This window comes from Rhinopithecus roxellana, chromosome 1 (genome assembly GCF_007565055.1).
Source record: "Rhinopithecus roxellana isolate Shanxi Qingling chromosome 1, ASM756505v1, whole genome shotgun sequence".
Lineage (NCBI taxonomy): Eukaryota > Metazoa > Chordata > Mammalia > Primates > Cercopithecidae > Rhinopithecus > Rhinopithecus roxellana.
The window spans coordinates 192,248,010-192,475,648 of record NC_044549.1 but is presented as its reverse complement, the minus strand read 5'-3'; the positions used below and the strand labels follow the sequence as shown (position 1 = coordinate 192,475,648).

General features: G+C 40.7%; 1 protein-coding gene across 2 annotated transcripts; it reads left to right on the top strand.

Annotated features, from left to right (window-relative positions):
* Positions 1–56,391: 56,391 nt before the first annotated feature.
* On the top strand, positions 56,392–178,640 carry SCN11A (sodium voltage-gated channel alpha subunit 11). 2 transcript variants are annotated; one of them, XM_010371500.2, is made up of 26 exons: positions 56,392–56,855; positions 60,023–60,141; positions 61,417–61,518; positions 73,555–73,683; positions 74,969–75,063; positions 79,315–79,494; positions 80,553–80,619; positions 90,260–90,401; positions 91,304–91,501; positions 92,381–92,554; positions 95,162–95,291; positions 96,409–96,647; positions 106,715–106,894; positions 109,534–109,914; positions 111,813–112,244; positions 130,249–130,362; positions 131,073–131,187; positions 133,089–133,243; positions 136,245–136,418; positions 143,613–143,714; positions 144,198–144,461; positions 145,142–145,195; positions 148,572–148,709; positions 153,069–153,173; positions 173,337–173,607; positions 176,656–178,640. In XM_010371500.2, the coding sequence occupies exons 1-26, from the start codon at positions 56,589–56,591 to the stop codon at positions 177,702–177,704; spliced, it is 5,376 nt and encodes a 1,791-aa protein (XP_010369802.2). In that variant the 5' UTR covers positions 56,392–56,588; the 3' UTR covers positions 177,705–178,640. The 2 variants fall into 2 exon arrangements, with proteins under 2 accessions (XP_010369802.2, XP_030794812.1); XM_030938952.1 differs by having other exon boundaries at positions 56,589–56,855; positions 148,572–148,713; positions 153,073–153,173; positions 176,656–177,704.
* Positions 178,641–227,639: the final 48,999 nt, after the last annotated feature.

Below are 227,639 nucleotides of genomic sequence, written 5' to 3'. Positions count from 1 at the left end.
TTTGCTACAAATCTAGGGTTTCCACGACCTTCTCCTCAGGTTTGATAATTTGCTATAATGGCTTTCAAAACTCAGGGAAACACTCTACCTACACTTACTTGTGTATTATAAAGAACACAAATGAATGGCCAGATGAAAAGGTACATAGGGCAAGGTCTGAAAGGGTCCTGCGTGCAGGAGCTCCTTTCCCCATGGAGTTGGGATGTGCCTTCTGGCACAATGATGTATTTCCTAACCTGGAAACTTTTTTAAGTGTTATTTAGGGTTTTTATGGAGGTTCCTTCATGTAGGCATAACTGATAAATTATTGCCATTGGTGAACAGCTCAATCTCCAGCCCCTTTCCCCTCCTTAAATGCCTCAGTCTTTCTGGCAACCAGACCCTATTCTCAGGCTATCCAGGGGACCCAGCCACCAGTCATCTTATTAATATGAAAAAAGACTCTCCTATCACTCTGGAGATTCCAAGGGTCATAGAGGCTCTTATGTCAGGAACCGGGGAATAACACCCAATGTTATAACAAAAGGTTCTCCTCTCACTCAGGAAATTACAAGGGTTTTAGGAGCTTTGTGCCAGGAATAGGGGATGAAGACAAAATGGACATTTCTTTAAAGGATCGTTTTAAAAATTTTTTAGAGTGCTTTGAGTTGCTCTTTTATGTATATTTCTTATTTCATCACAATATCACTAGTATTTTTTCTTTCTTCCCAGCGTTCTAAAATCTCTCAGTGATATGTCTAGGTATAAGTCCACTGTACTTTGCATTTCCTAGGTCTTTTTAATCTGGAAACTCATGTCTTTCCATTCTGGGAAAATTTCTTGAATTTTTCCTTTGATAATAGCTTCACTTAAATTCTTCTTTTTTTCTCTCTTTCTGAAATTACTATTCAGATCCTCTCTCCACCACCACTTTTTTTCTATGTCTTGTTTGTTTTTGCTCTAGTTTTGTACAATTTTCTCAATTTTATTTTTCAATTCTTCTATTGAATTAAAAATTTTTTCTTTTAGTGACATTAAAGTCCTCTGAATGTTCCTGTTAGTTTATTTAGGTTTGGTTTGGTTTTGGCTTTTTTGAGACAGGGTCTCCCTCTGTCACCCAGGATGGAGTGCAGTGGTGCGATCATGGCTTGCTGTAAACTTGAACCCCTGGGCAATCCTCCCACCTTGGCCTCCCAAAGTGCTAGGGATTATAGGCAAGAGCCACTGTGCTAAAGTAGTTTCATGGCTGCAACATTTTCTCTAAGTACCCTGAAGACTTCGATAATATGTGTGTGTGTGTGTGTTTTTTTTTTTCCCCTCCTTTCAGAATCTGTTTCCTCAAGATTGCTTTTATCTATTGGTTGGTTTGTCTCCATCTTTCATAAAAAGCTCTCAGATGTCTGTTGATTCTTGATTGGTTATATAGTGGTGGGGCATGCAAACCCCGACTGAGCATCAGATGGGGGCTTTACTATAGAATGATCTGGCTAGGCTATTTTCAAGGAATCCTTTATGTTGGTATCATTGGGACTTCTTGGGCTAGTCAGATTCTCAAGAGAAGGTTCTTTCATTCCCAGATACTGATTAGTTGTTTAGGTTGTCACTTGAAACACTGAAAGATCAAATATGTTGATAAACACAATGCAAAATGCAAAAGTAAGCAAAGGTCATCTATAGACTTCATAGTGAATTTCAGAATGTAAAGGATAAAGGGAAAAATCCTAAAATCTTTCAGACACGAAACACATATTACATAATAAGGAATGATAATCAGATTGTCATAAGCCTTCTTATCAAAAACATTGAACAAAAAAGACAATGGAGCAGAATTTTCAAAGTACTGAGGGAAAAGTACTTTATATTTAGAAACATATACCAAGCAAAACTGTCATTCAACATTGAAGATGAAAGAGAGTTATTTTCTTAAAAAATAATGATTTAGAAATCTCAGTACTCTGGACTTTCTCTGAAAGAATTATTAAAGTATGTACTCAGATAAGAAAAACAAAACAAAATCAAAAAACAAATCCAAGAGGTAGTGCAAGGCAGGAAGCAAAATGGGGGAAAAAAATTAGTAGAGCTTATTATTACTTTAGGTACTGATTGAGGATTTTGTTCAATGCCAAATGCTTTCTCCTTTGCTCGAAATACGTAAAAATGGATAAGACAATATTTTAAAATAAAAAAATATGGATAGTTGATCTAGAAGTTAATGGAAAGTTTATGTGAAGCAAAAGACAGCCCACATGGCAAACAGGGGCTGAAGCCACATGGTCCTTGGGAAACCAGGACTGTAAATGGGCACTTTGAGCCAGAACTTAATGCCTTTGCAGGAATGGGAGCCACAAACACTTTCACACATGGTAGGAGACTAGAATTAGGCTCATTATGCAAAGCCACAGGTAGGAAAGGAAAAAGGTTGGTCCCTGAGATAGCTTTGTTACCCCTCCCAGGGGTTGCAGTTGCTTGCCAGTGTCTGGGGAGATCCTAGTACAGAATGGCAGATTTTGTACAGATACAGAACCCTGTATCATGTGAGACTGAAGCAGAAGACATAGAATCATACGTACGAAGAGTGGAAAGAAAAAAATTGTCCACCTGGAATTCTACATATAATTAAAGCATGAGGGCAAAATAAAGATATTTTCATATTCTGTACAATGAAAATTACAAAACACTGCACAAAGAAATCAGAGGAGACACAAACAAATGGAAAGAAACATTCCCTGCTCATGGACAAGAAGAATCAATATCATTAAAATGGCCATACTGCCCAAAGCAATTTACAGATTCAATGCTATTCCTGTCAAACTACCAATTACATTCTTCATATAACTAGAAAAAGCTATTTTAAAATTCATATGGAATAAAAAAGAGCACAAATACTCAAGACAATCCTAAGTAAAAGGAACAAAGCTGAGGTGTCACATTACCCAACTTCAAACTACACTACAGGGCTACAGTAACCGAAATAGCATGGTACCAGTACAAAAACAGGCACACAGACCAGTGGAACAGAATAGAGAGCCCAGAATTAAGGTCACACACCTACAACAATCTGTTCTTTGACAAAGCTGACAAAAGCAAAGATTGAGAGAAAGACTCCCTATTCAATAAATGATGCTGGGATAACTGGTGAGCCATATGCAGAAGATTGAAGCTGGACCCTTCCTTACACCATATACAAAAATCAACTCAAGATGGATTAAAGACTTAAATGTAAAACCCGAAACTCAGACAACCTGGGCAATACCACCCTGGACATAGGAATAGGCAAAGATTTCATGACAAAGACACCAAAAGCAATTGCAACAAAAGCAAAATTTGACAAGTGGAATCTAATTAAGCTTAAGAGCTTCATCACAGCAAGACAAACCATCAACAGAGTAAACAACCTACAGAATAGGAGAAAATATTTGCAAACTATGCATCTGACAAAGGTCTAATATCCAGCATCTATAAGAAACTTAAACAAACTTACAAGAAAAAAAAACCCATTAAAAAGTGGACAAAGGACATGAATCGACAGTTTTCAAAAGAAGACATACATGCAGCCAACAAGCATATGAAGAAAAGTTTAACATCACAGATCATTAAAGAAATGCAAATAAAAACCACAATGAGATACCATCTCACACCAGTCAGAATGGCTATCACTAAAAAGTAAAAAAAAGAACAGATGCTGGTGAAGTTGTGGAGAAAAGGGAACACATACACTGTCAGTGGGAGTGTAAATTAGTTCAACCACAGTGGAAATCCATGTGGTGATTCCTCAAAGAGCTAAAAGTAGAACTACCATTCAACCCAGCAATCCCATTAGTGGGTATAGACCTAGAGGAGTATAAATTGTTCAACCATAAAGACACATATGTGGATGTTCATTGCAGCACTATTCACAAGAGCAAAGGTATGGAATCAATCCGAATACCCATCAATGACAGATTGGATAAAGAAAATCTGGTACATGTACATCATGGAATACTATGCAGTCCTAAAAAAGAATGAGATCATGTCTTTTGCAGAAATGTGGATGGAGCTGGAGGCCATTATCCCTAGGAAACTAATGCAGAAACAGAAAACTAAATATTGCATGTTCTCACTTATAAGTGGAAGCTAAATGATGAGAACTTATGAACACAAAGAAGAAAAACACTGGGGTCTACTTGAGGATGGAGGGTAGGAAGAGGGAGAGGAGCAGAAAAGATAACTATTGGGTACTGGACTTCATACCTGGGTGATTAAATAATCTGTACAAAAAATTCCCATGACATGGGTTTATCTATGTCACAAACCTTCACATGTACCTCTGAACCTAATATAAAAGTTAAAAAAGAAATATTTTCTACAAAGACTAAATAAGTTTACACCATACTAGTTGGGTAGGCAAAACACTGTAATAAATAACTTTTAATTTTCTAAATTAAGTTCCTAAAAAAGAATGAGAACATGATCCTGTTGACTGATTTAGACTGAACTTAGCTGGTGCATTTCAGCTTGACTCCATAGGTCTCCTATCCTTCTCCTGGCCAAGCAGGCTAACTCAAGTATGTTTCTCTTTGACAGAGGCAGAGGTTCAAGAAAGCAAACAAAATTACAGAAGAGCATTTAAGGTTTGCAGCCAACATACTATGACTTCTGCTTTGCTCCATTAGCCAAAGCAAGTCACAAAGCCAAATCCAAAATCAAGGAGTGTGAGAAACTGCAAAGCCACATGGCAAAGGGTATGGATACAGGCAAGGGTGAAGAATTGTACTGCCTCTGTCTCCTCAGCATCTTATATACCCCTGATGTCAGTTGGAGCCTCCATGGTTTGTGTGATCTGAGTAAAATGGCTTTGAACTTTCAGTTACAAAACTTGTAGAAGTACAAATCCCTTCTTAGAAGACAGCAAATTCCTGGACTGTATATGTTTTCCTGTTCCTTTTTGCCTTTGGCCTTCTGCTTGTATAACTCATCCAAGATGGTGAAACTCGGCTCTTTTCACTTCGCAAACATAGTCCACTTACACAAAGCTCATGTGTGTAAGGAGAATTTATTAAAGCACCGGTTGTGGGTCATATTATAGACAAAATGAATCACAATGTTTGTTTCTCATTTAGACTTTTTTTTACTTTTCAGGTTAGGAATCACTGACAGAATTTCAAAACTTATTATAAATTACAGTAATCAAATAGTTTGGTACTGGCATAAAGATAGAAGTAAAGCTGAATGGAATAAAATTGAGAGTTTACAAATAAATTCATACATCTATGGTCAATTGATTTCTAACAAGTGTGCCAAGACCTTCAATAGGGAAATAATAATATTTTTTTTGTTGTTGTTTGCTTTTTTTAACAAATGCTACTGGGAACAACTAGATAGCTACATACAAAAGAATAAAGTTGGACCCCTACTTCATGCTGTACACAAAAATTAATTCAAAATGGATGAAAGACGTAAATGTAAGAAGTAAAACTATAAAACGCTTAGAAGAAAGCATAGATGTAAAAGTAGAAACAACCCAAATGTCCATCAACTGATGAATAGATAAACGAAATGTGTTATATACATCCAATAGAATATTATTTGGCCATAAAAAGGAATGACATACTGATACATGCTACAACATGGATAAATATTGGAAAGGAAACATTTTGCTGAGTGAAAGAAGCCAGTCACAAAAGACCAAGTATTATATAATCGCATTTATTTGCCCAGAGTAGGCAAATTCATAGAGACAGAAAGTAGTTTAGTGATTGCCAAGGGCTCGGTACTGGGGAGAATGGAGATCAGCTTTGTAATAGGTATGGAGATTTTTTTGAGGGGTGATGACAGTGTTCTGGAATTATACAGTGGTGATGGTTGCCCAATATTGTGAATATATCAAAAGCCACTATTTGTACGCTTTCAGATGGTTAAAAAGGTGAATTTTACCTTACTAAAAAAATGAGTTTAGGAGGTTGATGTAACCTTGGTGAAACCAAGGACCATTTGGCATAATCATGGTTTTGTTTTTGTTTTTGTTTTTTGAGACAGAGTCTTGCTCTGTCACCCAGGCTGGAGTGCAGTAGCATGATCTTGGCTCACTGCCACCTCTGCCTCCCAGGTTCAAGAAATTCTCATGCCTCAGCCACCTGAGTAGCTGGGATTGTAGGCGCACGCCACCATGCCCAGCTATTTTTTGTATTTTCAGTAGAGACAAGGTTTCGCTATGTTACCCAGGCTGGTCTCAAACTCCTGGCCTCAAGTGATCTGCCCACCTTGGCCTCCCAAAGTGCTGAAATTACAGGAGTGAGCCACTGCACCCAGGCAATCATGATATTTTAAAAAATTAATTTAATAAATGTTTAGTGATTATCTTCAATGTGCTAGGTAGTGAACAGAATACATGCTAATAAGATCAAACCATAACAGTTGCACCCCAAAATCTTGAGTTTAGAGGAAGAAATGGACTATTACATAATTAAGTTGTATGTGGTAAATGTAACAGAACTGAGTAAAACTTGATCTAAAAGCACAGAAGAAAGTGAGAACAAGTTTGGGGAGGCGGGAGCTGAGAACGCCCTTCTAGAGGGGATATTTGAATTGATTTTTAAGGAGAACAGTTTGCTGATTGAGTGGAGGAGAAGCTGGAGAGTAGGTCAACAGTATAAAGAACACGTGCAAAGTCAGGAGATGAAAGAACAAGCCTTATTCCAAGAGTGAATCATCATGCATACCTTGAGGACTTGTAGAACCAAGCTCTACCCAGTCCACAGCAACCCAGACACAAATCTAAGACCTCCAAACAGACTCCCAGCAGGGGGAAAGGATTTTAAGTCTTGTCAGCTCTTACAAAGCTAAACTAAGCCATCCTAGTGACAGACTACATGCAATGTATTGCCCCCTAGAGTTGGTTACGATGTCAACAACAATCAAATTGGAAATGAAGCTTCAATTCACTAGATGGCAGTAGCTACAAAGCAGATATTTGTGTTACTTTATCTTTTCAGTATTCTAGCTTTAGATGTTGACCACATCTTAGGGCTCAAACCCACAGGAGTTGGGAGCCAAGCCTGAAGGGGTCTTGGTCTATTCCTCAGCCAGCATGCATAGGTTACAGCTGATCACCTTTACAGGTGCTATATCCATCATCATACTTCTTCCTATTAGTCCTTTCACCAAGAACCTGCAATGCTAATTCCTGTTTTTGAGTGCAGGGGAACCTCATTTTCAGAGTATTTTCTACTGGAGTACCCATAATTATAAGTTGGGATGCAAAGGTCATCCCAACACGAAATATTCACTAACAGAACCTTATAAAGCTAGTCCCCACTCACACCTCCCTCCAGCTTAACACTGGCATCTACTCCCACCCAATACTATTGTCAGGTGTTTTTACTGTGATTACTATGCTGACAAATTGCAAGGTGAAACTGCCAATCTCACAAACGTGAAGGATTTCACTAAGATAATGAAAGCAATGGAGGAGGACTGATGGAATAATTATTAGAATGCCTCCAAGAAATGAAGGTCTGGCAGAGTTTGTCTGATTACAATTTAAGACGAGAAAATTAACAAAGATGGTGACACAATAGTCTTCAAAAGGGGATAATTAGAAATTCAAAGGGTTAGGAGAGGTCCTGGAGAAAAGCGAAGTCCTTGATTATTTTGCAAAATTTACCTTCTTTAAAATCTTGCTGTGAAGGTCAATTGAGAAATGATGGATGCCATATTTTGCTATCTTACAATTTTTTTTTTAGAAGAAAAGCACACCAAAATGAGTCTCTATTCAACTTCCTGTCCTAAGAATTCGTCTACAGTTGCAATTATAATCAAAAGTGGTTAAATACAAAAGAAAACAAATGTAGTATTATAATTTTTAGTTCTTTAAAAGCTAAAGCTTCAATCCACACTCTCCCTTACCTCCATTATTTGCTGTTAAATGTTGCTTCCCATTTAAGTGGATTCATGTTAAGTGGACTTTTCCCAGGAGTAAGTATCCTTAAATAGGCTTTTTCTAAGGAACTCCTTAATTCTACCTTATAAGAGCTTACAGAGCCCACTAGACATAAAAGCGTCGTAGAGGTGCTACTATGTGTTTGGTTAGTGGAGATTACAAACCCGATTCCAGACTCACTCATCCAGCTTCTTCCTCCAAGAGGAATGAGGTTTTCCTATGATGGCTACATCTGCTTGCTTCAAACTTAAATCATAGAAATGCTGGGCTGGCTCATAAAAGCTGCCCTTTGGATGTTGTGAGAAATTCAGCTGCAGAGATAACTGTTCTTCCTTCCCTTAATGTAGTAGTCATATTTCTGAAAAACAGTACATGCAAATAAAGTATTTATAAAGTGAGTCTAATTCTAATCATTTCTGGAAGAAGTTCCATGTTTAAAAAGCAAGACTTCTTTTTTATGGGAGGGAGTTGTTAAAGCAAAGAATCCCTCTGTTTTTGAAGGGGATTATGAAAATCCTTTTCTTTTCATCCTTAAGTTATAGATGTTTAATACATTTATTTTTAAAATCGGATTCTCTCCTACCAGCATATGCCTTCATTGTCCCAAGTGAGGATATCTTGAATTAAAAGTATTAATCTATAACATGTACCCTAACAGGCATTGGTTGGTATTCATGATAAATACTTACAGGTATTATGTGATACTGCAGACGGTGGGGAAAGCCCCATTGTCTAAGGCCTACACTCCTTTCTGAATCTTTGGAGATAGAAAATTAGAGATGAACATGGAGATCCCACATTCATTTATTTCCATTATTCAAGCACTAACTTACTCGTTCAACAAACATTTACTAAATGTCTCATTTGTGTTCTATACAGTGTTGTAGGCACGCGAGATTGTCAGTGAACAAAACAGATACAGATCCCTGCCCTTGTGTAGCTAACATTCTAGTGGGGGTGGGGGAGTACATAGCAAACCTAGTATGTTGTATAGGATGTTAAAAGAGAATAAGTACTATGGAAACAAAAACTAAAAATAAAGCATAGCATGGGGACTGGGATTTCTTTGTGAATTATAATTTAAATAGGGTTATTGGTATAGATGTATGGAGAAGGTGACAGTTGAGCAGAGACTTAAAGGAGATGAGGGAGCTAGGTATTTTCACATCTGGGGATGAGCACTCCAGCAGGGGGAGTGACCAGGGCCAAAACCCTGAGAAGAGAGGATCCTGGTTTGTCCCAGGAACATCAGGAAGACTAACGTGGTTGGAGTGGAGTAAGTGTGGGTAAGAGAGACCAAAAGCAAGGTCAGAGATGTAATGGGAGTGAAGCAGATAGAACAGGGCTTTGGAGGTCATTAAGGTCACTGCGAAGACTGAGAGAAATAGAGAACCGTGGGACGGTTTTGAGCAGTGCAGTGACATGACATGACTTTATTAAAAGATCACTGGACTGCTATGTTGAGAATAGATTACAGGGGGCAAGGGTGGAAGCAGGGGGATCAGTTAGGAGGCCATTTGTGGTAACTGAGGGGGGAACTGATGGTCATGTAAACCCAGGAGGAGGCAAAGAAAGCAGTAAGATGTGATTGGCGGTGAAGGAAGAATTAACATTTATCCTGTACAGTGGTATGATCAAGTGGCTGCTCACTGCAGCCTTGAACTTCTGGGTTCAAGTGATCCTCCTGTCTCAGTCTCTTGGTAGCTAGGACTACAGGCATGCACCACCATGCCTGGTTCACTCTCCTTCTTGATGAGAGAAACTGCAAATTTACACAACTATAGGGCATGGAAGAATTTGTTGCCATCTTTGCAGTATACCACAGGAGGGAAGACAGTGATTATGGATGCAGATGCTAATAGGTGGGTCAATACAGTTGTAGTATTATGGAAACATTCTCTTCTCAGCACTTTGATCTTCTCAAAAGTAGGGTCTCAAGTTCAAAGTCCACACAAGGCTGATGTTGATTTACTCATTTACAATAAGAGACAACACTGCCAAGATAACTGGGGCCTTATGGCAGTTTCCTAGAGTCTTTAGAAAAATGCTTCCTGGAAGCCACCTTATCATGAAGTCTGGGATTCCTGCAAATGAGGCTAATTGGATAAATGATGGTTGATGTCATGAATCTTGACAGCAAGATGCACTCATCCTTGAAAAGGACAGGCTTTTCAAGCAGATTGAAATACCTATCTGCTAGGCACTCCCTGTCCTGGATAATGCTACATGCGTGCTACTGGGCTCTGTCTTAGTAGACAGAAAGAGAGAGAAAGAGAGAGAGAGAGAGCTCATGCTCTGGTGTCTCTTCATCTTTTGCAAGGGTACCAGCTCTATCAGATTAGAGCCACATTCTTATGACCTTATTCACAGTCCTTATTTCTACATACATCCTTATCTCTACATTGGGAGGTTATGGCTTTGTATTAGTCAGCATTCTCCAGAGAAACAAAAGATAGATAGATAGATAGATAGATAGATAGATAGATAGATAGAGAATTTATTGTGAGAAATTGGCTCACATTATATGGAGGCTGAGAAGTTCCACATTCTGCCATCTGCAGGCTGGAGAACCAGGAAAAACTGTGGTGTAATTCTAGTCCAAACCCAAAGGCCTGAGAACCAGGGGAGCCAGGGCTGTAAATTCTAGTCCAAGAGCAGAAGAATATTGAGGTCCCAGCTCAAACAGGCAGGTGGGAAGGAAAAGGGAGGAATTTCTCTTTCCTCTTCCTTTCTGTTCTATTCAGACTCCCAACAGATTAAATGATGTCCCCCGCCTCCTGACATGGAGGAAGGTGGTCCACTGAATCCACAATTCAAACACTGATTTCATCCAGGAAGCTTCATTCACATTTCCTCTTAAACTTCTTAAATTGGCTGGGCGCCATGGCTCACGCCTGTAATCACAGCACTTTGGGAGGCCGAGGCGGGCAGATCACAAGGTCAGGAGATCGAGGCCATCCTGGCTAACATGGTGAAACCCTGTCTCTACTAAAAATACAAAAAATTAGCCGGGCGTGGTGGCGGGCACCTGTAGTCCCAGCTACTCAGGAGGCTGAGGCATGAGAATGGCGTGAACCTGGAAGGCGGAGCTTGCAGTGAGCCGAGATCATGCCACTACACTCCAGCCTGGACAACAGAGGGAGACTCTGTCTCAAAAAAAAAAAAGTTCTTAAATTAAAGCTTCTCTTGTATGCCAATATGGCTTATTGGGGCCCAGAAGTCACACTATGTCTTCTCCACCCTTTCCTGCCAAGCTTGTTAGCTTCCCAGGGAGTGTGTCTGTCTCTTTAAGGGTGGAGGGTAGGTGAATATGGATGCCAGGAGGTGGGGAGGTAGAATGAGAGGTAGGGGCATTTCCCTTGACGACTACGTGGTGCTTCTGTGAGTCTTCAGAGACTGGCCTCACATTTCTGGTAGCCTCTCAGCTGCAGACAAATAGCTCCTCTGTTGGCCATGTGAGTCTCTCCCCTAGAGCCCTGTGAGTGTAGGTCCCTCCAGCTTCCATCTGTCTCCAGGTGGATCTTGTGGGCCAAGTCTAATTAAATTGCCTCTCCCCTTTGCCTCCCACGTGGTCCATAGAAACACTCCCCATGCTTTGGCTTGACAAACCCCTCCATGCTCCACAGAGTCTGCAGACTCCAAGGGACTTAGGCCAACTTCCTCAGGAGTGCCCCTTGATATCCTCTCACTAGGTGTGATGTAGGGGCTTGTAAACCTACATGCTTATCTCTGATGGATATGAGGGCAGAAGTAGGGAGGAATCATAATACAACAACAGTTCTCTCCAAAGAAATCCTCTTTCTCTTTTCCAGTTTGTGGGCCCTTAACATCAACAATAAACGGGAAAGTGGCCAAGAGTCTTGGAATCAGTTTTATGTAAGTCCTAGATATGTTCTAAACATGTTCTGAACATTTCCTATGCTAGTCTAGCACTTCACCTTAAATGTGACCCACAGTATCCTGGGTGCTCATTTTACCATCCTGTTACAGGTTCCTATAGAGGGATCCAGGAGCTTAGCTGGTCCATCGTTCTGCCAAGACAATATATAGGAATACTTTATAATTAGCATTAAGAAAAATAAGATTAATTGCAATCAAAGTATATCATTGAGTTAGTTTTCAGTCTTATCTTGTGTCTAGTTTGATTCTTTCAGACCCTGAAACAACAACGACTTGGATGCACATAATTTATTTAGGAAGTGATCCCAGGAAGACCAGTAGAGGACAGAGGAGACTGAGGCAGGGAAAGGAGGAAAGTTCACGTAGAGTATGCTATTGAATGGTTATTGCATGGACAGCTAGGGCTGCACCGCACTGGGGCCCTCTAAGAGACTGCGTGGAAGATGCTGTACAATCTTCTAACCAGAGGAAGGCGAGGCTGCTTCCCACGTAATTTGTGGCGAATTTGCCCCCAGTGGTGTTAATTGCAGCCCCCTACTCCAAGTTCCCTTCATGCAGGAGGCAGAAAAGAAGAGAGACACTAGGCACGTTAGGGGTGGGAAGCCATCTCCAGTGCTGTGGAGCTTAGGTGGGCTGGGATAGGTGGGATATTGGTCAGGGCAGAAACAACAGCTGATACCGTTGCACACAAGCCAGAAGAAAAGTGATGAAAAAAGACTGCTTGGGTGTTTCTTTCTTTGAATGTGTAGATTTTCCTATCTCAGACCTCTTTCTTCCGCATTTGCAGTCTCTCCCTGTAGTTTTATGAAATCTCAGTGACCAGAAGTTTCTCTTGGTCTGATGTTATGATCAATACATGATTTATTTATTATAGTAAAACCAATTTCCCTCCTGTTTAGTATGAAAGTATTTGACAGGAAACTAAAAGTTTTAGAGGAGGAGAAGGGAGCCAAGGCTAGCATAACTTTGAGACATCTGCTATATGACATGACCTGACTGAGGAGAGTGAGACCCAGCTTTGGCTCAGTGCCTCTCAGTGGCATTTGAGATTGGCTTCTGTTGGGGTTCTTTTTTTTCTGATTCCAGTAGCCTTCATCCTGGATTCTTCAATGAGTAACACTCCCAGAGGTGCTCTAGTGTCTGGCGTTTGTTGACCCTTAAGAGGCCCTTCAAAAAGGACACTATTCTTCTCCCATGGCCACCCCAGAGGAGTCCAGGTGGATTCTCAAGCACTTGGGAGTCACAGTTATCTCAAACAACCACAGTCACAGGTAATCTGAAGAAAAGGAATGCCTCAAGAGAACCACATTTTCTTTTCCTCTTATTGCAACCCATTAGGGACCAGTTCTCTGGGGCTGAGTGGGCTGAGTGCAGCATTGGCCATTGCTCCTGAGAATGGGGGATGTCTGTACCTGACCTAGGACTGAGCTGGCAAGTGTGTGTGGTAAGGTAGGAGAGTGGCATAGGAAGATCTCAGCCTGGCCCACAGCTGAAGGCTAAGCAGTGAACAAAAGCAAAATGGAAAAGGGAAGGGTAGCCAGTAAAACTCTACCTGCCCTCCTGCCCTTGATGTATCAAGACAAAGCACTTGATTAGTGCAGGTCCCAGCTGGGAGATATGATGCTTGGCAGGCTACCTAACCTATCTGTGCATTGATTTCCTAATCTGTAATGTGGTGACCATGCCACCCTCCAGGGGTTGCTGTACGTATTCGGTGATACTAAAGGTATGAAAGAGCTTTAGCATGACACACAGGCTGTAAGGGTATTTTCTTTTACTATTTGTAATGAATCAGGTAAAAGGTATAAGGGATTCCTCCTTTTGTTGATACATGAGTCATTCATATAATATGCATGAGCAAGAGAGATGTAATGGGAAGTTGACTGTCAAGGCAGGAAGACAGATCCGCCAGAGGGATGCAGTTTGTTTGTAAAGACAGATAACAGAAATCAGAAGTTATATTTAGTAAAACCATAAGCCTAGGGGAGAGCAGCATGTTGTCTATCAATATTCTGAGGCATAAAAGCACAGAGCATTCTTGAGGAGGATTGAGTGTTGAGCTGCACAGATGATGTGGCCATAGCCAATCCTGGATAGACTGAAATCCAGGTCTTTACTCTGTAACTTAATCATGACAGATCAGTTCATCAGGCCTTCAACGAAAAGCTTCACTGTTAGAATATAGGTGGAATGCAAAGGATGTGTTGGACTTTGTTTCTGCACTTAAGGATCTTTGGGAAAACAGAAGTGTGAAACAACTGGGAGTTATTTGCAATCTAAAGCACAGACTGACCAGGCGCGTTGGCTCACACCTGTAATCCCAGCACTTTGGAAGGCCGAGGCGGGCAGATTACCTGAGGTCAGGAGTTTGCGACCAGCCTGGCCAACATGGCAAAACCTCATCTCTACTAAAAGTACAAAAATTAGCTGGGCGTGATGGCGTGCTCTTGTAATCCCAGCTACTCAGGAGACTGAGGCATGAGAATCATTTGAACCCGGGAGGCAGAGGTTGTAGTGAGCCAAGATCATGCCACTGGACTCCAGCCTGGGGGATAGAGTGAGACTCTGTCTCAAAAATAAAATACAACAAAATAAATAAACAAAAAATAAAGCACAGACTGCCAATTCAACTGCTTACCAGGACCCAGCAGGTGATATAGCTAAGCAAGCATGCCAGTTATAAGAAAAACAACAGCATAGGTGCCGTGTAAATGACATTTGACCTTAACATCAACTCTGCTTCCAAATTGTCCAGTGAAAATGCAGGCCTAGGCTTGTCAGACCTTTTGTTTTATCCAAAGTCATAAATCCAAATTTTTACACAAATTTTGTCAATTTTTGTAAGCTCTCAAGTAACTTTAGGAAATTGCACAACATTATCAGGTTAAACAAAGAGGTCTTCAGCTCTCTGTGATCTCTGCAAACACATGGTTGTGAGTAGAAAGCTTGGGGAGCTCAGAGAGAAAGGAAGAGAGGGTGGGGGTGAGCGTAGCGTCCAGAGCCTGAAGGATGGATTCTGTGAGCTAGCAGGAGGGCAGGTCCCCAGCTCCCTCTGGGAGGAAAGAGTCCATAGGCTCATCTTCCCTGTATGCAGTTGCTGCCAAGGACTGGCCCTGGCTTGGTCTGCTTCTCCTTCTGAGCAAGTGCTTCCTTTAGAGAAATGGTGGGACATGGGGAGGATAGTCTTAATTTGTTTTTTATAAAACAATATTTAGTTGTAAAAGGTGAGATTTTCTAACTTTTAGAAAGTATAAAATACTTTTTTCACTTCACTCCCATCCATTTCTAAGAAGTAATCACTGATAACATTTATTTTTCCATATCATTCCTGAAATTTCCTAAGCACAAAAGACCATATACATGATTATTTTTTCCCCCAGGAGACGGAAGAAAGATGTGATTGGCTGCTGAGTGGGGAGCAGAGGCCCCACTCTGTACATTTGTGTCTGCAGTGTCTCCTGCTTGGAAGGTCCTTCCCTTTCTTCTCGTCTACTTTACTGCCTTGAAAGACACACAGTGTGGTGGTGAAGAACACATGCCCCCAAGTCAGACTTTCTGGCTCCACATCCTGCCTCTACCAGTTACTAGCTCTGACCTGTGCTGAGTTTCTCAACCTTTTCATGCCATGATTTTCTCATCTGTGTAAAAGAGGGATTGGAAGCAGACTCTATCTCGAAGGGCTGTGGAGAGGAGTGAATGTGTAAAGTATATAAAGGGCTTGCACAGGATTTGGCACAGAGCATGTGGTATGTAAGTGTTTACTATTATTATTGTTCTCAAAGGCCCAGCACTTGTTTCCTTCCTAGCAGGAAACCATTTTCAATTATCCCTAATCTTTGCTCCTCTCTCCTGCTCCCATTTACCTCTTTTAATGCTCATTATGCCATCTAAATTGGCACCTAATTATATTGCCTCACATTATCTCACCACCTATCATACATGCAAGCATAATGCTGACTTTCTGAGGGCAGGCACCATGCCTTTCACTCCTTTGTGCCTTCACAGAGGCATTGTGTGGGCAGATTTGGGTCAGGACTGCAGGTGTGAGGGGCTCCATGTCTGTGTTCGTCTCTGCCCCTTATTGCAGAGGTGAGTGAGATGCAGCAGGAAGCCAGGGGCCCAGCAGTTTCTCCCCTCCAGCACCTTGGATAAGGGAGAGATGGAGTGCCTCCCTTGCTTTTAGCTGCTCTTTATATTCCCCAGAAGTTGCTCTGCCAAAATTTAGAGCCAACCATTTTAGAAACTCTCGGCAAGCACCAGGGCCCTAAGGGCAGCAATGCTCTGCACTTCCCCTGCTCCCCGGGGAGCCTCTGAGCTCATCTCAGTAAAACTTTAATGCCTGGAAGTCAATTAGAGTAAATTCTCCAGTAATCAAAAGAGGCAATGCTTTTATTGGAAAGGTGCAAACTGGAAGACAAAGATGACAGCTGCGTGGGTCTCTGGAAAGCTAATGGCTTGGACTGGGAACATTATTTCAACAGAGTCACCCTGTATCTACCAGGCACCAAGGCAAAATAAGAGGGGGTGGGGTGGACAGGGGGAACAGATTGTAGGGGGCCTTAATGATTATTTTCATAATGTACTGCAAAGTTCCCAGAGCATGTTCACACATTTGCTTTCCTAAAATTCCCCACTAGTTCCACAATGTGGAATTACTCACTAATTCCCATTTTATAGAGGAAAAACTGAAGTTCAGAGAAGTTAAGTATGGAACTGGAGTTGGAACCCTAGCCTGTCCACTTCCTTTCAGAAAGCAGACGTTGCTGGACTGAGGCATGTGGATGAGGAAGAGGAATCCCTGCTCTTTCTAAGCACATTCTTCAAAAGCACCATCTTTTTGTTGCCTGTTGAAGGAATTCTGAAAAGCAGTTAGAGGAAGTCATGTGAAATTTATGACTTGAACATCGGTGGACAGATGCACAGGTTGTATCTAGCTGTTTCAATTACTACTGTTGCATAACAGCTCACTCCGAAACTTAGTGTCTTTGAACAACCGTTTTAGTATACTCACAGATCTGTGGGTTAGGGATTCAGTCAGGGCAGCGGGTCTCTGCTCCATGATGTCTGGGGCCTCAGTTAAAAAAACTTTTAGGCAGGGGCTGGAATCTTCTAATGGCCCAACTGGCTGGAAGTCCAAGATTGCTCATTGCATGGCTGGAGTTAATGCTGGCCGCTGGCTGGATGCTCAACTAGGGCTGTTGACCAGAGCGCTACATGTGATCTCCCCAGCATGGCGGTCTCAGGATGTCTGGAGTTCTTATATGGAGGCTGACTTTCCCCCAGAGTGAGCATCACAGGAGAACCAGACAGACTTTTGTTGACTTTTCATCACTTTCACCTTACTCTAATGGTTGCAGCAGTCACAAGCCTGCCCAGACTCAGGAGAAGGGACATAGATACCCACCTCTCAATGGTGCCAAAGAATATGCAGCCATTGTTTTAAAAACCACATACTGTCGTTTTCCTTTATGTCCTTATTCTTTCATTCTCCTATGACCCCATCAGTCCTAACTTTAGGAGTTGTAGTAGGAGTCAGCAAGTGCTGAAATCCCGTCTCGGCTTTGCCACTCATTAGCTATGTGACCTTGGACAAGCCACTTACCCCATTCACATTCCTATTTCCTCATATATAAAATCAGAGTTGTAATAAAAATAAACTTTTAGATATCTCCTGTCACTTATAAAATATCTTTAAAGTCTAGCAGTCTTATAAAACTCTGAACAGAGTTGTTACGAGGGGTGGGAATATTCCCAAGCTGCTGGCAGAACTCTTTTGTTGGGCAGAATCCTGATGACAAGACGAATAAATGAGGCAATGGCTTTCAGAAACAATGGCAGGGAGTTGGAGTAAGGGCTGGACAGGGGAAAGATGTGTGGGAGGACTACCTAAGACAGAAAGAGACTGCAAAGTGTGTGGAAGGCAGGCATGAGCTGCAGACAGGGAAAGAACTGTAACAAGGAGGGATGGGGGAGCCCAGAGACTTGTGATGGAGACCACAGGGTCTGTACTGCCCAGAAGGTGAATGATGGAATTGCCTAGGCTCAGAGAATGAGAGATAGGTGATAAATAAGGAAGGAAGAGTATTTCTCTTTCAGAGCCCTGTGTGGCTCAGCCCGGGGCTAGAGAGGCATGCAAGGAGACTGGCTGGAAGGATGTTAAGGGCAGGCATCAAGGCTGTGGACTCAGAGGAAGTCACAGGCAGGCAGGGCGAGCTTTATGGGTGTGTAACCAGTGCAGTCACACAGGGCCCTGTACTCAGAAGGCCCAGTGCTTTAATGCTCTGTTGTCACCATTCTGAAATTCTTAATTATTTATGGACAAGGAGCCTCAAATTCCCATTTGCACTGGACAAGGAGCCTCAAATTCCCATTTGCACTGGGTGCCACAAATTATGTAGCTAGTCCTGGAGGCAGGACGGTATGACTATTTCCTTCATGCTTGATTCTGAGACTTAACTAGACTTTGTGCTCAAATCCTTCCCAGGATGGCACAGTTGAGTTATGTGCCAGCTCTGCAAATGTGGGCTGGAGGCAGAAACAGGGCAGCAAAATATTCTGCCACTGGAGAAGTCAGACAGGTTTGGGATGTGGTCCTTTATTAGGAAAACTTCTCCTCAAGGTTGGGCCCGGAGGAACAGGGCACCTTGGCTCCCTGAGAGAGCAGCCTTGGGCTCTGTGGCTTCACAGAGCCTGCTCTTTGCATTTTTGAGGTAAGATTCAGCAAATTTGATCAACTAGGCTTCACTGAAGTGCCAGTGTCCAGAACGAGTGTGAGGTCGCCTCAGGGATGAAGTTAGAACCCTTCAGGTCACATGGGCAAATGGTGTCTCCTTTGTGTGATGCCTGCTCTTAGCAGAAAACTCTTGGATCTCAGAGTGTCTTGGGGAGATTACTACTTTCCTCAATACTTGATCCACATTCCTTGAGGATTCCCTAAGAAGGTTCAAGCACTGAGAGAGAGAGAGCGAGCCATGTCCCTATGGAAGAAGCTGTAAGTTAGAAATATGGGCCCCAGACATGCCTGTGCCATTAGCCAGCCTTGCAAGGTGAGTGGCTCCTGTAAAGGACAGGACAGGTGTGTGTGTGTGTGTGTGTGTGTGTGTGTGTGTGTGTGTGTGAGAGAGAGAGAGAGAGAGAGAGAGACAGAGAGAGGGACTGGGAAGGAGAGAAAGGGAGAGAGAAAAAAGAGGAGGGAAGCGGGGAGAAAGGAGAGATGAAAAGAGGACAGGACAGGAAAGAGGAGGAATGGATGAATGCCTGTGATGTTAATTTTCCCATCCTCCCTTCCAAAGATATTCAGCTTCTGTCTTTTACTGAGTATTAGTCACTATGTACTGTGTTTAGGGTGGTTTCACATTAAACACTTGTGTGTGTGTGGTAGGCAGAGGCTTGTGTTTTTCAATGGGATGTGTCTCTACTGGCCTTGTTGTAGTTGTCCAGATGCGGAAAGAAAGGGGTAGGGGTACAAAAATGCAGGGTACTGAATTCCACCTTGACCTGTCAAGGGGAAAGTGGTTTCACAGCTGGAAAATGATATATGGCTCTATAAATCCTTGCTCCAAGAGACTCAGTACAAACCTCAAACACAAGGCTGTGCTCTGCATGGCCAGGCTGCAAAAATCACAGAGTTAATTGCAAGACTTCCACTCTGGTTTTATCAGTATCGTATGGATCTGCCCAGTGTTTCAATGCCTCCTTGTCCCTTGTTTGCTCCTTTCCAACATGCTTGATCTCTGGCTCATTCCCCAACTGTACTCCCACTCAATACTACACCACCACCACTACCACACACACACACACACACACACACACACACACACACACACACACACACACAGAGAGAGAGAGAGAGAGAGAGAGAGAGAGAGAGAGAGAGAGAGAGAGAGAAGGAGGGAGGGAGAGATACTTGCATTTTCAACCTGGTTAGCAGCCTGGATTGATTTCTTTTTACATCTTCAGTTTCGGGTTCCCCCTTCTTTCTTGTGGTCACCTCACTGCATCACCATTCATAAAGCCTGGTGGGCCACTCAGTATGTAAGGCAGAAGCAGGGTCTGTCCAGCTCAGCTCACCCTTTAATGGGGAACACCCAGCTCCACTGAAGTCTCCATTCCATGTGTCTGGAATCATTCCCTTTGACCCATTTGTATCTCTCTGAATCTGATCATTCCACCCCTGTTCCTGCCTATTCTTCAGTTCCTCTTTATTAGACTGGCCTCCCTGACACTCCTGCTGGCTTTGTCTGCACTTCCTTCTGGCAGCTGTGTGGATGGTGTGGTGACTGTCCGTTGAAATGGCCCCTAGTGATATTCAGCTCCTAGTATTCATGCCCCTGTGTAGTCTCCTCCCACAATAAAGGCAGCTGATCTGTATTACCAACAGTATATTGTGGAAATCAAAGAGTGTGACTTCCAAGGCTAGACATTGTGGCTTTTGCCTTACTTTCTTACATCACTTGTATAGGACACTCAAAACAGACTGTGGAAAGGTCCAGGTAGGGAGAAATGGCAGCTTCCCACCAATGGCCAGTACAACCTCACCTCATGAGTGAGCCACCTGCAAAGCAGACGCTTTATCCCCAACTGAGACCAACTAGCCAACATCTTGACTGCAACCTCAGGAGAGATCATGAGCCAGAGGCACCCAGCTAAGCCATTCTGGAATTCATGACCCATAGAAACTGTGAGATGGTAAATGCTTATGGCTATTTTAAGTCACTAAGTTTTGAGGTCGTTTCGTACACAGCAGTAGATGACTAATACTTTAAATGGCATGTCTCCTCTAGTTTTCACCATTCCAGCAAATGGCAAATCCATTTATGCTGTTGTTCAGTCCAAAATCTAAGACTCAGCCTTGATTATACTCTTCCCCTCACAATCCACATCAGCAAATTATGTGAGACAGCTTTTCCTTGAAATAGTATCACGAATCTGTCTGCCTTTCTCACTGCCATAGCTCACACCCAAGCCATGGTCACCTCCAGCCTTCACTCCTGCAACAGTGTCCCCACTGATCTTTTCATTTTTACATTTGTCCCTAACAGTTGATTCTTAAGACAGCCAGCCAGAAAGACATTTTTTAAAAAATTGGAATATGTCATCCTCTGTTCAAGCCCTCCTGTGGCTTTCATTGTATCACAAAACTGAAATAGTATGCTGCAGCCTAGTGACCGTACCTAATCCAGCCCCTGCTTACATCTCTGCCTCATCTCCTACCATGCTTGCTCACTCACTCAACTCCAGTCACATTGGCCTCCTCGCTGCCCTTGAATATGTTTCTGAGTCAAGGTCTTTGCATTTGCTCTTATTTTCTTGGAATGTTCCTTCCCCCAGACTTCTGCGTGCCTTGTTCTCACACTTCATTGAAAGCTCAACAAGAATTTCAGCCAGGTGCAGTGGCTCACACCTGTAATCCCAGCACACTTGGAAAGCTGAGGTGGGCGGATCACCTGAGGTCAGGAGCTGGAGACCAGCCTAGCCAACATGGTGAAACCCTGTCTCTACTAAAAATACAAAAATTAGCCGGGCGTGGTGGCAGGCGCCTGTAATCCCAGCTACTTGGGAGGCTGAGGCAGGAGAATTGCTTGAATCTGGGAGGCAGAGGTTGCAGTGAGCCGAGATCATGCCACGGCACTCCAGCCTGGGGGACAACAGTGAGACTTTGTCTCAAAAAAAACAAAAACAAAAACAAAAAAAAGCAAAAGAAAGCTCAGCACAAATTTCACCTCCTCAGAAAGGCTTTTCTTGACAATTCAATATAAATATCTCCCTTTTACCATCTACCCCTTTGTCCTCACCACTAAGGTGCCATATTGGTGTTAGGGTTCTTGAGTTGCAAGCAACAGAAACCAGCTCTTTCTTATTTAAACTAAAATAACAATTATGGGAAGGTAGGAGGAGCTCTTTAGATTGAATGCAATGTTGAAGAGCCAGAAGGAGGCAGATACTAGTAGCTCTGAACATGTTGATCTCCAGATGAATAGAGCACCTTCCTCAGTGGAGGGACCCACTGAAGAGTGAGTACATTCCTAGAGAATGTGGTCTAAGAGGATTGTGAGTGAAAAGGACGTGATGGCCATGGACCAAGACTGCTCTGGGATTCCTCCTTTCCTGGTGGTTGCAGAGAAGGAACAGTGAGAAAGAGAGAGCCTGTAGGAGGACGACTGGTGTAGAAACTTTCCCAAAGCAATGGAACTAAAAAGATTTAGAAATGTGATCAGCAGGACTTCATTCTACCCTGTTCTCCTGGGAACAAATCAATGAGGTGATCATTATCTTCACCAGAGGCCCATTTAGAAATATAACATTTTTAAAAGCACACAGAACAGAAGGATTTGTAATGTGTAAGTTTATCTCTAAGTAATTTCTCTTTCTAACTTCCTGGTGGATAAAACCCAACACAAGTTAGCTTAAGTAAAAAAGGTTTGTGTTTTTTGTTTTTGTTTTTTAAATAGAGATAGATAGTTCTTTCGTAAAACCAGAGGACTGTCATGATGGTCAAAGAACTAGAACCAGAAACTTAAGAGTTATTAGCAACTCAAAGAGATTCTTTCAAGCTCCCTTATGGGGTAGGGGTTGTCATTAACTTATAGATGAGGAAACTGAGGCACAGAGGTTAAGTGACTTGCCTTAGGGTCACACTTGGCTTTACCTTGATGATAGAAGGGTTCTTGTTTGTCTTGCGGGTTTCAGAATTTCCCTGTTCATTTCTCTATTACTTTCTTTCCCCATTCAAGTGAGACTCAAGTTGCCAACACAGGGGAGGTCAGGTCACAGAGGACCCAGTGTCCATTGAAACTCTATTTTATAGGGCACAGTAAGCACCCTTCCTCAGCCCCCAATGCCGCCTCTTTCTAGGAGCCCTTAACTTAACGAGGGGAGCTGAAAGTCATGCACCTTTTGCCTAGGTCTGAATATTGAAGAATGACCTGACTACTCTGGGGAAGGTGAAAAAGCATCAAAAAGCTCAGGGGTGAAGAGGAATCATGAAGACCATCTAATGCAGGGGCCACAAACCCACATGCAGCAGGAACCTCTCAGGTACTATAAAAGAAATAAGTAGCACAGTAAGAAGAGTGGTGAGGTCTGTGGCTAATGGTCTCATCTAAAACAGCCCTCCCTATTCAGCTCTGGCTTCCTGCTGACATTTTGGATGGATACTCAACGTTGTTCGATTTTCTGAGTTTTCAAGAGAAGCCAGAATTTTTCCCTCCTACTTTGTATTGTTGTGAAAATTAAATGAGATAACTCACATAAGGTGATTGGAAGATGTGTCTGGCATATGGGGTAAGCTTTCAGTAAGTGTTCATGGCCATAATAGCATTTCACAGATGTGGAAACCAAGGCCCAGAATGGTTTCACCCAAGATCACATTTATTGGAAGATGTTACATGACAGCCCAGGACCCTGACCCTGGGTCCAGTGTCCTTCCTTCCTGGTTTTCCTCTCCTGACCCCCACCCCATCCTTGAGCCATCACCATTGTCACTGTGTAGCATGACACATTTTGACTAACTATATACTGCTTCATCACTGTATTTTTCATGCATTATGTCTGCTGATTCCCTACTTTCAGAGAAATTTTCCTCCCTTAGTAAATGAAACCTATTTCAAAGTTTATTCCAGTAAAACAATCCACTGGGTTGCTCGCGTAAAAGCAATAGCTCCAAAGCAGCTCCCCACCCTGCCTTATTAGCTCGGCAGGGCTGTATTACATAATCTCAGACCTTTCCATTTAAGTCAGGGGCTCACCCACTGTTTACCCAGGGCCCATTAAATCATTAAGAAAAAAGGATGCCTTAGTGGGCCAGGAAGGCTTGTGCACTTCGTTGGGAATGAAGCTAATTTCCTCTTGCTCTATGGAAACAAATGTGCTTTACACCCAGTAAAAGTTCCAGGAATTCTGCATCCTGTAGTGGTCCAGGTGTGGTCCCACAGAGCAGGCAGCAGGGACTGCCATTTCCTCCTTAGTACTCACAGCTCCAAATGGGCCTGGGTGGGCCCAAGTTGGTACTTTCATCTTTTGCTCATTCCCACAGTTCTAAGTTAATGCCATCTCCCCTTACGCTCCGTGTCAGCTTCATTCGACTCACTGGAGCACCGGAGGCTGGATGGGGCCACACTGTCCCTTGTGATTTTGTTTGTTTTTGTTTTTTGCTTTTTTCTTTTTTTTTTTGAGACAGAGTCATGCTCTGTTGCTCAGGCTGGAGTACAATGGCACAATCTTGGGATCTTGGCTCACTGCAAGCTCTGCCTCCTGGGTTTAAGGGATTCTCATGCCTCAGCCTCCAGAGTAGTTGGGACTACAGGTGCCTGCCACCATGCCCGGCTAATTTTTGTAATTTTAGTAGAACAGGATTTCGCCATGTTGGCCAGGTTGGTCTCAAACTCCTGACCTCAGGTGATCCACCTGCCTTAGCCTCCCAAAGTGCTGGGATTACAGGAGTGAGCCACTGTGCCAGGCTGTTCCTTATGTTTTTTGAACTGGAATTCTCTCTGTGGATTGCCCTGGTGCTAGATTCATGCTTGGCCTTGGGATGGCTACTACGGCACTTTGTCTAAAAAAATTGCCATAAATCAGATGCCTGCTGATCTTTCCTGAGACCGTGGATGAGGAACACACACACATACACACACACACACACACACACACACACGCACACAAAACCCAGGTACACTGACCCCTAAAGGTACCAGGAAGATGGGCCCCAGAGGCACTGGCCACCTTGGTGCTCAATGTTGCTGCTTTTTCAGGCCTTCTCTCCTCACAGTGCTCTATTCATATTGGAGCCAACTTCAAGTCATTTTCCAGGTCTGTTTTTCTGAATCACTTGGAAATGTAATTAAAGTACAAAAGAAGGGATTCTTTGAATTTGTCCAACAGGTCAAGAAGTGACATTCCTGGATAGTAAGAATTTCCATAATATATGGAAAGCTCAACTCAGAGAAGGCTTGTTAAACATGTGGTTGATCAGATTAGGGTTTTTCTGAATCAGGAAGATAAGGAGGAAAACCAAGAGCCACAGCATAAACTGTAGCCTTGGAAACTGTGACATACTAGTGGAAAACGCAGACGGAGGGTAGACATCTACAGAAAGGGTAGACAAAGGATTTCTCCTGAAATTGAAGAAAACCAATTACAGGGTTTGTTTTGCTACCGACAAGAGAGTGAGATACTGTGTCTGGTGTTCTGGGGTATCTCACCCTGGTTTTGACAGACCATTTCTCCACTGCATCAGAAATTTCAGGCTCTGTGTAAGTTGCGGTTTAAAAAAACTGTGTCTCTGACTATCTGGTCTCCTTGGCTCAGCTTCCACCCCCAGTAAGTAAATCTCTGGGTTATTAATTTGGTTTCATTGAAAGCGTGATGTTGGGGAAAAGCTGCCCTGGATACCAGTCAGAACCGTTTTCTTAAATAAATGAAATGTTTCTGAATCATCAAAGGTGGGGACAAAATTCTGGATCTGACCTGATTTATCTGTAAGTCCCTCTCTGCCAGAAGCAACCACCTCCAGGAAACCCAAAAAGCCCCCACAGGTCTCTCTTGAGCTCATACACACTTGAAAACAGGCTACAGTTTATAACACCTCTTCACATATTCTCCCGCTTTTCTGATGATGTTTAGTTTACCATCTCCGTAACACAGACTCAGAGAGGTTCTGTGATTTGCCTGGGCTCTGCAGTAAGAGCATATTGTAGCTGCGGCTCCATGATGGACATCACTGAATCACAGTTGCCTGCAGTGGGTCTTTTGTTGGATTGCTTCCCCATTAACTTCCCTTCCTGGAGAGATGGTTTTAGAAACCAATTTGCCTCTGGAGGTGATTCCACTTGTTTCTGCCATTCTTCTCCCTGAGTGCAGTTTCCCATGGTTTTCCCAGGATCCATGTAAAGTAAATGATTCTGTTCTTTCAAGGTGAGTTGTTTTTTTTTTCTCAAAGAAAGCAGAAAGAGATTTTCATTCACACCCATTATGAGTTGTGCCTAAGTTGATGCCTCCTCCAGCATTTACGAGCACCCAGCAGCAAGGGTTGTCTGCACCTCTGAGAGCTTCCTCAGGTGTGGGGACTAACGCTGAGTTGCTCAGGTTCTCCTTCTGCCTGGTCTCCTGGGCCTGGCACTAGTGTGGGTGTGATGTGAGCCATAGATGAGCTGCAGGCCTGGGTTGAATCTCAGGGTGACCACAGAACAGCAGGCAGCTTTCTCTTCTGTTGGGCAAAGAAGTTGAATGGGCAGGGTGGGGTCTGCACTAAGGGAGGTGTTAAAATGTTTGCTGGGGAAGCCTTCATGTGATTTGTGGGGAATTGGGAGTTGGGAGACTTCCTAGTGTTTCAGCTAAGAGGCAACCTGCCCATATATGAATTTAGGACTGTGCCTGTTAGAGAATCCATTAGAGAAGACAAAGGCTGGAGAGCTCTGTTAGAATGGTTGAGATGCCAGGGACAAGAGTGTGACTTAGAGATTGGCAGTGGAGATAGAGAGATTTTGGAGAAACACTATGCGGACTTGGCGGAGAAATGATCACATTTTTTTGGTGTTTTATGAAATGTGAAGTCTAAAAGAATCATGGAAGGCTGTTTTACACCTTGTTAATTATATCTTTATTTTCCCGTGTGGAAGCCCCTGCCTGTCTGTCACAGTCCTGTGTGAATGGGATGACACAGATCTGCAAAGGATGGACAATGGAGATGGCAGTATCTGGAGGACTCAGAAGATTCAGAAAGCGCTGACTCTCAAAACTTGTGAGCACCACACTCAGCTGTGCCTCCTGGGTCAAAGGAAGCAGTGGTGACCTCACTGGAGAAAGCTTACAGTATCTCTCACACCACATAATCAAGTCAGAAACACAGGTGTTGAGTAGGGAAGAAAAGAGTTACATCCACAAGGAATTGCACTTTACTACTCAGATTTCAAAGATCTGGGAACCATTCAGTCACTCGTTCACTCTTTCATTCATTCAGCAAATACTATTAAATGCCTACAGTGTATCAGACACCATGCTAAATTCTGGAAATTCAATGGTGAGCAAAACCAGGAATAGTCATAGCCCTGGTGGAATTTACATGACAGAGGCTAATCAAATTCATAAACAAATGCAAAACTATCCCTGGGAAAAGTGCTATGAAGGAGAGACCCACAGTGCCCTGAGGCCGGAGGTAAAGAGGATTCGGCCCAATTAGAAGGTCTTTAAAGGTTTCTTGAGGCTGACCTTTGAAAGACTGGAAGGAGGTAAGTAAACATGATGGGGAAGAGGGTTTTAGGTGAAGGAATGGCATGTGCAAATACCCTGTGGCAGTAGCAGGGCAAGCACTAAGGACAGAAAGAAGGCTGCTGTGGAAGGGCAAGGGGGAGAGTGGAGGGGTTGAGGCTGGAGGGGACAGGGCCAAAGCATGCTGGGTCCACAAACCACATTAGGAAGCTTTTCTTTATCCTCCTTATCATGTTTAAATTTAATAACATCAAATTATCTTCATTTCACTTTATATTACTTTCTGTTTATGAAAAGAGTTATTAATTTTTTTTCGAGACAGGGTCTCACTCTGTCGTCCTGACTGGAGTGCGGTGGCGCAATCTCGGTTCTCTGCAACCTCTCCCTCCCAGGCTCAAGCAATTCTCCTGCCTCGGCCTCCTGAGTAGCTGGGATTACAGGCGTGTGCCCTCACACCCAGCTAATTTTTGTATTTTTAGTAGAAACGGGGTTTCACCATGTTGGCCAGGCTGGTCTTGAACTCCTGACCTCAAATGATCCACCCACCTGGGCCTCCCAAAGTGCTGAGATTACAGGTATGAGCTACTGTGGAAGTGTTATTCACTATTAATGAACAGGAGTGACATACAGATTTTATTTTATTTTTTATTTTTTATTTTTTATTTTTTTTTCATGATAGTGGTTATCTCCTGGAAAAGGAATATTTCTTTTTCTTTTTTATTTATTTATTTATTTATTTTTATTATACTTTAAGTTCTAGGGTACATGTGCATAACGTGCAGGTTCGTTACATATGTATATTTGTGCCATGTTGGTGTGCTGCACCCATCAACTTGTCAGCACCCATCAATTCATCATTTATATCATGTATAACTCCCCAATGCAATCCCTCCCCCCTCCCCCCTCCCCATGATAGGCCCCAGTGTGTGATGTTCCCCTTCCCGAGTCCAAGTGATCTCATTGTTCAGTTCCCACCTATGAGTGAGAACATGCGGTGTTTGGTTTTCTGTTCTTGTGATAGTTTGCTAAGAATGATGGTTTCCAGCTGCATCCATGTCCCTACAAAGGACGCAAACTCATCCTTTTTTATGGCTGCATAGTATTCCATAGTGTATATGTGCCACATTTTCTTAATCCAGTCTGTCACAGATGGACATTTGGGTTGATTCCAAGTCTTTGCTATTGTGAATAGTGCTGCAATAAACATACGTGTGCATGTGTCTTTGTAGTAGAATAATTTATAATCCTTTGGGTATATACCCAGTAGTGGGATGGCTGGGTCATATGGTACATCTAGTTCTAGATCCTTGAGGAATTGCCATACTGTTTTCCATAATGGTTGAACTAGTTTACAATCCCACCAACAGTGTAAAAGTGTTCCTATTTCTCCACATCCTCTCCAACAACTGTTGTTTCCTGATTTTTTAATGATTGCCATTCTAACTGGTGTGAGATAGTATCTCATTGTGGTTTTGATTTGCATTTCTCTGATGGCGAGTGATGATGAGCATTTTTTCATGTGTCGACATACAGATTTTAAAACGAATATATTTAAGAATAAAACTTAACTTGATATAAATAAAAATAGTAAGTTAATAATTAAACAGGTGGTTGGCAGAAGTGGCAAAAATGGCAGACCCGGAGCAGAGATGACTGCGGTGGAAGGAGTGTAGATTCTGGAGGAAGCAGATGTGTTCATGGATCTTGGCCTCTCCACTACCAGCTATGTGATCTTGGCATTGAGCATCAGTTTTCTTGTCTGTAAAACGGGGATAATAATACCTGCTGTATGTGGGTAGTTGCAGTGAGTAATAAAATATTGCAGAAGGTTCTAACAGTGCTTGGCATATCATAGGCAATCAGTGAATGTATGTTCTTCTAAAAGGAAAAGAACTTTCTGGAAGCACTGAGAATAGTAATATTGGTGGGGAGAGGCTGAAGGTGATCTGACTATTCAACTATTCCTGGTGAGAGGTGATGCAGATTTAATATGGGATGGTGGCAAGAAGAGAAAAGTCCATGGAGGAGGTAAACTTGAGTTATGCCTTTAAAAGAATGGCTTATCTGCTGATTAATCAATATGTAGAGAGAAAAAAACCATCCATTCCAAGTAGAAGTGACAGAGTGAGCTAAGCACAGAAGGGGAAGCTCCAAGGCATGTTGTTGGGGGATAGAGATGTTCCAATTTGGGTCTCAGTGGGAAATGAGTCTGGAAAGGCAGGTGAAGGTAGGGCCATATTCTACAGCTTTACTTGCAGAGCAGAGTTGTGATCAAAACAAGAGAAAACACAAAGCACTAACAGCGGTAATGGCTCGCTTTTGTTGAGCACTTATGATGTATCAAGCAATGTTCTAAAGGGTTTTCAAATATTGACTCTTCATTCTCATATCAACCACATGACTGCCTACAAATTATTACCATCTACAATTTACAAATGAAGGAACTGAGGCACAGAGGGGTAAAGTGACTTGTTCAGGTGATGTAATTCTTATCCAGCGCTAATGGGGAGCCCTCCAAGTCTTCTAAGCAACGCTGGTCTCAGATGTGGCGTGTACAGCGCCAGTGGAGGGGGAGGAGGAACAGCAGGCCAACTGGCTAGAGAAGAAACCATGGCAACATTTCAGACAAATTAGGAGGGCTGGACTAGGAAGTCAAGGGTGGAGTGGAAACCCACTTTTTCTTCCTTTTGAGTGATCACAACCTATTCAGCAACAGTAATTTCTTTTTGTTTTCTCTTTTGCTTAATAGAGATGTTTGTGGATCCAAATCCACGGCAGGAAGTCTGATTAAGAGGATTTGCAAGAGGCTTTTGAGAAGTTGGATGCTCACTGCTGGTTAGAAACTGCTGCTCTGGAATGAGCCACACTCTGTGCAGTATTTGATATTAAAATAGTCTCCTGATTGCTTCTAATTCTACAAGTAATAATAAATCACTACCTTCTGAGAAGGAAGGCTCTTATTAAGTAAAATATCTGTCAATATTCCGAGCGTCTACATTAATTTGGATATTGACTGGGTTTGGGTAGGGGGACTGGAGAAAGCTGAATTGCTGGGCATGATGAGCAAGAAGAATTAGAGATTCTGGGTGCAAGTGTGGGAGACAGAGGGGAAGGGTTAAGGGAGAAATCAATGAGATTATATGATGCCTGCAGCTTTGGAGTGGGGTGACTAAAGAACTGCTAAGATCAAGTGTACAATACAGGTTGAGTATCCCTTATCCAAAATACTTGGGACAAGAAGTACCTTGAATTTCAGATTTTTAAAGATTTTGGAATATTTGCAGACCAGTTGAGCATTCCTAATCTGAAAATATGAAATCTGAAATGTTTCAGTGAGCATTTCCTTTGAATGTCATATCAGTGTTCAAAATGTTTCAGATTTTGGAGCATTTCTGACTTCAGATTTTTTAGATTATGAATGCTCTATCTGTATTTGATTTGAAATTGTTTCTATTTTTGTATGCAGTTTCTGCCATCACCTCCCCAGGCCTTAAGTCTGCTGCATTCAAAAGTGTCTTGTGGGAGGTGTGAGTAGATGTTTTGAGTGTATAAAACTAAGAAACAGTTCTCATAAGTATGGAAACTTGGTTTATGACAGTATATATATTTCTGTTCTTTGACTTTCAATATTTCTGTCTTCTTATATTTTAATTGTGTCTCATAACAAGCATGTAACTGGATTGTTACTTTAAATCCAATATGAAAACACTGTTTGAAACTGGAGAGTTAAGTCTATTGAATTTTAAGGTGATTACTGATATATTAAGATGTATTTACACTATCTTATGCTTATTATGTGTTTTCTCTTTATCCTGCATTTTATGGTTAAAAAAGTTCTAAACAATTTCCTCTCTTTTTTCCTTTTAAAATATTGTGGCAAATACACCTAACATCTCTACCATTTTAAAGTGTACCATTCAGTAGTGTTACGTACATTCACAAGGTTGTGAGATCAATCTCCAGAGCTTTTTCATCTTCCCAAACTGAAACTCTATATCCATTAAACAGCTCCTCTTTCTCCCCTCCTCTTGACCCCTGGCTACTACCATTTTACCTTCTGTCTCTATGAATGACTAGGTATCCCATACAAGTGTAATCATATAATATTTATCTTTTTGTGACTGTATTATGTCACTTTACATAATGTTTAACAATCTTCATTTTTGATTTCTTTTCCTTTCCTTACCATAATTTCCTTCTCGACTTGTTTGGAAAAAGTTATCCACTCTATGTCCACTTGAACAACTTGCTCAACTTGCTAAAGAAGTTGAACAATTTGTTGAGCAAGTTATTTTAATATGCCTGCACTAAACCAAAACCAACCCATATATTAATCCTGCTGAATTAGACCAGTATGAGGATCTGAGAATGCTTTAATTCTTGTTAGCCTCTCTCAACTTAGATGCTTTTGTTATTCCGTATTTTATTTCCAGCTTACCTTCTAATCCCTCGAATTAGACATTATTCTATTATTCTATTAGACATTATTACTATTGTTAGTGTTATTATTAACTTCAGAGTCAGAGTTTGCTTAGCTGTATCCCCCTATTCATATCCACTGATGTTTTTACTCACCATTCCTTCATGTGTCTCAGACTTAGCATTTGGAAGTGTTTTTCTTCTGCTTGAAGTATATTTTTTAGGATTTTCTTCAGTGAGGATCTTTTAATGATAAACTTTTCTTAGTTTTTGTCTGAAATTGTCTATATTTTACTGTTGTTTTTGGAAGAGTTTGTATCAGCATACAAGTTTAGGTCGGCAGTTTTGGGTTTTTTCTTCTCTCAATACATCGAACATTTTACTCTACTGATTTCTGTATTCTTTTATTGATATTGAGGTGTCAGCCAAGAATTAGATTGCCATTCATTGGTACATGATCTATATTTCCTATATGGCTTTCAGAATCTAGTTGCCTTTGATGTTTCAAAATTTCACTATTTTGTATGTAGTTATTGATTTAAAAAATTATTTCACTTTGGATTTATTGAGCTTCTTAGATTCGAAGATTGGCATTTCCCAATACTTCTGGAAATTTCTCCATCGTTATAATACACTTCAAATATTGTTTTTCTTATTTTTTCTATTATTTCCTTTTAGAAATTCAATTAGGCTTGAATTAGGCATTCTTTTTTTTTTTTTTTTTTGAGATGGTATCTCACTCTCTTTTTTTTTTTCAGGCTTAATTCACTTTATTTTTCTTGTATAAAAACCCTATGTTGTAGCCACAGCTGGAGCCTGGGTCTGCTGCACGGAGACTCTGATGTGGGTCTTGACAAAGTGGTCAGTGAATTCCTGACAGGGTGTCTCGCTCTTTTGCCCTGGCTGGAGTCCAGTGGCGCAATCTCGGCTCACTGCAAGCTCCGCCTCCCGAGTTCACGCCATTCTCCTGCCTCAGCCTCCTGAGTAGCTGGGACTACAGGTGCCCGCCACTATGCCCGACTAATTTTTTTTGTATTTTTAGTAGAGACGGGGTTTCACTGTGTTAGTCAGGATGGTCTCGATCTCCTGACCTTCTGATCCACCCATCTCGGCCTCCCAAAGTGCTGGGATTACAGGCATGAGCCACTTCGTCCGGCCTTGAATTAGGCCTTCTTAATTCATTCTTCATGTCCCAACCCTTCTTACTTATTTGCGTCATTTTGTATTCCTGTGCTGTACTTCAGTTTAATTTTGTTATATTTACCTTTTAGTTTACTAACTTTCTCTTCATATATGTCTAATCTGTTTAACTTGTGCATTACATTTGTAAATCCCAGTTGTTAATTATTTTTATTTCTAGAAATTATGTTTCTTTAATTTTGAAATTTTCTAAGATTATTCTTTATGATATCTCGTACTCTCATGTTTTTCAGCTGTTCTATTAGTTTTTACATTTTCTATCTATTAATTCCAGTTCCTAAGTCTTCGTGTTGCCTATTACTTTGGCTCTCACTCATGGTGACTTATTTCCTTGTATGTTTTGTGATTTTGATTGTAAGGTGATATTTTTACTAAAATCTTATTTGTGGGAATTGCTTGAGGTCTGGGTCACAGTAGAACTCCTTCAGAAAGAATTTGTGTTGGCATCTGCCAGCCTCCTTCTAAAGAGAGATTTTATTTCTTGTTCACCTTACACTGTAAGTGGAGCCCTTTGATGCTCCAGCTTTACACAATGAACTCCTTTAAAATATTCCACTTTAGGTGGCCCCCAGGCTTTCTGTCCTGCCTCAACCCTGTGCAGTCATCCAAGTAGAAGCCTAAGATCTTCAGGTGGGACACAGATCCTTCAGGTCAAAGCTGCTTCCAACACTCTCTTCTACCCAGAGGTTTCTGTTTTATATTGATCTCTAGAGCCCTTAAATCATCAGAGCTTTTTAAATATTCTAATTTTTAAACTTTTAATATTTTATCTAATATTTTAGTTGTTTTACTAGCAAGAATTATTCAAGGTATCTAACTATCCATACTGATAGAACTGTCCTTCTAGGCTCTTCTTTAAACATCACAGTTTTTTAATATAAAAACCATTATCTCATATTCCTTTCTTTGTTAGCATTTTGATTTTGCTACATATAATTTTATATATATATATACGTGTGTGTGTGTGTCTCAGCACCATTTATGTGGTGTTACTGTTGACTTCTGACTGCAAGAAGAGACCGTGAGCCTCTAATTAACAGACTTGTGAAAAAGCTTTTCATCCTGAGATAACATTTATTTATTCAAGAGCTTATTCAAATGAATATAGCAGTTAAAAACATTTTCTTGTGATAAAACTGAAGGTTGAGAATAGTTTCTAAACATAAGAATAAATGTAAATTTAAATATTGTTTAGAAAAAGTGACATAGTCTTCAAACTTACACCTGTGCTACATCTTATCACTTTCTTTTTCTACTTGTATAATTATAAAAATGCCTTTTGATGGTAGTTATTAACTATCTTGTAGACATGTGGACTTCAACATTTTAATATTGTCTCCTATATAATGTAATGAAAACTCTCCAAGCCTGATTAATTAATTTTCATGTAAACATTTTGTGTGAAATCCTGATCCATAACACATGTTCCTCAATTTCTTTTCTTTGCTGACAGTGTTATCAAGCTCACTTTGCCTGCCTCTTCTCCCTTTGGCCACAGGATTATTAATAAAATCCCAAACTCTAACAGATTCTTTGTGTTGAATTAAGTGTTAGAAAGACTTTTTTTTTTTTTTCCTGTGCAGCCCACAATAAATTCAATATACTTGTATCTGTCTTCCCTAGTAAGTGAAGGCAGAAACTGTGTCTTACTCATTTCTGTATGTCTCCTTTGACCCCTTTCTCCACTAAGTGCTTTATAATTTGGTAAAAACTTTCAGTGTACCTCAGTGTGTTTCAGTGTGTGTGTGTACATATATATATGTGTGTGTGTATACATATATATGAAACGTAAGGGAAAAAAGAGTCACAATCCAAGTTTTTAACTGAGATTAAATATGCTGTTGATGCCATCTAGCTTTCTTTCGGGTGAGAGACAGCTGGGGCCTGGTTGGTGTTTAGAGTCTGGGGCATCCTTTAGGTGACCTCTGGCCACTCAGCTCACCTCTGATTCTCTCTCTCTTGGGCTACCTGGGCTGCCAATGACTCAAGCCTGCTAGAGGACCAGAGCATAGGTTAAAGGACCTGGGTCACCGCGGGAAGCTGGGGAGTGAACGGTGGTTTGTCAGCCCTTCATCGTGGCTGCGTGGTCCTGGAGAAGTGAAAAATCTGAGACTGCAAGGGGGCTTCCAAGGATCCCCCCTCCCTCCACCATCCAGGCAGGCACAGCTCTGAGCTCTTCTCTGTGGCAGCATTTTGTTCCCTCCAATTAACTGTACATAACAACAAGGAGTGAAACCAAGTAATTTAAGAAATAATTTATCATATTCAGTTCACCATTAACAGCCATCTAGTGTTTCCTTTGCCCTCTTAAATGAGTCTTTGTTCTGATGCTCAGCTCTTCTGTGTATTCCATAAGCTTTTAGTGAGTGCCTCTTCCTCCTCCCTCCCTCTCTACCTCCCTCCTTCCTCCTGCCTCCTGCCTTCCTTAAGCTTTGAAGCGCAAGTGTCTTTCTGGAAGCAGTTGAGCCTTCTCCCATCCAACATCTTTTGTCCCAGTTAATAAGGAATTGAATATTAATTTATGAGCATGAACTCCAGGCTGGGTGTTGAGACATACAGAGAATAGGATAGTCTTTGCCCTGAACCAGCTTTCAGCCCACCCAGGAGATGAGGCTCATTCACCAAGAAACAGGGAGGGGAGGAAGGAGCACATAGTATTTGTCAGTGTCATTGGCTGGGCGACTGGAGCCCAAGAGAGGTCAGATCTTGCTGTGAGAAAAACTCCGTGGAAGAAGAGGGCTTGAACCCGTTCTGAATGTTGGTATGGATTTGGAAAGGAAGTAAAGAAGAGGGCAGCTCATATAGGGGTCCAGCAGGAGCACAGATGTGGCTGTGGGAATAAGCCTCTGGCATGAGGGCAGGTGAGACGAGGACATAGAGGTGAGCCTTAGCCAGGCCAGGGCCCAGTTAGTAAGGCCCTTTACCTGCCTGCTTGCTCTTTTGTCTCCGCTTTGGGATCACCTGGCCTGTGAGCCTCTCTTTCCTTACCTCTAGGGTAAAGGGAGTCCAACCGTCCAGAAGAGATTAGGTGGTGTCCTCAGAGATGTTTTAGGTTTTAGAGTGTGTTTCTTTCACTTGTCTCTTCTGCTGAGCTCTGTGTATGTGTGTGTAAGCCCAGGAGGTCAACGCTGCCGGGAGCTATGATTGTGCCACTGAGCTCCAACCTGGGCAGCAGAGAGAGACCCTGTCCCTTAAAAAATATAAGAAAAAGAAAAGAAAAAAAGTGTGTGTAAGTGTATGGGTGAGTGTGAATGCACAGCTGAGCTCTCAGGGACACGCATCAGACATTTACATCTTTGGATTTGAGCCATGGCAGCAGGGTCTATAGCTTTGAGTTGCTGAGGCTGTGAGACCCTGGATCCTCCGCTGGGGCTCTAGTAGCAGCTCTGCCTCTACTTCAAAGCCTGTTAAGCTGCCTGATGGTGGAAGACGGGTCTAGGCATTGGGAGATCAGGAAGTCTGGGTTTTCAGAGGGGCTGAAAGAGTACCCACACATGCCCCTCCTTTTGAGCAAGGTCCCAAAGCTCTGTGGTGGACAATGAAACCTTCATGGTCAGGGTGTGCTCATGGCCCATGGTGCTGACCTCTTCTCAGAAGGCAACATCATGCTGAGTACTATAGGGAAGGGGTCTTGCTGGTGTCCAAGGAGCCTAGAGGCTAACAGTCTGGACTGCCCAGAGCATGGACCACAGATGATCCAGGAAGAGTGAGCTAAGCAGGGACCCCGAGGGTCTGACTCTCTAGACATCTATGAGCAGGCACACACAGTCACCTCAAGGCCTCTTGAATAGTGTCTGAAAGGCCAGGCCTCAACCAAAAAGTTAACTAAGATTTCCAGTATCTATTTTTAATTTCTAAGATTAAATATAAAATTGACAGCAAACTAAAAAAGAAGGATACCTTTAATTTCAAATTATGACAATATAATGAGCTGGTGACATATTTCTTTACTAAAATTTCTTTTAGAGAGGGCATATTATTTGAAAGAAATATTCAGGTAAATTGAGTGAGATAGAGAGTAAGATCCCAAGGGCATGTATGCAAAAATTACAGGGGGTGGCATCTTTAAGACTGGAAACAGTATTGAAATTTGTTTCATTCCTGAGAGGAAAGATGGCAGGAAATTGAGGTGAATAGATACAATCGAGGGTCCAGTAGGGTTAGGGAAGGCCAAGAGAGATCCCCCTTCTTGCTATGGGCTGTGCAGTATAACCCTCCTCCGCTCTCTCCCTTACAGAAACACCAGCGGGATCTACGGTGCTCATAATGCTTTCCTGAGAGCAGGCTCTTTGAGGGGCCAGAAGCCAGGGGCAGCAGGAGTGGATACAGGTGACGGCAGAGAAACAGGCAGCTAACATCTGCGCTGCAGATAAAAGAGAGCATTCAAAAGATGGCCACACGGGCGGGCAAGCCTGGAGGTTTCGATTGGACCACCTTATGTGGGAGGTAGACTCGGGGGCGGGGTTGTGTTCTCCATTTTAAAGAGAGAACCGAGCCTTCTTAAGACTAGGCTTTGGCATTAAGCAGTTACCTTACGGTGGAGTGAGGAGTTGATCCTGTGATATCCAATTATGCTGCTTCTGAACTTGAACTTCGGTTATCAGACACTGTCTCTTTTCTTATGCACATTGTGAATTCATTTCCAGAAGCTTTTAAATTTGTTCCAGAAATACCAACATGCACTTTCTGCCTAGTCAGGAAAAAACAAGGCAAGCTGAAATGACCAAACACAGGGAGCATCACAAGGCAATCCTCACTTGACTCTTCAAAGGACACTAAACTGCAGCCCCCAGACCACAGGGCCAGGGATGGCAGCTTCACAGCCAGGTCAGACATGTGTGCTTCTTCCTGTCACTACAACTCAACTCCCTCACTCCCTGTGTTCCCTAAGGAGGGGCCGTGCAGGCAGCTGATGTCACAGCAGGCCGCTGAGATTTTGTTCAAAGCTTAGACCTGTTCCTCCCTCTTATGTGCTTGGTGGTGCTGCCCCTTTAAGATTTTTCTCCTCCTTCCTCCCCAGTAAGGGCAAACCAGGAAGAATGAAGCCAGGGTAAATTGAGAAAATATTTGAAGCCTATTAAGAATGGCAACAAGTTTATGGTGATTCTTAAGTTAATTATATCCTTTTTGACTTCCAGCCAGTCCCTTCGCTGGGCCTCCATGTAGACTTGGCCACCTATCCTAGCCTCAGTCTGGCAGCATGCCTGCCTGCCTTGTTCCTTCTCTTCCTGCCTCCAACCACCTCTTCCCTGCACCCTCCTGCACAAATAAGTCAGCAAGCCACTGCAGCTGCTACTTGGGGCTTAAATGTGGTAGGTAGGGGCTGTGATGGGCATAAATAATTTGGAGTGTGTATGTATTTGTATCTGTGTGTGGGGTAGAGACATGGTAGCTAGTGGGAGACCACATATATAAACACTATTATCACAACCATATGCATTTATTTTCGCATGTACTTTACAGTTTATAAAGTGTTATCTCCTGATCATTTAAATACATGAAAACTTTATGTAGTAGATGTTATCAGTGCCATTTTCTAGATGAAGAAACTGAGGCTCAGAAAGTTCCAAAGGAGATCGTACAGCTATTAGGTGGCAGAACAAGGTAGGCTTCAGGCCAGGTCTTTGATTCTGTCGTGTGTGTGTGCATGTGTGTGTATGTGTGTGATTGTGTGTTTGTTTGTGTATGCATGTGCGTGCACGTGTGTGCATGCGTGCATGTGTTTGCATATATGCATGTGTGTACATGTATATGCACATGTGTGCACTTGTGTGTGTGCATGTGTGTGCTTGTGTGGGTGTGATTGCATATATGTGTGTGCACATATGCAAGCACGTGTGTGTGCGTGTATGTGTGTGTGCATGTGTGTGTGCATGTGTGTGTTGGGGGGAGGCATGGGTATTTTCCCTCTACACTATTACTGGTTCCCAAATAACAATAAAGTTGTACCTTTGTATAACATTTTAGAGTATACGAAGGGAAGTTTTGACATACTACCTCATTTAATCCTTAAAACATTGCTATAATGTTGCTATCTCATTGGGGGTTTCTTTAGGGATTGCTTCTTCCTGGTCCACCAGGTCGGCAGGGGCAGCTGACCTCCGTCTCTCTAGTCTCTGTTGAGGTTCAGAGTGAGGCCCCTGAGCCAAGTGGGGCCACTCAGTCCCTTCCCTAGGAATTTTGTGTCTGGGAATGAGAGAGAGCAGCATGTAATCATGGTGGTTGAGAGTGACCATTTTCTGTCAGGTGTACTAGGATCAGAGAAAACCAGTGAACACTGAGAAAGGAGAGCAAAGAGGCTGCAGACTAGCAACAACTGCAAGACATAAGGAGACACAGATCTCCCCATACTTCCTACAGGTCTTCATTCTTCGGTTCTACTCCATAAGGGTCAGAAGCTTCTCTCCCCTTGAATTCTGTGTGACACCCATGTTCTCTGCCAGTAAGGTTTCTTTTATAGTTATACTAGCTAGGGTTAATGTTCTGTTCCAAAAGAATCCTCAATACTATATATCAGAATTGGAAGCAGAGTGAACTAAATACTTAGAATAGGTACAATGAATGAATAGTGGAAGTCAGAGGATTGAGCAGTTTTCACTGTTGTGTTGTAGGAGCTCTCATGAGTTGGGCGTTGATGCCTTTGGTGAATACTGACATGTGTGAGTAGCCCTTCGGTGAGCCCTGGGGAGGGGAAATAAGAATATGCAGGAATCATCTTTTAGGAAGTTGCTCCGTCTAGCAGGTGCTGTGGAGTCCGTGCCACATTCCAGCAGCCCACCTCTGATTCCAGCTAAAGCTGTGGTGGACAGTTCCCTTGCATACTGACAGCATATCACCTCAAGAGTCTGCCTTGCTTCACTTGGCTTTTCTGTCTCAGCGCTTTCTCCAAAGCCATGGGAGCTCTCTCAGCCCATTAACAAGCATAGCCCAGGGAAGGAAATGAACCCCTGAGAGTAGAGGGTCTGCTTCCAAGATGACTTACTCATATGGCTGGTAAGTTGGTGCTGGCTATTGGCAAGAGGCCTCAGATACTCCCCACGTGGAATCTCTGTAGGGCTGATTGAGTGGCCTCACAGCATGGCAACTAGCTTCCTCCAGAGTGAGCAATCCAAGACAGCAAGACAAAACATGCAATGCCCTTTATGACTGAGTCTCAGGAATTGCACATTGTCACTTCTCCAATATTCTGTTGGTTACACATGTCAGCCCTGTTCAGTTTGGGATAGAACCACACAAGAAAGTGAATTTCAGGAGATATGGATCATTGGGCTGCCTTGGAGGCTGGTTACCATGACATCTCTGACAATAGGGAATGTAAGCCAGAGGATTAATGTTTCAGCCTCCTAATATTCAAGTACATTCTACATGGTTCCCCAGACAGTCTCTAGAGAGGCTGAGCCACAGTTGGCCATATCAGTAATCATCTCAAGTGCACACCCCTTATTGGCTTTTCCTTCTTAACTTTCCATTGCTCACTCCCTCATTCCTGTTTCCTGAGATCACTTTCCAAATGAACTCCCACACTGAAGTGCTTGTCTAATGCTTCTGGGGGACCCCAAACCAAAACACAAAGGCAATATCGAAAATAATTTTGAAACATGAAAGTATGCAATGCACTGCACAAACATGGTCAAGAAAGGCTTCACAGAAGCCAAGTAGAATAATAGATACCAGAGGCTGGGAAGGATGTAGAGGGCAGTGGTAGGAAGAGAGTTTGGTCAGTGGGTACAAACATACAGTTAGGTAGAAGGCATAAGTTCTTTTTTTTTTTATTATTATTATACTTTAAGTTCTAGGGTAAATGTGCATAACGTGCAGGTTTGTTACATATGTATACTTGTAGAAGGCATAAGTTCTAATGTTCAATAGCAGAGCAGGGTGACTATAGTTAACAACAATGTATTGTGTATTTCAAAGTAGCTAAAAGAGAGAATTTGAAATGTTCCCAACACATACAAATAATACATATTCAAGGTGATGAATACTGGCCCAGATACTCTGACTTGGTCGCTACGCATTCCATGCATGCAACAAAATCAAATATACCCCATAAATGGGTAAAATATTGTATAGCAATAAAAATGTACAATCCTTGCTACTCTCTCCTCTTACCTTGCTTCATCTTTTTTTTTTTTTTTTTTTTTTTTTGGTAAAATACTCCTACCTCAAATTATGTAATTTATTTGTTTTGTAATGAATGAATGATCTGTAATGATAATAATGAACTATGACATCAACAAATGTTAATTTCCTTTGTTATGTGAAACTGATACACAAATGGTGTCCCTCTGGTTCAGATCTCTAAAGTGAAGTCAGGGAGCCATTCTAGGCAGGACTGACGACCTGCAACCTTGCAAACAACAACAACAAAAACCCTCAGAAACTTGCCTCGAATTTGCAACCTTGACAGCAACATTCTGGAAAGCAGCTGAATTTCACCAGTGCTGCAACTTCTGAACAGAAATAACCAATGATCTCAGGTACTAAGCCAGCTGCCTCTACCAATGATATATATATTTTTCAAAACAACTTGCATAATCATCCTCAGCTTCCTTTTTAAAAAAATTTTTTTTTAGGGACAGGGTCTTGTTCTATTACCCAGGGTGGTGTAAAGTGGCACAGTCCTAACACACTGCAGTCTTCACCTCCAGGGCTCCCATAAGTCTCCTGCCTTAGCCTCCCAAAGTGCTGGGATTGCAGGTGTGCACCACCATATCCAGCCCTCGGCTTCCTTTTAAAAACCCGTACTCCCCTCCCTCTCTTTGGAACACAAGTTGACTTCTAGTTGAATCTGTGTCTTCCAAATTACAATTCTTAAGACTCCAATAAACACCTTGTCATATGGGGGAAAAAAATAGAAAAAGAAAAAGAAAGACTTCACAGGAGCAGCAGAAATTCAGAGATTGGGAAATGCAGTGAGAAGAAAGGCCAAGAGGAGAGCACTGCAACTTCAGCAAGACTCAGTGGCCACAAGGCCTGGCCAGGGCAGAGAACAGAGAAGAGTGAGATGTGGCTGGGACAGGGGTGGTCAGGACAGGGACAGCCTACCAGGAGGGAACTGGAACAGATTGTCAATTGTGAAGGCCTTCATGATGGTCAAGGTGAGAGGTGAAAAGGGCTTGCACTGGGCGAAGCTGGCTGGAAACAAAAGATGGGAATGAAGAAACCAGATCTTATGAACATTGTCTTACAGGGGCCTGGCAGGGCCTCCTTCCCAGGACCAGATAAATAAGATTGAGGAGCCAGGACTGGGTCTCAGAAAGGACTACGAGGAGGTTAGCAGTTATTTTATTTATTCACAAACAATTATTCAGCACCTGTTAAGTGACATGCACTGCTTTAATCATGGCACGGCAGTGAACAAGATCATGAAACTCTGTTCTCAATGAGCATGCTTTCTGTAAGAATCTACTAGGAGTCTCCATTAGAACCCTGGAGGAAGTGCTTCCTAGCCACTGATTCTGTGCTTCCTCAGAGCTGTCTCTGCAGAATCAGTCGCAGCCAGTTCTTTCTGGTTTGCTTACTCTCAGTTTCCCCACACAATGCTCTGTTCACTTTGGCTGTTCACTCTTCTGCATGTTACTCATCCTACACTGAACGTTGCCCATTGACATCTGCTTATTTGCATGGACGGCAGCAGTGGCACACATCAGGGAAACAGAAGACTTAGTGGTTATGCCTAAAGTAATCAAGAGCTTGAGATGGTGCCAGTGTCAGGCCTGCTGTGTGAATCAATACAAGTTCAGGTTTGAACTCCTTGGTGGTATGCAAGAGATATTTAAGGCCATGCAAAGCATTCCTTCAACTTTGCTTACATTTCTTCCATGGTCCTCCTGTTGGCAATACCACATCTTCATGAAACCACTTGAGGTTGTCTGCACATGCTTGTACCTCCAGGCCTGTGTGCCCTTGCTCCTGCTTTTCTTGGAAAGCCCGTCCCCACTTTCTCCACCTGTTGAGTTCTTAGTCATCCTCTATGCTTCAGTTTAAATCTCACCTCTTCTTGGAAGCCATCCCAGAATGAGTTGCCCCCTGTCTCACATTGTGAAAGCCTCTGTATCTTACTTGCAGCTCCTTGATGCTCTCTTGCTTTTTTATGGTTCTTTCGCAGCACGCCTGTTCTTTCTCATGCAGCAGACTGCATGCTCCTCAAGAGCTGAGGTCTTGTTTTGATGTTTTCAGGACACAGCATGGTGCTCTGCAGTAGTGGGGGCTCAATGTCATCTTTGCTAAATGAGCAGATGGGCAGTGTAGCTGCCACTAAAGCTGATGTACCTTACCTGGCCACTGATGCTGAAGCCAGACTCCTCATCAGATGGCAGAACTGAGACTGGCAGGGTCTTGCTGTCTGCTATCACCAAGGGAGGGCAATGTGCTGTGTGGCTCCAAGGATGCAAATGTGGGGGGCCTCCTGAATGTGTCTGATGTTGACATCCTCTTACAATGTGGACTCAACACAGGTGTTCTGCTCCATGTGTCAGACGCATGTTTTAATTTCCCACAGGACAGAAAAGTCCTGAATGCAAACCCCATTTAAGTAACCTGTGTGTGTATTATTCTTTGTCACTTAAGTCTTTACACTTGGAATCATTTGCATTTACCTTAAAGAGGAAGCTAGAAAGATTCTTTGGAACTTCAGGAAGTCTGAATGTGACTTAAACGTGACTTAATCGTTTAGAAATTAAAAACAAATTTTTTTCATAAGTTACTGGGGTACAGGTGGTATTTGGTTACATGAGTAAGTTCTTAAGTGGTGATTTGTGAGATTTTGGTACACATATCACCCGAGCAGTATACACTGTACCATATTTGTAGTCTTTTAATCCCTCACCTCTCTCCCACTCTTTGCCCCGACTCCCCAAAGTCATTGTATCATTCCTATGCCTTTGCGTCCTCATAGCTTAGCTCCCACATATCAATGAGAACATACGATGTTTGGTTTTCCATTCCTGAGTTACTTCACTTGAATAATAGCCTCCAGTCTTATCCAGGTCACTGCAAATACTGTTAATTCATTCCTTTTTATGTCTGCATAGTAATATATATATATCACAATTTCTTTATCCACAGTTTAATCACACAGTATTTCATATATATACACATATATATACACATGTATATACATATATATACACACATACATATATATCACAGTTTTTTTATCCACTCATTGATTGATGGGCATTTAGGTTGGTTCCATGATTTTGCGATTGTGAATTGTGCTGCTACAAACATGCATGTGCAAATACCTTTTTCGAATAAAGACTTCTTTTCCTCTGGGTAGATACTCAATAGTGGGATTTCTAGATCAAATGGTAGTTCTATTTTTAGTTCTTTAAGGAATCTCCACACTGTTTTCCACAGTGGCTGTACTAGTTTACATTCCAACCAGCAGTGTAGAAGTGTTCCCTGTTCACTGCATCCATGCCAACATCTACTGTTTTTTGATTTTTTAATTATGGCTATTCTTGCAGGAGTAAGGTAGTATCACATTGTGTTTTGATTTGTGTTTTTCTGATCATTAGTGATGTTGAGCATTTTTCATATGTTTGTTGGTCATTTGTATATTTTCTTTTGAGAATTATCTATTCATGTCCTTAGCCCACTTTTTTTCTTTTTTTTTCTTTTTATAGAGTTTCATTCTTTTGCTCAGGCTGGAGTGAAGTGGCATGATATCGGCTCACTACAACCTCCACTCCCTGTGTTCAAGTGATTCTCCTGCCTCAGACTCTTGAGTAGCTGGGATTACGGGTGCCTGCCACCATGCTCAGCTAATTTTTGTGTTTTTAGTAGAGACGGGGTTTTGTCATGTTGTTCGGCTAAGGTCTCGAACTCCTGACCTCAGATGATCCATCCGCCTCAGCCTCCCAAAGTGCTAGGATTACAGGTGTGAGCCACTGCATCCAGCCCTTAGCCCACTTTTTGATGGAATTAAAAGAAATCATAGATGACACAAACAAATGGAAACACATCCCATGCTCATGGATGGGTAGAATCAAAATTGTGAAAATGACCATACCGCCAAAAGCAATCTACAAATTCAACACAATCCCCATCAAAATATCACCAACATTCTTCACAGAATGAGAAAAAACAATTCTAAAATTTATATGGAACCAAAAAAGAGCTCACACAGCGAAAGCAACACTAAGAAAAAAGAACAAATCTAGAGGCATCACACTACCTGATTTCGAATTATACTATAGGGCCATAGTCACCAAAACAGTGCTATAAAAATAGGCACACAGACCTATGGAACAGAATAGGGAGCTCAGAAATAAATCCAAATACTTACAGCCAACTGATCTTCAACAAAGCAAACAAAAACATAAAGTGGGGAAAGGACACCCTTTTCAACAAATGGTGCTGGAATAATTGGCAAGCCACATGTAGAAGAGTGAAACTTGATCCTCATCTCTTGCCTTATGCAAAAATCAACTCAAGATGGATTAAAGACTTAAACCTAAGGCCTGAAACTACAAAAATTCTAGAAGATAACGTTGGAAAATCTCTTCTAGACATTGGCTTAGGCAAGGATTTAATGACCAAGAACCCAAAAACAAATGCAATAAAAACAAAGATAAATATCTAGGACCGAATTAAACTAAAGAGCTTTTTCACGGCAAAAGGAACAGTCAGCAGAGTAAACAGACAACCCACAGAGTGGGAGAAAATCTTCACCATCTATATATTTGACAAAGGACTAATATCCAGAATCTACAACCAACTCAAACAAATCAGTAACAAAAAAACCCAAACAATCCCATCGGAAAAATAATATTTTTAAAGAGTCTACATTTTAAAAGGCCAGGGCTCTTTAAGATAATGGATTTAGAGGCCTCTTACCTTTTCAAACGCACACATTGCATTTATGTAAGCAGTGTTTATTAACTCTAAGTACCTCTCTTATTCTTGGGTCTTCTCTTATTCTGAGAGTCACTGTGAAACCGGACAAGGGCTTAGAATTTCTGATCCCTGCTTCAAAAACCGAAGCCATATGCTCCATGCCAGGCCAGATGCTGATCCCATGTCTGGTTTCAATTCCTCTCCAGAGGACCTGGGTGTTGGCTTAGTAGGGGGAGAAAAGCAACCAGGCATTTTTCCTCTTAAAAATCCATAGATACTTCAATGTAGTGTTTGCTGAGTGTTTTTAGAGCTATTATCGCATTTGCTTCTTAACAGTAAAAAGATTTGAAAGAATTATCATATTTAACATGGAGAAAACTAAGGCTCAGGAAACTAAGTGATCTGTCCATCATCCTGCAGCTGAGAAGTGGTGGAGCTGAAACTAGTATTCAGCGCCCCTTGTGGCAGCACCAAAATTTCCTATTTCCCATCCTGCACTACTTTCCCATCCCGTAAGCACCTACTTCCTTGTGAACACTCACCCTGTACCTTTTATCTCAGCTGATTGTCAGCTAGTCTCCTGAAGGTGACAATGGCTGATAATAGCTTATGGTGTGATACTTTCCAGGGAGAGTTAAATTTTCCCCAGGAAAAAAAAACAAAAACAAAAACACTAAGAGCTTACTTGGGGGAGTTTTGGGTTGGTGACAGGTCTGCTGTGGAGTTGCCTGGATGACCAAAAGTTCTTCTTGGCACCCCGGTGGCCACCACATAAGCATGTGGTTTTTTTATTTGTATTTTTCTAGTTCTGAGCCCTAAGGTTGATGGCACAAGAGAAGAGAAAGGAGGAGATGTCGAACGGACACGCTGTGAGCAATTCCATGTTGTACGGGCCTCAGTGGGTCCTGTGGGGGGTGAGACCCCAGAACCTTGGGTTAGGAGGCCTGCAGCTTAAGTTGAATGCGGAAGCACAACATGGCTTTTCACACAGACTTTTCTGTATTCCCTCACCCACTTGGATGAGGCCACAGAAAAAAAAACAACAACCTGTTTCTTTATTAATGATGCTTTCTGCAGAGTTAGATTAAGCACTGATTAAAGGCAGATGCTTCCAAAGTATAAATGTAAGTACCCTCTCAGTCACTTCTCTGGTTACAGGGTTTCCTACACAATTCTTTAGAATCACTTTGGCTGTCTTCCCATTTGCCTTCCTCCACACTCTCCACCCAGCTTCCAAGCCGCTCCTCCCAGAAGGGCTCCAGACAGCTGCCAGGAGCAGGAGCTTGAACTCTGCTGAGAGACTTGCTCTGGGGAGAGCTTCAAGAAGTATCGCTGGGATTGCTGTCTGGTGCCACCTTACCAAGAAGTCAGGTAAGTCCTCTGGGCCGGGTGCAGGCCTGTTCTGTTCTTTCAAGTCTGGGACCTGCCACCTGGAACTTGGTTGGTTTTCTCATCAGGATAGAGTACAGGACTTTTGTGATTATTTCCTGATCGAATTAGAAGCAGAGAGTGGGTATGAGATATATGGCTCAGCTGGTGGAGCCCATCGGGTTGTTCTTCCTGCTGTCAAATGCACTGAGAGGTCATGGGCTCACAGGGACAGGAGATGGCCAGTTGGCCTGATAGGTGCTGGCAACCCTGGACTTTGTGTCAGCAATTGGACCTTGCTAGAAAAGGTCATCTCAAATCTTGTCTCCATCTGAGGCAATGGTAAAAATCCTCCAAATATTTTATAATTCCCCGTGGCCAATTTATTTAATCAGAAATTGACATGCATGATTTCTTTACTGAAGAGCTAGCAAACTAATCTTGGGATTAACTTTGAATTGAGATCAATTTCATTAAACTCTGATCATGTTCGTTTGCTTTCTGATTTTCTTATGGGATCTATGAAAAGGGAAAGAGAGAAGTTTTTTTTTTAACTATGTTAATAAATATGGATTATGTGTCACCAAAATTAAGAGCTTGTTCATGTTACACCTAAAATGAATGAGGAGGCTTTCTGTAGGGCATGTCTACCATTAAGCTGTCTGACTTGGGTGGTGGGTGAGAGTGTCATGGTGGGGCCAGTGGAATTCCTGTACGACTGACATGTGAATGAGGAGGTGGCAGCGGGCTGAGGTCCTGGGAGGCCACGCCACACATAGTGAGGCTGCCATAGACGCAGACCAGCCCAGTTAGAAGCTTGTGAGGCTTTCTCCTCTTGCCTCCTTTCTCCCATCTCCTTGGGGATATCTTAGTTTTAAGTATGAAGAACTAGGCACGTAGGTGGAATTGCACGGTGGCTAAGAATACAAGGCCTGGAATGGGATTGTTTCAGCTTGAGATTTTCCAGCACTTATTTATGTGATCATCGGCAAGTTTTCTCCATTTCTGTAAGACCTAATGTCTTCTGCAAAATGGGGATGATGTAATCATGCCCACCTTGTAGATTTCTGGGGAAATTCTGAAAGATAATCCATTTAAAGCATTTGCCCCTTTGTTTAGCCCATAATTAATAACTCTTACTAACCTCAGTGTGGACCTCAGGCATTCCAGATTGTGTGAACCACATCTATGCTGAAATGTTCCACGTGAGCAGCTGCAAACATCTTGCGATTTCCCTTACTGGCTAGGATAAAATATGAGAATCAGGGCGTCAGTTTGCTCTTTGCTGAAAGAGAAAGCTAGAAACATCAGGCAAGGAAGGTATGAGGTTAAAGACTCTGACCTTAAAGAGAAGGCCATAAATAATCCACCTTAATTCTAGATGAACGTTTCTTTCAGAAATCCCCAAGAATAATATTAATCTCATAAAATTGTTTTGAGGGTTAAATGAGATAATGTATGTTAGCTAACACAGCCCAAATTTCACCTGGAACAGCATAGACACTATGAAATGGTAGCTTTCTTTATGAAAATGTTCTTGTTATAGGGTTTAGTGAAAAAGTCACCATTTAAAATTGTTATACAGGACAATGACAGTCATGTGAAATATATGGACAAAAAGACTATTGCAAAGAGATACACCAAAATGTTAAAACTTGCATGTATTAGATGGCTATGGCTTGTGAGTAATAATTTCCTTTTCTTGGTTTCTAAATTGTATTTAGTGAATGACTCTATCAGCCAGAGCCCCAGCAGGAAACAGCACGTTCAAATTGGACATTGTGAGGATATTTTATTAAAGGGACTTTTTACAAAGGTGTGGGCAGAGTACCATAACAGAAGCAGGTGATGGTGCATTTCTCAGGTTGGTGAGAGTGAGGTGCCATTACACCCCACATCAGAAGAGGCAAGGGAAGGGAGGTGTGAGCCCTGTAGATGGGCACCTCACAGTGCTGTGGCCCATGGCCACCATCAGGGGAAAGCTGGGGGAGAAATCCCTGCCCTCGCTTTCCCATCATATTCTGGGTCACTTGCTGGATGCCTCTCACCAACCAAACCCAGCCATAAGCCAGAGTGTGAGAGATCCCATGGGGGGCTACATGTGGGTCAGCTTTGCATCACTGAGCAGGGTGGGGAAGGATGGAGAGTGAGCTGGAGGGCACAGTGAGGCTACATGACTTTATAACTGCAGGTGAATTCATAAATAAGAGCCAAGAGTCGATGTGCAACCCTCAGTGTTTTCACACTATGTTGCCTGTTGTCCAGATCACCTCCCTCTCTTCTCCCAGCTAAATAACTTCTGATTCCTCATCACCATGCCCCCTTTAGGGCTCCCACAGTCCCAGACGATTGCCTCTGGTACAGCCGTACACATGGCGTGGTTTTATCCTCCGTCATTTCTTCACCTGGTCCCCACAGATTGGAAGACCCTGGAAGGCTGGTGTTTTATATCCCTTTGCATCCCCAGTGCCCAGCACATGAATGAATGAACCATGGGAGGTCAGGTCTAAATGCTTCTATAAAGCTTGCAGCTTTGGAAAGTGAGGTCTTAGTCCTCTCTCCTAGGTGAGTGTTTGCTTTCTGTCTCTTCGGCAGGAGTGGGCCAGTCCTCAGAAGAGCGATTGCAGAGTTCCCTGTGACAGGCAGCCCTGGCCACCCTGCAAAACAGGCCCCTTGGCTCATCAAGGTCTTGCAGGGGCTCCTCACTGCTCTCCCAGGCTCTGTCATTCCCCACGTCAAGTGGTAACCTGCATGTGGCCGGCCTCCCAGTTTAAGACTGCATGCAAGTTGAGATTCTGCTTGTTTCCTTCATGGCCCAAGGGGATTGGGAGTCTGTCGTTGTGCTTGATATCTCGTCTCTCTAGTTTGAATCAGAAGACTTTTTGATCCCCTGAAGGGTTTTTACAATCCTTTTGCAACCTATAAAAGTAACACAAGCACATAATTCAAGTAGCTTAGGAGGAGAAAATGTTGAGAAGGATATAACATAAAAAGTAAAATGTCTCCACTTTCACCTCTATGCTCAGTCCCACTTCTAACCATTTTAGTTTTTAATTCTGCTCATTGTCTCTCTTTCTTTATTTAATGTTTTTAAAGTTTTATTTTATTTTTTTCTTTGGACTACTATGCCCAGGGACTATTTTATTTTCAACTGACAAAATAATCATTGTATATATTTGTGGAAGGTCTCTCTAACTTTAAATTAGCTTATACTGCTATTTCTTGATTTATCAAGTTTGAGTAGAAGTTTTTGAATTGTCCCAATGGGAGATGGGGAATTTAGCTTATTGACGGTAATCGTTCTGGGCTCCCCATGATTCTTTCAGTTTTTGTTATTTGTATTTAAAATTTGGTTTTGTACTTATCTTTTTTTTTTTTTGAGACAGAGTTTCGCTCTTTTTGCCCAGGCTGGAGTGCAATGGCGCTATCTCGGTTCACTGCAACATCTGCCTCCTGTATTCAAGCGATTCTCCTGCCTCAGCCTCCCGAGTAGCTGGGATTACAGGCATGCGCCACCATGCCTGGCTAATTTTGCATTTTTAGTGGAGACGGGATTTCTCCATGTTGGTCAGGCTGGTCTTGAACTCCCGACCTCAGGTGATCCACCCACCTCGGCCTCCCAAAGTGCTGGGATTACAGGCGTAAGCCACTGTGCCCGGCCAGTTTTGTACTTATCTGTGTAATTTTTTTTTTTTTTTTTTTGAGACGGAGTCTCGCTCTGTCGCCCAGGCTGGAGTGCAGTGGCCGGATCTCAGCTCACTACAAGCTCCGGCTCCCGGGTTCACGCCATTCTCCTGCCTCAGCCTCCCGAGTAGCTGGGACTACAGGCGCCCGCCACGTCGCCCGGCTAGTTTTTTGTATTTTTTAGTAGAGACGGGGTTTCACCGGGTTAGCCAGGATGGTCTCGATCTCCTGACCTCGTGATCCGCCCGTCTCGGCCTCCCAAAGTGCTGGGATTACAGGCTTGAGCCACCGCGCCCGGCCTTATCTGTGTAATTTTAAGGAATAAACTTATTTTTGTATGGCTTGACCAACCTTTCATAGAGTGCCTTGACTCTCTAAATGTTTAAGGTGAGAAAATTGGTATCCTTAATCTTCCCTTCACTTTTTCTCTCCAACTTCAGCTTGCAGTAAAATTTCATAACATTTATAGCATTTGTATTCTACTCTATAATTATATTAATTCTGCTTTATCTTTATGATGATTGTGAAAATTAAAAACTAATAGATAACCTGAATTATATAATAATTTTGTAGTTATTATTCTCCAAAAGCAAGAACTGTACTATATTTGGACCCATAATGAAGGTAAAAGGATGGACTCTGCTGTTACTGACTGTCTGCTGCACATTCAATGGCAAGGTCAAATGAATGCTCTCATTTTTCCTATTATACAGAAGGATGGTCCTTACCAAGGTTCCTGTCAAAATGGCAGGGTATAAGGGCTCAAATCATTTAGTTGGCTTTATCTATAAACCATGACTTTTGAAGTATGTCTTATTTTGATGGAATTTCTCATTGCCTTTCTTTTAACATGTGGAAAAATCATTTTCTTAAACATATTCTTTGTTACTTAAAATTTTCTTTATAGTTTAAACATTTTTCCCAGGATTCTCTGACTTTTCTATCCAGTTGGAGCAATTGCTTGTTCTTCTTCTTCTTTTTTTTTTTTTTTTTTTTTTTGAGACAGAGTCTCTCTCTGTCACCCAGGCTGGAGTGCAATGGCACAATCTTGGCTCATGGAAACCTCCATCTCCAGGGTTCAAGTGATTCTGCTGCCTCAGCCTCCTGAGTCTCTGGGATTACAGGCACACACTACCACACCCGGCTAATTTTTGTATTTTTAGTAAAGACGGGGTTTCACCATGTTGGCCAGGCTGGTCTCGAACTCCTGACCTCGTGATCTGTCCTCCTTGGCCTCCCAAAGTGCTGGGATTACAGGTGTGAGCCACCATGCCTGGCCAAGATCCCCAACATACAGCTTTTTTTTTTTTTTTTTTTAATTAACTTTAAGTTCTGGGATATATGTGCAGAACGTGCAGGTTTGTTACATAGGTATACATGTGCCATGGTGGTTGAACAATTACTTCTTAAGCCTATTGATGTGTGGTTGACTGGAAATATTTTATTGTACTCTTGGATTAAGGACACGATGTCTTGGATTCCATGCATCCTGTTTTCTGAATTCTCTTTTCATTGTTTGGAAGCATATACTCAAGTAACTTTTTTTTTGTAAAGAGTCATTCAATATCCGAAAATTTTACCTTCAAATTTGTTAGCAGGACTTAGAAAATAATTGCACCTAGCTAATTTAATTCTTTGATCAATTTTCTAGTAATGGAATCTATTTTCTGTACAGAAAACTTTCAGAATTAAGTATTTTTGTACAAATTTCACCGTAAAGATTTGAGTCATTTCAAATTTTACCAATTACAGCTCATGATTTTCTATTAATTTATCTATTTTATCTATTTTGTGGATGCAGCCTTGATTTTCACAGTCTAATTTTCTTGAGTTTACTTATTAAAGAATACTTGATTCTTCCATTAATTTTGTTTTTAGTAAATAAGGAAATTTCACTGCATACTGCATGTGATTTTGTCAGACTTAATTTGAGTTGATAATTTTTATTCAGTTTTCCTTTTCCTGGGTCAATTTTTGCAGTTTTCAATGTTACTTTCTTTTTTTTGAGACAGAGTCTCATTCTGTGGCCCAAGCTCAAGTGCAGTAGCGTGATCTCAGCTCACTGCAACCCCTACCTCCTAGTTCAAGTGATTCTGGTGCCTCAGCCTCCAGAGTAGGTGGGATTACAGGCACACGCCACCACACCCTACTAATTTTTGCATTTTTAGTAGAGATGGGGTTTCACCATGTTGGCCAGGCTGGTCTCGAACTCCTGGTCTCAAGCAATCTGTCTGACTTGGCATCTCAGTGTTGGGATTACAGGTGTAAGCCACTGCGCCTGGCCTCAATGTTACTTTTTTCTTTTTCTCTTTCTTTCTTTCTTTCTTCTTTTTTTTTTTTTTTTTTTGAGACACAGTCTGACTGGGTTACGCAGGCTAAAGTGCAGTGGCATGACCTTGGCTCACTGCAACCTCCGCCTCCTGGATTCAACTGATTCTCTTGCTCAGCCTCCTGAGTGGCTGGGATTACAGGCACACGCCATCGTGCCCAGCCAATTTTTGTATTTTTAGTAGAAACAGGGTTTCACCATGTTGGCCAGGCTGGTCTCAAACTCCTGACCTCAGGCCATCCGCTCGCCTTGGCCTCCCAAAGTGCTAGGATTACAGGCATGAGCCACCACACCTGGCTAATGTTACTTTCAAGATGTGGTTCTTCAGGTGTGTGTGTGTGTGTGTGTGTGTGTGTGTGTATGTGTATGTGTTTTAATCATCTATAACAAATTTTAATGTGTGCACTTTCAGGAGTTGTCAGTTTTATTTTGTGTTATTTATTTTTAGCAAGTTTCTCTTTCTTAAGAACCCAGGCAAAATATCTCCCAGGGTCAAAATGACAGGGCGATAGTGTCCGGTTGCTTCTTTAATCACCACATTAGAATGGCAGCACCCGCCACTGGACTCCTTGCTGTAACTGAGCATAGCATCCAGGTTTTGCCATCGAGGGTCTTTCACAGAGCATCCGTTTTACAGGATTGACTAGCATCGATGTGGTGTTCACTGCAAAAGACTTATGCTCTGAATTAAATGTATTTCTTGAGCTCTAGAATCAAATGCAGCAGAGTCTCATTATATGCCCACTTCATTCATACAAATTCAATTATACATGTTCATGAGGGGGGGGAATTTAAATAGTGTGGGAAATTCAATCATCCAGACTCATCAGTAATGAACTTGACTCTGGATGAGTATGAGATAGAATGTGATGAATCTACAGTCCTACATTCAGTTTCAGCCGATATATGGCTCTCACAGTATTATCATTGCTTGCCCTAATCATACTTGATCTAATCATACTTGATTACTATGATAAGTAATTATCATACTTGCCCTTCAAGTACACTAATCATAGTACACTTGACGGGTCATATATTGCTTTTATCACGGCCTTGAAACACAATCCAACTACTTTGTTTGGGGCTAATCTGAAGAAAGAGTGCCTGGTTCTGGCCCTGGAACAAAAGCTGGTTGTATTGAACTCATTTAAGTAGTGAGTTGGGATGCCTCTTTAGTATGGTGTCTTCCTGAGGGAGTTTCAAGAGAAATTGTGACTACTTTTTTTTGCTTTCACACTGTTTTCAGAGCCTGACATGTGTGAACTGTGATTTCCCTATATTTGAGAGCCTTTTGGTTCTCTCCACTTGCAGGTCCCTCAGGCAGCTTCAGCTTCGTGTGTTGTAAATCAAATTTTTCTCTCGCAGCACCCTCCTTTTCTTGCACTTTCTGTCTCAGTGTGTGACCACGCTGTCCTCCAAGCTGCCCAAGCCAAGAATCTTGGTAAGGACCATCCCTCAAGTCTCTCTTCCCATTAATCACGTATCAAGGCTATTTATTAACTCTCAAATCCGTCCATGTCATTGGATCATCCCCTGTGGTTTGATTTGCTGCAACAGTTTCCAAGCTCACTTCTCTGATTTTAGCCTCCCCTTTATCCTCCTATCTCAAGCCTTTTCAATCCGCAACAGTTAGGGGGACTTTTTTTTAACTTGTATTTTAAGTTCAGGGGTACACATGCAGGTTTGTTATACAGGGAAACTTGTGTCTTGGAGGTTTGTGGTATTATTTCGCCACCCAGGTATTAAGCCTAGTATCCATTACTTATTTTTCCTGATCCTTTCCTTCCACCCTCCACCTTCCCATAGGCCTCAGTGTGTGTTGTTCCCCTCTATGTGTCCATGAGTTCCTATCATTTAGCTCCCACTTATAAGTGAGAACATGTGGTATTTGGTTTTCTGTTCCAGAGTTAGTTTGCTAAGGGCCTTCCAGCTCCATCCATATCCCTGCAATTCCCAATAGTTAGAGTGGCTTTTCTTTTTCTTTCTTTTTTTTTTTTTTTTGAGACGGAGTCTTGCTCTGTCACCCGAGCTGGAGTGCAGTGGCCAGATCTCAGCTCACTGCAAGCTCCGCCTCCCAGGTTCACGCCATTCTCCTGCCTCAGCCTCCCGAGTAGCTGGGACTACAGGCGCCCGCCAGGTCGCCCGGCTAGTTTTTTGTATTTTTAGTAGAGACGGGGTTTCACTGTGTTAGCCAGGATGGTCTCGATCTCCTGACCTTGTGATCCGCCCGTCTCGGCCTCCCAAAGTGCTGGGATTACAGGCTTCTTTTTCTTTCTTTCTTTTTTTTTAAAACAAAAACAAAAACAAAAACAACCAAATCTGATACTGTTTCTCCTCTGTAATAATAATAATAATAGTAATGAAAAGCCAAATCTTCAGTAATTCCCCATTACCCTCAGGGGAAGTCCATGATCTTTACCAAAGATTACAGGCCTGCCCACTCTCTCCCTCTGCTGAGTAAAGCCCTATTAGCCGTTCCACTCCATGAAATCCCCATTCCTGGCAAACAAAACCAGTTGCTGGACACCATGTTCTTTCTCAGCTGAGGGTTCCTGTACACACTATTTGCTCTCCCTGCAGCATCCTAATGCCCCCTTTTTCTCTTGTCCTAAGTCTTATATCTCCTTCAGGTCTCAATTTAGACATTAAAGCTTTGGACAACAATCCCTGATTCCCTGATGAGATGCCTATCCTATGTTGAGACACCTGTCCTATGCATAGACATAGCCCCACTACTTCTCCCTGCAGTAGCATTTGTTCTATTTTAATTTCCTGTCTTTGTCTTTTCTACTACTCCAGGGCAGTGTAACTGTTGGACCAGGGACTGTGTTTCTTCACCATTAGTGCCTGGCACCATGCCTAGATAGACACAGTGCACATAATTGTTGAACGAACAAACCAGTGATATGTTGGGTTTCTTACTATAATTTCCTGGAGTGGGTGTAAGAGTCAGCCCTAGATTAGCATTCAGTAAATAAGAAAGAAAGAGGATGCCTGGCATGGGGAATATAGGCATTTAACCTGAACACTACTGCTTCTTTTAAGTGTTTAGCTTGAACCTTAGGGCTGTAGAGAAAGTCCTCAAAGAAGCTATTATCCTGTGGTAGAGTAACCCTGTTAGCAAACCCTTTCCGCTTTCTTAGGGTCAGAGTCCTAGAAGTGAGAGAGCTGGCACGGGGTCGCAGTTCATGCCTATGTTTATGGCTCTTCTGTTCCCATTTTATCACATTTTAAGAACTTTACTGACTGGATGTGAGAAAAAACCCATGCACTTACAGCTTTGCTTTTGCAACCCATACCCATGGCCCAGTCAATCCCCTATTCCTTTTCCTCTTGTTTGGGCCATGGTGGTCACTCACCTGCTACTTGCAGGTGCCACTTCAGCAGTTCAGCCTGCTCAGCCTTATTGTTTTGCTTAATGTCTGGGTTTCAGTTTTAGAGATGGGGCTTCTTCTGCTCACTTGTTCCTAAACTCAACTTTCCACCTCTTGCCAGGTCCTCCAGGAATAATGCCCTGCTTTGGTTTTGTCTGTGCCAAAAGTTTCTGCTATACCCACAGTGGTGGTCATCTCTTCTGATCTTCACAGCCAATCAGCTTGCAAGGCCCCTGACCTCAGCTCAGCTCTTGTAGATCCTTATGACATCCTCCTTTAAGAGTGGAGTCCTAGGGCAAGCTGTTTTATTCCTGCCTCCTGAGGCCTTTCTGAGGATCTGTGGCTTGTCTCTGTCCTGAAGGTGAAGATGGATGACAGATGCTACCCAGTAATCTTTCCAGATGAGCGGAATTTTCGCCCCTTCACTTCTGACTCTCTGGCTGCAATTGAGAAGCGGATTGCCATCCAAAAGGAGAAAGATAAGTCTAAAGACCAGACAGGAGAAGTACCCCATCCTCGGCCTCAGCTTGACCTAAAGGCCTCCAGGAAGTTGCCCAATCTCTATGGCGACATTCCTCGTGAGCTCATAGGAAAGCCCCTGGAAGACTTGGACCCATTCTACAGAAATCATAAGGTACTTCATGAGGAGATGGGGGTGTTCTAACCATGCAGTTATAACTGGTGTTATGGGTTCTCCAAACACCACTCTTGGAGTTTATAGCAGGCAGGCTGTGCCTTTTCTTTGCTGTCATGCCCTGGCATTGCCTTGATAGTCCTGAAAACCCCTTTCAGTCCTCATTTTTTCTCTGCAATGCGTGTATTAGAGGAGAAGATGAGGATGAGGGACTAGAGAAGGATAAAAGGAAAACAGAGAAAACACAAAATGAAGTCTGGAAAGAGGACTGGACTAGTAGTCCCAGAAGTTAAGTACAGGCCATTTCAAGTGATTGGCTTTATGACTCTGGGCAAGTCACTTTACAAATCTTCACTTTGAAAATCTGTGTAACAGAAATAATGCCTGATGTTCCTACCTGAAAGCATAGACATGCTGGGAAAGCACTTTATCACTGTAATGCATTACACTGATACAAAGGATTAATATCATGGTCCAGAAATGCTCATTTTAGTGACAAGATTGTACCTTAAAAACTCTTGGATAATAGGCTTTCTAGGCTATTAAATGAGACTGATAGGGTTCAAACCAACACTGGATGCATAGTAGGAGCTCAGTAAATGAAACCTAAGAAAATGGTAACCAAGTGGGCACATGCAGATTGTATGTAAACTCAATGCAAATATGTGAAAGCCTTGCTATTTTATCTGCCTGGATGCAGTTCTTGCAGGAAAAGTCTAGTAAAGGTAAAGGTTTCTTGAAGGGGCTCCTGAGTGAGGAAATGTAAACTTTTAGCTCCCACGTGACTGTTTTAGAGCCTGAGGCTGTGAGCACACTTGTTCCTTTCAGGAAAGGCTCAGAAGATTTTGCCATCATCACTTCGCAGTGTGATCCAGCAGGGGTTGGAAACACCACCTTGCCATACTGAGGTTAGAGGCCTAGGAGGCTGGGAGCTTTGGGGAAGCCCAAGAAAATATGGGATGCTGAGAGCATCTTTGGCTGGCATCCATAAGAAACTGATCTTTCAAACAAAGATTGCCTGATTTGCATGTCCTTCAATTGGGACAGACTTAGGGTCGTCAGGCCAAATGAGGACCACATGTACAGAGGAAAGCAGAGTATAAGTAGGAAGGACAAGCAAGGGAAAGAAGTGAAGGAGCAAAAACACTCCAATATTTCTCCTTTTTCTGATGCCCCAGGATTCCAGGGTCTTCTTGGAGGTGTAGTTGTTGGAGGTGAGTTAACTGTAGAGGTCTCCTTCTGCCTCAATGCTGGAGAAGAGACCCCTGAGTCAGGCAGCAGTTTGGTGTGCAGCTGACAGTACTGGGAGAACAGGACTATTCCAGCCTGAGTGGTAATTCTAGGACCACCACTTCTCAGCCTGGGTCCTCCCTTTAAATCAGAAGACATGATATCTGTTTAGAGCTCTGCACACCCATGATCTCACATGATCAGCGCCCTCAGCAGTCATGTGAGGTGTGTGTGATCATGATTAGCACTCTACCTCACAGATGAGGAAACCAGAGCCCAGCTGGGAAAGCGGCTTAAGCCAGGTCAAGCAGCCTGAGTGGTGGAACTAGGATGCAAACCCAAGGGTGCTTTTTATCGTCACAGGCTACTTCTCTTTAGAAGCCTCATTTTGAAGAGCAACAGGGGAAAGAAGTAGAGAAGTGTCAGCAAGCAGGCAGGAGGAGCTAGTACCTATCATTTTAATCATTAAAACCCTGGCACATGCAGTTAAATACACCATTAGTTAAAATATTTAAAGCAGTAAGAAGAGGCATCAATAAAACGTCAAAATCAAAGGGCACAGAAAGAGAGCCATATTGTACCTACTTATTAATGTGGGGTGACTTACCTCAAAGAGAGGTTTGTTTCTGCCCTAAAATTGTCTGTCTGTTCAAAGGAAAGGCACAGAATTTCCAAAGCAGGTCTTGGGCTCCTGGCTCAAATTTAAAAAAAAAACCCTGTGGCTCATTTCATTATTATGGGGGCAAAGAAAAATATCCTAGCACAGTTTTCTCTGCAGCCAGATGACCATCAGACCAGTCAATCCCAGCAACTCATTAAAGGAAGGTTGATGGTTGGCAGTGGCTGACATTCTGGCACCTGAGCCAAGGTAGCACTCACAGTGCTGACTGTTGGGCCTGGGTGCCGAGGTCTGTTTCTCTTGCCCGAGAACATGCTGTATTACATGGCCAAGTAGTACTTTTTGCAAATCTGAAAGGAGTCATGAGTTGGAGAGAAATGAATGACTTACTTTCTGAAGGCTTTTGTAACTGACAGCCATGGGGACAGATATGGGGACAGCTAGATAACAGTTAAATGGAAAGAGGGAGGTCTGGAGGTGGATGTTAGAAGCCTGTTAGTGACAGGTTGTTGTCCAGGGGCTGCTTCATTCCCAGTGCCCAGGGAGTCATGCTAGGAGAAAATGGGCAGAGGTTCAGTGTTCTTCAATGGGACTCCATTGGACACCTTGGGGGGTCATAGTGTACCACTGGCAAGTCTGTCCTGTTTGGCATCCCTGAGTCTTCCCAATAAAGGCCAGTAGAGCCCATAGTCATTACAGCAGACAACCAAAAATACCCACACACATTTCCAAATGCCTTCTGTAGGGGCAATGCCCACCTCTCCTGCTGGTTAAGGACCATGGGCAGATTTGCCCCTATGTCCATAGAGGTAAAGAAAGAGCAAATCCAGGAAACTTGGTGACTTTTTTCTTGAAGATCATCAAGGTTAGAATTGACTGGTTATTTCACACAGTGCTTCTCAGACCTGAGGTAGCAAACATGGACCCTTTAGGTCACTTACTATTCTAAGATTCTTTACAAAGTTTTCATTAATAATCAAAATAATTTAAAATAATCTGCTGAATCTAAATGTCCAAGCTCAATTTCTGTCTCTTCAAGTTCTCTCCTAGTCCCTTTCCCCATTGATACATACCATGGAGTACAATATTAAGGGTTTTGTTTTCCCCAGTTATTACTCTATACTCCTAATTTTGGTATTTTCAAGTCCCATGTTTTCCATCTCTGATTCCTCTGGAGTATCCCATTGGATAAATATTCCACAACCCAACAGTTACATTATAATTTTCTCTGAATGAATTCATGATAAATATTGCTTTGTCACTGCATTTAATTCCTGTTGTGTATGTGTGTGTTTTCTTGTTTTGTTTTGTTTTGCAGACATTTATGGTGTTAAACAAAAAGAGGACAATCTACCGCTTCAGTGCCAAGCATGCCTTGTTCATTTTTGGGCCTTTCAATTCAATCAGAAGTTTAGCCATTAGAGTCTCAGTCCATTCATATCCTTTCATTGCACCTTTTACTAAGTCCAGATCATTTGAAAAGCACATGTACCCCACAGTGTTCATGTTATTGAATGGAAGCGAATAACTAATTCTTTCTACAAATACTGGCTGAATGCCTACTGCTCAGGCAGGGACTGTGCTGGATGTGAGCAAGACGTCATCTCCTTCTCTGGGGTCCTATGGCCTCAGAAGAGCATGGACTAAAAGGAAGGCAATTTCTTTAGTGAGATGGGTAGTGTGAAAGTGGTAGCAGGGAGAGGCACTGCTCTGCTTTAGAGGCATCAAGGATGGCTTCTTAGAGGAAGGCACATCTAAGCTGACATGTAAAGAGTTCTAAGCTGGCAACCTGTGCACCATATTGAGTTGATAATGTGTTGTGTTGGACCTACACAGTACTTAAAACTTTAAAAAACACTTTCTAATGTGAATACTCCAGATTTCCAGCTTTTCTTGAAAGATGGAAACTGGCAAGAGTAGGTTCACATTTCTGTTAATACCTGGCAAAAATCGGTAGAGTAAGAAATTGCTGCCTCTTTGGAGGGGGCATGTAAGTTCTGTCTCATCACCTCTGCACCCCTCTTGTGGCTGAACACCAGCCCATTTTACCCATTTATATGCCTTTTCAGGCTCTTAAAACTTAGGGTTTGCAATGTCAGTCTTAAAGCGTAAAGGCAGGTAGGAATTATTAAGCATTTCTGATGTATGCAAGGGTTGGGGGAGACACTAGGAAGTTTTAGACAGGTGAATGAGAAAAAGATATGGGTTGGTAGATTTAGTAAAATATTGAGGAGAATGGCAATGAATAACTATTTGGGTTTGGTTCCCTAGAAGCAGAGCCTGATATAGGCATTCTTATTTAAGTGATTTAACAGAGGAGTGCTTTCTGGAGAAGGAGAAAGGGAAGCAGAAGAGGGGGAAACAAAGAGCCAAGCAAGGATATAGTCTCAGCTGAGTCAGCTTCATCCTGATCCCACGAGGAACTCTGGAGCATGAATTGCACCACAGAATTGTCCCACTTTGAAGCAAGGGCCTGTGTCAGTCAGACATGTGGAAGGGGGTGTGTAGCTCTCCAAGTGAGAAGGCTGCCATTCAGCAGGGGACAATTCTCCACAGGAGGGGACAGTTGTGAATTGTTCTCAGTCAATACTCACAGTCAGAAGATAGATGCACCTGCAGAAAAGGGGACCAGCAGGGGTACCCCCAGTCTTACCCAATAGCTAATGGTTCATGCCATCCTACAACATATCTGCCTTAATGGATGCTGGCCACATTGTTCAGCATGTTCATAATCGGCACTGTTATCATCAACTGCGTGTTCATGGCTACAGGGCGTGCTAAAAACAGCAACAGCAACAATACTGACATTGCAGAGTAAGTATTTTTCCTTCACTCACCTGTCCTAAGTTTTTAAACAAATATACGTAAGACAGTTAATGATTACACTGGAGGGAAAGAAAAAGTCGCTGATAATTCTAACACACATGTTGGCAGAATCAGTTTTATTTTTGTCCTTTTTTTTTAACAATTTGTGATAAACAGCCATCATATGTTCACATTTTAAGTGGTTTTCTTTGTGTTTACATAAGTTTTATAGGTATCCATTTTGATGGTTATATAATATTTTATAGGTGAATAAACCATAATGTACTTACCCACTGTAGCATTTTAGTAGATTATAACATTGTCATAAAAATTTTTTTTGCGTAAAGCTACATTTATGTATTTATTTATTCTTTGTTTTTGTTTGTAAAACATTTTTATGCCAATTCACCATGCCAAAAATAAGCTATTCTTTTTTAGTATAAATTTTTTTTTTTTATTTTTTGAGACAGGGTTTCGCTCTTGTTGCCCAGGCCGGAGTGCAATGGTTCTATCTCAGCTCACTGCAACCTCTGCCTCCCAGGTTCAAGTGATTCTCCGGCCTTACCCTCCCAAGTAGCTGAGATTACAGGCGCCTGCCTCCACACCCAGCTAATTCTTTTGTATTTTTAGTAGAGACAGGATTTCACCATATTGGCCAGGCTGGCCTCAAACTCCTACCTCAGGTGATCTGCTCGCCTCAACCTTGCAAAGTGTTGGGATTACAGACGTGGGCCACTGCACCCAGCCCTATTCTTAAATTATTATTTTCTTGAGATATTCTCTTAGAAATGGATTTTCTAGATAAAAAGGTACATTTTAATGCTTTTAATAATATATATACACAAAATATTTTCCAAAAAGTTTGTATCAGTTTTCTCTGCCATCAGCAGTGTATTGTAATAACCAATTATATCACATTCTTGCTAGCATTAAATTTTTTCCTCTCTAATTTATGGAGTTAAAATATTTGCATTTCTTTAATTTCCAGATGGGTTAGACTTAAGAAAATTTTAATTGACACATAATAATTGTACACATTTATAGGGTACATGTGATATTTTGATACATGCATACACTGTGTAATGATCGCTCACAGGGTAATTGGGATATCAATCCCAATTGGACATTAATTATTTCCTTGTATTGGAAACATTTCAAATCTTCTGTTCTAGCTCTTTTGATATATGCAATAAATTATTGTTAACTAAATAGTCACCCTACTGTGCTATTGAGTACTAGAATTTATTCCTTCTATCTGTTTTTTGTACTCATTAATCAACTTCTTTTCATTACCCACCTCTCGCCCAATTTTTCTCCATCTCTGGTAACCACCATTCCACTCTCTACCTCCATGTGATCCACTTTTTCAGTTCCCATATGTGGATGACAATATGAAATATTTGATTTAGACTCTTTTGATGTTTTCGTTTCTGAATTGTGTGTTTCCATCTTTGTTTCTGTATCATTTTTATTTCTTTTCTAATCAGTTTGAGTGAGTTCTCTGTATAACTGAAATGTTAATTTTTTATCATTTGTATTGGCTTTTCAGACATACAAATTAGTTTTTTAACTTAGAAGTTCTATATTTGTATAAATATTTTCTTATCAAAAGTTCCAGTTTTTCTAGTTTAACATATTTGCTGCTTTAATCTTTCAGGAACACATTGAATGCAAATTGAATAAATGAGACCATTTTTTTCTAACTCCTATTTAATTATGCAATATAAACCACTGCAATCAATATATAGAACATTTCAATTACCCCCCAAAATGTCTCATGCCTCTTTGCAGTTTATCCCCAACCCCCACTCCCAACCCCAGGCAAACATTGATCTCATTTCTGTCATTCAGGACTTGTTTTGCCTTTTTTAAGAATTTCATATACTTTTCATATGGTATGTATGATACCATATTTTTGTATCTGGTTTCTTTCATTTAGCATAATGCTTTGAGATGCATCTATGTTGTTGTGTATATTTCTACATTTTTTCTTGTTTTTGTTGCTGAGTTGGAGTCCATTGAATGGATATACCACATTTTGTTTTCCCATTTATCTATTGCTGTACATTCGTGTTGTTGTCAGTTTAGGGCTATTATGAATAAAGTTGCTGTGAACATTTCTGTATAAAAATCTTTTGTGGATATATTTTTGCGTTTCTCTGGGATAAATACCTAGGTGTGTAATTGCTAGGCCCTGTGATAAGTATATATGTAACTTTCTAAGAAACTGCTAAACCTTTTTCAAATTGACAGCATAATTTTACATTCATACCAGCAACATATGAAAGTTTCAAAGTCTTTATTAATTTTTTCACTCAATTTGCTTTGATTTTAATTTGCTGTTCTATTTCTAGCTTCTTAAGTTGGAAGTTTAAATAGTTGGTTTTAGATTTTTCTTCTTATACAATTGTATAAAGCTATACATTTCTGTCCAAGAACTGCTTTAGCTGCATTCCACAGATGTCAATACACTGTGTTTTCATTACCTTTTGGTTCAAAATATTCCCTATATTTTCTCATGATTTATTCTTTGTCCCGTATGTCATTTAGAAGTGTGTTTTTAAATATTTCCAAATATTTTATGCTTTTCTAGTTGTTTTCTGGTTGTCCAATTATCATCTAACTTCAGTTCAGTTATGGTCAGAGAATATACTCTGTAAAATTTCAATCTCTTGAAATAAAGAGAAACATCTTTTATAGTCTGTCTTGGGAAGTATGTCACATGCACTTGGAAAGAATGTGGATTCTGCCACATTCTTAAATACTCCTTAAAAGGTCAGTTAAGTTAAGGTGGTTGATAGTGTCATTTAGATCTTTTGTACCTGTACTGAGTTTTACCTAGCGTTTTTGTGAATTACTGAAAGAGAGGCTTGAAATCTCTATCTATGATTGTGAATTTGTCTATTCTTTCTCTCTTTTTGTCAAATTTGGCTTCGTGTATTTTGAAGCACTATTATCAGGTACATACATATTTATGATTATTATTATCCTCTGGATGTATTCATTCTTTTATTATTATGGAATGTCTTCTTTGTCTCTAATAATACTCATTTAAATATTTGTTTTGTCTAATATTAATATAGCTACTCCAGCTTTCTTATGCTCTTTGTTTGCGTGGTATATCTTTTTCCATCCTTTTACTCTCAACCCTTTTGTATCTTTGTATTTGTAGCAGATATCTTGTAAACAACATATAGTTGGTTTTTGCTTTTTATGCAGTCTATCAATCCAGTTGCAGACTTGTGATGGACTAAAGTTCATTTACATTTAATATAGTTATATAATTGAATTTTGCTCTGCTATTTTTCTATTGGTTTTCTATTTATCTCTCTCTTTTTTTTTTTGTCATTGTTGTTATTCCTTTGCTACTCCATTATTTCCCCATTCCTGCTTCCTTTTGTGTCAATCAAGTATATTTAGTATTTCCTTTTAATCCCCTACTGGCCTTTTAGCTTTACTTACTTGCATTTTTTAGTGGTTTCTTCAGAGATTAAATTAGGCATTTTTAAATGGGCAAAATAGAGTTAATGTTGAATTCCTTCAAGTAAAACAGAAACCATGCCACAGTTTAGTCCTGTTTGTTTTTTGTCGTATTTATATTAATGTACACAATAAACCCAACAATACGGTTTATCATTTTTGCTTTAAATGGGCACATGCCTTTTAAAGACATTTTTTTTTCCCTGTAGGTCCAAGTTATCTTTTGGTATTATTTCTTTTTAGCCTGAACAACTTCCTTTAATATTTCTTGTGGTTCATTTTTGTTGGCAACACATTCTCAGTTTATATTGATCTGAAAATGTCCTTATTTCATACTCATTTTTGAAGTAGAGTTTCATTGTATATAGATTTAGTGCTCGACAATTTGTTTTTCTAGCACTTTAAGTATGTCATTTCCATGTTTTCTGCCCCCTGTTGCTTAGCTCTCTCTTGCTTGCTTCCAGGATTTCCTCCCTAAATTTCCAGCTGCTCTGCCAGCTCTGAACTCCACCCTCAGCCACCTTAAATCTTCAGGACTGCAGCTGTTTGCTAGTATTGGGGTGGGAGTGGGGAAGTTGGAAAACACTCTCATACCAAAACGTTAAACATTTTTATAATTCTTATGCATTGCAGGTACCTTCTTTTAAGAGGAACATCTGCCCCAGTTTCTGCCTCCTTTTGTTCACCTTGCAGGGCCTTCAAATAGTTGTCCTTATATATATATTTTTCCAGTTTAATACTCATTATCTGTGGGAGGGTTTGCCCAACCACCTCATGTCTTATCACAATTGAAGCAGGCATTAATGGTCTCTTAATTTTGCTTATTTATTTTTTTCCTTTCCTATGTTAAATTTAACAAACTTTCCTCTATGCTTGTGGATTTTGATTTATAGTTAGAAATACTTTCTCTAGCCTTAAGTTATAAAAGGACTCTCTCATATTTTCTTATAGTGCTTTTATAGTTTCCTTTTTTAAAAATTTAAATCCTTGAATAATTTGGAATTCATTCAAGGGTAGGGTGTCATAAATAGATCTGACTTCATATTTCCAGTCCCAGATGTCTATCCATCTGTCCCAACACCATTTGTTAAATAGTCCACCTCCTATCCTCTAATGTGAAATGTTACTTAGGTATTCAGACCTATTTCTGGACTTTCTTTTCTCTTCCATTGGTCTTCATTTTCATATGCCAGAACCACACTTTTTAACTATCAAGATTGTCTAATATTGTAATGTTCAGGAGTGCTAGAGGTTCCTTTTGAGAATTTTTATGGTTCTTGTTGGTTTATTTTTTCATGTAAATTTTATAGTCAACTTGGCTGGTTTTATTGACATGATGAAAGGATTTACAAATGAACCTGGAGGAAACTGACATCTTTATGAGGTTGGAATTCATTGAGAACATGACATATTTTTTATTTGTTAAAATCTTCTTTCGTGTTCCTCTAATTGCTTTAAAACTTTCTTCATACAGATCTTCACAATTCTTGCTAAATTTGTTTGTGAATTTTACTGTTTTTTGTTGCCATTATAAATGTGGTCTTTTCTTTCATTATACCTTGTAACTAGTTGCCTTGTTATATAAAACTATATGTATATATGTATGTACATCAGTATTATACATATCAATATTTTATATATATATACAATTTTGTGCTATCTTTGATAAAATTTGTTGTCAGCATTTGTTTACTCTCTTGATGACTCGTATGGCTCCCCATCTTTCTCATGTATTGAAAATTTTTTTTCTTTTTGAGATGGATTTTCGCTCTTGTCGCTCAGGCTGGAGTGCAATGGTGCGATCTCGGCTCACCGCAACCTCCTCCTCCCGGGTTCAAGCAATTCTCCTGACTCAGCCTCCGGAGTAGCTGGGATTACAGGCATGCACCACCACACCTGGCTACTTTTGTATTTTTAGTAGAGACAGGGTTTCTCCATGTTGGTCAGGCTGGTCTCTAACTCTCGACCTCAGATGATCCACCCACCTCGGCCTCCCAAAGTGCTGGGATTACAGGCATGAGCCACCATGCCAAGCTTGAAATGTTTTTAATAGCATGGAAACGAGGCATTCTGAGAGAAAGAAAGAGAGAATTATCCAGTAAAGCGATTTATATCTGCAAATCTTTTGGAGAGGGATATAAGGAATTAGTGAAATGGGAAGGAATTCATTTATTAATAGCTTTTGCATCTTTCGTTGGTAATCTTTTTCAGTTTTAAAATTTCTCTGAATATTTTGCTATATTCTTCTTCTCATTTATCATTTTGTTCATATGTTTTCTTTTTTCTGTGCTTAGATTTGCCAGAGGTTTGCCTATGTTTATGTTTTTTTAAAGTATGTCTTAAATTCTATTTTAAAAACTATTCTATAGTTTTTCTAAAACTATGTCTTAAATTCTATTTGTCTTAGATTCTGTTTTTCTAAAACTATATCTTAAATTCTGTTTATGCATTAAATTCTATTTTTATTTTATTATTTTTTTTTTGAGACAGAATCTCACTTTCTTGCCCAGGCTGGAGTGCAGTGGAGCAATCTCCACTTACTGCAAGCTTCGCCTCCTGGATTCAGGCGATTCTTGTGTCTCAGCCTCCCAAGTGACTGAGATTACAGACATGCACTGCCACGTCTGGCTAATTTTTGTATTTTTAGTAGAGACGGGGTTTTGCCATGTTGCCCAGGTCTTGAACTCCTGGACTCAGGTGATCTGCCTGCCTCAGCCTCCCAAAGTGCTGCGATTACAGGCGTGAGCCACGGCACCTGGCCTTAAATTCTATTTAAAAATATAATATTTTTGGCCGGGCACCGTGGCTCACCATCTATAATCCCAGAGCTTTGGGAGGCCTGAGGCAGGCAGATAACCTGAGGTTGGGAGTTCGAGACCAGCCTGACCAACATGGAGAAACCCCATCTCTACTAAAAATACAAAATTAGCCAGGCGTGGTGGCACATGCCTGTAATCCCAGCTACTCGGGAGGCTGAGGCAGGAGAATCACTTGAACCTGGGAGGCAAAGTTTGCGGAGAGCCGAGTTCATGCCATTGCGCTCCAGCCTGGGCAACAAGAGTGAAACTCTATCTCAAAAAATATATATATATATATGTGTGTGTGTGTGTCTGTGTGTGCGTATAATATTTTTCCCTCTACTTTCTTTTATTTTCTTCCTTATACATTCAATAGGACATAACGTATTCTAAAATATGAATTTGAATATTTAGTACATGTATTTTCCTTCTTGTTGTAAATAATAAAAGTATTTATAGGGACAATGCTTGGGGTACAGCTTTGTCTCTGTCTTACAGGTTTTAATATGTGGCATTTCAATTTTTAATATTTTCTAAATGTCTTTTGTATTCTTATTTTCCCTTCCTCTTTGGTTCAGTTTCTTGCAGATTCTTCCTTAAGGATGTTTATAGTAACATTTGTGGTATCTGACTTGGCAAGTTGCAAGTATTGTACTACATCTCCCACATTAGTTACGCTTGAGCTATACATTTCCTTTCAGATCCTCTAGTAATTCAAAGAGACTCACTCAGGTTCAGGCAAATATAAGAAGCTTCTTGTGAATGGAATGGCTTAGCTCATATTTCTAAAATGACTGGACAATGACTCACTGTTTCTAAGGCTTGAGGGACTTGGGCACACAGGCAAAAAATCACTCCTGCTAGAGGTATGACGGTGAAAGCTGACTAGCAGCTGTTTGTGCCTCTGGTGGGGAGTAGGACTGGGGACTCCCAGACCTTGCAGGCACTTATTAGGGAATATAACATCATCAGGAAAGGGGCTATGTGAGCAAGGTTGGATGCTCCAGGGAAAGATGGACTAATGACCCTGAGAGGCTTTCCTCCCAGAATCTGGGTGATGCTCATTCTCATCATGCTTCTTTAGAACATGTTTTTATTTTCAAATGTTTTCACAGATTTTAAATGGGAATTTGGGAAGGCAGTCTCCAGTCACTTCCACCCGTACTTTTTTTCCTAGAAGTGTTCTCTAAATCATATTCACATCTATTCTAATTTACTTGGCTCTAGTGGTTTCTGGGACACTGGTTAGAGGTCAGACTTTGAAAACTGCCCTTTCTTTGACTATAAGTTCTGATTTGGTCTATTTGTCTCTGGAGAATTCTTCTCCCTCCTAGGTGGTGTCTTTGTAGGGACCATCTGTCTCTGTTGCTGGGTGGAATCTAGAACCTGGTTAAGTCTGGCCAGCGGAGGGGCTATGCCTTGAGGAGGGCACAGGTAGCCCCAGGAATAGATGCCATCCTGGCAGTGTCCCTGGGAAACATGGTCTCCTCTTTGGAGATTTGGCTGTTGCATGAGGTGCTAACTGAGTGCGGGTGCTGCTACTCGTTGCTTACTGCAGCTTCCCTGGAAGCCTTTTTGATCAGGAGGGTAGGACCTATGGAGGAGACAGATCAGGAGAGTGCATTGTTTCCACAGCAGCAGTTTGCCCTGCCTAGCCTTTGTGGTGAGATGCAAGGAGTCTTCTTTCTCTGTTGGGGAAGGTAATTTGCTCTGAGGCCATTTTCACTATTAAAATACCCATAAGGCAGGGAGGAAAACCCCTTTTTAGGCCATAGGGAAGCAGAGAGGAAGGAAGCAAGGGTGGGGAAAGCTGCTGCTCTCCTCTGGCAGTTCTGAATAGTAGATACATGAATGTGGGGTGGAAGGAGGCTGTTAAAAATGTCTTCATACAAGGAGGCATGTAATTTCCTCCTGATGGGCATGGCTTTATTCCATATCAGATGTCATTTTGATCTGCCTGTCCCATCATTGGTCAGGCTTCAACTGGAAAAGAGAGAATGGTGGAAGTAAGAGGTGGGAGGCTAGAATGTCAGGCCGAAATAGCAGCGATGGTCTGCTGTCTCATTTGCTTGAGATCTATATGAAGACTTGAAAAATCCCACAAATATGCAATTACAGATTTTTATAAAAGCACCTATAACTTTATAATTTAAAATTGATATTAAAAGATAATGCCTTTTTAAACTCTTTTAATGCCTGTTTACATGAGGACATTTTTAACAGCCTCCTGCAACCCTACATTCACACACACATAGTTTAGGACAGACATTATTTAATCTGATATGCCCATTTGTCACACAAAAGGTGAGCAGCTCAGAAAAAACCTGAAGCAAGGAGGAGCTCTTGCCTGTAGCAGCCTCATGACCATTTCTGCTCTTGGACTTGGCTACTTTGAGGTTTTTCAAGTCCTCAAGGCCTTTGTTCTTTAGTTTTCAGGGCTACTATGGCTGGATAGTTTACCAGAAAAGGTCCACTTCTTCTACTCCTAACTGACAAGTTGTTTAACTGAATTGCTTGTTTCTGTCCCAAGTGAGCATGTCTATGTGTTTGCACTTGCAGACCCAGTGTTTTTGCAGCTTGGGATTATAACAAAAGATACAAGATTTTTTTTTTTTTGAGGCAGAAGAGAAAAAGGTAAATAAATTAGAGAATTGTCTTAGACAATTTTATGTTGTGATAACAGAATACCACAGACTGGATAATTTGTAAAGAATACAGATATATTTCTTACAGTTCTGGAGGCTGGGAAGTCCAAGATCAAAGAGTCTGTATCTGGTGAGGGTCTTCTTTCTGCATTATCCCATGGCAGAAGGCAGAAGGGCAAAAATGTGCACATGAGAGAGCAAGGGCAAAGAGGCCTGAACTCACCTTTTATCAGGAACCCACTCCTGAGATATTGGCAATAATACCTCACAAAGGCAGTATCTTCATGGCTTAATTACCTCCTAAGGGTCTCACCTCTTAATACCATGATAATGCCAATTAAATTTCAACATGACTTTTGGAGGGAACATTCAAACCATAGCAAGGATAGCATATGATGGAAGATTCAGGGAAGAAAAAGGAAGGGCCAGTTTTTATTAAAATTGTGATAAAGTACATATCACATAAAAGATACCATCTTAACTATTTTAAGTTCAGTGGAATTAAGTACATTCACAGTGTTACACAACATTATCATTATTCATCTCCAGAACTCTTTTCATCTTGCAAAACCGAAACTCTATATCCGTGAAATACTAACTCCCCATTTCAGTCTTCCCCTCAGCCCCTGCCTCATATAAGTGGATCACACAGTATTTGTCTTTTTGTGACTGAATTGTTTCACCTTGCATAATGACTTCAAGGTTTATACATGTTGTAGAATGTGACAAAATTTTCTTCCTTTTTAAGGCTGATTAATATTCCATCACATGTAAATACCACATTTTACTCTGAACTGACAGGTTGTTTGACTGAATTACTTGTTTCAGTCCCAAACGTGTGTGTGTGTGTGTGTGTGTGTGTGTGTGTGTGTACAGACCCAGTATTTTTGACAGCGTGGGAATATAAAAAAAGATATAAACTATTTTTTTTTTTAGAAGATTGTCTACTTATCTGGCAAAGGGCATTTGGGTTGCTTCCACCTCTTGGCTATCGTGAACAGTGCTGCTATGAACATGGGTAGGCAAATATGTCCTTGAGAACCTGCTTTCAATTCTTTTATGCATATACCTAGAAGTGGCTTTGCTGGATCATATGGCAGTTCTATTGTTAATTTTTGAGGAGTCTTCATACTGTTTTCCATAGGGATTGCACCATTTTACAATCACATCAACAGTGCACAAGTGTTCCAATTTCTCCACATCTTCATCAACACTTGTTATTTTAGGTTTGTTTTAAAAATAGTAGCCGTCCTAATGGGTGTGAGGTCATCTCTTTGTGGTTTTGATTTGCATTTTTCTAATGATTAGTGATGTTGAGCATCTTTTCATATGCTCATTGCCCATTTATATTTCATCTTTGGAGAAATATCTATTCAAATCTTTTGGTCATTTTTTAATTAGGTCATTTAATTTTTTATTGTTGAGTTGTAAGAATTCTATTTTATTTTATTTTATTTTACTGTAAGTTCTGGGATACATGCGCAGAACATGCAGGTTTGTTACATAGCTGTATGTGTGCCATGGTGGTTTGCTGCTCCATCAACCCGTTATCTAGGTTTTAAGCCCCACATGCATTAGGCGTTTGTCCTAATCCTCCTCCTCCCCTTGCCTCCCACCCCACAACAGGCCCCAGTGTGTGTTTTTCCCCTCCCTGTGTCCATGTGTTCTTATTGTTCAACTCGCACTTATGAGTGAGTGAGAACATGCAGTGTTTGCTTTTCTGTTGTAGGAGTTACTTACATATTCTGGATGTTAACCCCTTGTTAGATATATGACTTCCAAATTTTTCTTCTATGAGTTGTATGTTTTTCACATTTAGGACTTTAATCCATATTGAGTTAATTTTTTATATGGTGTAAGTAAAGATTCTAACTTCATTTTTCGCAAGTGGAGATTCAGTTTTCCCATTACCATTTGTTAAAAAGACTATCCTTTTTCCAAGGACATTGCCAAGACTATTCCATAGTCTTGTCACCCTTGTGGAAAATAATTTGGCCATATATGCAAAAGTTTACTTCTGGGCTCTCTATTCTATTCCATTGGCCTATATGTGTCTTTATGCTGGTACCACCTTGATATGCTTTGTCTGTGTCCCACCCAAATCTCATCTTGAATTGTAGTTCCCATAATTCCAACATGTGGTGGGAGGGCCCTGGTGGGAGATAATTGAGTCGTGGAGATGGCTTCCCCCATGCTGTTCTGGTAATAGTAAGTTCTCATGAGATCTGGTGGTTTCATTAGGGGCTTTCCCCTTCGCTTCACTCTTGTTCTTCTCCTTCCTGCTGCCATATGAAGAAGGACATGTTTGCTTCCCTTTCTACCATAATGGTAATTTTTCTGAGGCCTTCTCCAACCATGCTGAACTGAACTGTGAGTCAACTAAATCTATTTCCATGATAAATTACCAGTCTCAGGTATGTCTTTGTTAGCAGTGTGAGAATGGACTGATACACACCTATGTTGATTACTGTAGCTTTGTAATAAATTTCAGTATCAGGAAGTGTGAGACCTCATAATTTGTTTTTTTTTTTTTTTTTTTTTTTTGAGATTGTTTTGGCTATTTGGGGTCACTTGAAATTCCATATGAATTTTAGAATGGATTTATATATTTTTGTAAAAAATGTCATTGGGAGTGTGATAAGGATTGCACTGAATCTGTAGATCACCCTGGCTAGTACAACATCTTAATAATATTAAAGCTTTCAATCCCTGAACACAGGTATGAAAAATTTCAGCTATTTGCTTATCATTTACTCTCTGCATTGTCCTGTCACCATTGTCTCCTTCTGTACATCAGAGTGACAGCTCTAGAATGGTGGTGACAAACTACAACCTCTAGTACTTGGGCCTCATGTTACCTGAAACTATTCTCAAGAATATGGACATAAAGCTAGGTCTTGAAATGCAGTTTCACAATTTATCTCTAGGCCTGTTTCTCTGAAACTCTAAATACCAGAACTTGCTTAAAAAGCTTGCGTTTTTGAACTCTGGTTTGCTGAAGACCAGAATGTTAAATGTCACATTGAAATGGAAAAAAAAATCAAGGCCAGTAAGATAGAAGGGCTCTTTACTTTTCATATTGTTTATCATGCTTCTTCCTGTTGTAAATGGTTTGCTTTTAGGTGTGTCTTCACTGGGATTTATATTTTTGAAGCTTTGATTAAAATACTGGCAAGAGGTTTCATTCTGGATGAGTTTTCTTTCCTTCGAGATCCATGGAACTGGCTGGACTCCATTGTCATCGGAATAGCGTAAGAATATTAAAGATGTTTTTGAAGAGACTTGGGTGGGAAAGAAGCCCCTTTGCTTCCATCAGAGCTCTGTGTGGATTCATTTGAGTGGCTGAGTATGCCCTAGTAATGCCTAGAGCTCTGACTGCTTTGTTGGTTGGCCCTGAACAGCACATGCAGCCAATTGACCAGATGCCTCCACACACAAACCCATTTCTAGGTCAACACTCAAGTTCTTGTTCCTTCAGCCATTTACTCACCAAAACTGGCCTGTTATGGGCCAGGCTTTATGCAAGATACAGAGTGTGCCAATGAAATACAAAAAAAAAAAAAAAAAAAAAAAAAAAAAAAGACATGTTTTTCTATCTTATGAAAGCTCACAGTCCAGAGGGGAAGAGTGACAATTAATGACCCTTAAAATATAGTATGATGAGTACCAGGATAGGGGCTATACATGTATTAAGCTGTCAGAGGATATAGGAAGATCAAAGCAGTCTAAAAAATCTTTGACTACTACAAGGTTACAAAGAGCTTTACTCCTGTTTACTTCTAGAAGTTCTGTAGTTTGAGTTAATTATTACATATGGTGTAAGGTGTAAGGTGTAAGGTGATGGCTGAGGCTCTTCCTGCAGGAAAGACGCTGATTTGGAATCTGAATGATGAAATGCAGTAAGCAAAAGAAAAAACGAGAAATGCAGTGACACATTGCCAGCACAACAATAGTAAACCTAGCATCATTTAATCTGTACCAGGCATTATGTTAAGCACTTTGCATATTTTTTCCTATTTAATATTCACAAAAGCACTTGGAGGTAGGTGCTAGTAATTTCAGAGTTTGATATTTGAAGTTCAAAGGTTGTGTGCTCTTAGTTATTGAAAGGCGGTGAAGCACAGTGGTTTAGAGTGTGACTCTGGAGCTACACTGCCTGGCTGCACATTCAGGCTTGACCATGTAGTGGCTGGAGACTTTAGTGAAGTGCCTTGGGGCATGGAACTTGTCAGCCACTCAGTAAATATTTGAGAGGACTTCTATTATTCATTAGCCACAACTACATGGACTATTTCAAGGAGTCTTCATCTGTGGCCACATATGAAGGTGAACTGAGAACAGCCTCCTCTGCAGTTCATATCAAGAACAGTGGTATGCCAGATCCTAAGATAAAGGTGAGGCTGGAAAGGTGAGGCTGTCGATTTCACCTTGGAGGTCACAAGCCCCAGGCTGAGCTTACTTGTGGCTTTTGTGGAGATGTGCAGTGCAGCTGTAGGACTGAGCAAGCCCATGCTTTCCCTGTGCTTTGTCTTGTAGGATTGTGTCATATATTCCAGGAATCAACATCAAAGTGTTGTCCCTGCGTACCTTCCGTGTGTTCAGAGCTTTAAAAGCAATTTCAGTAGTTTCACGTAAGTCACTCTCACTTCCCACACTGGCTCCTATCTAGAAAGAATGTTAATTTATATTTAAATTTTTTCAAAATGTCATCATGTAAACCAAAAACAAACAAACCCTGCTTTACAAATGTATATGATGGCCCAACTGATAATTATTGAGCACCTAATATGTCCAGGCACTGTGCTAACTGCTTGAGATCTAATAGTAAGCAAATGGATACAGACTCATGGAGTTTTACCTTCCAAGGTAGGGGGTGGGGAGACAGACACGAAACAACAACTATAATAAATAAGTACATTATGTAGCATGTGAGCAAGTGCTATGTGCCAGGGAAAACATAAAGAAAAAGTAGACACCATAGAGGCTATGGGAAGTCACAGGGTATAGGGGAAGCAGGTTGCAGTTTTAAACAGAGTGATCAGGATAGTTGTCATTGAAGTGAGAGGTGGCAGAGATTTGAAGATGGCAATGGAGTGACACAAGCAGATATATGGGAAAGAGTATTCTGAGCATGGGAAACAGCCAGCACAGAGATTGAGTAGGAAGGATGAGGATGGGACTGGAGGGGAGAGAGTGAGGGGCCAGGTAGAGGTGAGATCATAGAAGTGAAGGGGGGCCAGATGCAGTCACTCACGCCAGTAATCCTAGCACTTTGGGAGGACCAAGGTGGGGAGATAACTTGAGGCCAGGAGTTTGAGACCAGTCTGGCCACTATGGTAAACCCTTCTCTCTACAAAAACACAAAAGTTAAGGCCAGGCGCAGTGGCTCACGCCTGTAATCCCAACACTTTGGAAGGCTGAGGCAGGTGGATCATCTGAGGTTGGGAGTTTGGTACCAGCCTGATCAATATGGATAAACCCTATCTCTACTAAAAATGCAAAAGTAACCAGGTGTGGTGGTGCATGCCTGTAATCCCAGCTACTCAGGAGGTTGAGGCAAGAGAATCACTTGAACCCTGGAGAGGGAGGTTGCGGTAAGCCTAGATTGCCCCATTGCACTCTGGCCTGGGGAACAAGAGCAAGACTCCATCTCAAAAAAAAAAAAAAAAAAATTAGTCAGGTGTGGTGGTGGGTACATTTAATCCCGTTACTCGAGAGGCTGAAGCAGGAGAATTGCTTGAACCTGGGAGGGAGAGGCTGCAGGCTGCAGGCCGCAGTGAGCTGAGATTGTGCCATTGCACTGCAGCCTAAGGTAAAAAAAAAACAGAAAGAAGAAGAAGAAGAAGAAGAAGAACTGAAGGGGAGTTTTGTAGGCACAGGGAGGATCTAGGCTTCACTCTGAAGAAATGGGAGCTATTGTGTGGAGAATGGAATGTAGGGGAGAAGATGGGAGAAGCAGGAAGACCTCCTATTACAGGGAGCATGGTGGACTAAAGATCCCGGCTTCCACCTCTCTGGATTCCCCACTGCATTCATCCACATGTCAAGATCATGCCTGCCCTGCACAGTGTGTGTGGGTTCTAGTGCTGGCCTATTCCTGAAGTATATGGGATTCTTCTAATAGGAAACTTTGGCTCAGGGACTCTCCAGTGACCTGGCTGAGACTCCGACAGCTGAACTGCAGTCTGAGGTTCTTCCTATCCAGTCCTCCTCCCTTGTCTCTCTCTCAGATGTCAAACCTGAGCTGCAGTCTGAAGTTTCTCCCTGCCCACTCCTGCTCCCTGCACTCATCTTTCACAGGCATCCTCCCAACCCCCACAAATCTCTTGCACATCTGATCTCAGAATGTCTGCTCCTCAAAACCCAAACTGACACAAGAGACCGTAATCCAAGCAAGGGATGACGGTGCTCTCTGATCAGGTAGTGGTAGTGGAGTTGGTAGACACTGATCTGATTCTGTGTCAATCTGAAGGTAGAAACAATAGCATTTCCTGACTGAACAATTGTATACATGGTGTGAGCAAACGAGAGGAGTCAAAAATGACTTTTATGTCTGATGTCACTGATTGAGACAGAGAAGGCTGTGAGAGGAGCAGGCCTTGGGGTCAGATTACAAGCTAGCTTTGAACATGTTGTGTTTGAGATGGCTGTGAGACCACCAAGGGAAAGGATTCAGTAGCCAATTAGGTGTACATGAGTCCGGGATTCCAGGGATAAGTCAGAGCTGGAGATACCATTTCAGGAATCAAGGGTCTATAGATGATATTTAAAGCCATAAGATCTGAAGAGATCACCAAGGGAATGAGCATTGATGGAGAATAGAAGAGGACCAAGGCCTGAGCCCCAGGGCATTGAAACATGAAAGGGAGAAGAGGAGAACACAGGGAATGAGATGAGCAGCAGGCACCTGTGAAGGAGGAGGGAAACCAAAGGTGGTCTCCTGGAAGCCAGGTGATGAAGCCAAGGTTGGGTATGAATATGAATTTCAGTTTATTAAAAGTAAGGTTATTATATACACCTTTTTTCTCTCCTCCCCCTTTCCTCCCTTTTCTTTACTAAAACAAACAAACAAAACTGTTTGTTATCCTCCCTCTCTGGACTCCTTTCCCCCCACCTTCTCCCCTTCCCTTCTTTTCTCTTCTATCAGTGGCTTTGGCAAACTATAAAAAGACATGGGAACTATTTAGTTGTGTTGATGATATAGACATAATCTCTACCATATGGCCCCAATACCTAAACTCCAGGCAATTAAAGTCCTTTCAAACAGAAGCAGTAGGTTATTTTTTGAAACTTCATGAAAGCAACTGAATAGTGATAAAGAAACTGGTAGTCAGAGGACACTTTATATATAATTTATGTCTTTTCCTTCTCCTCCTCCTCCTCCTCCTTCTCCTTCTCCTCCTCCTCCTTCTCCTTCTCCTTCTCCTCCTTCTCCTTCTCCTTCTCCTTCTCCTTCATTTCAAGTAGGACTTTGTTTTCCCAGGTAGATTTAGGAGTTTTCTGCATGAGCTGAGCCCCTTTTATTTTCATGTAAGTAAATACACATTCAGGCAGTCATTTAGCAGCTTTCATGTCCCCTTCATCATCTCTACACAGGTGAATATGGTCTCTATTTTGGCCAATGAAATGCACTGAGATGCCTGGATGCTTTTTGGAAGTAAGGGTGCAAGGTACAATCTTTTATGAGACTATGAAAAAATGATCCAGGAATCACAATCATCACTCATCCACATTTCTTGCTTTGGAGAAGCCTCTTGTTATAGATTAAAATCTGCCTTGGGTGATGCTGTAGTAACCTCTAGTTTACCTTCAACTGGTGATATAGTAAGTGTCCCAGCTTAGCCTCCAGGTTCCTGCTATCTGGTGTCATACTTTGTGGGAAGCTCATCTACTGAGGGCTTGGCCTCCCACTGTACGCTGCCATGGGCTCTCACCTCTACACTGATGAAATGAAATTTTGTCACTTAGTGTCATTCCATGCATTGCAATCACATCTGGGAGTTTATCTCTCCAGATATCTTGAGAGCAAAGCCCATGACTCAGTGGATTGCTGAAGATGACTTCTTTTTCCAGCTCTGTTCAGTGACATCATGTTGGTAGCTTGAAATCTAGCATGGTGGTGAGTGGGGATCAGGATCTAGACCACAGAATTCAGAAAACAAGGAAACCTATGCACGCCATAGATCAGGGCTCTCCTGCCTCCCATTTGAAGAGCCAGTTTTAAACATCTACCAGCCTGCCACAAGATTATTTATTTTGTAACTTTGGCAGCTTAACAGTGTGCCATGGACGTAGTAGGTGTTTAATAAATACTTCTTGAATGAATGAATCAATGAAAAGAAAACACCCTATTCTAACTGGTAATCTGAGTTTTCCCTCCCAGGATATCCTTATAATTTGGGTCTAGACAAAATTCCTTCTTCATCCCCTATACCCCACAATTTAGCTGTGTTTCATGGTACTCATGTACTTTGACAGTAGACAGTATCTACTAAATGTTAAATACAGGTCTTTCTCATTCTCTAGTGTGGGCCCAGCTTAGGTGGTGCCTTTGCAACTGTCCTCAACCTATGCCTTCTTGAGTCCGTGTGGCATGTTTCTACTCAAAGCCTCCTTGCTTGCTCCTCATAGCAGCACTGAGGCAGGCATAAGGCAGGAATAGAGAGATTGAGTCTCAAACTTGTTGACTGCTTTGATGACACTCAGCTTCCAAGGCACAGAGTTGGAGCACCACTAAAGGTATCAGAATCATAGGCTAGGCTGGAGTCCAGTTCCAGCCTGCAATTTGACAGTTTCTGAGACCTCAGTTGCTCCTTCCTTGGCCTTTGTGAGTGTCTGGCTGAGGGGGATGGGCTTCTCCCCATGCTTGTCCTCTTTCTCAGGTCTGAAGGTCATCGTGGGGGCCTTGCTGCGCTCTGTGAAGAAGCTGGTCAATGTGATTATCCTCACCTTCTTTTGCCTCAGCATCTTTGCCCTGGTAGGTCAGCAGCTCTTCATGGGAAGCCTGAACCTGAAATGCATCTCGAGGCACTGTAAAAATATCAGTAACCTGGAAGCTCATGGTAAATACCCAACCTTTCACTCCTTAGTTTTTGCATGGTTAACTTTTCCTTATCCTCACTTGTCCTGCCTTCACACCTCCCTTACAGAGTCTCTTAGGAACAAGGGAGGACTTCATCCATCCAGGGTGTTCCTGTGGGCAGATGTATTTCCTAGAGAATTGCCTCATTCTTTGGGTTGCCATGGAGAAGGAAAGTCTTGAAACTACATCCACAAGAGCAATTCTACGCTGTCCCATCCCTTTGCCATTTAGATCTCTGCCCACTTCTTTGTAATGATTTGCGGAGGTTTTCAGAATGCTTGGATTTGGCCAACGATAATCAGCAGCTTCCCAGCCCCACTCCTCAAGTATTTCTTCAATGACACATTTTTTTTTTTTTTTTTTTTTTTAGATGGAGTCTACCTCTGTCACCAGGCTGGAGTGCAGTGGCACAATCTCACCTCACTGCAATCTCTGCCTCCCAGGTTCAAGTGATTCTCCTGCCTCAGCCTCTCGAGTAGCTGGGATTACAGGCCTGTGCTTCCACACCCAGCTAATTTTTGTATTTTTAGTAGAGATGGGGCTTCACTATCTTGGCCAGGATGATCTCTATCTCCTGACCTCGTGATCTGCCCATCTCAGCCTCCCAAAGTTCTGGGATTACAGGTGTGAGTCACCATGCCCAGCTAACAACACTTCTTTCAATGCCCACCCTCTCTATGCTGAGGTTGACCCTACACCTACTCCATCTACACTCTCTTGAGGTCTGTCACGGGATGGGTCTCTGTCCAGCTTCCCCCAGGGAGGATTTTTGGTTCAGTATTGTTTACTGAGAGGCAAAGTGGTGGTGGTGATGTCACTGCTTCCTTCTCCAACTTCTCCTTCCTTCTTCTTTTCCCTCCCTTTTTATTGCTCCTTCTAGAGGTCTTGGGCCCCAGTTTCTCTCTGGACACATCTCCTTTAATCATTTTAGAAGATGTAGAAACATCCATTTTCAAGCATAATCTGCATACTTACTATTCTCTTTCCTTTCGATTGTTTTTTTTTCAAATCTGAATTTATGACTTTTTCCTCTCTCAGACCATTGCTTTGAAAAGAAAGAAAATTCGACTGAATTCAAAATGTGTGGCATCTGGATGAGTAACAGGTAAGAGGTTTATAATCTTCATTTTCCTCCCAAGAAGAGTACCTCTAGACCTTTTAGAATGGTGTGGCAAATAGTCTTTATCTAATGACTGGTGGACTCAGTGATGATAGTTCTCATATAATTATTTCATGTGTCTAAACAGGTTTAGACTTGTGTTATTAAATTAAAAAAACATTTCCTGGTGTTTAAGGCAGCTTTCCTCCCTAGTTATGTTAAATTGGAAGCTTGTAAGAAACCTACTGAAACAGTGATATTTCAACTTTATGGAGTAGGTATTCAAGACTTTCAAAGCTGAGAAGGGATGTTATGACTGAGAGCCCTGTGAGGCCCTTGTTTCCTGTTCAGTGGCATTCTCCTGCTGCAAGAGTATCTGAACATGCTTCTTCTCTTTGTTGACCTATTGACAGCTATTGCCTCTAATTACAAACACAGTTGAACATACATCCATGCACACTTGCCCCAACAGCTGCTGGCCCTCTGGTCCTATGGGGAAACTCTTTTTCCTTTCAGGATAGCAGTGCTTTCTGTGGTGAAAGATTCAATTCAGTGAAGATTTATTAAGTGTATTTCAAATTAAGATAATATACAAGGTACTCTGATGAAACAGATGATGTTCATTCCTAAATTACAAATAGATAACAAGAATCTACAGAGTGTCAAGCCCTGAGTTAGCCTCAAAGAATGCAATTATGAATAAGGCAGCTCCACGCTTTCGGAATTGATGTCTTCTAGGGAAGACAGATGCATAGAAAATGCAGTTATATGTTGCATAATGACATTTAGGTTGATAATGGATGACACATATGATACTGTCCCCATAGAATTATAATACTGTATTTTTACGGTGCCTTTTCTGTGTTTAGATACACAAATTCCTACCATTGTGTTACAGTTGCCTACAGTATTCAGTCCAGTAATACACTGTATAGGTTTGTAGCCTAGGAACAATAGGCTATGCCACATAGTTTAGGTGTATAGTAGGCTATACCATCTAGGCTTGTGTGTACACTCTATGGTGTTTACACAACAAAATTGCCTAACTACACATTTCTCAGAATGTGTTCCTGCTGTTAAGCAATGCATGACTACTAGAAAGTGTGATGAGTGTTATAAGGGTGATGTGCAGGTACTGAGAGGTATGATGGGGGTGTGACCTTGTCTGGAGAATTAGGGAAGGCTTCTCTCCATTTGCAAGACACAATAGGCTTTAACCTAATAGGAGACTTACTGAGTTTTCTAGAATGATTCTCAACAGAACACACTGCATTGAACTTGCTGAGGATCATTCTAGAAAGAAAAACTGTCTTCCATGAAATCGGTCCCTGGTGCCAAAATGTTGGAAACATTTCTGGCAACAGGGACCGATTTCATGGAAGATAATTTTTTCATAGGCAGGAAGTGGTGGTGGTTTTGGGATGAAACTGTTCTACCTCAGATCATCAGGCATTAGTTAGATTCTCATAAGGAGCATGCAACCTAGATCCCTCACATGCACAGTTCACAACAGGGTTCACACTCTTATGAAAATCTAATGCTCACCACTGATGTGACAGGAGGTGGAGCTCAGGCAGTAATGCTCACTCGCCCGCTGCTCACTTGCTGTAAAGCCCAGTTCCTAACAGGCCATGAACCAGTACTGGTCTGGGGCCTGGGGTTGGGGACCCCTGTCTTAAAGGGAGCCCAACAGCTGCTGCGTATAGCACTTCTTTTACCCCTCACACAGGCAGATAGGTGTGGTTACCACAGGCAAAATCCAAGGTGGGGTGTATAACCTAGACATGCAGAAGCAGCAGCCTTGTTTCCAACTAGTCCTTTTTTTTCCCCAAGTCTTTTGCCTCCAAAGTCTCTTCTTACAATACTATACTGCTATAAAAAGTCTAAAAAACTGTTTTAGCTGTTGAAAACTCAAATAATATCATGCACAAAATGAATCAAGTGTGATATGTATGTGACAATAGAGAGTGGTGGGGAAAGTAGAGAGGCAGAGGACACATGCCATGCTTAACAGCAGTCAAACTTGAGGTTTTTTTATTTCAATAGGTTTTGGGGGAACAGGTGGTACTTGGTTACATGAATAAGTTCTTTAGTGGTGATTTCTGAGATTTTGGTGCATGAACTGGTCTTCTTTTTAGCTTTTATTTTAAGTTCAGGGCTACATGTGCAGGTTTGTTATATAGGTAAATTTGTGTACAGATTATTTCATCACTCAGGTATTAAATCTAGTACCCATTAGTTATTTTTCCTGATTCTCTTCCTTCTTTCAACCTCCACCATCCAATAGGTCCCAGTATCTATCGTTCCCCACTGTGTGTCCATGTGTTCTCACCATTTGTCTCCCATTTACAAGTAAGAACATGTAGTATTGGGTTTTTCTGTTCCTGCATTAGTTTGTTAAGGTTAATGGCCTCTAGCTACATCCATGTTCTCGCAAAGTAATAGAACTCATTCTTTTTATGGCTGCATAGTATTACACGGCATACATGCACCACATTATCTTTATCCAGTCTGTCACTGATGAGCATTCAGGTTGCCTCCATGTCTTTGCTATTGTGAATAGTGCGGCAATGAACACTCACGTGCATGTGTCTTTACAATATAATGATTTATATTCCTTTGGGTATATACCCAGTAATGGGCCTTGCCGGGTCAAATGGCAGTTCTGTTTTTAGGTCTTTGAGGAATTGCCACAGTTTTCCACAATGGTTGAGCTAATTTGCACTCCCAACAACAGTGGATAAATGTTCCTTTTTCTCCACATCCATGCCAGCATCTGTTATTTTTTGACTTTTTAATGTAGACATTCTGACTGGTGTGAGATGGTATCTCATTGTGGTTTTGATTTGTATTTCTCTAATGATCAACGATGTACAACTGGTCTTTATAGGGCTCTTGTCTCTAAGTTTATGTGCCAGGCACATCTCTCTCAGTCTAGGTACAATATAAATGCTCCAGAGTTTTATGGTAAACCAACTCCTAGTACACAGCATTCCACACTGATCACAACATGCTCACTTCTGAGGAGATGGCACTCTGAGAAGGCAGGTCTGTGATTATCTTCCCAGGCAGGCTTTGGTCTGTTCAGGGCCCAGACTAGTCTTCACCCTCCGGTCACCACTTCCTCCCCTGCTGACTAATTCATAGTGACTACAACTCAGATCTGAAGTCTAAGTAGGAGGTTCCAGCAGATAAAGAGAAAGAGTGAACAATTCCAGACAGTAGGCACAGCAAAGGTGAACATAAGGTCTTGGAGCACAAGAGCATGTAGGGAATGATAAGAAGCCCAGCAGCTTTTTGGGCAGACAGGCAAGAGAGCAGGCAGGAACAGAGACAAGAGCCAACCATGAAGGACCTGATAGCTCATCAGTGCCAACGATTTTGGTCTTGATCACAAAGGAAGCAGGAGACATGGAAAGGTTTTAGGGCAGGCAGATGACCTGGGCAGATTAGACGTATTTTAAATGCCACCATGGCTTCTGTGTAGAGAATGGATGCATAGAATAGATGAGGAAGCCAATTACAAGACTGTGGTAGAAAGAATAAGGAAATGGGCTAAATGCCCCACTTGAAATGCACACAGTGGAAAGCTGGATAAAAAAGCAAGACCCAATGGTATGCTGTCTTCAAAAGACTCATCTTACATGTAATGATACCCATGGGCTCAAAATAAAAGAAACAGAGGAAAATGTACCAAGCAAATGGAAATCAGATAAAAAGCAGGAGTTGCAATCTTAATTTCAGACAAAACAGACTTTAAACCAACAAAGATAAAAAAATAGATAAAGAAGGGCATTACAAAATGGTAAAAGGTTCAATTCAACAAGAAGACCTAACTAATCAAAAGGTATATGCACCCAAGACAGGAGCACCTAGATTCATAAGGCAAGTTATTAGAGACCTACAAAGAGACTTAGACTCCCACACAAGAATAGTGGGAGACTTCAACACAGCACTGACAGTATTAGACAGATCATTGGGGCAGAAAATTAACAAAGATATTCAGGACCTGAATTCGACATTGGACCAAATGAACCTGTTGGACCTCTACAGAACTCTCCACCCCAAAACAACAGAATATACATTCTTCTCATCACCACATGGCACATACTCTAAAATTGACCACATAATGGAACATAGAACAAGCCTCAGCAAATGCAAAAGAACCAAAATCATACCAAACACACTTTCAGACCACAGCACAATAAAAATAGAAGAAAAGACTAAAAAAAACACTCAAAACCATGCAATGACATGAAAATTAAACAACATGCCTCTGAATGACTTTTGAGTAAATAATGAAATTAAAGCAGAAATCAAGAAGTTTTTTGGAACTAATGAGAACAAAGATACAACATGCCAGAATCTCTGGGACACAGCTGAGGCAGTGTTAAGAGAAAATTCATAGCACTAAATGCCCACATCAAAAACTTAAAAATAACTTAACAATGTCACGTCACAATGGAAAGAGTTATAAGCAAGAGCAAAGCTAGCAGAAGACAAAAAATAAGGAAATCCAAATAAACACAATTAGAAATGACAAAGGGGATGTTACCACTGACCCCACATAAATAAAAATAACCATCAAAAACTACTACAAACACCTCTAAGCACACAAACTAAGAATACCTGGACACAAACACCCTGCCAAGAATGAACCGGAAAAAACTATTTTTCCTGTTCCCTGAATAGACCAATAACAAGCTCCAAAATTGAATCTATAGTAAATAGCCTACCAACCAAAAAACTCCCAAGACCAGATGGATCCATAGCTGAATTCTACTAGATGTAGAAAGAAGAGCAGGTACCATTCCTACAGAAACTATTCCAAAAATTGAGGAGCAGGGACTCCTCCCCAAATGATTCAATGAGACCAGCATCGTCCTGATACCAAAACTTGGCAGAGGCACAACAAAAAAAGAAAACTTTAGGTCAATATCCTTGATGAACATTGATGCAAAAATCCTCGACAAAATACTTGCAAACCTAATCCAGCAGCACATTAAAAAGCTAATCCACCACAATCAAGTAGGCTTCATCCTTGGGATGCATGGTTATTTCAACATACGCAAATCAATAAATGTGATTCATCAGAACTAAAGTCAAAAAACACATGATTATTTCAATAGTTGCAGAAAAGGCTTTTGATAAATTCAACATCCCTTCATGTTCAAAACTCTCAAAACACTAGATATTGAAGGAACGTACCTCAAAATAATAAGAGCCATCTATGACAAACCCACAACCAACATCATACTGAATGGGGAAAAGCTGGAAGCATTCTCCTTGAAAAGTAGTATAAGACAGGATACCCTCTCTCACCACTCCTACTCAACATAGTATTGGAAGTCCTGGACAGAGCAATCAGGAAGAAAAGGAAAATAAAGGACCTCCAAATAGGAAAAGAAGAAGTCAAACTATCCCTATTTGCAGGTAACATGACTCTATATCCAGAAAACCCCATAGTCTCAGCTCAAAAGCTCCTTTAGCTGATAAACAACTCCAGCAAAGTTTCAATATACAAAATCAATGTACAAAAACCACTAACATTCCTGTATACCAACAGCCAAGCCCAGAGCCAAATCAGGAATGCAATCCTATTCATGATTGTGACAAAAGAATAAAATACATAGGAATACAGCCAACAGGGAGGTGAAAGATCTCTACAATGAGAATTGCTAAACGCTGCTCAAAGAAATTAAAAATGACACAAATGGAAAAACATCTCATGCTCATGGATAGGAAGAATCAATATCATTAAAATGGGCATACTGCCTAAAGCAATTTATAGATTCAATGCTATTCCTATCAAATTACCAATGACATTCTTGACAGAATTTTAAAAATGCTATTTTAAAATTCATATGGAATCAAGAAAGAGCCCAAATACCCAAGGCAATCCTACGTAAAAAGTACAAAGCTGGAGGCATCACATTTCCCAATTTCAAAATATACAACAGGGCTACAGTAACCAAAACAGCATGGCACTGATACAAAAACAATCATATACATCAATGTACAGAATAGAGAGCCCAGAAATAAGGCTGCACACCTACAACCACCTGATCTTGAACAAAGCTGACAAAACTAGCAATGGGGAAAACACCCTATTCAATAAATGGTGCTGGAATAACTGGCTACCTATATGCAGAAGATTGAAACCAACTCCTTTCTTACACCATATACAAAAATCAACTCAAGATGGATTAAAGACATAAATGTAAATCCCCAAACTGTAAAAACTCTGGAAGACAACCTAGGCAATACCATTCTGGATATAGAAATGGGCAAAGATTTCATGATGAAGATGCCAAAAGCAATCAGAATGAAACCAAAATTTGACAAATGGGATCTAACTAAACTTAAGAGCTTCTGCACAGAAAAACAAAAACAAAGAACTATTAACAGAGTAAACAGACAACCTACAGAATGGGAGAAAGTATTTACAAACTATCCATCTGTTAAAGGTCTGATATTCAGCATCTATAAGGAACTTAAACAAATTTACAATAAGAAAACAACTCTGCTGAAAAGTGGGCAAAGGACATGAATAGACCTTTTTTTTTTTTTTAAGAAGACTTACATGCAGCCAATAAGCATATGAAAAAAAGCTCAACATCACTCACCATTAGACAAATGCAAATCAAAACCACAATAAGATACTATTTCACACCAGTCAGAATGGCTATCATTAGAAAGTCAAAAAATAGCAGATGCTGGCAATGTTGTGGAGAAAAGGTAACACATACACTGTTAGTAGAAGTATAAATTAGTTCAAACATTGTGGAAAGCAGTGTGGCAATTCCTCAAAGATCTAAAACAGAACTACTGTTGCTGGATTCATCCCAGCAATCGCATTACTGGGTAAGTACCCAGAGGAATATAAATCATTCTACTGTAAAGACACACACACGTGCATGTTCATTGCAGCACTATTCACAATAGCAAAGACATGGAAGCAATCTGAATGCCCATCAGTGACAAACTGGATAAAGAAAATGTGGTACACATACACTATGGAATACTATGCAGCCATAAAAAAGTGTGAGATTATGTCTTTTGCTGGAACATGGATGGAGTTAGAGGCCACTAGCCTTAGCAAACTAAAGCAGGAAACAGAAAACCAAATACTGCATGTTCTCACTTGTAAGTGGGAGTTAAATGATGAGAACTCATGGACATAGAGAAGAACAACAGCTACTGCAGCCTACTTGAGGATGAAGGGTAGGAGCAGCAAGAAGAGCGGAAAAAATAACTATTGGATATTAGGCTTAGTACCCGGGTGATGAAATAATCTGTACAACAAACCCCTGTGACATGAGTTTACCTATATAACCAACCTGCACATGTACCCCAGAACCTAAAATAGTAGGTAAAAATAAATAAATAGAAAAAATTGTGGAGATTGAAGAGGGGGTGTTGGTGTGTATTTGTGTGTACAAAGCCATGTGTAAGAGAGTGGCGGGAAGCACAAAGGAGAGAAAACTGTTACAAATGTTTCTCATATCGGTGTGAGTGAGTGATAATGTCATTAGCTGAGATAGGGATGCTGGCAGAGAGGCTGAATCACCTGTATAAGTTGATGAGAAGGTTCCCCCAGAGAGGAGGAGATTGAACAAAATAGGCTTATATTTTGAATGGTGGCCAAGAAATGAGGGAGATTAAATATGGTAGGTCCATCCTCAACAGACTCCTAGAAGTTAGAGGGCACTGGGACTTCACAGAATTTCCTCCAGATCTGGTGAGAAAGAGGGCACAATGGATGCCCTCCTCCTCAGTCACCCTAAAGCAAAACTTACCACTCACAAAGTCCCACTCTGCCCACCAGGCAAATTCCAATCAGCTTGTCAGGTCCTCTGATTAAAACACATGAACAGCTCAGGCTCACCAGGCATCTGAAGAAAATCTTGGGTAAAAAGGAGGCCAAGATAAAGCCATAGAAAATGTGGCCATGAACAAAACAAGGGAACCAGAAAGGGCTCCGAAAACTTTGAATAGTGTCCTTGGTGAAATTAAAAGAGATAATACTTACATAAAGCAAAAAGCAGCTTGTTGTGAAAAAACAAAAACAAAAACAAAAAAACAAGAAACTTATTAGAAATTAAACATTATTACACAAAAATCAACATTAGAACTAAAAGATGAAGTTGACAAAATAGCCTCCAAAGTAGGAAAAAGACAGAGAACAGAAAATCATGAGAGTAAATGTCAATCCAAAAGTTCCAATTTTTGACTAAGTACGAATTCTAGAACTAGAGCACTGACTAAACGAAAGGGAGGAAATTAGTGAAGAAATGATGCAGAGAATTTACCTGGGACTAAAGATGCAAGTCCCTCAGTGCTCCAGAAAGTACCCAACACAGTGAATGAGAAAGAATCATGCCGAGGACATTATCATGGCATTTCAGAACTTTCTGGAAAAAGATTTTAAAACTAAAGGGCAAAAGAAGGTCACCCACAATGGAACAAAAATCAAACTGGTGTAAGAATTCTTAATAGCAACACAGGATAATAGCTGAGCAGTGCTTTCATATTGCTAAGGAAAAATTTGCAACTCAGAATTCTATTTCTGGCCAAACTACCAATTGATTATGAAAATGGAATAAATATATATTCATATATGCAAAGATCACACAATCGTCTTAAGAAGCTAATTGAGAGGTGCTCCAGAAGAATGAGGGAGTAAAACATGGAAAAGCAACATGAAAAAGCCAAGAAAAAATGTCTACCATAGCAAGAAGTTAATCAACACGAACTACAATTGATAAATCAAATATCAGTGTAAGCACTATTTAGACATACAGAGGTAGAAGAGTTAACAGTGGTTGAATTTGGGGTATATAAATGACAGTTAGAGAATGATACAATTGATTTCATTATAAGCTTTTTGGTGCATGTAATTTTTAAGCCATGTGCATGTATTACTTTGATTAAAATACTATTTATAAAAAAACTAAGAAATACATACCCTTAGTACATCTTTTGGATACACTCAATAATGTGTGTTTTGGTAATATGGGAAAAGACCTATGTTCAAAGATATTCATTGCCCAAATGTTTGTAAGAGTGAAGGACTGTCAATTACTGAAACCTAAATATTCATCATTAGCAGAGCAGTTAAATCATAGAACTATAGACATGAAAAGAAATAATATATCTCCCTGTATAGTGATATGAAAACAGCTGTAAACTATATTGTTCCACTAAAAAAAGCAAGGTGCAGGAGAGTGTGCAAAGCATGTTTCCATTTTTGTGTATTATAAAAGTTGTGTATAGATATAGATGTGCTGTACAGTCATAGCAAACTTCCGGAAATTTACAAAAGTACCTGTTAACTATTGCCTCTAGGAAGTGGGATCAGGAGACAGGGAAGAGAGGAAGACTTAATATTCACTGTATGTGCTTTTTTACTGTTCATTGTTCACATGTCACTGTATTCAATTTTTCAGTGAAAAACTATCTTATATGAATTTATTAATCAGTTCATTAGCAAAAGAGTCTTGTCAGACAGGGCAATGGCCACTTTACAAATACTCCCTCTAGGGCTCCTGGTGTGAGCCCATCAGAAAAACCAGTGTTGTTGGAAGGAAAGGGAAGCTTGGCTGTGGCATATATAATTATTTCTCTGTTTCTTTCCAATATCTAGTACCTGTTCCACACAATATGAATGTAACCACACCAAAATTAATCCTGACTATAATTATACGAATTTTGACAACTTTGGCTGGTCTTTTCTTGCCATGTTCCGGCTTATGACCCAAGATTCCTGGGAGAAGCTTTATCAACAGGTTATCTATTTATAGTCTCTCTTTTTCCTCTCTCCCTCCATCCTTTTCCTTCCCCCTCTATCACTTATCTATTTATCTACCATTTATTTATAACTACCATTCATCCCCCACTTTTATCATCTGTCTCATATTTAACAGTCGTACTGTTAAATTCTGCCTTACTAATTCTGTTAGAAACTTCAAGAAAATTGGCCAGGCACGCTGACTCAACGCCTGTACTCCCAGCACTTTGGGAAGTTGAGGCTTGAGGTCAGGAGTTCAAGACCAGCCTGGCCAATATGGTGAAAACCCATCTCTACTAAAAATGCAAAAATTAGCATGGCGTGGTGGCAAGTGCCTGTAATCCCCACTATTCAGAAAGCTGAGGCAGGAGAATCACTCGAATCTAGGAGGTGGAGGTTGCAGTGAGCTGAGATCATACTACTGTACTCCAGCCTGGGTGATAGAGTGAAATTCCGTCTCAAAAAAAAAAAAAAAAAAAAAAAAAGAAAAGAAACTTCAAGAAAAATTTAAATGCAATATTTGGAAGAAGACTCCAAAAAAACCCTCCTCTTCCTAGAAATATTAGCCCCCTCCAGATTCCCTACTGCCTGAAGTTTTGCCACTAGCACTCTCTCTCTTGCCACTTTTATTTTAAAAATGCAGATACTCTTGAGAGAGTTATAGATAGTAAAGTCACTGAAACTTCCATGTGAAGGTGTGGATAGTATCTCCCCACTGAGAGAGAGGGCATCAGGAATCCCTGGGATATTAGGGAAGCTATGGATGAATCTGTGGTCAACTGAGCCCACCAGTGTTGGGGAAGACCAATTGTCTGCTACTGTGTGGTCCTTGCTTGAGGTGATGGTCACCCTCCTGTGGAAGAAGGTTTGAGATGCAAGAACATGCTCTGTCCTTTGCAGACCCTGCGTACTGCTGGACTCTACTCAGTCTTCTTCTTCATTGTGGTCATTTTCCTGGGCTCCTTCTACCTGATTAACTTAACCCTGGCTGTTGTTACCATGGCGTATGAGGAGCAGAACAAGAATGTAGCTGCGGAGATAGAGGCCAAGGAAAAGATGTTTCAGGAAGCCCAGCAGCTGTTAAAGGAGGAAAAGGAGGTAGGGACATGGGGTCAGACAGTGGGATCTGGTTTGGGGAGGGGAAGGGGTCCCCAGAGGCAATGTGACCTGAGACTCAAGGCTGCCACCCTTGGCCTGGTCTCAGCGCTTTCTCTCCTGGTGCTTTTCTGAGAATATAAGTCCCTTGCAGAATGACTGTACAGCTATCTTTCACAAAATTGTCCAGGCACCAGGCCCTTGAAAACGGTGAACTCTTGGCCTTGATGCTTTTTGACCTTCTGAAGCCTAAGCCTTCTAAGACATGCCCCAAATTACTGACTAGATGATACAACATAAGTTTATGTAAATCTAGGCTCTGTGCTCCAGGCTTTCTTGTGGAAATCTGGAGATGTTTGTGTTCGGGGTCTTTGCTTGAAGTGGATTCTAGAACAATGATCACCTCTCCCTGTTTGAAATCCTTGTCATATTTATAGGCCATTCTAATAGTTTCCGTGGAATCTTTAGATTCTTCCAGCTCAAGTCTAGAATTTTCAGGACAGGGACCATGTTTTATACTTGCACCGATCCTCTCTAAGATTTGTCAGAAGGATGCCCATCATAAGTGCTTAACGTCTGCATTATCAGGCATAAGTATTTATTGAGTGCCTAGCACATACTGGACACTGTGGTAAGGGGCAGTGACACAGAGATATGAAAGAGTCAGTGCTGCTTTTGGTGGCTGCAATTTCTGTGCAAAAACAGGACATGTTTCCCCAGATAAATAATAACAGAGCTAGCATAGTCCAGATAGATGATGATCAATTTAAATGATACAGAGCTACCAGAAGAGAGATTTTCACCACTCTAAGGTTGGGGTCATTTGCAATGTTTCATGAGGAGGTGTAATCTATTCTTTAATTGCTTTTGTTCAATTTGAAGGCTCTGGTTGCCATGGGAATTGACAGAAGTTCACTTACTTCCCTCGAAACATCAAATTTTACCCCCCAAAAGAGAAAGCTCTTTGGTATTAAGAAAAGGAAGTCCTTCTTTTTGAGAGAGTCTGGGAAAGGCCAGCCTCCAGGGTCAGATTCTGATGAAGATTCCCAAAAAAAGGTAAGTCTTATCCAGGGCATTAGTGATACCATAGTGCCGTCCCGGGGACAGGGCCAATTGCCAATCACATTGAAAGAATTCATGTATTCATTTACTCATTTATTCATTCATCCATTTGCACATACTTTCATGCATCCATGTGTCTTTTCAATTATCCATTTATTTTTAAACATCAGTTTAGAGTGTTTACAGTGTTTACTATCTTCTTGGCACTGGGATAGCTACTAGGGATACATGATTTATACTCCACAGAGTGTACAGCTAATGATGAAGACATACTGATAAGAAGGCAGTTACGAGTCAATGTGATGACTGATGTGCTGATCACTGTGGGAGAACAGAGGAGGAACTATGTGTTAGTGTAGGCTCCCTCGGAAGCAAACCCAAAGACATTACAGTGCAAGTAGATTATTTGGGAAGTGATCCTAGGAAGCACTGGGAAAGGAGGGAAGAAACGCTATATGGAATGGAAGGTAACCAGTGAAGATGCATTATCAAGCCAGTTACCACTGAAGCCAGGTAGTTGGAGTTTAATCCTTTTGAAGTAAGGGCATCAGAGTGTGTATATATATGTGTGTGTGTGTGTGTATATATATATATATATATATATATATATATATATATGTTGGTATATATACCAACTTTTGTCCATCATAGATTAAAGATTGCTGAAGACTGAAGACAATAATTTCCCTCTAATTTCCTACTTGCTGTGCACTAAAGAAGAGGGGATTTGAGTCATCAGAGAAAGTCCTCAAGTAAGGACATATGGGTGGGAAAACCAAGAGCATCCAGAATTCATGGGGCCTGGGGGAAAAGCAGTAGATAAGAAAAGGATCCCCAGAAGATGCAGGGATGTTGATTGGATGTGTCAGTTGAAAGGATGAATTCACCAGCAAAAGGAAAAAGAGAGCATTACCTGCAGAGAGAACAGAATGTGCAAAAGCCTAGAAGCGAAGGCAAGCAGGAGAACATGACCCATTAGAAAATTTGCAAGTGCGTGTGTGTGTGCATGCGTGCTCATGTGTGCACATGTGTGATGAGGCTGGGGGAGGGTGGGTGGCACGAGGCTATAGTGATCAGTTGGGGGATCACAAAAGAGTTTACCCTTTGCAAAGAGGGCAAGGGGTAAAGAGCATTGAAAGGTTTATATAAGAGAGAGATATGACTGAATTTGTGAAATCCTGGATGCATTGAAGACAGGGGATTGGAGGAGGGCAAGACTGGAGGCAACCAGTTAACAGGTTGTTGCGGTAACCAAATAAGAGGTACCTGTGGCTTAAACCAAGGTTAGGGAAGTGAGGATGAAGAGCAATTAACAGATGACCGTGATCTGCAGAAGATGAAATTTAACAGTTGAGTTGATGGACAGCGTGGGGTTAAGTCCTGGTTTCCGACATGATTAGCTAACTTGATGAAGGGTAATTTATGGAGACAGGAAAGGTACACATTTTGGGAGTGGAAAGATGGCTCGTTCAGTTTTGAATGTGCCAATTTCGAGATGCTTATGGGACCTCCAAGCAGGGATGTTGATTAGGCAGCATAATGTGCAGAAATGAAGCTGGCGGGGGTGGTTGGGGGCGGCGGGGAGGGATGGGCCGCAGAAAAAGTTATTCTTATTAAGGTAGGGGATGTTCAGACATATTTTAATTGTCCAGAGAAAAGTCAGAAGAGAGGAAGATGCTAAAGATATAGGTAAAGATGGCAAGAGCCACTTTCCTGAGATAGAGGGAGATGCAGTAGGTAGAAGGTGGATATGTATGCCTGATAATGCGGTGGGGAAAAGGAATTGAGGGGCCTTTGCAGAAGTAGGTAGAAGGATCCCATCTGCTGCTATGATCAGTTCTCTGCTGTAGTAATAGGGAGAGAGCTCATAGAAAGACTATCTAGATTGACTTATCACAAAAGGATAGTTCCCTCTGGGGCCCTGGTCAGTCAGAACCCTTGGAAAATAAGCCATTAGGAAAACCCAAGTTTTCTGGATAACTGGAGGTTTGCATTCTTTAATTCCAGTAACTTTAGAATGGAGGTGGATGTGAGACAGTCAGCCAGCCCTTGGGCACAGCTTGAGAGTGTGCTTGAGGTTTGGGGTATAGATTTTGTGATATTTAGTGGGATTGTTCTTTTTAGTTACTGACCTTTTTAAAAATCAGTGTAGGCAGTTGTTCACTTCACAACTGGAGCCAGCACTTCACAATCTGGCTCCAGTACACCTTTCTAAATTTATACTCCACTTCTGCCGCTTTAAACATTGTTTTCAAATTGGGTTCTATATTGCTTTCATACCCTGAACCATTGCTTACTAGTTTTTGTAAAATTTTGTTTGCTCTTTGTTGGAAGTGAATAAAACACAGAGAAAGTAAAATCTCTGTAGACAGCACCCTAGAAATGTGCATGCATAGGAAATATGAATGATCAAACCAGATTTCTCTTATCTGTTAAAAATGAAATAAGAAAACTGAATATTTGGCATGCTGTAAAACGAGGTGAGTAGACCTATAGAAAATGTTGAGCACTTTTGTTACACGTAGCATTGGAACAAAGTAGTTAAGTTTTGAGGAGAGGCAACCCTTGTCTTTAGAAGGTGTGCCATGCCTTCTCTTACAGCCACAGCTCCTAGAGCAAACCAAACGACTGTCCCAGAATCTATCACTGGACCACTTTGATGAGCATAGAGATCCTCTCCAAAGGCAGAGAGCACTGAGTGCTGTCAGCATCCTCACCATCACCATGAAGGGTAAGTTCCACTTTCTAATCCAAGGGAAAACCTACTTCAATGAAGTCCTTCCATTCTTCTTCTTCCCAATCCCCTAGAAGCCCTCTGCAAAGGAGGCTGTTTTGGAACCAACCCACTCTACCGTCCTGCAAAGAGTGACTTTCTTTGCTTCTTTGGAGCAAGTAAACAAAGTGACTCACAAGAAACAGACCTTTCTTGTGGGCCCACTCTAAACTGGCACTTGGATAGTGGTAGAAGCTGGCTAGACTTGGGATGGGACTTCAGACCAAATGCGTAAACAGGGCCTCACAACCAGGCCAGGGAGTCACAAGAGATCCAAGTGACAACAATAGTCAGTCAAAGAACAGAAGACCTTGGAGTCTCCAGGAGGTGGCCGTTGTTATTGAAGTTAGAGTCAGAAACCCCACATGGGCAATAGAAGACCTGTGTAGATAGGCTGGAACCATCTGATGGACCAGATTAACAGCAGGTAACAGGACCCCACCCCAGAGGTTGGTGTTCAGGAGCAGAATCAAGTCCCTGCAAGGGGAGGGGGTATCAAATAGGTCCTCTAGCACTTTTAAGCCTACTGCATCATCTCCTTTGCCCTGCATGTGTCCCTGCAGTGGTGCCAGGGAAATCAGTGGTGTCAGGGAATTCAGGGGTGGTCTAAACTCAACTATTGGATAGAGCTCCTTTTACTGTTTCAGTGCTTACAGATGCCCCTTTCCTTGAGCCCTGGTTGCCCCTTTTGCCTCTGTTACAGCTGACCTTATGGTCTGTCTTGAGTGGACATAACTTGGGCCTGTATCTATCGGTCTCTTGGATTCGCAGCCAGCCAGCCAATGTTGACTTCCACATCTATATATTTAACAGCAAAGCCCAGTTCCTGGATGCTCAGTAAGAGTGTAAATATTTGATGGACTTGACTGTGCCGCATGCTAGTTGTATGTGGAATATTGTCTCTTCTGCACTATGATTGGTGGAAAAACCTTTCTGGCTACACAAATCAAAGCCTTGCACAACTGATCATGTATCAGGAGGCCCTGGGGAAGAGGGAGGAAGGAATGCACTCAGGCAAAGAGCATCTGGATTGCTTCAGAGCTAACTCCTCAACCTCTTGCTCATTCTCCTCCAGAACAAGAAAAATCACAAGAGCCTTGTCTCCCTTGCGGGGAAAACCTGGCATCCAAATACCTCGTGTGGAACTGCTGCCCCCCGTGGCTGTACATTAAGAAGGTCCTGAGAACTGTGATGACTGACCCGTTTACTGAGCTGGCCATCACCATCTGCATCATCATCAACACTGTCTTCTTGGCCATGGAGCATCATAAGATGGAGCCCAGTTTTGAGAAGATGTTGAATACAGGGAATTTGGTAACATTATGCTTTTTAAAAATAAAAACAAATTCCAAACTTTAAATTATAACTCTTCAAAGTCCAAACATTTTGTGAATGACCTAACCTAACCTAGGTTTTTGGTCCCCTTCAGTGGAGTAGAGGGAAAAGATGGCTGTTACGGTTTTACTTTTACCCAGTGCGTTTCAGAAATTGTCCATGTGTCCTGAGTTGGTCCTCTGGTATGTTCAGGTATCTCTTTAGTTATTCAGTGGTAAGCCAGATGCAAGCAGACATCCGAAAAGGTCAGCTCTCTGAGATAATCAAGAAAATGTTAACCATATCCAGAGAACCATGGTAATGACTGCTGTGGTCCCAGTGATATTCATGCCATCATTTGTCACAAAATAATGTGACTACCATTACTAGGTGTTATTCTCCCTGGAAAGATGGATCAGGGCCTGGCAGCTGTGGGAGGTTCACTTTTCTGGGAGGGGTTGTTTGGGGGGTGGTCAGGGTGAGGTGGGGTGAATTTCCAGACTTGAGCCTGCTTCAATATGTTTCTCCTTGTATACATCTAGTCTCAGTTAAATTGGGGAAACTAAGGGGAGCAGACTTTTCAAGGATTGTTCACTTCAGTTTATGGTTCTTGTGAAGGGCATTTTTCTCAAAGAAAAATTAGTCCCTCGAATATCAGAAACAATAAATAATTGCCCACCAGATGATCTGCCCTAATTAGCTGATGGGTTAATGAGCTAAAAACCTTACCAAAATATCTAGCCTTTTCTTTTTAAACTTTTGTTTTATTTTTCTAATTTAAAAAATAATAAATGCTGTTTTATTTTTTAAAAATAAGGAAAAATACAAATAAGGGAAATAGAATAAATTCATGTCCCATGTACCTACTGGCAAAGATGATCATTTTTAGCATTGCAGAATATTTCCAAGCAATATGTAAGCATGTGTGTATGTATGTATTTTTATTTAGTTTTTTTCTCCTTTTTTGGTATATTTTTTGTTATGATGTCTTTTTACATGTCTTTAAAAAAATTGTTTTACATTGTTAAGAACCCACTGCGGCCAGGCACAGTGACTCATGCCTGTTATCCCAGCACTTTGGGAGGCTGAGGTGGGCGGATCATCAGGTCAGGAGATCGAGACCATCCTGGCTAACATGGTGAAACCCCGTCTCTACTAAAAATACAAAAAATTAGCCGGGCGTGGTGGTGGGCACCTGTAGTCCCAACTACTTGGGAGGCTGAGGCAGGAGAATGGCATGAACCTGGGAGGCGGATCTTGCTGTGAGCCGAGATCGTGCCACTGTACTCCAGCCTGGGTGACAGAGCGAGACTCCATCTCAAAAAAAAAAAAAAAAAAAAAAAAAAAAAAGAACCCACTGCACCTATTGAATTATTGAATCAGGAGTTCATTCACAGAGCACTTTTATGCATCAGGTTTACGATGGTGTGGAACTAGAGGAGGTCCTGTCATCCTCAGTTCCACATCCCTCCACAAGGAGCAGCGATACAGTGGAACTGTAGTATAAAACCAGGGTGGTTCTCCTCACAGGCAGTCTGCACATAACACATAAATTCCTTTCTCCATGCTGCCTTTGGGAATAAATGCCTTGTGGGTGTGAATGGGTTAGACTAGATTCCATGCTGCTTGACAAACCTAACACATAGTTCCTTGTAACAGATCAGGGTCTCCTGGCCATATATTCAACTATCCTTTGCTGAGGCATCCAAGAAATGAGCTGAAATTGTTTCAGTTGAAGGCAGAAAGCTGTGTCCACAGGGGTATGGTCAGCAGACTCCACCTTTCAGCATCTTCTGGTGGAATGGAGTTACTGAATAAGTTCTAGAGAATACTCAAAAATCCAGAGTCATCTCCGTGGACAGGGCTTCCCAATTGCAAAGGTGATTTGTTTTCATCTGCTGGCCCAAATTTAGAAAACGAGAAAAACCCCCATCTCAGATTTCCCACTGACTAGACATCCTGAGTGTGGAGGTGAAGCTACATTTTGCAGTTGGAAACTGAGTGACTGACATTCTTCTTCATTTCCTCCAGAGCAGGAGGAGCCACAGGACCACAGGGACATTGTTGTTTTCCAAGTACACAAGCAGCAGCTGCGCCCTAGCTCCTAAAAACTGGCAGGAAATATGTAGAACCATCTACATAGCTTGTGTTTCCATTCCATGTGCCTACTCCCTGGATATACAATACCAAAATGGCAGCCACACTATTTATTGCTCCCATGGTAGTAGTGGTGGTGAGAAGCCTTGGAGTCCTGAGTTCCAAGGAACATATCAAAACTTCCCTCCTCTGATATATGGGCCAGGATTAAGCCACTCTGTGGAGTTCTGCAGGACTGGACTAGAAAATTAACTCTCTAGGATAGAGATTGCTCTAATCGGAGGGATATACTGAATGCCAAGAAGACATAAAGAAAAATTGGGTTGAATTGACAAAACTAATGGTCCCAAGGTATCTAGGGATGCTGTAGAGCTTGATGCCTAAAGCCTAAAGAAGATACAAGAAGGAGGAGTGAGTCAAAAGAGGTGGGGATGACTACACAATTATCTAGGACAGGCATCACTGAATGCTTTTAGATACTGGTGGTGACGTTGAGCAGGAGTAGATAGCAGTATTTAAAGGGGAAATATGAAAATGAACTTGAATTTTCTTTGTAACTCTTGATTTATTTTTATTTTTCTACCCTGGATTTATCTTTGCTATCCTTTTGTCTTTAACTTGTGCCATTTTATTTTAGGCATTTTAAAAAATAAATAGTAAATCATTGAATCATTTATAAAAACAGATAATCCATTATTATTATTATTATTATTTTTTATTATACTTTAAGTTCTAGGGTACATGTGCATAACGTGCAGGTTTGTTACATATGTATACTTATGCCATGTTGGTGTGCTGCACCCATCAACTCGTCAGCACCCATCAATTCATCATTTATATCATGTATAACTCCCCAATGCAATCCCTCCCTCCTCCCACCTCCCCCCTCCCCATGATAGGCCCCAGTGCGTGATGTTCCCCTTCCCGAGTCCAAGTGATCTCATTGTTCAGTTCCCACCTATGAGTGAGAACATTCGGTGTTTGGTTTTCTGTTCTTGTGATAGTTTGCTAAGAATGATGGTTTCCAGCTGCATCCATGTCCCTACAAAGGACGCAAACTCATCCTTTTTTATGGCTGCATAGTATTCCATGGTGTATATGTGCCACATTTTCTTAATCCAGTCTGTCACAGATGGACATTTGGGTTGATTCCAAGTCTTTGCTATTGTGAATAGTGCCGCAATAAACATACGTGTGCATGTGTCTTTGTAGTAGAATAATTTATAATCCTTTGGGTATATACCCAGTAGTGGGATGGCTGGGTCATATGGTACATCTAGTTCTAGATCCTTGAGGAATTGCCATACTGTTTTCCATAATGGTTGAACTAGTTTACAATCCCACCAACAGTGTAAAAGTGTTCCTATTTCTCCACATCCTCTCCAACACCTGTTGTTTCCTGACTTCTTAATGATTGCCATTCTAACTGGTGTGAGATGGTATCTCATTGTGGTTTTGATTTGCATTTCTCTGATGGCGAGTGACGATGAGCATTTTTTCATGTGTCTGTTGGCTGTATGAATATCTTCTTTTGAGAAATGTCTGTTCATATCCTTTCCCCACTTTTTGATGGGGTTGTTTGTTTTTTTCTCGTATATTTGTTTGAGTTCTTTGTAGATTCTGGATATTAGCCCTTTGTCAGATGAGTAGGTTGCAAAAATTTTCTCCCATTCTGTAGGTTGCCTGTTCACTCTGATGGTAGTTTCTTTTGCTGTGCAAAAGCTCTTTAGTTTAATTAGATCCCATTTGTCAATTTTGGCTTTTGCTGCCGTTGCTTTTGGCGTTTTAGACATGAAGTCCTTGCCCATGCCTATGTCCTGAATGGTACTACCTAGATTTTCTTCTAGGGTTTTTATGGTATTAGGTCTAACATTTAAGTCTCTAATCCATCTTGAATTAATCTTCAGTATAAGGGGTAAGGAAAGGATCCAGTTTCAGCTTTCTACTTATGGCTAGCCAATTTTCCCAGCACCATTTATTAAATAGGGAATCCTTTCCCCATTTCTTGTTTCTCTCAGGTTTGTCAAAGATCAGATGGCTGTAGATGTGCAGGTATTATTTCTGAGGACTCTGTTCTGTTCCATTGGTCTATAGCTCTGTTTTGGTACCAGTACCATGCTGTTTTGGTTACTGTAGCCTTGTAGTATAGTTTGAAGTCAGGTAGCGTGACGCCTCCAGCTTTGTCCTTTTGACTTAGGATTGTCTTGGCAATGCGGGCTCTTTTTTGGTTCCATATGAACTTTAAAGCAGTTTTTTCCAATTCTGTGAAGAAACTCATTGGTAGCTTGATGGGGATGGCATTGAATCTATGAATAACCTTGGGCAGTATGGCCATTTTCACGATATTGATTCTTCCTATCCATGAGCATGGTATGTTCTTCCATTTGTTTGTGTCCTCTTTGATTTCACTGAGCAGTGGTTTGTAGTTCTCCTTGAAGAGGTCCTTTACATCCCTTGTAAGCTGGATTCCTAGGTATTTTATTCTCTTTGAAGCAATTGTGAATGGAAGTTCATTCCTGATTTGGCTCTCTGCTTGTCTGTTACTGGTGTATAAGAATGCTTGTGATTTTTGCACATTAATTTTGTATCCTGAGACTTTGCTGAAGTTGCTTATCAGCTTAAGGAGATTTTGGGCTGAGACGATGGGGTTTTCTAAATATACAATCATGTCATCTGCAAACAGGGACAATTTGACTTCTTCTTTTCCTAACTGGATACCCTTGATTTCTTTCTCTTGCCTGATTGCCCTAGCCAGAACTTCCAACACTATGTTGAATAGGAGTGGTGAGAGAGGGCATCTCTGTCTTGTGCCAGTTTTCAAAGGGAATTTTTCCAGTTTTTGCCCATTCAGTATGATATTAGCTGTGGGTCTGTCATAAATGGCTCTTATTATTTTGAGATACGTTCCATCAATACCGAATTTATTGAGCGTTTTTAGCATGAAGGGCTGTTGAATTTTGTCAAAAGCCTTTTCTGCATCTATTGAGACAATCATGTGGTTCTTGTCTTTGGTTCTGTTTATATGCTGGATTACGTTTATTGATTTGCGAATGTTGAACCAGCCTTGCATCCCAGGGATGAAGCCCACTTGATCATGGTGGATAAGCTTTTTGATGTGCTGCTGAATCCGGTTTGCCAGTATTTTATTGAGAATTTTTGCATCAATGTTCATCAGGGATATTGGTCTAAAATTCTCTTTTTTTGTTGTGTCTCTGCCAGGCTTTGGTATCAGGATGATGTTGGCCTCATAAAATGAGTTAGGGAGGATTCCCTCTTTTTCTATTGATTGGAATAGTTTCAGAAGGAATGGTACCAGCTCCTCCTTGTACCTCTGGTAGAATTCAGCTGTGAATCCATCTGGTCCTGGACTTTTTTTGGTGGGTAGTCTATTAATTGTTGCCTCAATTTCAGAGCCTGCTATTGGTCTATTCAGGGATTCAACTTCTTCCTGGTTTAGCCTTGGGAGAGTGTAAGTGTCCAGGAAATTATCCATTTCTTCTAGATTTTCTAGTTGATTTGCGTAGAGGCGTTTATAGTATTCTCTGATGGTAGTTTGTATTTCTGTGGGGTCAGTGGTGATATCCCCTTTATCATTTTTTATTGCATCGATTTGATTCCTCTCTCTTTTCTTCTTTATTAGCCTTGCTAGCGGTCTGTCAATTTTGTTGATCTTTTCAAAAAACCAACTCCTGGATTCATTGATTCTTTGGAGGGTTTTTTGTGTCTCTATCTCCTTCAGTTCGGCTCTGATCTTAGTTATTTCTTGCCTCCTGCTAGCTTTTGAATGTGTTTGCTCTTGCCTCTCTAGTTCTTTTAATTGTGATGTTAGAGTGTCAATTTTAGATCTTTCCTGCTTTCTCTTGTGGGCATTTAGTGCTATAAATTTCCCTCTACACACTGCTTTAAATGTGTCCCAGAGATTCTGGTATGTTGTATCTTTGTTCTCATTGGTTTCAAAGAACATCTTTATTTCCGCTTTCATTTCGTTATGTACCCAGTAGTCATTCAGGAGCAGGTTGTTCAGTTTCCATGTAGTTGAGCGGTTTTGATTGAGTTTCTTAGTCCTGAGTTCTAGTTCGATTGCACTGTGGTCTGAGAGACAGTTTGTTATAATTTCTGTTCTTTTACATTTGCTGAGGAGTGCTTTACTTCCAATTATGTGGTCAATTTTGGAATAAGTGCGATGTGGTGCTGAGAAGAATGTATATTCTGTTGATTTGGGGTGGAGAGTTCTATAGATGTCTATTAGGTCCGCTTGGTGCGGAGATGAGTTCAATTCCTGGATATCCTTGTTAACTTTCTGTCTCGTTGATCTGTCTAATGTTGACAGCGGAGTGTTGAAGTCTCCCATTATTATTGTATGGGAGTCTAAGTCTCTTTGTAAGTCCCTAAGGACTTGCTTTATGAATCTGGGTGCTCCTGTATTGGGTGCATATATATTTAGGAGAGTTAGCTCTTCCTGTTGAATTGATCCCTTTACCATTATGTAATGGCCTTCTTTGTCTCTTTTGATCTTTGATGGTTTAAAGTCTGTTTTATCAGAGACAAGGATTGCAACCCCTGCTTTTTTTTGTTCTCCATTTGCTTGGTAGATCTTCCTCCATCCCTTTATTTTGAGCCTATGTATGTCTCTGCATGTGAGATGGGTCTCCTGAATACAGCAGACTGATGGGTCTTGACTCTTTATCCAGTTTGCCAGTCTGTGTCTTTTAATTGGAGCATTTAGTCCATTAACATTTAAGGTTAATATTGTTATGTGTGAACTTGATCCTGCCATTAGATATTAACTGGTTATTTTGCTCGTTAGTTGATGCAGTTTCTTCCTAGCCTCGATGGTCTTTACATTTTGGCATGTTTTTGCGATGGCTGGTACCGGTTGTTCCTTTCCATGTTTAGGGCTTCCTTCAGGGTCTCTTGTAAGGCAGGCCTGGTGGTGACAAAATCTCTAAGCATTTGCTTATCTGTAAAGGATTTTATTTCTCCTTCACTTATGAAACTTAGTTTGGCTGGATATGAAATTCTGGGTTTAAAATTCTTTTCTTTAAGAATGTTGAATATTGGCCCCCACTCTCTTCTGGCTTGTAGAGTTTCTGCCGAGAGATCTGCTGTTAGTCTGATGGGCTTCCCTTTGTGGGTAACCCGACCTTTCTCTCTGGCTGCCCTTAAGATTTTTTCCTTCATTTCAACTTTGGTGAATCTGGCAATTATGTGTCTTGGAGTTGCTCTTCTGGAGGAGTATCTCTGTGGCATTCTCTGTATTTCCTGAATTTGAATGTTGGCCTGCCCTACTAGGTTGGGGAAGTTCTCCTGGATGATTTCCTGAAGAGTGTTTTCCAACTTGGTTCCATTTTCCCCCTCACTTTCAGGCACCCCAATCAGGCGTAGATTTGGTCTTTTTACGTAATCCCATACTTCTTGCAGGCTTTGCTCATTTCTTTTTCTTCTTTTTTCTTTTGGTTTCTCTTCTCGCTTCATTTCATTCATTTGATCTTCAATCGCTGATACTCTTTCTTCCAGTTGATCGAGTCGGTTACTGAAGCTTGTGCATTTGTCACGTATTTCTCGTGTCATGGTTTTCATCTCTGTCATTTCGTTTATGATCTTCTCTGCATTAATTAGTCTAGCTGTCAATTCTTCCACTCTTTTTTCAAGATTTTTTAGTTTCTTTGCGCTGGGTACGTAATTCCTCCTTTAGCTCTGATAAGTTTGATGGACTGAAGCCTTCTTCTCTCCTCTCGTCCAAGTCATTCTCTGACCAGCTTTGATCCGTTGCTGGCGATGGGCTGCGCTCCTTTGCAGGGGGAGATGCGCTCTTATTTTTTGAATTTCCAGCTTTTCTGCCCTGCTTCTTCCCCATCTTTGTGGTTTTATCTGTCTCTGGTCTTTGATGGTGGTGACGTACTGATGCGGTTTTGGTATAGGTGTCCTTCCTGTTTGATAGTTTTCCTTCTGAGAGTCAGAAGGACTGTCTGTTGGTCTGTTGGAGATTGCTTGAGGTCCACTCCAGACCCTGTTTGCCTGGGTATCAGCAGCAGAGGTTGCCAAAGATAGAATATTGCTGAACAGCGAGTGTACCTGTCTGATTCTTCCTTTGGAAGTTTCCTCTCAGGGGTGTACTCCACCCTGTGAGGTGTGGGGTGTCAGACTGCCCCTAGTGGGGGATTTCTCCCAGCTAGGCTACTCAGGGGTCAGGGACACACCTGAGCAGGCAGTCTGTCCGTTCTCAGATCTCAACCTCCGCGTTGGGAGATCCACGGCTCTCCCCAAAGCTGTCAGACAGAGTCGTTCGCGTCTGCACCGGCTCCCGCTACTTCCCCTGTTGGTCTTCAGCTGTGCGCTGTCCCCAGAGGTGGAGACTACAGAGACAGGCAGGCTTCCTTGAGCTGCTGTGAGCTCCACCCAGTTCGAGCTTCCCAGCGGCTTTGTTTACCTACTTAAGCCTCAGCAATGGCGGGCGCCCCTCCCCCAGCCTCCCTGCTGCCTTGCGGATAGATCGCCGCAGACTGCTGTGTTAGCAATGAGGGAGGCTCCATGGGCGTGGGACCCTCCCGGCCATGTGTGGGATATATTCTCCTGGTGTGCCAATTGGCTTAAAGCGCAGTATTGGGGTGGGAGTTACCCGATTTTCCAGGTGTTGTGTGTCTCAGTTCCCCTGGCTAGGAAAAGGGATTCCCTTCCCCCTTGTGCTTCTCAGGTGAGGCGATGCCTCGCCCTGCTTCAGCTCTCGCTGGTCAGGCTGCAGCAGCTGACCAGCACCGATTGTCCGGCACTCCCTAGTGAGATGACCCCAGTACCTCAGTTTAAAATGCAGAAATCACCGGTCTTCTGTGTCGCTCGCGCTGGGAGTTGGAGACTGGAGCTGTTCCTATTCGGCCATCTTGCTCCGCCCCCCCTCCATTATTTTTAATAATTGAATTTGGTCATTTATAGGTTCCACCAGAATTGTAGACAGTTTTATAAAAATCTTTGTAAAGACTTTAATCCTTTGAATATTACCTTATTATTTTTATATTCTTGCTTTTTTCATTTCTATTCATTTGTGTTTGCATGTGATAAGACTGTGCTATTTGCTGTGAAGAAATGATTTGCTTTATTTTCTGCAAAGATATGGAAGACAGATTTAGTTTTTAATTGGTTACTACATTCAACATTTTTACAAATTTCTTAAGCCTTATTTATCTGATTATTGAAGACAAAGACAAAACTGTTTTGCCCATGGAAAATACAAAATTCAGTACTTTTTGTAATTCCTGCCTCTTCTTTTTATTCTTTGATATTTTGTTCTGGAAGTGTGAGCCCTGCATTCTGAATGAGTTTTTAGGATTGTATTCTAAATCACCAATTCTTCTTTCAACCATAACCATAACCAATCTAAGGCTTATCCCATATATTGAGTTGCTCAAAGACAGTTTTTTGTCCCTGGAAGTGTTTTCTAATTCTATGATCTGTGCCCCTTTTTTGTTTTTATTTTTAATTTTTTTGATCAAGGTGTTGAAATTAGGTGGTCAGGTGAACTCCTCCTGGATTCTAGTTTATGGGGGATAGTTACCCTTAGTTTTCAGGGCTATTGTATACATTCCTTCTCTCCCTATTTTAACTGTTTTAATTGGTATTCTAAAGAGAATTCAGAGGAGAAATTGCCTGACACTTTCTGTCACCCTGCCATCTACCAGTAATACCATTTTGCTTTATCTTCAACAGAATGAGAAGTAATATTCATTTTCCATTCTGGTGTCTTTGAGCTTGGTTACATTGCTCTGGGCACCATGGAGAGGGATGGAGAGAGGAGCAAAGTCACAGTGAGGTTCATGCTACAACAGTAAATGTTTCTATTGCATGGACGTTAGGGTATAGTGTATCAATCATGAGAATACTTTTCATTTCTTTGTAACCTCTGTACTTCCCTTGGGCCATTCTTTAAAGTGTGTCTCTGCAGCTTCCTTCTCTCATTCTTCTTTGTCCCACTGTAGGTTTTCACTAGCATTTTTATGGCAGAAATGTGCCTAAAAATCATTGCTCTCGATCCCTACCACTACTTTCGCCGAGGCTGGAACATTTTTGACAGCATTGTTGCTCTTCTGAGTTTTGCAGATGTAATGAACGGTAAATTTCAAAAGAGAAGCTGGCCATTCTTGCGTTCCTTCAGAGTGGTAAGGCACTTTCTTATTTTACTGCATAAACGTAGCCGACTAAGTGGAAAAAAAGCCTTGAGAGAATTCAATGGTTATCTTGGACTAAACTTTAATTTGTCTTACTTTAACCCCAGAACCAAAACTGCACTCCTCTTCCTGCACAGATCTTTGATAGCCTTGCAAGTCCCTGGGGGTCTTCGCTTAACTGAACCCTTATACCCTCAGCCCCTTCCTGCCAGAGATGACCCTTTAGGCAACTGGGTACAAAATTGTGTCTCCCAGTGTGGGGACTCTGCTCCTTGCTCTGTGCACAACCCTTCCAACACTCTTTTTTCCCATGGAGCTCTGAGGCAATAAATAAATAAGAGAAAATATTCCTATCTCTCCGGTCATATTGGGCTCACCAAGCGGGGTGCAGACTGTAGAATGCATGGGAGGAATGCAGGGGAGCTGATGGCAGGTTTCTCACTGCTGCCAGTGCCACATTCCTGTTCTGTAGTCTTCGCCCTCTATGCAGTTTGGAAGCATTCTGGAAAACTTTACAGAGTGCCTAATATAAATTGACACAAGGGAAGGAACAAAGATGAGGAAATCACTGTCTTTGAGAAGTTTGCAGCACAGGAGTGATACAAGACTGGGCTATATGCACAGTACAGTGTGACAGAGTCCAGGAAAGGTATAGACAGAGGACTACAGATAAATCCAATCTGAGACGGGAAACTAGAAAACCTCCAAGGTGGGATTTCGTCCCCTTTCAAAGATATTTACCTTTTCTTTTTTAGATAGGATTTCTAAGCCTATAGAGTAAGATACTTAATTCAGTTACCTAAGTGTACATTTTATATTTTTTATACTTGGGATATAGTAAGAGGTTACACTGCTCAAAGTCAAGTGTTATTAAGCTTTTCTACTAATGTTTTATTAGCACTCAGGTAAGCAAAATTGCGTTTGCTTTATCATTGTTTAGGCTTATTACAGCCAGGCTCTAATGCACGGAAGTCTGTGGCATTGTCTCTGCATGAGAATGGAACCACAGTTTCTTCCTGGGATGCTCCTAGCTCCCCTTTGAGCAGACAATGACAGTCCTCTTCAAGCAGAAGCCTTACTGACCTGCAATATTTCTATCCCCAAATAGGGGATGTGCTTAACAAAATTGTACTTTGGAGTAAAACCGTCAGTTTACATCAAAAGTTAATATAAGAAACAACCTATAAAACAAGTTTCTACGTTTTCTCTAATGTTGTTTCCTATAAAGTCTGTGAAGATCTAGGATAAAATTTATCTTTGGAAAAAGTATACAAGTCTTGAATAGCTGGTTGCCTTTTCTCTCCTGACTACAAACGTCATATTACTGTAATCATTCTTATGAGGCTTAGATTCAAACTCGTGGCCTGAATTATATAATGCAGAAGTTAGCAAACTTTCTCTGTAAAGGGCCAGATGGTAAATGTTTTCAGCCTTACAGGCTATGTGGTCTGTGTTGCAACCATTAAGTTTTGCCATTGTAGCATAAAACAAGCCATAGACTTTAAAAAAACAATGAGCATGGCTATGTTCCAATAAACTTTATGGATGCTGAAACTTGAACTTCACATGATTTTAATGCATCATGAAATATCCTTTTGATTATTGTCATATTCTTTTTTGAGACAGAGTTTGGCTCTGTCGCCCAGGCTGTAGTGCAGTGGCGTGATCTCAGCTCACTGCAACCTCCGCCTCCCAGGTTCAAGCCATCCTCCCTCCTCAGCCTCCCGAGTAGCTGGGACTACAGGCGCATGCCACCACGCCTGGCTAATTTTTGTATTTTTTGTAGACATGGTGTTTCACCATGTTGTCCAGGCTGTTCTTGAACTCTCTGGTGCTTAAGTGATCACCCACCTCAACCTCCCAAAGTGCTGGGATTATAGGTGTGAGCCACTGTGCCTGGCCTGATCATTTTTCAATCACTTAAATGTGGAAAAGTATTCCTGTCTCTGAGGTCATACAAAAATAGGCAATGGACTGGATTTGGATCTCAGACCAGAGTTTGCTGACACTTGGTATATTACATAGAATTCCAAAACATTCATTTTATGTAACAATTATGTAGCTCAGTCACCATGCTGATCCCAAAGTCCTTATCATTAAAAAACTAAGACAAAATATTTCCGTGTGTGTGTGTGTATATGTGATGGAGTCTTGCTCAGTCTCCAGGCTGGAATGCAACGGTGCAATCTCGGCTCACTGCAACCTCTGACTCCCAGGTTCAAGCGATTCCCCTGCCTCAGCCTCCCGAGTAGCTGGGACTACAGGCATGCGCCACCATGTCCGGCTAATTTTTTTGTATTTTTAGTAGAGACGAGATTTCACCATGTTGGCCAGGATAGTCTCAATCTCCTGACCTTGTGATCCACCCGCCTTGGCCTCCCAAAGTGCTGGGATTACAGGTATGAGCCACTGTGTCCAGCCAATATTTCCATTTTCAAATAAGAAAGTAGATACAGGTGAGCATTAGATTATGACAGAGAGTTGATGGCTATGTTCAGGATGGATTTAACTTTGAAAAAAGTTTTGGATGTCATAAGTTTGGGTATATGTCATTTGCTTTATAGATGAACAGTTGGAATTTGTCCTTAACTGACTTTTCTTCCATTTTTGTTTGTTGTCTTTTTCTACAGCTCAGGGTCTTCAAGTTAGCCAAATCCTGGCCAACTTTGAACACACTAATTAAGATAATCGGCAACTCTGTCGGAGCCCTTGGAAGCCTGACTGTGGTCCTGGTCATTGTGATCTTTATTTTCTCAGTAGTTGGCATGCAGCTTTTTGGCCATAGCTTCCATTCTCAAAAGAGTCAAAAACTCTGTAACCCGACAGGCACGACAGTCTCATGTTTACGGCACTGGCACATGGGGGATTTCTGGCATTCCTTCCTAGTGGTGTTCCGCATCCTCTGCGGGGAATGGATCGAAAATATGTGGGAATGTATGCAAGAAGCGAATACATCATCATCATTGTGTGTTATTGTCTTCATATTGATCACGGTGATAGGAAAACTTGTGGTATGTTTCTTAGATTTTTTTCAAAAAAAGAAAAGACCCTACATGCCTCTCAAATACATTACTTCATTTGCAAAACTTTACTAGTAAAAATTATTATTCTCAATATAATGCCAAATAAATATTTGAAATATTCATTCAAATTTTGTTTGAAAAAAGTATGATAAGCATGAAAAAAACCTATTTGACACATACTACTCATTTGACTGATGCCCCAAAATTTATTTTATTCTGGATGATTCTTCTAAGACAATAGTATTCTCTTCCCCAGTGATTGGCTGAAGTAGGACTTTGTGAGTTCGTATGGTCAATAGGATGTAAAGAGGTGTCCACTGGAGAAACTTGGGAACAATCTTTCGTTCTTAAGAAATATGTGTTTAAAAAAATGATCCTTTTACTTCCTCTGGACTTTTTTATGACTTTTTTATGACTTTTTCCTCTGGACTTTTTTAAAAGCCAGATCGTGAGCTTGGAACTGTGGTGGAATTGCCCACAGGAATATGGATCTGACATGCAGGACTGCTGTGCAATCCTCTCCTGTTTGCACAAATTGAGAGACGGTGTACTTTGTGCAGTTTCTTTAGGTCCTGTTCCCCTAACTTCAATGAGGTAATAGGTGCCTAACCAGAGGGGTTTGAACCAAACCTGCAAGCATTGTGCAACCATGAGAAGAGCCAGCCTAAAACAAAGCCAACACTGAGGCAGGTAGAGTGTAAAGAGAGAACAAACCTGTATTCATGTCATAATTGGCCCCCTGTTCTATTTTCAAACTTCTTGTTATGCTACAGTTTTTTGTTGTATAAGCTGGCTTGAGTGTGTTACTTGCAGCTGGAAGCATAGATGTTTATGAGGAGGCTAATTAAGTGCACTTCATTGTCTTACTGCACAAGATCTTCAGGATCAAGTTGGGGCTATAGTGCAATATAATTAACTCTCTACAATGATAGCTTTATCCTAAGTACCTAATAAATGGTGTACCTAGACAGTAAGTGTTACATACAAAAGCTCAGAAGAATAGGGCATCACCAGTGGGAGTGGGAGGATAGCACTGAGAAAGGATTTGTGGAAGATTACAGAACTTGAAAAGACCACTTATAAGGTAAGGAGAACTTAGACAGATAGAGGAGAGCTTAAGCAAAGATCCAGAGATGGGAATTCTCACAGTGCAGCTGAGGAACTGTGACTAGACCCATTCACACCCACCGGGCACTTCTCTCCAAAGGCTGTCTATTGCTGAGTTGAAGAGAGCCACAAACAAAGGAATTTGAGGAGGTAAAGATGATGAATTAGAGGGTGTGTAATTATGAGCAAAGAACCCAGGTAGGAAGCTATTGGGATTACATGAATTTGAAGTGATATGTGGTTCAACAGAAGAGTTGCATATTTGGTCCAACCCCGTTGGCTTGGCCTCAATACATTACTAAGGTTAGGGCAACAGGACCTAAAGAAACTGTAAAGTACATCATCTCACAAATATGCAAATAAGAAAGGACTGTACATTGGGCTTGAATATCAGATTCATCTCCTTGTGGGAAATTCCAGGAAAAATCAAAGCTCACTATCCAGCTGTTCCTCAAGAAACGTACACTCTTAATTTTGCCATATGGTTATCCCATTCTGCTTTACCTTGGTGAGGGTCTACTCATCCATGTTCTTTATATGTAGGGAAAGTGGACTTGGCTATTTGTACCCTCTAATTTCAATTTTTATTCTGTCTTACTGTTTCTATTTCTTTCTCAATCTTTTATTTATTGGATAGATGAACTTTCTTAGGAGACAGTGGGACATAAATCTCTCATTTGATTCTGTTTTTAGTCTTGGGAAAAAGTTGTCCTGGAAACCCACTATATCTTTTCCTTTGCTAAACTTTCCTTTCTTCTTGCTACCCACCCCATTCCCAGGTGCTCAACCTCTTCATTGCCTTACTGCTCAATTCCTTTAGCAATGAGGAAAGAAATGGAAACTTAGAAGGAGAGGCCAGGAAAACTAAAGTCCAGTTAGCACTGGATCGATTCCGCCGGGCTTTTTGTTTTGTGAGACACACTCTTGAGCATTTCTGTCACAAGTGGTGCAGGAAGCAAAAGTTACCAAAGCAAAAAGAGGTGACAGGAGGCTGTACTGCACAAAGCAAAGATATCATTCCCCTGGTCACGGAGATGAAAAGGGGCTCAGAGACCCAGGAGGAGCTTGGTATACTAACCTCTGTACCAAAGACCTTGGGCATCAGGCATGACTGGACTTGGTTGGCACCACTTGCAGAGGAGGAAGATGATGCTGAATTTTCTGGTGAAGATAACGCACAGCCCATCACACAACCAGAGGCAGAACAACAGGTATGAAGGTTCACACATTCACACATAGACTTAAAGGTCATACAAAGCTGGAGTTACCACAGGGCACTGGTTGCCTGCCCTTTTCTAGGCACTATGCAAGGATAATAAGGGTACAAAATGTGGCTGCCCTTTGATACCCATGTGCACATCTCAGGACAGGTTCTTTATTGTGGTCCTGCAAGTGTGGCACAGATAGGAGGTGTCGGGGGTTCAGAGGGGAGCAAAATCAGAATGGGCTGGGATGACAGGGGGAGTTCCTTTGGTTGAACTCTACAAGAAATGTAGAATTTGGATTGGCTGAAAAGTGAGGAGAAGGGGTTTGGGAAGTAAACTGAATGGCATGTTTTGTTTGTTGGTTGGTTTGTCTTTTTTTAGAAAAAGGCAGTGCTGGGAACAACCTCAGTTTCTGCAGAGACCAATCTTGTGGGTGAGGAGTGGTGGGAGATGGGGACTGTCAGGGAGTGTGAGGGCAATGGATACTGTAGTAGTCTGTTCAGGCTGCTATAACAAAATAGCATAGACTGGGTAACTTCTAAGCAACAGAAATTTATTTCTTGCAGCTCTGAAGCCTGAGAAGTTTCAGATCAGGGCAACGACAGATTTGATGTCTGGGGAGGGCCCATTTACTGACTCATAGACAGCACCTTCTCGCTGTGCTCATATAATGGAGGAGTGAACAACTTCCCCTGGGCCTATTTTATGAGCACATTAATAGAAGCCCACACATCTTAATGCTATCATCTTGGGGATTAGGATTTCAGTATACGAAAATTGTGAGGAGTGTGCAGAAACATTCCAACCTTAAAAAATGCATAAAATAAACAACAAGGGACTTGTTCTGGATGCAGCAGGGGCTGTCTGTGTACTTGTTTCCTACCATGGTTGTGACATACTGCATTCCCACCAGCAACCTATGGGCATTCCATTGACTCTGCATCCTGGCCAGTGTTTTTGTTGTCAGCCTTTTAAGTTTTAACCATTCTAGTGGTTTTGTCATGGTATCTAACTATGGTTTTAATTCTAATTTCACTGACAAATAATGATATTGTATTGCTTTTTATTTATATTTTGGTCATTTGTATACTTCATTGGTGAAGTGTCTATTGCCCATTTTTATTAAGGGATTTGTCTTCCCATTATTGAATCGTAAGGCAACTTTCCCCACACTTTTTGGCACCAGGGACCAATTTCATAGAAGACAATTTTTCCATGGATCAGGGTGGAGGGAGAATGGTTTTGGAACGATTCAAGTGCATTACATTTATTGTGCACTTTATTTCTATTATTATTACATCGTAATATACAATGAAATAATTATACAACTCACCATAATGTAGAATCCATGGGAGCTTGTTTTCCAGCAATTATATAGTCCCATCTGGGGGTGATGGCAGACAGTGACAGATCATCAGCCATTAGATTCTCATATGGAGCACGCAACTTAGATCCCTTCCATGTGTAGTTCACAGTAGGGTTCATGCTCCTATAAGAATCTAATCCCACCACTGATCTGATGGGAGGCGAAGGTCAGGCAGTAATGCGAGCGATGGGGAGTGGCTGTAAATACAGATGAAGCTTTGCTCACTCACCAGTCACTCACCTCCTGCTGTGTGGCCTGGTTCCTAGCAGGCCACAGACAGGTACTGACTGGTCTCTGGCCTGGTGGTTAGGGACTCCTGTTGTAAAGAATAATTGTGTATTCTGAACACAAGTCCTTTTTCTGACATGTATATTTCACATATTTCCTACCAGTCTGTGGCTTGCATTTATTTTCTTAAGGGTATTTTTCAATGAGTATAAAGTTTTAATTTTGATAATATATAATTTAACAAAATTTCTCCTATGGTTTATGTGTTTTGTTTTCATTCTAAGAAATCTTTGCATAACCTAAACTCACAAAGGTTTTCTCGTATGTTTTCTTTTAGAGTTTTATAGGTTTAACTCTCAGGTTCAAGTCCATGATCCATTTCAATTTCATGTTTGTGTATGGTGTGAGTTGAGGTATTGTTTTTCCTATATATGTATCCAGTGATTTCAGCCATATATTGAAAAGATTACTCTTTCCCCATTGAATTAACTTGGTATCTTTGTAAAAAAAAGCAATTGGCCATATATGCATAGGTCTATTTCTGAAATATTAATTCTGTTTCATTGATTTATGTATCTGTCTTTATATGAATACCACACTGTCTTGATTGCTGTAGATTTATATTAGATTTTAAAAAGCAAGATGTGTAGCTTTGTTCTTTATTAAATTTGTTTTGTGTAGGTTCTTTGCATTTTTGTATGCATTTTAGAATCAACTTATCAGATTTTCACAAAAATTTGCTGGAATTTTGTTTGGGACTGCATTGAATATGTGGATCATTTTGTAGATAATTGGCATCTTACCAAAAATGAGTGTCCTGATTCATGAACATGTCTACCTCTCTACTTATTTAGATGTTCTTTAATTTCTCTTAGCAATGTTTTATGATTTTCATTGTACAAGTCTTGACATATTTTGTTAAATTTGTACTGAAGTAGTTAATGTTTTTCATTATTGTAAATGTAATTTTAAGATATTTTAATTTCCATATGTTTATAGCTAGTATAAAAAATTGTCTTTTGTCTATTGACCTCCTAGCTTCAAACCTTGGAAAACTGACTTATTAATTCTAAATCATTTTGTGTAGATTGAGTAGAATTTTCTATTTATACAGTTTTTTTTTACCTGAAGAGAAAAACCATTTTACTTCTCCTTTAAAAATAATCTATTTTTTTTTCTTCCTTTATTACACTGGCTAGGATCTATAGTATAATCTTTAACAGGATTGGTGAGACAGGATATATTGCCTAGCTCTTAATCTTAGATAGAAAGCATAATCTTTCACTATTAAACAAGATTTTAGTTGAGGAAGTTCCTTTTATTCCTAGTTGTTGAGAGTTATATTTTTAATTACAAAAATACGTTGAATTTCTGAAATGCATTTTTTGCATGTATTAAGATGATCATTGTGTTTTTTTCTTATTTATTTTGAATGTTAAATCACCTATGCATTCCTTATATTATCCCTACTTGGTTACAGTATATTATCCTTTATATATATCTAGATTCAATTTGCTAATATTTTGTTAAGCATTTTGCAGGCATAGTTTCTCCTTCGTAATGTGTTTGGCTTTGGTATCAGATTAACATGGGCCTCATTAAATGAGTTGAGAAGTCTTCCTCCTTTCCTATTTCTGAGACACTGTGTGTATAACTGGTATTATTTCTTCTATTAATGTTTGATAGAATTTACCAAATATTCATTAAAGTGGGCATAAGTTGTCTTTTTTGGAATTTTTTTTGTTATGAATTCAATTTCTTTAATAAATATAGGACTATTCCAGTTTTCTACTTTTTTTGTTCCAATTTGGTTAATATGTATGTTTTAAAAATTAGATAAAGGAATTTATGGGTATAAAGTTGTTTATAGTATTTTCTTATTCTTTTAGTGTTTGTAGAATTTTTATAGTGTCTGTAGAATTCTAGTAGTGTCTGTAGTGATGTTTTTCCTCATGCATATTGATAATTTTTATCTTCCTTTCTATTCAATATAGTTAGAAGTTTATCAACTTTATTGATATTTTCAAAGAATCAGCTTTTGGTTTTATTTTTCCTTATTGTTTTTACATGTTTTTATTTTATAGATAGATTCTCTTTTTCTTATTTTTTTCTTCCTTTTGCTTAGTATGGGTTTAATTTGCTCTTCTTTGTCTGGATTATTAGAGTGTACACTTCAACTAGGGTCTAGCAAACTACAACCTATGGGCCATTTCTGGCTCACCCCTTGTTTTCTTTTTTAAATAAAGATTTATTGACTCACAGCCACGCTAAATTGTTTACCTATTATCTCTGCTGCTTTAATGCCGCAACAACAGAGTTAAATAGTCACAACAGAGACTTCATGGCTTGCAAAACCTAAGATATTTGCTTGTGGGTTCTTTAAGGGTAAAGTTTTTCAACCCCTGGCTTAGATTATTGATTTAAGTCTTTTTTTCTTTTTTATTGCAAACATTTAAAACTACAAATTTCTCTTTAAGCACTGCTTTAGCTGCATTCTACTAATTTTGCTATGCTATATTTTCCTCTTAACTTGGTTAAAAATATATTCTAATTTCTCTTGTGATTTCTGCTTTTGCTCATCAATTATTTATGAGTATTGTTCAATTTTCAAATAATTAAAGATTCTCCTGATATACTTGTTATTCATTAAAGTTTGATTTTTTTGTGGCCAAATAATATATTTTATAAGCTTTAAACCTTTTAAAATTTCTTGAGATATGTTTTATGATTTTTTTGTTTTTATGTTTCAGCATATAGTCTGACTTGGTGAATGTTCAATATGCAATTGAAAGGAGTATGCACTTTAAAGAAATGATTGGGTGAAGTGCTATATTTGTGTCAATTAGATCAAGCTGGTTGTTAGTGTTGTTCAAGTCTTCTATGTCCTTATTGATTTCCTCTTATCTTCAAATATTAGGACGGCAGTGTTGCAATTTTTAACTGTAATTGTGAATTTGTTTGTTTCTAATTTTAGTTTCATTAAGTTTTTTACTTCGTGTATTTTGAAGCTCTGTTATAAGGAGAACACATACCTAGGATTGTTAGGTGTTTCCTTTATCCTTATTAAATGTTCCTTTTCATCTCTGATAACATTTTTTATTCTGGAGCCTACTTTGTCTGATATTAATATATCCACTCCAACTTTCTTATGTTTAGTATTTGTATGGTATCATTTTTTCTTCTTTTATTTTAATCTATGGGTGTTTTTATATTTAAAATTCATTTCATATACACATCATATTGTTAAATCTTGCTTTTTTCTTGCAGGTAATCTTTTTATTTTAGAATAGTTTTAGGTTTACATGAATATTGTATAGTAGAGAGAGTTCCCATATACTCCACATCCAGTTTCCCTCTCATTAACATTTTACATTGGTATGGTACATTTTTTACAATTAATGAACCAAGATGAATAATTGTTAACTAAAGTCTATAGTTGATTTATATGTCCTTAGTTTGTATCTAGCACACAGTTTTCCTACCCCAGGAGTCTACTCAGGATACCACATTACATTTAGTTGTCGTATCTTCTTAGGCTTCCTCAGTTTTTCAGACATTCCCTGTTTGTGATGACCTTGATATTTTAAAGTGACATTGGTCAGGTGTGTTGTAGAATGTACCCCAATTTGGATTTGCTCTAATTTTTCTCATAGATTGAGATTACAGGTTGTAGGGAGAAATACCACAGAGACAAAATGCTCTTCTCATCATATCATATCAAAAGTCCATGCTATTACTATTTATATTAACCTTGATCACTTGGCTGAGGTAGTGTTTGTCAGTCTCATCCTCTGTAAACTTACTCTTCTTTACCCCTTTTTCCACACCATACTCTTTGAAAAGTAGTCACTATATTTAGCACACACGTAATGAATGAAGAGAAATTTTATTTTCTTATCCGGTCTGATAATTGCTGCCTTTTAGTTTGAATGCCTGGGTCATTTACATTTAATGTAATTCTTGATACATTTGAATTTGTTTTAACTATTATTTGTTCCCTTACCTCACTTTTCCCTGCCTTATTTTGGATTGAGTATTTTTTCAGTATACTATTTTATCTCCCTTACTGGTTTATTCTGTAGAAACAGTTTTTCCACTCACACAGCACTTCTGATACCAAATGTGTGGGGTTTCTCCACACCAAGCAACACTCCAACACTCTGGACACTAACTGAGTGTACAACAGTTCAACTCAATTCTTGTTTTGTTCAGGATCTTGGAGAAGAAGCATTCAGTCTGTAACCATTTAAATGTAATGTTGAATATGCCCTTTAGCAAGTTCAGAAATTCCACTCCATTTCTAGTTTGTTGAGTGTTTTTATCACAGTGTTTTCTTTTGTCAAGTGCTTTCTCTAGATGTATTTAGATAATGCTTTTGTCCTTATTTCTATTCATTTTTCAGATGTTAAATCAACTTTTCATTCCCAGAATAAATCCCACTTGGTCATGGCATATAATCATTTTTATATATTGTTGGGAATTCAGTTTGCTAGTGTTTTGTTAATAATTTTTTCTTCTGTATTTATAAGAGATATTGGTTTATAGTTTATTTTTCTTGTGATGTCATTGTCTGGTGTTTATATCAGGGTAATACTGGCCTCAAATATTGCCCAAATGAGTTAAGTGTTCCTTCTTCTATCTTTTTCAAGTCTTAGTGAAAATTTGGTATTAATTTTTCTTTAAATGTTTAGTAGAATTGACCAGTAAGGCATTTGGGTCTGGGCTTTTCTTTGTGGGAATTTTGGTTTTCAAATATAACTTATTTTTTAGAGCAGTTAAAAATTGAGTGGAAGGTACAGAAATTTCCTACATACACCTTCACCCTACATATGCATAGCATCCCCCATTATCAGCATTTCCCCCCAGAGTGGTACATTTGTCATAATTGACAAACCTACTTTGACATGTAATTATCACCCAAAGTCCATAGTTTACATCAGGGTTTAGTTTTGGTATTGTACAGTGTGTAGTTTTAGACAAACGTATAATAAATGTATCCACCATTATAGTATTATACAGAGTGGTTTTACTGCTCCAGAAATCCTCTGTGCTCCTCCTATTTATCTCTTCAACTCCCAACCTCTGGCAAACGCTGTTCTTTTTATTGTCTCCATAGTTTTGTCTTTTCCAGACTATCATATTATTGGAATCATATAGTATATAGTCTTTTCAGATTGGCTTCGTTCACTTAGGATTATGCATTTATGTTTCCCCCGTGTCTGTGCATTGCTTGATAATTCATTTCTTTTTGTTGCCCTTGTACTTTTTCCTATTTTTGTTTTCCACTTCTTCTCTGCATTTTGTGGTTTAAATCAAACATTTCATACGGTTCCATTTTCTCTTCTTCCTCAGTATATCAGTCTTACTTTTTCTTTTTGCTTTTTTTAGTGGTTGTCCTAGAATTTTCAATATACATTTTCAACTGATCCAAGTTCACTTACAAATAACATTACTTCATGGGTAGTGTGCATAGCTTATAATAATAAAATAATCCCAGTTCCTCCCTTATATTCTTTGTCTAATTGCAGTCATTTATTTTATTTATTCATTAGTAAAATAACATATTTGAAATATATATTTAAATACATTGTTGTTATTATTATTTTGAACAAAGTGTTATCTGTTAGATAAATTAAGAATAAGAAAAATAAATGTGTTTGTCGGGTGCAGTGGCTCACGCCTACAATCCCAGCACTCTGGGAGGCCAAGGCAGGTGGATCACCTGAGGTCAGGAGTTTGAGACCAGCCTGGCCAACATTGTGAAACCCTGTCTCTACTAAAAATACAAAAATTAGTCAGGCATGGTGGCAGGTGCCTGTAATCCCAGCTACTCAGGAGGCTGAGGCATAAGAATCTCTTGAACCTAGGAGGCGGAGGTTGCAGTGAACTGAGATTTCTCCATTGCACTCCAGCCTGGGTGACAAGAGTAAAACTCCATCTCAAAAAAAAAAAAAGTGCTTTTATTTTGCTTCACTTATTATTTAGTCCTTATCTTTCTTTCTTTATGTAGATCTGAGTTTCTGATCTATATCATTTTCCTTACCTCTAAACAACTTCATTTAACATTTCTCACAAGATAGGTAAGGCAACAAATTTCCTCAACTTCTGTTTGTCTGAGGAAGTATTTCTCCTTCACTTTTAAAGAATAATGTCACAGGGTACAGAGTTCCAGGTTGGTGGTTTTTTTCTCTTGGTTCTTTAAATATTTAACTGTCTTGCTTCACTCTTCTTGCTTGCATGATTTCTGACAAGTCAGACATAATTTTTACCTTAGCTCCTGTGTAGGTAAAGTGTTTTCTTCCTCTTTCTTCTTTCAGGATTTTTTATCTTTGATTTTCTGTAGTTTAAATATGATATGTCTGTCTAAGTGTAGTTTTTTGGATCTTTATCTTGCTTAGTCTCTGAGCTTCCTGGATGTGAAGTTTCGTTCTGATATTAAATAGAGGGAAACTCTTGGTCATTATTGTTTCAAATAATTCTTCAGTTTCTTTCTTTCTTCTCCTTCCGGTATTGCCATTACATGTATCTTATACCTTTTGTAGTTGTCCCGCAGTTCTTGAATATCTTGTTCTGGTTTTTATAAATCTTTTTCTGTTTACTGAAAAGTTTCTGTTTACTGAAAAGCTTTTGATATTTTCATTGAGATATCCTCAAGCTCAGAGATTCTTTCCTTCAGCATGTCCAATATACTGATAAACCCATCAAAGGCATTCTTTATTTCTGTTAAATGTTTTTTATCTCTAGCATTTCTGTTTGGTTTTAGAATTTCCATTTCTCTGTTTACATTGTTAATCTGTTCTTGCATACTGTCTGCCTTATCCATCAGGGTCCTTAGCAAATTAATCATAGTTGTTTTAAATTCCCTGTCTGATAATTCTAACACCCCTGTTATATCCGAGTTTGGTTCTGATGCTTGCTCTGGCTCTTCAAACTGTGGTTTTTTGTTTTTTGTTTTGTTTTTGTTTTGTCTTTTGGTATGCTTTTTAATTATAGCCAGACATGATACACAGAATGAAAGAAACCGCTATGAACAGACCTTTAGTAATGTAGTGAAAAGGAATAGGGGAAGGGGAAGCGTTCTATAGTCCTATGATTAGGTCTCAGTCTCTTGGTAAGCCTGTGCCTCTGGACTGTGAACTTTGTAAGTGCTTCTTAGTCTCCCTTAGGTGGGATAGGATGACTAGAGTGGGCTCGAGTTAGGTACTTCTCTTCTTTCACAGGGATGGCTAGAACCAGCTGGAGTTGGGTATTTCCCTTCTCCTAAGTCAGTCAGTCTGTGATAAACCCCAGCAGGTTAGGCTCTGGTTAAATAATTTCTCTTGAAGGCAGAACTTGTTGGAAAGAATGCAATCCTGTACCAAACATTAAAATGGTTCCTTTTTCAGTCCCCCTTCAAGCCAGAAGCTTGAAGGGGTGTTTCTCTGGTATTCTCAGTGAGAACCTGGGAGAGCTCCAAGAGGTAAACCTCACAAAAGTGTGGTGGCCTCCCTCATGACTGGGTACCCATGGAGGTTTTTTTTTTTTTTAATCTCTTAGACATACTGAGCCTTTAGCAATTTGTCAATTACAGTTCAGGTTTTCCTTAGCCGGCACTGGTTCCCATTAAGGTTTTGCCTCCGTAAGTTGTGATTCTCTGTATTTGCCTGCGTCTCCAGTTTTAGAGGCAGTGTTAGCTCTGTAACTTCACTTCTCTTACAGATCTAGGAAGAGTTGTTGATTTTTCCATTGTTCATCTTTTTATTTGTTGTTAGGATAGAGTGGTGACTTTCAAGGTTCTTACTTGATGAACCAGAAACCAGAAGTATCTACACAAAGTTTTTATATTACAAATTCAAGCACTTTACTTGTAGGGCTATTCAGATTTTCTGTTAATTCTGCTTGTTATTTTATATATTTCTATGAATATGTTCATTTCATTGAAGTTATTTAATTTGTTAACATACAATTATTCATAATATTTTTTTACAATCCTTTTGATTTCTGTAAGGTTAATACTAATCCCCTCCCCACCTTTTTTTTTAGTAATTTAGATCTTTTTTTTTTCATGGTTAGTCTAGTTCACATCTTGTCAATTTTGAAAGTCTTTTCAAATAGCCAACTTTCAGTTTTCTTAATTTTCCTCTAATATTTTTGTACCCTCTATTCATTAATTTCTGTCAAATATTTATTATATCCTTTCTTCTGCTTCCTTTGATTTTACTTTTCTTTTTTCTGTGTCTTAAATGAAAGATTAGGCTATTAATTTGAAATTTTTCTTGCCTTTTTATTGTAGGTTTTTTAATAGCTATAAATTTCTAATCAGTGTTTAGCTGTATCAAATACATTTTATTTTCATTTTTATTTTCTATATATTTAATTGTGTTTTTATTTTATCTTATTTTCTAATTCTTCTTATGATTTCTTCTTTGACCCACTGCTTATTAAAAAATGTGTTGTTTAATATTTATAAATTTCTCAAATTTCTAACTGTTATTAATTTCTAATTTCACTCCATTGTGATCAGAGAACATACTTTGTACAATTTCAGCCCTTTTAAATTTTTGAGGCTTGTTTTGTGGTGTTGTGTATTGTCTATCCTGGAAATGTTCCATTTGTACCTGAGAAGAATGTGTACTCTGCCATTTGGAATTAAGCGTTCTATAGATGTCCGCTAGGTTTAACTGGTATATAGTTTTGTTCAAATCTTCCGTTTCCCTGTTTATCTTCTATCTAGTTGTTATTCATTCATTTCTGAAAATGAGGTATTGAAGTCTCCAATGTTTACTGTTGAATTATCTGTTTCTCCCAACAATTATGTCAGTTTTTGCTTCATATATTTTGGGGCTCTTCTGTTAGGTGTATATATGTTTATAAATGCTATATCTTCCCAATATTTTGACTCTTTTATCACTATAAAATGTCCCTCTTCATCTCTAGTAAGTTTTTTGTTTTTAAATCTATTTTATCTGATGTTAATAGAGTCATCCCAGCGTCTTTTATGGTTGCTGTTTGCGTAACATGTCTTTTTCCATCCTTTCATTTTCAATCTATTTATATCTTTGAATCTAAAATGTGTACTCTGCAGATAGTGTATAATTGGATCTTGTTTTCTTATCTATTCTGGCAATCTCTGCCTTCTGATGGGATTGGTTAACCCATTCATATTTAATGCTATTGTTAACACAGTTTATTTATTTCTTATATTTTCCTCTTTGTCTTCTATATGTCTTCCATGTTTTTTCCTTTATTATTTCTCTACTGCTTCATTTGCATTAAGTGAATATTTTCTAGTGTAACATTTTAATATCTTTAGTTTTTTTTCAAAATCTTTTTGAATTATTTCCTTATTTGGGTGCTCTAAAATTTGACATATACATCTAACTCATCAGAATCTGTCTCAGATTTATATTAATTCCAGTAAGCTATAGAAATATAACTCATATATAGCTCTATTTCCTCTCTCCTCTTTTTGTATTGTTTTTAATTCTACATATTATATTCATATATGTTAAAACACAAGCTACAGTTTTTTATTATTGCTTAATATAACTAGATGTCTACTAAAGGAGCTGAGAAAATAAAAAAAAGTGCATATTTATAAGATTTACTTTAATAATCTTCTTAGTTACTTTTTGCTCTCTTCATGTGTTCCTGTGAATGTGAGTTACCTGCAGGTGTGGTTTTCTTACTCCAATGCAACTTTGCTCCCACCCATATCCTTTGTGCTCTTATTAGCAAATATATATTTTTTTATTTCTATGTTACATATCCAGCAACACAATTTTAAACATAATGTTTTACACAATTGCTTTTGAAATCAGCTAAAAGCAGAAAGGAAAAGAAATATATATTTTTTACTATATTTGTGTGTGTGTGTGTTGAGGGGTGCTGTATTACCATTTAGGGTTACTTGTTTTTAGTCTGGAAGATCTCCTTTAGTATTCTTTATAAGGTAGGGCAACTACCAAAGAATTCTCTGTGTTTGTCTGGAAACACGATTATTTCATCTTCATTTTTGAAAGACAGCCTCACTGGATATAAAAACCTTGGTTCACTGTTGTTTTTTCTTTTAGCACTTCGAATATATCATATCACTGCCTTTTGGCTTCCATTATTTCTAATGCAATGTCAATGTTAATTTTATCAATGTCACCTTGTACATGGTGAACCACTTTTCTCTTGCTGCTAAGATTTTCTTTTTTCTTTGTCTTTCAGCACTTTTACTATGATGTGTATAGGTGTGGCTCTCTTTGTGTTTTTTCTACTTGGGGTTTTTGAGCTTCTTAGATGTGGAGTGCTAGGATTTGAATGTGTCCTCTAAAGTTTATGTGTTGGAGAATTAATTCCCAAAGTAACAACGTTGAGAGGTAAGACCTTTAATAGGTGATTAGATTATGAGGGCTCTGGTCTCATGAATGGATTAATGCTGTTGTTGTGGGAGTGGTTTAGTTACTGTGGAAGTGGGTTCCTAATAAAAGAATGAGTTAGGCCCCCTTCCCTTCTTTCTCTTTCTTGCCTTGTGATGCCTTCTGCCATGTTATGATGCAGCAAGAAGTCCTTCACAAGATGCTGGCCTGCTGATCTTGGTCTTCCTAGCCTCTAGAACTGTAGGAAATACATCTCTGTTCTTTATAAATTACTAATTCCGGAATTCTATTATAGCAGGATAAATTGGACTAAGACGTGTAGATTAATGTTTTCAATCAATTTTGAGGAGTCTTCAGCCATTATTTATTTAAGTATTTTTTCTGTTCATTTTTCTCTGTTTCCTTTCTGGTTTGTGTGCTTAATGGTGCACCACATTTCTCTGAGGCTCTTTTTATTTTTCTTTCTTTTGTTTTTTCTGTGCTCTTTAGATTGCACAGTCTCCATTGATTCATCTTTAAATTCACTGGTTCTTTCTTCAAATGTACTGTTGGTCTCTCTAGTGACTTTTTCATTTCAGTTATGATACTTTTCAACTCCACAGTCTATATTTGGCTCTGTTTAAAATATAATTTCTATTGATATTTTGCATTTGATTGTACCTCGTCATAGTATGTTTTATTTCCTTAAGCATTGTACCTTTTAATTCTTTAAATATATTTATAATGGCTTCTTTGCATTCTTTATCTTTTAGCTCTGACATCTTGACCCTTTCAAGTGCAGTTTCTATTAGTGACTGTTTTCCCCTGTATGGGTCACGCTTTCTCGTTTTTTGCACATTTCATAATTTTTTATATTGGACATTTTAAGTAACATATTGTGGAAACTCTATAACTGATTCACTTTTCTCCTCTCTGGGGCTTCTTTATTAAATGGTAATCTCACTAGACTATTTTAGTGGAGTCTACTCCCTCTCCAACCCATTCCCCTCCATTCACACACAATGTGAAACCTTTGGTGTCACTCCTAGGACAGTACATCCTTGGATGTGCACACAGTCAGTCTAGGATGACTGTTGTTTCAGCAAGGCTATCTTTGATTGTCTCCTGTGATCTCTCTGTTAAGCCGTCTGCCTCTTTTGGTATTATACTTCGATTTTAGGCTCAACTAATTGCTAGATAATTGCTCTATTTTCCTTGACAATGCCATGGGGCATAAATTGCTCAACTGTCTGATTCAATTAAATTCTGGAAGTGATAGCTTTTAAGCGCAGTCTTTTGAGATTTGCTTTGACCCCAGGGGGACTCTCCTTAGCTGTTTCTTTTCATAGTTCTTTGTGGTGAGCTTACTAACCTATGTTTCAGTTTGTTGCCTTTATTGAAGGACAGCTACCAGTCTCTTCTTATTTGCTTACCAACAAAATATCCATTGTTTTCAAGAGCACTCTTAGACTTTTACTTCCCCACACCACTTTGTTTCAAATAAAGTCAGTTCTATGGAGAACTTCAGAGCTCTTTTTTCTTACGAATTGCCTCCCACTCTGGGCAAAAATCTCTTAGGCACAATTCCAGGCACTTGGGCAGGGGCAGTAGCCTCTCAACTTCTCAGTTTCCTTCTTCCTTAATCCTCCCCACCCCCAGAGCTTTCGCCCTACAAGTAAACTGGAATGAGGGTGATTCTAGTATTCTTTGGCTGCCGCTTCTGGGATAAAGTCTCTGCCCTATGAGTGGAGAGCTAGATGGAAAAAGGGAGCCAACTTTTTGGCCACACTCACCAGAAATTTAGAGGCCTTAACTCAGAATTGGAAGAGATAAGAAATGCTGGTAGCCTGAAGCTTCTTCTTCTTCTTCCTCTTCTTCTTCTTTCTTCCATAACTCATGCATTTTTATTGGTAGACATTTCATGGTGTTGTAATCATTTATGTATTGGAAAATGGGATTATTTTTGATGATAACAGCATTTCTTTATTTCAAATGCATTGAATGACCACCATGTGACAGGCCTTGCACTAAGATAAAATAAATATGCAGTAAGTAATTTTACTTTGAGGTGGAGTTTTGCTCTTGCCACCCAGGCTGGAGTGCAATGGCGCAATTTCATCTCACTGCAACCTCTGCTTGCCGAGTTCAAGTTATTCTCCTGCCTCAACCTCCCAAGTAGCTGGGATTACAGGAGTGCGCCACCATGCCTGGCTAATTTTGTATTTTTAGTAGAGATGGAGTTTCACCATGTTGGCCAGCCTGGTCTTGAACTCCTGACCCCAGATGATTCACCCACCTCGGCCTCCCAAAGTGGTAGAATTATAGGCATTAGCCACCGTGCCTGGCCTGCAATAGGTAATTTAACATGTAGGCAGTATTTTTTTAAACAAAAGCATTTAAAAAGATTTTCCTTTTATGCAGATATCATTGATGTGCCTTTCCATTCAAAAGGCTCAATGTCTTTTTTTTCAATTTCATGAAAATCAAAAATCAAAAATTCGATTTCAGTAGTTTTTGGGAAATAAGTGGTTTTTGGTTACATGGATATTTCTACTTGGGGTTTCATTGAGCTTCTTAGATGTGGAGTGCTAGGATTTGAATGTTCTTTAGCAATGATTTGTGAGATTTTGGTGCACCCATCACCACATCCCTTGATTGGGAGCTAGGGTAGAGGAAGCCCTATCTTTTTGGCCACCTCTGTCTAAAGTGGAACCTCCATAAAACTTGCTGGAAGGGCCTGGGGGAGAGGTCAGATCATGGCTTCAGTGTCATCAATTTCTACCATTCTTACTGAATTTTAGTAGATTTTCTTGAACAAATGTTTCTTCATTTGCTGTACACTCTCAGAATAATTTCCAGAGACTTTAAATTATTTTTAAAACAGTTTTCACCACTTACGCTTATTTCCCTCGGGAGAACGTTCACAGAGATTCTCATGCTATCATCCACGGAAGTGAAACTCTATGTGACTTCTTTATTAAATTCTAAATGTATTCATTTAAAGACATTTTCAGATTATTATGTTACTTTCATCTTTTTCTCAAGTGAATTCACTTCCTAGTTGTTAATTTTAGAAAGTCTGCTGATTTTGTTTGTTTCCTCATATATTTTGGAATGTTAGCTTAAAAGCTCATCTTTAGTGGGAAGATCTGTCATTCTCTTTGCAGTCTAAGTTCTATGATTGTCTGTAATAAATCCTTCTGTGGCATCCATTTCAGATCCATGTCTTATATTGCTAACTTTGGATTGTGGTCTAATAGTGATACAAGTCATATTGCAGATCAAGTCACTGAATCAGTGGGTACCTTTGCCCAGGTCCTATTTCTGAGGTTATACTTCTTCCTGTCTCACTAGGTATGCAGCTTTGTACAATTGTAATTATAAGCATTTGCTACAGCATTTTTTTTTTTTTTTGGCTTTTTTTCTTAAGTGCAAGAAGTTTACCTCAGCCCACAGTTTCAAGTCTTAAATATAGCTCTGGTTCCCTTCCTCGTCTTAGGGTATTTTTAGACACCATTACCTGCTATCTTATTTAAATTTTTACTACTTTATATTTCGTTTTTGTGTCTATTCCATAGACAGGTTACCCCTTTCTGTATGTGTATGTTTGTGAGGTATATTTGTGGCTATATTAGTGAGGTGACAATGTGCTAGCAGCCCTCGCTCACTCTCAGTGCCTCCTCAGCTTCGGTGTCCACTCTGGCTGCACTTGAGGAGCCCTACGGTCTGCTGCTGCACTGTGGGAGCCCCTCTCCGGGCTGGCCAAGTCTGGAGCCGGCTGCCTCTGTTTGCTGGGAGGTGTGGAGGGAGAGTCGTGGGCGGGAACCCAGGATGCGCTTGGCACTGGCAGGCCAGTGTGAGTTCTGGGTGGGCGCAGGTGCAGGCTCGGTGGGGCCCGCATCTCGGCATGGCTGACCCCTGCTGGGCTTGATTAAGGGATGAGCTCCCTCTGGGCTGAGCTCCCTCTGGGCTGCTGGAGTGCCCAGGCTAGGTGCTGCAAAGTCCGGCCCTGAGTGCCATTGAAAGGTGAAGCAGGCTGGGCTTCTGGGTTGGGTGGGGACTTGGGGAACTTCTCTGTCTAGCTAAAGGATTGTTAATGCATCAATCAGCACTCTGTGTCTAGTTCAAGGTTTGTAAACGCACCAATCAGCACTCTGTCAAGATGGACCAGTCAGCTCTCAGTAAAATGGACCAATCATCTCTCTGCAAAATGGACCAATCAGCTCTCTGTAAAATGGACCAATCAGCAGGATGTGGGTGGGGTCAGATAAGGGAATAAAGGCAGGCTGCCCAAACTTGCAGTAGCAACTTGCTGGTCTGCTGTCGTGGTATTGAAGCTTTGTGCTCTTGCTTTGTGTGATAAATCTTGCTGATGGTCACTCTTTGGGTCCCTGCCGTTTTTAAGAGCTGTAACACTCACTGCGAAAGTCTGTGCCTTCACCTCTGAGGCCAGGGACACCACGAACCCACCAGAAGAGAGAAATTCTGGACACATTTTCGGACACATCTGAAGATCTGAAGGAACAAACTCTGGACATGCCATGTTTAAGAACTGTAACACTCACCGTGAAGGTCTACAGCTTCATTCTTGAAGGCAGCAAGACCCAGAACCCACCAATTCTGGACACATTAGTATGTGTGTGTATTTTTACATATGTTATTACATGAGTGGAGAAATGTTTCTGAATCATTATGTTATAATGTCAGAGTTGCAGGAGTCTTCACATAGATGTTAGTGTAAAACACTCACCCAAGATGTGACTGTAATCTGCAAAAGGGTCTGGCTACTAGCTGCTTATGAAAAGAATTCGAAATAATAACAAATTATGATAAGAGCAATATTCCCTTACTATCTGTGCCAGGAAGGGGAAGAGCAGAGACTCATTCTACTCTTCAATTTGTGGAAGGAATGCGGGGGTTTTTAAAGAAAGCATTTGAGATACAGAAGAGGCAAGAGGGGTGAGGGAGTGCCCAGTGGTGTGACTTGCTCCAGTGGCCCTTCTTGAATTATTGTCCCATTTGGTGAAGGGGCTGGCACCATCATGGATCATGGATCCTGCCAGGTTACACATTAGTTGCAGTCAATCTTGTAGTCAGTCTACAGCCGGGGGTAGGTTCCGTTCTTGAAGTAATCTTGTTAGAGAATTCTAGAGGTACCTGGTCCCTATCAGGATCTGATTCTTGACGCTTCTAAGAAAATTAATGATCACATAAAAGAGCATGGTGTGTGGTTAAAAAGCATTTAGGTAAATAAATGTGCATAAGGTATGGGAATATAGTATGGGAAAGGAAAGGCAGTGGAGGTTCACAGCACATTCCGAGGCTGTATTTCAAGATGAGAGGTAACACGTAGGCAGTTTGTCTCAAAGTTGTATCTTTGACTTGGAGGAGAAAGAGGAACAGGAAGAGGGAAAAAAGAAAAAAAAGTTTAAAACACAGTTTGAGGCTCAGCTGCCAAGCTGCTCGGTTACATGACTTCACACATTCTTCTTAGATATCCCTGTAGGTCATCAGACCAAATTTATTTTTCAGTTTTATGTAGTGATATATTATTTTTCTTTATGCCTTTTAGTTTCCTATTTTGCTAAGGAAACTCTCTGTACCCCACATGATAGCAAGTTATTTTTCAAATTTTCCTTTTAAAATGTTTACCCATTTATTTTTACATCAGAATATCATATGATTATACATTTTATTTTTACTGTATTATGGAATTGTGTACCATTTATTAAATAATTTATCATTTAGTCATTGAATTGAAAGAGTATGTTTAAAATATATTAAATCCTCATATAAATTATATTAAATCCCCACATAAGTTTTATTTCTGAATTACTTGCAGAGTTTTGTATCAGAACCATACTGTTTTGATTATGTATCTTTGCAACAAGTTCAATATCTGTTTCCTCTAGTAGTTTTCCCAGAATTATGTTGAGTTTTTCCAGGAGCAGTTTTTAAAGAGAAAAAAGAGTAATAATGTCAAAGGCTTATTCTCATGACGAAGAGAAAACCAAATAGCATTCCAACTTCTTTCATCTTAAGTGACATGTCCAGGAGGAATATTAATTCTATCCTGGGCTCTCTGTGTTAGGCCTATGAGCTCCATCAGGAGAACAAGAAGCCCACCAGCCAGGGAGTTCAAAGTGTGGAAATTGACATGTTCCCTGAAGATGAGCCTCATCTGACCATACAGGATCCCCGAAAGGTAATTTTCCTAGGATGTCAGAGGAACTTGTGGCTCATCCACACACCTTCTCTAGGATAGCTATTATGGAAAAATGGCACAGTTAATGCAGAGAAAATTGCAAGAATCGAATTTTGAGCAAAAGTCTAGGCCAAGTTTCTCAACTCTACTTCTATGACATTTGAAGCAGGACAATTATTTGTTGCGGTGAGCTTTTCTGTGAATTATAAGATGTTTATCCATATCCTTGGCCTCTATGCATTCAGTGCCAGTAGCATCCCCCAGTTAAAAAAATGAAAAATGTCCTAGACACTGCCAAAATATCTCCTGGAGGGCCAAGGAAATAAGAACTACTAGTCTAGGCCTATTATTCCAGTAGGTGAGACAGTGTAAAATTACAGTCTCAGTAGTCTTCTTATCACATAATTGGAGTTAGGCAGCATATCAGGGTTATGATCTGTAGGGAGAAAAAGTAGAGGTACTATATCTGCATATGCCTTGCCATTCCTCAGCCATAGAGATGAGCTAGAGAGTTCTCTTCTGAAATCAGACTGGTCATAGCACTTAGAGAAGAACCCAGCAGGAGGGGTGTTTTTTGACATCGCTCATCCTAGAAACCTTTGTCTAGTTCATTTCATCCTTAAAAAATCAGACAATGAGAAACTCCATACCACCATGGTGAAAGAAGGTCTTAGTAAATGGCTCCCCATTCCTTTTGTTCTGATGTGCAGAAGTCTGATGTTACCAGTATACTATCAGAATGTAGCACCATTGATCTTCAGGATGGCTTTGGATTGTTACCTGAGATGGTTCCCAAAAAGCAACCAGAGAGATGTTTGCCCAAAGGTAAGTGGCAGTATTTCTGCATCCAGTTCACATAATCTTTGGATGGGATTTCTGTTCTTCTTTGAGGCTCTATGGTTTTAGTAGATAGCATCTTTCTACTTCTATTGGAGACAAAAGCAATGAGAGGGCACCCATAGATTCTTGGGGCGATTGTCAGGTCTAGGCAGAGAAGATTTCAGGAAATTCTTGCTTTAATTGGGCTCCTTTCACATGGCCCAACATGCCAGGTAAACACTCTAGAAAACTTTCTTAGAAAGCCCACTGGGCCAATATGTCTGCCACTTTCTGTGGTTCCCAGGGCATTCAATGTCAGTATATATTTGAGGTGAAAGACCAAGAAAAGAGTTCAGACATTGTAGTCAGGATCTTTAACTTAGGAGCGAGACTGCCTGAGCTCAAATTCTGGCCTGGCCACTTATGAACTGTGCAACTTGTTCAATTTAGTTAACCTCTCTGTGCTTTATTTCTAAAATGAGGGTAATAATAGTACCCAAAGCAAAGAGCTGTTGTGAGTATTAAATGAGTTAGTATAAATCACTTAGAAGAGCATCTGGAACAAAAATAAGCAATCAATAAATGCAGCCTTTTCTAATTCCTTGAGTGGATGTAGTGGCTTTTTCCTGTGGGCTTTTACTATTTCTTATATTCATTGTAGTGAACTTATTTGCACTGGTTTCCCCCATGAGGGCCTTAAAAACAAAGGCAGTGACTTCATCAGCATTGTATCTCTAGTGTAAGAATAGAAGCCGGCCCAGAAATGGGTTCAACAAATGTCGATGAATATATAAGTGACAACAAATTAATGAATGAATCTAAAAAATTATCTATCAGATTAGGACTAAATTGGGTCCAGAAAGAACACAGATAACAGATTTCAAAGTCACATTCCAGGTTGTTTAACAGCTCCAAAGCTGGACAGGAGTTGGATTAAGGATTTCCAGTAGATTGCAGTTCTCCTGATTTACATTTGCACTGGCCCTTGAGGTGTGCATATGATGTCAACAGTGGAGATGAGAAAGAAAGGTGATTTTATCAAAGAAGGGAGGAGTGGGATAAAAGCCAGGAAAAAAGTGTAGTCTTTTAGGAAGATGAACCTACTGACGTTCTTGGAAGAAGAAAAGAGGCAGAGTGAAGAGAGCCCATAGTGGTTTAAGAAGATGAGGAAAGGAGCAGAATGTTATTAATCATCATGAAGTAAGGATCAGCAGAATTTGTACAAGGGGAGGAGGAGAAAAGGTGGAAAGGGCAATGTGGTCTATGCTGAAGGCCTGTGTGTGTTGAGAACAAATGCTCAGCTCTTTGTAAACATCTCGACATTTGATCAAATTCTTTCGTGTATGACCTGAGAGGTTCACAAAGCCTGTGGCCATTCTACCTAATTCCCTGGAGTCCTCCAGACATGATCTCTTTATGATTACCAAAAAAATTGCTGCATAACAAACAACCACAAAACCTCAGTGGCATAAAATAATAAACATGTGCCTGCAGGATTCTGCTGATCTTGGCTGGCTTCATTCATGCAAGTGTTATCTAGCCTGGGCTCAAGAGGGCAACATGGCTCTGCTCCACATGTCTATCAGCCTCCTTCCAGACCCAATGGGGTAGCCTGAATATGCCTTTTTTATGGAGATGGCACAAGAGAGCAAATGGAAACATGCAAGGCTTTTCAAGACCTGGGCTCAGAACTGGCACAGTGTGACTTCCATTCCACTCTATTGGCCAAAGCAAGTCACATGTCTGGGACCAGATTTAAGAGGTTAGAAAAAGATGCTGTACTTCTTTAATGGGAGCAACTGCAGGTCACATGGCAAGGGGTGTGAACACAGGAGGGGGTGAAAAGTTGCACTTTAATGCAATTTATTACAGACACTAATGATAGTGCTACTGTTAATTCCTTTCAGGCTTTGGTTGCTGCTTTTCATGCTGTAGCATGGACAAGAGAAAGCCTCACTGGGTCATTTGGTGGAACCTGCGGAAAACCTGCTACCAAATAGTGAAACACAGCTGGTTTGAGAGCTTTATTATCTTTGTGATTCTGCTGAGCAGTGGGGCACTGGTAAATCATCATGGTCTTGTGGAGACATTGGGCATCAGGGCAGCTGGGGAAGCTGCACTCTTACTTGGCTTCTCATGGGACTGTGAATATGGGAGACCAGGCAGAAGTGGTCTCTGGTGCTGCTGGTTCCCGCAATGGGCAGGGTTTTGCACAACTTCTGAAGTCATGCTCAACTGGGATATCCCCAAGCAAAGATGCTTTATCTGTGTGGAAGAGTAACTAAAATCAACACTTTAAAGTGGCCACTAGAGTCTGGTCCTTGATCATCTACCTCTCAATTTTGGGGGATTTTTAGACATTTTCACTATATCCTCCATAGTTCCTCCTCTAGACAGCAATGCTTTTACTCTCCCTCTTCCCATAAGCCAAAGTGCTGTTTTCTGAAAGATAAAATATTATAGGAGGGAGTTACAGGGACCAGATTAGGATATAATAAGTTGCCTTGGTGTTTTCTGTCATTAATGATCTCTTGGAAGAAAGGACAAGGAGATGTTGCTTTATATGCATGATCAAAGGGTGGTATGAGTCCCAATGAAGTTTAGAAATAACTGAACCCATGAGCTTCCATAGCCATAAAGCCATCCACTCCTTTATGCTCTCTCTCCACACCTTCTGGTCCTTCTTGACTCCCTTTCCCCTCTCTGCAGGGGGGATAGTATCTTTTCTCTTATCATCTGCATATTTCTCCCTCTCCTTTTCTATTTTCTGCTTTTTTCTATCATGTATATTCCCTTAAAATGATTATACAGTAATGTGAAGCTAAATAATATGGAAGCTCTCTTACTGTTTGACATAACAAACAGTTATGAGTTTGTTATGAGAGTTTGGTTCCATATTACTAAACCCAGGAGTCTTGGGTTCTCCCCTACTAAGAGTGACAGAACATTTCACAGCGAGTCACTAGCAGGTGGAGAAGGCAAGGAAATATCTTGCTCCTACACCCCATAGCTTCTGGTTAGTGTTTTACACTTGTGTGATCTCTAGGTGAGAAGAGATGAATATGTACCAGACCCCACTGGTGATTGTGCTCAACATACATCTCCATTTGTCTACTTACTACAGTGTAAATTATTCTTCGGACAGAAAAGCAGATTTCTCTAAAACCATCCCAGAGGATTCCCTTGATCAATTTTTATTGTTAACCTTGGGTCTAGTGTTACCTGTAGACTTTCTGGTGGCTACATTTTGACTGGCTGTCTACTCTTATTCAAGTGGTAGGGTTTTTTGTATTTTTTCCACAAATGATACTTATGATAGGCAGTGGGAAAGCAGTGATGTTGCTAAAAGGCCACAGCAAAAATGCCCCATGGTGCCATAAAAAGAAAATTTATGATCAGAAATGTAGCAGAGGGCACACAGCCCCAGTTCTTACCTGCCTTCAGAAAGGCAGGTGTAGGCTGGGCAGAACAAAGCTGAATACACGATGCAGAGGGTGCCAGGAGAAGGACCCAGCCCATATTTCTCTGTACCTATTTGTAGAGAATGAGAACAAGAGACATCAAGTCGTTTGCCACTATATGTATCTATCAGCGGCATCAGCATCACCTGGAAGCTTGTTAGAAATGTAGAGTATTACATTGTAACAAGCAGTCCATTATAACAAGTTCCCTAGGTGATTTGGGGTTCATTAGAGTTTGAGAAACTCTGGTCTAGGCAACTATGTAATAATAAGAGCTTCCTGTGTCAGGAAACGGCCTAGATATAATGTGGAAGCCTCTGAAGTGCGGTTGCAGATGTAAGCCTGCTCATCCATTGAGCTAACTACTCAGGTCTGCTGAACCATCTTACCGTTAAGCTTCCCAAATAAGGGAGGAAATGAGCACCCAATACCATTCAGATTTGTTTATCCTCAAGAGGCAAACAAACAAAGTCCCTGACCTCCAGGAGCTTGAAGTCTAGTAGGAAAGATAGCTGGAGCGATTATAGACCAGAAAGTATAGATCAAGATAGATAGAGCAATTAAGTGGCCTACTCACAGAAGCAGTGGGTGACATGGGAGCATGTAGGATGGGAACCTAACCCAATCCTGCTGGAACAGGACAGTTTCCTGTAGAAAATATCAGCTAAGGTGAAATCTTAAAGCCGAAGAAGAGCTGAAAGAGCAGAGGATGAGATAGAGGGCCTTCTCCAGCCAAAAACCCACTTCCTGCCTTCAATGTTGGCGTAAATTTCATGGGCAGCTTTAGTAACAGGCCTTCTTCCTTTCTTCCTTTCTTTCATTCTCAGTAACTCTGTAAAGGCCAAAAGGACAGCTTATTCCCTAGTTATATAGACCCTGTAGAATCATATACACTTTGGGTGAGGGCAGTGTTTGGATGTAGCATTAAAAAGGGTTGCTCTGAAAGCCAGAATTTCTGTTTCATAGTTACACATAACAATGTTCAATATTCAAAGTAATTTACACTGGGAGCTTTAGCCCAGAGTGTTCCAAATTTTGTGTGTCATGGCACACATACGAAATGACACTATTTGTAGGGAATGGTAAGGTAAATGGATAAGGCTGTTTGTAGGGGGATATGAGGGGCATCAGGGTTGGCAGGATTTAGAGGGTGGGCTAAGGCACTTGGACTTAATGTTATAAGCAATAAAGAGACACTGAATTAATTCACCAAGGCAATTGGGAAGATGAGAGATGGTCTGTGCCACTGGGTGGTCCTGGAAATGTTGACAACACATATTTGGCAGCAGTTGAAAGTATGAGGAAGCCCAGGAAATAATGTGATCCATTAGGAAGAAGTTTTAATATTCAGGGGACCAGTAATAAGAAGTTGAGGAACTATCGTGACAACAGAAGAAAGAGGATTTTCCTTCTTCCATTTTTACTTACTCAAGGAATGGATTCCACTGGAAAAGTTTAGCCTTAATATCTTTTGAGCAAAACCTCATTACCAAGAGAGATACCAGTTTTTATTCACATAAGGAAGAAAAACAAAAAGCAAAGTTACCAAGGAGTTCTTTGCAAATATTCAATCTGGCCTATGGCTGTGCTTTTTCGTTTCAGATATTTGAAGATGTTCACCTTCAGAGCCAACCCAAAATCCAAGATTTACTAAATTGTACTGACGTTATTTTTACACATATTTTTATCCTGGAGATGGTACTAAAATGGGTAGCCTTTGGATTTGGAAAGTATTTCACCAGTGCCTGGTGCTGCCTTGATTTCATCATTGTGATTGTAAGTTTACCATCTCTGTGTCCCACACAGGCTGGGGTAGTGGTTAAGGCAGGGATCATATGGGGGCTGCTTTTCCTGTGTGCTTCATGTGGGATGTCTGTCTAAAATAGTTCTTTTGTTATCATTGCCTCTTCACAGTACTTGTAAGTAGTTGTCATTTGTCTTTCAGCAGTTTAGCCTTTTCTAGGTCTCACTCCTCATACACTGCACTTTATATGCTCACCACTCCAACCTTTCCCATGATGGGATTCATTCACTTCTCTGCATAAGCACTGTTTATGTATGATATGTACTTAGACCTAGAATAACTTCCAGTATCCTCGATTTTTTCTTCTTCCAACTGTCTGTTTCTTTTCAAGGCTTCTCAAAGCTGGTCAGCAGCCAATATACTAGGCTAATATCCATCTTAATTGTCAAGCAACATAAGAGGATTGTTCACATACAGTCTCTCATTTAATATGCATGACAATGTTCTGAGTTAAGCAGCATCGTGTGACACCTCCCACACTGTATACAAGGAAACCTGAAGCCCAGAGGATTAGCAGTTTGTTTCAGGTCATAGAGCTGATAAGTGGTGAAATTGGAATTCACATGTCTAGCTATATGACACAAAAGCTAATAATAGTATTAGTGGATCACATTTATTGAGAGCTTTCTCTGTATCAAGTACTCTTCCGTATGTTCCAAATGCCTTCTCTCTTTTAGTTATCATAGCCACTCTGTGGCAGGTACTACTATTTTTGTATATTCAGAGAAAGAAAGTAAGTCATAGAGAGGCTAAGAAACATGTTCAAGATTGTCCAGCTAGAAGTGGTGGTAAGATACAAACCTAGTAAGCCTCACTCCAAAACTCTTGATTTAACATTACATCCCTTTTTTAATATTAATTTTATGTTTACTGGTACATAGTAGATGGATGCATTTTCAGGATGCATGCGATTATGTAATACCTTTATATAATTAAAAGTGGTGGAACCTACTAAGTCTCACTCCAGAGTCCTTGATTTTAACATTACCTTCTTTCCATCATGATAAAATTAGTTAAACTTTGTCCCTGCTATGCAAGGAAGTAGATAAGACAAATGCATGAGCATAAACCATGTGGTCAGGAAACCCCACTGGAGAACCATAATGTTGCTGGTTAGCACAAACAGACCGTGTGTTTATTTAATATGGACATCAATATCCTGAGTTAATCAGTATTACATGGCATCTACCACATTGCACACAAGAAAACCAGAAGCTCAGAGGCAAGGAAAGAAGCTCATTGTGGTTCAGGCATTTTAGAAAGGCATCAGTGCCATAGAAACTACAACAGGATTCAAAGATGGGAATAAAAACATCCACGTTTGTCAGTCCTGTTAATTTCTAGAGAGCAAATAATTCTGTACCTATTATCTTAATACGTTATAGTAAAAAGAAAACCCTATAAACTATGTGAACAGAAGATTGGTATCTCAATTATAGGGACCCGTGTTTTACTGGATACAAGCCCTACACTTAGGAGCCTGGGTCCTAAAGCTAATTGGTCTACCCTCTTTTTGTGTAACCTTAAGCAAAACGCTTCCCCTCTTTTGACAGTAATTTTCTCACAGGTAAAAATGAGGATGTGGACTATAAATTGCCCAAACTGACTGAATACAAAATAGAAAACTAGTGCTAGTTTCACTAGAAATCTAGTGAACGCCATTAATGATATCAAAACAGTAGTCCAAAGCCACACTGTCAAAAAAGGGTACCAGACCCAGATGGGTGGGTTTGTTTGTTTATTTATTTATTTATTTATCATATTTCAATAAGTTTTCAGGGAACAGCTGGTGTTTGGTTACATAAATAAGTTATTTAGTGGTGATTTCTGAGATTTTGGTGCCCCATCGCCTGATCAGTGTACACTGTACTCAGTGTAGTCTTTTATCCCTCACACCCTCCTTTCCCCTGAGTCCCCAAAGTCCATTGTATTATTCTCATGCCTTTGTGTCCTCTTAGCTTAGGTCCCTCTTATGAGTAAGAACATACAATGTTTGGTTTTCCATTCCTGAGTTACTTCACTTAGAATAATAGTCTCCAATTCCATCCAGGTTGCTGTGAATTCCATTATTTTGGTCCTTTTTATGGCTGAGTAGTATTCCATGGTGTATGTGTATATATATGGCATATACTACATATATATACCATATATATATATATATATCACATTTTCTTTATCCACGATTTGATTGATGGGCATTTGGGCCGAATCCATATTTTTGCAGTTGTGAATTGTGCCTGCTACAAACGAGTGTGCAAGTGTCTTTTTCATATAATGATTTGTTTTATTCTGGGTAGTTACACAATAGTGGGATTGCTGGATCAAATGACAGATCTATTTTTAGTTCTTTAAGGAATCTCCACATTGTTTTCCATAGTGGTTGTACTAGTTTACATTCCCACCAGCATTGTAGAAGTGTTCTCTTTTCACCACATCCACGCCAACATCTATCATTTTTTGATTAGGGCCATCCTTGCAGGAGTAAGGTGGTACTGCATTGTGGTTATGATTTGTATTTCCCTGATAATCAGTGAGGTTGAACATTTTTTCCTATGTTTGTTGGCCATTTGTAAATCTTCTTTTGAGAGTTGTCTATTCATATCCTTTGCCCCCTTTTGGATAGGATTATTTGTTTTTTTACTTGCTGATTTGATTGAGTTCTTTGTAGATTCTGGATATTAGTCCTTTGTCAGATGTATAGATTGCAAAGATTTTAACTCACTCTGTGGATGTCTGTTTACTGTGCTGATTGTTTCTTTTGCTGTGCAGGAGCTTTTTAGTTTAACTAAGTTCCGTCTATTCATCTTTGTTTCTGTTGCATTTGCTTTTGGGTTCTTGGTCATGAAGACTTTGCCTAAGCCAATGTCTAGAAGAGTTTTTCCCATGTTATCTTCTAGAATTTGTATGGTTTCAGGTCTTAGATTTAAATCTCTGATCCATCTTGAGTTGATTTTTGTATAAGGTGAGAGATGAGGATCCAGTTTCATTCTCTTACCTGTAGCTAACCAGTTATCCCAGCACCATTTATTGAATAGGGTGCTCTTTTCCCAATTTATGTTTTTGTTTGCTTTGTTGAAGATCAGTTGGCTGTAGGTATTTGGCTTTATTTCTGGGTTCTTTATTCTGTTCAATTGGTCTGTGTGCCTATTTTTATACCAGTACCATGCTGTTTTGGTACCTTTGGCCTTATAGTATAGTTTGAAGTCTGATAATGTGATGATGCCTCCAGACTTGTTCTTTTTGGTGAGTCTTGCTTTGGGTATGCAGGCTGTTTTTTGGTTCGATGTAAATTTTAAGATTGTTTTTTCTAGTTCTGGGAAGAATCATAGTGGTATTTTGATGGGAATTGCATTGAATTTGTAGATTGCTTTTGGTAGTAGGTTCATTTTTCACAATGTTGATTCTACCCATCCATGAACATGAGATGTGTTTTCATTTGTTTGTGTCATTGATGATTTCTTTCAGCAGTGTTTTGTAGTTTTCTTTGTAGAGGTCTTTCACCTCCTTGGTTGGATATATTCCTAAGTATTTTTGTAGTTTTCTTTGTAGAGGTCTTTCACCTCCTTGATTAGGTAGATTCTTAAGTGTTTTTATTTTATTTTATTTTATTTTCAGCTATTGTAAAATGGGTTGAGTTCTTGACTTGTTTCTGAGCTTGGTCATTGTTGGTGTATCACAGTGCTACTGATTTTTGTACATTGATTTTGTAACCTGAAACTTTGCTGAATTCATTTGCCAGTTCTAGAAGCTTTTTGAATGACTCTTTAGGATTTTCTATGTATATAATCATATTATCACAAGGCCCAGATGGTTTTGCAGGTAAGTTTTACCAAACTTACGAGGAGCAATTAATCTCATCTTATTCCAATTGTTACAAAGAATAGACAAAAAAAGGGAAAGCTTGCAAACTTATTTAGTGAGACAAACATAATATTGATAATAAAATGAATAGAACAGAAATGAATCAAATAAGAAGAAAATAATATTACAATTATATATCTTTATAAATCACAGATAAAGCACTCAACAAATGTGGTTTACTATTATTATTATTAGCCTTGACAGCATGCAGACTGTGGTGTGGATCTGAAATTCACCACTTAACAGCTGTATGACCTGAAACAAGTTGCTGATCCATTTAGCTTCAAGTTTTCTCATCTATAATATGGTAGATGTTGCAAAATGCTGCTTAGCTTGGGATATTGTTGTACAGATTAAATAAGAGAATGTATGTGAACAATTCTATAATATTTATTGTCAATCAACATTATATAAAATTACCATCATAATTTTTATTGGAAAAGCATAAACCACAAGAAGATACACAATTCAACTACATTAAAATGTAGTACAACTTTTATTTTTGTATTCAACAATACTCTAATTACAGTTAAAAACCAACTAGAGCCTGAGAGACAGTATTTGCCACAACAGATCATTATTCACAACATATAAAAATTTCCTACAGATTCACAGGAAAAAAACAACCCAGAGTAAGAATGGGATAAGTATACAAACAGCCAGTTCACAAAAGGAATAAATGTATGATGAAATATACACTAGTTCTATCACCAGTTACATAGAAGTGCATATTAAAATGAGAGGCCTCTTTTTACTCATTCGATTGGAAAACAAAATATATTGTTTTGAAACATGGTCTCACTCTGTCACCCAGGCTGGAGTGCAGTGGCAACCTCTGCCTCCCAGGCTCAATTGATCCTCTTGCCTCAGCCTCCTAAGTAGGTGGGACTGCAGGCGCCTACCACCATGCCCAGCTAATTTTTGTAATTTTTGTGGAGATGGGTTTTACCATGTTGCCCAGGATGGTCTCAGACTCCTGAGCTCAAGCTCTCCTCCTGCCTCAGCCTCCCAAAGTGCTGGGATTACAGGCTTGAGCCACTGTGCCCAGTCATGGCAAAAATTTTAAAGTTGGATAACATCGATATTTAGAAGGATACAGGAAAATGCGATCTCAAACCACTGCTAATAATTTAATTGGTATAGCCACTGTAGGGAACATTTTGCACTGTTAAGTAAAAATCACAAATGACCCAATTCACAATCCACAAGTATCACTTGTTATAGATACAAGGAGAACTCTTGCCTATGTACCCAAGAAAAATGCACACATCTGTCCAGTGTGCAGTTGTGCATAATACTGTCCAGTGTACTGTTTTGCCTAATAGCAAAGAAATGGAAATAACCTAGGTATTCACCAAGGAGGAATGGATCCATAAAATAGGAAGATTTATATGCTGTACTATTCCTCAGTAGTTACAAGGAGCAAACCATAAGAATATAATCAACATGATGATTTCAAAAACAGTGCAGAGTGATAAATGCAAGTTAGATTTAAAAAATAAGATAAAACTAGTAGATGACTTCTCACTTGAAGAGTACAGTAGGATGAGAAATAATGTGGGTGCTTCTATGTGTCTCACTGATACCTGCAAGTCTGATGGAACAGAAACTGGGGTGAGATTTCAGGTAAAGAGGTGTGTAAGGTCCCTGTAGGAACATCTCTTCTCACCAACTATGACAATGATTTGGTAAAACAGAAGAATTGCTAAATTTTGCCATCTGTTTTCATCTGGCTAGGAACAAGTGGAGTATTTGCGCGAAAGCTACTTAAATAACTCTCCAAAAGTGGTGCCATTGTAAACAAAAAGCCCATTAAAAACATTATAAATACACTGTAAATTGATTATAAATTTCAAAATCTTAATATTCTCTCATATTAACTCAATTTCTCTTCACTACTACAATGAGGTTGGCAAGATTTGTGAGGAATGTTTTTAGTTAATAGTGAACTCTGACATCAGCTTAGTCAGGACTATCCTGATTCACTTTCTATCCAGCTGAGCAACTCTTCTTCCAAGTTGAGCCTCTGAAAACTCTCCATAATAAGAATGGCTGAAGATCTGCAGCAAGCAGCCTCAACTCAAGCTCAGCATTGATTCCATTGTGATAATAGAAGCAAATCCTAATTCCTCATATGAAAACCAGTGCCTTCTGGAATTGTCCTCTACTGAGCATCTGTAAATATTGTTAAGATTTAATTTGGTATACTTAACAGAGCTTTCTAATACTCAGTTCTGTCCTATTGAGGAGAAGTGTATTGGGAGAGAAAATAGCATTTAATTCCCCAATAAGGAGCGATTTGGGTTAGGGGAAATATTAGCAAATAATTTATTTTTTCCATGTAACTTTTTATTTTGATATCTTTCAAACTAAGAAAAATCTTGCAAGAAATAACATAATGAAATCCACGTATTCTTTCTTCAGGTTCACCAATTATTGTCACCCATCTGCTTTGTCATTTTTTCTCTTTTTTTTCCCCCTGAACTGCTTGAGATTAAGTTGCAAGCATCAAACCTATTACCGCTAAACATGTCAATGTATATTTCCTAACAAGGACAATGTCTCACATGATTACAATACAGTGATCAAAGTTAGGAAATTTAACATTGAATTAAAATCCACGTCCATTTTCAAATTTTTCAAATTCACCATGAAGACCTTTGTTAGGGCAATTGACTGTCATAATAAATTTCAATTGACTGGCTGGGCGCGGTGGCTCACGCCTGTAATCCCAGCACTTTGGGAGGCCGAGGCGGGTGTATCACGAGGTCAGGAGATCGAGACCATCCTGGCTAACATGGTGAAACCCCGTCTCTACTAATAAATACAAAAAAATTAACTGGGCATGGTGGTGGGCACCTGTAGTCCCAGCTACAGGCTGAGGCAGGAGAATGGCGTTAAACCGGGAGGCGGAGCTTGCAGTGAGCTGAGATCGCGCGGCTGCACTCCAGCCTGGGCGACAGAGCGAGATTCCGTCTCAAAAAATAAATAAATAAATATATTTATTTCAATTGACTGCCATAACAAGATTCTTTATGGTTAATTCCCTCTATGCATCCACCTCCTGCCCCCACTCCAATCCAGGATTCAATTCAGGACCCCATATTACATATGATTATTATATCTCTTTGGTTTCCTTTAATTCACAACACTTTCTCAGATTTTCTTTGTCTTTCACTAAACAAATAATGTGAGTGCATTGTCCCCACCTTTATGGACTGTAGCTTTGGTAGATAAGGAGAAAAATGGACTTTTGAGCTGGACACCAAGTCAGGTGCATTACCTGTGGCTTCTCTTCCCATCAGGTCTCTGTGACCACCCTCATTAACTTAAAGGAATTGAAGTCCTTCCGAACTCTGCGAGCACTGAGGCCTCTTCGTGCGCTGTCCCAGTTTGAAGGAATGAAGGTACATTCTGCAGAGGGGTGGGTGGAAGTTCAGTTAACAGGGAATGGTGGAAAGACCAACAGTTCTTTCTGGGCTGAGATTTCCTTAAATTGCCAAGCTTTCCCTGGGTTATTTCCCAGCCCGCCCAGTGCTTAGAATCTGAGAGGTAGGGAAAAGCCTAAGATAGTACTTTCTACCCTAAAAGCTTCTGTGGCAGCCAAGATGAGCTCTAGCTTCCCTTCAGAATCCTGAGGTAGGTGTCTATAAATCTCTAACACTGTCATCACAGGGCACTTCTCAAGGTATCCTTAGTGGCAACAGAGAGGACCCATTATGTAGGTAGCTGAGAGCAGGGCTTGTCATGGGGGTGGGGCACATGTATGTGGAGATTAAAGACAGAGCTCCAAGAGATCCAGCCCTGCACATCAGGCCCATCCTGAGAATTGAAGAGCCTCGTGCATCCTACCCGTCTGTTACAGTTTTCTCTGGTTTTGTTTCCATAAGGTGGTGGTCAATGCTCTCATAGGTGCCATACCTGCCATTCTGAATGTTTTGCTTGTCTGCCTCATTTTCTGGCTCATATTTTGTATTCTGGGAGTACACTTCTTTTCTGGAAAATTTGGGAAATGCATTAATGGAACAGACTCAGTTATAAATTATACCATCATTGCAAATAAAAGTCAATGTGAAAGGGGCAATTTCTCTTGGATCAACCAGAAAGTCAACTTTGACAATGTGGGAAATGCTTACCTCGCTCTGCTGCAAGTGGTGAGTACAATCAGTATGTTTTTCACTCTGAGGAGAAAAAACTTCAAATAATCATGAATTGTTTCTCAGCGAAAAAATGCAGTGACTCCATTGTGATAATAGAAGCAAATCCTAATTCCTCATATGAAAGCCAATGCCTACTGGAATTGTCCTCTACTGAGCATCTGCAACTTCATTGACTACTGAGCCTCAGCTTCCTAGTGATGCCCCTTTAAGGATCTGTACATCTCACCTTGTCCTATATGGCACCTTTGCTGGCTCTCCACATCTCCAGGCAGAGAGGAGTGGAGCCTCAGGTGTATGTTGAACAGTTCTCTGTTTAAACCACAGTTGCCAGGTCTTGAACAGGCAGTGCAAATAAATATGGCATCAGAAAAGAACCCTTAGCCAGTCTCTTTTCAGCTGTTGGGCCACAGCTTTAGCTTCTCTGGTAACTTTTAAGGTGGAAATTTCTTGTTTTTAAACTTTGTATCTTGTACAAATAAAGAAAAAAAATCCAAGACACACATCCTTGAGTTCCCTTCTACTGTTGTTTTATTTGAGCATCCTGTCCTAGAAAGTTGGGGTATCATCTTATATATTCAGCTCACTGGGCCTCACCTGCTTTTCCATGCCATGTATCTGTTGATGGCAAGTCTACATTTGTATGTATTATTCATGTTTTTCTGCTTCTGTTGCAGGCAACATTTAAGGGCTGGATGGATATTATATATGCAGCTGTTGATTCCAGAGAGGTGAGTCAGTGTTCTACCATGTTCTGGAGTGTTAGGGTCAAGTCAGAGATACCATGGCTACATGGACAGTCCAGATCTTATGGCATCATAGTTCCAGCAGCCAGGGTTCTCTGCCTTGTTTTCTTTGGAACAAAACACCATGAGATACCACTGCCTGATACAAAGGGTTCTTACGCATCCTCTAGTGAGTATCTGATACCCCACCCAGTATTTTCTAAAATCCAGTCCTCTTTCTCCATGGTGGCCAAGGAAAAACCACTCATATAGGAGATGGAGCCAAAAGTGGCCAAATCACAGAATGCCTTGATTTTCCTCTTACCTCTTCTCCAAATGGTTGTATAAGCAGAAACCAAATTTCAAAGAGTTTTTAGACTGTGGGAAACCTTAAGACTGCGGGAAACCTTAAGACTGCACTAAATTTGCAAGGGAGACCCTTCCATGGCTCCAGACTCCCTAGTGATGGTCAACTGTTGAATTTTAGAGTTTCTAGTGATGGCCAACTGTGGAATTTTAGTTAAAGAAAAAGATAATCACAGACTCCCAAAGTTGGAAGTGTACTCAGTAATCTAGCCTAGCTTCTATTTTCCAGCTTGGAAATTTGAGGGATAAAAAGAAAGAGTTTCCCAAAGCCACAGAGTGAGCAGATGGTTAGCTCAAGAATGGAGTCAATGGCAGAAATTACTGTTTTCTATTGTAGCACATGTGTGTGTTTTGACCTATTTGGGAGTCAGCAGAGTTGATGCCTAACACCGTATTCAGTACCTGTGAGCTGGTACAGACTGAGTATCCCTTATCTGAAATGCTTGGGACCAGAAGTGTTTCAGATTTTGAATTTTGTAAGATTTGGGAATATTTGCATAATACTTACAGTTGAGCATCCCTGATCTGAAAATCCAAAATGCCACAGTGAACATTTCCTTTAAGTATGACCTTTACATGTTATGTCAGCACTCAAAACGTTTCAGATTCTGGAACAATTGAGACTTTGGATTTTCAGATTAGGGATGTTCAACCTGTGGTAGCAGTAGAGGTGGTTTGAGTAGTGTTATAGCAGCCCCAGGGGATGAGAATGAATCTTTATGGTGATTCCAGTTGTCATTATAAATTCACAGATTGGCATTATAAGTTAATATACAGATGATGCATAGCAACAAATCTGAGTTTGTTTACTTCTGTGGGTGTGTTAATAAAATCAACTTTCTGGAAAGGCAGAGCTAACAGTAGATACTTAACTGTTTATAACAATTATAGTTTACATTGTAATGTTTATATATATTTATATGTAATTATAAATTAATTACATATAATTTTTATATGTAATTATAAATTAATTACATATAATTTTTATATGTAATTATAAAATTATGTTGTGTATATAATTATAAAATGTAATTTTATAATTATATACACAACATAACAATTATATATACAACATAATTTTATAATTACAATTTATAGCAAAGGAAATATTTTTAAAACACTAATGTACTCATTTCTTTTGTCTTTTTGAGTACATGACCTTCACTCTAGTTTGGCTTTGACATCCATCTGCATGGAGGTGGAGATGGGGAGTGGGGGGGAAAGGTTTTGCAGATGTGTAGCAGACAAGGTGTGTGACTTGCAAATCCTCCCAGAGTGAGTGACAGGTGGGTGGAAGTGTATGGAGGGGTGCCTGTTTTGGTGCCGGTCCTGATATGTACTGGTTGTTGTATGCTGGCTTCTAGCTTGATGACTCTTGTCTGTGTAGTCACCCAGCACCCTGCAGGCCTCAAATATTGAAGTTGTGATTGTTGAAACTGCGGGCATTCTCCCCATCATTTCCTCCTGGCCTTAAATACTGGTTCTCTGCCATATCCTCCACAGGGTCCTTGGCAGTCTACTCCCATCCCTTGCTACAAGGCCCAACATGACAAGCCCATAGCTATGAACTCCGTGTCCAAGCCACATGAGAACTGAGAGGTTCAAGAGACCTCTCTGTTCAGTTATGTTACTCTAATCTCTTAAGTCAGCCTGCCTGCCTAATATATCTCAGGCCTTCCTACTAGTAATTCCTTCCAGAAAAATGCAGAAGTAAAGCAAGAATACCCTCTCTGCCTTCCATTTCCCTCAATTTACTGGGTCCCAACCCCTCTTTCCAGACCCAAAGAGGGATAATCAGGACACATATCTTGTAGCTCTGATTTTCTGTCTCTGTTTTTTTTTTTCCTACATTTCCTATGGACAAATTGAATTGATCATTTCATCTTCTTGTCTAAACCTCCCTCCAATAAAACTCTCCACCTTCAAACCCTTGATCTAACAACGAGGGACGTGAAGGAGTGTAGACATTCCTATATCTCAAAGCAATAACCTAACTTGCAAGACTATTAGCCTATTAGCCTACTTGGCAATTTTATTTTAAATGTCCAATGCTGAATATTCTTTCCATTACATTGTTTCTGTACTAATGTCTACCTTTTGTTCAAATAAATGGATGCCTCAAGCAAACCTGGACTAAGGTCAGGTAGTCTTCGTAGCAAAAGAGAGAAACAATATTTTCAAATAATTAACTTCATTACACTAGTCTACATTGTGAGTGTTGAATAACAAATATCGTAAATACATCCAACATTAGTCAGAGCTATCAGCACTTACGTCTTTGATGTGATAGAAGGGAAAAAAGTGAAATTCTTTTGCCACCTGCCTAAAAGTGCTTGAAGCCAATAACAATGCGCAGGACTTGAATGCAAGGGATCTCAGATGATTTGGGTGGTACCTCGGACTGGGAGAGCTTGGTTGGAATCAATTTGTATCCATTTTAGAGCTTGATCATTCATTCATTCATTTAGATATTTATTCCATGTGTATCAAAAATCTACATATCAGAAGGTATGCTAGGCACAAGGAAGTTAAGAGTGAAGGGACATAACCGCATATTAAATAAAGCAATGGGTTCTATATGGGGGACATAGTAGTTAGACAACATTTAGTAGTTTAGTCATCTCTGCCCAAGGTGAATGTGCCCCTCCTCTGGTGGCCTCACTTCCAGTCAGGTTCCCTCCAATTACATATCCATATGGACATTCCATATGGATGACTTTTTAAAAAGACAAATGTGATCATACCACTCCTCTCCCTTACAATCTCTCAATATTCTCCTTTGCTTAGAATAAAAAGCCCAATTTTCCACCACCCCAGGTCCCCACCACATGCCACCACTCAAGCTGAGCTGGGCAAACTGAGAGACAGGCTCCCAACAGGGTCCATGGCTGTTAGGAAGAGGCTATGTAGTCAATGTTGCTGTAAGAAACACCTTGGTCTTCTAGATAAGGCAGTTCAATGCTTATATTTTTCTCCAGTAATTGTTTTTTTCTCTTATTAAAAAAATTTCTAACAGAAAGAACAGCAGCCAGAGTTTGAGAGCAATTCACTCGGTTACATTTACTTCGTAGTTTTTATCGTCTTTGGCTCATTCTTCACTCTGAATCTCTTCATTGGTGTTATTATTGACAACTTCAACCAACAGCAGAAGAAGATAAGTATCTGAGTTGTCTTGATTTGGTAATTTTATCTCTGTCCTCCAAATGCATTAAAACATAATTCTGGCCTAGAATATTATACAAAATAGCCTTTATGATCTACACAGTAACAAGGAGGGAGCCTCCCATGTCTGCCTGGAGATGATCCTCAAAGATGAGGCTGAAAGAAGACTGAAAATATCTGGGTTTAATTAAGTCATTGCTTTTATTCTCTCTTACCTTCTTAATCAATGGACGTTGTTACTATTGAGATGAAACCCATTAATAATTGAACCCTAATAGAACAACAACCACCAGGATTAGTATTTATTAAATATGACACTAGGGTCATATTTTAATAACCTTTCAAATGCACTTTATTATCCACAATAAAAATAATACACTCTCCTTTTTCAGCCAATGTATCCTGGCCCCCAGCCCCCAAGCCTCAGCAGATCTATCCACCCTACTTGGAAAGAAGATGATTGGGGAAGAGGCAGGGCTAGGGAGGTTTTCTTCCCCATACACTATAATAAACACATGTTTATTTTGCTGATTCTAAAATCCACAGGAGCTTTATAGTGAATGTGAAAATTAAGGAAGATAAAAAGAAATTTTAAATCACCCTAAGGTGGCCACCAAATGGTAACCACTTTAGACAATGCCTCTTATGATTTTGGTATAATCCATTCCAGTCACTTTATATTACTTTTACACAGTTAGGATTACCTTATATTTTTAATTTTGTAGTTTTGACCTCATTAGTTATAAGCTTATGTCATAAAAATATCTTTGCTGTAAGAATTCTCAGGGCCGCTGGCAGGGCATGGTGGCTCATACCTGTAATCCCAGTACTTTGGGAGGCCGAGGCGCAGAGATCCCTTGAGGTCAGGAGTTCGAGACCAGCCTGGCCAACATGGTAAAACCCAGTCTCTACAAAAAATACAAAAAAGTTAGCCAGCTGTGGTGGTACACGCCTGTAATCCCAGCTACTCGGGAGGCTGAGGTAGAAGAATTACTTGAACCCGGGAGGTGGAGGTTGCAGTAAGCCGAGATCGCTCCACTGCACTCCAGCCTGGGCAACAGAGCGAGACTCCATCTCAAAAAAAAAAAAAAAAAAAGATCAGGGCTGAATTACATTGCATATTATGGATAGTTCATAATTTATCCTGATCATTCCCCTCTTTGGACATTTATAGGTTGTTTTTAAATTTCATGCTCTTCTAAAACAATTATGACCATTTTTTAAATTCTGTGAATCTCTGATTATTTCTTCGGCATAAATTCCTAGAATTAGAATATTAAAAGCATTGAAGACATATTGTCAAAATACCTTCCAGAAATGCTGTGCTAGGCACCCTTATTCTGCAGAATATGAAAATGCATGGTTACTGAGATCTCATCATTCTAATTGTTATACTTTCATTATCTTTTTCAGACTGATGGGGAAAAGTGTTATCTCATTGTTTTATATTTATTTGATCATTAGTGAGGTTACACGCTTTTTCACAGGTTGATGGCCACAAGTATTTATCCTTTAAGAGCTTTTTCTTTATATCATTTGTCTATTTTTAAGACTGAGATCGCCATCTTTTTTGTATGCATTTTTATGTAATAAGTCCAATTTATGACGTGCTTTTTATATTTTTGTAATAACATATTTAACTTATAGACATTAGTATTTTTTGGAGTCAAACTCCCAATCTTGTTTTGGCTTTTTAAAAAATTGTACTTATGAACTAAAGGCATTTCTCAATCCCCAAATCAAGTAACTAAATATTCCCCTTTGGTTTTCCTAATTGTTTTATGGCTCTCTCTTATTTTTCCTTTGGACTCTCATAATTCATCCAAAATGTATCTTGATACCAACTAGCCTTCTTAGCATCTGCTGGGAAAGTCGTTCCCTGTTGTTACACAACTGTATTGCTTCTGCTACTCAGGAGTGTGTGATGTAGCATCCTCTCTGTAATATGCATCTTGATTGCAATCAATACCTGCAATTTGGATGTCAGCCTTGGTGATTTTAGATTTAAGCTTACATTAGAAATAATTGTTTTGATCAATCCACTATATCCTTTTGTTTTGTCTTGTTTCACTTTTTACTACAGAAAATCTCAAACATGCACAAGAGTGTACTAGAACTAACCTAAAATACCCATCACCCAGCACAACATTTATTGACTTAAGAATGTGCTTGTTCTAAGCCATATATGCCCTTACTCAACTCTTTTTTTTATGGAGCAAACCACAGACAACACATCATTTGATCATAAATATTTTAGAACATATCTCTTTTTAAACATAACCACAATTCCATTAGCACGCCAAAAAATTTAATGTGAATTCTTTAAATTCATCAAATACCCAGTCTATTTTCAAATTGGTCTGAGCCTTTAATTTAAAAGAAAAATGGTTGTTTATTAATTCTGTGTTTCATTTATTTGTTTCTGTGGAAGCTTTTTGTTTGTTTGTTTTCAAATCAGGATTCAAATACATAAGGTCTTTCCATTTGACAACTTTCTTGTTCTCTGAAATGCCAAGATGTTCCAAATTTAGGTTGTACCCTTCATGCCCTAGATCTTTAATCAGCCATTTCTCTAAAACCTGTTTGTTTCTTTGTGGGAAATGGTTTCGAAGACCACGATCTGGAATGCTCATTGTCATTGTTTCTAAGCCTTTCGAGTGGACAGAATTGCTTAAATTCAGGACTACAAGAAAATATATAAGTGGAATACTTATATATTGCATACTGATAACTCAAATTCAGGATACAAAGTTTTCACTTAACATCTGCATCTCCTCTTTTCCACACTGAGAAACCTTGTTCTCAATGGCAAAGATGATAGAATTTAAAATTTCCACAATTACTCATTTTCTTTATCTCACAACACACATGCACACACTACAGTCTCAGAATAGTGGTATTAATACTATTATGACATATATGATTACTAAAAGACTAATTTCTTCCCAGCATCCCAGAACAACTTGATTAAATTTTAGGTTGACTTCTAGGGCTACATATTTTTTATCTGTGCTGGTGGAGAAAAGTCAAACCCCAAACCCTCATCAAGTAAGCCTGGAGTCATAAATAATCAGGGAAGACTGGCTTTTTACTCATAGTCTGGATTGAGAAAATTTTCTGATTGTCTTCCATTGCCAACAGACAGATTCTGGTTTTTTTTCTTTACCCTTCTGTTGGCCGCCTTTGGATAGTCCCATATTCTTGCGAGGACATTGTGCCTCCCCTCCCTTTGCATAGGACTTATGTTCCATTACCCCCTTACATTTACTAAAAACTGAGATTCTAGTTTACAGAGATTAGTAAATGTTCTAAGACCAGCCATGGCTTTGGGCTAATTTACTTGTCTATCTTTTTGATCTCTCAATTCAGATCCCCAATTTTTTTCTTACTTTTATGCAAGTTCAGCTATACTTTTTTTTTATTATTATACTTTAAGTTCTAGGGTACATGTGCACAACGTGCAGTTTTGTTACATATGTATACTTGTGCCATGTTGGTGTGTTGCACCCATCAACTCGTCAGTAACCATCAACTCGTCATTTACATCAGATATAACTCTCAATGCCATCCATCCCTCCTCCCCGCTCCCCATAATAGGCCCCGGTGTGTGATGTTCCCCTTCCAAAGTCCAAGTGATCTCGTTGATCCTATGGATCACCTATGAGTGAGAACATGGAGGGCAAAATGTCTAGAAAGGCTAGATAAACTAGAACAGAATTCTTTTAAAATATATAGCTGTACATTTTAAAAGAATTCTGTTCTAGTTTATCTAGCCTAAGAATTCTGTTCTAGTTTATCTAGCCTTTCTAGATATTTTGCCCTCAAATTTCCAGATGTGAGAATCCTAGCTCATTTTTCTATTCTTTCTTGCTCAGTAGTGAAAATAGTTAGAACTTTTTTTTCCCTGAGAGTGGCTCTGAATAGATTTTATGCAGCATAGTGTTATGTGTATTCATTATTTAAGAGAAATCCAGTTGCCCTTTATGAGATTTTTGTCTAAATTTTGGTACTAATTTCTATTTTTGTTGCATCGTGGTTTGATTTATGCAAGCTGAAATATATCAAATTTTTGTAAAGATTCTGTGTATATTTGCAGATTTAGAACCTTTCTGTTCTAAAAAATGAAAAATAACTGATAAAGGAAACCTTATTTCTCCTGTATACCTTAACTTAAATCTTGTTTCTTTGCATTTCCCTATAGTCCAGTCTCTTAAGCTTACTATTGGAATTTTAGGAACTGTTAATAGAAATGTAATGTAACTTTAAAATTGTGTCAAAAAATTCAGAACTAGATTCCAAAAAAAAAAAAAAAAAGTATTAAAGGTAATTAGCTCTTATCTTTTCCGTATACTTAGGTGGCCAAGACATTTTTATGACGGAAGAACAGAAGAAATACTATAATGCAATGAAAAAATTAGGATCCAAAAAACCTCAAAAACCTATTCCACGGCCTCTGGTGAGAGCAATTGAATGACTGTAAATATGTAGAACTGTTGAGTTATTGTGAGGAAGTCACATTTCTGCAGTGCCATCCTTCTTTATTTTTAAAATTTGCAGACATTAAGGACTCAACAGAAGTCAAGACATATTCAAACACTTAGGAAAATTAGATACTCAGATTCAAAAGTAAGAGCCTGGACAACAACTTAAATTTATTTTTTAGTGAGCCAGGCAATATGTGCTTAAGTAAATACTTATTGCAGCCATATGAACTTAGTAGTCTGTTTGAACTTAATTTTGACCAGTTTTATTTTATTTTATTTCAGTAGTTTTTGGGGAACAGGTGGTTTTTTTGTTCCATGCGTTAAGTTCTTTAGTGGTGATTTCTGAGATTTTGGTGCACATGTCACCCAAGCAGTGCACACTGTACCCAGTGTGTAGTCTTGTATTCCTCACCCTCTTCTCACCCATCTCCTTGATTCCCCAAAGTCCATTATATCATTCTCATGCCTTTATGTCCTCACAGCTTAGGTCCCACTTATAAGTTAGAAAATACAATACTTGATTTTCAATTCCTGAGTTACTTCACTTAGAATAATGGTCTCCAATTCCATCCAGGTTGCTGCAAATGCCATTATTTCATTCCTTTTCCGGCTGACTGTATTCCATGGTGTAGATATACCACATTTTCTCTATTTATTCTTTGGTTGGCAGGCATTTAGCTTGGTTTCACATTTTTGCCATTGAGAATTGTGCAGCTACAAACGTGGTGTGTGTAAGTGTCTTTTTCATATAATAACTTATTTTCCTTTGAGTAGGTACATAGTAGTGAGATTGCTTAATCAAATAGTAGTTCTCCTTTTGGATCTTTAAGAAATTTCCATACTGGTTTTTATGGTGGTTATACTAGTCTACATTCCCACCAACAGTGTAAAAGTGTTTCCTTTTCACCACATCCATGCCAACATCTATTTTTTTTTTTATTTTTAAATTATGATCATTCTTGCAGGAGTAAGGTGGCATCCCATTGTGGTTTTAATTTGCATTTGCCTAAGAATTAGTGATGTTGAGCATTTTTTTTTCTACGTTTTCCTGGCCATTTGTAAATCTTTTTTTGAGAATTGTCTGATTATGTCCTTTGCCTACTTTTGGATAGAATTGTTTTTGTCTTGATGATTCGTTTGAGTTCCTCGTAGATCCTGAAAATTAGTCTTTTGTCAGATGCAAAGTGTGTGAATATTTTCTCCCACTTCGTGAGTTTTCTCTTTACTCTGCTGATTATTTCTTTTGCTGTGCAGAAGATTTTTAGTTTAATTAGGTCTCATTTATTTATTTTTGTTTTTGTTGCATTTGCATTTGGGTTCTCGGTCATTAATTATTTGCCTAAGCCAATATCTGGAAGAGTTTTCTTGATGTTATATTCTACAATTTGCATGGTTTCAGGTCTTAGAGTTAAGTCTGATCCATCTTGAGTTAATTTTTGTACCAGGTGAGAGATGAGGATCTAGCTTCATTCTTCTACATGTGAATTGCCAATTATCCCAACACAATTTGTGGAATAGGGTGCCCTTTCCCCAATTTATGTTTGTTTGCTTTGCCAAAGATCAATTGGCTGTAACTATTTGGCTTTTTTGGGGGTTCTCTATTCTGTTCCACTAGTCTACATGCTTGTTTTTATACCAGTACCATGCTGTTTCAGTAACTATGGCCTTGTAGTATAAAGTCTGGTAATGTGATTCCTCCAGATTTGTTCTTTTTGCTTAGTCTTGCTTTGGCTATGCAGGCTCTTTTTTGGTTCCATATGAATTTCAAGAAGTTTTTTCTAGTCCTGTGAAGGATGATGGTGGTATTTTGTTGGGAATTGCATTGAGTCTGTAGATTGCTTTTAACAGTATGGTCATTTTCACAATGTTAATTCTACCTATCCATGAGCAGGGGATGTGTTTCCATTTGTTTGTGTCATTAATGACTTTTTTCAGCAGCGTTTTGTAGTTTTCCCTGTAGAGATCTTTCATCTCCTTGGTTGGGTATATTTCTAAGTATTTTATGTTTTTCTGCAGCTGTCGTAAAATACATTGAATTCTTGATTTGTTTCTCAGCTTGGTTGTTGTTGGTGTATAGCAGTGCTACTGATTTATGTACATTGAATTTGTATCCTGAAACTTTACTGAATTCATTGATCAGATCTAGGAGTTTTTTGGATGAGTCTTTAGGGTGTTCTAAATATAGTCATATCCTTGGCAAACAGCAATAGTTTGACTTCCTCTTTTCTAATTTGAATGCTCTTTATTTCTTTCTCTTATCTGATTGCTCTGGCTAGGACTTCCAGTGCTATGCTGAACAGAAGTGGTGAAAGTGGGCATCCTTATCTTGTCCCAGTTGTCATGGGGAATGCTTTCAACCATTATCTGTTCAGTATGATGTTGGCTGTGGGTTTGTCACAGATGGCTTTTACTACCTTGTGCTATGTTCCTTCTATGCCAATTTTGCTGAGGGTTTTTTATCATAAAGAGATGCTGATTTTGTCAAATGTTTTTTCTGTGTCTATTGAGATGATCATATAACTTTTGTTTCTAATTCTGTTTATGTGATGTATCATGCTTATTGGCTTGCATATGTTAAACCATCCCTGCATTCCTGTTATAAAACCCACTTGATCATGGTGGATTTTCTTTTTGATATGCTGTTGGATTTAGTTAGCTAGTATTTTTTGAGTTGGATTTAGTTAGCTAGTATTTTTTGAGTATTTTGCACTTATCGTCATCGGGGATATTAGTCTGTAGTTTTCTTTTTTGTTGTGTCCTTTCCTGGTTTTGGTATTAGGGTGATACTGGCTTTGTAGAACGATTTAGGGAGGAGTTCCTCTTTCTCTATCTTTTAGTGTCAGTGGAACCACCCTTGCCCTCTGCCTAGTCAGAGCCAATTTATCAAGATGGGGGAATTGCAATGGAGAAAGAGTAATTCCCGCAGAGCTGGCTGTGTGAGAGATGGGAGTTTTATTATTACTCACATCAGTCTCCCCGAGCATTCAGGGATCAGAGTTTTTAAAGATAATTTGGTGGGTAGGGTCTAGGGAAATGGGGAGTGCTAATTGGTCAGGTTTGATATGGAATCATAGGGGGTCAAAGTGAGGTTTTCTTGCTGTCTTCTGTTCCTGGGTGGAATGGCAGAACCAGTTGAGCCAGCTTATGGGTCTGGGTGGCATCAGCCGATCCATCCAGTGCAGGGTCTGCAAAATATCTCAAGCACTGATCTTAGGTTTTACAATACTGATATTACCTCCAGGAGCAATTTGAGGAGGTTCAGACTCTTGGAGCCCAGAGGCTGCATGACCCCTAAACCCTAATTTCTAATCTTGTAGCTAATTTGTTAGTCCTGCAAAGGCAGCCTGGTCCCCAGGCAAGAGGATGGGGTCCTTTTGGGAAATATCTATTATCAATTTTGTTTCAAAGTCAAGCCATGAATTGAATTCCTTCCCAAAGTTAGTTCAGCCTATACCCAGGAATGAACAAGGACAGCTTAAAGGTTAGAAGCAGATGGAGTCCGTTAGGTGTGATCTCTTTCACTATCATAATTTCCTCAGTTATAATTTTGCAAATGCGGTTCCATAAGTAGGATTGGTACCAATTCGTCTTTAAATGTCTGATAGAATTCAGCTGTTAATCCATCTGGTCCTGGACTTTTTAGGTTGGTAACTTTTTTATTGCTGTTTAAATCTTGCTACTTTTTATTGGTCTGTTTAGAGTTTCTACTTCTTCCTGATTTAATCTAGGGTGGTTGTATATTTCCAGGAATTTATCCATTTCCTCTGGATTTTCTAATTTGTGCATGTATGTGTTTGTAGTAGCCTTGAATGATCTTTTGTATTTCTGTGGTATCAGTTGTAATACCTCCTGTATCATTTTTAATTGAGCTTATTTTTATCTCTCTTCTTTTCTTGGTTAATCTCACTTAAAGGTCTATCATTTTTGTCTTTTCAAATAACCAGCTTTTTGTTTAATTTATCTTTTGTATTTTTTTATTTGTTTGTTTCAGTTTCATTTAGTTATGCTTGATCTTTGTTATTTATTTTCTTCTGCTGGGTTTGGATTTGCCTTTGGCTTGTTTTTCTTTCTCTGGTTCCTTGAGATCTGACCTTAGATTGTCTGTGAGTGCTCTTTCAGACATTGTGATATAAGCATTTAATGCTATACACTTTCCTCTTAGCATCACTTTCACTGTATCTCAGTGGTTTTCATAAATTGTGTCACTATTATCATTCAGTTCAAATAATTTTAATATTTCCATCTTGATTTCATTGTTAGCCTAAAGATCATTCAAGAGGAGATTATTTAATTTCCATGTATTTGTATAGTTTTGAAGGTTCATTTTGGAGTTAATTTCCAGTTTTATTGCACTGTGGTCTGGGAGGATACTTCATATGATTTAGATTTTCTTAAATTTATTATGACTTGTTTTGTGATCTATCATATGGTCTATCTTTGAGAATGCTCCATGTGCTGATGAATAGAAAGTATATTCTTCAGTTGTTGGGTAGAATATTCTGTAAATATCTGTTAATTTCGTTTGTTCTAGGGTATAGTTTAAGTCCATTGTTTCTTTGTTTAATTTCTGTCTTGATTATCTGTCTAGTGCTGTCAGTGGAAGTCTCCCACTATTATTGTGTTGCCTCATTACTTAGGTCTAATAGTGATTGTTTTATGAATTTGGGAGCTCCAGTGTTAGGTGCATATATATTTAGGACTGTGATGTTTTTCTGTTGGACTAATCATTTTATCATTATATAATGTCCCTCTTTGTCTTTTTTAACTGTTGTTGCTTTAAAGTCTGTTTTGTCTGATATAAGAATAGCTACTCTTGCTCACTTTTCATTTCCATCTGCATGGAATATCTTTTTTCACCCTTTACCTTAAGTGTATGAGTCCTTATGTGTTAGGTGAGTCTCTTGAAGACAGTAGATGCTTGGTTTGTGGATTTGTATCCATTCTACAATTCTGTGTCTTTTAAATGGAGCATTTAGGCCATTTACATTCTACATTAGTATTGAGATGTGAGTTACTGTTCTATTCATCATGTTAGTTGTTGCCTAAATACTTTGTTGGGTTTTTAAAAATTATGTTGTTGTTTTATAGGCCCCGTGAGAATTACGCTTTAAGGAGGTTTTGTTTGTTTGGTTTTGGTGTATTTCAAGGTTTTGTTTCATAATTTAGAACTCCTTTTTGCATTTCTTGTAGTGTTGGTTTGGTGGTGATGAATTCTCTTAGCATTTATTTGTCTGAGAAAGACTTTATCTCTCCCTCATTTATGAAGCTTAGTTTCACTGGATACAAAATTCTTGGCTGACAATTATGTTGTTTATGGAGGCTAAAGATAGGACCCCACTTCCTTCCAGCTGGTAAGGTTTCTGCTGAGAAGTTAACTGTTAATCTGATAGGTTTTCCTTTATAGGTTATCTAATTCTTTTGTCTCACAGCTCTTGATTCTTTCCTTCATCTTGACTTTGGATAACTTGATGACTATGTTCCTAGGTGATAATCTTTTTCTGATGAACTTCCCAGAAGTTTTATGAGCTTCTTATTTGGTGTCTAGATTTCTAATGAGGCCAGGAAAGTTTTCCCCAGTTATTTCTTCAAGTAAGTTTTCTGAACTTTAGATATCTCTTCTTCATCAGGAAGACCAGTTATTCTTAGGTTTAGCCATTTAACATAATCCCAAATGTCTTGGAGGCTTCATTCATTTTTTAAACTTTTTCTTTGTCTTTGTCTGATTGGCTTTTAATTCAAAAGCCTTGTCTTTGAGCTCTAAAGTTGTTCTACTTGTCCTAGTCTATTGTTGAAACTTAGCATGGCATTTTGCATTTCGCTAGGTGTGTCTTTCACTTCCAGAAGTTATATTTTTTTCTTTATGATATCTATTTCTCTGGAAAAATTTTTTATCCATCTCTTGTATTGTCTTTTAAATTTCTTTAAGTGGGTTTTCACCTTTCTTTGGTATCTCCTTGATTAGCTTAATAATCAATCTTCTGAATTCTTTATCTGGAAATTCAGAGATTTCTTCTTGGTTTGGATCCATTGCTGGGAAGCTAGTATGATCTTTTGGAGGTGTTATAGAACCCTGTCTTGTCATATTACCAGAATTACTTTTCTGGTTCCTTTTCACTTGGGTGAAAAATTGTTACTTATTTTATTACTTAAAATTGTTCTTGGATTTAATTTTAATTGAACTTTTAAAAAAATTTTTTTTTAAATTTAAAATATTTCCTTTTTTAACATCAGTGTGTATTTTAGCCTAATTTGATTATTGGTGCTTGTAGGAGAAAAGACTCTATATGAGATCCTTAGTTATAGGGAGTCATTGTGAGAGGTGACAGTGTGCTGGCAGCCCTTGCTCACTCTTGGCACCTCCTCAGCCTTGGCGCCCACTCTGGTCACACTTGAGGAGCCCTTCAGCCTGCTGCTGCACTGTGGGAGCCCCTCTCTGGACTGGCCAAGGTTGGAGCCAGCTCCCTCTTCTTGCGGGAAGGTGTGGAGGGAGAGGTGCGGGTGGGAACCGAGGCTGCGCAAGGTGCTTATGGGCCAGTGCGAGTTCCAGGTAGGCGTGGGCTCAGTGGGCCCTGCACTTGGAGCGTCGGCTGGCGCTGCTGGCCCCAGGCAGTGAGGGGCTTAGCACCCAGGCCAGCAGCTGCAGAGGGTGCGCTGGGTCCCCCAGTAGTGCCGGCCCGCTGGTGCTGTGCTCGAATTCTCACCGGGCCTTAGCTGCCTCCCCACGGGGCAGGGCTCAGGACCCACAGCCCACCATGCCCGAGCCTCCCCACAACCATGGGCTCCTGCGTGGCCCGAGCCTCCCCTATGAGCACCACCCCCTGTTCCACGGTGCTGGGTCCCATCAACCGCCCAAGGGCTGAGGAGTGTGGGCACATGGCACAGGACTGGCAGGCAGCTCCACCTGCGGCCCTGGTGCAGGATCCACTAGGTGAAGCTGGCTGGGCTCCTAGGTCTAGTGGGGACTTGGAGAACCTTTATGTCTAGCTAAGGGATTGTAAATAACACCAATCAGCACTCTGTGTCTAGCTCAAGGTTTGTAAACACACCAATCAGCACCCTGAGTCTAGCTCAAGGTTTATAAATGCACCAGTCAGTGCTCTGTATCTAGCTAATCTAGTGGGAACTCGGAAAACTTTTCTGTCTAGCACTGTGTCTAGCTAAAGGATTGTAAACGCACCAATCAGCACTCTGTGTCTAGCTCTGGGATTGTAAACACACCAGTCAGCATCCTGTGTCTAGCTCAAGATTTGTAAATACACCAATCAGTACTCTGTATCTAGCTAATCTAGTGGGGACTTGGAGAACCTTTATGTCTGGCTAAAGGATTGTAAATGCACCAATCAGCACTCTGTGTCTAGCTCAAGGTTTGTAAACACACCACTCAGCACCCTGTGTCTAGCTCAAGGTTTGTGAACACACCAATCAGTACTCTGTGTTTAGTTAATTTGGTGAGGACTTGGAGAACTTTTATGTCTAGCTAGATGATTGTAAATGCACCAAACAGCACTCTGTGTCTAGCTCAAGGTTTGTAAATGCACCAATCAGTGCTCTGTGTCTAGTTAATCTGGTGAGGACTTGGATAACTTCTATGTCTAATTAGAGTATTGTAAATGTACCAATCAGCACTCTGTGTCTAGTTCAGGGATTGTAAATGCACCAATCAACACCCTGTCAAAACGGACCAATCAGCTCTCTGTAAAATGGGCCAATCAGCTCTCTGCAAAATGGACCAATCAGCAGGATATGGGTGGGGCCAGGTAAGGGAATAAAAGCAGGCTGCCTGAGCCAGCAGCAGAAACTTGCTCGGGTCCCTTTCCATGGTGTGGAAGCTTTGTTCTTTTGCTCTTTGCAGTAAATCTTGTTGCTGCTCACTCTTTGGGTCCACACTGCCTTTATGAGCTATAACACTCACTGCAAAGGTCTGCAGCTTCACTCCTTTTTTATTTTTTTTTAATTTTTTTTTTTTTATTATACTTTAAGTTCTAGGGTACATGTGCATAACGTGCAGGTTTGTTACATATGTATACTTGTGCCATGTTGGTGTGCTGCACCCATCAACTCGTCAGCACCCATCAAGTCATTTATATCATGTGTAACTCCCCAATGCAATTCCTCCCCCCTCCCCCCTCCCCATGATAGGCCCCGGTGTGTGATGTTCCCCTTCCCGAGTCCAAATGATGTCATTGTTCAGTTCCCACCTATGAGTGAGAACATGCGGTGTTTGGTTTTCTCTTCTTGTGATAGTTTGCTAAGAATGATGGTTTCCAGCTGCATCCATGTCCCTACAAAGGACGCAAACTCATCCTTTTTTATGGCTGCATAGTATTCCATGGTGTATATGTGCCACATTTTCTTAATCCAGTCTGTCACAGATGGACATTTGGGTTGATTCCAAGTCTTTGCTATTGTGAATAGTGCCGCAATAAACATATGTGTCCATGTGTCTTTGTAGTAGAATAATTTATAATCCTTTGCGTATATACCCAGTAGTGGGATGGCTGGGTCATATGGTACATCTAGTTCTAGATCCTTGAGGAATTACCATACTGTTTTCCATAATGGTTGAACTAGTTTACAATCCCACCAACAGTGTAAAAGTGTTCCTATTTCTCCACATCCTCTCCAACACCTGTTGTTTCCTGATTTTTTAATGATTGCCATTCTAACTGGTGTGAGATGGTATCTCATTGTGGTTTTCATTTGCATTTCTCTGATGGCGAGTGATGATGAGCATTTTTTCATAGGTCTGTTGGCTGTATGAATGTCTTCTTTTGTGAAATGTCTGTTCATATCCTTTCCCCACTTTTTGATGGGGTTGTTTGTTTTTTTCTTGTATATTTGTTTGAGTTCTTTGTAGATTCTGGATATTAGCCCTTTGTCAGATGAGTAGGTTGCAAAAATTTTCTCCCATTCTGTAGGTTGCCTGTTCACTCTGATGGTAGTTTCTTTTGCTGTGCAGAAGCTCTTTAGTTTAATGAGATCCCATTTGTCAATTTTGGCTTTTGCTGCCGTTGCTTTTGGTGTTTTAGACATGAAGTCCTTGCCCATGCCTATGTCCTGAATGGTACTACCTAGATTTTCTTCTAGGGTTTTTATGGTATTAGGTCTAACATTTAAGTCTCTAATCCATCTTGAATTAATCTTCGTATAAGGAGTAAGGAAAGGATCCAGTTTCAGCTTTCTACTTATGGCTAGCCAATTTTCCCAGCACCATTTATTAAATAGGGAATCCTTTCCCCATTTCTTGTTTCTCTCAGGTTTGTCAAAGATCAGATGGCTGTAGATGTGTGGTATTATTTCCGAGGACTCTGTTCTGTTCCATTGGTCTATATCTCTGTTTTGGTACCAGTACCATGCTGTTTTGGTTACTGTAGCCTTGTAGTATAGTTTGAAGTCAGGTAGCGTGACGCCTCCAGCTTTGTCCTTTTGACTTAGGATTGTCTTGGCAATGCGGGCTCTTTTTTGGTTCCATATGAACTTTAAAGCAGTTTTTTCCAATTCTGTGAAGAAACTCATTGGTAGCTTGATGGGGATGGCATTGAATCTATAAATAACCTTGGGCAGTATGGCCATTTTCACAATATTGATTCTTCCTATCCATGAGCATGGTATGTTCTTCCATTTGTTTGTGTCCTCTTTTATTTCACTGAGCAGTGGTTTGTAGTTCTCCTTGAAGAGGTCCTTGACATCCCTTGTAAGTTGGATTCCTAGGTATTTTATTCTCTTTGAAGCAATTGTGAATGGAAGTTCATTCCTGATTTGGCTCTCTGCTTGTCTGTTACTGGTGTATAAGAATGCTTGTGATTTTTGCACATTAATTTTGTATCCTGAGACTTTGCTGAAGTTGCTTATCAGCTTAAGGAGATTTGCGGCTGAGACAATGGGGTTTTCTAAATATACAATCATGTCATCTGCAAACAGGGACAATTTGACTTCTTCTTTTCCTAACTGGATACCCTTTATTTCTTTCTCTTGCCTGATTGCCCTAGCCAGAACTTCCAACACTATGTTGAATAGGAGTGGTGAGAGAGGGCATCCCTGTCTTGTGCCAGTTTTCAAAGGGAATTTTTCCAGTTTTTGCCCATTCAGTATGATATTAGCTGTGGGTTTGTCATAAATAGCTCTTATTATTTTGAGGTACGTTCCATCAATACCGAATTTATTGAGCATTTTTAGCATGAAGGGCTGTTGAATTTTGTCAAAAGCCTTTTCTGCATCTATTGAGATAATCATGTGGTTCTTGTCTTTGGTTCTGTTTATATGCTGGATTACGTTTATTGATTTGCGAATGTTGAACCAGCCTTGCATCCCAGGGATGAAGCCCACTTGATCATGGTGGATAAGCTTTTTGATGGGCTGCTGAATCCGGTTTGCCAGTATTTTATTGAGAATTTTTGCATCGATGTTCATCAGGGATATTGGTCTAAAATTCTCTTTTATTGTTGTGTCTCTGCCAGGCTTTGGTATGAGGATGATGTTGGCCTCATAAAATGAGTTAGGGAGGATTCCCTCTTTTTCTATTGATTGGAATAGTTTCAGAAGGAATGGTACCAGCTCCTCCTTGTACCTCTGGTAGAATTCAGCTGTGAATCCATCTGGTCCTGGACTTTTTTTGGTGGGTAGGCTATTAATTGTTGCCTCAATTTCAGAGCCTACTATTGGTCTATTCAGGGATTCAACTTCTTCCTGGTTTAGTCTTGGGACAGTGTAAGTGTCCAGGAAATTATCCATTTCTTCTAGATTTTCTAGTTGATTTGCGTAGAGGTGTTTATAGTATTCTCTGATGGTAGTTTGTATTTCTGTGGGGTCGGTGGTGATAACCCCTTTATCATTTTTTATTGCGTCTATTTGATTCCTCTCTCTTTTCTTCTTTATTAGTCTTGCTAGTGGTCTGTCAATTTTGTTGATCTTTTCAAAAAACCAACTCCTGGATTCATTGATTTTTTGGAGGGTTTTTTGTGTCTCTATCTCCTTCAGTTCTGCTCTGATCTTAGTTATTTCTTGCCTTCTGCTAGCTTTTGAATGTGTTTGCTCTTGCCTCTCTAGTTCTTTTCATTGTGATGTTAGAGTGTCCATTTTAGATCTTTCCAGCTTTCTCTTGTGGGCATTTAGTGCTATAAATTTCCCTCTACACACTGCTTTAAATGTGTCCCAGAGATTCTGGTATGTTGTATCTTTGTTCTCATTGGTTTCAAAGAACATCTTTATTTCTGCTTTCATTTCGTTATGTACCCAGTAGTCATTCAGGAGCAGGTTGTTCAGTTTCCATGTAGTTGAGTGGTTTTGATTGAGTTTCTTAGTCCTGAGTTCTAGTTTGATTGCACTGTGGTCTGAGAGACAGTTTGTTATAATTTCTGTTCTTTTACATTTGCTGAGGAGTGCTTTACTTCCAATTATGTGGTCAATTTTGGAATAAGTGCGATGTGGTGCTGAGAAGAATGTATATTCTGTTGATTTGGGGTGGAGAGTTCTATAGATGTCTATTAGGTCCGCTTGGTGCAGAGATGAGTTCAATTCCTGGATATCCTTGTTAACTTTCTGTCTCATTGATCTGTCTAATGTTGACAGTGGAGTGTTGAAGTCTCCCATTATTATTGTATGGGAGTCTAAGTCCCTTTGTAAGTCTCTAAGGACTTGCTTTATGAATCTGGGTGCTCCTGTATTGGGTGCATATATATTTAGGAGAGTTAGCTCTTCCTGTTGAATTGATCCCTTTACCATTATGTAATGGCCTTCTTTGTCTCTTTTGATCTTTGATGGTTTAAAGTCTGTTTTATCAGAGACTAGGATTGCAACCCCTGCTTTTTTTGTTCTCCATTTGCTTGGTAGATCTTCCTCCATCCCTTTATTTTGAGCCTATGTATGTCTCTGCATGTGAGATGGGTCTCCTGAATACAGCAGACTGATGGGTCTTGACTCTTGATCCAGTTTGCCAGTCTGTGTCTTTTAATTGGACCATTTAGTCCATTAACATTTAAGGTTAATATTGTTATGTGTGAACTTGATCCTGCCATTATGATATTAACTGGTTATTTTGCTCGTTAGTTGATGCAGTTTCTTCCTAGCCTCGATGGTCTTTACATTTTGGCATGTTTTTGCAATGGCTGGTACCGGTTGTTCCTTTCCATGTTTAGGGCTTCCTTCAGGGTCTCTTGTAAGGCGGGCCTGGTGGTGACAAAATCTCTAAGCATTTGCTTATCTGTAAAGGTTTTTATTTCTCCTTCACTTATGAAACTTAGTTTGGCTGGATATGAAATTCTGGGTTGAAAATTCTTTTCTTTAAGAATGTTGAATATTGGCCCCCACTCTCTTCTGGCTTGTAGAGTTTCTGCCGAGAGATCTGCTGTTAGTCTGATGGGCTTCCCTTTGTGGGTAACCCGACCTTTCTCTCTGGCTGCCCTTAAGATTTTTTCCTTCATTTCAACTTTGGTGAATCTGGCAATTATGTGTCTTGGAGTTGCTCTTCTGGAGGAGTATCTTTGTGGCGTTCTCTGTATTTCCTGAATTTGAATGTTGGCCTGCCCTACTAGGTTGGGGAAGTTCTCCTGGGTGATATCCTGAAGAGTGTTTTCCAACTTGGTTCCATTTTCCCCCTCACTTTCAGGCACCCCAATCAGACGTAGATTTGGTCTTTTTACATAATCCCATACTTCTTGCAGGCTTTGTTCATTTCTTTTTCTTCTTTTTTCTTTTGGTTTCTCTTCTCGCTTCATTTCATTCATTTGATCCTCAATCGCTGATACTCTTTCTTCCAGTTGATCGAGTCAGTTACTGAAGCTTGTGCATTTGTCACGTATTTCTCATGTCATGGTTTTCATCTCTGTCATTTCGTTTATGATCTTCTCTGCATTAATTAGTCTAGCTGTCAATTCTTCCACTCTTTTTTCAAGATTTTTAGTTTCTTTGCGCTGGGTACGTAATTCCTCCTTTAGCTCTGAGAAGTTTGATGGACTGAAGCCTTCTCTCATCTCATCAAAGTCATTCCCTGACCAGCTTCGATCCGTTGCTGGCGATGGGCTGCGCTCCTTTGCAGGGGGAGATGCGCTCTTATTTTTTGAATTTCCAGTTTTTCTGCCCTGCTTTTTCCCCATCTTTGTGGTTTTATCTGTCTCTGGTCTTTGATGATGGTGACGTACTGATGGGGTTTTGGTATAGGTGTCCTTCCTGTTTGATAGTTTTCCTTCTGACAGTCAGGACCCTCAGCTATAGGTCTGTTGGAGATTGCTTGAGGTTCACTCCCGACCCTGTTTGCCTGGGTATCAGCAGCAGAGGTTGCAGAAGATAGAATATTGCTGAACAGCGAGTGTACCTGTCTGATTCTTACTTTGGAAGCTTCCTCTCAGGGGTGTACTCCTCCCTGTGAGATGTGGGGTGTCAGACTGCCCCTAGTGGGGGATGTCTCCCAGTTAGGCTACTCAGGGGTGAGGGACCCACTTGAGCAGGCAGTCTGTCCGTTCTTAGATCTCAACCTCCGTGTTGGGAGATCCACTGCTCTCTTCAAAGCTGTCAGACAGAGTCGTTCGCGTCTGCACAGGTCTCTGCTGCTTCCCCTGTTGTGCCCTGTCCCCAGAGGTGGAGTCTCAGTTGAAAATGCAGAAATCACCGGTCTTCTGTGTCGCTCGCGCTGGGATTTGGAGACTGGAGCTGTTCCTATTCGGCCATCTTGCTCTGCCCCCCCTGCAGCTTCACTCCTAAGGCCAGCGAGACCACGAACCCACCGGAGGAATGAACAACTCCTGACATGCCGCCTTAACAGCTGTAATACTCACCACTAAGGTCTGCTGCCTCACTCCTGAAGCCAGCAAGACCACAAGCCCACCAGAAGGAAGAAACTCTGAACACGTCCGAACAACAGAAGGAACAAACTCCAGACGCACCATCTTTAAGAACTGTAACACTCACCGCGAGGGTCTGTGGCTTCATTCTTGAAGTCAGTGAGACCAAGAACCCACCAATTCGGGACACAATTGTGCACTGGCTTTCCATGATGCTGGTTGTAGCAGTTATAGTCTTAGTGTGCTGGCAAGTTCACTGCCTCATATGGGGTTGGAATGGCAGGGATCTCTTGCAGTTTATCTGGTTCTCTCATGGTATACATTTTTATTTATTTACCTAATTTTCTCCCAGTGTTTTATTTACTGAGTTTATGATTCAGGCTTCAAGCCAATAGGGAAGGTATCCCTAGGTAGGCACTGGCTATGGCTAAGGCAGGTGGGTAAATGTAGTATCCAACAGTAGGCTGAGGTCCCAGCCGTGATGAAGGTGGCTGTGAGAGCTCTCAGATGTGCTGTTGTATCAGGGTGAAGAGGAGAAGCTACCTCAGCTCCTCTGCCAGGTCAGCCAGAAAGCTATTCACCTTATAGCCTCACTCCTGTCCCAGTGTCTTGGCTCTTCAGATCAGACAGCCACCTCTTTTCATCTGTAGGAATGTTGATGTTCCAAATAGGGAGGAATTGTGACTCTGCCTCTCACACAGGCCTGAATCTGGAATGTGCTGCTTCTGTGGGGCCGCACTCACCCTGGGTTGTTCCAGACAGGTTGTCTATTGATGCCTCCATACTGTGTTCCTGTGGGGGAAGCCCCAGCTGTGTCTGCAGTGGAGTGCCAGGGGAAAACGAGGACCTCTTCTCCAAGACCCTTCACAATCACAGAGGATGCTTGCCCACTGGGGTAGAGGTGCAGATTTTCCTTACTGTGCCAGCACTGCAATTATGTTTCTGCTGTGAGAAACTACTCACCAGCAGAAATATCTGGAACTCAAGGCCTGCTCTTCAGATTCTTTTGTCCCACAGGGTAATCCCCTGATGTGGTGCACTCCCCCTTCCCTAGGGATGGGGCTTCGTGAAAGCCAGACTGCAGTGATTGTTCCTGCTCTTCTGGGTCTAGCCACCTGACAGGGCTACCAGGCTCTGGGGTGGTGCTGGGGAGTGTTTGCGAAAAGTCCTGTGATAGGATCTGTTTTCAGGTCTCCCAGCTGTGGATGCCAGCACCTGCTCTGGTGGAAGTGGCAGGAGAGTGAAGTAGACTCTGAGAGTCCTTGGTTGTAGATACATTTAGTATGCTGGCTTTCTCGAATGCTGATTATACTAGCAGTGAAGTTGTCACATGGACAGACTCAGGACCTCTGGTTAGCCAGGATGTTGCAGGCAGTAGAATTAGCTGTCGTCTTCTCCTTCCTGGGATCAGGGCTATTCTGTCATGAATTGCAGTCATGTCCTGAGTTGGTTGACCTCCAGCCAGGAGGTGGTGCTTTCAAGAGAGCACCAGCCATACTATTAGCAGTGGGATATATGCTTGCCCTAAGTTGGCCAGGGGAAGTATTCTGACTTTTCAGGTGATGGGCAGAGCCTTAAGGGTTTATGTTTTTGTGTGCAGCTACCAGGACAGGTAGAGAAAAACCGTCAGGTGGGGGCAGGGTTAGGCAGGTCCAAGTGCAGACTGTGCTTGAGTGGGGCTTGCCATAACCACTGTGGGGGATGAGGAGATGGTCCTTAGGCCAATGGGGTTATGTTCCAGAGGGGATTATGGCTACCTCTGCTGTGCAGTATAGTTCACCAGGGAAGTGGGGGATAGTGAGTAGTGAAAGGCCTTGCCCAGCTCCCACACAGTTGGTGAGGCTGGTCTTGCTCCTGCAGTGCCCTACTAACTGCATGAAGTTCAGATCCAGGCAGACTATGCAGGGATCTCAGACCTGCCCCAGGCCATAAGTTTCCCTGCTGACAAAGCAAGCATGGGTTTCAAGCCACATCCCTCCCTGTCTGCCCACGATGTCGGCAGCTCCTGCACTTGTATCTGCAGCAATTCCTGTTAGCCCCCCTGGATTCTGCTCAAAGAAGTTTGTGCCCAGTCAAAATTATCACAAAATCTAATTGGAAGTTTCTTTCACCCTATGGCCCCTCCTTTATTTGTCTTTCTGCCTTCTCAGAAGGCCCCTGTGAGATACAGTCAAGAATGGCATTCCAGGGCTCAAGCTGGAGACTGGGAGCGCCTTCAAAGTTCCTGCTGCTGCTTCTACTTTTGCACTTCATGCAGCTCCCTGAATTCATTTCAGCTCTAGGTAAGGTTACATCCTTCTCTTGTGATCTGGATTTTCAGATTCCCCAGTGGGGATGTGTGTTCGGAGGCAGGATTTCCCCCCTCTCACTCACACTTTGGGAACTCACTGCTTTTCACCTGTCTTGTGCAGTCTGCAGTCGCATGTCACTTCTTTCAAAGGATCTGTGAATTCTTCTGGTTTTCTTGTTACGTTCCTGCGGTGGTTCTTGAAGCAAAAGTCCACAGTGTGAGTCTCCACACACTGTTCTGTCCATCCAAGTGGGAGATGCACGTTAGCCTTGCCGCCTATCTGCCCGTCTTCCCGTTTTTGCTTTTTTCAATTTTGACCAGTTTAAAATAGTTGTACTTATAACACTTTTTACTAGTTTTTGTTAGTGTGAGGTTAAGGTCATGTATACTTACTTCCACTTTACAAGTATTTATGACAAACTTTGTATATCAGGGATTGACAGACTTTTCCTTAAAGACCCAGGTAGTAAATATTTTAGTCTTTGCTGGCTATATGTCTCTGTCATAGTACTCAACTCTGCCATTGTGGCACAGAAGCAGCCATAAACAATATAGAAGAAATGAACATGCCTGCACTCCAACACAACTTTATTATGTAGGTACACGGAAATTTCGATTTTATATAATTATCATATGTCTCAAAATTTGATTCTTCTTTTGATTTTTGTTTCACCAAACATTTAAAAATGTAAAACCCATTCTGAGCTCATGGGCTGTACAATAACACATAGGTCACTGGATTTGTTCTATAGGCCATGGTTTGCTGATCCCTGCTCTCTATGAATCCTGCTTTGTCAGGTACTATGGGACAAGATAGAAGCAGCATCCAGGGCAGCTCTGTGCTTACAGTCTAATTGAGGAGCTGAGATGTTGTATACATACTTGAGAGCATTGGATTATAAAGTAGTACAACAGGCACAACAGAGTTGGTAGCTCTGACAAATAAGTTTGAAAGCTCCAAAGCAGAGCAGGTCAGTGGAGGCTGAAAAGTCAGGGAAAGCAGTATGAAAGAGGGGCTTGCAATCTGAAGCATGTAGATAATTTGGAGATTCCCATTTGAACATGAGATCCCAAATAATTAATGCAGTTCACCTACTGTTATTCTCGGCACTCAGAATAGAACTTGGCATAAAATGTGTTCTCAGTAATTATTTATTGAATAAAAAATATGCTTTAAGGTACAAACAGAGTCCATCACACTAAAATGAAGTATTTGTGATGCACTAAAAATGTCAATGAATGTCAGGGCCAAGAATTTAGAATTTATCTTTTATGTAGTGAGAGATTTTTGACCACAGGGTTAATGATAAAATTTTATTTGGGGAGGTTTAACTTGCCAGTGGTGTATGGGACTTCAGTTTACCTAAATTGAATCTAGTTTTTAAATACTACCAACGGTTTATGGGACTTCAGTTTACCTAAATTGAATCTAGTTTTTAAATACCAATCTCACTTTCTAGTACTAATTTCACTTTGAAGTTCTTATTTGAACTTGAGCCAACAACATGAAAAGAGAATTTTTGTTCACATATGCATGCTATACAACCACTGATTCATTACCAGTTGGTCTTGGGTTTGGCATAACTAAAAGAGTCACAAGACACAATATGTTCCCACATATTTATCAGTTTATTTCAAGCAACACAGCACACAGCCAAACATGAGTTGTAACAACATAGATGCACTGCACAGAATATGCTAGGCTGCAAAAGATGAACTGAAAGTGGGTGCAGACTACGTTAGCATAGGAAAGCTGTCACCTCCATTCCTTAGCCATCTTTTATAGCATGTTTATCACATGGCTTATCTGGGAGTAGGTGCAAAGTCACAGCTCTCCCTGTGTAGCTGCAACTCACGAATCAAGCCTTCAATGAATGATTCTGGTAGTAAAACACAATCTCACTACTTAACACTGCATGTTTATCTTGACTTTTACATTCCAGAGAGTAGTGCCGCATGAGATAAATCCAACATCATATCACCAGAAGTCCCTGAGTCTGGGCTTAGACTTCAACAGTTAGCCATTGACCCACAACTTTATCTCCCCAGAGATTTTTTTTTTCCATCTCTAAAATCCAAATATTAGCTTTTGACCCTTAAAACAAATGAATAGCAATTGCATAGGAGGAAAACATAGCTGTTTTAGCCTGAGCATTGACGCATTTCATTTCCAGTAATAGAACAAGGGGTTTGGAATCACTTCTGATTTCTCTTGCAGCATCTTCACAGGGTGACTTTATTTCTTGGTTAAAAATTCATACTGAGGTATAGGAGTCACTATACATTCTGAAGTGATGTAGAATGCTTTTTTGATCATCCAACACTTTAGATAGTCCAACACTTTAGGTAATTTATGCTCTTAATCTTCTCTATTTGTCTTGATGTTAGAGTTAACTATAAAACCAATACTTACCCTCCCTCATATTTCTTTTTGGCCTTCATTCCACTTCCCTGGAGTGCATCCTTGAAAGTGTCTTTTCTCCAACTCCTTTCTGACTTCCAAATTCATGCTCAAAGAGGAAAGGCACTTGACTTTCTAGTGTCTTCTGGCTTTTTGATAAAAGCTTTGGGGCTCCCAGCACATGGCTTGAAAGTCACAATGGAAATGTAGTGTCTTCCAGTGTTGTCCCTACCCTCCTTCCTCTCATTGTCCTTGCTCTCCCCAAGTGATATATAATTCACTCCTGTGGTTTTAATTCATATCAGTATTAATGCCATCTGTATTCTAGCTTCCAAACTCATACTTCTACCTGCCCATTGCCCTTGGATCCCCCACTGGCACCTCAACGCAACATGCTCAGGTCAGATCTCACCATCTCCTTTTAATATTCCTCATCCTCTGCTCTCTGGCTGGTTAAATGGTTTCATCAACCAGAAACTATATTCTCAGTCTCAGTATATTCCCAAAGCCCACTACATTTGAATTCTCTGACAGTTCTTGCTTCCACCTCACATTAGCTCTTAAACATACATGCTTTTATCTTTATCTGCTGTCACCACCACAAGCCAACATCATCTTTGCCTGGGTTATGTAACAGATCCCTAGGGTGTCTAAAGATGTATTCTTAGGAGTATATGAGTTCTCTAAAGATAATAGTGTAGCCACTTTGATTAAATGATAATATAATATAATATGTACACAGATTGTATGTGTACCAACGTATAGTCAAGAATGCTGTAAAATTTCAATTTCTGAGTTTGTAGTTAGGAATAGTTTTCCACTAAGTGAAGAACTAAGTAGTGCTTCACAGCAGTTGTATTAAAGAAAATCATGGAATAATTGAGTAATTTCACCACATATGGTAGACTTGGCATGCAAACTTGAGTTAGAACCTGTGCCAGACCAATCACCATATACACACTTTTTAGGCAGTATGGCGATCTATATACAAACCACATGTAAATTCACCCTCCGTTGTAATATAAATAATTTTTTCTGTTTCCAGTTCTGGTAATTATTGGATTATAATCTCATCTATTAGTTTTATCTTCAAGTGAACAAGAATTTTTAAATTGGCATTGAAGAATTATTTGAATACAGAATTTTGGTTAAGTTCTGATTATTGTGAATTGGCAAATGGAGCATTGAAGATATTAATTCCATTTTTTCCAACATACTTATGTGAGCAGGTATTCTCTGCACTAATATTGTTGAAGAATACAGAAAGAGAGAAAATATAGACCAAGATTCATCTTTTTATTATTAAATCCAACATGCACTGTTTTATTTCAGCAAAGCACATCAATCACATCAAAGTTATTTTGTTACTAAGACTTTTTAATATTTTTTGTTTTAAAAAATATTTTAATATTACATATTTTAATATTTTTTGTTTTAAAACTATAAGCCTAAGCACTTAAAACCAGTTACTAATTACATTTGAATGAAAATATATAAGGCAACACTGGGGATTTATAAGAATTTCTTGCCCTTTGAAAAGGGTCTGTATATTTTTCAAGGAAGTGCTTTAATTGTAAGGAAAAACAAATTCTGTTATATTTATGCTGTTTTTTATTGTATATAATTTTATTCTTGCATTCAAAATGATTTATTTCTTTTTTTTTCTCAGAACAAATGTCAAGGTTTTGTGTTCGACATAGTCACAAGCCAGATCTTTGACATCATCATCATAAGTCTCATTATCCTAAACATGATTAGCATGATGGCTGAATCATACGACCAATCCAAAGCCGTGAAATCCACCCTTGACCATCTCAACTGGGTCTTTGTGGTCATCTTTACATTAGAATGTCTTATCAAAATCTTCGCTTTGAGGCAATACTACTTCACCAATGGCTGGAATTTATTTGACTCTGTGGTCGTGCTTATTTCTATTGTTAGTAAGTAAAATCAGCAGTCAGAGGGGCTTTAAGAACCGGAAGTAAGTTTGTAAATCTTACCATTTTTTGAAGTTTATTCAAACTATCCACAAAGCAGAAAACTGGGCCTAGTGTAGTTTCTGAAAGAATAGACAGGGTTACTAATGCCATTCTCTACTGGGAAGTTGCTAGGAGATAGAGAGTAATTTCCATTCCCTTAACTCGCTACACAACTGAGATAGAGTTAAATAATTATGCAGATAATGTATTCAATGGAAATAGACAAAATTAAAATGACTCAGAAGTTTTTGGGGTAGTAACCTAATTTATTCAGATAATTGAGTCAAAGTTCTACCTTTCCTGTGCAACTATAAGCCCTGTAAGCATTTTATAGTTTTAAGGATTTACTGCTCATGTTTTTCCTTTGTTTAAAATCCACATGGAAGCCAGATCACAATTGTGCCCCTGTGGCACTGCTGTGCCCCCTTTCAACCCCTATTCAAGGCCCCATGGCCCACTCTAGATTGGGCTTCCAAGAGTGTATCATTCAGACAATCAAAGCTTTTTTTCTATTCTATATCCCATGTTAACTTAAACCATAGTGTGAACTATGCTTGTCTCAGATTCTTTGATCCCATTTACCAACCAGCCTCATTCTCTAATCAGTATATGTTTCCTAATCACAGGCAGGGTTAACTAAAAGGTTTATAAAAGAATACAAAAGAAAGAAGGTTATTGCCATACACCTTCTTATAAAACACACACATACACACATCATCTTTAAAATTAAATTATTCATGGCTAAACCATAAGTGCTTACTCTGGGTGTTTGAAGTTTGGTTTTAATTAAATTGTTAACTTTTTATAATTATGTAAAACTGTCCAGGAGGCCTTCTCATAGTTCAAAATGCAATGAAGACAAAACTGATTTTCCAAGTGGAAGCTTTTGTGCGATCTCAGAAAGAATGCATCAAACAGATATATTGGATCACGATATTTTGGTTCCTAATGCTACTGCAGCAATGCAGATGTTTCAGAGAACAACAAATATGCTACAGTTCGTAGTGTTTTCTGGCTTTTAAGCCATGATGTTAACGTAGATAAAGCTTAGCAATAGATTCTTCCATGAGTTTACAGTTAAGTAGACCTTTAATTTTTATTAGTCAGTTCCAATCACAAGTCCTGGTGAAACTGACAGCAGCAAAAAAAAAAAAAAAAAAAAAAAAAAAAAAAAAAAATTGGTGGTCAGATGTCTGGGGCAGGCCCTCTAAGAACTCAGAGAGCCCTTCCTCTGATGGAGAGAGCCCTTCCTCTCACTCATTCCAAAGTTCCTTCCATGCAATGCCAAGCATCATGCAGTTTGTGAAAATGTTTCTGACTTTTGTCCTTTGAACAACTGCTAAACAATTGCAGTTATACATGCTGTCTGGCATTTGCTCCAATGGATGAGAAAATCCACATATTAAGCCAGATAATACTCAGCAGTAGGATTAATCCATATATTAATCTTACTCACTAATGTAGACAGAGTTTTATATGCCTTTGCCAATGTTTCTGCCATCCAACGCTTAGCCTCAATACTTTTCCAAGCTCTTTCCTAAGTTTTTGGAGAAATGCAAAATGAATGTGAGTTGAAATGAATCTCTCTCTAGGAGTTAACAATGTAGTTGAGGTATTACGGCTTACTCATCTTAAAGTGCCAAAAAAAGATAGGGAAATTAATTGAACACCAAATCACATGGTGCAAAGCAGAAATGAGCTCAGAGAAAGAACAGATTACTATGAGCTTGATCAGCCCAAGAAATATTCATAGAGGAGGTAAATCTTAAATGATGGGCCTCCTCCAGTTGTTGCTGTATTGGCACTTAATAAATTTTACATCTTTCCGGGTTGCCTTCCCAATTAAGGTATGAATTAAACTTCTTTGGCACAATTGAGGAGTCAGTGAAGTATATAATCAACTAGCTCTCTTTAGTCAGTAGGTGACAGCAGAGCATTCTGCTGCCCATAACCCCAATAGACCCCTAGTGACCTTGGAGGACACTCATGGTCATTAGGGTCATCGGCACTCAAAGACTGCCCATGACCCCTAACGACCCTAGAAGACTCTCAAAGCAAGAACAAGGCCATGTCTACACAAGGCAAGTATGTTCCAACCATTCTATAATGTTTAGGCCAAAATGTGAATTGTCTTAAATCCTTGCATCACTTGCCTGCAGAGCAGACAGTGGAAGAACAGGGCAACATTTTAGGTCACATATTCAGCTGTTTGATCAAACCTTTGAAATGACATTTATGGGGTTTGCAGCAACAGAGAAAGTATCTCCAAACTGTATTCCCTTGAGCTTTTTGAGTTTGGATCTCAGAAGTCCTTGGAATGAGGATGACAAATATGAACAATCCATGGGCAGCTTCAGCCTAAAGTTGGGCATTCCAATGCTACCATTTCCCTCGAGCCCTACATACATTGTGGCTCTTTCAGCAGATAAACTGTCCTCACCTGTAGTAGGGATGTATTTAAATTCTTCTACACAAATAAGGACCTGTCCCTTTTAAGGAACTTTGGGATTGGGGATTCTACAATTTCCACTGGCAGCTCAGGCTCAAGGCAACCTTCTATAGCAGAAATCTCTCCTTGCACTCTAGTCTAAAAGACTCAAGCTGTAGTTTATCTGTTTTACATTCTATATTCTATATATTCAATACATACGGAAACCTGTTGTATTTATTACTTCCTGAGTGGCTTTAAAAACCCAACATAGATAATACACTTCAAGTACGTAACTCACAAAATAGGCTTTCATAAACTGCATTCCTTTCCTTAGTTGTCTTTAATATTTTAGACATCCGATCCCATCTAAAATTGTATGGCCCTTGGAAACTATTTTCTGAATTAAGACACAGATAAGTATTTTCCCTGATAGTGGTAAAGGAAATTCTTAGTTTTGTACATGAGCTACAAAGTGTTGATAAAAAGTTGGCCCCCGTAGGATTCTGAGGCAGGCGACAGGCTGGAGCTGAAACCAGTGTGCCTTCTGGAAACTCATTGACTTTTCTCCTTCTTCTGAGGTACAATGATTTCTACCTTGGAAAGTCAGGAGTACATTCCTTTCCCTCCGACGCTCTTCAGAATTGTCCGCTTGGCTCGGATTGGCCGAATCCTGAGGCTTGTCCGGGCTGCACGAGGAATCAGGACTCTCCTCTTTGCTCTGATGATGTCGCTCCCTTCTCTGTTCAACATTGGTCTTCTACTCTTTCTGATTATGTTTATCTATGCTATTTTGGGTATGAACTGGTTTTCCAAAGTGAATCCAGAGTCTGGAATTGATGATATATTCAACTTCAAGACTTTTGCCGGAAGCATGCTCTGTCTCTTCCAGATAAGCACATCAGCAGGTTGGGATTCCCTGCTCAACCCCATGCTGCGATCAAAAGAATCATGTAACTCCTCCTCAGAAAACTGCCACCTCCCTGGCATAGCCACATCCTACTTTGTCAGTTACGTTATCATCTCCTTTCTCATTGTTGTCAACATGTACATTGCTGTGATTTTAGAGAACTTCAATACAGCCACTGAAGAAAGCGAGGACCCTTTGGGTGAAGATGACTTTGACATATTTTATGAAGTGTGGGAAAAGTTTGACCCAGAAGCAACACAATTTATCGAATATTCTGCCCTTTCTGACTTTGCTGATGCCTTGCCTGAGCCTTTGCGTGTGGCAAAGCCAAATAAATATCAATTTCTAGTAATGGACTTGCCCATGGTGAGTGGTGATCGCCTCCACTGCATGGATGTTCTTTTCGCCTTCACCGCTAGGGTACTTGGTGGGTCTGATGGCCTGGATAGCATGAAAGCAATGATGGAAGAGAAGTTCATGGAAACCAATCCTCTCAAGAAGTTGTATGAACCCATAGTCACTACCACCAAGAGAAAGGAAGAGGAAAGATGTGCTGCGGTTATTCAAAAGGCCTTTCGAAAGTACATGATGAAGGTGACCAAGGGTGACCAAGGTGACCAAAGTGACTTGGAAAACAGGCCTCATTCACCACTCCAGACTCTTTGCAATGGAGACTTATCTAGCTTTGGGGTGGTCAAGGGCAAGGTCCACTATGACTAAGCCCTCACCTCCACGCTTACCTCACAGCTTCACAGGCTTGCCTCCAGCCTCTGAGCTCCAGGGGTCGGCAACTTAGTGTATGAACAGGTAGTGGATTCACCAAATTAGCCATTCCATTTTCTTTTCTGGCTAAAAGAAGTGATATTTCAGTTTCATTTTAAATGATACAGAGATATAAGATAAAGCTGCCTGACAACCACTGGTACTATTTTAATAAGGAAGAAGACACCAGGAAGGACTGTAAAAGGACATACCAATGTTAGGATTGGAATAGTTCAGGCCGGGCACAGTGTCTCATACCTGTAATCCCAGCAGTTTGAGATGCTGAGGCGAGTAGATCATGAGGTCAAGAGATTGAGACCATCCTGGCCAACATGATGAAACCTCATCTCTTCCAAAAAATACAAAAATTAGCTGGACATGGTGGCGTGTACCTGTACTCCCAGCTACTTGGGAGGCTGAGGCAGGAGAATCGCTTAGACCTGGGAGATGGAGGTTGCAGTGAGCCAAGATCATACCGCTGCATTCCAGCCTGGTGACAGAGTGAGACTCTGTCTCAAAAGAAAAAAAAAAGGAAAAAAAAAGAAACATGGTTGAAACATGGTTCAAATTATATCTAAACAAAAAAGAATAAGACACAAAAAACACATTAAAATTTTAAGTTGTATTTTCTGTGTTTCTAGGTACATCATTTTTGTTTGATATTTTCCTGATGCAAGTATGTGGTTTATCACCTGTAGCTCTTCTGCATGCTAAATGAAAATTCAAAACTTGCCAATAAATGAATAGCTTATTGCAGATATTTTTTTACCAACATTAATTATTTTGGGTTTGTTTAAGACCTAGAGGCACAATCTTGACTTGTCAATTACTACCCTTTCACAAGCTACCATCATACATATATATATATTTTTTAAATAAAACTTTGTTTGTGTTTCTTTCAGATAGTACACTAATATTCCCCTTTTGTTCAGTGGTTGTGTGAGTAGTGGTTTAAATGTGGTGCTTTGTTTGCAATTAAAGACTAGAGCCAGTGGTGTATCCGACAAGTGTTTTAACAACTGGCTTTTCAGGAAAAAAGAAAGCCATGCTTTGTAGCATTCACTAATCTCTGTGGCGTGAGTACTCCCATTATGACTGATTTCAAGCTATCAATGTTACTGGACGTGGAGTTGAGAAGAGATGCTCATAATAAGTTCTTGAGAGCTGGCTCAAGCTGACTGCAGCACATCACTTGCTGAAACTGATAAGGGCCCTCCACTTGACGGGTTAAAATATTTGCAGTGGGCACCTGGGGGAGAGAGAGTACCCTCTTAGCAACACCTGGGGCACAGGGTGAGAGATCCATAGACATACTGCTTAGCCAGTGATCTTAGCCATTTGATGAGCCCTACATACAGTTTTGGCTGAATGTTTCAAAGAAACACCCAGACCTATCAAAAGGGCTTGGGAGCAGGAGGAGCCTGGGAGTTCCCTAAAAACTGGAGATGCCAAGAGGTCAAACAGGCATTAGGCTTTTAGTCCCCCAAAAGGCTGGGCGAAGGACAAAGAACCTACATTGTGATCATTGAGGAGTGGAGGAAAACCTCATAGAAATAGCCCTGGGACCCTATATCTTAGACAGGTGAGAAGAACTGATGTGTCTGTCAGCAGCCTGCAGTCTGAGGTCCGGGCCTCTGACCTGCCCCACATTGCCCAGCAAAGGGAAGGGCAGCACTGGATCCTGTGGTGGGCTGAGAGGTGATTATTTTCAGTGTGTAAGATCTTACCATGACTTGATGTATTCATTTCAAGGACCTGAGTTTTGTAGGCAGCCTTGTGCTCTGAAGCATTGGTAAAAAATAGTGATAATATCATTATCTAATATTTATTTAGTGGTTGCTGTGCATCAGGCACTGGCTAAGCATTTGCCATGAATGATCTCATTTCTACCTCATGCCAACTCAATGAGAAAGACATACCCCATGTAAAAAGGAGAAAACTGAGGCTCAGAGAGGTTGAGTGACCTGCATACAATCATGCACCTGGTAGAGCCTGAGCCTGTGTGCCATGCTGGGAAGGGGAAGTGGGTGGGCTCAGAACCAGGGAAGCTTTGAAATGGGCTACTAGGCCTCCTGTGCAGGACTGGGAGGGCCTCGTGGAAATCACTAGTTTACAAAGTCATGGCTACATTCTCCTGGAGGTACTGGGAATAACTTATGGCTCCTTTTTAAAAAGCTCTGATTATGAACTTTAGGTGTTTTATAGATTCCCTATCAAGTTTTCAAAAAAAAAAAAAAAAAAAGGCTGGTCATCATTTCAGAGGTAGGGGGAGGATCTGGAAGGATATGGTCTTGCCCATTCCAGGCTACCATGCAGGAGCTTGAATGTGATCGGTTTTGTATATAAGCTTCACCCTCAGAACATGTGGAACAAAGTAAAAATAATAAAACAAGCTTCACCCTCCTCCCTTTCATACACACCTGTATACCCTGACATGCTTCTGTTTAACGAGGGCTGGTTTCTTGGAGCCACCTCCTAGGGAGAGAACAAGATCTGCTTAGCTTTATCAAGAGGTTGGACCACTCTACCTTCACTAGATGGCAGCAAATGTCCAACATGTTCTTTTCAGAGAGGGCTGCACATCATCTGTACACAGGCCTGGCACTTAGAAAGCCACAGGGTTGAAGGCAGAAGAGCCCTTAGATAGACCTTAGATAATAGTGAATTATCTAAACTCTGAATAGGTGATAGAAAGCTCATAGTAATATCCCTAGAAATATTGCTCACTGTGAGAGGATCCAGGACACCGTCAGGAGGCAGAGATGTTGGTGTGAGCTCTGTTTCCCTGGGACGTACTGATTTTCCACTGCAAGCAGCCCTCCAGGCACACGAATCCAGTCCCCGTATTCTGTGAGTTTTCTTTTCTCCAGGTAGATCAGCCCCCTGCAATTCAATGGGCAGATATGTTCCAAGGATGAATGCAGTCTGTTTTGTGTAAACTGCTTCTAACCCGATAGGACTATAATCTCAAGAGCATATTTGCTGTTTGGCAGGAGAATTAGATGAGTGTCTATGCAATAATAATGCAATACAACATAACAAGTGCCATAAACCAGAAACATGCCTCTGCTCTGAGGACATGAATGAAGCAAGCTCACAGAAAGGCTTCCTGAGAGAGGAGCATCTGAGATGGATACACTTAACTGGTGTGTAGGATTTTGACAGGCAAACCTGGGTTTGGAGGGCATTTAAAGTTGGGGAGACAGCACAGGCAGCTTGATGGCAACTAGGAAGTGTGAGGGAGTATGAATTACCCAGTTGACTGGACATGGAGTATAGGGAGTGGAGCAGCAGCTACTGAATCTTAGACACAGACATTTGTGGAGAGCCTCAAATGCCAGAGTGAGGAGTTCTAGCATATTTAGAAAATAAGAGGCATTAAAGGTATTTTAGCAGGAAAGAAAAATAACTGGATAGAATGTGCAAGGTGGAATGGAGAAAAACAAGATCTGATCCTGGTGGGGAAGAGGCACTGAGCCAGGAAGGAGGTAAGGGCAATGCGGTGTGATTCCAAGATGCTTGTACCAGCTGCCTGACCATCAGGGAGGATAAGGTAGATGGCAGTAAAGGGTACGAAGTTAATAGCATAGGAAGAGCAAGGGTTTGAGTTTTTTGTTTGTTTTAATGGCTAATGAGGAAGAAAATCTAAAACGTAATTCAATTTTAAATATTTTGAAAGTTTAAGATCTCAGGTCTAACTGACAACGCCCAGCCAAGACTTGAACTTGAGGACAAGGTGTGGACAAGAGTCTTCGGTGCTAAGGTGATGTCTGAAACCCCAGGAGCAGATGACATCATGGGAGAAAGAGTATACCCAGCTCTAGAAGCAGACAGGGTACTTGCCCTGAGGGTATGTTTTCAGGGAATGAAGGTGAAGAGGAGTGAGACAGTTCAGAGAAGAATGTGGGATAGTAGGTGACAGTAAATACCATGACTTGTAATGGGGGAAGACAGCAGGCTTCATTGGAGAAATTCAGTCAACAAGGTGAGATACACAGTCCCACCTTTTCATCCCTTCTACCAAACAGCATGCAGGATCCAGGAAAGAATCCCACCACTTATTGCTCTACCTTTTTGTAGGGCGAAGATGAGAGCTTGCCTTTTAAACAATTGGGCCAGGGAACCAGCTATTCCAGGGAGCAGTCTTGGAATGTCAGTTACTAACACCCAATGCCCTTGGGGAACTGAAATTCTGTATAGCTCCTCCTGCTCAAGGAGGGGAAGCCACTGATTCCAGATTGCTTGTTGCCTGGCAACCCAGATAGAACCTCCAGGGTCATTGAATGGGCAATCTTGTCCCTTGATACACAAGGAGTAATCAAAGTGGCACTGAGAAAACAAGAGCTAACATTTATTGAGTGCTTACTCTGGGCCAGGTAGTCACTTTACCAGCATTACTTCTTCACAACATCTCTATTAGGTAGAAACTATTTGTAATCTTCATTATATAGATGAAGAAACTAAGGCATGTAGAGGAAATAAGAGGCTTCTTTGAGAGCCAGTAAGAGGTTTTTTCAGGATTCAAACCCAAGCATTCTGGCTGTAGGTCTCAAGCTATCAATGCTATACTGCACTGCCTTTCAAACAAAAAGAGACAACGTGCTTGATGTTAAACAGAAGGTATGGAGTTTTCTTGGTAGTGTCTGTGAACCTTTTGCATTTATTTCTTTTTCTCTCAAGATAATGCATATTTTTAAAGTTATCTTTACAATGTGGAAACTCACACTGGGGAGATGCTGTGCTCCCTCTCCAAATTTAATATACTCAGTTCTGTCAATGTATTTGGTCCCCTAATATTTTGACAGAGCTTCCATCCTTTTTCCATTCTCTCCCTTCTTCTCCAGGCAAACTATGGTTAATCTATCTCTTCTAAAAGCAGGTGCCCAGGGGGCAATGGAACATCTTTTCCTTTTGGCCAATAGACTTCTATTAATATAGACTACAATTATACTAGTCAGACTGTAGTGCTACCAAGAGGTATCCCGGGGGTACTAATTTAGCTTCCTTTAATCCGCACCAATCCCCCAACTTAAGATACTCTGAATGAGCATACAGGCTAAGTAAAAACACTGTGTCAGTGGTGCCAATGCAGCTTCAAGTTCCCCTGCCCCATTTCTGTACTCTAAGTTCTTCCTATATTTTAAGTATAGGAGGTATATTGGAGCTATAGGACTATAGGAAATATACCTGGAGCCAAATCACACTGATGGCTCATAGTCTATTGATTCATGAGTCCTAGTTAGACTTCTACAGAGTTTTTCTCCTAAATTAATGTTTTAAAGAGCAATACTTGAAAAACATTGCTTTGGATCTAAATGAAGGTCTCAGTAAGGTTCTGAGGTCTCATCCATTTTCACACTGACATTTGAAAAGAGAGGTTTCTACTATTCCATGGGAGGGCAGCAGAGCCTCAAGGGATGGACCACCAATCAGGGGAGACATCAAGTGAGGGAAACGCCTGGCTTGGAGTTGAGAGTGACCACTCTAGGACTGGGTGAAAATATAAAAAGGTACAAGAGACTTGAACAAAACTATCAGCCAACTTGCTCTAATTGATTTTTATAGAACTCAGTAAGAATAAAAAATACACATTATTTTTAAGTACTTATAGAATATTTACCAAGATAGGACCATCAAATGTCTCAATACATTTTAAATATTCAAATCATAAAAATATGCTGTCAGATTACAATGGAATTGAATTGTAAATCTATAACAAAAAGATACCTGAAAAATCCCTAAAACTGGAAACTAAAAACATGCTCCTAAATAGAAGATATTGAATAATAGAGAAATTAATGAAACGGAATGCAAAAAAATCATAGAGAGAGTCAATAAAACCAAAAGCTGGCTCTTTGGGCTGATCAATAAAACTGAAAAATTTCTAGCTAAAAAGGGAAGAGATATAAATGACCAATACCAGGAGTGAGAATAGAATGAATCCCTCATTATTGTGTTATTGTCTATAGAATCACCCACTGATTCTACAAACAGTAAATTCTACAGACAATAACACGGTAAGGGATTATCACAAAGAATTTTATTCTGATAAACTGAACAACTTAGATGAAGTGAATAACTTCCACAAAAGACATAAACTAGCCTCATTCAAGAAGAAATAACTTGAATAGTACTATATCTAGGTTAAAAATTGAATTTTTAGTTAAAATTCTTTCCACAAAGAAAACTCCAAGAAAGCAAAAAGTAATTCCATTTCTACACAAACTCTTCCAAAAAACTGAAGAGGTAGAAATATTTCCAATTCACCCTATGAGGCCCTGATATAAAAACCAAAGACGTATCAAGAAAAGAAAACTACAAGCCAATAAGCTTCATGAACATAGATCCAAAGGTCTTTTACAAAATTTAGCAAATCAAATCCAGAAATATGTTTTTAAAAATACATTACAACAAATGGGATTTATTCCAGAAATATATGAATGGTCTGATGTTGAAAATCAATCAGTGTAATGCATCATACTGATAAACTAACAAAGAAAAGCCATATGACTATCTCAAAGATGAAAAAAAGTCATTTATCAAAATTTAACATTCATTCCTGATTTTTTAAAAAAATGCTCTAAGATTCCAGCAAATTAGGCATAAAAGAGAATTTCCTCAATCTGATGAAGAGCATAAAGGAGAGCTAACTATATAATGATGTACTTTCCCCCGAAGATCTGAAACAAGGCAAGGAAGATGGCTCATGAAGCTTCTACTCAACATTGTATAGAAAATTGTAACCAGGAAAATAAGGCAAGAAAAAGTAAAAGGCATCCAGATACATTGAAAAATAAGTAGGACTGTCTTTGTTGGCAAATGACATAATTGACTATGTAGACATTCCTATGGAATCTACAAAAAAGGTGAGGTTAGGGAGGCAGCAGGATACAAAATCATTATTTTAAAATCAATTGTATTTCTATATGCTAGCAAAGAACAACTGTAAGTTAAAACTTAAAATACTATTTACAATAGCATGGGGAAATATGAAATACTTAGAAATAAATTTGACAACTAAGATGCAAGACCTGTGTACTGAAAACTACAAAACATTATTGTGAAAAATTTAAACAGATCTAAATAATTAAAGGAAATAATACTATGGTCATGGATCAGAAGACTCAATATTTGTTAAGACATAACTTTTCCCCAAAGCAATCCTAAAGTCCCTGCAAGTTTTTTGTAGAAATTAATAAGCTGATTCTAAAATTTATATGAAAATACAAAAGACCTAGAATAGCAAAAATAACTTAGAAAAAGAAGAAAAAAGTTGGAGAGGTCAACACTACCTGATTTCAAGAAATATTATATAGCTATAGTAATCAAGATGGTGTATTAGTGGCATAAATATAGACAAATAGCTCAAAGGAAGAGAACAGAACAGAATCCAGAAAAGAAATAGAACCACACATATATGTTCAATTGATATGTAACAAATATGTCAAGGAGATTCAATGAGGAAACCATTTCCAAAAAATGATTCCAGAATAACTGGGTACTCATATACAAAAACAACAACAGCAACAACAAAAATGTACATTGATTCTTACCGCATGCCATATATAGAAATTAACCAAAATAGATCATAGACATAAATGTGAGCTAAACTAAAAATTTCTATTAGAAAACACAGGAGAATGATCTTGGGTTGGCAAAGATTTCTTAAGTACAACATATGAAGTACTAATTTTTGAAGAAGCAAAACAATAAAGTGGACTTTAGTGAAAAGAAAAGAAAAAATTTGACACTATCAAGTTTTGTTAAGGATGTTGAGTAACTGGAACTGTCATATATTGCTGGTAGAAGCATAAAATAGCTCAGTCACTTTGGGAAACAGTTTCCTTATTTCTTGTGAAGTTAAACGTACACCTACCAACCATACAACTCAGCCATTCCACTCCCAAGTATTTACCCAATAGAAATGAAACATGCCTACACAAAGACTTGTGCACAAACACTAAAGGTAGCTTTGTTTTTAATGACCCAAACTGCAAACAACCCAAATATCCATCAACAGGTGAATGGATAAATAAATGGTGATATATCCATCCAATACTATACTACCTAGTAAACATGAAGGAATGAACTATTGATAGTTGATAGCAATGACAGGAATGATTCTCAAAAGAATGATGCTGAGTGAAAGAAACTAGACAAAAACAATTATATACTGAATAACTGCATTTATCTAAAATTCTAAACAATGTAAACTAAACAGTAGTGACAAGTAAATCCGTGGTAAGCTGGGGGATGAGAATTGGATTGGTAAGAAAGACAGATAGAGACGCAGGAGGAAGCTTTTGAGGATGTTGATATGTTTGCTGTCTTGATCATGGTAATGGTTTCTGAAGTGAACAATATAGGTCACAATTTATCAAGTTGTATTCTTTAAATGTATGCAGTTCTCAGTATGTCAGCTTCAACAAACTTGTAACAAAAAGCCTGCCCTTGAGGTTTGGGGGGTTTAAATGGAAGTCTCAGTAAACCTCAACATCCCTCATTTACCTCTGGAGTCAAAACTGAGGGGCTACAGCTGTTCCAGGGATGGCTGCTGCATCTTGGCACCTGCCCACCTAAGAATGAAGATAACGCCCTCATTAGGGAATAGCAACACTCAGAAAACTTCAAGACATCATCTGGCTCAGCTCATTACACAGATGAGAACACTGATGTCCAGAGATTGGTAGTGATTGAAACAAGGTTCATGATTGATGGCAGGACAGATTTAGGGATAAACCAGTGAGTGAGATTGGTCAGGAGAGGAGAGGGCTATGTCCTATGAGCAGGGACTGAGTTCTCTGTCTCCTCTTCCCTACCCCTGCATAGTCTCTCACTGCACAGAGCATGACTGCTTGATGGCTATTGGGTGGGTGGTCTAAACCCCTGTCCTCTTTCTGCCTGGTGTTGGAGAGGACAAGGTGGGCACTGAACACTCTGCTTCCTAGCCTGCACCATCTCCTGGGACCTCCCCTCTCTTCTCCCTCCCAGGAGAGGGCCACATCCTGTAGCCAGGAGGAGGGGCTTTCCATACAGACACTGCCCCACGAGGCAGGAAACGCCAGGCACTTTCCCTCTCCCTACAGACCTTGTGTGAGCTCATTCTGGTAAAAGTTTAATGCCTAAACGTCAATTACACTTAAGAATGCTCCGATGAGCCCAACAGCAGCCTCTTCTCAGAGCCACTGGGGCCTGAAGCTACTTTCCTGCTCCCTCCCTTCAATGCTGAGAAAACCTCCCTGCCTTCCTCACAGTCCCTGCTTTCCCACCAACTTGCTATGTGCCCTTGATCAAGACCCATCCCCTCTTTGGGCCCGATTTTGAATTAATAAAACAGAAGGACTGACTCAAATGCTCTCTGAGGTGTGTGCTTTGCTTGTTCCTCCTCAAGAGCCCTTACCTCTGGGTGAGCAGGGCAAGAAGAGGGGACACACACCTGGTTGGAGGTCTGTAAAGGAATGGCCAAGGGCAGAAATGCCAAAAACCAGAGGTGTTGGAAAAGATGGAGAAATACTTGATGTGTTTATGCTCATTTAGGCAGTAAACATGTTACAATCAACATGCAAATAATTATGCAAAAGTACAGGACAGGTTTAGTGACCTGGCCACCTTTCCTGTATGGCATCCAACTCCACATGTCATCACAGACTTTTCATCAGCTGGCCCAGATGTGCCACAGCTGGCCTTGGGCATAGGATAAATGGCTCAGGCAGCCTCCAGGGAGAGAAAGAAAGAGGCCACTTGTGTCTTCTTTTGCAGGCCATGATGGACATTTTCCCTCTAATCCACCAAACTCATTACTTCCCATTCAGGCTCTGCCAGCCCCCAGGCTGTTCTTTGCATAATCCCTGTGTTTCCTGCCTCCACATCCTCCTCACAACAATCTCCTCCACTGGAATGTCCTCTGCTTCTTGTTTCCTTCTCACTGAATCCCAGTGCAGCTCTGGACTCAATCTGGGGAAGCTTCTCTGCCTAACTTCATTCCAAGCTGACTGAGTACCACTCTTGTCATCCCTCAAGTTCTCCATAGCCTTTTGCCATGCAGAGAACAGCTTTCAGACAAAGGTGTGGAGGATGTTCTGTCTGGGAACATTGGCTTTGTGTGCTAATCTGTCCCCTGACCCCACCCCACCACTGGGACCCAACAAAGCATGCCAAACCACAGATAAAATGCTGGTGGTGCTGAGAGATTTGTTCCTAATCCAAAATGGCAGCTCTTTTTAGCCAGGGGAACCCTTCCCCATGGGACATAGGGCCTGTTTCTGCCCTGGTTCAGGTTGCTTTAGTGTGTGAAACATGGGTTCTCCCTGTTTCAAGACCGAACTCCCTCATTTGACTCTCGTTAGACCATCCTTCTCTGCTTTAGTTAAAATTATTTCCTTTGCTGTCTGTTCTAGCCAGAGGTGATATTTAAAAATACTCAATCTCTGGTGAGGCTTGGGCACTGACCAAACAGAATGGAATGTCACTGAGTGCTGGAGAGGGTCCTTGAGATTGGCCAAAAGGAAGGCAGTGGGTGGCTGGATTAGAGATGTAGCTGGGTGTGGCCCTTTAGAGGTTGGATCCCAGGACATATTGGGGGTGGGGGCATTAGGAGAGGAGCCAGGGCAGCTCCAGCAGCCAGGGAACACTTAGGGTTGCTGGTTAGAATCCATTTACCTACACTCCCACCTCAGATCCATTATCTGTTTTTCTCTTCTTTGACCTGTGTCCAGAGAGACAGATCCTTTCAGGCTGCATCAGTTGGACTCCCTTGCTGACTGACTTCCAGTTGGGCTAAGTCAATGGGAGTCACCAGCGAGAGATAGAAGGGAAGGAAGAGAAGCAGTCAGGGTTTTTCTTTCCTGCTTCCTCCCTGCTCCAGGCTGTGTTTCTAGCAGTGGCTATATTCCTCCAACACTACAAATCCTGTCCTGCACTCCTTTTCCATTGTTCCAGCTTTCCTGGGCTCTAGCAATGCTGTCTTCCCTTTTCCCCTTCCAGTCTAAGGATGGAAATGGTTTCCTGCTATTGCTAGTCTCTGAGTGCCTAACATCCTTAACTCCTGGGTGGCCAGCCTTTGGGATGGCCCCTGCTGGTCTTTGCCTCCTGCTATTCATCCCTTTGAATAGTCTCTCCCACATCGTCCCTGGTTTGTTTTGTATGACTTGGTTTGAGGCTGACAGCAGTAGTGATGGGGGTGTCAGACTGAGACTTCTGTCTTGACTACCCTATGACTTGTTTTCTCTTGGATCAGTCACTCTGGGGAAGGCAGGCCACCAGGTTGTGAGTAGCCCTATGGAGAGGCCCCCATGGGAAAAAAAAAAGGAAGTCTAACTAATAGCCAGCAAGGAACTGCAATTTGTCAATAATTCCCTAAATGAACTTGGAAACAGCTCCTGCAGCCCTTGGGCAAGTCTTGAGATGACTTGAGAGGACTGTAGCCCCTGCAGACAACTTGACGACAACCTTGTGAGAGACCCTGTGGCAGAACCATCCAGCTAAGTCACTCTCAAATTCTCACTTCTTGGAAAGTGCAAGAGATAATAAATATTGGTTGCTTTAAGCTGCAATGTATTGGGGATGATTTGTTACATAGCATAGATAATTAATGTAACTCCATCTGTACTTCTGGAAGTAGTCACTTGACAAAAGTTACCTGAACCATCTGAGACAGATTCTGCTTTTTGATTAATACTAAGGCTCACTGTGGCTGCCACTTAACCAGTGCTACAGAAAAAGTTCTATATTTTAACAATGCTATGGTTGCACTGGTATGTTCCCTCTGAATATCTTCTGACCCATCACTTGAAGATCAGGGAAGTCCAGCGTCGAGCCCCCAAGCTCAATGAGAGTCTTGGATGGGACAGAGTCCAGGGATTGAGGAGGGAATAGGAAAAAAGGGTTAGAGGAGAAAAGGAAGAAGGGAAGTAAAAGAGAGGCAGATAGGGAGCTAGATAGCAGAATAAAAGATTCAGGCCTGAGTTAGTCCACAAGAAATTAGGAGAGGCATCTTCCAGAACTCCACCTGCTCTGCAATAAACCCTACCTAACTCGTCCAGTGGGATGGAGATGAGAGCTAGACAGAGTCCAGTACAGATAATAGTGCCTAGACTGATAGTTCTGTGTGGGTAACTTAGCATTATTTCTAGATGAGTTTTCCTTGAAGCACCAAATCCTGAATCTCCTCAGCTCTCAGCCTCACGGTGTTGTTCATCTCTACAAGCCAGCATGCCAGCAGTCCCTGAGGCCCCACCGAGAAGCCCCTGCCTGGAGGAGATGGGCAGCATCCTCCGCCGTGGGCGGGGCACTTTCCTCTCTGCAGTTGGCCGGCGCCAGCAGCCAGGCATTAGTGCGCAGGGGGCCCCTTTGTATGGCTGTGCGGCCTCAGGGTGCCCTCTGTGAGTCATTTCCTGTTATTCTCATCGAAGAAGTCCTGCCATTCTTTAGAGCAAAATTTGACATTTTTACAGGACTTACTTCTGCGGCCTTTTGGTCAAGAGAAAAGGCAGGGATCCTTTCATTTATATTTACAAAGCCATTAATTGGCTTCTTTATAAAATTAGACTCCATTATAAGCTCAATTGGAGTGGGAGCATAGCTTTATTTAGTCCAAAACATCAAACGGTTTTAAAGGATTCTTTTTTAACAACCAAGTGTTCAGTGGCAAGTAGACTGGAGAAGCAGGCTCCACTTCCTTCTGCTGCTGAAAATGCAGGTGATATTGACTCTGGTGTGCCCACTCTTCACGGATACACCTCAGGTGTGCCCACCTACCCTGGAGAGAGAGAAGGGAAGATGGAAGGCATGATTAAGGGCCATCCCCAGGGCCCTGCCTGCAGCTCCTGCTTCTGTCTTCAGGTACACATCTAGCTCCAGAAAAGTGCCAGAGGAGGAATCTCCCAAACCTGATCCCCTCTCCAGACCAAGCCCAGGCATGGACAGTACCAGTGACATGGCTCACCACACTTGCTGCTCCCGACCCTGTGGTCGGCCAGGCACTGTGCCTTCACAGAGAGTTTATCTCCACTCAACCCATGTCATGAAGCTGCAAGAATCAGTCGTTTCCCATCACCCACATCATAGTCTGGGAACTTGGAACCAGTCGCCTAAGTTACTTTGATTTCTCTCACTCCAGGGCACACAGAGCATTGAATGCAGGGCTTTTCAAGTTTTGATATATAGATGCCTCACCAGGGAGCCTGCAAAAATGCAGACTCTACTCAGTCACTCTGGGTGGGGCCTGAGTGCATTTCTTTTTTTTTTTTTTTTTTTTTTTTGAGACAGAGTCTCGCTCTGTCGCCCAGGCTGGAGTGTAGTGGCCAGATCTCCGCTCACTGCAAGCTCTGCCTCCCGGGTTCACGCCATTCTCCTGCCTCAGCCTCCAGAGTAGCTGGGACTATAGGCGCCCGCCACCTCACCCGGCTAGTTTTTTGTATTTTTTTCGTTGAGACGGGGTTTCACTGTGTTAGCCAGGGTGGTCTCGATCTCCTGACCTCGTGATCCGCCCATCTCGGCTTCCCAAAGTGCTGGGATTACAGGCTTGAGCCACCGCGCCTGGCCGCCTGAGTGCATTTCTAACAAGGTGATGCTGATGCTGCTGGCCCAATACCATAATTTATGGAGCAGGAATCTGAGTCAGACCCCTCATGTTACAGGTGGGAAGACTGAGCCAAGAGCAGGAGAGTGGCTTTCTCATGATACTTAAATCAGGCTGGAGGAAGTGTTTCAGGTAGGCTCACCTACCTCCTGTCACCTCACTTATGATCCAGACCCCCAGCTATTTAGGGAAGTGCTTCTCAAACTTTAATGTGCACATGAATTACCCAGGATATTGTAAAAACACAGAGTCTGATTCAGTAGATCTGTGGTGAGTCCCGAATCTTAATTTTGTCACAGCTCTCAGGTGGTGCCAATGCTGTTGATACATGGATCTCACTTGAGTAATAAGGTCCCGGACAATGGCAGTGCTATGGTTTCAATGTTTGTCCCCTCCAAAGCTTGTGTTGAAATTTAGTTGCTATTGTTAACAGTTTTAAAAGGCATACCTTTGAGAGGTGGTTAGGCCCTGAGGGCTCTGCCCTCATAGGTGGAATTAATGCCCTTACGAAAGGGTGAATTCAGCACCCTTTCGCCTTTCTGTCTCTTTGCCTTCTCACCATGTGATGTCACAGAAAGCCCTCACCGGATGACAGTATTTTAATCTTGGATTTCCCAGCCTCCAGAGCTGTGGTGAAATAAATTTGTTCTTTATAAATTACCCATTCTTGGGTATTCTGTTATAGCAGCACAAAACAGATTAAGATAGGCAGTAAGAGCATTGACTTGGTGACATCAAGAAGCATCAATAGTTTATGACTGGCTGTTACATGCATTCACTTCCCTGAGGTTCACAGCTGCCATGGGGCACAGCCAAGCCAAAGGTATTTATTTCCTCCATACCTAGTTGGTTTCCTACCTGAGGTCAGCCCAGACAGGAGTTGTGCTCTTAAGGCTGCTGTTGAAAAGAGAAAAAAGTTTAGAATAGTGACAGACTTTAAGATTTCTGATGGTGGATGTTGCTTACAGCTTAGTTTCTGTGGAAATGCTTCCCAGGGTTGTCTTTAGCTACAGAGACCAAAGCTAGAGCAAGGTAAAGTAGAGCTATAGCAAAGATGGGGGTGAGTGTGCTTAATACACATTCCCCCAAAAGAAATCTGATTTTACTGGAGGCATCAAAGGCCCCAGCTTTTAAAAACTGCCATTTCTATTCTCCCTTGAAGCTAGGAATAGACTTTCACTAAGTTCTGGCCAATGAATTATGAATTATAAGTAGACATTGCTGGATGAGGCTTCCAGAAAAGATCCTTAAAAGCAGAAGAAAAATCAGTTCGTACATGCCTTTTTATCCTTCAGTATCTCTGCCTTCTTGCTGCCTGGAATGCAGATGTGAGGTTGGGGCTCCAATAGCCATCTTGTGTCTATGAGGCACTCCGAAGAACAGAAGCTATATCTTAAAGATGGAAGAGTCAAAAGATGGAAACAACATGAGTACAGATGGAATCATGGATCTTCTGCATTATCCCTGAGCCAGCTAATTCTGCATGTCATATTATGTTACAGTAAAAGAGACCCACATATTCTTTAAGCCACTCTTCTGTGAGTCTCTGTTTCAAACAGTTGTGGGGAATTTCTGATTCTGTCATCAATCCTGAAAAGTGGTGCAACAATATATTTATGTATTCCGTTCCCAGAATGAAATAATGGAATTGAAATTGGATTTAAAATGACCCAAAGTGGACAAATTTGTGTGAAATGAGCTAGAGAGAGTGCCACTGTATCTATGAGTGGGTGTGTGCAGCCTGCTTCCAGGCCTACAGCATCCTCATTGCAAGGACTCTTTGTTGCCCACTTTGTGTGCAAACTATGGCAGACAGAGGCTGCTTGGATCTCACATCCATTCTACCAAATAGCAGCAGGGTGTCCATGGACCCAGTCGTCAATCCCTCTGAGGCTCTGGTTATCTAAAAAAATGGAGAGGCCAGGTGTGGTGGCTCACGCCTGTAATCCCAACACTTTGGGAGGCCTGAGGCAGGCAGATCACGAGGTCAGGAGTTTGAGACCATCCTGGCCAACATGGTGAAACCCTGTCTCTACTAAAAATATAAAAAATTAGCAGGACACAATGGCAGGCGTCTGTAATCCCAACTACTCAGGAGGCTGAGGCAGGAGAGTTGCTTGAACCTAGGAGATGGAGGTTGCAGTGAGCCGAGATTGCGCCACTGCACTCCAGCCTGGTGACAGAGTAAGACTCCATTTCAAAAAAAAAAAAAAAAGAGGAGACTGTCATTAAAATGCTTACTTCTTAGGGTTGCTGTGATCCTTAAAAGGGACACATCTCAATTAGCATTAATTACTATTACTATTTATTAAATATTTATTGTATGTATATTTACTAAATTTTGAAGAGCCGAGATGGGAACACAAAGATGACAAAAGAGTAGCCCTATTCCCTCAAGGACCTCCCAATTTCATTCCTTGAAGAGAGTTGTTCCATGCCTTTGTCAGGAAGACATTTAAATGCTACCAAAGAAACAATCCCGAAGATGAGGCTGTATCCTAGGACTCAGCCTCTGCAAGGCTGTAAGCGGACATTCTACCAGGAGTAAGTTTGAAATGGATTTCTCCAGGACACTCAACAGTGTGCAGAGAACTGGCTGCCTCAGCATCCTGCTTGATCTTTCTCTTGAAAAGTATGTCCCTAACTCAATTTTCTCAGCATTAAAATATAAAGATAAAGCCACTTATCTCCCAGGGCTTCAGGGAGAACTCACTGAGGGCTTGCAGGTCAAGAGGTCAGGTGTGCTGGCAGCCATCGGGTCTATGACTGTCCCTCCCTTATGGGGTCCACCTGCTGGTCCCATCCTCATTCAGATCCATTCTCTACACCTCTATGCTGAGGAGTTCAGCTGCCAGCCCCATGTGCTGCTTTGCAGAGGACTGCTCATGTGGGACTGGAGTAACCTTCCTTGTGCTGGGTGTGGAGTTGTGGGAGGAGGAGGAGTCCCACGGACAATTACAGCAAACCTCCACTTATCCAAATAAATGAGTCAGGACTCTGCAAGGCAGGGAGGGCAGCAGCTGCCTCCGAGGTCTGCCTGTTTGAGGCCTGTCTGTGCTCAGCCCAGGACTTGCCTCAGAGAAAGAACTGGAGGAAGTGAGCCTTTCTTTCCCTCTCTCTTTTGAGAGCTGACTCATCTACCCTCAACTCCTGGCAGCTGCCCCTCTGCCACCAGCCTGGATCAGGAAGGTGGGAAGGGGAGAATGTGGCTTAGGGGCCAGAGTCAGGCAGGAAAGGGGTCCTGACAACAGACTCCTTCTCACTCTCCTTCTCGTCTCACTTCAGAACTGAGGCCCAGAGGACACAGACATACTTGCTTTTTACCAAACCGACTGGCTCCCAGCTGATGGCCTAAGTGTTCACGGATAAGTTCAGGGGAAGGCCTGGAACTCATTTAGAAAATTTTATCAGAGGAACCTGGGAGCCACCATTACCCCTCCCTCCCCCTGCACCATCCATTGATCTATGGGTGAACGCTGTCACTCCCAGCTCCCAACACGCCACACATTGAGCCCCTCCTGTGCACCCCCAGCCCAGCCATCCTCATTCTGGGAATTAATAAGATGATCCTGTAAGGCTCTTTACCCATGGCAAGAACCAGTGTCAGCTGGCATCATTCTTAGCATTAGTGTGATTCTCCCCGGCTCTCACCATCCTTTGTGGCCTCACCCTTCCTCCATAGCCCAGAACAGCTTACTGCAGAAGGTCATTGCTGATGAAGGAACCCAACCCCACATCCAGATGCCCTGCCCTCTCTGCCTGTGCTGCAGCATGCCCAGGTCGGGATGCACAGCTCCCGTGTCTCAGAGAAATGCACTAAGTGCCTTTCCTAATGGTTCATGGACTCTCCCCAGAGCATAGTAGGTTTAGTGCTTCTGACACAGTCTCTGGATCTTCTCCCTTCACTCTGTGGTCTGCCAGCATTCCCTTTGTGGACACCCATTACCATTCCAAGCTCGGTGGGAGAATGCTTAGGCTGGGAGGTGAGAAAGCTGCTTCCCCAAGATGCATGCCAGAGCTCCAAATTGAGGTTTTTTTCCTCCATGTCCTGGAAGAATATGCCCCACAATGTTAGCAGCAGTTATCTTGGAGTGCTGGTGGTAGTGGGGGGTGTGTGTGTGTGTGTGTGTGTGTGTGTGTGTGTGTGTGTGTGTTTTCCTAGGGTTTTTGATGTTCCAGATGTCATGTTAGTTTTCTGATATCTGATAATTTTTAAGGTTAGCAAAACCAAATAAATTACAAGATTTGGTTAAAGCAGAGGAACCAGACCACCCCAGATGAGAATGAGAGGAGCAGTGCCAGAATGGGAGGCCTGGGTCTCAGAATCTGTTCCTGCCCTGGCATGGACTTACTGTGTGACCTTAGGCAAGTCTTTTCCCCTTTCTGACCCTCTGATTCTCATCTGTGAAACAAGGAAGCCAATGAGATGAGCTCTGTGGTCTCGCCTAGTGCTGACATTCTTTGATCTATTCACCCTGTGGAGACACTCTGGATCTCTTTTGGCCCTGTTACTTTGCAGACGGTTAAAAAATATGACCACTAGCTCTTTCCTGCCTTCCAGGGCTGAGTGATGCCACATATCACACACTGAGTCCCTAAGGCCAAAACACTGCAAGGAATTTCATAAGGGAAAACCATTAAATTCCACAAGGTAGTGGTTCTGAAACTTCAGTAGGCATCAAAACACCCAGCTTTCATATTCTGTTCTTCCCCAAGCCCATCCCCAGGGAGGGACAATGTTGCTCTGTTACAGGCCTACTGGACACAGACTGTGTGGATACTCCCAGAGCAGGAAGGTGCGGAGTGGGCCAGGTTGGACTTTCTTGGATCAAGGGTAAAGTGGGCATTGCCTGGAACAAGAAAGGGGACCTTCTTGATTGGCAGAGACCTCAATATTTTGTGCATCCTGTTAAATTTGGCTGGGGAGAAATTCTGAGCTAGGAGTAGTGGGAAAGTTCAAGGAAAATTGCAGAACCAGAGCAACATGGCCTCTTGACATAAAAGGGAAGCTGGGTTGCAGGTCCCAAGTATCCCAGCCCAGAAATAAAAAGATGTCTTGCCAAGCAGAGTGCCAAGCAGTAACCTACTGTTTCAAGAAACCATGCAGGCTTGGGCAATGGACATGGCCACTGTGACTGGGATACCAGAGCACCTTCCCCAGGTGTTTCAGAACTAGTAAGGCCGGCCTGGAAAGCTTCATTTGCTTCTGAGAGGAGGTGAAGAGAGGAAGAACTCCAGGGATGACTGAGATGTTCTCATCCGCTGGAGGAATGAGGGCTCAGAGAGACATTTAGTTTAATTTTATAGAAATTAAGTAATGTAGCATTTCTAGCACCAGAGCATTGTGGTAAAGTAAAATCCCTACTTTCTACACACGGATCTTCAGATGGTCTGAGGTAGGCTGGCAGCATGGTATCCAATCATCTCCTTGCAAAAGATCCTTCACCAGGGTTTTGTTCCCTGTCACTGAACATCCCCTACCACCGTCAGCCAGTTGTACAGGCCCCACTTTCCTAAAGGAGTGGTACTTCTAAGGATAGAATTGTGCCCTGCTAAAATTTATAGATGGAAGCCTAAACCCCAGTGTAACAGGACTTGGAAATGAGGCCTTCAGGAGGTAGGTAAGGTTAAATGAGGTCTTAAGGTTGAGGTCCTAACCTGATAGGATTGGTTACCTTAGAAGAGGAAGAGAGATCTCTCTTCTACACAGTGTGGTATTTCGTTTGGGCAGTACCCAAACTGCAATGCTTAATCCTCTTTATCAGAATTACCCAGAGTACTTGGAAAAAATATAGAATCAACTTGGAATCAACTTCAAACTTACCAAAAAAGCAAAAAGAAAAAAATAAGATCTTAGGAATGGGGCTCTGGAATATGCATTTTAGGACGACCCCAGGCAATTTCTGAAGTTTGACAGGCACTCATTTCCAGGTCTCCCTATCTCCCTTCCCCACCCTCCATACCCCAAGGAGTCCAAACACAACTCTGCTCCTTCCAGGAAAGTTCCAGCCCACCCTGATCCCCTTCAGGAAGATCCCTGGATGGATGTTCTGCTCTGAGTGCCAGGAAGTGCACCTAGGGAGAGCAGAGATGTTTGCTGCATGCAGTCATCTCTGACAGTGACAGGGGTCGTGGGCAGGTGCACACTTCCATGCCACCACAGTGGTTTCTCAAAAGACATCTTTCCACATAGCTGCCGTCTTCCCTCCAGCACTCTGTCCTTTATTGGCCACTGTCACAGACAGATTGTTCTGGAGTTACAGGTGTCAAGTGCATGAGCTTTCCCAGCCAAACTGTGAGTTCTTTGAGCGGGAGGCCATCTGACTGCCCTCCCCTGGAATGCCAGTTCCACATACAACTTCTGATACGGAGAAACACATTCCCAGCCGGTTCACTGCCCTAGCCTTGTTGCCAGCACCTGCCTTCATCTCTCAGGTGGTTGATTCATGGGTCAGGAGAGTACCATCTCCGGCCTAGGGGAATAGGCACCTCAGGGCTCCCCTCAGGAAACTCTCCTCCAAGAGAATAGACTCCTAACCAGTCCCCCCACACAGTTTTTCATCTTATTCTACTTATCAAAGTAATATCTTTCACTGTAGAAAACCTGGAAAGTACAGGAAATTAACTGCATTATTAAAAGTACATTTTTGAAACTCTCCTCTGCCAATTTCAACTTCATTCATTCTTTGAATCATTCATCCAGCAAATACTTGAGCTAACAGTTCTCTACCCAAATAAGCATTAGAGAGGGAGAAAATACAGGTCGCAGAGCAATTCTCACCCTGTGTGGAAATGCTAACATTATTTTTGATTTAAGATATGTAGTTCATTTCAATTAAATATATATTGTATTGAAATGCTCCTTGGACTCGTATTTCATCTTGAATTGAAATATCCATTAACATCCATTCCGTATTTCCTCTGTCCATTTAGATTAATTCCGAGCTCCTGATTCTCTTGGGCATGGCATAGCTCTTAGAACACACCCCACTTCTTTCAGCCCATCTCTCAGTTTTTCCTCCAGCTGAGGGCTAAGAGGTTTGCGATCTCAAATGTTTTCTCTTCTTCTAAAAACCTTTCCGTCCGGCTTGCGCTGATCTATATCAGGCAAGGCGTTTTACTTTGAACATCGCTCTGTAAATGAAATGCTATTGTCTAAGAACGGTGCCTACAGATTTCACTGCCATTGCTGATTTAAATGTCTGTTCTTTTACCTATTTTTTTCTTACTTTGAAATTATGAAAACAGGTATCAATTATGACTGTGAAACAATTGTCATTTTAATGAATGTGAATCCATTTGGAAGATAATGTGAGCAACAGTGCATCTCTCACACCAGCACCACCCCCATCCAATCCTATTAGAACTAGGAGCCTGGGGTACAAAACAAAATCATATCTCTTTTAGTATTCAGATCAGTATAATTTCAAGCTCTGTTCTGTTCACTGTGAGGGTGTCCCTCTTCCCCAGAGCCACCTGCTCTACAAAGTTCACAAATCTTGATGATTCACTGAACTTGGTCCATCTGTGTGATGGTAATTTGGAACCCCAGAGGTCAAGGTATCAATTTGCTGTGTTATTACTCTGTTAAACCCTTTCCTCCCAAACGACTTCATGACCCCTATACAGAGTGTCCCTCTTTCATTCCAGAAACTTTCCTGTCTCAGGAGTTTGGGGTGGGAGGTGGTTCAATGAATCTCATGCTTACAGAACCCCAGGCCTTCCAAACAAATATCGTATTACACTTTCTTCCAGAACAATGGTAATTCAAGATCCTGAAGGGTCTCAGGACCCTTTGCAACTGTGCCTCCAATGAGTGCCCCTTTGCAACTATGCCTCCAATGAGTGCCCCTTTGCAACTATGCCTCTTCCCCCTTAAATCAGTGGATGCTCCACGGAGCATCCACGGAGACCTTTCTAAATCATGAATCCAGCCCCACTGCTCCCTTCCCATCATAGAATGAACCCCTCTTTCCCTATGGATAGAACCCCAGCTTTGCAATTTCCGCAGTTTGGATCTCCTGCCCATCCCCCAACCGTGCATCCCCCTTCCTCCCTTTCCACTTCACCTCCTACTCTGTGACTTCACAGAGGATGTTCTTTCATCCAGTGTTTGCAGAAGCCCCTTCCTCTGCGTGGAGTGAAGCTTCCTCCTACTCTGGAACTTTCCCAGAGCTGAAGGATCCCTCCTCTGTTTCTTGCCCTGAGTTCCACTGTTGCCAGGCCATACTGTGTTGTAATTTTCAGCTCTCTGGCCTTTCTCGCCTCTCCCTAAGGATGGTGACTGCACTTCAGTCATCTTGGTGTCCGTAGGCTCTGGCACAGAGAGAATGCTCCATTCATGAAATAGAAAGCCCCATAGTCCCGAGTTCTCAAATCTACCTTTGGTTGGGGTGGGGAAGGTTTGAGAGGCTAGTGCACCCAAAACTCAGTCTTTCTTCCAAAGGCTCTGAGCCAAAGAGGAGCTACCGGAACTACAGAGCAGTTTTAATTAGGGTATCTGATCACAGGCAGCATGTGCCCACAGCCGTCCCCATAGGAACCGTGTCAGGCGAAGCTCTGACTCCGAGTGAGCAGCCTGCCTCAGGCCTGCACTCCCTCCTGCCTACTGCGGCCCCAGGGCCCAGTAGGGCACCCACAGCCCCCACCTCAGGGGTCTACAGGGGCTGCAGCTGCAAGGATCTGGGTGGGCAGGTTGCCATGGAAACCAAGCTGCTCATCTCTCCCTGGTGTCTGGAATTCTAACAAGGAGGCCAGGCTCCACCAACGCATCCTTATTCCTGGACTCCTCCTCGACCTCTCAGCCTGTGTCCAGGGCACATCATAAACACAGAGATGGATCAAGAGGCTGAGAGGTGCCGGGAAAACAGAGGAACCGAGAAACTGGCCATGATTCTCTCCCTTCCACCTCATCTGGCCACTGCCACAGTTCCCGGTGCAGGTTACCACCTGAAAGGAGTTGACTCACCCGAGGGGTAGTAACCAAGGAAGTCCAGAGTCACATTTGGGAAATTTTGGTGTCAGGAGCCTTGGACCAAGAAATCTTGTTCTGACCTCATTCTGATATTTCATAGCCTGGTGTCAATGGTGAAGCCTCTCAACCTCTCTAAGCCCAGTTTCTCCACATATAAAATAAGGACCGTTTTATCCACCAGATTTTCATCAGGTTTTTTACTCAAAGATAAATTGTAAGCTATAAAGACTGTATGTATAAGGGGTTGTTACTATCCAGGTTAAAACATAACTCGTATTCAAAAGAATTCGATCAATGCACATGTGACAAAAGCTGATGAAATATTGATTTCTCTCCTAAGTCTTAGCTCAAAACCTTTCTACCTAGCTAGGCCTGGTGCTAAGGGCTGGAGATCTAGAAACAAGCCATGAGCCCTGCTCTGGTGGAACTCCTGGCCTTACAGAAGTGTTGTTTGTTGACCTACTGGGTGCCTAGCACTGTGAAGCATGCCAGAATAGACATGGTCACACTTTTCTTAAGGAGCACAAATAAAACTTTTCAGGGAGATGAATATAAGACATACACCTATGAAACAGAGAAGGAAGACTGTAACTTATTTGGGAAGAAAGCTCTAATGCATGTCTCCAGTAGGTACAGGAATGTTCCTGGGATATAGCGTGGAAAGAGGAGATTGAGTCAAAGGGGCAAACACTAGTCTGCATTATAAAATTCTCTGGTTGGCAAGGGAAGAAAAAATTTTTGCAAAATATGTTGCCCTCTGAGGAATAATTATTGTCTTTCAATATGCATTTGTTAATTCATTTAATTGCACATTTTGTCTCTCCCTCCCTCCAGAATGTAAGCTCCATGAGTGCGGAACTTCATCTTTTCATTTTGGTATCTTTAGCCCTGAGCATAGATTTTCATTAAGCAGATTTTCATTAAGCACTACTTAAATAATTACATAGTAGGGACAATAGGCATTCAACAAGCTACTTGAGGAAGTGCTTTCTATCCGCAGTGACATAAGCACTTCTCTTTTATTTTTCCTCTAAAACTCCTATTGCAGTTGGTAGCACGGTAAAATCCTGCCATGATGCCCTATGTGGAGGCCAGAAAGTTCATTTGCAGAGAATATGTGATGCATTGTCATGAGGTCCATGGAGTGACTAGGCTGTGCCAACCACCAAGGATGAGAGCTAATTGCCAACTGCTGACTGTGTGAGTTTGTGTTATTCTAGGAAATGTCACCGCAAGACACATTAACGTGGTCATTTTCAGAATTAGTTGTTCTGTATTTGTTTCCCCACTAGACTGTGAGCTCCTCACACACAGGCAGTGCTCAATAAATATGTATTGAATTAATGAATAAGTGAATTCATAGGATAGTAGAACATGAGTATTCCACCTTGGTTTGGAGGATCAGGGAATGTTTAGTTCGAGGAGAGAAGGATGACTCAAAGTTGGTAAGTGAAGGGAAGGGAACAAATGGGATGTGAGAAAACAAGCAAGAACATTTACAAAGACTCTGAATTGAAAGAGTGTAGTGTGTTCAAGCGTCTGAGAGCAGCCCAGTATCGCTGGGGTATGAAAGAGAGGGTAGGGTGAGGCATTGTTAAAGAGAGATCATGGAGAACTCATAAACTACTTCTGGGATTGGGGACTTCATTGTAACAGCAGTGGGCAGGCACTTAAAGGTTCTCAGTAGAGGTGACTTCTGACAAGATGTTCATTTTCATAAAGAACATGTCTGGAGAATGTGCTGCAGAGTAGTGAAATGATAGTGAGGAAACCTGCTGGGAGCTCACCAATGTCATCTAGGAGAGAAGATAGTGATGTATCATGTTGGTGGCCAGGGAGGTAGAATCAGGGAGTTTCTAGGAGTTCAAGTTAAAGGACTTGGTAGGGAATGGAGGTAGGGGTGAGGAATAGGAGGGATTCCTGCATAACCTCTAGACTTCTGGCTTGAGTGTCCAGGTAGACAGTGACTGAGGAGGAGCTCTGAAGGAGAACCATTTTGGAGTGGGGCATGAGAACAGAAATATCTAGCTTAGTTTTAAACATACTCAACCGGAGATGCTTATGAGATACTCATAAATGGAGATTTGAGACTTTGCTACATTCATGGATATATGGGTCCAGAATGTAGGGGAAAGATTTGTATTGGAGATAAGGGCTTAGATGCCATTTAGGTGTGAGGTAATTGAAGTTATAGGAGAGAATGAAATCACCAAAAGGAGGGCCTAGGACAATACCTTAAACAATGTCACGGTTCAATAGTCAGAGGATGGAGAACCAGCTATGGAGGCAGAAGAGGATCCTCTGCCAATAAAAGCCAAGGGAAGGGATTGCTTCTGCAAGGTGAATGTGGCCAATTATGCTGAACACCCATAATAAGGATCAACTGAGAAGATTCATAAGTCTACAGGTAAAAAATGGAAATCCCTCAGGATTCCGGGGGGCTCTCATCTTGGTCCACCATGAAAGCTTCTTGCTTCCTTGGATATACCCATTTCTCTCCTTCTTCCAGCTTGCTCCCTCTGGATAGGAATTCAAGAGTCAGCCTATTTCCCCCTATAACTGGAGTTTGGAGCGGTTGAGAGGAGTAAGTAGCTTGTGGCACTAAGAGGTCCCTTGGAATAATTTTCACCATCGTACATCACCACTGCTATAGACACTTGCTGTTGTTTCCTAAAACAGAAAGCTGGGCCCTTCAGAAATGGGCCTCCTTCCACCTCCGACAGGCTCACTAGAGTGGACCAAATACCCCCCAGCCCAGATATCACCAGAATGTTAAAAACCCACCTCCTTTGCTTTTTTGTACCTTAAACGAATCGCTTCTGGGTAGCTTAAAGAGATTCATCATTTAAGATTTGGCCTCCTATCCAGCAGTAGGTCACTGGGAAAGTAGGTTTAATTGGGGCTGCGTATGGCATTTTACAGATACAGCCTTGGTACCTATGACAGAATGCTAGATATCACCATGAATAACTGGCACTAAAGGAATTAAGCCACTTGCATGGGTGCTCAATGAATCCAGAGCTTCCCTACCCTCCCTGTATGCCACCACTCTTCCACCTGCTATCAGGCTTACTTTAATATTTTAAAAAATATATAACATTTTAGGCTCGCGACAGTGGTTCACACCTATAATCCCAGCACTTTGGGAGGCCAAGGCAGGCAAATCACCTGAGGTCAGGAATTCGAGACCAGCCTGGCCAACATGGCAAAACCCCATCTCTACTAAAAATACAAAAATTAGCCAAGCATGGTAGTGTGTGCCTGTAATCCCAGCTACTCGGGAGGCTGAGGCACAAGAATCGCTTGAATCCGGGAGGCGGAGATTGCAGTGAGCCGAGATCGCACCACTGCACTCCAGCCTGGGCAACAGAGTGAGACTCCATCTCTAAATAAATAAATATAAAAAATATATAACATTTTATTTTGAAATAGCTCGAAAGACTTGAAAGACTCAAAAGGTTGCAAAAATAGTATTGTTTCCATGTACTCTTTTACCCAACTTTCCCCAATTATAGTATCTTCTATAATCATAGTACATTGTATAAACCAGGAAATTGATGTGACTACAATATTTTTAACTCAGGTATAAGCTTTATTTGGAATGCACCAGCTTTTACATGTACTTTCTTCTTATTTGTCTTATTCTTATTTTGGAGGGTCTAGAGTTCCATATAATTTTAACACAGTTTTTTTTTTTTTTTTTTGTAATTAAGAGGTAATTCCCACACCACAAAATTTACCATTTTAAGGTGCACAGTTCAGTGGTTTTTAATATATTCACAAAGTAGTGCAACCATCACCACTATCTAATTCCAGACATTTTTAACACTCTAAAAAGAAACCCCATACTCATTAGCACTCACTTCTTTTCCTTCTCTTCCTTGGCAACCACTAGTCTATTTTCTGTCTATGAATGGACATTTCATATAAATGGAATCATAAAATATGTGACCTTTTGTGTTTGATTTATTTTACTTAACATACTATTTTTAAATTTTATTTATTTATTTATTTATTTGTATTATACTTTAAGTTCTAGGGTACATGTGCACAACGTGCAGGTTTGTTACATATGTATACATGTGCCTTACTTAACATATTATTTTTAAGCTTTGTCCAGGTTGTAGCACTTATCAGTACTTTCTTTCTTTTTTCTTTTTCTTTTTTTTTTTTTTTTTTTGAGACAAAGTCTTGCTCTGTTGCCCAGGCTGGAGTGCAGAGGCCCAATCTTGGCTCACTGCAACCTCCACCTCCAGGGTTCAAACGATCCTCCTGCCTCAGCCTCCCAAGTAGCTGGGACTACAGGGCACAGCACTATGCCCGGCTAATTTTTTTGTGTTTTAGCAGAGACGGGGTTTCACCATGTTGCCCAGGCTGATCTTGAACTCCCGACCTCAGGCAATCCACCTGCCTCAGCCTCCCAAAGTGCTAGGATTACAGGCATGAGCCATGGCCCCCGGCCAGTACTTTATTTCTTTTTATGGCTGAACAATATTCCAGCAACATATTTTTGAATGAGTATCCAGTGCAGAGCTGAGATCCTCCAATGAGACATCTAAAGTTCCCTGGAATGGCTCTTTTTACTCTGTCAGCTGCACCCACACGACTCTGACCAGCATCCATAAGTGGTCCAAGAATAAGGAGGGGAGTTGTGGCGGTTGAAATGAAGTTCCAGTAGGCGACTTTCTCCACGTGCCTTCCCTCTCTGTGCCCTCAGCTTCCACTCTGCCTCAAATGGTGAAGATGTTTGGCATAGACCTTGCACACCAAAGAGCAAAAGTATTTCCATCCAAAGGGAACCACCATACAAACAGCCATATTTCAGTGGCTTGTAATTCCAACACTTTGGGAGACTGAGGTGAGAGGATCACTCGAAGTCAGAAGTTCAAGTCCAGCCTGGGCAACAAATCGAGACTCCCATCTCTACAAAAGAAAAAAAAAAACCTTAAGAAATGAGCTGGGCATGGTGGTGCACGACTGTAGTCCCAGCTGCTCAGGAGACTGAGAAGGGCATCACTTGAGCCCAGGGATTTGAGGCTTCAGTGAGCTATGATAATGCCACTGGACTCCAGCCTGGGAGACAGAGCAAAACAACAACAGCAACAACAACAAAACAACAAACAAGCAAGCAAACAAACAAGCAAAAAACAAACAAACAAACAAAAAACACCAACAACAAAATTGGCAGCTTCTCCTGAACCATCAATCTGCAAGTATATTGAGATGAACCCTGATTGTGGTCATGAGTTACAGGAGGGGAAAGATCACATCATAACAATAGTGTGGTAAGACTTCTGAACATCTGCGAGGAAAGAGATGGTTAATGATTTTTATTATATTTCTAAGTTCAAACCCAACTGCAAAACCAGAAGGCAACTAAGAGTTCTCCTTGACAAATGTGTTTATTTTGCAGGTGGAGAAAATGAGATCCAGAGAAATTAAGACACAAAACTTACCAGTGGTAGCACTGACCCTCCATGACAAACTCCACAGCTATTTCCCCTAACAATGCCCCTTTTGAGAACCCTGAAGCCCTGGTCCTAGGATGGGAGGAAGAGAGAGAGCAAGTGGAAAGGGTGGCTCCAACAACCAAAGAGAAGCCCTTTTCTAGCTGTGCAGATTCATTTGAGGGAAGATGACAGGGCTTAATGTATGTCCAGGGGCACTCAGGGGATACCCTCTGAAGGAAGGATTCCCTTCTCCCAGTCGACACTCCCAGCAGTTGCTCCTTCTTACTCACCAGACCAAGGGGGGCAGAAATCCTGACAGAGCCCTCACCATGCTCTTCAATTTTTCTGAAATTAGCAAGTTTAATATGGCGAGAAGTTTTAAAAAAGGGAGAAAAAAATAGTATTACCTATAATTCTACTACACACATACAAACACTCAAACTTTGAGTGTCTTTCCTTCCAGACAGTACTCTCTGCATATAGCTAGAATTTTGTTTTCATAAAGTTAGAATCAACAGTGTCACAATTCAGATTTCACGTAACAGCCTAGTGTTAATGCCTTTGCATGAGCATCACAATTTACAAACATTTTGTTACAGAAATTTTCAAGAATATACCAAAGTAGAAAAAAAATACAATAAATTATTACCTACTCCAATTCTGCAATTATCTACTCAGAGTCAATAAGTTATTTTGCAGCAAATTCCAGACCTCAAGTCATTCCACCCATAAATATTTCAGAACCACCATCTTTCGAGAAAGTTCAGTTTTTATTGCCTGTATAGATCGACACCAGAAGCACCTTAAAAAGCTTACTGGGGTTGGGGAAGCACCCTCCTCCTCCTCTTCCTCCTCCTCTCTACCCTCCATGGGTAGAGAGGGAGCTCTCTGATGCCCATACCCTCTGACCTCTACCCTTTCTGTAGATCTGTGCCTTGGAGCAGTGATGTGGCTGTCCTTGGCTGGTCCCCTTACAAATTGCAGTCCCTTCAGGAAAAGGCCAAGGCTTCACAAGAAAGGAACCGTGGCCCAAATAAACTGTTTTTTGCTTGACTTAAGAGGTTTTGAGTAAACAGAGTTGTAATGTAATAAAGCACCGAGCCAGTTTCTTCCTCTATTAACTGGCATTGAGAGACAAGATGAATCAAGCAGCTGCAGGGGAGCTGGCTTGGCCTGGGACCCGGCTGCAGCACCTCCTCTACCTCCCCCTTCCTTTTGGTCCTATGGCCCTGTGAACAGGTTATTTTCTCCTGCTCTTTGTTTTGTTTAATCTCATTGGAGGTTTCAGATCTTTTTTTTTCTTTTGTAATTTCATTTCAAACTGTTATTTTATAAGATCTGGCCTATTAGTATGCATGCAGAATATGAAAATTACTCCAGAACTTTTTAAATGAAATTTTCAAGATGCAAAAAGTGAAACTTTAAAATTTCAGTGGAAGAAGGGGAGCAAAAACATTTTAATAAATGAGAGTGTTTATTCTGGAATGGGAATATAGAGACAAGGAAGGTACCATGTGAATGGGTGCACCTGTGCTCTCTTGGGTCAATGGTAGGAAACAGCCTGTCCCACAGTCAAGGCAGCCTTGCGCAGAGTATGAGTCTATTGTGGATGCTGGAGGCATTGTTATCTAAGTGCAGCCTCTTTGCTTCCTCAGGTTTCAGCATTTCCCATGAGATCATTTAAAACCACATTTGCTATTTTACCATCTAATCACACATAAGCCTCTCCCCACACTCCCCCCGCCCTGTGTCCATCCAAAGAGTACACTTTCTGGAGCACCAGCAACCAGGGTGGAACTCGTGACGGGAAATGGGAATGGCACCCAAGAAAGCATGATTCCTGTAGTTTCGTGAATGACAGCAAGGCTCCCATCAGACAAGCTGAGCCACTGTCACTGAGGAGGACAAACGAGTGCAAGTCTTTGCAAAGCTTGGCATTTCAGACTTGCTTCTCCTACCTTGCTTCACACTCTAGCCTCTTGGCTAGAGAACAGACATCAGATGGAGTTTCTTCTTGCTGTGCCTGGATGTTAAGCTGAATGTATGTTCCAGGAGCTCGTGGTCTGCAGTAGAGGAAATCTGGGATAGAAGGGAAGATATTTCTTACGTAGAAGACAAGCAAGATTGAGCAGCAAAGGTTTGGCTGTGCGACTTTGTTAGTCTGTGGCTAACAGTGTAAAGATATTTGCCTGGGGTATTTTGAGAGAGATTACATATTTTATTCATAAACCAAAAACAAAACATGTTTGGTGGGATGTTTTAATATATGACCTTCCTCAAATAGTATTTTCTTGGAAAAATACTATTAATCTATATGCCTAGAAGACTCCCACTGCATCTCTTCCTCCGAAGGATAAGGGTGAAAATATAGCTAAATCCAAAAGCTATCAATTTCTACATGCTACATCAATGTCAAGTTTATACTCTTCGAAGAGTTGTGTTGATGTAAAAAGATGGTTTATTAGCAGATGTGATTTCAGACATTTAACGAAAACTGTGATAACAGAGGTCAAATGTCCTGGTAGTATTGATGAAGTTGTTAAAACTAAACAAAAAGGGGCACAGAAACAGAGAATGCATGGTCTCTGGGTCAGTGGTGATACACAGCTTCAGCAAGAAGTTTTGCCTCAAACTCAAGGCAACAAGTTATCTTGTTAGACAAGTAAGAATCAGGGTCAGAGCAGTGGTTTTCATTCTTAGTCACACATCACAATAAAGTGTAGAACTTTTTAGAAACACAGACTCTTGGACCCCACTCCAGGCCTATTGGCTCTGAATGTCTAGGGGGTGAGAGTCAGAAATCTGTATTTTTCCAATACTCTCCAGAAAATTCAGATGGACAACAAGTTTGAGGAACTTTTGTTTTCAAATATTGTGATGAAAAAAGACAAGACCAGGTAGCCAAGGGTATTATTCAACCTTCAGTGTAGCATTTATACATGTTCAGAGAGGTGACAACAGGCACGACCAAAGTCACCTAATCTTTGTTTGTCACCCCAAATCTGTAATCCAGAATGCCTCATTCAGAAATTTCTGTGATTCTGGCTTTGTTTGTTTTTTTCCCCCATACCTCTAGCACACTTAGTATAAATTTGATTCTTGATCATGATTTTGCTCTTCGAGATTACCCGATTAGATTTGTGCCAGAAAAGAGAAACATTTGCTATGATTTTAAAACATAGTTTGAATTGGCTTTACTGGACTTGCAAAATAAAGCAGGGAGAAGCAACCACGTGTATATGTTTTAAGTAACAGAAGCCAAAGGTTGGACTTTCTAGCCACATGTTGTGGGAGGAAGTTTGAAATGACACAGATAAATGAATTGCTTTTAAACTGGTGGAAATTTTTGGTTTGAAATGGCATAAAGTTGGTTTGAAACATTAGGAAGGTTTTAGAGTGGCCTTAAAAAGTAATTTCCTAGTTCCCTGTCCACTCAGTCAAGTAATGGTAGTAATAATATTAATAATAAACAAGCATATAAATTGAAATGTCAGCATGTTTTTGCCCCAAGCATATGAAAGAGCATATCCCTACAATGATGATTTTGAGATAATAATCATCAGAAGGAAATGAAAAAGAAACCTGAGAATGGTCTGTAATGATAAATGGTGGTAAAGGGTCTTTTACAACTAAATATTTCCAAGAAAATGTTATTCCAGGAGGAGAAACCCATTAATTACTGACTCTGGGCATGTGTAGTCATGTATTCCCTTCTGTCAACACCCAATCAAGTCAAGAAGACTCTTAAGACCTTCAGCTTTTTTTGTAAGTGTTAGTCCCAAGGTTCCCCTTAGCTCCCCCCACCCTCTCAGAATACAGACCAGCCCTATGGTCCCCAGATACAAAGTGATACTGTGAGTTTAGGGTCCACAATTCCTGAGCCCATGAGTGAAACGCTGTCCCTGCCCCCTCTTCAATTGCCGTATTCTTTCTCATTCAGTTTGCATCTGCCGGGCTCTCCCTTTCTGCACAATCACTTTCTGCCCAAATCTTACCTGCCTTTCCAACTCCTGAATAGACCTCATTCTCCCACAAGGCATAGTGCCTTCTCTCTCTTCCTCTGCTCCCACCTCACCTCTTAATTTGTGTTTATTTACATGGTGCATGTCTCATTTTAGACTGATGCTTGTATGTGTCTCTCTCCCCACCAGAGTGTGAGTTTATGAGGGTCTCCCTCTCCTTGATTTCTATACCTCATCAAAACTTTGCACATATTAGCAGCCCAGTAAGTGCTTACTGAATAAAAATCATGGCCTCGTGTCCTGGATCATAGAGGAATAAGATTCAAATGTGACAGCACCTTCTCTCACCCTCCTCACTCAAGCAAATATGTTCTGTCCCTTGCCTGCCAGCATCAATTCTGAGAGGCTTAGAACTACTAATATTTGTCCTTAGAATGTCACTTTGGTCCGTCTTGCTCATTAGATCCCATGGTCACTCTTCTTACCTTGGTATTTATATATTGTGCTTTTCTCTGTTCTCCAAAGATATCTAGAGCCATGTTTTATGAACTAGTTTATGAGGGTAGGAAGGGGTCAGAGTGCCCATGGCCAGTTATAGAGTACAGTGGCTAAGAGCATAGGCCTTGTGAACTCAGCTAGACCTTGGTTAGGGTCCATTTCGTCAATTATGACATGGCCATAATAATACCTATGTCACAAGATGACTGTAAATATTAAACAGGGGATGCATAAAAAGGTTAGCCTAGTCTATTATCTCCTATTCCTATTATCATTTAGTCTGATACACTCATTTTATAGATAAAGAAACTGAGACTCAGAGTTTCAGTTTTAGTGACTTATTCAAGGCCATGTAGCTGGTTACTGGCACAAGGAACAGGAACCCCACTCCCCTGCCTGCAATGTGAGGTGACAAGAGGGGAGTCCTGTTGGAGACACTTTGTTCACACTTTGTTCATACGCTGTAGGGAGGAGCCAAGGCACTCAAAGCCCCGCATGAATTCATCAGCAGGTGTGAGCTTGACTTGCATTAGGCACAGTCCTTTGGGAGATAAGGTGGAATAGTAATTATTGTTGTGATTATTTTGAGGTACTCACAGAGCTGACCAGCAGCACAAATCAGAGGATGCTTCAGAAAAAGGGAAATTGAGGGGGGTTGTGAATAACAGGTAGATTTATTTATTGATTTATTTACTTATTTATTTATTTGAGACAGGGTCTCACTCCAACACCCAGGCTAGAGTGCAGTGGTGCAATCTCAGCTCACTGTGGCCTTGATCTCCAGGGCTCAGGTGATCCCCCTACCTCATCTCCTGAGTGACCTCTACCACACTTGGAAAATTTTTATGATTTTGGTAGAGACAGGGTCTCGCCATGTTACCCAGACTGGTCTCAAACTCCTAGGCTCAAGTGATCCTCCTGCTGAAGCCTCCCAAAGTGATGGGATTATAGGTGTGAGTTACCATGCCCAGCCATGGGTAGACTTTAGATAAATGGAAGAGAGGGGAGGTTTCTGAGCCCAGAGTGCAGTGACAGGAAGAGAATCAGAAACATCTAGCAAGTGCTGACTCTGACAACAGAAGATGAACAGTAGTTCCCTCCAGGCAGAAGAGGGGTAGCCACTGGGAAGGGGCACAGGAGAGTCTTCTCATTTTCTACATCTTGGTCTTGCGGGTAGTTACACAGGTGTTTGCATATGTTTTTTAAAAAGCATCAAACTGCAAACTTAAGATGAAAGAACTTGGTATACTTTGTGTATGCATACTCCTCAATTAAAAAAAAAATCACCAGTACTACGACTCCCCAGGAATGATGTGTTAATATTTGTATTCATTACCTACTGAGCAGAAGAGATAAGATCATTGCCCGTCTCCGATAGGCTATGACCTTCACTAAGTTAACCTCAAGGCTTTAGTGGCTTCTCTGCAGAAATGGGTTAATTATAGGATATGCTCCTATGATTGTGTGAGGATCAAATGAGTGTTCATAAAATACTTAGCACTATGCCCAAAATTTAGAAAGCAAATAAGAAGACACATTTGTTAGTAAGACAATCATCTTTTTTGTTCAATTTTTAAACACATAAAGCTGTGATCACACTTTTTAAAAGCACTGGCTGCCTTGGTGAATGATCATAGGCCAAGCATGGGTCAGTGGCACTCAGGCTGCCAGCTGCCCTGAAGCTTGCTGGCAGTCACCATGAATCAAGGTGCTTAGGAAGTATTGATTGGTTGTCTGGCTCATTGCTCCACCATAAACCAAGTGAGGGGCAGGGGGTTCAGGACATCCTGGTTGGCCTGCTGGTTCAGTGGCTGGCCAGAGGCTGGTCAGACACCTCACTGTTTCCCCTGCTCCAATATATTCCAGTTCTAGCTTTGTGAGAAATCAGTATGAGAGCAGGAAAAAGGAAATCCTGGGGAAATTGGCAGCCTTGGCCCTGGACAGTAGAAAGTCCTGGAAAATCTGGGTTGTTATCCAGCTCTGCCTCTTATTAACTGGAGTCCCAGGCAAGATCCATTACCTAGTCTCAGATTCTGCAACTGTTGGTTGGAAGAGTTGCACATTAGGAAGACTGTATGTTTTGATGTGAAATCAGACAAAGTGGGTAGCACTTCTGAGTCAACTACTTAATTATATTACCTTGGGAGATAATAGTATTAATAGCAAGATTAATATATTGCTTCCTTAGTTCTTGAGCAGTACATATCTTTTTTACACTCATTTAATTTAATTTTCATGACTACTTCATAGTTCCATTTTTTTTTTTTTTTTGAGACAATCTCACTGTTGCCCAGGCTAGAGTGCAGTGGCACAATATCAGTTCACTGCAACCTTCACCTCCCATTAAGCAATTCTCCTACTTCAGCCTCCTGAGTAGCTGGGATTACAGATGCATGCCACCACGCCTGGCTAGTTTTTGTATTTTTATTAGAAATGGGGTTTCATCATGTTGGCTAGGCTGGTCTTGAATTTGTGACCTCAAGTGAGCCAGCTGCCTCAGCCTCCCAAAGTGCTGGGATTACAGGCGTGAACCACCGTGCCTGGCCTATAGTTCTATTATTATGATTATTTTGTAGATGAGAAAACTAAGGCACACAGAAGTTAAGTAATCTTCTATTAGTCCCACAACTGGGAATTGTAGAGTGGGGATTTAAGCCTGGAAAGTAAGGCTCCGGTATCCAAGATTATAATCATTACCCTATCCTCTTGAAACATTAGTTTCTTAACCAATGGAAAATACGTTGCTCTGTTGAAGAAAAGATATGATAAGTGTAAAAATGTGTAGAAAAAAATTGAGAGGATTCAAACTTTAGATGCAATCAAATGCATTTTGAAAAATCTGAAACAGTAAGCATATGCTACAATGTTTGCAAAGTGCGACTATTTCACTGAGATCTCATTTTTACCTAATGAGACTATTTCATGCAAACATTCAACAAACCTACTTGGGGTATGTGCTAATGTGCTGTTTGCTGCCAGGCACTAGCGGCACAGAGCTGTAGACAGATGATTTTTATGTCTGCTCTCATAGAACTTACAGTCTAGTGGGGCAGACAGATATTATACAAATACACAAATAAATATAATTTTAAACTGTGGTAAGTGCCAGGAAAGAAATAAACTAGATTCTTTGGGAGATCTCGGGGTGACCGAATTTAGACAGACAAGACGAAGGAAAGCCTCCCTGAGGAAGTGACATTTAAGCTTTAGCCTAAAAGGAGACACAATATTTTTGTCCGAATTTGCCATTTATAAGCACAATTTGAGAAGCAAATCAGAATGCGACTTGTGAACAAAAGACAGATTCCTTCAGTGTCAGAACTGTACAGCAACACTGGATTTCCTGTGTATCCTTTGCTTCCCTGGAATAAACTGACGGGCTGCATTATACTGGTTGGCATTTACATAATGTTCACAGTGTTTTTGTCTTAGAACCTTGCCCAAAACCCATTTCTACCTGTCAATTTTTATTAGAATTTGCATATTTTTTCTTTCAAAACTTAGAAGAGAAAAGGGGGAATTGTTGTTCATGAGAAACACTTTGGCTTTGAAATAATTAATGTTTAAGAAGATTAACAACCACAGAGTTGCTTAACGAGCAGGGGCTCATGCTTTTGGCAGGTGTTCAACCAAGGCCATGCACAGAGAGAAAGTGCCCAGTAGGGGCCTTCAGCCTGGGCATGTATTTGTGTATTTTTCAGTGTACGAAAGCCCAGAGTGTATGTGGCATTGTGTATGCGGCATTCACATTGTGACAAACACAGTCATAAAAGCACTCTACCAACAGCTTCCTAGGAAGCCTTCACCAGCTTCTCTAACCTATATTGATCCATCCCTTCTTTAGTATCTTGAGTCACTTATCTTTATTACTTAAAATTCCATGGTCAGAACCATATAATATAGCCCTTATTTATTTTTCTTGTGATTTGCTCGTTATTAGGGCTTCTTTTCTCCCTGAGTAGACTCAGAGGCCTCGAAAATAAGGAACACGGCTTCTTGTCAAGATAGAAGGGCCTCATTATACACCTAGACCAATCCTTTCATTGTACAAATGAGAAAACAGATCCAGAGAGAGAAGATGCCCAAAGACTGAACATGGTTTATTACAGACCTGTGGCTGGGACTCAAGACTCCTAACCGCTAGCCCATTGCTTTTCCCACTACACCACATCATCTTCCACAGCACCTAATTGTGCTACTACTGATAATGAAAGCATTTTAAAATATTCAACAGAATGAGAAAGAGCTATCTTGCCGGCTCACCCCATAACCTACAGCAACTCAGCTGGCACTTTCAGGCTCTGACAGTTTCAAGAGATAAGCCCCTGAACCTTAAAAACTCAAGGCCATGTCCACATTTGATTGAAGTCAGGAACACACAGATCTGTTGTTTCTCATTTTCTAGGAAGTCAAGAATAAAGTGTCTATGAGGAGCAGTCTTCTAATTCCTCCAAAAGTTGCATTCAGAAAGCAACTAAACAGACCAATCACATTTGGGAGAAATACTTCCGCCAGGTGTGTGATCAAACCCAGTTGTTTGCTACTGCAAAGTCAACCTGTCTGCATGGAACCTGCCTGGCTTCTAATATGACAAAGCCTTAGTTTCCTCACAAGATCATAATCAGAATGAATCAGAGCCATAACATTACTTCCAGGTCCCTAAAGCACCAGAGTTTGCAGAGGTCACCTCAGAGCACTTCTTCCTCTTCCTGTGTAGTAACTGCCTCTCAAAGACAAAAACAACAACAACAAAAACATGTCCAACATCAGAAAGCAAGTCAGCAGAAGGTCCAGGGCTACCTAACCCCAGAACCCCTCATTTCTGAATCACAGTTCTTTTCACTGCGTTCCAATGACTCCTTCTTAAAAAATGTCACTGAGCTCCCCTTCAGTCATTAGTTTTCTTGCCTTGATGTTTCAGCTTCAAGCTCCTCTTTCTTCACAAGACAAGGTCAGTCGTGCTCAGCATCTTTGGGACATAAGAACAGTGTCTTTAATTCTAAAGGCAAACTAGTCACGCTGACAGCAGAAATTCTAAACTTAACAGTCACAGGGCACATTCATGATGATTCTCTAAAATAGTCTGTCTCTGAGAAAGCCATCATCATTCATTCATTTGTTCTTTCACTTCACAAATATTTCTCAAACACTTACATGTGTCACATTGTCTTAGATGCTGAGGATACAGCAGAGGAAGATATGAACATGGTCTGTGGCTCAGGAAGCTTACTTTCTAACGTAGGAAACAGACATTGAACAGATAATTATCAAAATAAATGGCCACCAGGAAATACTGGCTGCTATGCAACTGAATAACAAAGAAAACGTGTCTAGTTCAGAGAGTCAAGAATGGTTGTTCTGAAAAAGTGACTCTTAACTAAATTGAAAGAAGAAAGAAGTCTCTCGGGGGAAAGAAGGACAAAAACATCGCTGAGAAAGAGAGAAAAGTATGTGTGAAAAGATCAAAGCAGAAAGCAAGCTGGTGAAATTTAGTAAGTGAAAGAAGACCAGAGTAACTACCAGGGGGAAAACAAGGAAAAGGGTGATGTACAAGGAGGTGATGGGCAGGGACCAGACCATACCAGGCCTTAAGTGTCATGTGAATGAATTCAGACATTCACATGGGGTGAATGTGAATGTCTAAACCCAAAGAGGTTGAGAAGTCTTTGAAAAGTATCATCAGGGAAGTGATATGATCAGATTTGCAGTTTTGAAAGATTATGTTGGTTGCTATGAAAGTAGGCAAAAAAGAATATGGGGAGAGACCAGTTAATAAGCAAGTCTCTGGTAAGAGACCAGATAAGAGATGGTTGTGACTTGGTGGTTGGGGCACATGTGAAGAGGTGATGAGAGGAGAGTCTACGTGTTTATGATGTGAGAAACTGGGTGCTTTATGGTGCTGTTTAACCAAATAGTGAATATGAAAGAAGCAACCAATTTATAGGGGGGAGATATCCAAAGAGAACAGGTGGATAGTCAGGTCTGGAACAGAAAAGAGGTTTGAGTGGGAGTTAAAACCATGAGAGGAGATTAAATTTTGATGCAAGGGGATATAAAAGAGGACTAGGACAGAATGCCAAGAAGCTCTGATATTTAATGACCTCCAGTATGCAGAAGACTTCAGTGAAGCCTCATATGGAACAGAGAGAGGATTTCAAGAAAAATAGAGCGGTCAGTCATGTCAAATTCTGCTGGGAAGTCAAGTCAGTAGAAGTATAAGAGTTTATCTGGAATTGTCAGCCTGGAGGCCATTTGCATCTTAGCAAAAGCTTTGGTAAAGGAAGCTGGGAGAGACATATTACAGTGCTTTGAGGTGCAAAAACACGCATTGATGTACTTTTCATGTATGAGCTTTGTGATACTATATCACTTAATTAAACCTGTGACCTCAGCATCCCTAGAAAAAATTGATTACACAAATTCTACTGTCCACCAAAACTTTATAAATGGCAAATAATTATCTACATTAGTGATTTTAATATTCTTCTTGAAACAAGCCTATACTTCATCCTTACAAAATCTTTGGCTTACTTAAATGTAACTGGTAATGTTAAGCCACAGTTTTAAAAATTGTAAGAACTCACACTATTTTCCAGTCCTCCTCCTCCAAGAATTATGAAAGAATCCTATGATATCTGTTAAGGATATCATAGGATGAAAATTTGGGGGGGAGGGGGAATTAGAAATAGGAGAAAGGAACACGGCTTCTTGTCAAGATAGAGAGGTCTCATTATACACCCAGACCAATTCCCTCATTGTACAAATGAGAAAACTTTTATTTGGGTCAGCTGAACCATATTCAAAAGCATTTGCAAACTAAAGTTGGGGTATGGAGAAATAAAGTGGGACATTGTAAATTCTTTATATTTAATATAATTGCAAATGATCCCACACGTTTGTTTTGTTTATACACTGAGAGCTAGTGGTGTGGAATTGAAATAGGCTAAGCGGCTATTGGCTATTAAATCACATGTATAATGGAAATATTAAGGTCTATATTATGCATTTGTCTATAATTTATCTTACACAGTGCTTTTATATATGTTATTTGATTTTCCCAGCAACAGAGTCAGATGAATAGGGCAGAGGTAATCATCTCCAGTTTACAAATCACAGAAATGAGGGTCAAATAATTCAAAAGACCCAGTCAATGTCAGAACTCATGCTTCCTGTCTTTGAGTCCAATGGCTATTTCAACAAAACCACAATATCTCTCTGGGTTTCTTTCTTTTTTTTTTTTGAATGATTATAATTCAAGTTTTCTATAGCTGACTCAATCCACCATCCTGAGTTTTTTGGTTCACAACACTTTCAGATCATGTGATGAGGAACTTTTCTTCCTTAGACACAAAAATCTATTTCTTCTTTCTGATCCCATCTCAATGGGTTGGAAGAGATGATACCGAGGCAAAGACTCATGAGAAGTTAACATTTCTCCTCTTCAACTTCGTTTGGATCTCCATTCTGGTGGGCAGATCTGTTTAAAGTGGCTTATTAGGCACTTTCTTCTCAAAACTCCAGCTTTCTTTTTTGAATTATGCTCTTCTTCCCCTTTAGCACCCATATAAATGCACCTATTCTCAGCACTTCAGCCTAACACACTCATTCAGCAATACCACCAGATCAGTCATTCACCAAGCCCCACAGAAAGCCAGTCCCATCCAGCTCTCACCCATTCCTTCCTCTCTTGTTCAGTACCACGGTCAGCTCAAACCCAGACCAGGCACTCACTAGCTATTTCAGGACCATGGATAGTGCACGCACTTTTCTCCGCCCTGCAAATTACTTTGGTCCTGCTCCAACAACAGATTACCTAGCTATTATCTCTGAGATCATTCAGAGGTGATTCAGTTAAGCAAGGATTTCCCTAACCCCATTTTTTGGTATCAGAGGCAACTTAGGATTATTCAATTTCAAAGATAGCTAAGTGCTATTTTTCTAGTGTCACAGATTATTGAGACTCGGTCTCGAACGACTGGGCAGGATCATGTAGAGTGTGATCTTACTTTCGTCACCACAAATAGCTTATTACACTTTCTCAGTGGCTTGTCTATTTCAAATGCTATCTCTTTTCTGGACAGCTTACTCCTATGTCCGGTGTCCTGTTGCTCCCATCAGATGTCTAAAGATTAAAATTTTTCGAGGCAGTGGACTGCTTAGCTTGGCACATATCAGTGTCACTGGCTATATGAAATGCTTACATCTTGGAGACAATCTTCTTAAAGTCTTGACCAGTCTGGCCACATCTGCAAAACCAGGGACATTTAATCTCATGCTTGCATTGCCATGGAGAGCCCAGCAATATCTTCAGTGCTAAAGCTAGTGTGGTTATTTGTTCCATGTATTAGAGAACTTAATCACTCTCAGCACCGTGCATAACACAGTTTCACTCAGACACAACAATAGTTCAGTTAATATTTCTTAGCACCAGCTCAGTCACACTTTCACCCAGTGCTATGAAAGGTCCAACCACATTCTCAGTCCTAATAACATTCTTACAGCACACTCCTTATTCCACCAAGCAGCTAAGTCATACCGGGCAGATAATGAACCTGAAACAGTTGATTATCATGGCCTGCTCTTTTGGTATCTCTTATAATTAGCTTAGTTATGTTTGCAGTCACACCAATATCTCAAACACCCTCTTCCAGCAACTCGAGAAATCTAGTCACATCCTCTCCACTCCACGGTACTTATTCACACTGCCTCTGAGTCTTCATGACTAAAATCATTCCCACAACTAGAACAAGACTCAGCAGTTCTTGAAACTTTTCTTCCTGCTGTTTTTATGACATTGACATATCCTTTTTCTTCTCTTTCATTTTTGGCTACCGCATCTTCATAGTATTCAATGCCATTCCGCCCCCACAACCCTCCTGGTTTCAGCCTTTATTATTCCCCTCTCACTTTGGAGAATAACTTTTATCCAGATCTTGATGGATTTTAGTAAGTTGTTATTGAACATAAGATACTTGTCTTTTCAGTAACATGGAATATGGTCAGTTTCTATCCACACTGGACTCGCAGTTCAACTACAGGTGCTTCCTCTTCCCTGTGTTCCCTAAACTTAATTTTGGTGTCAGGTGAAAGGCTCTTTTTATAAATATCTGATACATGCCCATCCAGATCTCTTGTATATTTATTTATTTATTCAACAAATATCTGTTGATTACCTACAATGTACTAAACATTATTCTCAGTGTTTGGGGTTCAACAATTAAGCAAATAGACAAAATCTATACTTTCATGGGGCAAACATTCTAGCTGAAGGAGATAAATAACAAAAAAGAATGTAAACTATTAGGTGGAAAAAAGTGTTATGAAGAAAAATGAAGAGAGAGCTAAAGGAGTACAAAGTGGCCAGAGGCTGCTGTTTGGGAAAAGATGGTCAGGGAGTCTTCTTTAGCAAGGTAATAGTTGAATGAGCTATGTAATTATAAATGTGAAGAGAATATGGGCAGAGAGAAGGGCAAGTTAAAAAACACAGGCAATATTGTGCTTGATGTGTTCAAGAAACAGCCAGGAAGTCTGTGGGACTCAGTTCCAATGAACAAGCAAGAGAATGATATGAAGTGAGCTCAGAGATGAAGTTTATGGGAACACACTATAGGGTATATTTCAAAAGTGCCATTCTGATTGCTACAGAAAGTATAGTCTTCAAGTGGTTGAGTGAATGCTAGCAGTGAGACAAGTTAAGAAGATATAATAGCAGTCCAATCAAGAGCTGATGGAGGATTAGACTGTGGCAGCAGCAATGGAAGTGGGTGATAGTGGCTTGGACTACATGGTTAGCAGTGGCTGTGATGAGAATTAGACAGCTGTACTTCAGAATCAGAGTTTTCTGAGACCGGATGTGAGATTTGAGAGAGAGAAATAATGGGTAATTTAAAAGTTTTAAGGCTTTGGACCTAAGTTACTAGAATAATGAAGTTACAATGTGTTAAAATGGGAGAAGGCTAAGGAAACAGTATATTGGGAGTAAAATATTATAATTTCACTTTATACTTCTGTCAGACATCTGGGTGGGTGGTGATGAATAGATGGCTGAATACAAGGATTTGGAATGTAAGTGAAAGACTTGCGCTAGAGATATAAATTTAATATTTCAAATGTGGCCACGGTCTACTTAGGTTGTCATCATAACTTCAGCCTTTTTCTCCTTTGAACAGTAAGGGTCTGGGAAGCTGGCCAGATTAGTCGACTGAGGCCCAGAGCTATATTTAAGCTCCCAAAGGTTATGGACCTATAGTTTGTGTACTGCTGTATCCAGAGAATGTAAAAAAGTGTCTGGCATAAGGGAGGAAGATTTGAGGAAGCATAAAGGAAGACTCCTAAGTTTCTATCTTGGAAACATGGCTATGCAGTTTATTGAGATAGGGAACACAGAGGGGAGAGAAGCTTGATTTTGGTGGAGGAAGATGATGAGATCATGGTAGACAATGATTTTGAGGTGTTTTTGGAGCATTAAAGGGGATATGTCCAAAGGCAGTGGGTCAGCATGACTGGAACTCAGAAGAAAGGTCTAGAGTTTGGAGTCACCTACATGAAAATGCTAACTGTAGTTGTATATAAGTAGATGAGAGCAACCATGGGAAGTATGAGAAGGTACAATCCTACACAGGTAAAATCTTACAATTCTGCTTACTAATTAAGTTCTGGAAAAACTATAATTACCTGTTTATCCATATCATATCTGCTATACAGAGTCATATGTTACATTAGTAGGGAAAGTCCTCTACTGGGTTCTTAAGACCTCAGTGAGTTACAGGGAAAAGGCTGTTCTCAGAGGCCCCTTGAAATCTCACCAAATCTGAACACATTCAGATCAGCTGCTGCCTCTCTCAAGTCCCAGAACTCTCCAATGGTGCCCCAATCAGTAGGATTCCAGACCTACCCCAGAGATGGTAAAGCTCTGAGTCTAGAATCAAAAGACTCAGAGATAAGCTTGTTCAGTCCAATTAACATCTTTATATCACAGTAAGCACAGACCCTCATTGGTTCTTAGTTTTCTCTTAAGAAAATACCTTTGACCTACTCTACAGGATTTCTCTGGAGATGAAAAGGTATAATTATGCAGAAGCACTTTGTAAACTCACTGTACATAAATGAGGTGCTGTTGATATTGTTGTGGATTGAGGATTTGAGTAGTTCACCTCATGAGGCTTAGTCATTTCTGTGATCAGACTCAATTAGTAAACACTCAGGAGATAGAGAATTTATGATTGCTGTGTAATCAGAGAAACATCCTGATAAGATCTACAAAATCTGGTCAGAAGAACCCTCTGTCCTTCCCTGCCCACTGTAATCTCAGGGAGACCCTCATTGTCACCCTTATTTGCACCAGCCTCTGCCAAGAAGTTCTGAGTCAGCTAGCTCTCCCAAACCATAGGTCTTAATCGAAGACCAACCACAGCTATTTTAATCACCATCGAAATGGCAAATGTGAAACACCTGTTATCTGTTCAATCACATTTAGTCTCCTTCTTAGAAACTGCTCATTCATCAGATCTCAGAAATTCAAGTCAAGATGCTACTATGGCCCATGAAGAAGAGACCCAGTGAGTCCTCTTGTATCCCAGAAATCCCCAAAACAGGGTAAATATCTATATAAACTTGATCCTCAGAAATAACCAAATTCCACTCTGTTCTCATTCCCTGGGTGTAAGCTTCCTGAAGTTCCTGGCCAGGAGTTGCCCTGATTCTGACAACAGAAGGGAGGAAGTCCTAAGGACTGCCCCAACAAAACCTCTGGGGAGTCAGAGTTTCCTAGAACGAATAGGAATACCTGCCACTTGGTGCCAGGTCTCTTTTTCCAAAACTCTCTAATACTGGCTTCTGATCTACCTCCAAAATCCAGAAAGATTTTCATCCAGGCCCTAAGGCTGTGGGAGTAGATCATGGCTTCATCAGATTCTATAACCTTGTCCTGTTTCATCTCACAGTTGCAAAGAACTTCAGTGCTTCTCAAAGGGACAACACCTTTGGCAGCTTCAGTTATGAGTCTGTTAAAAATTGGGCTCCCTGGGCCTCACCTCAGACCTACTGAATGAAAATCTTTGCAGGTGGAGTCCAGGAATCTGCATCTTAGCCCACTTCCCCGCTGTGATGGGGATAGAGCTAGCTCAGCACCAGACTGTGGACTGGCATGTGAAGTTCACTGTACTAGAGAAGGTGGAAGAGCTGTTTTCCACAACACTAGTGGTTACTGCAGAGAACTAAGATGATCAATGCCTGTTGTAGGAGCTTCGGTTCTAGCTTCCCTAAAGCAAGCAACAAAAAATTCCACATAGATACTGCTTTACCCATCTGTGATGGCAAACCATCCTGTTTACCTCCAGACTAGCCCTAGGGCTGACGAGCTTTCTGAGAATATTGTAATGCATAAAGAACTTAGAAAGTCAGTGAACTGCCTTTTAGGGGTTGCCTGGACCATGATGGACCAGGGATCCCAGAGACTCTTTCTGGAAGCATTAGAGAACATATCTTAGGACAAGATTTCGCAAGCTTATAGGACCAGCGAACAACTTTAAAATCATCATGCACTGTTAAGTCATCAGTTGGGCCTCAGGAGATGCAAGATATACTTGAAGTAAAATTACACAGCAAACATAGTTTCATGAATAAATCACCTGAAGAAATTATCAAAACCTTAATCAAATGATTTTTTTAAAGAAAAACCTTATATGAGAAGGAAAAGTAACCAATTAGGGAAATTAAATAATTTGTTTTTTTAAGAATAAAAACTGCAATTATGCTGCCAAACTGGAGAGTGTCAGGCAGAAGCACATTCTCAATTAGCAAGTATATCCATGTATTCGAGGAGCTGGGCCTTCTCCTCTATCTCCCTGCCATGTTCAAGATTGGCTGTCACTTCTTAAAAGCATACCATTACATAATAAAAAGAACAATAAAACATGTTAGTGTCTTCTATACTTTTCAACAAATGCATTATAAAGGGGGAAATTTTACCCACACTGTTTTTCCTATAGGACTCTTGTTTACAAATTCTGCAGAACACATTGGGGAAAATGCAAGGTTAGACAGTCCTCTCTGAAGGCTCTGAGTCAATATCCTTATAATTGATTAGTCGATGTGAGTGATGGGGGACTGCCTGTGAAAGGAATTTCTGTAGGCCTGGATCTGGCCCTCAGGATCTGGGGCAGAGAGGGTAACCACTGCATAAAGGAAAGTATTGGCCCTATACCTAATCTGTTCTGCCATCACTCTGGTTAGTATTCAGGAAACTCAACCTTCCCCCAGAGATCCTACAGGTTCTGGGAGGCATGGAGCTTTAGAGAAGGACAATAGAGAAAGAACCTCTCCCACCTGATATTAAGAAGGCAAAAGGGGCTGGGTTCAGTGGCTCATGCCTGTAATCCTGGCACTTTGGGAGGCTGAGGTGGGAAGACTGCTTGAGCCCAGGAGTTCGAGACCAGCCTGGGCAACATGGAAAAACTCTGTCAAAAATACAAAAATTAGCCAGGCGTGGTGGCACATACCTGGAGTCCCAGCTACTTGGGAGGCTGAGGTGGAAGGATCACTCAAACCTGGGAGGTTAAGGGTGCAGTGAGCTGTGATTGTGCCACTGCACTCCAGCCTGGACAACAGAGTGAGACCTTTTCTCAAAAAAAAAAAATAATAATAAAATAAAATAAAAAAAAAAGGAGGCAAGGGGAACCAAATCTCACTGTTGGTTCATCTTGGGAGGGCTGAATGCCCACCAAATAGAGAGGCTTGCTTAGCAGGAACAGCTATTAAACTTAAGGGAATATAACTGCAAAAACTTATGTGGACTATTTGAAAGCTAGGGCTGAGCTTGCAGCCAAACTAGAATAGATATTTCTTGATTTCTTGGATTGTCTCCTCCTCAACCACCAATTCAAGAAGTGAATATCGGGTCCAGACTAACTCTATAACACATACATTTGATATTGCTACCTCACAAAGGATGTGCCTTCCCCACTGCATTCAACTGGACCCTAAGATAGAGATTCCCAATTAAGGTTGCAAGGACTGTAGCAGTCACTGTCTGCACCTTGCTCATTTCCCAGGGATCTAGCCCAGAGGTCATCAGCAGACACTTCCTACATGTGACTTCCTGCCTCTCTCTGTGCAGGACTTTCTCTGGCCACTGAAGTAAGTTCTGTAGAGTTAAGATCCCAGGACGACCCTCAACCAGTAAGGGACAGGACTGGTAGATAAAACCCTAGTATTCTTACCCCTCAGTGAAACAATTCTGAGCCCAGTTTGCCCATAAGAGTAAATGGCTCATAAAAATACTGCTTTCTTCTTCTTATCTCACTTTTCCACTCTTCTATGACATTCCTAGAAATAGCTCTCAGATAAACTACTTGCACTCCAATATTTTTCTCAGGATGTCATGTAAAGACACTGGGTAATAGATGGGGATATAGAGAACCACTTCAATCAAGAGATCCCAAGTCCAGAGCTATCACCTCTAATGGGAAAGTCTTAAAAGAAGGACTGGTCCCTCATACCCACATCACATCACTACAAATTCCCATGCCAATGTTGAAAACAACTTTATCCTTAGTGAGGGATTTATGGTAGCCCAGAAGAACTATGGACATTTGGCATCAAGTCAGTCTCATGACTGCGTCTGCTTTGACCTCAAGCCCCAGCTCCAGGACCTGGAATTATGGCTTAGTCCTGTTCTCAATCCTCAACATTGCATTCCAGTGTCACGGAGAGAACTCCTGCATTGTTACTAAACAACTGAGTCCTGGGATTCAAATTTGGTTCCAAACTAAAAGTATCTCTTCTCCCCTAGATGAGGAAGAGAAAGTTAACTTAATCCTTGTTTCTCAGAAGGGAAGAATTAAAGACACTGAAGTCAACAGTGTTTGAATGGTCATTGCATAAATACACCATGTTAATCAGAATTTGGGCACACAATGCACAGAATTTCTAGGTTAGAAGAAAATAGAAGACAGATGTTCAATTATGTAATGTAGGTTGACTTTGAAAAGTTCCCTAAGAGACAGATCAACTACAAATAGGCAGGAGGAGAGGAAGGGGGTGAGGGAAAGTTCTCAGAGAAGAAAGTAATGGAGGACATTAAGGAAGAGGAATGGTGTCAGAGCAGTGAGAGTTCCTCCCAGGACTTCAATGCATGGAAGGACTGGTGACAACCAACAGAGCCTCCCACATATGGGTATTGGGTACCAGAGCTGCCTCTAGGGCTGGTGACAATAAGTAGTGTCTGTATCACAGGAGTATTGGATTCAAGAGACACTTGTAGGTATGGTGGGAGCAAGCAGGATCGCCATCATAGGGGTATTTAATTTAAGCAGTGCCTCTGCTGCCATCTGCTTGACTTTGGGGTATGTGAGCTTTAAAATGTCAATAGACTCAATCATCTCTTTGGTTCCTTATATTCCTATTATTGGATCGGTGATTTTTGCTGCATTTTTCTGAACAAAATGTTCTTTAGTTTTTCAGCTATTACGCTTTGTCATTACCTCTATTCATGCAACAACTATCTATTCTGCATCTACTAAGTGCCAGACACTGTACTAGGTTCTGAAAAATCTATGCTGAACAAAATAGATGTGAGTCCAGCCCTCACTGAGCTTACAATTTGGTAGAAACAATAGAAAGGCAAACAAAAATTACACATCAGAGGTTTATAGAGAAAGAGCAGAGAGTTATGGAAACATGAAACAGGAATCTAACATAGACTTCATATAGATCAGAAATGGAAGAAATTGTCTCAAAGCCAAGAGTACAAGAATGAGAGAGGATTAACCAGGCAAAACAAAGTGGAAAGATAATTTTAGGCAAAGGAAGTGGAATATAGAAAAGCCTTAACATAAAAAAGAAAGCATCAAATTCAAGGAGAAACTTGTAAAAGTAGTGTGGCTGGGAACTACCATGCTGGAGAGGTTAGCACACAGTTTGGGTTATCTTGAGTGCTATGGAGAGTTTTAGAATTATTTTAAATAAAGATATCATATAACCAGATTTGCATTTTGGAAATATCATTTGGCCACTGTTGGGGAATAGGTTAGAAAGGACTAAAGGGTAATCAAAATGACACATATGAGGCCATTGGGATGGCAGTGATTGGACCAACAGTATGATGGAGAGGTTAGAGAGACATGAAGAGAAGATACTAAGGAGGCAGAAGCAACAGCACTAGATGTCTGATTGTATGTGGGAATGAAATAGAAAGGGCATAATTATGGTACCCAGGTTGTGGACAGACACAGAAACAGGCTATCTGGGGCTAATGGCAGCAAAAAGACATGGAGGAGAGGCATGTATTCAAAATAAGTAAGGAAATAACAATGAGTAGTTTGGGGGATGCTGAGTTTGAGGTGCTCAGGAGACACTCAAATGGAGAGGTCAAATGAAGATCTGAGCCCCATGGACTTCTGAGAGCTACAGATTAAGACTCAGTCATCTGCATATAAATGAGAAGTGAAGACATGGGAATGATGAGATGTTCCCAAGAGATTGTGGCAAACATACGTGAGTTTAAGTACCATTCTGCCACTCATTAGTAATATGATCTTGGAAAATTTAACTTTAGTGCTCTGGTATCTTATTTATATATTAGAGATAATACTTCACAGGTACAGTGATAGTTAATGTAATAATGTATGAAAATTACTTAATCCAGAGTCTGAAATACAATGGAATCTCAGTAAATGCTAGTGCTGTTGAAGTTGTTACTATTGTTATTATTCTGAAAACAAAAGATAGAGTGCCAATATTCACAATCATGTATGGGAGAAGCTGAGAAAGGAGAGACTGAGAAGAAGACAGAAAGTTAGGAAAACCAAGAGAGTGTCATGGTAGCCAAAGAGAGACAGTATTTTAAGGAGGAAGTTGTCAAAACAGGCAATAGGACCATCAAGATAAGAACTGATATGGGCCTGGACAATATAGTGGTACATTGTCTCTACAAAAAATTTTTTCAAAATCAGTCGAGTGTGGTGACATATACCTGTAGCCCAGCTAGTAGGGGAGCTGAGGTGGGAGAATTGCTTGAGCCCAGGAGACAGAGGTTGCAGTGAGCAGAGATTACACCATTGCACTCTAGTCTGGGTGACAGTGATTCCCTCTCTCATAAAAGAAAAAGAAAATGAAAAAAGAGATAAGAACTGAGAAAGGCCCCCTGACTTTAGCCACAAGGTGATCTCTTGTATCCCTGCAAGGAAGCATTTTAGTGAGATAGGAGGGCAAAATCCAAGCTTCAAAGACTGAAGAGTGACTAGAAACAGTGAGCAGAAGTAAGTCCTTTTTTAAAAGCCAGCAGAGAACAGAAGGAGAGAGGAGGGAAGACCTGGATGGGCTCTGCATCAAGGGAGAGTTTTTAAAGTTGAAGGAAAGTTAAGCATCTTTAAATGCTGATAGGAAAGAGCTGGCAGACAAGGAGAGAGAGAAAAATGAGGTAGCTATGAG

Coding starts and splice junctions, on each gene's coding strand:
- SCN11A (XM_010371500.2), top strand. CDS start 56,589: ATGGATGACAGATGCTACCCAGTAATCTTTCCAGATGAGCGGAATTTT. Junction 92,555..95,161: donor ATGAAGATTCCCAAAAAAAG/GTAAGTCTTATC, acceptor CTTCTCTTACAG/CCACAGCTCCTAGAGCAAAC. Junction 173,608..176,655: donor CGTGCTTATTTCTATTGTTA/GTAAGTAAAATC, acceptor CCTTCTTCTGAG/GTACAATGATTTCTACCTTG.